At 39.7% G+C, this 288358-nt stretch overlaps 1 protein-coding gene across 4 annotated transcripts; it reads right to left on the bottom strand.

Annotated features, from left to right (window-relative positions):
- Window positions 1-721: 721 nt before the first annotated feature.
- Window positions 722-242790, bottom strand: tsnare1 (T-SNARE Domain Containing 1). Of its 4 annotated transcripts, none has more exons than XM_063487893.1 (12): window positions 242681-242790; window positions 181569-181690; window positions 139423-139500; window positions 137853-137922; window positions 109831-109921; window positions 109650-109724; window positions 109425-109481; window positions 103932-104081; window positions 86482-86554; window positions 71657-71739; window positions 47790-47899; window positions 722-3308 (listed from the first exon to the last, which is right to left on the bottom strand). In XM_063487893.1, exons 2-11 carry the CDS (start codon window positions 181651-181653, stop codon window positions 47804-47806), a joined length of 858 nt encoding a protein of 285 aa, XP_063343963.1. In that variant the 5' UTR covers window positions 181654-181690; window positions 242681-242790; the 3' UTR covers window positions 722-3308; window positions 47790-47803. The 4 variants fall into 4 exon arrangements, with proteins under 4 accessions (XP_063343963.1, XP_063343964.1, XP_063343965.1 ...); XM_063487894.1 differs by having other exon boundaries at window positions 181569-181709; window positions 242681-242789; XM_063487895.1 differs by lacking the exon at window positions 722-3308 and adding an exon at window positions 45946-47563.
- Between the last annotated feature and the right edge of the window lie 45568 nt (window positions 242791-288358).

The raw sequence follows: 288358 nt of genomic DNA on the forward strand, positions 1-288358 counted from the left end.
AAAAATATTTTACTACAGAGATTAGAGTATGCTACACGTATTAAAGGAAACATATCTATCTAACAGACTCCAGTTTGTTCATGTGGAGTCTTCTTCATGCAAGGTTAATTATGGAGTTCCACATGGTTCCATACTAGGACCAATTCTGTTCATAATTTAGATGCTTCGCTCAGGCTCTCTCTGTCAGGGACTAGAAAGAGAGAGGATATGTCTTCCATCGTCTTCTTCTCTTTTCTGTTTGTCTTCATTGGCTACCTGTTAAAACTAGAATCAGATTCAAAATCCTTCACCTCAAATACAAGATCATCAATAATCAGGACCCATCTTACCTTCAGAGGACTTCAATATTAGACTTCTGTGTTGCGTGTGATTACTAGAATTTTCAAAAGTAGAATGCGTGGTAGCACCTTCAGCTTTCAGGTGATCAGGTCATCTGAGTCTTAGGTTTTCTTTGTATTATTTTGGGGTCTTCAGCTTACAATATAAAGCACCTTTGGAGATTTCACAGCCTATAGATAAAACTGACTTGAGCATCCACCATTGGAACAGAAAATAGGCCATTAAGGGGTACAGTAAGTTCATCGACTATCAATGATATCCTGTAGGGTTGCATGAGTGTAAATGCATCTTGTGCTCACAAATAGTTATTACAAAACCACTTGTATGGGTTTTTAATATTGTTTTGCCAAACACAGAAAAATGTTTATCACAATTAGCGTCCACTGTCTCCTAACACTGGAAATACATAAAAAGGATTGAAAAATAACTTGAATTAATTGAAGATCTTTCTATAGCAGACAGCTTTACTTTCATTAAACCTCTTTTGATAACAACATAGGCTAGTAATTGGAAGAACCTGGCCTCTTCTGTACGAACACATTCTTGCTCCGGGTTTTAACCTCAAATAAACCTTCGTTAACATTCCAGACATTGACCAGGAGTGATAACTGCTCCACCTTGGATTGAAATTCCCCTCAGCCTGCATTTCCTGGGAGATTTATCCCCCTTGTTCATGCTGTATTTACAGAGGCAGCAGGCTATCAGACAGTAAACCGCTGTGAGCGAAACCGGGTTAAGTTTGTCCAACAGCCTGCACAGAATTAAATCTAGATAGAGAGCCTCCAGGTAAGGAAAAACCTGACTTTTGTTGCTTTTTCAAATGTTTGAAAAGGTTCTGGAAATGCTCTTTCCTTGTTATTATTGCTACATATTCAGTAAGTAGAAAAATGCTGCAGAATGTAACCTTTTAAAGAAACTTTCCTCTGGCCTTTCTCAACAACAACAGACAAAAAGAAAATGAATTTCATGTTACATTATGCCTGAGACAAAACAACAATGACAAGCTTGCCCCCCTGCATGTTTCTTCTCTTTGTTTCTTCTCTTTGTTGAAAACTCTATTAAAAATGAAAAGCTTCCTTATTGGTGAGTCAGTGTAGTTTGAAGAAATTATTACTGATTGAAGTGTGTTGGGAAATTCAAAGCCAGATGATTCCAAAGAGAGGGAGAGAGATAGATCAATGATGATGGACAAATCCAAAAGAAAAGCTTTTTACAGCAAAGGGGTTAAGTAAAAGATGACAAACTGTGGAAGACCTGACCCTACGGGGCAACCTGACATCTTGCTTATCTCTAGAAAACCTTAGGAGACAACACAGGGCTGGGAGAAACTAACACACAGCATAATCACTTCTCTTACGGATCAAATTAAGCCTATTACTATCTTAAATCTTAAACATCTTGCTAGGAATGTAGGCCCATGAAGACAAGAGGAAAACTGCCTGACTGCTGTTGATTACCTCTTGCTGGAAACCAAACACTTGTAGTGTGAGTTACACTACTCCTGTTCCTGCCACTGTTTGGATGATAATTTGGTTTAGGGTTGAATTTCATGATGAATTCGTTTATCAAATAATCTACCACAGAAACAGGTGTATATGGTATAAGCAAAATAAATATAGTATATTGTCATAAAGTTCATTAAAGCAAAAAATGCCCTTTACAATAGTAATCTAAGTAATTACAAAATGACAAGTTGGGAGTGACAGATCCAGCTCACTTATGCCTCAACACTATGCGCCAAAGGACACCTTGTTTTCAAACCAGCTGCATCAGTGACTCTGTCAAAAATGCATCAATAGACACCCTGTGAATGAAAAACACCTGAAAGTACCATTTGGTAACAGCAGCTCCTAGGAGATAATTTAATCACATTTTATTTTTAAAGCACCCAATCACAACAAAAGTCACCTCAAGGTGCTTTATATTGTAAGTTAAAGACCCTATAAGAATGTATAGACACATTTCAAAGAAATAGAGAGTGTTTTTAAATCAACTACAGTAACTGATACAGGCTGTACAGGGACCTCCTCACCCCTCTATGTGGATAAATGAAAAATCGGAGCAGCAAGACAGCACAGGGCAGCATCACAGCATGACAATGGATATGCCAATGATGGGGTCAGATGCTGGAGGAGAGGTGGGTTGCAAAGCAGCTAAAGAAGTTTAAAATGCACACTCTGTGTATTTTCTGTAGGTGTGGGGGCAAAATTTATTTCTAGGTGGGCAGCGTCCATCCCTGCCAACTTTAGACCATCTTAAAGTCATGACAAAAATGACATGGGAATTAAAACAAACATTTCACTAACTAAAACATAAATATAAAGATGCAAAAATAAGCAAGATTCATCTCATAACATGTTGCTTGCTGCTGAACTTAGACTTTTATTTTGGAAGGTATATATATTCAAACAGTATTTACCAATATCAACAAACACTGTAATATAATAGTGATTATTAATGATAATAATTACACTGCAAGCTAATAAATACGAAGTTCATTTCAGTAAAAATGCGAGGAAGGAAGCGTACAATATACAGCAGCTGAAGACAGTGTCACTCTGAAGCTTCCCCTTCATCTGATTTAGTGTTTGTGGCTGAAGGTTTGCAAAATAGAGCATTACCCGTTACATTTAATACAGGAAACGCCCAGCTTGTGCCTCTCATGCGATCACTAAATTTGCATTTGGGACTTAACTTTCAGATTACAGCAAACAGCTGCTGCATTAAAAAAAAAGGAGAAAAAAAAAGGAAACACTAGTGAGAACAGTGATGATTTCATAAGAGGGTCAGACTGGAGGTATGCTGAGAAAGGCCTCCATCCTCAGACTGACACACATGTAAACAGAGCCAGAGATGATGGAGTAGAGATATTGTTGCAGGGCTGCTCCCTCCTACTGGGAACCAGCTGCTCAGGTCAAGGATCAGACTGGGCAGGAGCAGTGCAGTGACACTGTGATGACAACAGCTACCTGCAGAACACAAACAGAGCAGATAACGGACATCAATCACCCAGCAGTCACCACCAGCTCAAGTAATCCCTCTTGTTCAGCGACAGTGCTGTCAGCCTTTTTCAAAACACAGGATACAAACTCTTACAGGACCCCTGCCTCAGGCTTTCATTCCATTTCATTTGTGAATTATTAATTGGCAAGAAACCAATGAGTCCTTTTTATTTTGAAAGTGTCACGGGTTGTGGAAAGTAATTTATGATTGTGGTCAATGGCTGAGTTTTAATTAAGTCCCGGCCAGAGTTCATAGTGCTGGAGATGGAAGTGGTTCGTTAATCACCAACTAGCAGACTAGCCGTGTACACCAAAGGCCAGAGTATGTCACTTTTATCTGAATTACAGTTAATAGTTGTCCAGAAGGACACATGTAAGTGAATTAATGCTTGAAGGCACAGGGGAATCTGAAGATCGTTTTGGCATTTGGTCATTGCACCCTGGTGAATTCATGTTATTAATAAACATCTGAGCTCTCACTGACTCATGTGTGCTTGGAAATTACAGGCTCTCTTTGAAACTTTAAGCAGGAAGACTTGTGTTACTTGTTGATGGTATGGCAATTCTGGCCAGATTTCAACCAGGAAGGCTGTGGCCCCAGCACCACCACCATACACAAACGCATACACAAACACACAACGCACATACACACAGGCATTCTTTATCCATAATTTATGGCACAGATCAACAGTCTCCTTTAGAGTCCTTCAGAAGCTATAAAGTGTCTGTCAGTCTATCGTCATCCTCGTTGCAGAAAGTCTGAGTGATTGAAACCCACCCACTGATATCTACTGGGCAATACTGGGCACGTCCCCGTTTGGACAGACAGAGATCAATAGCTAAAAACATTCTTTTGTGTGGTTCTTTATTATTTCTGTAAGCAATTCATCTGGTCATACTGGTGGAATACATTTAAGCTAATTTATAAGCGATGCACTCTGTTGGCGCTGTATATGAAGAACGAGGTAGGCAAGTAGTAGGTAGGTAATAGTCATGAGCAAAGATATTACATCTGAGAGCTTTTCATATCAACACAAAAGAAATAAAATTTTTGTCAACTTTATTTTAGCCAGATTTACATTTAAGCACAAATCTATTTACACAAACAGAGTCAAAGCTTTACATTTATTTCACGGAAAGCTACATTTACCCTACATTTACATGAGGACAAAAACTGTGATGAAATCTGCTGAAACTTTTGTCAGTGAATAAAAACAAAAAGAAAATATCCTGGAGAGACAAGAGCCAATAAGAACTAATTACATAATTACATACAATGGTACCACTATCTCCCATCCTCCCGGTTTCTCATGAAAATGAGACAAAATGTCAGCACAGAGGAAGACAAGAGTGAACATATGGACACATTTTCCATTTGATGTCAAGGAAAATGAGACACTTTGTAAACCATGTAGAGCTGGTAAAAACACAACAAATTTTTTACACTTTATATTTTCGTCAGCTGGATAAACTGCTGCTTAAAATCTTATGGTAGTCGACTTATCTTATGTTGTTGCTTTTGTATTGCTGTTTCTGTTAGTTGTTAGACTTATATTTTGGTATTCTTGTTTTGGTTTTTCTGAATCTCTCCAAGCTTCCTCTTGCTGCCGAGTTTCCTTTGTCACATGATTCCCTACATCGCTACTTCCTGTTTTATTTTGGTACTTCTATGTCTTGTCTTGTTATCCTAACTTTTTCTTTAGGTGTGTTTAGTTCCCCAGCCTTCAATGTGTCTGCGTGTATTTAAACTCTCAGTTTGCCTTAGTTCTCTGTTGTGCTGTTCTGTTTGTTTACCATTGCCTTCTGTTGTCCAGCCTTGGTTGTTTCCTGAAATTGGATTCTGTTTGTTTTTGGCATTTCACAGGTGTCACTGGATGGACTGCCTTTTTACCCTCAATAAAGGTGAGCTTTTCGTTAATCCTGCCTGTCTGTAGGTCCACATTTGGGTGCTCATTCAGCTGCTCTAACAAACAAGTGTATTCAGCATTAAGAGTGGACATATTGGAGTTGCAAAGTTTTCAGCCCGGAGACCTGTATAACAAAGCAGGATTTTGGCTTAGCCAACTAAGGTAAACCTAGGTTTCCTGGACTACAAGGGTTATTCACACCACACGCCTGATTATCCTTTGTCAACATCCCTATAGCTTTAGCCCAGCGCCTCAGAGTTCAGCCCATGACAGTCACAACACATAAACAACTGCTCCTCATATGAAAGTAAAACTATCACAGATATTTATAAATTATAGGGTTCATATGGATTTCATGCTGCATATGCACACATTTTATTTCTTCTTATTCAGCCACTAACTCTAGCTTCTTTAAATGTATGTGTTATTTGTTCACAGGCAAAAAGAATAACAATTCTGGATACTGTTCCAAAATAAAAGGCAGCAGATACTCCTCCTATGGGATAGAGCCTCTGAAAGAAAACATCTTTTAGGCTTATTTAGATCTTTTCAGCTTGTTACATGAAACAGAGGCTCTATCTTGGTTCATAAAAGGCTATTGTTTACTCTGAACACTACACTAATAGATTCAGAATGTCGATATGCTGTAATTCCGGCCGACATTTTAGATAATCTTTTTACAATCATCAATCTATACGTTCCTAATAATGATTATCCTTTTTTTTCCTTTAATATTGTCTTACACCCTTTAATAGAACGCTCCAATAAATCAGTAAATGTAAGGCATTTGCCAATATCCCAAAATAATAAAGCAGTATATGCATGATTTCATTGTTGGAATTGAATGATACCTTTATTCTCCAGTGCACTAATTACTTTCTCCAACAGATCTCACAAGTAACACTATTATTCAAAAACCATTGTCCTATTATTGTTAGTGATCACACACCTATACTCCCAATTATTAAAACACATGGTGATTTAATACCTCCGTCTTAATGGACTCTGAATTTGACAGATTTATGATGAAAAAGTGGGCAAACTTTATGGGAACAAATGGTTTTACTAATACATCTCCCTTTTAGTGGTAGCTAGTGGAAAAATCACACATACTCCTTTTACAAGAAGAAATGGGAAAAAAATTGGAATTCAGTACTGAAGAAAAAAAACACAAAAAATCCAAACAAATATGGAGAAGAATAACAAAATGCAAAACTACAACATAATAAATCAAAAAAATTCCAAAATAGATATAGAAAAACAATGGCAGCAGTCAGATGTACCAAAAGCCTCCTAGTAGATATGCCTATGGTATCAAGTTGAAAATCCTATTTCGTCTTATTCTCAAGTTATCACATTCACAAGATTTTCAGAAACATTTGACCTCTGACTTTGACCTTGAGGTTGAAGTCAGTGACATTCAAACTTGTCTGACATTTTTTAGTAGATACACCTACGGTATCAATTCCAAACTCCTATGTTGCTTTGTTCTCTAGTTGTCACATACACAAACTTGGGTGTCCACGCTGCCCACCCCACCCACCTGGCAGGGTGACAACAATACCCCTTTTACAGGGGTATTTTACAGCTGATGGGTAAAAGTCACTCATAACAACTGACTGGATAATTCACATAATCACCACAAGAAATACCTGTTTTAGCTATTACCAAATTCTGCTGAAACGTACTACAGAAAAATTCAATAATTTCCCTGTAAATAAATTAAATAAGTTGAAGTTAAAGATGAGTTATACCGCATTAAACCAGATGCCTGATGGCAAGGCACCAGGAAACATTTCTTCAGAACGCAGCTGCAACAAAATTATCACTAACCAGTTAAAGACCCTGTTTTGCCATCTAGCTACGTGGCTCTGTCATCAATTAACAACAACATTAACGTTACAGCATTTGCATCTAGGTTAGAAGCAGTATTTCTCTCAACAATTCATAATGAGCAAACTGGATTTCTCTGCCTAAATACTAGGCTACTCAGTCTCATTATCCTGTCACAGTGCTGCAAAACAAAAGGACTAGTAATGTCACTAGATGCAGAAAAAGGTTTTCTCAGATTTGGTTGTGGAAGGTTATTCATTCATTGGACAAGGCCACAGTCACTACTAATGGGTTCATATTGCAATATTTTACCCTTCAGAGAGGGACCATACAAGAATGCCCACTTTCACCCTTATAATTTGCAATTTTCATCAAACCACGAGCCACCGGAGTATGCCAGAAGTTCAATATCTAAAGGTGTCAATCCTCTTCTGTATTAAAACACAAAATTAATTTCTAAACTGATGATATATTATTATTATATCTACAATATATATATATATATATATATATATATATATATATATATATATATATATATATATATATATATACAGACAGACACTTACCTTTATGTATATCATGCATACACATATTATACACATGTATATCTCTCATATAGTTTGGACAGGTTTTAATCAGGTTGGCACAGTTGTTGTTGGGTTATTTCTGTGGTGCACTGTGGCATGTGACAATAATTAAAAGCTACACTTTAGTTATTAGCAGTTGCTTGACAATAAAAGTAGCCATTCATTCATTCATGTCCCTATATCTATTTTTTTAACCATTTAAATTTCACCTTCCTTGTCTCTTCATCACTGCTGCACAGGAGGCCTGCTTACTATTTGTTGCTGGTACTACTGTTCACGGTGCAGCAGCCCCAACAGCTAACATGTCAGTTGAATGGACACATTTTGCTGCATCCATTTGTAGTTTATTTTCATTGTTTTCTCTCATCTTTTCAGCTCGTCTTTAACTTCTTCCACACTAAGCTTTTTCTACAAGTCGTGTGAACAAACAGCAAAGGTAGGGGAGGGTCCGGTCGCGTTAAGAGATTTGATTGGGTAGTACAGTGTCGGTCATGAAAATGAATGAATGGGCTGCTAGGGCTGGGCCATATTATACCGTTCACGGTAATACCGGTATAATGTTAGGCAATGATAAGAAAATAAAATATCGCGATAGAATATGGGTAAAACGCGCATGCACAGTGCCTTTGTTTTCATACGCACATGGCCGAAAAAGCATGGGGGCAATGGAGAATGCGAAGGGGGAAAGCCGATCGTTGAGTGAAACGGATGAACCAGAATTGGTTTGTAAAAATGGTGCAACTTCAGTGATGTGGAAGTGATTTGGTGTTTGTCCGTCAGATACCCACCAAAGCACATTTTTTTGTAGAACATGCAAGCAGGCCGTCGTTATTGACATATTTGTCGGACTTAGGTGCTTGTAAATCTGGGAGTAATCTGGGTCCAAAACTTGGTCTGCTTCAGGTCCCAAAGTCAAACGGACACTGCAGCATCACTGAGAGTTAAAAACTGTCTAAATTCTTTCATCTTTAATAAAATGGTCAGCGTTGCTGCTTTACCAGGTGTAACAATTACATTTAACATCCAGGCATCCATGAAAACAGGATTTATGAAGTTTAACGGAGTTAGAAGTTAGCAGGAAGTTAGCGGAAGTTAGCTCGCTAGTTTCGCTAGTTACCTAAGCATGATATTGATTGATTGATTATACTTTATTCATCCCGAGGGAAATTGGGTTAAGGCTGCCAGCCGTGCCAGCGCCGTCTTACCCATCCGACCACACACACATTACACAAACATCACATGGGGAAGACAGGTCAGAGGAGTATAACATGGAAAAGCACAACATGAGGAAAGATAAGGAGAAAAAATAACTCCCCCCAGACTGAGCTCCAACAGGGAGATCAGTTTGAGAACAGAAAAAAACACCTCTGCACATATCACATGAAAAGAACTCTTAATACACCAAAGAAACACATGACAAGCAACAGGGATGGGTAAAGGGTGAGAGACAGCCAATGTAGACAGTACATCCGGGCCTGCAGCCTATGCGCTGGTCTCCTTGATCCACCGTCAGCATCGGAAGGGAATAAGCGTCGAAGGCGTTTAGAGGGGGGAGGGGGGATGAGTGTATATCTGCATGTGTATATGTCTGTGTGCGTGTGTGTATATGTCCAGAGCTCAGCTGAGACAGTGTCCTTCGCCCTGCCAGGCTAAGTAAACGGTCTTCCAGCCAACCCAGGTGGCCTTGCATAGAATGGGAAGAACAGTCTAAGCACAGTCCATTATCAAGGTGTTGTTGTTCAGCTCCAGCCTTGAGACCGCAGCTGGCGCCGAAGGGATAGCCGCATGAAGTGATGGTGGTTTTTACTTTAGTGCGAACAACTCATAAGAATTTCAAAGCTGTTCTAACAGTCCAACACTGGTCACTCAATCTCCCGTTGGAGAGCCGTGAGCTTTCTATGATGTTATCCAAACTTACGTTCCGTGATGTTGTCATTCTTGTGCTCAAAGAGCCGATTTCTGAGAACTCACGACCGCGGTGCGCTTCCCAAGATGTGATCCAATTTGCGCTCAGAGGTGTTATTCCGAGCGAGCCCCTCCAGATGTAATCAGTTTGCACTCAGAGGCCTTGTTCTGAGTATTCACGGCAGCCGTGCGGTTCTCCAAGATCTTATCCGTGCTGCACTCAATGAGCCCATTTCGAGAAACTCACGCCTCGTCCCATCGTTTCAATCCCAGCGGGCAGCCTTGTGGGGGTTTGAACAGCCGGTTCCGCTTCCTTAATTCTTCGATAAGCCAGGGCCAAGCCAGCTCCGATCAGCAAGAACCCTGTTATCATCGTTACGAATAGGTAGATATCTTCAGCACTCAGGCTCACCCGAGCCCAGACTTCTCGTTGAGAAGGGGGTGTCAATTGCATTCAGAGACCAGTTGATCAAATCCATAATTCCCCTTTTAGGTTTTCGAGAACAGACTGTGAGAGAGTGTTCCAAGGAAAAGTAATACAAAAAACACGAGACTAGACAAGGACACAAGAGGCTAAGCAGGGAAGCTAAGGGAGAGGAGAGGAGGAGGAAAAAAAAGTGTGACCGCCTTCGCTGAGAGCAAGAGAAGCATGTTCTGACTGAGAGATTTCTGAAAAAATTAAAACTTACAGCTCTGCTATCACTTCCAACATAAATGAAGACAGATAACTAAATAGCAGTGACGTTTGTAGGGTTACTGAAGTTGGGCTAGCTGGTATATAATGATGTGCTACGTGATCGCTAGCGACACAGCTATGTTAGCATAACATAAACACAGTGAAGCTGGAGGATGAACGCTAACTTTTTTCCACTTGATAAAAGTTAAAGTGAGGGTTCCTGATGGTTAGGGACAAATGCAATCGCATGGCAGGATGCTGTAAACGGACCAAACTTCAGTCAGGAGAACAACTGAGATAATCCATCCACAATAGAAGGTTAGTGATTAATATACTGCAACAACATGGGAATAGAGCAGCTGGAGAGAATTCAGCATTAATGAATCAATGGTACAGAAGTGGAGGAAGCAAGAAGAATGAGCTGAATAAAGTTTGATTTATCTGACTGCTTTGTTTCTTGTGCCTTATAATCCCGTGCACCTTATGGTCTGAAAAATACATATTTGACTTTTTTATTTGGCACACTGCAGTTTCATGTTGCAAAGCACCTCTTTTTAACTTTAGTGGATATTATACACGGTTATGCTCAGGATATGTCAGCCCATTTCTACTGGAAATGCCTTTTGGTTAAACTTTCAGCAAGGAATTTGCATTTGCACTGTTACATTTTTATATAGCTTTAATGCACATAAAAAATAGCTGCTTGTTTAAGTGAAAATAAATGGATGGTTTTTTTTGCGCTAGTAAAGTTGTGGAGTTGTATTTTGTCTCGCATCAATTATATCGTCAGTTATATCGTTATCGCAAATTTTCAAATATATATCGTGATAAATATTTTTGGCCATATCGCCCTGCTCTATGGGCTGCTGTCAGTGCCAAGCACTCATGCTGCAGTGTTCTAGATCAGCTAATGGCTTAGTTGATGGCTAAGGGAGTTTTGAGAGATGAAGAAATGAAATCAATTAAGTCAGTCCTACATATTTGTTTAATGTGCACTATCAATGACATGCTGATTAAAAATATCTTAAAGATCCCTCACAGTGCTACTGGAGGCCAGTGTAGCACCATGTTTCTAAGATTTTTAGGACTGCGTACAATAACCTCAGTTTTGTCTGCTGTTAGAAGAAGGAAATTACAGGTCATCCAGGTCTTTTTGTCTTTAACACATGCCTGTAGTTGAACTAGCTGATTTGAATCATTTGGCTTCATGCATAAATAAAGCTGGCTATCATCTGCATAGCAATTAAAAATATGTGCAATGTTTTGTAATATTACCTAAGGGTTATATGCATCTGCAGTGTAGAAAGTAGTGGTCCCAGCATAGCTTGTGGAACTCTGTGACTAACCTTTGTGTGTAGAAAGCTTCCCATTTCCATGCGCTTGCAAATTTGAATCTATCAGATAGATGGCATTCAAAGCACTGCAGCGCAGTATCGCTGATACCAATGCCGTGTTTTAATCTCTATAGTATTATATTGTGGTCAGCAGTCTCTGCACTGAGGTCTAGCAGAACAAGCACGAAGATGATGTAGCCACTGTCAGCGGCTAGACGATATAAGATCATATGTAACCTTCACTAGTGGTGTTCTGTGCTATTAACAATCTGACCTCCCACCCCACCCTGCAATCTGCAATGCTCCACTTGTTCAAAAAAATCAAAATCAAAATTTATTTATAAGCACATTTAAAAACAACACGGGTTGAGCCAAAGTGCTGTAGATAGTAGAGATAAAATAGTAAACATACATAGTAATTACTATAAAAGACTAGTCATAATTGAAAGCTAGAGAGTACAAATGTGTTTTCAACCGGATTTTAAAAATGTCCAGTGTTGTTGAAGACCTAATGTGAAAGGGCAGACTGTTCCAGAATTTGAGTGCAGTGATCGCAAAAGCTCTAGTTCTGTGGATACTCAGAAGAAACTTATCTGCAGACCTAAGGGCTCTACTTGGACAATTTATTGTTAAAAGGTCAGAGAGATAAGATGGAGCTAATCCATTCAGAGATTTAAAGAGAAACAACAAAATCTTGAAGTCGATTCTACGACATACTGGTAGCCAGTGTAAACATGCCAGGATTGGGGAGATATGATCAAATTTGCGATTGCCCGTCAGGAGTCGGGTTGCCACATTCTGAACTAACTGCAGACGCGAGAGTAAGGCCTGTTTAATACCACAATAAAGACTATTGCAATAGTCAAGCTTAGAAGAGATAAATGCGTGTATCACTCTCTCAAAATCGGCGGATGACAACATGGTCTTGATTTTTGTGATTTTTATGTCCCTCAGCTGGAAAAAGCTGGTTTTAATAACAGAATTTATTTGTTTCTCAAATGAGAAAGAGCTATCGAGAAACACTCCTAAATCTTTTGCAAACGGAGTTCTGAACATGTCCAGTGGGACAAGGTCAACATTTAGGGAAGAACAGGGGTCAGAGGGGCCTAATAGTATGATCTCCATTTTTTTATTGATTGATTGATTGATTGATCATACTTTATTCATCCCGAGGGAAATTGGGTTAAGGCTGCCAGCCGTGCCAGCACCGTCTTACCCTTCCGACCATACATACATTACACAAACATCACATGGGGAAAACAGGCCAGAGGGGTATAACATGAAAAAAAGCACAACATGAGGAAAGATAAGGAGAAAAAAATAACTCCCCCCAGACTGAGCTCCAACAGGGAGATCAGTTTGAGAACAGAAAAAAACACCTCTGCACATGAAAAGAACTCTTAATACACCAAAGAAACACATGACAAGCAACAGGGATGGGTAAAGGGTGAGAGACAGCCAGTGTAGACAGTGCATCCGGGCCTGCAGCATAAGCGCTGGTCTCCTTGATCCACTGTCAGCAGGAGACCCACACAATTTTCCAATCTTGATAGCAGAATTCCGTGATCCACTGTGTCAAATGCCGCACTTAAATCTAAAAGCACTAAAATGACAGGATTACCAGAATCGGTAATCAGTAAAAGATCATTAAGAACTTTTAAAAGCACAGTTTCAGTGCTATGTAGCACTTTAAAACCAGGCTGAAATAATTCTAAGATGGCATTAGTCTCCAGAAAGGCTTGGAGCTGGAGAAAGGCAACTTTTTCTAAAATTTTAGACAAAAAAGAGAGTTTAGAGATTGGTCTAAAATTTGAAAGAACGGTTGAGTCAAGGTTAGGTTTTTTTTGAGAAGTGGGTGGACAATAGCATGTTTAAGATCAAGTGGAACAGTTCCAGTAGAGAGGGAGGTATTAATGATAGTTAAAACGTGAGGGCCAATGGTGTTCGATCACATCGTGACATGGCATACACCACCCCAACCTGGTCTACTTGCTGTTGCTATTCCTTCTCCTTCTTCTTCCCTTACTCCCACCAATAATGCCTAGGCATTTGGTTGACTTGGTTGCTGCCACTCCTCCTCCATGGCATGTGGATTCTGCGTGTAAGTATGACTTGGGGGTTCTGGTTCATATAAACTAACATTATCACGCCTGCTGTAACCAGGTTTCTGCAACTCAAAATGAATAAATTGTTGTTGCAGAGTGGGAAAAGTCAATTGGAAATGTGGTCACATCATTGTGTTCTTACCATCACTCCTTTTTAACTAAGCTCCTATAATGTATGTCCCGCTTCATTATATGTCAATCAGTAGTTTCCATATCAGCTCTTTATCCTCTCAAGGATACTTGAGGGTGCATGGGAGTTTGCCCAACCAGTCTACATGTGTTTTGTGGACTTGGAGAAGGCATTCGACCGTGTCCCTCGGGGGGTCCTGTGGGGGGTGCTCTGGGAGTATGGGGTGTCTGGCCCATTGCTACGGGCCATTCAGTCCTTATACAACCGTTGCAATAGCTTGGTCTGCATAGCCGGCAATAAGTCGGACTTGTTCCTGGTGGGTGATGGGCTCCGCCAGGGCTGCCCTTTGTCACCGATTCTGTTCATAATTTTTATGGACAGAATTTCTAGGCGTAGCCAAGTGGCGGAAGGCTTTCACTTGGGTGATCTCAGGATCTCATCTCTGCTTTTTGCAGATGATGTGGCTTTGTTGGCTTCATCAGGTGATGGCCTCCAGCTCGCCTTGGAATCAGCACCTCCAAATCTGAGGCCACGGTCCTCAGCTGGAAAAGGGTGGAGTGCTCACTCCGGGTCAGGGACAAGTTCCTGCCCCAAGTGGAGGAGTTTAAGTACCCAGCCCCGGATAAGTGGAAGAAAATGGATGGATGGATGGTTTCCATAGGAATTAACTTCATCCTCTTTAATTTTTAAATAGGACTCGCTGACTTTGGATCACTGTTGGTTAGTACAAGCATCATTGCTACTAGTTGCAGAATTCTAGCCATGTTCTCACACTGGCATCTCTGCTAGTCTCTTCCTTTGTGAACATCCCCAGATCATTAGGGACCATTTACAATTACTGATATTTTCATAAGTGTACAACGTATACAATCTTTCAAGACCCCATTGCTGCTCTGCCCCACTAAAATACTACATAGAAAACAGAGGACAAACAAGTATAAGGATCAACTGAGAAGAAAAATAACCAATTATTAAGAATCAGTATTTTTCAGTTCTCTTAAACAGGCTCTTATAAGCACTAAAAATCCAACATGCAGAGAAATCCTTGAAAAATTTGTAAAACTCAGGACTGGCTTTAACATTGAATGATGGTAAATCTTTATACAACCTTATACAAAAAATCATTATATTCTTCCTGGAACTGGTCCACTATGAATACACAGAATTCTTGATTGTGCTTCCTTTCTTAAGTAAAGTCAGATAGCTTGTCACACACTGGGTATCTTTAGCAGGCTGCGTCCTGACTAACTCAGGGGATATATGAACATAAGAGGATCATTTTGCCAGTAAAGATATATCTCATAAATTCAGAAAATATGACAGCGGATAAGAATATTACACACACACACACACACACACACACATATATATATATATATATATATATATATATATATATATATATATATATATATATATATATATATACATATATATATATATATATATATATATATATACATATATATGTATATGTATGTCTCTCTCTCTCTCTCTCTCTCTCTCTCTCTCTCTCTCTCTATATATATATATATATATATATGTATATATATATATTGCATAGAGTTAGGTTTGCATCAAGATTCTTTTCTACAATCTTTACTTTGCATATTCAATAGGCCAACAAGACAAGTGTAAGAATAAATAGAATGCAAAACAGCTGATTTCAGGGCTATATTCTTCCAGTGTCTGAAACTATGAATGTTTAGCATTTGGTTAAACTGCTAGCTAACCTTGCTTCTGTATGTAAACTCGAGGTTAAGCATTATCTGAGTTTTTGGAAGCTAAAGCTTGTTGTTTCATATTCCGATTTATTTTTAATATACTCCAGCCACATTATACAGACTTATTCTGGAAGCCTTGTTTCTGACAACTCCAACAGGAATCTTCCAGGTACTTTGCTGTCACTTCAATGTCACTTCAAGCAATGTCACTTCAGTTTTGTCAAAAATGTATAGATGTAACGTAGTAACAGTTCTTTCTATGTGCACAAAACATGACATTGTTTTTATGATGATCATCTCAAGCTTTCTTTTTTAGAAAATAAAACAACAAAGGTTCACATTCTGGGAAGCTTCAGGCTACAGGCCACGGAGTATAATTTTTTTTTCTATTGATAAAAGACACACCAAACAGCTATAAAGATGTATCATAGATTTAACCTTAAACTGCAGCCTGTTACTTCCAATCAGACACTCCCAGATAATCACTGAATGACCCGCCTGCAGCAGCGACTCATCTTTTATCACTTTCAATCACTGCTGCTGAGGGCTGCAAGAGTTCCCCCCTGTATCACACACACACACAGTTCATTTAGAGAGAAATAAATGGACAGCGAGAGAGAGAGGCGTGCCAGACACACACAGTTACTTTCATATCTTTTTGTATATTATATTTTTATGTAGCCGTTATTTTCATTTTTATTGAATTTTGTTTAGATACTCTGGCAAGACTTGCAAAGAAGATTAAATTAAATAGAACCAAGTAAGAAGGAAAATGAATTTGTGTTTCCCAAAGATTTTTTTTGATGGACTCGAGGGCTTCCAAACCCTGACTGATAAATAAAAGATCAAACTTTATTAGGTGAGCAGAACCAGAGTTCCCATTTAACATATTTAGGCCACCCTAAAAGCAAACAAAAATTAAAATATCAAGCAAAACAGGCATTGGTAAAGATCCTGGAGACATATGCTAATAATGCTTCTAGACATACTCAAAGGACAGCCAGATCAGATCAAAAATCCTTTCAAATGTCATATATCTGCTTTGTATTCATTTCATCAACAGGGATCACCAATAGGAGCATTTGAGGAATTTTTAAAAATCAAAAGCTATCATCGAAGTGAAAGAGGATCACGAAAATTGACGCAGTAAAGGTGAGCATGAGGAGGGGCACGATGAACAGGAAGGAGAGAATAGAGAGTGCTGTAGGGAGAGGAAGAGTGATGAGAGGACTATGAAGTTTGACAGGAGAATGAACATCACTACACTGCAGAGCCCGTCCACGAAAAGACCTGAGGCGTCCGTCAGATTGGTGATTTTGTGCCCATCTGCACAATGTTCCCATCCTGACCAGCTGGAAGGACGCCAGCTTAGGAGGAGAGGGATAGGGCAGATTTATGTCAAGGTATGTGCGTGTGTGTGTGTGCGTGTCTGTGAGCGCACATGGTTGGAGACTGTATATATACATATATATATATATATATATATATATATATATATATATATATAGAGAGAGAGAGAGAGAGAGAGAGAGAGAGAGAGGGTGAGATAGATAGATGTAAGGACAGTTCTTTGTAGAGATCAGAGGCCATGGGGTGACTGCGTCTGTTTGGCTCAAACAGTCAGCGAGTGTTGCCAGTCACGGCCACATCAAAGCTCTGACCTCCTGCCACCACAGAGAGCACCCCTCTCTGCTTCCGGAAGATGCACACACATACACACAAACACACTTAGGACTATATTCAGTCTTCAACCTGAATTACTGCCATCAACATTCACCAGTTTCTTTTTCTTTTCTTAACCTTCAGCTTTGGATAGTAAGTCTGGGTCATTACAGTAAAATAACATTATTGTTTATAATAAAAATAAAATCACCAACTGCAATAAAGTCAGGTAATTAGATAAAATATAACAAAATATTACATGAGCCAGGTGATATAATGCTTTATATAATATTTTATTTGGAAATGAGACTCTTCATTGACCCAAACAATCTGGCGCTATTTTCATAGCTTGTACTTTCTTTAACCTCTTGGCATATTCACCAAAGTTCAGCAGACTCTGCCACTTACGTTGGTATACATTCACAACATTTCACACATTGAAATTCATAATATTAATGAACTATAATGGAGTTTTGGGTTGCTCTTGATGTAAAAGCAAAACCATATGTAGCACTGTCTTCTGCTTGCTGCTGGGATTTCTTATATTTTTCTAGACACCACTGTGAAAATTGTGCAGAAGGTACAGTGGGGCTGAAATTTGTTGTTCTTTAACTTCAGCCAGATTATTGAAGTTTAACTAGTTGCACTAAAGTTAAATTAGTTGTTCTAAAAAAGACAGTTAAAAAAAGTGGTCACTGTTGGAAGTGGAGTGGAAACTCCTAATTGGCTACATTTTAAAACTGACCTCACAAATGGAAATAAAAACATAATAAACACATTTTAATATTGTAAAAATAGAAAAGTCAGAGTTTATCATTTCATCACTAGATCTACAGCCTTTCCACTCTGCTCCGCCTCAGATTAAAGCTTCACCTCAGCTTTACTGCTCAGGCTTAAAACTGTCTAGTTTGGCTATTCTGCTCTGAATTTCACTCTGATTTGTTCTCGACACTCTGGACTCTCTGGCCTGCCCTGCCTCAGCATCCCATCCATGTCCCTGTAGTAATTACTCATCTTTTATCTAAGTAAGATATACTACCTGTCAAAAGTTTGGACATACCCTGCAAACCCTCGGCCTTCTGTCAATGAGCTTCATGATGCAGTCACCTGAAATGGTTTTCACTTCACAGGTGTGCCTGTCAGGGTTCATTTGTGCAATGTCTTGCCTTCTTGATGAGTTTGGGACCATCAGTTGTGATGTGCAGAAGTCAGGCTGGTACACAGCTAACAGCCCTATTTGACAACTGTTAGAATTCATATTATGGCAAGAACCAATCAGCCAAGAGAAGCAACAGTCCAGCATTACTTTAAGAACTGAAGGTCAGTCAGTCCGGAAAATTGCTAAAACTTTGAATATGTCCCCAAGTGCAGTCACAAAAACCGTCAAGTGCTACAATGAAACGGTCTTAAATGAGGACCAGGAAATGAAGACCAAGAGTCCCCTCTGCTGCTGAGGATAAATTCATCCGAGTCACCAGCCTCAGAAACTGCAAGTTAACAGCACCTCAGATTAGAGCTCAGATAGATGCCACACAGAGCTCCAGTAGCAGACACATCTCTACATCAGCTGTTCAGAAGAGACTGTGTGAATCAGGCCTTTATGGTCAATCAGATGCTAAGAAACCACAACTAAGGAAAAGCAACAAGCAGGAGAGATTTGTTTGGGCCAAGAAACAGAAGGATGGACATTAGACCAGTGGAAATCTGTGCTTTGGTCTGAGTCCAAATTTGAGATCTTTGGTTCCAGATCTTTGGGTTGTTTTCTTTTGTTTGTTTGTTTTTAACCATCTAATGGTAAAAAACTAGAAAGAAATATTTAAACTTGGATACTAAAGTACACTGTGGTCTATAATTCAGTGAGACAGTTTTTCTGGTTTGTCCAGTGTGTTGGAAGATTTAGAAGTTTCAGTCTAATCTAGATCAGGGCAGGCTCACTGGATAGGATTGGCCATCTTCAGCTCCATTTCCAGAGCAGAGCATCCAGGTACAGGAAGATAATAGTTCATATAAATCACAGCCAAAACTGGTTCTATGGCACCACCATTGATAGTCAGTCAACAGCAAGATGAATGGCATCTCTGGGATATGTGGAGACCAAGCCAATAGTGTCTCTATAGTAGAGAAAGGAAATGTTCAAGGTCCTCTTAAAACTCAAAGCTTATTGATAGTTGTGTTGGCTCCAATCAATCATATTGTATATTATTCAAAAATGAATACAGGAGGAATGAACCACAAAAGAAAAATACCACGTGCCAAACAATTCCTATTTGATTTTCCCAGTTAACTTTATTTATATGTTCAACTGATATTAAACTTAGTTTATATAACTTTTTCATATATTGAACATTTTTTATTGTTCATTTTTATTTAACAAGCATTAGCGACAGACCACTCTCATGTTGCCACTGTCAGTCTGTTGGATGAGTGAGAAAATTCCATGCTTTAGCTTGCCTCAAAACAGCTCCCAATGTAAATAGTAAGAAAATCCATTCAACATTAGCTTAGTAACAGAGACCACAAATAACAAATGCCAACAAATGACTGACCGACAGCACAACAGTTTCCAAAACAAAATCCACAAAAAAGAAAAGAAATCAGAAACAGATGAACAAGTTAAAATAATCAATACGAGTTAGCTAATTATTAGTTGTAACTTAAAAAAAAACATATACATATATTTGTACAAATACTCAGTTATATACACTGGTTTGTGCACACAAAGATAAACTTGAGAATTTGTATATTTTATTTATTTTGTCTCAAGATGTTTCCACATGGACTTCAAGCACTAGCTGTGTGCAAATACATCTAAAACATCTATTGCACTTCACTCAGCTGCCACAGTTTTACTGGTGACTGCTTTCTGGAAACCAGGAATGCAGAGGTCATTTAATACATTAAAAAATATGACCTTTTCAAGCTTATCCTATGCCTAGTTTTTCAGTCAATCTCTTTTCTCCTCCAGTTTTCAGTCTATTACCAAGACAAATCTTTAAAGACAGAAATGTTATGAGTGATTTCACCAGCTCTTAACTAGCAGATTATTTTTCTACTCTACTAAAAGATTTGAGAAGACATTTGTTGTCATATTACAGCCAGTACCTCTTTTTGTCACTTCAAAAACACATACCCGCATTTACAGATTGAAGGACTAAAATGTAATCACTGACTGTCATAATTTTCACCACCCACTACCCACATGGCCCATCACAGCTATTTTACTGTGATGTTTACTGTTTCTTTCCTGCTTCCCTGTTTAAAACGCCTCGACTCATTTTGTATTCTTTTGTCTTTGTCACTCGTTTTGTTATCCATCTGTGAACTGCTTTGATGTTTGAATAAAAGGAGTGTCAGTTAAAGGAAAAAAGGAGCCAGGCTTATAGCATGATTAATTCTTAGTTATTCTGTTTAACATAAACAATTGAAATTGATATGAAAGAAATTATACTTTGAAAACAGAGTAGTGTAGTAAGTATAAAAACATTTCTAGTGCAAGGTCAGACCAAAACAAAAACCATCTTTCAGCTGCAGTTCATTTTGGTGAGCGAGAGCCCAAAGTAGAAACAGATTAATTGTACGTAGAATTTATGGCTTTAAGCTTTAGTTATTTATTATTTTGCAGGATTTGCAATTGAAATCTGTCATGTATTATTTGAGGACAAATTTTATTATTAAAATAGAGCATTGATTCCTTGCAGTTAGGAAAAATTGATGGATTAACAGGGATTGCACTGGATGGTTGCCTACCCAACACCATCTAACTCTGGGTGACCACTTTAGATTTCGATCACAGGTGATTCCACATGCAGCCCACAGTCTGACTACAATCCCAGGCAGATTGGCGAAGGTTTACAAATAATTGCAGCCTAATTTAGAACATATTGCAAAAGCACTGCAATTACTGTGAGTCCTACGTGCCTGCCTCGGATAAATTCTTTTTTTTTTAAATCTCTCCCCCAGTGACAATAATAAAATCATTCAGTACTTGTGATCCTGACAGAGTTAACACTGCAAGGGGGAGGGGGGGCATGATCTAGAGTTCTGCTCCAATTGATTATGGCACCATTTCAGAGTGAAAACCACTATTAGCTAAAAAAGCACTAAAAGCATCAGTGAAAAAAAATCCTACAAACGTTCCTACTCAGTGTTAAATACATGCATATAACAGAAGAGCTCAGATAGGAAGGTTCTTACTTCAAGTTGTTGAATTGCATTTATGAACCAGCACTAATGTCTGTGATGTCCCACAGTTAAAAAGCTCCCTTATCCTGGTGACCTGACCAATATTGACCCCACTCTGAGCCACAATGGGTCCTAATAATGATAAACATCCTGATCCATTCCTGATTCAGAGTGACCTTTTATTGTGGATAGTCTAAGGCACACCTATGCAATATTCATGCTGTCTATTCAGCACATGCCACACCTGTGAGGTGGGATGGATTATCTCGGCAAAAAAGAAGTTCTCACTAACAGATTTAGACAGATTTGTGAACAATATTTGATCGTAATGGGTCCTTTGTGTATGTAGAAAATATTTCAGATCTTTAAGTTCAGCTCATGAAAAATGGGAGCAAAAACAAAAGTGTTGCATTTATATTTTTGTTCAGTGTATGATTTACAAGAATTCAACAAAAACACTTACAAAAAAATGACATCACAAGAATACACTAATGGTCAAAATTTTTAGAACACCCCAATTTTTCCAGTTTTTTATTGCAGTTCAAGTCATTCAAGTCCAATGAATAGCCTGAAATGGAACAAAGGTAAGTGGTGAACTGCCAGAGGTTAAAAAAAAAGGTAAGGTTACCCAAAACTAAAAAAAAAAAGTACTTATCAGAATTGATAAGTACAAAATGGGTTAACAATTTAAAGCTGTTCTGCAGCAATGAAGGTTGATCAAGCCTTGAAAGCTATTCTTTTCTAGATTTTCTAGATTAATTACAACCCCCTCTGTCTGCATAAAATCAGTGTTGAAACACACAGGTACTATACCCTCGTGAGCATCAGTTGAACAATCAGGGTCAATCAGGCATTCTCCTGACTCTTGGTGGCGCTGTCACGTGGTGTTCGCTCGCTTTGTGGTAGAGTATCACTTCCTGTTCCTGCTCAAACACAGTGGTGTTTCTGAGTAGCTTTTCTGCTTAGCAATTTAATTAAAAACTTTTAGATACATTCCTCTTCATAGTATAATCTTCACATGCTTCATCTGAAGCACCCTTTCTGTGTACTCACTACCTAATTTATAGCCAAAGTATTCACTCACTGTCTCTGTACTGTTTCACTAGCTTAGCTTAGCTCGTAGCCGACTCGTTAGCACCATGGCTACTTCACCTGTCCCTCCTGCACTTTCCTGCTCATTGTGTCAGATGTTTAGCTACTCCTCGGCCTCCTTTAGCAGTAATGATACCTGTAACAAATGTAGCATATTTGCAGCTCTGGAGGCCAGGATTACTGAATTGGAGACTCTGCTTCGCACCCTTCATTCACCCGTAGCTAGCCAGGCCCCTGTAGCTGGTGCAGCCGACGATAGCGTAGGCCCCGCTAGCTCTCCCCCGGCAGACCCCAAGCAGCTGGGGAATGAGGGCGGTTGGGTGACGGTGAGGAGGAAGCATAGTCCTAAACAGAAGCCCCAGGTACACCACCAACCTGTTCATGTGTCTAACCGTTTTTCCCCACTCGGCGACACACCCGCCGGGGGTCAAACTCTGGTAATTGGCGATTCTGTTCTCAGACATGTGAAGCTAGAGACACCGGCAACCATAGTCAATTGTCTTCCAGGGGCCAGAGCAGGCGACATTGAAGGAAATTTAAACTGCTGGCTAAGGGTAAACGTAAATACAGTAAGATCATAATTCACGTCGGCAGTAATGACACCCGGTTACGCCAATCGGAGGTCACTAAAATCAATATTGAATCGGTGTGCAACTTTGCCAAAACAATGTCGGACTCTGTAGTTTTCTCTGGTCCCCTCCCCAATCAGACCAGGAGTGACATGTTTAGCCGCATGTTCTCCTTAAATTGCTGGCTGTCTGAGTGGTGTCCCAGAAACGATGTGGGCTTCATAGATAATTGGCAAACCTTCTGGAGGAAACCTGGTCTTGTTAGGAGAGACGGCATCCATCCCACTTTGGATGGAGCAGCTCTCATTTCTAGAAATATGGACCAATTTATTAAAACCCCCAAAATATGACTATCCAGAGTTGGGACCAGGAAGCAGAGTTGCAGTCTTACACGCCTCTCTGCAGCTTCTCTCCTCCTGCTACCCCCCCAAAAACCCATCTCCATTGAGACGGTGTCAGCTCCCAAAAAGACAAAAAACAAACCAAAAACCAGCAATAAACAATTTAAACATAAAAAATCAAAAAGAAAGAACAATACAGTATCCACATCTGAACCAAAGAGTAAAACAGTGAAATGTGGATTATTAAATATTAGGTCTCTCTCCTCCAAGTCTCTGTTAGTACATGACTTAATAATTGATCAACAAATCGATTTACTCTGCCTTACAGAAACCTGGTTGCAGCAGGATGATTATGTTAGTTTAAATGAATCAACACCCCCGAGTCATTCTAACTACCAGAAACCTCGAAGCACAGGCCGAGGGGGCGGTGTGGCAGCAATTTTTCACACCAGCCTATTAATCAACCAAAGACCAAGACAGACTTTTAATTCATTTGAAAGCCTGATGCTTAGCCTTGTCCACCCCAGCTGTAAAACTCAGAAACCAGTCTTACTTGTTATCATCTATCGTCCACCTGGGCCTTACACAGAGTTTCTGTCTGATTTCTCAGACGTTTTATCTGATTTAGTTCTCATCTCAGATAAAATAATTATTGTGGGTGATTTTAACATCCATGTAGATGCTAAAAATGACAGCCTCAACATGGCATTTAATCTGTTATTAGACTCAATTGACTTCTCTCAAAATGTAAAAGAACCCACCCACCACTTTAATCACACTCTAGATCTTGTTTTAACATATGGTATAGAAACTGAACATTTAACAGTGTTTCCTGAAAACCCTCTCCTGTCTGATCATTTCCTGATAACATTTACAATAATTGATTACACAGCAGTGGAGAGTAGACTTTATCAAAGTAGATGTCTTTCTGAAACCGCTGTAACTAAGTTTAAGAATATAATCCACCCACTGTTATCATCTTCAATGCCCTTTACCAACACAGAGCAGAGCAGCTACCTGAACGCTACTCCAACAGAGGTCGATCATCTTGTTAATAATTTTACCTCCTCACTCTGTACGACTCTGGATACTGTAGCTCCTCTGAAAACTAAGGCCTCAAATCAGAAGTACCTGACTCCGTGGTATAATTCTCAAACACGTAGCCTAAAGCAGATAACTGGAGAGGAAATGGCATGTCACAAATTTAGAGGATCATCATTTAGCCTGGAGAAATAGTTTGCTGATTTATAAGAAAGCCCTCCACAAAGCCAGAACATCTTACTATTCGTCACTGATTGAAGAAAATAAGAACAACCCCAGGTTTCTCTTCAGCACTGTAGCCAGGCTGACAAAAAGTCAGAGCTCTGTTGAGCCAACCATCCCTTTAACGTTAACTAGTAATGACTTCATGAACTTCTTCACAAATAACATTTTTATCATTAGAGAAAAAATTACCAATAATCATCCCACAGATGTAATATTATCTACAGCTACTTTTAGTACCATCAATGTTAAGTTAGACTCTTTGTCCCCAATTGATCTTTCTGAGTTAACTTCAATAATTACTTCCTCCAAACCATCAACGTGTCTTTTAGACCCCATTCCTACAAAACTGCTCAAAGAAGTCCTGCCATTAATTAATTCTTCAATCTTAAATATGATCAACCTATCTCTAATAATCGGCTATGTACCACAGGCCTTCAAGCTGGCTGTAGTTAAACCTTTACTCAAAAAGCCATCTCTAGACCCAGCTGTCTTAGCTAATTATAGGCCAATCTCCAACCTTCCTTTCATATCAAAAATCCTTGAAAGAGTAGTTGTCAAACAGCTAACAGATCATCTGCAGAGGAATGGCTTATTTGAAGAGTTTCAGTCAGGTTTCAGAGCTCATCACAGCACAGAAACAGCTTTAGTGAAGGTTACAAATGATCTTCTTATGGCCTCTGACAGTGGACTCATCTCTGTGCTTGTCCTGCTAGACCTTAGTGCAGCGTTTGATACTGTTGATCATAATATCCTATTAGAGCGATTGGAACATGCTGTAGGTATTACAGGTACTGTACTGCAGTGGTTTGTATCATATCTATCTAATAGACTCCAATTTGTGCATGTAAATGGAGAGTCCTCTTCACCCACTATGGTCAGTTATGGTGTTCCACAGGGTTCAGTGCTAGGACCAATTCTGTTTACATTATACATGCTTCCCCTAGGCAGCATCATTAGAAGACATAGCATAAATTTTAACTGCTATGCAGATGACACGCAGCTCTATCTATCCATGAAGCCAGGTAACACACACCAATTAGTTAAACTGCAGGAATGTCTTAAAGACATAAAGACCTGGATGGCCGCTAACTTTCTGCTTCTTAATTCAGATCAAACTGAGGTTATTGTACTCGGCCCTGAAAATCTTAGAAATATGGTATCTAACCAGATTCTTACTCTGGATGGCATTACCTTGGCCTCCAGTAACACTGTGAGGAACCTTGGAGTCATTTTTGACAAGGACATCTCCTTCAACGCACATATTAAACAAATATGTAAGACTGCTTTCTTCCATTTGCGCAACATCTCTAAAATTAGAAATATCCTGTCTCAGAGTGATGCTGAAAAACTAGTTCATGCATTTATTACTTCCAGGCTGGACTACTGTAATTCACTATTATCAGGATGTCCTAAAAACTCACTGAAAAGTCTTCAGCTAATCCAAAATGCTGCAGCAAGAGTACTGACAGGGACTAGAAAGAGAGAGCAGATTTCTCCTGTATTGGCTTCCCTTCATTGGCTTCCTGTTAAATCCAGAATTGAATTCAAAATCCTGCTCCTCACATACAAGGTCTTAAATAATCAGGCCCCATCTTATCTTAATGACCTTGTAGTACCATATCACCCTATTAGAGCACTTCGCTCTCGCTCTGCAGGCCTACTTGCTGTTCCTAGAGTATTTCAAAGTACAATGGGAGGGAGAGCCTTCAGTTTTCAGGCCCCTCTTCTGTGGAACCAGCTTCCAGTTTGGATTCGGGAGACAGACACTATAGCTGTGTCCCAAAACGTCGGCTGCATCCTCCGGAGGCCGCATTTGAAGGCCGATTACGTCACAGCCAGGCGACGAAGGCTGTCCCAATTCGTCGACTCCTTCAAATGCGGCCAACAAATGCCTCCTTCATTTACCCGAATTTGAAGGATGGGTCCGGTGTGTCCTTGGCGGCCCACCATATCCCAGAATTCATAGCGCGGCCCAGCCAAATTTCAGCTGCCAACAATGGCGGCCGCTACTAAGTTTTAAAATTAGTCTTATTAATCTTTCTGGGTCGCAAAATAAACTTTTAACATATTTTCAGGCGAGAAAGTTGCTGTGTAAATTACAAATATCTGCTTGGTTTATCAAGACATCATATATTTGCAAAACTGTGCCGACGTTTTCGGAGACGTCTGTTACCCACCCGCTCGATAGCAAGCCGGGGGGTTCAATGGTCACTCCAGCCGGCGCGAGCAGCGGACTCCGGGCTTCATCGTTTTCAGACCCCCCGCTCTTTCGCTACTCAGGTTAAACATGATATATAAGTCAATCGGATAAGATAAAAATGTAATTGTTTGCCTTTTTCGGTGTTTTATTTGTTCCGAAGTAAATCGGTTTGGCTGAGATCAAAGTTATTAGATTATTAGATTAAATAAAACTTTATTAATCCATTGGGTGGGTTCCTCCGGGATTTTCACACAGCTGAATAAACGTTAAACAGAAAACTGATTAAACAGAAGTGTGAGCCGGTTGAGAATTTATGCCTGTTATATTTTAGATAGCAAGGAGCAGACGGCCGAGTTTATTAAACTCCACCACAGCGGTGACGCAAATCTGAAGGCTAGACCGTCCCATTTCACAACCTCGCTCTTCCGGCCTTCTTGGTCTGTGGAGGACCCGGCTCACGTATACCGCGAAGCCCAGGTCCTCCGAAGGATGCAGCCGACGTTTTGGGACACAGCTAATCTCTACTTTCAAGATTAGGCTTAAAACTTTCCTTTTTGCTAAAGCATATAGTTAGGGCTGGACCAGGTGACCCTGAATCCTCCCTTAGTTATGCTGCAATAGACGAAGGCTGCTGGGGATTCCCATGATGCATTGAGTTTTTCCTTTCCAGTCACCTTTCTCACTCACTATGTGTTAAACCTCTCTGCATTGAATCATATCTGTTATTAATCTCTGTCTCTCTTCCACAGCATGTCTTTATCCTGTTTTCCTTCTCTCACCCCAACCGGTCGCAGCAGATGGCCCCGCCCCTCCCTGAGCCTGGTTCTGTCGGAGGTTTCTTCCTGTTAAAAGGGAGTTTTTCCTTCCCACTGTCGCCAAAGTGCTTGCTCATAGGGGGTCATATGATTGTTGGGTTTTTCTCTGTATTTATTATTGTGCGATCTACTGTACAATATAAAGCGCCTTGAGGCGACTTTTGTTGTGATTTGGCGCTATATAAATAAAATTGAATTGAATTGAACTGAACTGAACAGTATTGTACTGCAGAAAGTAGTGTGTTACTACAAAAATGGCGAGAAAAAGGCAATTAACAATGGAAGAGAGACAGACCATCATAACACTTAAAAATGTAGATCTTTCCTACAAAAAACTGCAAAGAAAGTCAAGGTGTCAATGAGTACAGTTTGCTTCACCATCAAGAGGCCCTCAGAAACTGGGGCAAACTCTGACAGGAAGAAGTCTGGAAGACACAAAGCCACAACTGAGGCTACGTCCACACTAATGCGTTTTTGTTTGAAAACGCATCGTTTTCTCTCCGTTTTGGCCTCCCGTCCACACTGAGACGGCGTTTTCGCTCATGGACAATGCAACGTTTTCAAAACGCTCTCGAAAAAATACATTTGAAAACGGTGCTTTCACGTTGCGGTGTGGACAGCGAAAACGGAGAGACTTTCTAAAACAATGACACATGTTAGTCATAATGATGCAGTCATGTGACCAATTAAACTAAGACAGGGCATTATACAGCAGTTGTTTTGTTTGCTTGCTCTAAATTTTGACAGCCCTATTAAAGATCATATTATTATATCAGTTTGTACATGCTCCAGATAGCTTTTCTTCAAATTCTTTAATACTCACTCGCTTTTGCAAGTTTGTACTTTTGTGTTACTCGCAGCAACAATTCCACCTCATTGTTAGTTAGTGGTGTGCGGATCGATATTGAAATATCGATTCTTCCGATACCAGTAATTTATGTTCTAGAATCGATTCTCATATTAAAATATCGATATTTTAGTACTTTGGGGTAAATTTGTAGTTTTTCATTAACAGGAACACAGTGGAAAGAAACTATATCTATATTGTACAGAGTATCGGTATCGGATCAGTATCGTTGATACCGCCCTGAATTTTACTTGGTATCGGATCGGAAAGGAAATCAGTGGTATTGCACATCAGTATTGCGCTTTGAGGGTCTCGAAAAGCGCTATATAAATGCAATCCATTATCATTATTATTATTATTGTTAGTCCATTTAAAAAACTCGGTGCTTTTCCTCAACGTTTTGCCGCAACGTTTCAAAGAGCCGGAAAGTAAATAAGCGGCAGACAGAAATGAGGCAGGTCGAATTGTCTTGCGTTTCACGCATGCGCAGTACTGGAACGTAAGCGTTTTCGGCCATTTCAATGTGGACGCGCAACTCTGTGAAAACAACTGAAAACGATAGTGTGGACGCAGAGCATTTTCAGACGAAAACACAGTTTTCAAATCTATCCGGGCTAGTGTGGACGTAGCCTGAATCAGAGGACAAGTTTCTGAAAGTTAACAGCTTGCGTTAGCTGTTGTACTGTTCGGTGTCTCACAGGACAACAGCTTCAAGCTGTGAGGTCAGTTCCTTGATCATTATTATGCAAATCATGACCATTGATCAACGACCACTGATCAAAGCCAACTGATCAATGGCCACGAGTACCATTCACAGAGAGTTGGGGAATGGCTGCAATCACAGCATTATAAGATGACAAAAGATGTACCCTTAGGCCCCCTCCTTGATTTCAAGATGGTCAGTGACTTGAAGAAAGTATTATGGACTGACCATGGACCTCCCAGCCCATTGTTCCTTCAGTGGGCTGGTTTCAGTCATTATGCAAATGTACTGTTTATAAGATTGGGGAAACCTGCAGTCAGCTGAGACTGAAGAAGTCACTTGGATGAGTGACGAAACGTTTCTCCCACTGAAAACGTCCAGATGAACAGAATCAACTTTTGGGGACTATCACACTTTATTTGTATATTGGCCTGTAAGTCTGTTGTAGTTTTCTCATGTGCTGCATACTGTTGACTGCTGCTGTGATTTGCAACTCAGTGTTTTTTTTCCTGCCAAGTCAGTATATTATAAGTAAAAATCCTCTTCAAACTCTTTCAAACACCTGAATATCTCCAGTGTGTCACTCTGAGCAGTCCCATTCCCATGGTTGCTCTCGCATGATCCAGCATTAATCTCCTAACTGGAAGACGACACTCATTTCACCTGTTAAGGTAATCGGCCAGCTTTAGGTAATCTCAGATTCCGTGGAAAGCTGTTATTGGTCCATGCTTGGAGCTCAGCAGTGGAACATTTGGTTGTGTTTTGCAGCTGAGGGAAGGGTGGCATTTTGATTTGATTGGGGGATTAAAGGTCATGAAAAAGTATTTAAAGGCTCCTGCTCAACTTTTGGCTAATCATTCCTTCACAGCTGTGAGTTGGAGGAGTCGGCAGGGCCCTCAGATCACCGTTGTCACAGTGTGTTGTCTCCCACTCTGCGGTGACAGAGCCTTACCCACCCAGGCAGTAATCCCCTCCAGCAAAGTTTGGAGTAAGCTGACGGCATGGAAAAGAGATAAATAAGGATTTTCATTTTTTACCCTGTAATGAAAAATTCCATGCTACTTTTCCTCCTTGTTGCATTCACTTTCTGATATCTCTTTGCTGTGCACAAAAACTTTCCACCTTAGTGTCCAAACAATTGAAGCTTACTCCAAATAATTATTCCTAAAGTAGTAACATCTGAAAAGCCTCCCAACTATTTCACCGGAGTAAGTAACACATCTGCACACACAAGAAAGTTCTCCCACTTAGAGTAGAGAGATTGAGGACGTCAGTGACAAATGTCTTGCATTAACTTTGTTGTTTATTTTTCCCCCGGAAGATGTGAAATAACCCTATTAAATCAAGTAGTCACTTGGCCATTAATCTCAATGCAGCTGACTAGTCCCTCAAAGCTAATGGGGTTTAGAATTTGCATGAGGCGAGTTTACCCACAAAGCTTCGCCTAAGAGGATTGCTGTTCAGACAGAGAGCTTATTGTCACACTTGTTCATAGACATGGATTAACGATACTAGGCCCACAGAACTCCACTAACTGTGGCAGCGACTCACAAGTTCCCCTTCACTGGCTCAAATCTGTTTCAGAGGGACTGAGATTCAGACGTTCCACAGAACATACCTCATGTTTGTTTAATATATACAAACACGTGTCCAGCAGCACTTAGTGAGGCATTCATCAAAATCACGTCCACAAGCAATAAGCTTGTTTGAGCTTAAGAGGAAGCTAAATAAAATAATTGTTTTTGCACCCTTGTGTGAAATAATTGCCGGAAACCTGGTTCCTGAATATATATCTTTTTCAATATTTATTTTTTGTCATATCATCACAGCACTCTTCAGTTCCAGCTCTGTGTTGTCAACTTAGCTTTTCACATAATTTAAATAAGCCTCTTTGAGTGTGAGCGTGTCTGCTGTGTTTCATAGTGACTAAAGCAGCTTTGGAGGCTAAATATAACATGCATCCACTACATTAATTCTTTAATATTTATCAGTGGGGAAAAGGTGCTCAAAATGTGGCTTATGTTCATGTTTAAAATTCAGCAGGAAAATAGCAAAAAGAGAAAAAAAAGTTCTGCTAAAGTTCTAACATGGTTTGATTAGCACAACACACAGAGGCTGCCTTTATAGAACAGCATGATATATAAATTGCTTTGAGTGCTTAAGTAGAGTAGAAAAGCACCATGTAAGAACCAGGGTATTTACCATTACTTGTTTTGGCTTTACTGGCTTTAATATTACCACAAACAGTGATGACATGTTCCCAAATGCATTTTAGATGCTTTATTTCTGTGTCAGCCTTTCATTAAACGGTTGATTGTTGGCTAAATAGTTTGTCTTAGTATACTACAGAGAGAGCTGACTTGCATACTATCAGTTAGTACATTGCTTTACCAAACTATGTGATAATGATACGGAAGGTAATGTTAGTTGGACATAATAGGTACCTCACTAATTAGCTGTTGAGTAATATTATATATTACCAAGGATTTCCTTTCCTTCTTCACAAATGCTGTAAATTAGTCAGAGAACAAAAAAGTCCTGTCACTTCATTTCCAACTATTCCTCTTGGAAAAATGTTTAATTCCTATTTGAATAGTTACACAGTGTCCGCTGATAAACAGAATTACAGTAATTGCAAACGCTTCATGTAATTACTACTTGTAGTAGCAGCAGCAAAAGTTATAGTTTTGTTTTGAAGCTTCTGCTAAAATGCCTCAGTGGTTAATTTTATTTTGATTAATGACAGCAATTTTCAGACCTCTGAATCACTGGCCAGTTGGTTTAGCCCGAACATACACTATGTAATAATAGGCTTTTACAATTCCCCTTTGCCCCCGTCATATCTGTAATAGCTGAGGTTAGGACTGTGGTGACTCAGGATGGGCAAAACAACACAAAATTTCTAGTTTGCAAGTAACCATTACTGTGTTAATGAATGTAGCTTAGTTTAAATGTGCTTATCATAAACTATATCCCCTCCAGTTTTCTCTAGTGCTGTTGCTTATAGAGATCTGACTTGAAACAACAATATCATGCAGTCATAGCAAATGGCACTGATCTTCATATAGAGAGAATCACACTGCTCCAATGTCTCTGAGAGCAATAGAGGAATAAGGATCAGGGTGCAGTCTTTGCATTATTTAGAGTGCCATAAACAGCCTGGCTATTGATTTGAGAGCAGAAGCAGCTCCCCAGTTACTTCTGTCATCGTAACCTTCATTAAACTGATGTATGGTACTTGTTACGCTTCTTTTTCCCCCATCTTGTACTGATAGTCACTCTTTCACTCATGTTCTTTTAAACAGACAACAAGCTTAGATTGTTGGTGTCCCCATGTTTTCACAAAACATGGAGCACAAGCTAACAGCTATGTCATGGAATTTCAGCTGTGTCCAAATTCTGGGATATGGTGGGTCATGAAGGATACAGCCGACCCATCCTTCAAATCTGAGGAAAAGGAGGACGCATTTGTCGGCCACATTTGTAGGAGTCTACGAATTTGGACAGCCTTCGTAGCGTTGCTGTGACGTAATCAGCCTACAAATGCGGCCTCAGGAGGATGCAGCCTATGAATTTGGACACCTCCTTCATTACTTCCAAGAATGGACGCTCCCCTGGAAGGCTCTGGATCCTCTGCTCAGTTCAGCCATGGTGCTCTGCACGGCAATCAGCACTGTTCTGTCATCTGCTCAGTATCAGTATGTGCAGCCTGATCAACACTGCCATAATTAGTCATCATCATCTTGCCATAATAGTAGCGTATATCTGTTCCCTAAATCCTCCTGCATACTGTATGTTTTGGACTGTAAGGGGCACTTAAAATCCTTTAATTTTCTCAAAAATCGAGAGTGCACCTTATAATCTGGTGCGCCTTAAGTTTGAATTCTTGTTGTGTTTACTGTCCTCGAATTGAATTTTATGTGGTACACGGCACTCAAAAATCTGTCAAAAAATTTTTCAGTCCGACTTTGGTAAGCTACGAAGCCGCACCGCTTGATGGATTGTCGGAGCATTATGGCTACCGTAGTCAGGAACCTCGCAGAGTAATCTGGGTCCAAAACTCTGTCCGCTTCAGGTCCCAAAGTCAAACAATCACTGCAACATCACCGAGAGTTACAAACTGTCTAAATTCTTTCATCTTTAATAAAATGATCAGCGTTGCTGCTTTACCAGGTGTAACTATGAAGTTTAACATCCAGGCATCCATGAAAACAGATTTATTAAATTCAACGGAGTTAGAAGTTAGCAGGAAGTTAGCTCGCTAGTTTCCACCTAAACATGATATAGCATGTTCTGACTGAGAGATTTCTGAAAAAATTAGTTGCTAGTTGGACTAGCACATCATTACTACTATAATGATGTGCTACGTGATCGCTAGCGACACAGCTATGTTAGCATAACATAAACACAATGAAGCTGGAGGATGAACGCTAACTTTTTTTCCACTTGATAAAAGTTAATGTGAGGGTTCCCGATGGTTAGGGACAAATGCAATCACATGGCAGGATGCTGTAAACAATTCGACATTAATGAATCAATGGCACGGAAGTGGAGGAAGCAAGAAGAATGAGTTGGGTAAAGTTTGACTTAACTGGCTGTTTTGTTTCGCTTAATGAGCCTTATAATCCGGTGCACCTTATGGTCCGAAAAATACGGTAAATTAATTTGGATGAAACTTACCATTTGAATTTTCATCTATATGGCTTTTGGGAATTATTTTTATAGCACTGAAATCAATAATGTCGCTAGGCAACCTGTATGGGCTCAAATTGTGGTCATAAATATGTTGTACTTGTAAATCAGTTTTGTACTTGTAAATCAGGATTTGTAAGTGTAAAAAGAATTTATTTGTGTGTAAAAAAGATTTGTATGTGTAAAAAGAATTTATTTGTGTGTAAAAAAGATTTGTATGTGTAAAAAGAATTTGTGTGTGCGTAAAAAAAGATTTGTGTGTGGACTTAGCCAAAAAATACGTGTGAAACTCTGCACTCAAGTTTCAAGTTACAAGTACGAATTTTGACCCTGTTTTTCTTCCTTTCATCTGATTGGCCAATGTCATGTCAATCACAAATTTAACTATCCAATCAGAGAACAGGTGTGTTTGGCTATTGGAGGGGTGCTTATGGAGCTTCAGGTCCTTGAAGGGAATAAATGCCCTTTTACATGCCATCCCAGCGTTTTCCTTCATCACCACGAAGGAAAACAGTCTGTGGTCGCCCGAGTTTGGTGATTTTTGTGTCACAGGTTTACGTGCTTAATACAGGGACCTCCAGAGCCTTTTCAACAGCGCTGCGGACCTAGGGTGGGGGGTGGGGGGGCAGTATTGTGGAAATGACAGTCTTCACTAGTGGGTATAGTTACAAAGCTTTCTTCGTTATGAATTAGCATACATGTTTTTATTGAATATTTGAAGAACCAGCAAAAAAACAGAAACTCTTGTAGAGTCCATAAAGTCAGAGATAGAAACGACAAGGAGCAGGTGCATCTAGTACAGGCAGAGCTGCTGCAATAACACAGAGCTCAGCAGCCAGCGCAACAAATTCTGGATCCTTGGCTTTTAGTTAGCAGTTAGCATTAGCAGCACATGCTGCGTCCGATGTGAAAGGACCTTTATGCTGCGCACTGTGACTCACAGCAGTGGTCCCGGGTCAGCCCTGACTTTGTGTTAAACTAATCCTAAAGTAATGATGGTATTTCTAACCACTGATATACCACAACTTTATCCTTTCAACAGCTGCTGAAAGTTAGGGGACCTAGCTGCTATCGGATATTTACATAGAGATCCTCCAGCTTCAAACTGTATTACCCTTCAAGGACCTGCAGCTCAAAAAAGCGCCCCTCCGACAGCCAAACCCATCTGTTCTCTGATTGGATAGTTAAATTTGTGATTGACATGACATTGGCCAATCAGATGAAAGGAAGAAAAACGGGGTCAAAATTCATACTTGTAACTTGAAACTTGAGTGCAGAATTTCACATGTATTTTTTGGCTAAGTCCACACACAAATCTTTTTTACACACACACAAATTCTTTTTAAACACACAAATCTTTTTTACACACACACAAATTCTTTTTAAACACACAAATCTTTTTTACACACACACAAATTCTTTTTACACACACAAATCCTGATTTACAAGTACAAAATATTTATGACCACAATTTGAGCCCATAAAACTGCCCTGGCTGTACATTAATTTCTATTCAGTCTAACCCAGTATTGCAGCAAAGCGTGTAATAGCCACACCAATCCACTGGGTTCATTTGCAAGCACAAGTTGCAGTAAGTTCCAGTACCAGCAGATATTTTATTTCAAGCCAACATAATAATAAGCCACCAACAAAAATATATATATTCCTGGGAAAGTGTTTAAGAGACATTACTAACACATTTACATGTAAATACATATTAACTTTGGACTCTGAAATGTACTTCACACCTTCCTTGAAAGGAACTTGGCTTTAAATATATTATCTCCCCCTGCTGGTACTGCAACATCTGCATGTGTGTCAGAATTTTTCTTTTACTCCCACGCACCCCAAAATTCACTATGAGATGATGGTTTATTTTTACATGACTTGCTAAGGGGTAAAAATGATCTGTTGATAAAGCATACCGTGTTTTATAGAAAACAACAGAATTCTTTTAAAGGGCACTTTACTATTTCTTTCTCCAGCTGGTAGCTACAATACGCTATAAACATTTGTGTTGCAAACAAATAATTTTCTTTAACATTAGAGCCACTTTGAAAATGAAACAAAGGCTACAACAGCAGACTAATTTTTAAAACTCTATACAAATGGAAATAGCCCGTTTCTAAAATGTGTCAGCATACAGTGAAATTGCAGAAGAAAAGAATTTCCTCAGAACCTGTCCAATATAATAATCTTTTACTTTGCATTAAGTAAGAGTAAAACAAAGGTTCTCTCTCCTGGTGGCCTGACTGATCTATCATGCACTATATCCACCATAGCAACTAATATTAGCCAAAAAATCATTTTATTGAATAAAACTAATCTAGTCATCACTAATGCAGATTGTTCTTTACCATAGCAAGGTCAGCTAATGCACCAAATCTGCTTGAGCTGATCTTGGTAAAGACACACCATCTAGACACAACTCTGCGGTCATTACACAACTTCTTAGGTATGCAATATATATGATGTAGAAAACACATGAAAACAATGAATGTGATAGTGCAACATGACATACTATTTAGTATATTATTGATAGGTGAATATATTCAGCTTTGGTATCGAGATCTCTATAGTATAGTCGTTTTACATGTTTAAATAAAAGAGGAGGCACAAATCCCCTTTGTCGTTGTGTCAAGAAAAGCATCTGACGTAGAAGTCTGCCAAATCAAACACACAGAGCTACCTGCTATGATGACCCCTTTTGCATGTGACCACAATACAGCCGCATAATTAGTTTAGCCTCTCAGCGCTTTATAATATTCTTTGTTGAATGTTGAAACCTTATATCTTAGTCAGCTCCTTTGAATTTTGATAATAATCTTTACAAATAAATGAACTTGGCTCATATGTGTTATTTTGATACAAATTGTTTAAAAAGCCTATTACATTTTTTTTTTTTTTGCATAACTTGATGGAATAGATTTCACAAGATTACCAAAATGTTTTTAAATTCTTTCTTATCTGCCTGTTACTCTTAAACTGATAATGAGTTTCATGTTTTTCATTTGAATCCCAGTCAAGGTCTGATCCGTTATCCTTCAGATGTGTATAAAGGCTCACTGTAAAAACCCCTCGGTCTCAGTCCTCATCAGTGATGACCCTAACCAAATGGCTTCATAATATGGCTTTTTCTGTCTTGGCTGTTAGGGCACCAATAGAAAATTCTGGCTGGTATCCATCAAAAGCTATTTACATTGTTTCTTCCAAAATTGTTTTTGCTTGTGTCTAAAAAAATAGAATTAAGATGTGGGCCACGGGTCGTCACTGATGGCATATTGTGTTAAAGTTCCTGCTTTCACTAGTTTTTATTAACAACATTTTTATACTGATGCCCTTTTCATAACTGTTCACTTTTGCCTTCCCTGATCTACTTTATCTTTTCATTGATTCATTGCAATTTTCTTTAACCTTGTTTTTGTTCTTCTTGGTCAAAACTGCTGCTCAAACTACAAACTTCTTTTTGGGATTTTGAGCCTAATTGCTGCAATCTACCATTGAGATGGACACACAGGCTCATAAGAGCGTGAGACAGGACACGAGAGAGCTCACTGAGCAATGAAGTGGTCAGTCACTCATTTTAACAGAGTTTCTATCTGGATTATAGTTATAATGAAGATATTAGTCACCTTCACAATAAATGGAGGAGAGAATCTGAAGAAATGTTTGGCAAAAAAAGGAACTCAAATGCAGGAGTTTCAGAGTACTGCATATTCCAAAAGAATTAATTTGTGGTGAGTTTATTTTATAAAATCAGCATTTTTAAATCTGTTACATCATTCATTTTAAATGCTTGAAAGAAACTACTTAGTTTAAAAGGTCAAAGATATTGTCATTAACATCAAAGAATTAAAGCCAATGGGCTTACACTTACTTACCAATAATGTTGTTAAGCTTGGTGTTTAGACTCGTTCCATCCATGTTTAAGTCAAATATTAAAGAAAATCATCTCCAACAAACAAACCTTGGCCAACAAAAACTAAACAAATTAATAAAGCTTGTGTTGATTTAAACCTTAAATTAAGTTGCAGAACAGCCTGGCTTCTCAGATTGCTGTATATAAAGAAAGTTGGGGCTCACAGCATAATTTGATAACACAAATATTATGTCTTAATTCATTTTTTTGTTAAGGACAATAAGTGCTTCTTTATTATCAAGAATAATTATTAATAAGATACAGAAATGAATAGCAAACAGAAAAGCCTCATGGCAGTCTGTCTTGTTGGTTGACACATGGGAAGCAACACCTGCTAGTATTCATTTAGTTTTTAATGAGACATGAGTGGGAGAGGGGTTAGGCAGATGGGTTAGATGACCAGTAAGTGGGTGTAGTCCTAAGAGGCTTGTCACATGTCTGCATGAACAGCACAGTCTCGTGGCAGTGTGTGATGTAACTGCAAAATTTTATCTGCTGATTTCTCTCCATAGAAATTAATTTTCAATTTTTGGTGTGTATAATAAAGAACATCTGGGCCAAAACTTGATGACAGTATAATTACATGTCAGTGCAACATAAAATTAAAACCACACGATTTGTTTTAAATCTGGTTATAAAGATACCGAGAGAATCAATGTTGTGAATGTGAGAGAGAGTTCTAAAGACAAGAGGACACTCAGTTAAAAGCTCTAAAGTCAGCTGTTTTACTACTAATATTTTAATTTTACTAATAATTTCTTTAAGGTGCATGCCACTAAAGGTTCAGAAGAAGTTTTGTTTAAACTTACTTTATATGAACTTTTGCCACAAAGCAAACTTTCAACTGAAATACATTCATTTCATAATTTAACTGACTGTCACAACAGGACAAGGACAGTTGCTGTCCATTTGCAAGAGCAAATGCTATTTTTTGATTTTGATTTTACCAACTAACATGATTCCCACCACCCCAGTGATGGCCACCTTCACTTGTATCAGTATCTCTATAGACCTCATCTTGTAAGTTATAACAACACTTGGAATCAACTACCGATCATTTATATGCCTAATTTGTTATAACCACGGAATATGGGAATTTGGACATTACATTGATTATCTGTGACTCTGATTACTAAGGAACTAAAGCTTTAGCAAATTCTTAGAAAAAAAAATAATCTACCCGACACAGAACTCCCTCCAAAACCACAATTTGTACGTTTGTAAGTTTCAGACTTTGGAGACAGACATTCTCGCTGCGTCCCTGTTTAACTAGGCTACAGACCTGCTACCTCTGGTTTCATATCATGAATACCTGTTTGAGCTTAGTATCAATCCTCTCATCTAACCCTCTCCATGTGTACTGTATGTCACTAACTATCCCTTTTACATCCCAAGTTCGAATTTATCATTAGTGATGATGTCAACCCCAACTCTAACACTTGGCAATCAGAATATGTCGTTGATGTTTCCATGAAATCTGTCTCTCATGACTTGGTCTTTTCAGTCTTCCAAACCTCCATTATTTTACCACTGTGAAGGATCATGTTTTATTTTAAAGGTAATTAACTGATAATTCACTTAATTTTTCTGGTGCTAAAATCACTTGTACTGTGATGTTATAGTTTGGTAGTAAAATTGAACTGTTCTGCAGATACCACTGCGTTTGATGGAGCTGGAGCCAGGTGACCATTTCAAACTTTAGAAAAGGAACTTCTTGACTTTGCTGGTATTGTGACTGTCGTGCTATTTCAATAAACCCAGTCACTTGGGCTAAACTCAGAGTTCAGAGAATTCAGAGTTATGTTATTATTTCCCTCCAGTGGGAACAAGGATACTTATTCTTCTCCCTTGCTCGCACGCTGACACATACACACACACACACACACACACACACACACACAAAGTAAGTAATCCTGCCTCATCTGCTAAAACAAAGATTTTCGGTGCATTTTCATAAACATGAAGAGCCACTAATCTGAGAGCTGAATAAATAAAGCAGAAGGAGATTTCAGCTGGAAATGCATTTAATTGTCAGAAAGCAATCCCAAAAATGCGAGTATTGTAAACCTTTAAATTTGATTGTTTTGTTTTTACTGTAGTGAAAATAAAATATGGGGATCAAAACAACATTTGAACAGGTTATAACACAAGGAAAAAACAGTGGTTTGAAAAACAGATTAGAAAATTAAGGTAGCAAAAAGAATAGACATCTATAGCCATGCTGAGGCCTGTGGGGTTGACCTGGTGTTGACATTAGATTAAAAGCAATCTTCAAAGTTGATTTGAAGGAAAATGTTTTGCTGAAGTTCTATCCAGTGTAACACCAGGAGAAAAATCAATAACCCTTTTATTTTATTAACCTTTGAAATTTTTGCAAAGGCTTTGGTTTGGTTTAGGCACCTAGGACTGTTTTCAGTGTGGTAATATAATCGTTTGCATTTTGCTTCTGTATTGGGTGATGGATCTCCTCCTGTGCATGAAAACGATGATCCGTTGAATTATTTTCATTTTCAGGAAGTGGACAAAGTCACCGAGAGGGAAATAACAAGGATGAGGCACTACCTTTGGGTGACAACTGAAAACTCTGAAACCTGACTCACAAAATCCTTTTGTGAATTCACTCAGTAGTTGATTTTTTTCCTCTTACAACTTTTCTATGGCAAAGTTTTGATTTTCATCAACCTCTTTGTAGAACTTTTTGATCATTTCTCATTCACGGTTACAGTAATGAACATGGTTAAAGTTATGGAACAGTCATGTTTAGAAGAAACAAAGCTAACAGAAGACTGTAATGATCTGTCCACCCCTCCATCCACCCTGACCTGCTCCCTATGCTAAATTTGTGGCTCTATAACAAATTAACGAGCTCCCCCTTTAGTTATAATTAACTCCTGAAGGTTGTAGGTTTCATTTTTTAATTACTTTGTTAGCTGCTCTTAGCTCACTTAACTCACTGAAGTAAAAACTTTATTAAAAAGCAAGTACTACTAAGCTGCTGAGCTATAGATAAAGCCAGTACGGCATACTCTTGGCAATATAAACAAAACACTAATGTCAGCAGCTGTGCTGTGAGATCAACTTATTTCAAACACGGAGAAGGTTAGAAGCAACAAAGGTTACCGTACACTACAAAGCACCTGTTAGCGCATCTAAATGAGTTGCAAAGGTGTGTTTATTCTCAGAAAAGTCAGCAAAATAACTGAAGAACAGACACTGAAACTATGAGACAGAATGACAGGGCTGTGATAGCCACAGTATCGACAGGATCTCTGCACATCGCCACAGGTGTTAGAATTCATCTTATGGTACTAGAGTGTTTGTACATTGCACTTCATCACAAAATGGCACATTGAAAGATTCAGGATTTTATTTCAAAATTTTTTAAGAGTAAAATTCAGTTTGCAAAATATCAGCATGATTCCATCTGTATTTTTAGGTCAAGTTTTTGTCTATTCTGCTGTAATAAAACTGAAATTCAGATTATTTTGGACAACACAATCACATGTCTGGAGTTAGTCTGCCATCTGGACAATGGCTTTGACTTCTGTGAATACTGAAAAGTTCTTTTAATGAGCCTGCTTGCTGTAACTGCGTATGTCTAGCCACTTAAATATCCATCATTCAAAGCTTTATTAACATTCACCTGTTTCACAAGTCAGTGCCACAGTTCAGATGGCCTAAAAACTCCAGACGTGATTGTGTGATTGTTTTGTCCAAAATAATCTGAATCACCACAGGCTAGTCAACACCACAGCATCGATGCAGCCTGCTGCTTTATGAATAGAACACTTTGCTCTACTCGATTTCCACCACCACCCCATCCCTGGAAGAAAATAGGCGATCGATACTTTATGCAAACAGAGACATCTTATATTGAATATCAAGAAACAAAATAAAAAAATAAAACAAAGTTTGTCAAGAAGCTATTCCAGCCATGAGGCTGTATTAGGTTTATGCATATTATATTAGGTTTTGCATTAATGCCATGTGGCAGCATTATTAAACATGCAGGAATACAAAGCCTTCTGATATGAACAAAGTTAAACTTTCTACTGTTTTTCTATTAAGACTATTTAATAATGGTAGGATAAACACAAAACATCTTCAGCAACTCCAAAGTTAATCTTCTCTTATCTCGTCTTATTTCTAATTCTAATTGAATATTAGGAATCAGAGGGTGATTTGGAGTGGCTGTGTCTGACAAACAGAACCTATATACTTTATGTTTTACCACCTGCCTATTATATATACCCAACCTGTATATATATTGGATGAATATCAAAATATAGGGTATATTAAAGGTTGGCCTAATAGCTAAATGTTGTTTTTTGCCAGCCAAACTTGGCAAATAACATCAAAAGATTGTTTTTCCATCTGTATTAAATTATATTTGGTGGTGGCATGGTTCTGTTCTAGGTGACAGAACAGAGCAGGTACAGTGACAGCAGAAGAGACAACAGATAAGGCATTGATTACATCAGAAATAGCATCAATAGTATGAAATGGAGAAGCTGTGGTTGAAGTGTGTTACAAAGTGCCTTGCAGAGAGTCTCTGTAAGCAGGCAGATGCAGCATACACCAGCGTACCTCTTACGAGATTTGCTAATATGATGTGGAGAATGGTATCAGCTGCACCACCAAATGGAATTAGCTGATCTCCTCAAACTGCTGGCTGAACTTACACTGGGGTCAGTCTCCCTACCTGAAGCACAATGTTGATGATTCTTTATCATCCAGCCAAAGGAATCAACACATATTGGGAGAAATCTTTAACAAAGTCTGTCTGATGAGGCATTAAACTGCTGGTCTCTGTGGCGTATGATAGTGTTCTTAATCGTAACTTTCTTTTCTACCTTTGTCTTTTCATTTAATTATAAACCATGTGAGACTCATGTACAAAAACAATGATTGTGGACAGAAAGAGGTCAAACAGATCTAATTTCTTTTTTTAAGATTTCAAAAATGCAATCTGTAGTAAAAGTGTTCACAAAAAATGAAAAGTAAGTCTTCTTAGGATATCTGCAGGGAGACAAACTGTGCTCAAGCAAGTTTCTGCAAAACACTGTGTTTGGCTGAAAAAGCATGCCATCCTGGAGTCTTTAAAACTATGTATTCATGTTGGATCTGCTATGTAGTGTTTATTTAGAGTCCTAATTTGGAGAGCTGACTCATTACATGAGCCAGCTGACTTCTTGTTTGCTGGCAGACTTTGCATTTAATATGATAATCCTGACAAGAATCTCTTTTTTGAGTCAAATAGTTTCTAGAGAACAGTTGTTACATTTTTATTATTTTAAATAAGCAAGTGATGAGCATAACTTGATGAGCCACCATTAAACGTAACATATGTATTCCCCACTTGCTCTGCAGGCGATTAATCCTTCATGTTCGGGTCTGTCTGAATCTGGTCGCACAGGATCTTAGCTAGTCATTTTCAACCACCCTTGGGGGTTTCATTTTGACCTCAGGACTTCCAGGCCATACTGAGGTAAGCAAGTGATCAGTTGTGGCGATCTTCCTGAGTTACTCATGGATCTTTGTTGTTTTATTCTGACAATCACTAGCCCTCAGCCACCTTCCTAGAGGGAGCCATCCCCAAACTGTTCCCACCAAGTCGGGGGCATAAAATTGTCCTAAATTGATTTATTCTCATTCTTTTCAATTCTTATTCTATTTCTATTCAAGTACAATATTGTTGTAGTTTTTCTTAGTTTATCTTATTTCTGTAAAGTTGTATACATGTATATTTGATTTTTTTCATTTTTATTTTTACAAGTTTGCACCTTTGATCCAGGAGGACGATATTTCATCCCACTGTATACTTGAGTGTATTTTGTTGGGTTGACAATAAAACTCGACTTAACAGTTATTTATAAATCTCAGACATGTGTAAGTAGTTTTATGACCTGAACATTTTTATAAAATAGAAAGTAAACTTGAATCTGAACTAACAAAAATCATGAAAGTATTACTTTAATTACTTTTATTAACCAGGAACATGATACCAGCGAACTCCAAAATCTATATATATTTCCTTGGTGAAGAAGCCAGTCCATTTTAAACACTTACCCCCATATATCTCCTCCTATATCTCAAACCAGTTTCTGCTGGCAATGAGGCAGAAGGACACTTCAGGGGGAAAACTGACTCACTTGCCTGTTCTGCCTCTTAGTGTACATCGGGTTTCTGCAGGTATCGGCATGGTTAGAGAATGCCATGGGCAAGCGGTCACTCTGCATTTTGGGTGGAGGCACAGAAACTGTGACGCACCACAACTGCGCTTCCAGCTCCTACACAAAGGTGCGGTGTGTTAAGGTTCCTACTTTGTAATTTTCACATGCAAATAATTGAGAGAAAGTAAATTCCTTTTTGTTCGTGGATCACAACTATAATGCACTTTTAACAGCAGTGACTCATTAGTCAGGTTAGATAGCACATATCATATAGGAAAGGCTTGTTTTCAGCATTTATCTTGGTAAAGCAGCCTGGATGTTTTGGCTTATTAAAATCATTGTCCCATTTTCCCATTTTCCCATTTTCTGTACATTGATTAAAAGATCCAAGATGAACTGATTCATCCCTTATTGACTAATCCTGGCAAGTCTGGGTTTTTTTGTTGTTTCTTCTCTGTGTGTGTGTGTGTGTGTGTGTGTGTGTGTGTTTTCAGTTCTTAAAACACACAAAACAGTAAGACTAGCCAACTCTCATTCAATCATCAGAAACTGTCATGTCCTCATAAACATATCAATATAGGAAAACACGATCAGGAGGTCCATGCTTTGGAGGAAGGACGAATGGGAGGTGTAAAGTTTGAAACTGTCAGCTATCATTGGAGGGTAATGTAATGTAATATACTAATGTTGGAGAGTAACCCCTGCATGCAGCTCACTGGCAAAATGAAGCAGTGGCGCTTTTATTTTAGGTTATTCCTTTATTTCGTCCGTAAGTAAGTGCTGGCTGTGAAAAGAAACCCCACATTTCTTTCCTAATATGACTCCTAAGAAATATTTTTTTATTCCAACATCTCTCTGAAAAACCAAAAGGTGTAAAAGCAAATGCTCACAAAAAAAGCCAACAAATAGAAAATGAAAAAAGAAAGAAAAAACCCCAAACATATTTTGCCATAAGGAGAATGGAAAGAAAACAGATTACACTTCCTCTTAAATCCACTTACATCAGTGGAACAAATGATTCTTCACTCCTAAGAAGCAATATTTGAGTAAATGCACCTGAAATATATAAATGAAAGGTTTATTTAAGGAAACCATGCTGAATGCAGTCAAATCAAGTACATTTAATTTCACCAGACTCCATTAAATATAACATTTTGTATTATTCTTTTGGAAGACAATCAATGGAAAACGTATAGGTAATGAAATTAGTTTAAGTCGACATTTAAACTGCAGTTGACTTGGTGTTTCCCTGTTTGACCGTTATTAAGTAGATACATTTATTTTTGAGGGTATAGCCAAGGCATTGGCATTAAATGAATATTGTCATAGTTATTGTTCATATTCAGAATTCTTTACATAGTTTTTCTGTCCCTAACCCAACCATAACGTCTGTGTACATAGTGGCTATTCAACATGTATTTAAACAGATGCTGTTTATCTCCTATATATTAAAGACATTATTTATTCATTCACAGTTGTTTAATTAGGCTGTACCTACTGTGATTTTGTGCCTGTGGGTATGACTTGCTGTCTTTGCAGCTGATATCACTCTGTAATTAGGGCTAAGAGTTTCTGAGGTCAGGGAGAGGAGAGGTTCAGTGTACCTTTGCTCTGTGAGCTCTGTGTGTGCTTGTGGCCAATTACACCTGAGGATAGGAGTGTGCTTTGCCTAACCTTTTGGCTTATGGTTTTTGTGTCCTACATGTAGGTTTTGTTATCTTTACTTTTCTGTTTTAGATTAATTATTAACCATTATTTTATTCCCAGTTTTGCCACCTTGTATCCATTTTCAGCCCAGACATTTTTTCTGTTACATCCCCACGTCCACTGGGCTTTCTGGAGAACATAACAGAATTTGACACAATTTATGAGAATGATTTTATCTTTTATTTATTTTTATTATAATTTTTTTCCACGAACTTTACAAAGTTAATGTTCTACTAATGATCATTTCAAATGATTAAATGACATTTTGTTTTAAATTATTGAGTTTTTTTTTTCCATGAACCATTTTATTTAAATCTAAATGGTACACCACATTACACCACACAATCACACAGTTTGAGCTCTATTCACATCAATTTACACAAACTGGAATGACTTAGTTTACCCTGACCAGTATTCACAGATAAATCATATTATCCCTTGACATTCAATCAGCAAACAGCTTATTTTAAGCTTAATGTGTCAAACCAATGACTAGTGCTTGTTGTTCATAATGCAGCTTTAATGTTAAGCACACATTGGGAAAAGGTCGCCACCCACCCATAAGTGCAGATATCACAAGTGAAAGGACTCTATCACTTCAAAAAAAGAAAGATATCAGTTCTATACATCGCCTAACTACAATAGAAGCCATTATTGAAAATATACCCACCCAGCACTTTAATCACACTCTAGATCTTGTTTTAACATATGGCATAGAAACTGAACATTTAACAGTGTTTCCTGAAAACCCTCTGCTGTCTGATCATTTCCTGATAACATTTAAATTTACAATAATTGATTACACAGCAGTGGGGAGTAGACTTCATCACAGTAGATGTCTTTCTGAAAGTGCTGTAACTAAGTTTAAGTATATAATTAGCATCTTTAATGCCCTGTACCAACACAGAGCAGGGCAGCTACCTGAACACTACTCCAACAGAGGTCGATTATCTTGTTAATAATTTTACCTCCTCACTACGTACGACTCTGGATACTGTAGCTCCAGTGAAAACTAAGGCCTCAAATCAGAAGTACCTGACTCCGTGGTATAATTCTCAAACACGTAGCCTAAAGCAGATAACTCGTAAGCTGGAGAGGAAATGGCGTGTCACAAATTTTGAAGATCATCATTTAGCCTGGAGAAATAGTTTGTTGCTTTATAAGAAAGCCCTCTGCAAAGCCAGAACATCTTACTATCTCCAACCTTCCTTTCATATCAAACATCTTTGAAAGAGTAGTTGTCAAACAGCTAACAGATCATCTGCAGAGGAATGGCTTATTTGAAGAGTTTCAGTCAGGTTTCAGAGCTCATCACAGCACAGAAACAGCTTTAGTGAAGGTTACAAATGATCTTCTTATGGCCTCTGACAGTGGACTCATCTCTGTGCTTGTCCTGCTAGACCTCAGTGCAGCGTTCGATACTGTCGACCATAATATCCTATTAGAGCGATTGGAACATGCTGTAGGTATTACAGGTACTGCACTGCAGTGGTTTGTATCATATCTATCTAATAGACTCCAATTTGTGCATGTAAATGGAGAGTCCTCTTCTCCCAAGGTTAATTATGGAGTTCGATATCGTTAGGGCTAGATCAGGTGACCCTGAATCCTCCCTTAGTTTTGCTGCAATAGGTGTAGGCTGCTGGGGGATTCCCATGATGCATTGAGTGTGTCTTCTTCAGTCACCTTTCTCACTCACTATGTGTTAATAGACCTCTCTGCATTGCATCATTAATTGTTATTAATCTCTGGCTCTCTTCCACAGCAGGTCTTTTATTCTTTCTTCCTTCTGTCGCCTCAAACAGTCGCGGCACATGGACTCCCTGAGCCTGGTCCTGCCGGAGATCTTCCTGTTAAAAGGGAGTTTTTCCTTCCCACTGTCACCAAAGTGTTTGCTCATAGGGGATCATGTGATCTGTATGTATTATTGTAGGGTCTACCTTACAATATAAAACACCTTGAGGTGACTGTTCTTGTGATTTGGCGCTGTATAAATAAAACTGAATTGAAAATAATATGGATCTGGCAATGCCATGTACCTGACTGCAGTGTAATGTTGTGGATGATGGCTCTTACCACAGTGGTCAACCTCATTTTCTTGCTGAAACAGCTATGATAATGATGAGGATGGTGAGGATGATGGCACCAACCAATAGGAGGTAACACTTCCTCTTCCTCAGCTGTCTCTGTGGGGAGAAAGGGTAATTTAGTGGGTGGAGTTATGTTACTGTTACATTTATAATAAAAAAAAAAGTTATTTAGTTAGATTATCTTTTGCTGGATAAATATGTTGAGACATGTTTTGGCAGTAAAGTATGGTGGCGGCTAGCGCTGTTGCCTCACAGCAAGACGTTCCTGAGTTCAAGTCCACCATCAAGTCTTTCTGTGTGGAGTTTGCATGTCCTCCTCTCCTGTGCTTGCTTTGGTTCTCTTTGGGTACTCCGTAAAATGCAGTTAGTGGGGTTTGGTTAATTGGTCATTCTAAGTTGCTAAATTGCGAAGGGTTGTCTGTCCCTATGTGTTAGCCCTGCAACAGACTGGCGACCAAGTCTGCCAGGGTGTACCCTGCCTCTCGCCCTAAGACAGCTGGGATAGGCTCCAGCCCCCCCGCGACCCTGAAAAAGATAAGTGGAAGAGAATGGATGGACGGATAAACAAACTGACCAAGTAGAACATCTGAGAATGTAAACACTATAAAATACAATGACTTTGGAAATTTACAGTATTTTATCAGGTGACACATTGTAGTCCACTGGTGTTGACAATAACAAACCTGTGGTTTCTCCCATCTCCACTCAATAACTGTACTGTTAACTGTAGTGGCATTTCCATTGTCTTTGCAAAGTTAAACAAGAAAGCACGAAATCACAGTTGACATTCATGTCCAACCATGAAACTTTTATCAGTTACTGAACTCAGTATATTAACTAAAGATAACTAAAGATAATAACTAAACAGGCAAAACAGTAAGAAATCATAAGATCTAGCTCACGCTCCAATTATTTTTTTTTTTTACTTTTTTTTTAATCAAGACTCCACTGACATCTTGATCAGTAGAATCAGGCAGAACAGACTTCTAAAAATCTGCAAACCTTTTGAATTACAAGCTTTTGACTGTAACTGAATAAATGTCTGACCAGTCTATTTGTGTAGAAGTTCATCACCAAATCATACAAACATTAATCTAATCATTGTGACTTTTTATACATAAACAATGCCAAGTTGCCAGACCAAATCTGTTTTCTGCCATTTAGGCCGAGTGCAAATTATCCTACCGGAAATGTCACATGTCACTGTCACACTGGCCTTCTACTGATGCCTCCACTGTTGTAAATTACATTTTTAGAGTCAGATGTTTTAGAATAGAGAAAAAGAAAATATGCATACTACTGTACACAGTTCAGTACTACTGTACTGAACTGTGTTTTTATTTTTATTTTTTTATTATATGTACTGTGTATATGTGACTGTTTTAGGAGAATGTGCCAGTTTTTATTGATCTCTATGGGTTTCTGAGGCATTTGAATAACATGAGTAGCACTTGGTTTTCATAAATACAACTAATAATTCATATGTTGCTGGAACTTCCACATTAGTACAGAGTACCTCTGTCTTAAAATATTAAGTATTCAAAACAATTTTTTTGTTAAACTTGAGTGTAAACTACAATAAAAATACTTTGTTAGTACAACACATTTTTTTGTATTCCATTTTACTTCTTTCTTAAGGGTAGCAGTGGGCATGATTTTTCTTAGTAAGGTTAACTAATTAGAAATTACAGTGTACATGAAGACTGTGCTACTGGATTCTCATTAAATATTCATATTTGTTATTGTGCCAGCTTTTGTTTTTCTAAGACAGCTTTGATTCAACCAAACATTTGTTATTTCATAAGAGTGACAACATTCATATCTACATGATTTTAATAATTTTTCCACACAAACAGTGTTCGCCAATGTCAATGTGGTGCACTGACTGATGTAAAGGCCAAGCTCCATTTTAATAACTACATAGCCACAACGCGTGCTTTTCCGTCCCCAGCTAATTTAAAGCAACCCCATAGCACACAGCTGATGCACTTAGAATATGAATGAATAAAAACAACAGCTGACATTTTGAAAATACACATGGCGGAACAAAGAAAGTGGCATTTCAGCCAAATGAGATCAACACAGCTTCAGAGGAAAAAGATGATTCCGGGTCACACAAACAAATACTGATAAAATGCATGAATAGAAATGGTCCTGCTGCATTGCTCTTCCCCTGAACGTATTCAGCGTCTCAGGCTGATCTATTAATTATCTCGTTTACCACTCATATCGTTTCTTAACTTTAAAATTAAGAGAACAACACAAAGAAAAAAATATGCTAGAATGACTTCTGCAGGTTTATCTCTTTACTCCAAAGCAGCTAAATAGGTAATCATTAAATTAGCACCTGTTAAAAAAAAGGAACCTGATTTGCACAAAGATGTTACAGTGCTTAATAGCTTCAGTCATAAGAGGCTTTTAGCACACAACGCTAAAAACACAGAATGTTTGACTTGTTGAAGAATGCACTTTTCTTTCTTTTTTACTTATTTGCAAGATTTTATAATTATAGTTCTGAGCTTATGGATTGCAGTGTCAGGGTTTATATATAGCATTAAAGCTGAACACTGTTTAAGGCAATATGATATAATTACATGATTCTGTAATTACCGGTGATGTATAACGAGGTGTAGCTTGATTGCTTCTCCTTAATGGGACGTTACTCACTATGTTCAATTTTACGATCTTTAAAATTGTATTATGTTGTCTGTTGTTTCACAGTTTTCACTTTATGTTACACATTCAGAATTTATTTGACTGTCATATTATTAAAAACAATGGTTCTTTTGTTTTCATATAAACTAGGAACTAGTAACTCTGCAATGGCAATGAAATTAATACCCATTATGTCAGTTGTTTAAACAAGTATAAATAGTACCTGTAAAGTTAGTCAGGATTAGAATTTTTCTGTAAATTATACGTTTGTTTTAATGTACGGTTATGCTGTCTGTTTTGGTTTGTGTTTGCTTTATTTACTGACTGTAGAGTCTGATGGTACAGAGGGAACATTTTTTCCCTTATGTTATTCTTCAAAATAATTATGGGCACTCTTTTTCTTTTAAAAGTCTTATTAAATGTTTTTATTTAGTTGTCATTAGATAGCAAAGTACTGTAGCAGTCTGTGTAGAGTGGAAATAAATATTTTAAGTTGCACAAGAAAAGGCGTGACATATCATAGTGAATCCCTTTTAAGTGTTTAGCTAACAATTTAACTAATTGTGTATTAATACTGTTTTCAAATTATTTTTCCTGTTACTTGTGGTACAATTTACATTTCAAACAGGGCAAGGATTCATTCCAAAGAGTACCTAAACTTTAAACACCCATGTCAACAACTATTTGCCATATCTGGTTGGCGGGTGTGTGTGTGTGTGTATATATATATATATATATATATATATATATATATATATGTTTGCTTCTTGTCTCCTCAGGCGGGGACGATGTGTTGGAGCAGAGAATCTATGTTGTCTCGAAATGCTTTTTCTCCCATTTTTTTCCAGCCTGTTTTCTGCTACAAAGGCAGCGGGAGCAGTGGCGTTAGACCAGAGCCGAGGCTGGAGTCTTTAAATCCTGACGCGCTTCAAAGCACGGAGAGAGCAATTCATCTTCTTATCTGAGACTCAAAACAGGCTTTCTGTGTGGAAGAGAGAGGGAGAGGGAAGAGGAAGAGAAAAAATGCTGTCGAGTAATTTTCCGTTTAAACGTTCCACTCCACAACAATTTGCATAAGCAGCCCTGCGTCTGTGATAAGAAGATTGGTAATTTTCAAAGGCTCTGTGGGGATTGAGAATTAAAAGCCTTTCTCCGCTATCTCCCCTCTTGCAGCTGGCCACCACAGATTCCCCGGCTTCTCTCACGCATTTCCTCCTAAACTACGCCTTGTAAACTTTCTCTGCCATCCTCTCCTTCTCCCTGCTAGCTCTGACAGTGCAGCAGCTTCCTCTCACCCTAAACTATATACTCTGCCTCTCTCTTCCATAAACTCCTTTCCTTTTTTCCTCCAGCTCGCGTAGACCAGTCCTGCTGTTATTTGAGGAGAACAACAAAATAAATAAGGTAGAGGGGGAACAAAAACGGGCTTAGTATAACAAAGGAAGCCTTGCAGTATTTTTAAAACCAGAATTTTCCAGATTGCAAAGCAAGCAGAGAGGCAGGACAGGGAGACTCACAGGGGCAGAGACAATTGAGGAGAGAGGGGGGATGCTCTTATCACAATCTGCCAAAGAAAGTGTCCTTGGTGCCAGGACTTCAGGGCTTATGGGTGGTGCATACCCTCAGTAAAAAGATAGTGTGTAAGTCACACCTTTGTTTTAAATTCACTTTTACTGTCTAATATAAGGGAGTTCATATTGAATCTGTTTTTACAGTCAATATGGCTTTACGAGAACTGATATCCATACTTAGCAGCAAAGTCAGTATCTTCAGTCGTGCTGTTGATGGTGAAAAAGTCATTTGGTAACATTTTTGCTAACGGTGGAACTACTTAGTAAATGCATTTTAAAATTTAAACATAAAAACACAGTTCTGAACTAGAAACTTGAAAAGAATTAATGCTAAAAGATGTCCTTCATATTACAATAGAAGTCAATTAGGAAAAAAAAATCATAATGAACATAACACATTTTTAAGTTCAGACATCTCACATTTGAAATGATCTTGGAGTTATTACAGCACCAGAATAATTAATTTGTCCAACAAGGAAACCATTTTTGTAGTTCTGACTCAGTACACCACCGCAGTGAATTTCAAATTATACAATTATTATATAACTGAAGACCACACTGAAGGCCTGCACTTCAATCCCATCTGAGATAGCTACTTGTTAGTTGTTCATATTCACTGAAACAAAATGTAATGTCTTAAGTAAATGTCTAACCCTCTATTTATTTCTTCAAAAGAAATAAATTGGTGCTTTTTTTTTTATGTTGTTAGGCTGTTCGTTCAGTGCAGGCCTTACATAAAAGTACACAAGAATAATAAAAATTCAACATAGGACTAAGGCCAAAACTAATACATGTACACTCTCAGTGCCCTAGAGCCAATCAGAAAAAATTCAAAACAGCAAAAAAAAAAAAAAAAAAACCCAGACTGATTTAACAGAAGATTATTTTTTCCAAATGAAAACCAGAAAATAACATGTCAGTTTAGATCTGCCAAGGGAGAGAGAGGGACTGCATAATGACACATCCTACAACATAAAAGCTACAACAACAGGTAAAGTGGAACTACATGGAATTTAGCCTGTAGCAGAGAATAAAGAACAACCACATAACCTGCTCTAACTCTTGTAGGTGAGTCATTATGTTGCTCATGTTGAGTGCTTGACTTTTCTAAATTTATATATTTTACAGGCCACGTGTAAGTGTGCGTGACTTTGGTGTACCATTCAGAAATGTGCACATTTTTGAATGCTACAACAAACATGCTTCCTACTTCTTGTGTTAAAGGTACAGTGAGTTGTTTATTGTTATTTAATTGAAAAAAAGAATCTTTTACTCATCAATATATATTAATTAATTTGTAATTATATCTTTCAAAAATTAAAATACATACGAGCAAGTGCTAGTTTGTGGAAGCCGTCATGTTGGACACGGAATCTTGAATACAGTGGCTGTAATGGACATCGCTGTCCTACCTAATCATGTTTTATATGTATTCAGCTAGAGACTTGCCACATACATAGTATGCCAAAGGCAGAGGACAGGAGAGCTCCTAGGTGTTGGAATGCCACAGACGCAAAATCATCTGAGGAGTTCCCTTCACAAAAGAGACAACGTGACCGGCATCTGGGTAAAATGTCATTCTCTTCTTCTTCACATCAAGCCTCATCTCCTAAACTGAAGTAAGGGCTCTAACGCACAAAACATGATTAATTGCAATTACTCATTGTCAAGAATGCAACCCTCCTGTCACCTTCTAGACAGCTGAGAGCAAGCTGGCTAAATAACAACACTATCTGGTTAAACGCTAACATTATCCCAGATAATTTTAATGCTGTGCTCATTACAAGCTAATACTCAATGTCCAGTAATGTTAGCTCAACTTTAAAGAAAGCACACAGCGGCAAAAACAGCCGTGCTTACTGAAAGAAAAGTTCAGGATATCCTCAACAACTCACCTCATAGTGGGACAGATAGTGTCAGACCAGTTTGGTATCACTGTCATCGGACAGAAGTGAGAGTCACTGAATTACTGACTGTTACTGGACAACATTTTACAGCCTTCTCAAGATTATGTAGGTGTGGACATATATTGACAACTAACTCTATAAAATTTACCATTTTGTTTGTTTTATTTCCCACTGTCTATTTACAAGAGGCTCCAAATCTTGGAAAACTCTCTAATTTACGTCTCCCCTTTACTGTTCAGACTGTGGTGTAATTTTGTCTCCTTCAGCTTAGGATGAGCTCTGATATAATACCCTTTCTTTCATTCACAGATTTAAAAATAGCCATTCACCGGTTCATCATGTTCAGACTTAATTACTGTAAAGCACTTTACTTACTAACGTAAAGGAGAGATTTCAGTTAGTTTAAAATTCTACTGCTTGGTTCTAACTCTCTATCTGACCACTAGCAATTTGATTATTTTATTGGTTGTTTTTAAAACATTTCACAGGTAACTGCTAATGTTTATCAGTAATTTTTTAATCTTTCTTTTTTTTATAGAACCTTGATCGCTATTTGCACTCCTCTAGGAACAAAATTCAGACTCTGCTTAAATCTTGCTTCGAGATTAGAGCTGTCTCAAATCTGCCTCTGCAGATTAAATGGTGCTGTTTTTTTGTTTTTTTTAATCACCTTTTATCGTGACTTCCGAGCCACATGGACACCAGAACAAGTGGGGTTCGTGTCAACCAATGCCAAAGATTCCGAAATTACAAGCATTATACAAAAACTGAGCTTCATCATCAGGAACTTCAACCCGAGGAAGCACTGGGCTTCCTCGGGTTGCTACGGAACCAGGCCTCCACTCCTTGGCGTCGCCTGATGCCGGTGGCAGAGGAAAGGGTCGCCGAAAGCAGTGTGCGAGGAAGCGGAAGCACGGCTAACATGATGGGGCTAAGAGCAAGGCTAAGAGCAAATCCAAGCCAGCTGCCCCGCCCATCAATCCTGCTCTCAAATGTTTGCTCCCTGGGCAATAAACTGGGCTGCATCCGATTCCAGTGGACCACACAGCATGAATTTAGGGACTGCTGTATCTTTGTTTTCACAGAAACACAGGTCAGTGACAGAGTTCCGGATGCTGTCATTCAGCTACACAGGCTCACCTCATTTTTGTGATGACAGAAATGCAGCTCTGTGCAGTAAGACTTGCGGTGGTGTCTTGTGTGTCTACAGCAACATGGAATGGTCCAAGAACTCTGTGCTAGTTTCTAATTACTGCTCATCGCTGGTTTGTATTGGTTTGTAGCTTTTTATTTACCTCAGGAATTCACTACTGTGCTCATTACAGCAGTGTACTTTCCACCCAGGGCTAGTGCTAAAGAGGCGCTCTGCGAGCTGCAGAACTCACACCCCGATGGACTGTTTATTCTCGTCAAGTCAGTGCTCCTGAAATTACATCAACATGTGGACTTTGCGACCGGGGGGAAATGTGCTGGATCTTGTATACACAAACACTCCCAGAGTGTATTGAGCGAAGCCCCGCCCCCACCTCAGATATAGACACCTCAGATCACATGTCTGTTATGCTAATTCTGGCATACAGGCCACTCGTCGGACGCTGCAAACCAGTTCTGAGACAGGTGAGAACCTGGTGTGCAGGAGCCATCTCTGCCTGTATTGAGCACACTGACATGTTCAGGGAGGCTGCAACAAATGGCGACTGTACCAACTTAGAGGAGTACACATCATCTGTGACCAGCTACATCAGCAAGTGCATCAATGATGTCACTGTCTCCAAGATTATCATAACACGCTCCAACCAGAAACTGCGGATGACTGCAGAGGTGCATGAGCTAATAAAGACCTGAGACTCCGCCTTCGGAGCAGGTGACAAGGCGGCCCTGAGAACATCGCGGATCAACCCATCTCAAGCCATCAGAGCAGCAAAGTGCTCACACGGCCAGAGAATCCACTCATCATGAGGCACATTAAGACCCTGCTGGCACCCGCACTGGACCCACTGCAGTTTGTCTATCTCCCCAACTGGTCAACAGATGATGCCATCGCCACCACTCTACATCTGGCTCTCATCCACCTGGACGCCAAGGACATGTATATACAAATGCTGTTCATAGATTTCAGTTCAGCATTCATCACAATAATTCCTCAGCACCTTAATTGAAAACTGAGCCAGCTGGGCTTGAAAATCTTCCTCTGCACCTGGATCCTGGACTTTATGACGGACAGACCTCAGTCAGTCCAGCTTGGTAACTGTATCTCCAACACTACTACACTGAGCACTGTGCTCAGCCCACTGCTGTTCACTCTGCTCACTCACAACTGTGCAGCAATACACAGTTTGAACCATATCATCAAGTTTGCCGATGACACGACTGTGGTGGGTCTCATTAGCAAGAACGACAAGTCAGCATACAGAGAGGAGGTGCAACAGCTAACGGACTGGTGTAGAGTCAAAAACCTGTCTCTGAATGCGGACAAAACAAAAGAGATGATTGTCGACTTCAGGAGAGCATCAATGTGGAGGTCATCAAGGGCCCCGGATTCCTTTGTGTTCACCTGGCGAAGAACCTCTCCTGGTCCCTCAACACTACCTCCATATCTAAGAAAGCCCAACAGCATCTCTACTTCCTGCAAAAGCTGAGAAAAGCTCATCTCCCACGACCCATTCTCACGACCTTCTACAGAGGGACTATTAAGAGCATCCTGAGCAGCTGCATCACTGTCTGGTATAAAAAATGCACCATATCGGACTGCAAGACCCTACAGCAGATAGTAAGAACAGCTGAGAAGATCATTGGAGCCTCTTTTCCCTCCATTACAGACACTTATCGCAGCCACAAAGCCACCAGCATTGCGGAGGACCCCACACACCCCTCACACACACTCTTTCTTCCCCTAAGCCGTCAGACTCCTGAACACTCAGCAACTGGACTGACACACACTCACACACCATTATACATTCCATACCTCAAGTACTTTTTGCACAATGCTCAGTCTCCACTGTCATCGTCGCACTTTTCTATTGCACTGTCTTGTGTCAGTATTGTTCTGTTCTGTCTGGTGTTGCACTGTTTTTTGCAATTTTTGCACACTTGCACCGTATGTAGTCCTGTGTTGATTTTTTGTTATATGTAGTACCATGGTCTTGGAGGAACGCTGTCTCGGTTCACTGTGTACTGTACCACTGTATATGGTTGACAATAAAGCCACTTGATTGGGCCTTTACTGTTTCTTTGAGGAAGACTTCAGTTAAAATCAATTCAATTCAGTCAGTATTAATATAGCGCCAAATCACACTAGCAGTCGCCTTAAGGTATTTTATACTGTAAGGTAAAGACCCTACAATGACACAGAGAAAACAGAAACCTGTAGCTGTAGCTCAGGAGGTAGAGCAGGTCACCTACTGATCGGAAGGTTGGTGGTTCGATCCCTGGCTCCTCCAGTCTGCATGTCAAGTATCCTTGGGCAAGATACTAACCTCAACTCTCCGATGCATGCAGTATGAATGTGTGTGAATGTACTTAGAATGTACTTAGAAAGCACTGAGTGTAGATAAAGTGCTTGTGAGAATGGGTGTGATTGGGTGAATGTGGCATGTTGTATAGAGCGCTTTGAGTACTCTGGGAGAGTAGAAAAGCACTAAGAATCAGTCCATTTACCAACAATCAGAAGACTCTCTATGAGCAAGTGCTTGGGAAGTGAAAACTCCCTTGTAACTGGAAGAATCCTCTAGCAGAAGCAGGCTCATGGAGGGGCAGCCATCTGCCACGACTGGTTGTGGATAAGGGGAGGAAGACAGGACAACAAACACACCATGAAAGAGAGCCAGAGATTAATAATAACTAATGATTAAATGCAGAGTGGTGTATAAACATAGAGCAAGTGAAAAAAAAACCACTTAATCATGGGAAGACCCCAACAGCCTAGGCCTATTGTAGCATAACTATGGGAGGCGCCAAGTTCACCTGATCCAGCCCTAAGTAAGGTCTAAGGACTAATGTCTGCCTCCTGAATCCAAACAGGGGGCTGGTTCTTCAGAAGAGGGAACCAGCTCCCTGCCTCACATACTACTTTTAAATATCCTAAGAACTACAAGTAAACCAGAGTCAGAGATTGAAGTGTTCTGTTGGGGTGATGCAATACTATGAGGGCTTTAACGCCTTTAAGAGACCCATCTATGTAAGTTTTGCTACTGCTCTTTTACATCCAGGTTGCAGTGGGAGCAAATAAAACAGGCGCACACCACAGCTCATCATTGGAAATACTGAGGTGTTCTCAGACCAAAAATGGTTATTCATGAGTAGCTTTGGAAACCTTTAAGAACTTATCTCTGTATATATATAAAATTGAAATGACTTAGCTGTGACCTTGTCAGGGCAGGGCAGGGTCACTTTTGATTAGGCTCAATTGCATCTGACAAGCGAACAAAACAGTTGATGCATCAGCTTTCCTTTTTCCACACTACGCAACAGTTCCCTTACATCTCATAGGGAACAATTAATCTTTTTCTGACAGAGAACACTGGTCTAAGGCTTGGAGGTGCTAACTCTCATCCTGACCATTTCACACTTGACTGGAAACTGACGTAAACCACAATGGAGGTCACATGCTGACAAAGCCAGCAGAACCACATTATTGGCAAAAAAGCAGAGATGCAAGTCTGAAGTTATCAAAGCAGGTCCTCACATCTTGTGCTTGTACCTCAAATTTCTGTACATTAAAATCACAAATACAAGAGGTGACAAAGATCAAACTTAGCGGAATTCAACATCCACTAAGAAAGAGCTACAAAGAATGCCATGTTTACAACTGCAGCACCTTATAATCAAAGCACCCTCCAGATAAGACCTTTGAAGATATGGTCATAGGATTTCTTCAAAAACACCTGCAGTACGTGTGTAAAAGTAAAGTGCAAATCCAGGGTTTACTCTTGCACCTTGGGCAAGGTGCTTCCACTGAGCTTTTTAACTACATCAGTGACCTGTGTCAGGAAGACGAGAAATGATTCCCCTGAGTCCTCTATCACTGTCTTGTACAGCCTGTCACGTACAACACATTTCACGAGTGCTTTCTTGCTCCGTTTGAACTCTAACTTGCACTTTTTCTCTTAGGCATTTTCATCTCTGAGCATCAATATTTTAAAATGACACTGAACAACTAGTTCTGGCATTGTTGACTGGACTGAAAGCAGGTGCCGTTTTGAATATTGAGGAAATCAATGTGATGAAATCTTTAAAGGTCATAGTAAAACTTACTAAAGCCTATTTAGTCTCATAAATTGATGCTGTGTAGTAATAATATATATATATATATATATATATATATATATATATATATATATATACATATATATATATAAATATATATTAAAAAAAATCCTCCTTGTTATTTAAACCCACAAGTTTTAAGTTATTTCGTCAGATATTAATTCTCATCCTTGAGGAAACAGTATGAAAATGCACTCTATCTACCCTAATAGGGAATATTGTTGCATTCTCTAGTTCAACAGCCTTCAAGACTTGTCGTTATTTTGCATGTGTTGCAGCCCAGTCATTTGCTATCCCCGTATGAGAAATCCCACTTGTCTGTATGAAGGTCAGCAGTGTTGGTCAAGGTGAAGGAGGAGATATTAGTTTGAGAGGAGAGAAACAAGAATGGCTTATTCACCTTTCCAATATTTCTGTAGCCCCATGACACTTTCTACAACCATAAAACATTTCCAGAACGGCCCTTCGTTCCAGGGAGAATATAGAAAAAACACATCAGAACTATTAAAGCTGATAGCACTGCCATACAAATCAACAATCTGTCTTATCTCTGCCTCTCTCACATGGAAGACAAATTTCCAGTGTCTCTGGGAGAAAAAACTACTTACCTTGTGTGACATGAGAAATATCCTCATAATACAACAATAATGCAATGCAGTGATAATGGCCATAATAGTATTCTCACTTTATCGCATCTGGTCGGGAAAATTGGAAGTCCATAAAATAAATAATATTTACAGCGGAACTGCCTCACTTGTAATCGGCTTATATGTCATTTACATAAAACTCAGAGTCCCATGCAGTCACCCTGATTATGATATTTAAGAGGAGCAGCAAATAAAAACAGACTTCATGGCCAATCCTGGCACCCTGGGGGGAGGCAGCCATTGTCAATAGTGAAACAAAAAGCCTGAAAAACATCAGCATATTTGGCCTTTTATTGATTGGCCATTTGTTTTTGTTTTTTAAAAAAGACTGTTATTTTGTCTACCTATGGTAGACAAATGGTTGAGGCTTCTCTCTAACCTCAGCAACATAAGAAAATAAGAAAGTTCAAACAGAACAGTTTGCTGGATACTGCAGATTTTACCACAGTATGAAAGTAGACAGCATTTATAATTCAATGAAACAATACATTATTGTTAAAAGTAACATTAAAGGTGCAACATATGGACCATCTAGATATTATATCTAGATTACATCTACTTGCTATTTGGCCATGCAAACCCCTGCATACATTGTTTTTGCTGATGTTAATGTAAGCAAAGATAAGTCTGACCAGTTACTCCTGAGGACTATCTCATCACTGGTTATGACTCACCTGTTTCTGTGTCACTTTTGTTATTCACAGTAGCAAGCAGTGGCCATTGCTTCTGCTACACTTTCCTGGGCCGATATGTAATGGGAAGCCTTCTATGTATATTCAACCGCTAATTTAACTGATATTGGTACAGGACTTAAACTAGCTTAATGGGGTTGGAGCTTTAGTTTTAGTTTCTCAAATTAGACATCCCTATGCAAACACTGCTCCTCTCACATTTTGCATGCACACTTTGTTTCCCTGTGTTTTGTTTTCTTGCCATCACGTGACTCAGTGGTGCTAAGCACACATATGTTCACAGCAGTGAGTGAGAGCATGATGGTAGAGTCCAAGAGGAGTGTCCTGCAGAGAGATTTTACAGTTGTAAATGAAAACATTGCAAGCTTTGTGTGTGTGAAGGCTATTTGAAATACTACTAGTTAATTCAAACACATGAAAAATCATGAAAAAGATCTAAGCAGCGGAAGAAGCAAATAGGAGAGGAAGCCCTCAGACACACCCAAACCTCAGAAAGATGTCACTGGCAGAGTGCTTCCAAAGAGTCAAAGAATATCCATTTGGCTTCCACAGTGGTCAAAGGAATATTTCAGTCATGACTTATGGCAAAGTGTTTTTGGACATGATAGGTGTTAATTTAGCAGACTGATTATCAATAGGACTGTCACTGTGGTGCAGTGGTTAATAATGTTGCCTCACAGCAAGAAGGTTCAAATCTAGGCTGGAGCATTTCTGTGGAATTTACATGTCCTCTCCACGTTTGCATGCGTTCTTTCCAGGTACCCCAGTTCATCCCACAGTCCAAAGACTTGCATTTGACTAGGATAATCTGTGATTCTACATTGGTGTGAATAGTTGTCTGTGTCAGGTTGTGTTATGGAAACCTGATCTGCAGTGACCATCTGCTCTGACAGCAGCTGGGGGCGACTGGTGCGTGAGGACTATCCTGTGAACGCTTTGGCACTGGCGAGGTGCCCATGGCAGAACCCGCTGCTTGTTGAGAGTAAGAGCGATATGTGCTTTCACACCAAAAAGTCTGTCATTAAGTCTCCAATAACACCAGCAAAAGTCGCCAGATTTGTTGCTAGTTGCTTTTTAGAAAAAAAAGTTGCTAAGGGGGTCTGAAAACTCGCTAAATATGGCGACAAAGTCGCCAAGTTGGCAACACTGTGCGCGACATGACAGCAAGCAGTGAATGACAAAGGACTAAAATACACAGCAGAGTAATCGGGGAGCGCGAGACAGGAGGCAAACAGCTGAGAAAAATTAAGCAGTACAAGACAAGGGAGGTAAAACTAGACACAATAACAAAGCGCACATGATGATCAAAGTAAAACAGGAAATAAGACAAGTACGCACGGACACAGACTCAGAGACACAACATTACAGACATGGCAACAGAGGGAACATAGAGACGTGGGACCAGGACAGAGACAGAGGCACAGACTAGACACTGAGCAGAGGCAGCACAGAATCAAAACCTAAGAACTAAACTCTTAACAACAATTAAACCGAAACACCAGTTAATAACAACAACAATAACAACTAGAGAATCAGAACATAAACCATAATACAGAATTATAACAAAACACAAGAAACTGACCAAGAACCATCCAGGAGGAATGGCTTGTTACTGGATGGCCAAGTCATATCCGTACTTTGAATCCCGGTGAAAGGTTGAGGTGGGATTTGAGAGGGAAAAAATATTGCATTGAAGAGCAAGCCAAACTCAGACTAGTCTCATCTAGAAGAACATATTTCTTTTATTTCTTATATTTTTGTTGAATAATGCATGAAAAAGCTCATTTTCCTCCTGGAGTTTTTAAACATACCGACATTAACTTTAGACACTGTTTAAAAGGGGACCAAATGTATGCTTACTTAGATTTATATCTTTATCTCCTCTATGGACTCATGCATACTGATCACAACTATTCACAGCAACGTAGCATACTGCTGCTCATTTTTCATAAATATTGCCATGTACTTGTACACTCTTTATTCTTTGCAACAACACACCAGAAGCATTATTCAAAGTATTAACATTTTTTGAATAAAGGGACTCTGAATTTGCTTGACAGGACCAAACTGGTTTCACAACCGTAGATCTGTAAAGAAAGAAATGTCAAGACAATCTCTGTATGTTGATAAGTTGGGCAGTATGTGTGACAAAGATTTCAGGTATAGATGCTGATCACACCTTTGTCTACTCTTAGCAATCAGTACCAAACAAAATATCATGTGAGATAGCACAGTTTTCAGACATAGCATCGACCATGGAGGTGGGAAGCTGCTGGTAGATGCCGTGTTTTTCTCAATTATAAAAATAAAATTGGATCGAGCTATGTCTACATGTTAATAGACTTGTGTTAATGAAGGTTTTTTTCCAGTTCTCACTGAGCATTCAAAAAATTTTACATTACAAACTTTGTTCACCATATTCACACACCTGGGGTGTGTGCAATCTGGAGTTCAGTATTTCCTGATCTAGTTGATTTGTGGACCTAGACATGGTCATGTACTGGTCAGCGTTGGGGAGTAATGGAATACATGTACCAGCATTACGCATTTAAAACACAAAATATGAGTAACTGTATTCCGTAAAAGTTAGCGTTTAAATAGGTGATAATTACAATACAGTTACTTTGTTGATATAAATGGATTACACAGCGATCTTTTTCTGTTTCATATGTTAGGCTATCCCCTCTTTAATTTTGGTAATTCCACGCATTCCCAGAAACCCAAACAAACACGCAATAAGAGGCTCTAATGTAAGCGTCCTGTTAAAGTTGGTGGTGTCAGTTACGCCATGGACCTGGAGCCAGCACAACAGAGCCAGCAGTGCAATCAGTTTGTGGCAGTGACTTTTATGTATCCTTTATTTATGCAGTTAAAAAAATTCTTGTTGACTTTAAAAATGTCTCTTTTAATAGTAATCTGGCCAAGAGGACGGCTGAAATTGCAACAAATGCAAAAATAGTTCTGTAAACATATTTTAAGTGGACAAAAAGGAGCTGATTGTAAGACAGTTACAAAGATACTTGAGAAACAGGTAATTTTTTAATTTTATATATAACCCCTTTGTAATACCTGTTCACCAAAGTCTATTTAGGAACATACGTAACGATATTACACATAAAAAACACACGGCTACATTGGAAATCAGTTTTTGGCAGGCAATCACTTTTTGGCACAACACCGGCAACCAACCTGCTCTCAGCATCAAAAGACTCCAGCCTAAAGAAACATCTGGAAGTAAGTTCTTTTTAAAAAAACTAATGTTAGCCTACTGCAACTAGCTTGTTTTAGTTGTGGTAGCTACCAGGGTTATGTGCCACATCAGTATCTTTGATGTACTATTGCTGTGTGATTTATGACTATTACTGAAGGCTACTTGCAACCGAGCTAACATTGTTAGCTGGTGTTAGCTGAGGTTAGTGCATAGAGAGCTAGACTTGATGGATAGCATTAACAACCTGCTAGCTGCAAATAATCATGTTCGGTTCAGCAATAGTAATAAATCACACAGCAATTGTACATTCATGTAGTTGTGAAAAAAGCATGACCAATATATTAAGTAATCCAACGTATTCAGAGTATGTTACTCACGTAACTTAACGGAATACGTTACAAACTACATTTTGGGGCATGTATTCTGTAATCTGTAGTGGAATACATCTTAAAAGTAACCTTCCCAACACTGGTACTGGTTACTGGTAATTTCCTGCCTGTTGCCTTAAAGAAACCAGCCTGACTAGCTGCTTCAGCTGTCTTTGTTTAAACAGATAACAGATAAGATTTATAGTGACACAGCTCATTCGACTAAGCTGTTAGAGAATATAATAAAGCTAGTCTAAAGCTTTTCTTGACTTACAATGAAGCCTTCATCACTGCTATTGAGGGTTAACCTTAAGCAAGCAAGGTGAACTAATCTCACAGTGATGTGTAGTGTGTACAGTTATGCTGGATTCAATAGGGGGAAACCTTGCTTTATAAGGCTTTTCACATCATGAGTGTGTTGGAGTCAGAGTCAAGCACCAGCAGTCTCTGTGCTGCTGCTGTCATTGAGAGTCACTCTACTGTGGCTTTCAACCCAGCTGACATTTGCTTCCTAGAGCTGTAGAAACCAAAGTCACAGTCGAGGTAGAAATGAGTTTCTGGAAGCAAGACAGAATTTCAATGTCATACTACATCTTGACGAGTAGACACACATGCAAAAGAAACAGTGTACAAACCTACAGTAACATACAAATAGTGATGTAAGGCATGTTTACATCTCACAGGACAGCAATGCAACCTTTTCACACAAATTGGTAATCTATAACTCTTCTCTGTCTTCTAGTCTGTTGTCTGAAATGTTACTGCTAAGCAATCAATCGCTGCTGTCTGTGTTCTTTTCAGTTTGTCCTCATACTTTGTTGCTCAGACCTGATTTCTGCTCTAGTGCAGTGTTTTCCAAAGATCACATGTCAGTCAAACAGCATGACTGCCTCTGAGAGAGTCTTATTTTTTTTTCTTAGGTTCTTTGACTGGGGATTTTCTATTAATCAAAGTTCTGTAGGCAGCAGTTTGTTGCCAGAGTATCTGTAAATATGAATTGTTCCTTTACTTTCAATTCTAAACTTGAAAAGAAAAGAAAAAAAAATCCACCCCATGCCTGCACAGCATTTTGTCTGCCATAGAACAAGAGTGCAGAAGCTGCTTCACTGAGTCAGAGGAGGATGAGTCACAACATTTAATATAATCCATAATGTAGTGGTTAACGCATTCAGCTACCATGTAAAAGATCTCTGGTTTGTGACAGAGAGAGGCACCCTTTGTGGGAGGATGGGTGTCAGAAATAAAAATCAATTCAAATGCATGTATCTGCCTGATCTAGTGACCGGAGGAAAGAATTTTGTGAGCAAACTTCTCCCTTAGTTCTTACATGCTACCAGCTAGTTTCAAAGTCACAAGTTACTAATTTAGCTTCCAAGATTCAAAATTCAGTTGACACATTGCCACACCCAACACACTGCAGTCACACACCAAGAGCATGTAGCAGAAGTTAAAGCAAAAAGCAAAACAAATTTCAACAAAAGATACATCGTAACGTTTAATTTTGACAGACAAATCCAACCAGTCAATCATCTTTGTGTCTCATTGCTGGGTTTTGCAGCCTCAGTGTTGATTGAATTGCCTCTCTTTGTGTAGAAGCATAACCTCACATCAAGACTGCCATTAGACATTTATTGTGTCTGTAAAAGGCGATGATGAACTTTGCTTATGCCAAACCCTTTAACCCGACCAAGTTGCGAGCAGTCTGGTGGATTTAAGCTATACTGTACTCCACATTTACTGGTTACGTCCCATATATTTTTAGATCCAATAAAAAATGTGTATTCACAAACATTTCTGAAATGCATCCAAGTTTTATTTGCAGTTAGGCTTTCGCTCTCTTTTTTAAATGCTCAGCCCAGCTGTGGCTGATTGGGGCAGAGCCAGAGGAGTGTCACTGGCATCAACCTGGTTAACTTCAAACACTGTTATTTCCACTCCATATCCTTCAAAGTGACATAAAGAGTCCAGAGGGACTGAAAGGAAGAGTGAGCAAAAAGCCAGTTTTCCTGTCAGCATTGGCACATCCTTTCAGTTCAAGTGCAGTGATCGCTGAGATTTGGAATGCTGTGATTCTTTTTTCCTTACTTTACTTGTGAAAAGCGCACCACTTTAGATGTGTATACATATAGATAGGTCCATTCATTTACCAAGCATCATCCCTTTGTATGTCTTCTTCTTCCCTCTTCTATTGGTCCTCCTATGATCACGATAGCCAGCATTGTATACTGTTCTCAGTTTAGCCAGAGGAAAACTGTGCATTGATTTTTTGAGAGTCAGAGAAAGTAGGTGCTCACTGGGAGATCAATTTTCAAATCTGAAGATAGATGGAGTTGTAAGTCTTAACAATGACATCATCATTGGCGTGAACATCCCCTTTCCAGTCAATAATGGTTCAGTCATTGTGTGAGTCTTTCCACTTTTTAAACGGCTTTAGCCTTTGCTCACTGAATTGCAATAACACATGTTTTATTAGTAATTATAAACCTTCTTGTACAACCGTCAACAATCAGAGTTCATCGTGCTCCGCTGAACACAGATGAGGTGATAAAACATCACAGCAACTAGAGACACTTGCAGAGGGGAGAGTAATCTGCCTCTACATAATGGATATAGATTCAATTTATTTTCAATGTAAAGTGAGTTGACAAGGCGGGACACCAGAAGAAAATGACAACCGCTCTTAATTGACCATTGCTGGTGTTGTGCACTGGTGCATCAAGGAGTTCAGCAACAATCAGGCTTGGCTTTAAGTGCCCAGTTGCATCTCCCACTTCTTCCTCTGTGTCCTGCTCAATCTTTTTATGATAACAATATTGGCGTTGGCACGCAAGCATCTGCAGTTTCTAACTTTTACTTTAAAAAATTCAACATACTACCTTTTGAAATAGTGAGTGATGGTGAAGATCTAACACCCACTAACTGATAACTAGCTGCTGTACCCGACTCAGATCATGGTGCTATATATTAGTTTCATGCAGTTCCTGGTATTCTGATGCATGTACTTTTACAGGATCAGAAAAAAAGTCTGTCTCTATTTTTTTTTTTGTGTTTAACTGGTGGCACAGTGGAGACCTATCAGAACCTATCATGGGAAAGGGTGTGGTGTAGTAAAATGTCTGTGATTTCAACAGTGGGCAGACCTCCTAACTCCACAAATATGAATTGTTTAACTGAAGCACAGAATCAAACTTCAGCCTCAAGCTAACAAAATGCACTCTGTTCACAACCATAAATGTATTTTCTTCTGTTGAAGTAGACATAGATAACAATGGCCTTCATTTACTAATATGTACATGGAATCTTGCCCTGGGCAAAAAAGAAGAAAGTTTATGCACTATTAGAGCTGTGCACTCATGTGTATGTTAGTAAATCAGAATCATTTGGATGCAACAGACTTGTCCAGTTTGCATATTGTCTGCGTAGCATCTGCATGCTACCACAGTCTCATTTCTACTGCAGGGAAGTACTGCACTGTGATGACTGCTAGGTTGAGCAAACGGCCTAAAATTTGAGTTCAGCAGGGTGCTGCTCTCTGCTTGTACGTGATTTCTGTGATCACTCAATGACTTTATGTGAACAATATGTGCCCACTCCCTCTTATTCTTGTATTCTAAATGTTTTAATTAACTGCACTCTCGCACTGCAGGCTTACTTGTTGTTCCTAGAGTATTTAAAAGTGGAATGGGAGGCAGAGCCTTTAGTTTTCAGGCCCCTCTTCTGTGGAACCAGCTTCTAGACACTATCTCTACTTGTAAGATTAGTTAGGGCTGGACCAGGTGACCCTGAATCCTCCCTTAGTTTTGCTGCAATAGGTGTAGGCTGCTGGGGGATTCCCATGATGCATTGAGTGTTTCTTCTACAGTTACCTTTCTCACTCAGTATGTGTTAATAGACCTCTCTGCACTTAATCATCACTTGTTATTAATCTCTGTCTCTCTTCCACAGCATGTCTTTATCCTGTCTTCCTTCTGTCACCCCAATCAGTCGCGGCACATGCCCGCCCCTCCCTGAGCCTGGTCCTGCCAGAGATTTCTTCCTGTTAAAAGGGAGTTTTTCCTTCCCACTGTCACCACAGTGCTTGCTTTCATAGGGGGTCATATGATTGTTGGGTTTTCTCTGTATATATGGTCTACCTTACAGTATAAAAATGTGTAAAATGCCCCGAGCCGACTGGTGTTGTGATTTGGCGCTATCTAAATGAAATTGAATTGAATTGAAATTGAATTACGAAAAGTTAAAGTCTACACCTTTACATTTAGTATATTTAGTTTTCTTTAATTTACATTTTTTATTCTCTCAATCTATCGTCAAGTCTCAATTCCTACTGCGAAATCTTGATAGTAAGGTCGAAATTTGAAATTAAACCACAGCATGGAATCATTTGACTTGAGCTATTCAACAATATCAACACTTCAGACTGGTGTGAAATGGTGTGGACAGTATTTTCTTTCATGATTTCGTTCATAACCCTTAGTACCAAATGAGTATGATCTAAATAAATTAAATAGGAGATTAACATCTTTATTCACTTTTACTCACTTACAGTTATTTATTCACCTTTCAGTCCCTTTAATTTTAAAACTGTGTAATTTTAAAACTGTGTATATACTGTATCTCACTCTTATTGCCTGTTTATGCCCTGTCCTTATCTTCAACGTCATGCTGCTCTATTATATGTTAATTGCCCCTTGGGGATAAATAAAGTCTTTCTGACTCTGATTCTGATTCTGAACACAGATGGCCACAAATCTGATGTTCCAGAAAACAAGTTGGAATGACCATGTCTACATGCCTTGTCTAAATGTCTTGACTATGTCTAAAATCTTAAACAGACAAATTGCTGCCATGTGATTGGCTACTTAGATGTGTCAGAGACCTGGAGAACTTAAAAGTGAACATAAAATACTACATATAGTGAGGATAATTTTGATGATGGAACCATACTCTAGAAAACTGTCATAGATTTAACACTGTCTGTGAAGCTGGATGCTGGATGGTTGCTACTAGTAGCCTTACATTGGTTTATATTAACTAACTAGTGACAGAGCTGGTAGCTCAGTGGAAAAAAAGGACACTAAAACTAAAATGCAGTGTAAGGGGGTCACTTTTGTACTGCCCCTGGCTGCAGAAATAAATTTTATGTTAAGAAACCAAAGATATACTGTCCACGTTTACTCTCTGTTACTTAAGCAGTAAGTAGTTCTTTGCTGTTTGGCTAGCTACACTGAAAGTGGAAAATCAACCTTTTGGTTTGTGGGGCCCTTTATAAATGGGGACTGTGTGGAGGAGAGTTGTTTGAGTCAGGCGCACTGTGGTTCACCTGACCGACAAGCTAGTTACCAGTCTGACACTGTCAGTTCCCTGTTTGTTTTTTCCTCACTGGTTTAGGTCTACAGGCTGAGCGGCGCAATCAGCTGGCAGAGCAGTACTATTTTAAGCAATAGAATATTCTCTTTTCCCATGCACAAACCATGGAAACCTCATGTCCTTGCTTTTCACTGAGTAGAACTTCATACTTGAGGAAATACCAAAATGTAAGTGCGGGGTTGCTGTAGCTCAGGAGGTAGAGCAGGTCAGTTGCTGGTTGGGACGGTTGGTGGTTCAATTCCTGGCTTCCACAATCTGCATGACAAAAATCCTTGGGCATGATGCTAAACCTAAGTTGCTTTCTGGTGCATCCATTGGAGTGTGAAAGTTAGAAAGCACTTGTGATTGTCAGGATACATGTAGTATTTCATGTCCATTTTAAAGTGGATTGATCCACTTTTGCAGCCAGCCTCAAGTGGCCATTCAAGGAACTAGTGTTTTGTTTGAATTTTCACCTTCAGAGATTGGTGCTTGGTTGAAGCATAAGAATACAGAAGTAAATTTTGTGAGATGACATTTAGAAAGGGTCTGTCAAAGACAAATGCACTGAAAGCTGGTGAAAACTAAAAGCAGACAAACCATCAGATGAAGTGGAAGCACAGACAGACTGTGTGTGCGCACTGTTAGTGTGTCACTTGGTAGGTTAACAGTGACAGCAGTAAATAAAAGTGAAATCAGTGAAGTCAGTAAAATCTTGCAATGAGCAGATAATGCATACAGTACAAACTGTTACACATATACAGACACTGGATGTGTTTCAACCACATACAGAGATTGCACCATTGACAGTGCACGAATGATGCAAGTCTATAAATATTTATGCATTTGATGAAAATGCTGCTGTCATTAACAGTACTTTGATATATGACTTCTCGGTGACAGCTCTGTTTGCCAGTGTTCTCCACAGATTAGAGTTGCCATGGGACAGCGATGAGAGCGTCTGTCTGACTTTGTGCTTGTCTGTCTCTCTCTCCGTCTTCTTCCTTTATTGTTTTGCTTCCTTTCAGCTGCTCTGCCTCTGCTAAGACAGAGGCTGTCAGGATTGGCTGAGAGCTAAATTGCTCAGCGCGAGCTCGGTCACAGCTCAGCTCTCCTTGAGATAATGAAATGACAATTAATGAGAAAGCTGTTGCCATTCGCTCATTTGTTCACTTGCGAGTCGAACGGCAGTATGTAGAGACAGACAGAAAGCACTGCAGTCGTGGCAGGCATTGGAAAGTGCCCAGCAGTTGTTTTCATATTAAAGCTGCTGTTAAAAATTCATGTGACTATCACAAAACGAAAGTTTAGCCCAGTGGTCAAACCATGATTCAAAGGAAATATCATTTCAATACCAGACTGAAAACAATTTCCAGATGGATTTCTACCTAAATCTAAATGTCAATCATCAGAATACATGTGCTTGTCTGTCGAAATATGTGGGTAGAGACTTTGGATGCACCTCTAGAGAGATATGTCACACATGTGGAAAAGGTATATCCTTTATTAACCCAGAGACACTTCAGTCGATACATTATTTACCATAGCCTGGGCCCTACACAGCACAGAGCCAAACAGAGCTCTGGCCTACTGAGATAGTCCCTGACAAAATGGCAGAATACACACATATTTCCTCAAAAAGAAAGAGTGAAAGCAGGCCCTTGGGCATCTCATAAAACCTCTCTCCAATATGTGCTGTGAAGTCAAAATTGTAGCCCAAAAACCACAGAGAGTGAAAAAATAAATTCTATTTAATTTCTGTCTGCTGTTGTTGTCCGTTAATGCATTTTCCTCCCAAAGTCAATACACTTGTAGAATAAAACATAAAATTATCTTAGTAGAAGTAACATGCTCACAGAATAGGAATTGCATACTGTATATGGATTTGTGTTTTTAAAAGACTCCAGGCAGGCATTTTATGTTTCTGTCTGTAAATACAATTATTTTAACTGAAGGCAAAAGCTAGTAAAGTATGACATGAAATTGCATCATTTCTGTTATTATGCTAGTGGGGGATGTGATAAAGCTGTGTAATCTAGTTAGCAAAGTCCCTGTTTGCATGGCTGATCAAGCTAAGCTTCGTGTGAGTGCATTACAATAAAAAGGCTCAGTCAAGTACACAAAATGAAAATGGAACAAAATGACTCCAAGGTGTGGAGCACACTGCAGCATGGGACGATTCAGTGCTTACCTGGTATTGGTTGGCCTTGGCGAGTTCTTGATTGGCTGACTCCACATTAGAAGAAGCTGTCTGGATGTAATCTTCAATACTATCTGAGGAAACAAAGAACAGATTGGATTCCTTTTAATATAACAACATACAACAATACTCATTCATTCACTGACTTGCTCACTACTGGTTTGTAGAGCCTCACAAGTACTACAGTTGCAGGAATTTTACCTCATCAGAAATCACTGCACACCTATAACATTGTACATATTGAACAAAAATGATACACAATATCTGTAATAGTAGTATAGAAGCAAAAACACCCCTGTCAAAACAATGCACTACATATTTGCCATACATCATGCCTCAGAAACCAGTGTTGCAAATATATACTTTAAAGGCCTTCAAAATATGAAACAATCTTTCTGCCATCATCATGCTGAAGATTTGATTGCCAGCAATCTTAGTTGCCCATCTCAGCGTTGTGGACGTGTACAGGTCTTGTAGGGAATTGCAGCCAATCATCTTCTCATCGGAATGGATGACACACTGCAGTCTGGCTTTGTCCTTGGCAGTGGCAGCAGCGTACTAGATGGTGATGGAGGAGGTGAGGAAAGACTCAATGATGGAGGAGTAAAATTGTACTATCACTGACTTAGGCAGGTTATATTTCTTCAGCTGGTGCAGGAAGTGGCTTCTTGTTGAAGTAGCTGATCTTTAGGTCCCACTTTAGGTGCTGGGAGATTGTTCCCAGGAAGTGGAAGGACTTGATTGTCTCCACTGGACAGGCATGCTGGAAGATGGGAACCGGTGGAGCTGGAAGTCCAGTATCATCTCTACTGTTTTGATAGCATTGAGCTCCATGTTGCTCCAGACTCAACCCCACCTGAGGTGAGCCCTGAGAGCGTGGTGTCAACCGCAAACTTCGGGAGTTTAATGGAGTGGTGATTGGAGGTGCAGCTGTTAGTGTATAGAGAGATATGCAGAGGATAAAGTATAAAGCCCTGAGGGGAAGCAGTGCTGATCCACTGAAAGTCTAAACCATGGCATACCAGTCTCACATGCTTCCTTGAATTGAACTGGGAGATCTTATCCTGCAGCCCAGCTGGCAGGATGGTATTAAAAGCATAACTAAAGTCCATAAAAAGCAACCTCAAGTGCAGTGCCATAATAACTGCATCATCCACTGACCTGTTGGGTCTGTATTCAAGGACCAAGATGGGGAAGATGAAGTATGTGAGATGGGACAATACAAGCTTAGATGTCAACCAGGACTTGTAATTACTAGAACTCACCCTGGCGCGTGATGCATTATACTTTAACTTAGTGCTCCATGTTTACATATAATGGTGGAGTGCTAAGTTAAAACTAGATTAAACTCAGTTGTGCATAGCTGGAGACCTGAGTAGCCATTCCTGTTATACTTCTTTAAAGTCTGCCTGGGCATAAACATGCTTGGTGGATTGTTATGTAAACTCTCTGTGGACTAGTTCACATGGCCATAAGAAACAGGAAGACACACTGATGGACTCTCACGCTTACTGTCTGAGGATGAAATTTATCTCGTTGGGACCCAAGCAGACCGTAGTGAACTTATAGATGTAGATAGTGTAAAATCTGCTTTACAAACATAGTCACTTTGGCTTCAAAAGGCCAACATGGCAGCAGCCAAAGCTCCAATGTTCAGAGATGGGTGACATCTCTATTGTTCATCGTTTGTATAGTTTAGAGCAGGGGTGGGCAATCTCAGTCCACGAGGGCCGGTGTCCCTGCAGGTTTTAGATCTCACCTTGGGTCAACATACCTGAATCACATGATTAGTTCGTTACCAGGCCTCTGGAGAACTTCAGGACATGTTGAGGAGCTAATTTAGCCATTTAAATCAGCTGTGTTGGTTCAAGGACACATCTAAAACCTGCAGGGACACCGGCCCTCGTGGACTGAGATTGCCCACCCCTGGTTTAGAGGTAAAGCCTACTCTTTTTTTAGCAAACTGTGTGAGATTCTTTTCGATTTAAACATTTCATGTGAATATCACGATGGCTGAAGCCTGTTAATATGCAGCTGCTATCAACCCGCATGTGCTAAGCAGGACTTAAAACAATTACTCGTGGTGAAGTTAGCAGGTAGTCAGTATACCCTGCAGGAGCTGCTTTCTTACACTACAGCATCAATAAATGTTCAATGGGAAGACATGTTACAGTAATCTGTCAAAATAAAGTTCACAAAGTCAGCAGTTCGTAAAGCTTTTGACGTTGGCCTCGAGGTGTGGCCTCGTTAAACCTCCTATAATCTCATATAACTTGTGTTTACACCACATCCGCAAGTCACTGGAACAATAGCCTAATGGGTACTACTGTTGTACCTTTCTGTGTGTGGAGACAGAAATATTGAGAAAGTCAAGATGGTGCAAAGGACAGAAGCAGGAAAAGAGACAGAAACAAGACCAAGACACAGTTCATAGGTAGCTGAGGCCTTATGCACTCCTGTTTTTAACCACTGCAGCCCTACACTGCTTATCTAACTGAAAAATTATCAAAACAAATGTTTCAAATCTTGTGGTGATTCAGATATATTCATAAGTAACACATTAATGATGCTCTTCTTGGCCTTTCATTTCAAGATTATTAAGTAAATTTGTGATTTTGCCCGTCTGCATCCGACCCCCCTTCCGATTTACAGTATTAAATCTTTCTATTAGGAATCCGACTTTAAAAAAAGTTTATTTTCTGTTATTTTAACTATGATTAATTCTCGTACAGTACATTAACAGAGGCTTCAAGGTATTACCACTGAAAGGAATTGCGGTCATAGCACTTGAAATATGTGCCCTGAAATTAACAAAAAAGGAATATGAGCAAATATAGCAAATATATAATATTAACACAGATTTAGTAGTTACTTCCCATTGTCATCACTGGCATACGCAGATGATGTTACATTTAAAAAAAAACATTCAAATAAATGACAGAAAGAACACTAAATGCAACCTTGCTGATTCATCTGTAATAACAGTTTGCACCGGAGTAATATTCTATATTTGATCCATGAATATACATTTACATTTATAAACATAAAAAAAGAAAGTTAGAATTTTAATGCTTCTGCGTAATATGAAAAGACCAATGGTTGGAATATTTTGCCACCTGTGGGAGCAGTGTTAAAGAAGTGACTCTTCATTGTTACTCTTGACACATATCAAGCGGTACCAGGAGCTACTGGTCTAACAGTTAACACTGCTACAGCAGCAAGACCTCCTCTTTTAAGCTTGTCAATACACAGACATTAATGGGATGAGACGGATGCGTTTAATGAAGTGGATGGTTCAAAATCTTTGGTATCACCACATAGTTACCCACATATATTTACAGCTGGCCGATAACAGTGAGAGTACTATTGATTGTTTTGGTGTAGTGAGAGTAAAAAGGTTGCAGCCAGCTCAAAGATGTGTCTTATGTTTAAGGCTTCAGTGGCCCCTGATAATTACTGCACCAGTTGAGCTTGTAGAGAATTAACTTTTGAACTTAACGAGAGGAGGTGGTTGGGTGAATGAATTGTGCTGATTGACTAAAAGCATTTACTCTGTAATGGTGAGTTAAAGAAGATGGGGAATACATGCTTAGATTCACCAGCTCAAGAAGTAAGCCTGATTAATGGACTCACTAATTAATTCTGTTTTTTTCTGCCCTTCTGCTCAGAGGATGTTCTTTGCCATGATTGGGAAATATTTGGCTTTAAAGAGGTAACTTAAACTAAACCCAGTAGTTAAAGATAATAAGTAAGATTTTGTGGGTACCAGAGTTTAAATGTGTTTAAATGGGTTTTCAGGTGATCCACCATTTCACCAAAAGGGTATAGAAGGCAACTGCAACTGCAACTTGAAGACAAGGGACCACTGATGATCCCATAAGCCCCACATTCACTGTATGTCTATAGGTAATTTTAATCATTTCAAAAAAAATTTTAAGAAGCACTGTCATTCCAGGACATAATACAGTGGCACAAAGCAGTTTGTGATATCCTCCTGAGAACCAAAGAAAAAAATATTCAGATTGAACTTTTTTGTGATTTCCTTTCTTTGGAGCTAAAAGAGGCCACCCAAACACACGAGATATCAATGGAAAGCCCAGGATGTCCTCTATTCAGTACATCAGGACTTAGCAGGGTATCTCAAATAACAAACAGTGTCTATTACAGAGGCTATAGACTGGTTCTCAGGAAGAGGATAGAGTCATTCATGTTGGTTTGTTTTTATCCATTTTGGTTCTTTTTGAGTAATTAGCATATTATTGTACTGTATCTAATGTTATCATTACAGTTTGTGTTTAGTTCTGTTTATCTGACCTCCTTTTAGAGCCTAAAACTATCATTTGACTTTTTATTTATTCATATATTTCTTTGCATTTTTCGGGGTAAAATGAACCTCACTTTTCCAAAAACTACTATGTCCTTATTCCTGCTCAGCTCAGCTTGTCACATATGCTCACAAAGAGAAGACTCTTTTAGTATATTTGAGAGAGTTCCAGAACCTTCCCTCTGGACAAACTGCAGGAATAGCTGGGGCTCTGGATGGTTGTGTTATCTTCATTCACTCTAATGGACCATTTTGTTCTTTTTCTTTTATTTATAGCAATGGCGGATCATGGAGCGTCTCAACAGTTCCTGGACGTTAGCAACATACACTAGCTGAGTCACAGAGATATAGCACAATAAAAGTTTGAGACGCACTTGTAAAGGCTAAAATGTTGTTTCTTAAAAACAAGACTGTATATTATCCGAAACACACGAATCAAATTACCTTGTGTATTAAAACATGTTAGCAGGTTATCCAGCAATGAATTAGTAGGTTTTGGATATTAGCTGATGGCAGATTAGGCAAGCAAACACAATGTGCATTATGATCAAACAAAAAAAGTTCTTCAGAACAGAACTTCTTGCTGGCTAAATATAACTTTATTGACATGTAGTTGTGTGGTCTTTTTAATTATGAGTATGAGCTATTATGATAAAAAAGATACTTGCATAACAATCAGGGGAACAACTATCTATTTTGTAATATGGCTATAGATAAAGAGTCGGAGCATATTTGAGAAGACTCATAAATATAGCTTCTACCCACATAGCAAGGAGGTCTGGCCCGGATCTGGTATCAAGCCGGCACTGCTGGCTGACTTCTGGCATGATAAGACGTATGTCATCCAGATATGGGCCAGGCCTGGCATAGATGGCACTGTCTATGTGATGGCATACCATATCTGGCTCGATTGTGGTTTGGGCCCATAGAAAACAGGTCTTCCCTGGATCCGGCATCAACCTGGCACCTCTGACTGACTGGTGTCATGGCAGGGTGTATGTCAACCAGATGTGGGCCATGTCTGGCAATGATGGCACTATTTATGTTCCTATTTTCCTATTTTAGTTAGAAGACCCAAATGCCATGTTTCAATACTATACTGCTATGGTAGCCAACGTTTCAAATGCAGGTTTGACAGGTTTGTGAGTGTACACTTTATCCAAAACCTATTGAGGGTTTACTCATCTTTGCCAGTGGGTGGCTGTAGCTCAGGAGGTAGAGCAGGTCACCTACTGATCGGAAGGTTAGTGTGTGATTGGGTGAATGTGGCATGTTGTATAGAGCACTTTGAGTAATCCTGGAGACTAAAAAAGCGCTATATAAGAGTCAGTCCATTCATTGCCTGAACAGTGTTTCGCCATGTTACTTTTGCACTGTTTTGCATGTTCCGGCACATGTTGTCATTACATGGCTTGATTAAGGTACACATTAGGCTGACATCTGGGGCCAGAGCTGAAACTGTTCTGGGCCAGCACAGGGCCAGCAGTGTGTCTACAACTGGCCCGTGGCTGCACACAACTTACTTCCACACATGGGCCAGCACAGGACCACCACTGTGTCTGCAACTGGCCTTGTGCTGGCCCATGTGTGAGCCACCTCTGGCAAACCAGATCTGGGCCACCAAAGGGCCGTCATTCTTTGCGGTATGTGGGCCATGTCTAAGCACATTGTGCGGACCAGATCCGGGCCATACCAATTTTGCTATGTGGGTAGGCTCTGCGTTCCTGTTGACCATTACTGTTTGTATTCTTTTGCAGCTCAACTGCTGGGAAAAGCAGAGAAGATGGAAGACTCAAATGAGACTGAATACATAGGATGAGTTTAAAATATGCCACCAGTGCTGAAATTATATACATATATAAAGAAATTATATAAAATATCTAATTATATATAACACCAACATATCTAAGAAGACAGATAAGGCTTGCTAAGACTTTCAGACTAATCTATATATATATATCCGTCCATCCATCCATCTTCTTGTCTGTGAAGGTTCTTAGTCATCCAAGTCATCGTAGTCTAAGGAGCTTGGAAAGAAAAGCATCTGGACTTCTTTAAGTTAAGTTTTGAGATCCCTTCCCAGATGCCTTAATGCCCACTCACATCCTGGGCCATCTGACCTCAGGAAATCACATGATAGGGTGGGGCCAGGTTTCACAATGAGCTCACCCGAAACCCTGGCTGATTGTGACCCACACCCGTTTTCACACCTTGGCTCATGTGATTAGGTAGAGGATCATCAGGGGGTCCTTTTGTCCCTCTATTTGCGGGATACTCCCACTGGGTTTAAATCTGGGACTCTCCACCATTTGACCCTTAGAACTAAAGAAGCTTCTCTTATGAGAGGTGAAACGTCCAGACTCTTTTCTTTCCAAGCTCCTTAGACCATCCATCTTCTTCCGCTTTATCCGGGGCCGGGTCGCGGGGGCAGCAGCCTAAGCAGAGAAGCCCAGACCTCCCACCTCCTCTAGCTTATCCGGGGGAACACCAAGGCATTCCCAGGCAAGCCGAGAGATATAATCTCTCCAGCGTGTCCTGGGTGTGCCCCGGGGCCTTCTCCCGGTGGGACATGCCCGGAACACCTCACCCAGGAGGCGCCCAGGAGGCATCCTTGTCAGATGCCAGAACCACCTCAGCTGGCTCCTTTCGATGTGGAGGAGCAGCGGCTCTACTCTGAGCCCCTCCCGGATGGCTGAACTTCTCACCCTATCTCTAAGGGAGAGGCCAGCCACCCTTCTGAGGAAGCTCATTTCTGCCGCTTGTATCCGCGATCTCGTTCTTTCGGTCACTACCCACAGCTCGTGGCCATAGGTGAGGGTAGGGACGTAGACTGACCGGTAAATTGAGAGCTTCGCTTTTACACTCAGCTCTCTCTTCACCACGACGGACCAGTGCAGCATCCGCATCACTGCGGCCGCAGCACCAATCCATCTGTCGATCTCCGGCTCCCTTCTCCCATCACTCGCGAACAAGACCCCAAGATACTTGAACTCCTCCACTTGGGGCAGGGACTCATCCCCGACCCGGAGTGGGCACTCCACCCTTTTCCGGCTGAGAACCATAGCCTCAGATTTGGAGGTGCTGATCCTCATTCCCGCTGCTTCACACTCGGCCATCACCCGATGAAGCCAACAGAACCACATCATCCGCGAAAGGCAGAGATGAGATTCTGAGGCCACTGAAGTGAAAGCCCTCCGCCACTTGGCTGAGCCTAGAAATCCTGTCCATAAAAATTATGAACAGAATCGGTGAGAAAGGACTGCTCTGGCGGTGCCCATCACCCACCGTGAACGAGTCTGACTTATCGCCGGCAATGTGAACCAAGCTCTTGCAATGGTTGTATAGGGATCGAATGGCCCGTAGCAATGGGCCAGACACCCCATACTCCGGTAGCACCTCCCACAGGACACCCCGAGGGACACGGTCGAATGCCTTCTCCAAGTCCACAAAACACATGTAGACTGGTTGGGTAAACTCCCATGCGCCCTCAAGTCGAAGTCAGCAGCGCTCCGCCAGCACTATACACAGTGCAGGTAGAGCACCGCTTTCCCCTCCTGAGATGCCTGACGGTTTGCCAGAATCTCTTCGAGGCAGTCCAAAAGTCTTTTTCCATGGCCTCTCCGAACTCCTCCCACACCCGAGTTTTTGCTTCAGCCACTGGCCGAGCCGCATTCCGCTTGGCCTGTCGGTAGCTGTCAGCTGCCTCCGAAGTCCCACAGGCTAAGCAAGTCCGATAGAACTCCTTCTTCAGCCTGGTGGCCCCCTTCACCTCTGGTGTCCACCATTTGGTTCGGGGGTTACCACCACGACAGGCACCAACCACCTTGCGGCCGCAGCTCAATGCAGCAGCTTCAGCAATGGAGATGCTGAACATGGTCCATTCAGACTCAATGTCCCCAGTCTCCCTCGGAATGCTGTTGAAGCTCTGCCGGAGGTGTGCATTGAAGATCTCACGGACTGGGGTCTCTGCTAGGCGTTCCCAGCACACCCTCACTACGCGTTTAGGTGCACCGGGTCTGTCCAGCGTCCTCCCCCGCCACCTGATCCAACTCACCACCAGGTGGTGATCAGTTGACAGCTCATCCCCTCTCTTTACCCGAGTGTCCAGAACATATGGTCGCAGGTCTGGTGATACGATTACAAAATCGATCATCGACCTGCGGCCTAGAGCGTCCTGGTGCCACGTGCACTTATGGACACTCTTATGTTTGAGGTGTTCGTTATGGCCAAACTGTGATTTGCACAGAAGTCCAATAACAAAACACCACTCGGGTTCAGATCAGGGAGGCCGTTCCTCCCAATCACGCCCCCCCAGGTCCCGCTGTCGTTACCCACATGCGTATTGAAGTCTCCCAGTAGAACAACAGAGTCTCCAGGTGGAGCACCCTCCAGCACTCCACCCAGGGACTCTAAGAAGGCTGGGTACTCTGAACTGCCACTCAGCGCATAAGCGCAGATGACAGTCAGGACCCGTTCCCCAACCCTAAGGCGCAGGGAACAAACCCTCTCATCCACCGGGAAGAACCCCGGTGGATGAAAGGATGTAAATTCATACACTTTGCTGTGCTATAAAAATCCAAATCAATGCACTTATTGACTTCTAATTATTGAAAAACTTAATTCCTTCTCTCTATAGTCACATCTTCTAATTGCTCATTAAGCACTTCTGGGAACTGTGAATGTAATCCATATGATAACTACACATTCTGGATCCCCGCTGATGCACTCTTACCATACAAAGGCTCTGGAAATACCAAACAAACACAGATCTTGTATATAAAAAGAAAGTACTGTTTTCATGTGTATAAACTGAAGCTCTTTTGAGCAGTGTGCCAGAGTAGCCCGCATGAATAGGCCGTGAAAGTGCTAATCCTTCCTTTTTTTAGCCAATTCTTTTCTTTGTGCTACCTGCTTTTTCCACAAATGCCTCCACAACACAATCAAATATTATTTCTATTTGCCACTACACCAAGAAAAAAAAACAGGTCAGGGCAATTTCAGTGCATCTCTTTTAATGGGGACAGGTCCATTATTGCCTGGCTTGTGGTGATCAGATAGGATGTCTGCTTTGGTATAATGCCTTTGAACTCTGCAGTCTTCCACAGTATTCTCTTCTATTTCTTCCTTCACTCATTTAGGTAGAATCACACTGTGTTCCTCTACCATGTCCAAAATACTACATCCACAGTCTTTCACATGCAAATGCAGTACCTCATTCATAAGCAGAGCAAGCCTGAGATGTGGCAGAATTTGCAAAAGGATAAAAGTACTAAACGTGACAGAAGGAAGTGTTCAGTTTATTCTTTATCTGAGTGAGGGCTGACGTACAGTCAACATTTGAAAGAGGAGAATGTGACTGATGGTACTTTTACAGCTGTCCTCTATACACTAGTTATGTTGGACTTCTTCTAGGACAACAAAGTGACGCCAATGTACAGCGTGAAAAAATGCAGTACTTCCACATTAAAACGGCAAATTTTAGAGCATAATTAAACATGTTTACAGTGTTATACAAAAAGATCTGGTATGTATCTAGCTTATTTACCTGTTTATAAAAATTGTTTGAGGATGTTGTTTGTCTAGGGCAGGGGTGTCGAACTCCAGGCCTCCAGTCCTGCAGGTTTTAGATCTCACCCTGGGTGAACACACCTGAATCAAATGATTAGTTCATTACCAGGCCTCTGGCGAACTTCAAGACATGTTGAGGAGGTCATTTAGCCATTTAAATCAGCTGTGTTCAATCAAGGACACATCTAAAACCTGCAGGACACCGGCCCTTGAGGCCTGGAGTTCGACATACCTGGTCTAGGGTCTCCGTCAGCCGGGTTATGGTTGTCTTAACAGCTTGAAAAAAAGGCAACTGGACTTCTGGACATTTTGCACCTCATTCAAAAGTCTTCTTCAGTCGTAGACCAACTGTTGGAGGGTCCCATGTATTAAAATGCCTAGTGGAGGTTGTTCCCTTGTTTCCTGAGGGTGAGCCAATGAACTGGTTCACTCTAAGGACAAAACACCCAAACACAAGCGAAACAACACAGTGTATGCGGTGCAGTGCAGCGAGAAGTGATTAGATCTCTACATAGGACAAACAGCTCTCCTCTCTACAAACAGGAAACAAAACAGCTTTACACCTGCATTTTAAGATTAAGACACTCCTTCCAGGATGCCAGTGTTTATATTTTGGGCAGAGAAGACACATGATTTAAGATACGAGTAAAGGGCGCCATCGACGTCTACTGTAGCCGCTATCACCCACCAACAGTGGAGTCCTGAGATCCATTTCAGGCGTTTCAACTCCCATTCACATCTGGCCTCAGGTGACCATAATACCTCACATCATGGTGGGGTGGGTCATTGTCTCACAGAGGTTTCACCTGTGGGCCCAGTGATGGGAATGACCCACGTTTTCTCTCCTCGTCATGTCTCATGTGACAACGTGATCAACACTGTGCTGACGACCCTTAGGGCCAGCTCCAAGATGACACCCGCCACTAGCGGTTTATTACCTCCAACTGTTTTGGACTCCACCAGTTGAACCGAAGAAGCTTCTTGGATGAGAAAACCTATACAATCTCACCCAGATAAATAAAGTCCTAAAGTACCTTCATTAGTCTGGTCTTACAAAAAGATACTCTAAGGTGTTTGCTGTTCATTTTTTCTAGTAAAAACGTTGTGTGGGGTTTTTTCCCTGCTTTTTTTAGCTAGACAAAAATTATCACCCTGTGCCTCTGTTAGTACCATGCTAACAGAGTTAGTTGAACGGTGCTAATGTTAGCATTTTTTTCCTTTTGTGTATACAGTTACAGTTGTGTATACAGTATACAGTAATTGTGGCTATTACAATACTTATACTCACTGTTTTGAGTGCATAATTGCATGACAAATAGCCACAGGAACAGCTCGACAAGTACCAGGATGCTTTACAATGAAATATCAAAAAATTGAGTGTGTAACACTAAACCTCTCACAGGTGTTTTCACACCTGTGGTGTTTAGTCCGTTTAAATCAAATTATGGTTCATTTTCCTGATGGTGGGGTTCATTTGTGTAATAATGTAACATACTAAAACATGAATTGATAAATATTTTCTACTCAGGACCTTGCATTTTGGCTCAGCATTTTTTAACAAGTTGCTTGAAGCCCTCATTTTACCACTATGTACCCACATCAATAATTTTCATCTACCCTGGTCTCCCTGTCAAATGGAGCGCCAGTGAATCCTCCAGAGAAGCTGGTTGAGTCATTTGTTTACTTTGGGTTACACATCACTAGCTGCTAGTATATCCACCTTACATTCCTGCTGTATGAAATGGCAGTTTAATCCTCAAGTGGTGAAGTTTGTTGTTTCCACCTTTAGTGGGATCAGCTTTCTTGCTTATTTTGCAAAGTTCACAGATAATAAAATAATGACAAAACAGAGAAAAATTACCCTTAAAAACAGTTTTGAATTTGTCGCATCATTTATATCTCTACATTTTAGCCAGCCTACTTAAGACTAGTACATTGGAGAAAAGAGCAAACAATGAAGAAAACAAAAACAAAAACATTTTATTATCCATTCTTGCAGTTAGGATAAGCCAGTTTTAGTCATCCTGACTCTAAAGGGTATTTAAAGGGTATCTACATTAGCCTGATTGAAGGTAGCAAACAAAAGGGCACTCTGTAACAAAAAGGTAGCAATTAGCACAAGTTATTGCTTCCCATTCTTCCTAGGAAACTTCATCACACACCCACAACCCCATTACGTACCCACACCTTTTACTCCATAAAGCAATGCAACTAATCCCGAGTATTTTGAGACACTGAAGTATCATCCTGTGTGTGTGTGTGTGTGTGTGTGTGTGTGTGTGTGTGTGTGTGTGTGTGTGTAGGTGTGTGTGTGTGTGTGTGTGTGTGTATGTGTATGTGTGTGTTTAAATAAAGCTACCCATAGTTATGGTCAGCACTATTGTGTTTTTCCTGAGATCAGGAATGTTTATCTTTTTGACTGTTTAAGTTACCCCAAAATTTTCAGTGGGTTTGTGGTGACGTTTAACAAGTCCATAATAAACAGCTGCCCTTGGTCTTTGGGTTGAAATGGTTCTTCATATCTTTGAGTTATGAATATGAATCCTTCTCCACAGAGATACGAACCAGAGTGCAAGATGAAGCCTTGAGATCTCTTCACAGTGTTTTACTGTGGGTTTGATACATTGTTGTGTGGTTTCTCTCTTCAGTCAGTCTCCTTGCAAACACCCTTCCATTACTACCACGAACCACAAAATAGGATTCATCAGTAAATAAATTTTTTCCATTACAAAGTATGTCTTTATAGACGCTATGCATCCTCTGAGACTATGACCTTGTTTAGACACAAAAATTTTAAAAATTCTTTAGACAAAATTGCTTGTCCATCACTAGTGCAAGACTTGATGGTGTGCTAATTTTTGTCTGTCAAATCCTGCTTTGATTCAACTGATCCAGTTGTCACCAAGTGTTTTTGAGGTCTGACCTCTTAGAAGCCTTCAGTCTAGCCATTAAACAGTGTTGGGAAGGTTACTTTTAAAATGTATTCCACTACAGATTACAGATTACATGCCCCAAAATGTATTTTGTAACGTATTCCGTTACGTTACTCAATGAGAGTAACGTATTCTGAATACTTTGGATTACTTAATATATTATCAAACTTTTTACAACTACATGAATGTACTATTGCTGTGTGATTTATTACTTTTACTGAAGGTTACTGGCCATACAACTAGATTTTTAAATCTTAATATAAAACGAGTAACAGTAGAGTGGACATAGAAAACTATTCCGTGCGTATATAAAACAGGTCTGCGGCTCCGAACTGTAGTAAAGGGCCCTCTGGCTAATACGTCGGGTTCGTGTCGGGCTCGTAGCCAAAAACTAGCTTTACTTTGTTGTCTGGGTCAACTTTGCTAGCGAGAGACAGAGAGAGGCGTTGAAAGGCTGCTCCAACGGAACTTATTGTTTCGGAGGAAAACACGAACACAGTGTGCAGTCGAGTCTTAATAGTGTACTTACAACTGGACTACACTGCCCATGAGGCTACATTCTTTAGGGCTATGCCTGTAACACTCTGCCTATTGCCTTCATATGAAATCATTTTTTGAACAATAATTTTAAACAATATTTCTTCACGTCATTATGCGGGTTGAAAGTAGAGGTTAATGCTGTCGGGCCTTCACTGAACCACCAGCAAAAGAAGATGAAACTACACTTCATGGTTGAAAAACACAGAAATAAATTCCCTCTTACTTTGGCTGTTTGGCTTCCACCACGATTAAAATCGCACTTTCTGCACAGCTCCCTCTCTCTCTCAGTGAAACCAGTTTACCATCAAAAATCTCTGTTTTCTACATTATTCGCTTGCTTATTACTCAGCAGTGAGCCACTGCTTTTTTGTTTTTAAAAAATGACCTCTGACAAGAAAGCCTAATTTCTTCTGTTTAATACAGAAGAAATTAACATTTTTGTAAATGATGCCAAATTTCAAAACGCTTAGCTGTGTCTCTAATAAAACCTCTTTAAGTTTACTCTGTAACTTTTTGCTTTCCTTCAGCAGCATCAGGTAATGTTCATGAGTTGATTCATGGTTTTCTTCAGTTTTTGATCTACTGCAGAATATTTTTAAGCTTATCCACTATAAAAAGCCAGGCCAGAAATCTCCTTCATGTTTTTCTGTGTTTTATCCTCAGTTACTTTGACACAAAGGCATCTGCTGTGATGCTTAAACCTCTGATGAAGTCTCACAAGCTTTGTTTTTATACAAAATATAAAAATATGGATATGTACTGATAAATTATCAATTATAATATTTCTGACTGAGTCCAAATTGAATCAAATCAAATCCAGACCTAGTGAATCAGAATTAAACCAGCTATAGAAATCAGTGACGATACCCAGCCCTATGCTACACTGACCACGGCTCAACACAGTAACCTTAATTTGGAAAGTCATCTGCCTTTCACTTCAAGTTAGATTTGATCTAAAGCCAAAATCACACCTACATTTTTCAGGTATGTCCCTTTTTCCCATATGGCTGACACCAAGTAAAAGCTAATTCTGCAGTGAATGCTCATGACGGAGCCAGACATAGCTGATGGCACATTTGTGACCCAGCAGAAAAGCCTTTATATCTGCCCTATATCTGTGTGCTAAGTTTCATTCTTTTTGCCAAGTCTACATCACTGCAGGGAGTGGAGAGCCGTTTATAGATATCAGGGTGTCTAAATGGATTTTCTCAAACACTCTGCACTGTTGTGTTTTTTTAAACCCACATCTTTTTGCTTCTCATCAGAAAATTTGTCAGTGTGGCAGGGAGGTGGAGGTTAAAAAGTTTGTTTTGCCCAGCAGAACGTTCAAGCTTAGGGCATTAGTCAAGCACATCATATTAAAATGAGCCCACAAAAGGTTATCTGTAATAAATTAGAGTCGGCAGTGTAAAAATTCAAGGCATACACAACAAGATGGGGCAGCATCTTACCTATTGCATCTCCTTGTTCATGGACCATGCTGGCCAGATCCTTCATGATTTGACTGACATCCAGCATGTCTCTCTATGGAGAAATCACAGTGAATGCTCATGTTAGTCCTCCGTACATATCAGTCCATGAGAGACAATGTGCTATTTTACACATAGGAAAACTAAAGATTATAGCTTGAAAAGTAAGGTTATTATTTATTTATTTATTTATTAATAATATTACTTTCCATATTTACACTGTTTGGTCTTATTAGATGTTATCATCTTTATTACTTGAGGTTAAACTAAATGCAAAGTATTATCAATATTGAATAATGCACAAAGTCATCTTGCATATGTGAGCAGGCAGTCAGGCTTAATTACAGAAACAGAATGTGTAAGGTAACAGAATAACATAACATTATTTCATTTCACTACATTTTTTTTATTTTTTATTTTTATCTAATAAAAAAAGACTCTAAAGTGCAAAGGTGGGATTTGCATATTCTTTATCACCCTGATCAATCCTGATCGATCAAAGTAGTAGTAGAAAGGATGGTTCATGGTTTCAGATGGACAGAGATCAATTGAAGCCAGTTTTGACTGATATTATGTCAACAAAAAAATCGAAGGAAACTGTAGTGGCTTTTTGTCATTCTTAAATGTTTTGCTCATAGTTGTGCAGCTATGAAGGATTTCTATAGAAAATGCAATTCTAATTCAATTTCCCTGTCCCTTTAATTGACAGTGGATTTGTGTCTAATCCTAAATGTTTTGTGCTTGGCTTGTCCAAAAGTAAAAAAAAAAAAAACGCAGTTTAAAGTTTTTGTTCAATTATTCCACTGTCAAGGCACAGAGCGAACTGGTGCAGCTATGGTTGACCGCAGCTAATTCTCCACAGTCTCAGAGCTTTGAATCTGCTCTCAATGTTTCAGCTCAAAGCAATATGAAAGCTTATAAAACCTCTGTCTATCTCATGCTCGCAGGTCCCCCCTTTTCCTCCATTATGGCACCGTGCAATCACAGCTGCGTTTGTGTAGCCTAACCCACTGGGCCATCCATCACAGGTGGCGGAGTTTGCTGTGGAAACTGGCAGCCATCCTGCCACTTGGCAAAAACCATTTGAATGGAGAAAAAATGGCCTCTGGCAAAGCTTGTGATGCTAAAGACTTTTTGCATTTATCTTGAGGCAACCCTGTCCATCACCCTGTAATAGAATAATAAATTTATTTTACCTGGCAAAGCACTGGGCAATCAGGGCTCATTTTATCATAATGACAGAACAGTGTGTAACCAATTTAGCAAACACTGTGTTGCGAATAGGCATAGACAGACAGGGACACACACACACACGTACACACCCAGGTGGGTTGGGGCGACCGTGGGTGGGTGGGTGCAGTGGACCCCTGCCTGAGGGCTGAGTGGGTGGCCAGGCTTGGAGCCAACACTGTGCCCTTTTCCATATTTCATGGGCTTCAAATTCTACTCATGAGCAATCCAGAAGCCACTGGATACTGGCATCAGGCTAGGAACCAGGCCTGTGGAATTGACTATTATGTTTTCAGTTTCAGGTTTACTACAGGGGGGTTTCTTATCATACAAGCAGAGTATATCAGTGTTTCTTTGAGTTCTGCTTTAGCTCCTGTGTAGACCTGAAGGAGCAGGGAACCGAAGTATTCTTTGACACCTGTAATCTTGACAAAATAAAAATGATAATACACTATTTGGCTTAAAGTTCAGTGTATTTGATCCAAAAGCAAAATATACATTGAGAGAACTATGAGATAACTCACTCGAAAAGCTTGAAAACTACAACAGTTTAACAACTCAGCCTTTGTATTTGTGTTATTCTGTCTATAAACACGATGACTCGACAAGTTTTGAATGAATTCTAATAAACTTTGTAGGGGTGTTGAGTGGGGTCATGTCAACGATCCCTTTAAACTTGGTCTTCAAGGTCAGCTTAATGATTAATTGGTCAAAAAATGACAAAACGTCTGTTCCCATTAAAGTAAATACTGCCCAGAGAGCGATCTGCCTTGGTGGAAGTTTAAGCCCTCAGAGGGCTTGTGAAAAGTTTAGATGGTTAAAATGAAGTTACTTAAGCATCCAAACGTCCACCTCATCCAGTTATAACAAAGCTCTTCATTTAAATGCACATCATCGTGCTTTCTTACTTTTCAGAGGTTATGGAGATATTTTTTTCCACTAAGTGCACCTACGAGGACACTGCATTCCATCATATATAGGGGCTTTCTACAGAGCCCTCCATTTCTGACTGACCCAGACCTAAGACAACCATGTATGTTTTCTCCTTTGTGTGGGCACCTTAAAGGGCATTTTATCCTGTTTGCTCTTCTATAATGACATCTTAGAGAGCCCTAGTGCATTAGCATTTGTGCCGGTTCAGCTGAATTTTCTTTCTATGACACATTTTCCGTCTGTACACAATGTTATTCATCAAAGTCAAGGAAAACTGAAAGGACACCAGTTTTTGAGTAATTCACTCTAAATTTGCACCAGCTCCATGGGGCAGTGCTCTACAGCTCACCCTGACCTCACCTCCCACTGTAGCGCACATGCAAAAACCGAGCTTGCTGTATAGGGATCAATAAAATGTCACTGAACTTTTGCTACATGCCACAATTCTTTATGATGATAGCCAAAGAATCAGACTAATCCTCAGTTCCAGAGCTCACCTCTGCTGGTCCTCTGACACTGTCTGTCAATCCTGCTGCTCTTGTTATTGTGTATGACTGATAAAAAGAACATACTTGAATAAACGAAAGGCTCTGAGGGTCTGTATATTCTCATGCAACTAAAATGTCAGACCGCAATTCAGACATCAGTTTCATCTGACACTTGGGCCACTGCCAAGGCAGCAAAAACACAATTAAACTTGAGGCCAAGATAAAATAGTCACAACAAGCCTGCCGGCAGCATCTGATTGACACCTCAGTCATTAGAACTGCATGCCTCGCATTTCTCCAGTCATAAAGATGTTTCTGATAGCAGCTGATATGAACACTTGTGAGAGAGATTGCAGCTCAATCCACAGCTTTGCAACTTGCAGATCATCTGATAGAGGACGGAAAAAGGGACTCTTCTTTTTCTATACTTTCATGCTTGTGTTACCAAGATATTGTTCTATTTATCCACACAGAAATCAGCATCAGAGTTGGTCTCTTGTGTGATTATTCTAGTCTGTTTCTGTTTTGTATTTAATTGCTCTTCACAGTTTGATTCTTTCAAGGTATTATCAAGATGAAGGTAATTTATAGTCCAATATATGACAGCAAAGTAGCTAGATAAGGTTTGATTCTCCCAGGAAGAGTTTCACGCAGACTGCAGTTTGCAGCGGCTAGCACTGTCACACAAATATGTCTTTCCATCTTTCACTGCAGGGCTGTTATGAGAGGTTTCCTCTAGTGCCTGCAGAGGGAAGTATGGCACAGCAGAGTGCTCATGTCAGCCTTTTAAAGGCGAACCAGCATCAGTAATAAGAACCGATTAGGCATGCAAGTCAGCTATGAGGAGGGGGTGTGCCGATAGATGACACGACCCCTGAAGAGGCGTCTGGGAGATTTAAGGCGTTTTCACACCTTTTTTGCTCAGAGAAGTTACTTGGAACTCTGAAGTGCTCTCTCCCACTTAGTTTGCTTCTTTTGGCCAAATGTGAGTGTAGCAATCAGAGCGAGACCTCGCTGAGAAAGGGGTCTCTCAGTACATTCCCAAGCCAAAGTGGCGCCTCCACTAGAATCTGAACGTGATCTGAATGCAATCGAACTACTGTGAGGACACGTTGCCATATGTTATCTACTTATGTCACTACATTTAAGTTATAACATGGTTCTTGAAAGGTCTCAGGTTGGCCCAACTATTAGGAATTATTTGTGACATTTCTGTTAGTGTAAATTACAACACCTAACACTGTGTTAAGGATCAGTACTCTTGGTGACAGATAAGTTCATTCGTAACGTTATTGGACTGGTTAAGAGCAGTTGATTATAGTTCTGTACGTGATTATAAGTGTTCTATACTATACTTAGTATTTTACAACAAATTAATATTCTTCAAGGAAGAACAAAATTTGACTTTTAGTGGGAGAACTGACCAATTTTACACCTCTGTCCAGTCTGTGAAAATAACCCTAAAGCCTTTGCTTGCATTATGCAAAATGCATTGTTCTGGATCCTGGTTAAAATGTGATGCAAGGCTTTAAAATCCAACACTTTCAAATGCAGCGCTGTCAAAGTAGTGCTAAATATGAAGAAAACAAATGAACACCTATAACTTGAGTATAGAACGTGGTTGTATATTCAAATAAACCAGCTTGAATTTCACTGAGAAGCTATTCCTACCCCCTAAATAATGTTTAATTCCAACCTCACAGCCAACCAGGCAAATGTGTTTTGAAGAAATCTGTTTACATTGCATATATTCCTTTTTTTTTCTGTCAGGGTAACAAGGAAAAAGAGATCAACATTCTGTGACTTTAACTTTGTTGAATTTTTTACTGAACTTGGTTAAAGTTGAAGAACATAATCTCACTACTATGAATGTTAATGATATAGCCATTATGGACTTTTTCTCAATTACTGTTTAACCAGAGGACCACTGGATGTTTCATACATTATCAACAGGCAAAACATTTTATCAACACCAACAATGTCAGTCTGACTGTACTGGGATTCTTGTTTCTTTCTGTTGTTGAAAAAGAAATGAATGGACAGAAAAGGAGGTGTTGCTTTTTCATTTCTATCATTTTCTTTTTTTTAATTATTATGTCACCCCTCTGATTTTACCCTGTTACTAGTATTTGATTGTAGTATTTCATGAGTTTTTACTTAACACCAACCCAAAATTATGAATAAAGAAGTCTACTATTTCGTGCCATAAACTGCCGTTCCTCTGATGGCCACCCCCCCAAAAAAAGAGTCATTCTCCAAAGACTCCTGTGTTAAAATGCCCACTGTCCCATTACAATTTAAGAGTCTGGCACAGAAGCAGCAGGTGCCTGTGTAACCCAACTTACGAATTATTATTAAGAATGACCGAACTCCTACTAGCCAGTATCAGAAAATCTAGGATCGACAGGAGCCCAAGGTATAAACACCAATAAGGAGAGACCACACCACAGTAGACTGTTCACAAATTTGTTATATTTGACACACAGCAGCTGCAACAAATGTAATGAAAGCAATAAAATAAAATACAAAATATTTCCCCCCAAAATAACAAACTAAATAAAAGTGCGCGCATATAGCTTTCTCTGAGTCAAATGTATGAGTGAATAATGTCTGGTGATGATCCAATGATGGATCGTTGGGGCCCGTTCAGTTTGTTTAACGTTTGTGCTACCACACTCCGATGAAGGAAGAAAGTTCGTAGTCCTGCAGGTATCTGAAGCTTCAATGGGAACGAAACTTTGGCTTCAATAAAACCTCAGCAAATCCTGTTCACTTTTGGGTTGGCTCGCCATCCAGTTAACTGGAACTGTGGAATCGCTGCTCCAAAATGAGGGCTTGCTTCAGACTGGGTCCGTCTGTCGAGTCATCCTTTTACCAGATAACAAAAAAAACCTGACCGATGACAGGGTGAAACTCTGACCGACCAAAAAAAACTGCAGCAGATTCACTTGCAACTCCTAGCAATTCGACTTGGGGAACATTAGTTTCTCTGGCACATGGCATTGTATGAACAAGAACGAAATGGCAACTACAAGAAAGTCATGTGATCAAGGTCAACAGCAAGGGTTGCTGGGAGCTCAATGCTGATTGGCCAAGTTAAACGACAACAGATAATCTTATTTGTCCACATCTTCCTTTGAACAAAAAAAGAAAGAAATTACTAAATTGTTTACATCATACACCAAAAAAACTACTTTCCACTGCTCTTTTTTCCTAGCTGGGCTACACCTGCGTTTGTGCATTGCAGCTATACAATTCTTGGACATAGACTGTGACTTAAACTTGATAACACCATTTTGTTACGGTCAAGTCTTACGTCTAAAAAACATCATGGCAGTAACCAAAATGCTAATGTTGAGGCCTTAAAATGTCCTGTCCAAAGACAATGATCGGCTACATCTAGCTTTTATATGTTGTCTAACGCTGTCAAAGGCACTATTTTAATTTATTCTTCCAAAACATGTAACCATGAAAATGTATTCTTATTAAAAGCTTCAATAACTTCTGTTATTTTTTATTCAAACTAATGTTGTAAGATGGCCACAGAAAATTTATTTTCTTATTTTCATGGCAGCACTACGAGCCAATCAGACCAGTGTTACATTATTATGTTTTAGAGTGTCAGTTGCATTTTGTCAGGTGTAGTCTGGTTTACGGAGCACATCAGCAGACTCTGTCATGTCAGTTGTGATTTGGCAGCATTTGATGACGTATCTACTCTCCGCAGGCACATTAGTCATTGTTCTCTGTCAACGCTTGTCATTTCTGATTCCTTTTGTTCTCGCTGACCAACTCACAATTCACAAGCTGAGCAGTTTGGTGTGACTTCACGCTCCCAATCAGCCCTGTAGATAGATAAGTCTGAGGCCTTAATGAACTCAGATAAAGCAACAAAGCATTTTAATGTAAAAATCCAGACATCTTATCAGATTAAGTCTCAAAGAGAACAATAACAGAGGTAAGTGTTCCAACAACATTAATTTAGATGCTGTAGATACATACAGTGAGAGGGAGGAGTACTTGCATTCAGATGGTTACTGACGAGTTATCCTATCAACACAGAGAAAAGATGGTTCAAACAAGTCTTGTTTCCTTAACATCAGCAAATGAGCGTTCCATGCTGAGAAAGATGGACCTCTTTACCTCCACCCTCACTACATCAGGAGAAGTCGTGTGGCCCTGAGAAGTGCCCTGATTCCTAATGTAGCTTTTATGATTTTTTGGTTTTACATATCTAATGTGAAACCTGTAGACTTCTCCAGTATATTACCTCAATTCACCTGAATTGTGTCTTTATCGTCTTCTACGCAGTGATTGTGTGCTTCGGTGTGGAGGCTTAGAAGAAGCATCACTTCTTATTATTTGAAACTTTAGCTATGTTAGATGTGAGGGTTCACAACAGTAACAATAACAGTTTGTTTACTATACAAACTCAGAGACACTTTATTAGGTACATCTTGCTTTTTTTCTGGCCTCATATACATGAGGCAAATCATCACCACTTCACAAAGTTGCTCCCCTGGAGTGTTTGATTACAATGAACTCATTGTCATATTTGAGAAATCAGTTTAGATGAGCCTTGTGACATATTTTAGGTTTTGTGTGCTATGCTTGGCACAATCCTGTCACCAGTACTCAAGAACCCCAAAACATAGATTTAAAAAAATATATCTTTAATAAATTCTTGAAAAATAAGTCCTCATACTGAATACTCATTCAATTTCAGTTAAGAGTTAACATGTTAATTTACGCAACTTTCAAAATCTACAGTACCTTAACTCTTCAATAGTCAGATGCTATATAGTAATTTCAGTATATATTTTCAAGTCTTTGCTCATATACACTATTCTTAAACTATTCACAAAGGCAACAGATTAGACGCTTGTGAGCAATTATTTAGATTTATGATTATTTCATCAAAAATGATATAGTAACATGGTTAAAATTAGAGTAGTGGTAGTTGATTATGTCACATCCTTGTCATGTCACTCACTTTTGTCTGTTCCTATTCCAGACTAAATGTGTTTCAGTGTTGCATATATGTCGTCCCATATGGAAAAGATATATATAAATCTTATAAAGTTTGTATCTGTCTTGTGTGAAACTTGTATGAAAAGCATACAAGAGTGAAAACAGATATAAGATCCCTTGAAAAATTATATAAATGAAACTTGTATGTTTTGGATACTTACTAAAACAATATATGAAAGTAATGAGAAAGTGGCCACTTTCATGAGTAAATCATATAAGCCTTCTATGATTCACTATATGAAGTAGGCCACATCTAATGCAAGTCTTTTATAAGTTTTTTCTATTTCTTTTCCATATGGGGTGGGACATAATTTCCTGTCGATAATTACTGTTCTTTGTGTTTATGTTGAATAAATATGTTTAACAATTATAATAGGCATGTATCAACAAAAGCAAAACAAAAAAACTTATGTTATAAATTTTTACATTTGAGATGTTATATCTGACATGTAATTTGGTTCTCAAGAAATTGGGACAAGAGGCAAAATGTGGGAGGTTCACAGGAGCTATTCTGTATTTTGGAGTATTTATATCAATTAGCAGTTTAACATGTGTATCTAAAAAAAAAAGGGCTGCTAAATGTAGGACAGTAAAGACTTCATCAGTGCTGTGTGTAATGTTGGTCCTCTGCTTAGAATCCTGAAAGAACAAATACAGATATATAAGAGGAAATATTCCTGGAATGACTGGGGGACAATGCAGGCACTTTTAAAGCATACTAGATTAACATTACTACAACACGGATGATATGATTCCACAATCTAAATTACCTCAGTTTAGTAATAATTTCAGATATTTGTATTAAATATCAACAATCCACATGTGCACTGTTCCATTGCATGTAAAATTTTAAAGAAATTTCAACACTTTTGTGCCAGATTGGATGAATTAAAAAGAGAAAGCTGCCTGTGTTTACTCTGGGGTTATAGCCTGACAAGCTAGTTTTATCAAGTGTGTTTGCATTTATTTCAGGAATTATACATTTGTACAAACTGCATCTGCAAGGCATGCGTAACAAACACAAGCTTGGTAGCATTAGCTAGCTAATACGTGTGTTAGCTAATGATTAAAGTCGATTTTTCAGAGGAATGCCAGTCAGTCTAAATGTGCGTGGTGCACATTTCTGTGCAGATACTAACCCAGATACATTTTGGATCCTATCATTTCTGGATCTGTTTTGGATCTGTTCATTACCCAGTTCATCCAGTGCAAATGCATTTTTGTTGATAGTGGCTTGTTTTGACTGTATAAGATCTGTATTGATCAAAATGGCTGGCTCGCTGTAAAACAGCCTGTTTCAGTTTAGGCATTGTTTTCAATAAATTGCATGCTCAAAAAATGTTCAATCTCACTCCCATTTCTTCTTGTTGCATGTTGAAGCTGAACTTGGAACCTTGTTAAGGTCCAACCATGCAAAATGTGATTTTTTTTTGCCTTTTTTCAAGTGGTTTTAAACTTTTGATCAGGCTAAAATGTAGCTGACCAGTATATATGGAGCTCTAGAAAAACGTCCATTTCGATGAGAGAAAATTTCAGTATTTTTTATGGGATGTTAATTTTAGTAGGAGTTAAAGTTTTTATGAATTAATTTAAAACGCCGTCAAAACTGATACGTTTATGTGTCCCTGCTAAAAGACCAACATTGTTTGGATGACATTATTTGGTTATGGATCTTGAGGAAAAACTATATGTTGTTTACTTGTCAAAAAATAAACTAAAGGGATCCACTCATCTTTAAATGGAGTCTCAAATTTCACTCCAATTCTGATGTTTTGAACAAGACTAAAGGAATTTTGGCCCAGCGAGTTTGCTTCTCCAGTCAGCTAAAGCTGACTTCTGAGTAAAAAGAGTTACGCCAATAAGACACTGTAATCATCAGGTGGATTGTAAGAAGCACTGTTATGTAAAGATATTGAAGATACAAGTAGCTTAGATGAAGGACAAATAGTAGGTCTGGTATTTTCTGTGACACTAAAACATCCCTGCCTATCCCACTCTCACTGTCTTTGATACGTGTGCTTAATGCTGATATGAAACTCTCTCCACATCTACCACCCGAGTCTAAAGGCATTGGGCAACAGGACACAGTGTCATTGCTGCAGCAGAAAAACTGTTAAGCAGATTTACGTGCACGCCTGCTGGTGAGAAAAGGGGGGAGGAAGAGGAGGAAAAAATGACCTTTTTACAACATTTAGTCTATGAGAGACATCTCTATTTTTTTTCGCTGTGACTAAATAAACTGTTTATAAATGTAAAATCATGTCTCGTCTTTGGCAGTAGCCCAAGGACTAGACATCCCTGAACAATGTGAATGCCAGCAGCAGGACCTGAAGGTCAACAAGGAGACCAAGCTGAAATATTAAAGACAGACGTTGGAGTCTGCTGAGGCTCAATCTGCTTCCCCTTGTGTGATTTTTTTTTTTTTTCAGAACAAAAGGATGAAGGCAACAAATGACATTCACTCCTGTCACTGTTCAAGAGCTTTTCTACACAAGCGATGGGCCTGGAATCAGCAGATCTGTCCATCTGTTCACCCAACATTTTGGCTCACACCAACACTTAACATTATCGTCACTGCTGGCCAGATTGCTGTGGAAATAACTGAGGGTATGCTCAGCACCCAGAACAGTTAAAGTTACCTCTGACTTATAGTCTAGCCCCATCCCAAAAAGTTTCTAATGCATGATCAGCACTTATCAGTACCCCGTGTCTACACTTGATCAAATCAGCTTAAACAGAGAACAGATGGTGGTAGAACTTAATATTTGTGGGCACAGAGGTTAACTTCATCATTCAGCATTCATTCATCTGACTGACTTTGGTGGAAGTGTGAGATTCCTTGAAGGTATGTAGAGTACAATTTTGTACTTAACTGAAAGATAAGCAAATTCAATTTCTAGTATATATACAAAAGAATCTTTAAAGAAATACTATTTTTATTGGTGACACATTGTGTATGGTGGGCCCATTGAAAGACACCACAAAGACTGATGTGGAATTTTCTGTCCCCTTCTGACTTTGGGGACGTGCATCATGAATCTGATTTTTTTAATGTATTTTCTTTTTTAGTGCCATGTCATTTCAACTATTTCAAGGTTTTTTGAGTTGCCAATCCTTACAAAAGTCTTAACTGTATAGTCTTATTTTAAATATGTAATTGTTCAGTTGTGGTGAATGTAGTTATGACAGTTAATTAAAAAAAAGAGAAAATATTTGGAATTGTTAGATTTTTTTAATGTAATGACCTACTTTATTATAATTTAATTAAAATTTAATGAAATATCAATATCATTTTTTTCTATATTATCTATCTGTATATTATTTAAAGGGCTTTTCTCATCAGTAGTTGAATCAATTTCAGCAACATGTCAGAACTAGTTGAAATATTTTAATGTGGTTTGTTGTTGTATGGCATTTTCACTGTATATCAGAAATAATACCATAGTTTATCTGCTGTGACAGTTATCGTGTTATTCTGATTCCCAATTTTACAGTAATGGAAAAATGTTAAAAGGAATTTAATGTGTGCAGTGAGACGCAAACAGATTTCATAGAGAGCAATCTTCTTTTTATCTGTTGACCCACACTAGATGATCTGCCATCATGCTAGAAACATCAGTGTATAAAGACAGGAAAATCAATGCACTTTTGATGGTAGAGGTTAATAACAGATGTTTTTGCTAATAAACCAAATTCTCTCAGACACTTTCTGCTCCAACTATTAAAGTCTTGTTTGCCTGTGAACTGATTTATCTGAGGGTCTTTCCACTGTATCTGAAGTGTAACTATGTGGATGGATTGTCCTGAGGATGCATCAATAAGACAGAAAGACTTTGCTGTGGACCTTTTTTCCACTGCTTCTCGTGGCCAGGTGTGGTATTCAGATTGCACTTAATTAATCAGCAGAGACAGATCCTAACCTGAGATTAAGCATAGGCTCCACAAACTCGTAATAAAAGAACTAACACAGAACATGTGATTTTTGCTTGACAGATGAGGTTGTAAATTAGTAACCAATTCCAAATAAGTCCAGTTCCAAACTTTCAATAAGTCAAACTACATCTCAAAATTAAAAAATAGTCCAAGAAGAAGGATATGTGGTATATCTGCCTGCCCAATTTATATGACTTTGATGCATGCACACACGTGCATAAGATGTATAGTTGTTTGTCGATCATATTACATTGAGCTGAAATGAATTAAATTGACCTGATTGATATATGTAATGAGCCTGACTTGGATAAGTGGAAGAAAATGAATGGATGAATGGATATTTGTGTGTGGTCTTTATGTATTGTTCCATGATTCTGTTATAAACTACATTTATATTTTTTATATTATTATACAATTATATTGTGATGCTTTGTTTGAACTGGACACACCTGTGCCTTTTGCATCTCATCCCTGCCTTCGGTGTTGTCTGGTGTTCGCAGCATTTTTCTAAACACAAGGTCCTCGTTGTCAGATAAAATAAAGATGTTTTTTTGAAATCCTTGTGTTTTCTTTATTTTTATGTGTCATATGTTATGTGAATGAACATCATCTCCTGGTTGTCTTGGTTATTAATCATCCAGCTAACTAAGATTTTACTGCTATAGTTTTCGACACACTTTTTAAGGCTGCCATCCAGTTAAGGCTGATTTTCTATGAACATTTTAGGAAACCTGATGATGTTATCTTTCAGACATTTTCAAATGACAGTTTTGCAGATAAAGCCTTTTGTATTTGGATATTCCAAATCCTAGCTCTAACGTTATCTGCCATTGACCTGGTTGATATTAAGGAATTAAAAGTACGGGAGCCATTAATGGACTTGGAGAGCAAAGCTGACAGGAAGACTTCTGTAGCTTCTAGTCAGTGCATCAGGATCACAGCTGCAGCCAGGAGGCCTCAGCAGAGCACGCATATATGGCACATTGAGTCTCTGAGGAGTACAAAATTAACCTCAGAACCACAAACCTTTCCCAGAGAGAGAGAGAAAGAGAGAGACTGATAACGATGACAGACATGGCTCCTCTGGGAGTAAAGCCATTAAAAAAAAAGTGGCATGTTGGGACTCACAGCAAACACTGCTGATTTAGTGGTATGGAAGGATGTTCGGGTACAATGTTTGGACTGAAAGGATAGAGGCGAGAAGGGTGGTGTGGAGGTGAAAAAACACATTGTCAGATGCTATCGCTTTTCCCAAAGAAACAGCGTCAAGCCCCTCAGCACCTGCCTAAGTGCTGACGATGACATTTATCCATGCTGCTATAACTAAAGCGAGGACCAGACGACCCTGTCTGAACACCAATCATCTGCCTGGCCCATCTCTGCTGCAGTGCTGAAATGAAGCTGTCATTCGTGCGGCAGCTCTTTCACTGTGTGTCACTCTGCAGAGAGAGATTGATGCGCTTGCTTTTTTTTGTTCCTATTCAGGCTTCAGCTCCTGCGGTGGGATTAGCTGATTTGAAACATTGATGAAGTTCAAACAGCTCTGACTGGGCACAGAGATACATCTTCATTATACCGCAAAGTGCTCCTAAAACATTATCATTATTCTTCAAACTGCTGGACGGCAAGCTGCCATCTGATGCTGGACTGTCACATAAAGGCTTGTCAATTTAAAAGCTGACTGCTGCGGCATGTGCCGGGCTTCTATCTTCTATCATTCAGCCATATGCTTCTGAGATGGCTCGTGAAGTTTTACAATATGTCTTCAAAAGTTTCAACAGCAGATTGTGTACAACCAGAGAGGACTATTCAGTAAGCCCCCCACATCAGGATTCTTGTCGAAACATACAAATCACAACTGGTGTAGTGAGTGTTTAGTATTACTTAGTGCATTGTTTTTTTCTGCAATAATTCTCTAGTGTGGGAAGCGTATGTAATGTGATTCATGGAAATCATGCAGACGTGGCTGGGTGGATGGCGGTAGCACAACATTCAGGATGGAAATTGACAAGAATTTAGCGATTCCAATTCTATTATTGATATTACGTATCAAGTTCTCACTGGCTCTGCTTCAAGAATCACCACCATTGCTTAAGCATGCTGTAGGTATCCCCCCCCCCTTTTGCTATGATCAGTGTTGTACTCATTACACAAAGAAATAGAGTATTACACATATTACAAAGAAAAGGTTACTTGAAAGTAATGCCATACGTTACTTAATTACTTGCCAGGGAAAGCAATTCGTTACGCTACTCGTTACGTTACATACGAAACATATTGTCTCATAACTACCACTCCCAGACACCAACAGAAAACCCTATCCTAATAACAACACACATGTGATCTTTCTCTTAGTATTTAGGTACGAACACAAAGCTGACAGCACAAGGCAAAGATGAAAACCAACACAGAGACTTCAAAGCGATCATCACAGTTGAAAAAAGTTAAAGTACTGTCCATATCTCTAGTGCAGACCATATCACTGTTTTACTCTTCTGACACATGACCTGAAACCAGCTGATGGTAATGCAAGTTCAAGTGGAACCAATAAGGCAAGGCGACTAACTTCCAGGGCATCAAACTGCCGGGAACCGGTTCTCAGCAAGAACCAGTTCTTGATTCCCATTCCTATTTAGGACCAGAAAGCAACATCATGAGTCTTAGTGTGGTTAAGTTAAGACAAACATTAAACTGTGGTTGCTAAAAATCACCACCTATCAAATTTAGGATTAGGATTTAGGTTTGGTTGCTATCCATCCCTTTTTATAGGCTCTCTCCTGTTTGGAATATCTAAATAGAAAAGCTTTTAAGAAAAGAACAAAGAAAAAAATCCTGAATTCACAAGAGTTTATTTGAAATGTATAATCTAGTTTCTGAGAATCTGAATATTTAACTAAAATAATACCCAACACTTGTCACAGCTGTATATGGATTAGGCATGGATTTTGTCTCCCAAAAGATCTGGTCGATGTTAAGTGGTTACAGTGGTCAATCATCCAAATAGTGAGGCTTTGTATGTATTAACACAGTATAGCAGTTGAACATACTATTAGGTAAGCGACTAGAATACAGGACACATACCAAGAATACTTGTTCAATCAAAATTAACTTCACTTTGATGTGCGGAAAAACTGCAGTGATTTCCCTGTCTCCTTTATTAGGCTTTGGGACGGTAACCTTTAATATTTAAAGAATCTGCTTCCTCTACAGAAGACGTGTCAGTGGGATGGAAGAGGTCCTCAAAGAATTCCTTGTAACGTTTGACTATATCCTCAGTTGAAATCAGCAGCATTCCTCCTGCACTATACATGTTCTACTTGGCCTGCAGGTACCCCTCAGCTGCATCTGAGTGGCACTCAGCTGTTTCACGGGCAGCAGTAGGGGAGGAGTCAGAGAGAAACTCAGAGTTTGTTGAAGAAAACCTGCCAGTGAGCAGGTTTAGTTCACAGTCTGTTACCGTGGTAACTGACTCAGAGTGGAAGTTCACTTGCTTTCTTGAACAGAAAACCAGATTTGTGAGGTGCTTCCTGGATTAGGGCCATTGTCTGTTGCTATCATTTTCAAGCTCTTTGTTAATTTTCTAGTCTTTTTTAACGATAGTCTTAGCCTGATTGCTTTAACCTGGGTTCCACCAAGCAGGCGCCTAAAACCACAGTGGGCACCACCCTGTATAACCTGCTTATTGACATAGTTTGAGATGCCAAACATAGCAGTGGCATTTAGCAGCTAACAAGGATGATATTTACCCTAATTTTGAAGAGCATGTTCTGAGTCCCTATACCTTTTTGAAAATGCGCTGAACACTCAACCTGAGGCTTTTGCCATGACGTGAGTTCAACATAGCCAGTATGTCATTCTGTTATCTAGTTTCACTTAACCTAATACTGGCAATCAGGATAAGCACCCAAATGAAAGGGCATCTTCCCAATTATTGATAAGGGTGTTGGCAACAGAGTGGCTGACTTTTTTTAGCTGAGAAGCATTATGATTCCATACACATTTTACCTAGGTAAGGGAACAAACAAGGCTATAAGCACCTTAGTAATTGGGCAGCATTCAATATCCTGCAGCAGCATGGGGGTACTGTGACAAAATACTAATAAGCTTTTGGAGGTGGGAGACGAAGACGAAGCCTGTTTGAGTTTCTAGTTACTAACTTGGCATGTGTTGGCCTCCTGGGAGGCAGTATTTGAAGAAAACAAATGCCTAATTTGTTTTTCTTCATCGTTTTTTTGGAGAGTGTTTTCTTCAGCTGTGGTATTTCAGGTATGTGGCTGTTTTAAAAGTAAATGGCCAGCATATTTTATTTTTACTGCATATAACTTCTGCACACAGAAATGAGTTGTCATTGCGGTGCAAGTAGTTTAGTAATCCTAGGAGTATAAGTAAAGAGGCTTACTATTAGTTTCATACGTTCCTGGACAATGACACTTTTTACCTCTGATTTAAAATCCACTCTGGTAGTGTGCAAACAGCTAAGATATGATTGATGTGATTGCAGACTTTCAGCTTTAATTCAGTGGGTTTAACAAAACGTTTCAATTACAGTCATTTGAATACACTGTACCCCATTTTCAGAGGCTCAAACTGTATGTATAAACAATTTTATATACATGGATTATTTTTAATAGCAGCGTGAAAATTATTTGAAGATAAAAAAACATGGAATACTTAAATTCTGTGTTTCCTCCCTTCAATTGCTGCGTATTTGTGGTTCTCTCTGCCTTCAGTTTTGTCTTCAATTGAGAAGGTAAAATTAATTTTTTGGAATTGGATCAAGTTTTGTTCAGATACCTGTTTACATTTCATCACGGACGTGGGTAGTCTGGCATTTGCTGGATAATCTTGACCACAGAAAGCTTCTATTATATTGGCAATAACTTTCATTTTTTTAAATAAGCCCGAGGCACAAGGGGAGCTCATACAACACAGGAGAATGAATTTGTAAGGGACTATTTGTAGTGAGGGCATATGTGAGAATAAATCCAAATACACAGCAGTGTGTGCTGGTTGTAATGAAAGAGCGTCAGTGAATCAGTGCAACAGACTGTCTCACTGATGCTCACTTTTGGACAACAGTAAAGTTCACTAGCACAGATTAATCAGATAATATCTATCAGGCAATGATACACACACTGCACACAATGCTTATTAGTAAGACTAATTTATTTTTGGTTTGGATAATTTATTTTTACAGTTTATGTACACAATACCAAGAAATATGACCACACTATTTTCTTTTGACTCGAGCCAAAGCATTAGTAAGCTTATATTACAACAGTTAATTTAAAACACTCTGCTCTGCTTTAAGAACAAATAACCTCTCCTACTACATATATTGGTTTCCTGTATTTTTCTCCACTGCTGTATAATATTTTAGAAACCTGGGGAGCTGAGTGTCAGTGCAGATCTGCTGAGCTGGGTTCTTTTTTTTTCTTTCATAAGCTCAACAAAATGCAGAGTTTCGGTGCAACAAACAGCTCTTTACAGTCAGGCAGCCTGCAAAAAGTTGCTGAAAGATGCAATAGACGATGGCTACAGTAGTGTCCATATGTGTACACAGGACCACATCTGTGGTGATTACAAGCACAACCTATACTGACTGTGGAAATTCCGCACGCCATTTTTCTTTTCTTTTTTGATGGCGTGTGGTGCAGTTATAGTTAAGTAAGGCTTCTAATCTCCAGCAGCTTCTGTGGAGCTGTTCATTGACCATCAGCTGACTGGAATTGTTCTAGTAGGTGTTTGAGTAGGAGAACTATACGAGCTCTGTGTCTGATGAATTCAGCTGAGCTGATGATATGTCACTGTTCTTACCTCAATCTGAAGCAAGGCCTCCTCTCTCTGACGGAGCACCTCCACGTCCTCCTCACTGATCTCAGACAGGAAAGCCTGACCTCCTCCCTCTGAGCCTGCTCCAAACAGTGGACCCTCCTCTGTCTGCTCACTGGATGGAGTCTGGGGACTCTGTGAGAGCAAAGACATTTGCTTTCATTAGATTTAAAAGGTATAGCAGTAACAGCAAAAATTCAGACAGTGAGCAGTTACTTTGTCTGTTGCCTGGGAATACAAGTGCTCGGGTTTTTGATTAAGTAGCAGCAACTTATTATCACATCAACTACCAGTTACTGCTGTCTTTTATCTCTCATCTTAAAATTCATGGACAATCCAACTCTGAGCTTGATGGGTTTTTTTAGTGATATGTGTCAGAATGAAATATAACAACAGCAGTGAAAATATATTTTTGACTAAGCATTTTACACATTTCAAATGTGTAATTAGCACCATTAACATAGCCTCTTAAATTTTTTACTTTTCTATTATTATAATGTAATTTCAATTTATCTTGTCTTGGCTTCATTCACTTTTTGCTAAATGATCTTATTACTTCAAAATTATTATTTCATTTGATATTTTGTAAGCAAAAATTAATTATATTTAGCTAAACATTATTACCCTCTATCGGCCCCAACCACTCTCAGCAGATAGCTGCTCTTCCTGAACCTGGTTTGGCTGGAGGTTTCTTCCTGTTAAAAGGGAGATTTTCTTCCCACTGTCAGCAAGTGCTTGCTCATAGAGGGAAACGAGATTGCTATGGTTTTCTCTCTATTATTGCAGTACAATATAACAATATAAAACACCTTAAAGTGATTGTTATTGTGATTTAGTGCTGTATAAATATAAATGCACTGACAAATAAAATTGATTAATTAATGTTACGTTTATGTACCTATTTATTATATAACCTACTTTAAGCTAACCATTAAATCAATTTCTTTTAGCAAACCTCCAGCTGTACATTTGGCTCCCTAGTTTTCCTGTTCTTAAATCAGCAGCTACAAGTGCATCAGTGCAGATTTTTTCTGTAGTTTGAATTTCAAGTTTGCATTTTGCTCTTTGTGTACATCACAGAAACTGTATAAGCAGTGTTTTGCATCAAAGGTTTATTCAATTCAATTCAATTTTATTTTATTTATATAATGCCAAATCACAACATCAGTCGCTTCAGGGCGCTTTATATTGTAAGGCAGACCCTACAGTAATACATACAGAGAAAATCCCAACAATCATACAACCCCATATGAGCAAGCACTTTGGCAACAGCGGGAAGGAAAAACTCCCTTTTAACAGGAAGAAACCTCCGGCAGCACCAGGCTCAGGGAGGGGCGGGGCCATCTGCTGCGACTGGTTGGGGTGAGAGAAGGAAGACAGGATAAAGACATGCTGTGGAAGAGAGCCAGAGATTAATAACAATGCAGAGAGGTCTATTGACTAAGGACTTTAATACTAATACATATACTACAAATACAAATACTACGACATATATATGTATATGAATCACAAAAGTCTCCAATCTTCTACTATAACTTCTGTTATAGTTGATAGTTGTCAGACTTGATCAGAGTAACAGTTGTAGCCATTTTTATGTTTTTTCAGATTGACCTTCTGGTTAAAACCATGAATTTGTTTTGGTACAAATTTGTTAACATTTCTGTTACGAGCATGTGGTGTAGCCATTATCAGTATATACTGTGTGTTAGTGGAGATCGTGAATGTTGAGGCTACATGTGGTACATGCACACATTTTGTTTCATGTGCAAGCAAAAGCATAAGGGAAGAGGAGAGACACGGAGAGAGGTCTGCTTACTCTTTTGCATTGCTAATGTGTTTCACCTTTATGTGGTTGAGTGCACAGCTAATTCATGGTAGAGGGACCAGTGTGGGTCAGAGCACAGGAACCAACTCAGGCTTAGTCACAGCACTCTGTCTACTGGCCATGTTGTGACTCACCATTCCTTAGCACACTCTGGGTGTTCACTCCTCCACATACATACATAACACCCCAGAATATATTAGTACATTACATGGATGGAAAGGGACTCTCAAGACAATCATTCTGACACATTATTGCACAAGTTCACACACTGGTTCACACAGCTCCCTGCTGTTGATTCCGGTCATCTATGATGTTCATTGAAGATGTGTGTGGGAAACAGTCAATAACATTTGCATTGGTTTGAAAAGTGTTTTTCTGCATGTATATGGATGACGTTCCAAACGTCAGGGTACCTCTCATCACTTCCTGTCTACTAACGTCTTCTACTTCATGTACAGCAGAGAAGTCAGAATATTGTTGTTATGGTTACATAAAATAATATTTGACCAGTTGTTTCTTCCATAATATATGCACTGATTAGAGAGCTTCCTGCTATGCATTGAATGTAGTTTAAGTTGTGTAATGTATTATACAGTTTGCCGCCTCCATAGCCCTTTATCTCTAAAGCTTGCAGTATAATAGACCTTAGTTATAGGCCTTCAGGGAGGCATAAAACATTAATACATGTGAGTCATCTCTCTGTTTGGGCAAAAAAATAAGATGGCTTTTTAGAGGGTGTGTGTAGTAACAATGGTTCTTTGCAGAATACTGTTCAACCAGTTCAAACTGCAAGTCATTCTCCTTTCAGCTTAACAGAAAAGCATGTTTGAGACCTTCAAACACCCTGGTGGATATTGAGTGAGAAAGAGAGCTGCTTCCTCTTAGCTATACGTGATACACCTACATGTCATTGTAGTTTCTCCCCAATTACCCAAACAATTTGCCGCAGTAGAAAAATATTCACAACAAAAGATTCTTTTAACTTACTTCACAAGATAATGTTCACACTAATTTTACAAACTTGTACAAGTTTGTCAAATTTGAAGCTTGTACTTTTATAAAATGGAATTACAAGAAGCTAAATGCTAATGCTAGGCTATATCAGAAATTAATGTCCCAAGAACTAAGCTCCCAAAACGCTGATTCTGTTCATCTAGATGTACCGTTTTCAGTGGGAGAAATGTTTAGTTACTCATTCAAGTGTCTTACCTGGATGATTGAGCATGCAATCAATTGTACACTATACTTTATCCACTTAGTGTAAAAGATTGTTTTTTTGCAGCTGTCTTTTTCATTCTATATTATTAGGGGTGAGGTACACCCTGAATAGGTCACCAGCCTATCTCAGGGTCAACACTAGAATACCAGTAAAACCTAAAAAGAAACTCAAATATGTCTAGAACCCAAACAATAACATCAGCCAGCTAACTTAGCAAAGTACACAAAAAATATGGAAATTTAATTCTCTCTAAAAACTGTTGGATATATTGCCCAGGGAAAGAATGGATCTGATTTGATGATATTTTTAGATCAAAGATAGATTTCAAAAAGAAACGTTGCTTTCCTTATTTTGAATGTTGATCCAACCATGGTGATCTCCCTTGCAGTATTGAGGGTTGTACAATGAAGAAAGATTAATGGGTTAAGTGTGCTACGTCAAGCACAAAGTCAGAGTGTTTTGGGCCACAAACATTTCTCTCTTATTACCTCGCTAAATCACCACGGTAACGTATGCTGAAAACTTGACTTTTGGTTTGAAATTTGCTAAAAGTGTTTCGACTGATTTTTTATTTACATGTTTTAAGTGCAGTAGAGATTTGCTCTTGTATTAATGTGTTGTTACCTTACTAATGTCACGTCCAGCTGTAAAGTGACAGCAGTGCAAACCGCATCACATTGTCACTTGAATCCACATGAACTCCACTGATGATGCAGAAAAGGTAAAAATGTTTTTAAACTTGGTTCAAAGTTTGTTTTATACTGCTGCAGTTAACAGAATACAGAACACGTACCAAGAATACCTCTTCAACCAATAAAATGAATTTCACTTTGATCGGTGACAAAATAAACTAATTTCCACATCTCCTTTATCAGCGTATGGCATGGTATGCATTACTGTTTAAATGCATCCAGTTTAAGGTGTCACAGCTCTAATGTGTGGCTGTCACCTTAGAAATAACTCAGTGTTTAAATAATTAACTGGAATTTAAATATTTATTTTCTGTTCTTCGCACTAAATCCCCAAATTAATGATTTTCTGCAGCATTAAATACTTGTGTTTTTTGCAGCAATGTTGAATTTTATTTTCTTTGCTTATCCAATTCATGGTCACGGAGGGGCTGAAAACAAGTCCAGCTGCTGGGCCGAGAGGTAGTGTACACCCTGGTAAGTCCTTTAAGCCTGTGATGCCAGTGTATTACATTTACTGTTATTTTTCTAATGTTCTTCATAGCTTCATAACTGTTTTTTATGCAGAAGAAGAGTCATATGGCACGTGATCCGCCCCTTTGGGCCTGAACAGAGTCTGAAGCACAAAGCCTGACTTAACCATCAAAACTGATAAACGCTGTCATACCTGTTACCTCTGACTGGGGTTTTAGGTTTTGTCAATCCAGCTAATGCAAATAAAGCTTGGCTGTGTTGAGCTTCCAATGTAGTATTCCCCTCATGTCAGTTAACAAGCTGAAAGCTAATAACACACATAACGCACAATAAACTACCATAAGAAACGAGAGGACATCTGACAAATATTTTATTATTAACTTCTCACATGACAAGTAGGTTTTGAACCTGAATAAACAGGTTTCGACATTATTACATAATGTTTAACATGTTAGTAGTTTTACTTGTATGAATATTTTAATGGGCTGTTTTGATTCACCAGCCTTCACATGTGAGAAAACATTAGGAAGGATTTCTAAAACTGGCATAATTGGGGGGGGGGGGGGAAGGATCACATATTTGAAGGTTAAAACTGGTGCAAATCACAATTGAGCTCTTCGCTTTGCCCTCGTTTGTGATACGAAGTCTGAAGGGCGAACAAAGAGTTTCTGTCTGGGGAGGTTTCTTAGATAAATCTGAGCATCCAGCATCTAAAATGATTATAACAGGTTCCCTTTAAAACACCACCGTTTGGGTTGAATATTTATATTTTATGCTTGGTAATTGTGTTTCTACAGCAAGTGCTGAACCAAACCTGAAGCACATGCGTAAAGTCACCTTGATAAATTTGCTGTTTTATTACTTGTGCACATGCAGCCATCTCATGCACAAAGGATATTCAATACATTTAACTTCATATGGTCTGGTTTCAGTAATCAGGGATAAGGAACTGTGCACAGGCAGGCTATGAGGAGTTACTTTAATATCTTCAACACAAGCTCCCATCTTTTGGCTCTCGCTGGGCCACATGGTGAAAATAAACTGTCACCGGTGACAAAATTAGAATCAGATGAAAGAAATTTCACAGCACACAAGAGCGGGATGTGATGAATGGAGTCCACTGTATTATAACAGAGTGGAAGAGACCAGACTGAGCTTCAAAGGAGCCCTTGTGAGAATGCAGCTGAGCGGAGAAATGCCATCTCATCATCCTACTTTGTTACGAATGACAGTGAAACAAAAGGAGCATTTTGCTCTCCGTATCAGCTCACCTTCTTCTTGTCTTTCTGTGCTGGAGGGAGCAGGGCCCTTGAGCGTTCCGCAATTTTCTGAAAGAGGAGCATATGAGGAGACAGGGTCAAGGACTCTCACAACAAGTAGCACAAATGTGACTTTGTATCTGCGGAACAGCATCTCTTTAGTTCTCTTTTTAGTAAAATTAAATGACCATAGCATCAATTTCAGGTGTCAAAGGAGTGCATTCAACATGTAAATACCTTCTGGAGATCCCCATATCGCTGCACAGACTCAGAGAGCTCAGTCTTTAGTCTGGTCAGTCGCAGACGGTCTTGCTGTGCAACAAAACAGAATTAGATTCATTTAGCTCAAATGTTGTTTAATCTACTGTTTATTCTTCAAACTAATATTCAGTGAGGGAGGAAAGGGAGCATAAAATACCCGTGAAGAGCCACTGATTATATCAGAGAGCTGTTTGATTAGTTGGCTTGTGCTGGTGATGACTTTGTTGGTTTGCTGCTGAGTGGAGTGCCTGGAAAAAAACATGGTGTGAAAGCAAAAAGAGAGTACATTTACTAAAGATTGAGAAGACATTAGATATGCCAATACTGTATTACTATAATAATCTATAACCAGAGAATGTGTATGTGTGTATATAAATCTATATTTGATTTTGAAAGTGCTACTACACCAATTTGATGGTTGTTAAGAAGGATTTTATTTTAAATACCTCTGCCAAATACGAATCACAACACATGTTTATCAGATAAGACGTCTGTGTAATATGTACAACAGGGAAGTGTCAGATAATCCAACACAGTCTCATTGTGGACTATTACTATTCTGCGTAGTGTCCACGTAAGGTCCTTTCTGGTCCAGGAAAAACAGGACTGTTCCATTTAGAACAGCTAGGACCCTAGTACTGCAAAAAGTCTTGTGTTTCTCTCGCTCTTTCTCAACAGTAAATACTGAATAATATATCTTACTGCAGATACATCCTTGTCTTGGAGTAGCCCAAGCTATGGATGGATGGATGCTCCTGCTGCCAGCTTTGAAAATTGTGACTTTAAATACCTAAACAAAGTATTTAAAGGCAGATATTCTTGAGGTAGAAGAAAACTTGTTTTCCCAAAAAAATTAATTACAACATTATATAAAAAAAGCTAACCCTTTTGACTAACTCTTCTGGGACTTTGAGCAACCTTACCCTCAGGTATGTGTGGGTTGAGATTACATTTGACCAGTGGAGAGACTGACTATTACCAGCAGTATGATAGAGGTGAAGAGTGTAAAAGCCAAATCTTCTCTGTTCTTTCATGTTTTTTCCTTTCAAGCCCCGCTGGGGTGTAAGGTTGAAAGTGCAGCCATATTCATAACTCTGCAGCACATCCGCTGGAAGGCCAGGTTAAGACAGTTATTAAATATCTAAGCTGTCAGGTCATCCTGGGCTTACACACACCCTGAACTTCCATCCTCCAAACCTGACACTATAACAGGCTGCCCCACAGAGATAGGGAGCTCCACAAACACACCTCTGTTGCAGCTACTCAAATATTGATCTACATAAAGCTGGTGGAAGAACGGGTGGACAAGCAGGTTCCAGTGGACTAGCCCGGAAGGAGCATGTCACTGTCTGTTGTGAGAAAAAACAAAGTGTCACGGGGGGACGTCTGAAAAACACCAGCTATTATCTGTGTGGAACAGGGTTAAAGACGGTTATAAAGCCATGGAAGTTAGAAGAGGTTGAAGTTAATTTTGCTGCTTAAAATAAAAGTTTTACTGTAAAGAAATAATTAAATTGGACTGCAGCCAATAACTTCTCCTGACCAAAGTCGTAATAGAGAAGAATTGTTTCTGTGCAGAAGTTTCATATTTATTATTTAATCAAGATTTAAGACTTTAACCTCTTAACACCTGTCCAATCACCAGTTAACCACTTAAGGGCAAGGTGCATTTTAGTCACATGGTAAAAAAACACAGTTTAAAGGAATTTTACATCCAGTAAAACTGGCCTTCTCTTTTCTCCTTATTTCCATGTATGCCAGACGATGTGTTTAGTACTAATACAAATACTACAAATACAAATGCTACGACATATGTATATGAATCACAAAAGTCTCCAATCTTCTACTATAACTTCTGTTATAGTTGATAGTTGTCAGACTTGATCAGAGTAACAGTTGTAGCCATTTTAATGTTTTTTCAGATTGACCTTCTGGTTAAAACCATGAATTCGTTTTAACTCGATGAGTTAAAGAAGTATATATATATATATATATATATATATATATATATATATATATATATATATATATATATATATATTAACCCAGCCAGAATTCTGGCTCCCACTGATTGGGATTACAATCAATCAATCAATGAATCAATTACAAATACTTCTGATTTCTCCTGATGTGTTTAAAGTATACCATAGTCAATAAGACCACCATTGGTAACACACATACGTTGAAATGAAATCTTGCAACTGCCTCAAGGTCCCCTACTCAAGATGGCACATGTACAGGCTCATTTTAAGTTTGCCAGTTAACATCTAAACAATTCATAGAATGCCTGGGAGAAAGTGCGTTCGTCAGATGAAATCAAAATCAACTACTTTGGTATCAACTGATCAAGTGTCAAATCAGTCACCTCCAGGCTCATTATACTGTAAGCTACAATAATCCAGTAAAAAACCCAACAGTCAGACAACGACCTGTGAGCAAGCACTTGGTAAATTGGGAATGAAAAACTAATTTTAACAGGAAGAAACCTTCAGCAGAGCCAGACCCGAGTCTGACCAGTTGGGGGTGAGGGGAGAAAGATGGGACAAAAATCAGTTCACAACTTTTATGTAATGTGCTTCTTTTGGATTTTTGGTTGATATTCTTTCTCCCCCCATTTAAATGAAACGACCATAAAAAATTACAGACTGTTCAGTTTTAAGTAACCAAACATACAAATTCACCATGTAATCAAATGATTTCCCCTCCTGTATAAAATCACAGATTTCTAAGTTTTGGTATTGATTTTTCTATATGATCAGCCATAACAGTAGGCTGCATGATTAGAATGCTTACACACACCAGACTCAGACAGAGTGCACACACACACACACATATACGCACATATAAAAAAAGATTAAGAAATGCTAAACTTCACCCTGATGCATCACCATTTAGCCATAAGGCAGCAAAAGACGTGAAGGATTAGTTTAAAATCACATCCAGCTAATGCTCTGTCATGTTAGCCACTAAGGTGACACAGCAGAGTTGTATGGCTGGTACATAAGGGATCTTAAGGAATGAGAAAAAATCTTTGCAGTTGTGTACTTTGCACTGTACATTCCCCAATGATTTTATACTGCACTTACATACAATACAAAACACATTTAAAAATGAGCAGCAACAGCAACATGACATGGAACCTGTATTCTTTCTTTAATTCTATCCTTAATTTCCTCTGTTAGAAATGTATAGTCCAAATCCAGTCATAAGAATTTGATCAGTTTTCAGCTGCTAAACAGTACTGTTCATGAAACTGGACATTACCCACTCTAACGCTAACCCCACTCACCATAGATATCAGTATATTGCCACTAAGAATCATGCCCTCAGTTGTTGCCTTTGCACATTGTACTAATATGCAAATGATGCTCAGTGCTGCTTCGTCCTGCTTAGCTTAGAAGTGCTTAGCTTCAATTGGAAAAAATATGTCCTTGAACATAAAGACATTCTCTAGATTTCAAATCATCTCCAAATCAAACCAGTGGATAATAATGTGCTCACTTTCTAGGTACATCTTGTACAAATTTGAGATGTCCTCCATCTCGAATGTAATGATGGTGTTTGGAAAAGTGCCTTCTGAGCCACATGATATTTACTAATTTCAGTACTGAATGCTGGTGCAAATTACCACCAAGACAGTGGGTGGCAATGCCATAGCTTTCCTAATCGGCTTTTAGAGTACATATACATCCCACTTCCAATCAGGTGAATGGTAAAGTCTGGTTCTAATTGCTGCAAATAGTATTATAATCAGTAAAATACAAAATATTACAATTAATCAATTTAACATCACAAGGCACAACTAATATATACATATGGTGTATATATTAGAGAGCTCTTTGTGCCAATAAGAAAAAAATATAAATAAATTAAAATCTCTGACAGAAGTAACAAATCTATCGCACAAGCTGTCAGAGTGTCAAGACAATCTCACTAGCAGAAAATCTGTCACACAAAGTAAAAAGTAATTTTGTGTGTGTGTCGCACTTGCTGAAGATTTTTATGTGGTGAAATACAGTGGTCTATGTCTTCCTATATCCTTGTGTTTATACATCTCATCGCATTAGAACATATACAGAAAAAGGACAAAAAAAGTTTGTTTTTTTAAGGTTAAATTGGGCAAGATGCTAAATTAGCATATTTAGCATGAGGCTAAACCAAATCTATAGCATAGATAGGTCAATGCTGACCTTTTTGTAAGTTACAGTGTGTGAAATTTCACCACTACATGTCAGTAGATTGCAGATTCCAACCAAATTACTTCTATTTTCTGACCCCTCCCAATTCAAGTAAATAATCCCAGCGACAGTGGCTGCCTTAAGACAATCATGCTTTAGTCAGCCAGGAATGATCAGAAACATTGAATTTAGACTGCACCCCACAACAGCAGTAGCTGACATGTTTCTACTACTACTACTAAAATGGATCCAGATCTTCCCCGGAGTTTTTCACCATCTGTAGAAGGCCACTTTTTACCTCAGTTCTCAATGACAGGTGAGAAATCTCCATGTCTATTTACTCTGGAAGAGTAAAACTTTGAGAAAGGAGTCTGATATAGGTTGATAAATCAATAAAGATCTACAAATCCTGAAATTTCCTTGCTTCTAAATATTCCACAGTCAACTGTTAACATATTTTTCAGACCATAAGGCGCACTGTCGATAAATGGGTCTGTTGTCATACATAAAGGCGCACCAGATTATAAGGTGCATTAAGCAAAACAAAGTCAGATAAGTCAAACTTTACTCAACTCATTTACTTGCTTCCTCTTCCATACCACTGATTCATTAATGTTGAATTCTCTCCAGCTACTCTATTCCCATGTTGTTGCAGTATATTAATGACTAACCTCGCATTGTGGATGAATTATCTCAGTTGTTCTCCTGACTGAAGTTTGGTCCGTTTACAGCATCCTGCCATGTGATTGCATTTGTCCCTAACCATCAGGAACCCTCACGTTAACTTTTATCGAATGGAAAAAAGTTAGCGTTCATCCTCCAGCTTCTCTGTGTTTATGTTATGCTAACATAGCTGTGTCGCTAGCGATCACGTAGCACATCATTATATACCAGCTAGCCCAACTTCAGTAACCCTACAAACATCACTGATGTTTAGTTTTCTGCCTTCATTTATGTTGGAAGTGATAGCAGAGCTGTACGTTTTAATTTTTTCAGAAATCTCTCAGTCAGAACATGCTATATCATGTTTAGATGGAAACAAGCGAGCTAACTTCCTGCTAACTTCTAACTCCGTTAAATTTAATAAATTCTGATTTCATGGATGCCTGGATGTTAAATTTAATTGTTACACCTGGTAAAGCAGCAACACTGATCATTTTATTAAAGATGAAAGAAGTTAGACAGTTTTAACTCTCAGTGATGCTGCAGTGTTCGTTTGACTTTGGGACCTGAATGGACGGAGTTTTGGACCCAGATTACTCTGCAAGGCTGCTGACTACGGTAGCCGTAATGCTCCGGCAATCCATCAAGCAGTGCAGCTTCCTAGCTTACCAAAGTCAGACTGAAACATTTTTTGACAGATTTTGAGGCACCGTGTACCACATAAAATCAGTTCAAGGTCAGTAAGCACAACCAGAATTCATACATAAGGCGCACTGTCAATTTTTGAGAAAATTAGATTTTAAGTGCGCCTTATAGTGCGGAAAATATGGTATATTATAAAAACATGGAAGTCATTGGGAACAACAGCCACTCAGACACAAAGTGGTAGGCATTTAAAATCATAGAGCAGAGTCAGCAGATACTAAGGCAGAGTTTGGCAATCTGATGGACAGGTATAGGATTGGCGGTTGCCAGGAGAACAGTACTTATCTGTCTGCATTGTGCCAGGTGTAAAGTTAGGTGGATGGGGGATTGTGTTGGGGGGTTGTTTTTCAGTTCCACTGAAAGGAACTCTTAATGCTTCAGCATAACAAGACATTTTAGACAATTTCTCGCTCCCAACTTTGTGCACTGGTGCACAAAGCATGGTCCATAAAAATCTGGATGAGTAGTGTGGGAAAACTTGTCTGGCCTGCTCAGAGTCCTGACATCAGCCTGAAAGGACACCTTTTGGATGAACTGGAGCAGAGATTGTGAACCAAGCCTTCTCATCCAACATCAGTGTCTGATGTCACAAATATGCTGCGAGAAGAATGGTCAAAGATTCCCCAGAACATACTACTAAACCTTGTGGAAATCCTTCCCAAAACAGTTGAAGCTATTATAGCTGCAAATAGTGGGCCGGCATCATATTAAATCCTGTGGATTAAGAATGAGATACCACTTGAGTTCATATACGCGATGGCACATGAGCAAGTACTTTTGGCAATATCTAAGTTTAGTAATTAATTAATAACTAACTATTACCTTAGGGTAAATGCAAAGCCATCTGAAAGGAAGCCTTTAGATGGCTTTGCCTTTTTCAGGTATCTTTGGCTGTTTATTTTCTGCATCTATTACATTTTAGTTTCATTCAGGCCTCAACAACAGTTTCAAAATATTTCTCTTGGCTTAATTATTTTCTTTCAACAAAACTTCTATGAAAGCCATTTTATTTTACTTCCTACTGAGACAGTACTCAAATAATCACTGGTAAGTCATATGTCTGGAGTTTCCTCCATACTGAGTGCAGACATAAACTCTGTTCACTGACTGGTAACTCAGTCAGGGGCCACTTTTTAATAGGAATTCATTTACAAGTCTGCCTTAAAAAGCCAATAAAGGGAATCCTTTAAAACTTGCAACCATCATCTAAAATATAGTCTGAGCTCTTCTGATGATCTCTAATGGATCATCCATGAGTCAGTAAAACCCTGCCCACCATCAACACGCTGTTACCAAACAATCAGAGCTCGCCCACTTCTGAGGACCCCAAGAGGACCTTTGCAGTATCGCTGCACAGTGATACATCTGCTAGTCACAGTCTTCCCTCACAACAAGCTTGAGAACTAAGCAGCCAAAAACAGCATGCAAAAGACTGGAGCCACTCACACTGTGAATTTCAATCAGTCACCTCAGTTGTGTGTTTCTCCTGCCTGGTTGGTGTTTCATATTCCTTTGAGGTCTGACTGACTAGTGAAGGAGAACTGAGGAGCCTGAGAGCAGCTGGCTGCAGGGGGAGGTGTGAGGAATGGAGGAGGATGAGTGTGGAGGACGCACGTGGTGGAGGAGTGGTGCTGTTCTCCGAGTGAAATCGTAGTTACAATGCTTTACAACAGAGCTTGACTGGGCTGTAACAAGGATTAAACCACTAACTGTATTTGTTTTTTACATTGACCTCCCACTGGCACAGATAACAATGCAGAACATTTGTACCAAGTCAGCATTCACTAAGTGGAGAGGTATGATATTGATTATGCTGCTGCGTTGTTTTCATTAAAAATCAGTGTATACAACCGTAACTCAGTGCTGTTTTTTTAATAACCCCATAGGATGCTTTAAAGGTTTAGCTTTTTTGTGCTTCCTTTTCTCTATTTTTAAAATGTTATGTACATCACTCAGGCCTATAATTCTGCATGCCATGGGAATGTAAAATAAGACCACCTTAACTTGGTGATTATTTTGAATGTATATAAGAAGAATAAATGTAACTTCCAGGTAGTAACACAGTTACCATGAGAGGAACTGTGGCGCTACGTGAGGACGTCACAAGTAGCAAAGAATGTATGTGAGGTAAGTGCGGACATGTACGAGGACAATGAGACAGTGGTAAGGTTTGCAGTAGGAGTGTGAGATGGGTCCAAAATGAGGGTGGGATTACAAAAGGATCACCTCTGAGGCCCTTCGCGTAGAGTAGGGAGCAAGTGGAAGAGCACCTGTATGAGTGGAAGTATACTCTGGAGAGTAAAGCAATGAAAGTTTCTCACATATTTGTCATTGAGAGGGAGACAGGTCAAAAGATGAAAATGCAAGGAGTAGAGATGGTGAAAGTAGATGAGTTTAAATACCTGGGGTCAACCATCTAAAACAATGCAAGAGGTTAAGAAGAGAATGCAGGCAGGATGGAGTGGGTGCAGGTGATTGTCAGAGGTAATTTGTGACAGGATAGCAGCAAGAGCGAAAGGCAAGATTTACAAGATGGTATGGTTTGAAGAGAGTAGCACTAACAAACAGGCAACAGCGCTGAAAGTGGAAGAAGATAACATTTTCATTTGGAGTGGCTAGGCTAGAGAAAATCTTTTTTAATCTTTTAAAGATTGTTTTTATTATGTGATAACTTGTTTTGCTGGCCATGATGAGTGTATGTAAACTTCTGACAGCAGCTGCAAGCTTTTATGTTTCAGGACTGATTGGCACCCTGATTTACATTATCTCACTGAGGCCTCTTCTGCAATAGCACACAACTAAAAGGTTAGGACCTCTTGTAATGTACTCATACATTAGTTAACTTTTTCAACATATTTCAATATATGAATGAATTTGAATACACCTAAAGAAATGACAACTTTCCCATCCCTTTAGTAAAATTCTAAATGACTGCTTTGCCATAATAGCTCTCCTGCTCTCAGTGCCACAGTGAATACTCTAGCTTATAGTAGCTTAAAAATAAAGTCTGTCTATAATCTTTTACATCCCTCGATTCATTTTCTGGATAAATGGCTAGATGGATGGATGGATGGCTATCAAGAGCTACTACACTAGCATGCTACCCTTCATAGCAACCACTAGTGTGTGGAGAGGTGAATGAGAATTATATTGTACAATGCTTTGTAGAGCTGCTAATGTTAAAAAAGCATTATAAGGACACGCAAATTATTTAATTCACTGAAGACTGCGAGGCAAAGATTTTGAAAGCTCCTCAGCATGCTGCTCTTCAGAGAGGTCAAGACTGAACATTTATGGTAGCACAGATTCAAAGAATGAGGTTTGCATATAGAATTAATTTAACTATTTTTCTTAAGCCTTTTGAATTCACAGTGCAATCTGGTAAGAAAAAAATAAATATAACTGTGGTTGTTTACAAGAAAACTCTGCAGGGTTCCGTTAACAGCATTCCTCCTTTAGAAAATGTTCCATGCCTTACATGCTGATTTCACATGCAGTGTCTATTCCAAATCACACTTGACATTTTATATTTACATTTGCAGAGATGTATTTCAAGTGCTTATTGAAACAGACTTTCAGTGAGTGTACCATAAAAGTACAGTTCAATTTACATATCATCACATACACACAAACACACACACAGAACTGCAGTTTTTGAAATCCATCTGACATTTAGATGTGCAGAAAGTACACCTACTGTTAGCAACACATGGCTATATGGTATGAGAGATGAACATTAACGTGGGTTTGAGAGGCAGAGTGGATGCTGGCTTGTTGTGTAAGAGTGGAGGAGTAATATGAGGTGCATCCACACACTGTTAATCTCAGCCTGAAAAGATGACCATCATGTTTTCCTTTCATTTTGCCCTGGCAGAGTATGATGAGTGGTGATTCCAGCTATTTGGTTGTTATGTGTGATATAGTTAAGCAGTTCCAGGTCTAAATAATTTTTCATTTCCTACCTAAAAACAAATGAGGATCAGGACAGAATGGAGGAAAAAAAAAGATATATATACACACACACATAAAAAAAATTAAATTCCCCACTCGCCTCTGTGGGCGGTCAATCCTTCAAGCTCGGGTCCTCTACCAGAGGCCTGGGAGCTTGAGGGTCCTGCGCAGTATCTTAGCTGTTCCTAGGACTGCGCTCTTCTGGACAGAGATCTCCGATGTTGTTCCCGGGATCTGCTGGAGCCACTCGCTTAGCTTGGGAGTCACCGCACCTAGTGCTCCGATTACCACTGGGACCACCGTCACCTTCACCCTCCACATCCTCTCGAGCTCTTCTCTGAGCCCTTGGTATTTCTCGAGCTTCTCGTGTTCCTTCTTCCTGATGTTGCTGTCATTCGGAACCGCTACATCGATCACTACGGCCGTCTTCTTCTGTTTGTCTACCACCACTATGTCCGGTTGGTTAGCCACCACCATTTTGTCCGTCTGTATCTGGAAGTCCCACAGGATCTTAGCTCGGTCATCCTCTATCACCCTTGGGGGCATCTCCCATTTTGACCTCGGGACTTCCAGGTTATATTCGGCACAGATGTTCCTGTACACTATGCCGGCCACTTGGTTATGGCGTTCCACGTATGCCTTGCCTGCTAGCATCTTGCACCCTGCTGTTATGTGCTGTATTGTCTCTGGGGCATCTTTACACAGCCTGCACCTGGGGTCTTGCCTGGTGTGATAGACCCCAGCCTCTATGGATCTTGTGCTCAATGCTTGTTCCTGTGCTGCCATGATTAGTGCCTCTGTGCTGTCTTTCAGTCCAGCTTTGTCGAGCCACTGGTAGGATTTCTGGATATCAGCCACCTCCTCTATCTGCCGGTGGTACATACCGTGCAGGGGCCTGTCCTTCCATGATGGTTCCTCGCCTTCCTCCTCGTTCTTGGGTTTCTGCTGCCTGAGGTATTCACTGAGTATGCTGTCAGTTGGGGCCATCTTTGTGATGTATTCGTGGATGTTCCTTGTCTCATCCTGGACTGTGGTGCTGACACTCACCAGTCCCCGGCCTCCTTCCTTCCGCTTAGCGTACAGCCTCAGGATGCTGGACTTGGGGTGAAACGCTCCATGCATGGTCAGGAGCTTTCTTGTCTTTATGTCAGTGGCTTCTATCTCCTCCTTTGGCCAGCCTATTACCCCAGCAGGGTACCTGATCACAGGTAGGGCGTAGGTGTTGATTGATATATATATATATATATATATATATATATATATATATATATATATATATATATATATATACATACATATATATATATATCGAGTCATAGGCCTTGACAGTATATTTCCTTGCTGAGCTCAGGTGGCTGTGGCTCATGTCGGTTACACTTTGACATACGTTTCTGCTCAGGCTCACATTTGCCAAAATCTGCGTTTTGTCTGGACACAAGACGTCGCACACCTTCATCATGCAGCTCTTCAGAAACTCTCTCTCGGTAAATGGCTGGGCTGATTTGGCTATCTCCTCTGCAACAATAAAACTTGCTTTCACAACAGCTTCACTTTGTGATTTTGCTCTGGTGTAAAACATCTGCTGAAATGTTAGATTCTTCTTTAGCTCTTCTACTTTCTGTAGTTTCTGCTCTGCATTTAGGTTTTTCAGCTTATCCTGACGTTTTGTCTCGTAGTGCCGTCTTAAATTAAATTCCTTGATTACAGCCACATTAGCTCCACTAATAAGACACACGGGTTTACCGGCAATGTTTGTAAACATATATTCAGTCACCCACTGGCGCTGAAAGGCTCTGCTTTCAGAATCAACTTTTCTCTTCGCCATTGTGAGGGGCAAGCTTTGCAATAACAGAAGTTTGACTTGATTGACGCGGGAATGTTCCCAGCTAGCCTAGCACTTGGCAAGGAGGCTGCAGAGCTGCATTTTGGGATCTGTAGTTTGTGTGTTATTAGCGCCTCATATTGCCGGGCCATGCATAAGAATAATAATAAATCTATATAAAATGATCTCGCGGGCCAGATATAAATGTCCGCCCGGCCAGATGTGGCCCGCGGGCCTTGAGTTTGACACATGTGATATACAGTAATGGACTTCAATACATTTTACATCAGATTAAAACTTTGGGTGTAAGTTTCAGATAATTATTTATTAAAAACTAGACATTTTAAATGAGAATAAGAAAGAAAAGTATTTCTTTGTACCCCCCTTTTCCCTGTTAATGCCCTACCTGCCCCCCTGGCAAAGCTTTGCTAGACCCGCCCCTGCACAGTTACCAGCCGTCAGCTACGTAGAAAAGGATCCTGGTGTAGAAAGTAATATTAAGTAAATTCTAACAACAGCTTATCAAGCTTAAACGTGCTGCTGTTGTTTAGCCGCTTGTTTCCTCTTTTTGGTGCAAAGTGGGCCAAAAACAAACAAGAGAGACAGACTCGCGACAGAAAAGACGATCAGCTGATCATTGATCAGTTTCATGATTGAAGTAGCAACAGGAGAGAGAGAGAGAAGAGGCAGTAGCTCCATGTATTGGTTGTTAAGCTTAACGTGGGAATGCGTTACAAACATTCAGAGATGAACTTACACACTTGCTTTACTTCTCCCTGGGATAACTTTCTCGGAGATGAAATGCCGGTTTGGTAGCGAGGCTCCAGTCCAAATGCTCAACCAGGCCGGCGACAGGTCTCGCACGCCACAGCCGCTCTATCACATGATGCATACTGCTCCGACGTGCCAAGGTTATGACCTGAGTTACGCCATGTCGAAAGTTTTGTGAGATGCTTTCGTGATATTTAATGGATCAGATTACATTTTTTATTTCTCTCCAAAATCCGATCCAGTAATTTAGGTCAGTATTGGACTGATACCGATACGTGATATCGGATCAGTCCATCCCTAATCAGGACCTGATTGATGATAACTGGCTGAAGAGCACTGCATGACTGCCTGGTAGCACAAATAAAGGGGTATTCATCCAGACTGGCTAACACTGAGAAGAACAATCCTTATCATGAAGGATACCCATAAAGATGTAACACTATCAAACTACTGGCTGATAACCTGCCTTCCCACAACATGGTAGCTCCTATTAAGCATTGTAGTAACCAATGGGCCAAAGCAGCAAACTCCTGGTTGATAAAACAGTACATCATGACTCTAAGACCAGGGAGACCAACATACGAGCATTGGCATATTGACTACAAGACCGTCTATGTCTTTAATTCAATTCAATTCAATTCAATTCAACTCAATTCAATTCAATTATATTTTATTTATATAGCGCCAAATCACAACAACAGTCGCCTCAAGGCGCTATGTCTTAGTGCTTCACAGATGGATACTGGAGTGCTTGGCAGTGCACAAGGTTGATAGTGTGCTAATAACATTAATCAGGAACTAAAAGGAACTGTGGACGAAGACACTGGAAGCCAACTCAAAGGGAATTGCCCAAGTCACCATCAAGTGCAGAATATACCGAGGTGATGTACTATTACTAAACTGCCATTTTGCATACGCATTGACCGACTAAGTCAGCTTGTCACTGCCAGTTTCTCTCTCAAAAGTGACAATTTAGGGATGTTACTGGGATTAGATAAATATGGACAAATGTTGATCTGAACTGAAGGGTTGGAGTTAACAGAAGGGAGAATGGCAGCACTATATGCCACAGCGCTCAGGACTGCTGTGGTAAAACCTCAGAAATAGCTTGGATACTACCGGATACTTTTATTACTCAACCAAATGACTTCTTCAGTCTCAGCTGACTGCAGGTTTCCCCAACCTTTTAAACAGCACATTTGCATAATGACTGAAACTAGCCCCACTGGCAAACAATGGGCTGTAAGGTAATTTTCTTGATCATTAATATGCGAACTGTCATGAACATTGATTAACAACCACAGATCAAAGACCATTGATCAATAACCACTGATCAATGGCCATGAGTACCATTCACAGAGAGTTGGGGAATGGCTGCAATCACAGCATTGTAAGATGGTGAAAGAGGTACCCTTAGGCCCCCTCCTCGATTCAGAGATGGTCTTTCCCTTTTCACGTAAATGGCCTCCTTGACTCCGCCCTCAAACCAGCGTTCCTCCCTGTCCAGGATGTCAATCAATCAAGGCTTTATTTGTCACATGCAGGTTGCCCTGCGGTGAAATGGGACCCCCCCCCCCCCCCCCCCCCGACCTTACATACACACACAGACATTACATGGGATACAAGTCGGAGATTGGTAGCGTTGGAGAAGAAAAACATTGAAATGTACATTACAACGGGAAAGTACAAGAGGAAAAAAAGAGACCCCTTCTCATGCTGTGCCTCCGTGGTGGAACAGCATGGGAACAGGAAACAAAAAAAACTCCTCTGCACAAAAAGCACATAAATGTCCACAGCACAACATTGTGAAGACATAACAAGCCACACAGGCCACACAGTAGGGTGATGGGTCAGCAGTAATCTGAAGCGAACCCAGCAGCCGCCTCGCATGTCGCTATCTTATCCAGCGCCACACGTAGACCTGCCGTGCTCCCCCAGAGGAAACAAGCGTGGAAGGCGTTTGGACAGGGAGGGGGGTGATTGTCTGCATATCAGTGTAAGTGTATGTGTTTGCGTGTCCATAGTTCAGCGGAGACAGTGTCCTTCGCCCTACCAGGCTAAGTAAACAGTCTACCAGCCAACCCAGGTGGCCTTGCATGGAATGGGGAGGAACAGTGTCAACATAGTCGTTATCAGGGATTGTTTTGTTCGGCTCCAGCCTTGAGCCCGCAGCTGGCGCCGGAGGGGGTAGCCGCATTAAGATGGCGATTTCTTTCCAACAACTCATGAGAATTTCGAGCTGTTTTTGCTTTAGCACACCGACACTGGTCTCTCCATCTCCCGTTGGATAGCCGCCAGTTTCTACATGATGTTGTTTACTTTCAATTCCGTGGTCTTGTCAATCCTTTGCTCACAGAGCAGATTCTGAGACCTCACGACTGCAGCCAACTGATCCGTGATGTATTCCTGCTTCCGCCCATTGTTGTTGATTTGAGCTGATTCTTCCCTGATGTGACCCAGTATCTGCTCAGAGATGTTATTCTGAGTATTCACTGCAGCCGCAATAGCCTCCAAGCTCTTGACCATGTCCCCGTCTGTGAGCCCTTTCTGAGAAGCCGCGCCTCGTCCCGTCAATTCAATCTCAGCAGGCAGCTTTGTGGGGGTTTGAGCAGCCGGTTCCGCTGTCTTAATTCTCCGATAAGCCAGGACCAAGCCAGCTCCGATCAGCAAGAACCCTGTTATCATGGTTCCGAATAGGTAGATATCTTCAGCGTCCTCGATCGACAGTTCCGCCAGGCACACGATCCTCCATTTCTGCCACCCGTCCATCGTGTATCCGGCAGGGAAAGTCCCTCCAGGGCACTCAGGCTCTCCCGAGCCCAAACTTCTCGTTGAGAAGAGGGTGTCAATAGCATTCAGAGACCAGTTGATCAAATCCATAGTTCTCTTTAGGTTTTAGACACAGACTGTGAGAGAGTGTTCCAGGGAAGTAAGAAGGAAAACACGAGACAAGACAAGGACATAAGCGGCTGAGCAGGGAAGATAGGGGAAGGAGGAGAGGAGAAAGTGCGACCGCCTTCGCTGAGAGCCAAACGAGAAAAAAAAAAAATGTGTACATCCTCATCATTGAAAGAGTGTCCACTGGCCTGTAGGTGTAAATAGACTGCAGAGTCCTGGCCTGACGAGGTAGCTCTTCTGTGCTGTGCCATCCACTTCGCCAGAGGTTGTTTGGTTTCCCCGATGTATAAATCCTGGCAATCCTCCTGGCACTTAACAGCGTACATTATGTTATTCTGTTTGTGTCGGGGGACCCGATCCTTGGGGTGGACCAGTTTTTGGCGCAGCGTGTTTTGGGGTTTAAAAGCCACAGAGACCCGGTGTTTAGAAAAAATGACACATATGCCATACATTATGGCGCTGGCATGGCTGTCAGCGTTAATCCAATTTCCTTCGGGATGAATAAAGTATGATCAATCAATCAATCAATCAATACGGGATCACTACAGGTTTTCGCTTAGTCAGCGGTTGTCCTTCTCTCCTGGATCGGCTGGAGCTTTCTTTAGGAGCCTTCCCAGCTTTGACAAAAGTCCAGCTGGGATAACCACATTTACTCAGGGCCTTCTTGATGTGCTGTTCTTCTGCCTCCCTGGCTGCTGTGTCAGTGGGGATGGTGTTCGCTCTGTGTTGTAGCGTCCTGATGACACCCAGTTTATGCTCCAGTGGATGATGAGAGTCAAACCTTAAATACTGATCCGTATGTGTAGGTTTACGGTACACGTCAGCTTTTAGATGTCCCCCATTACTGATGGAAATCTCACAGTCTAAGAAGGCTAACCTGCCACTTTTCATATCCTCCCTGGTGAATTTGATGCGTCGGTCCACCGAGTTAATGTGATCCGTAAATTGTGGTACGTCCTGAGATTTGATTTTCACCCAGGTGTCATCCACATATCTGAACCAATGGCTTGGTGGTGTTCCAGGGTAGATAGCAAAGCCCTCTTTTCCACTTCTTCCATGTACAAATTGGCCACGATGGGTGAAACTGGGGAACCCATGGCACACCCATGTTTCTGCCTGTAGAACTGACCTTTGTATGTGAAATAGGTGCTTCGCCAGAGGTTGTTTGGTTTCCCTGATGTATGAATCCTGCCAATCCTCCTGACACAGAGTACACTATGTTACTCTGTTTGTGTCGGGGGACCCGATCCTTGGGTTGGACCAATTTTTGGCGCAGCGTGTTTTGGGGTTTAAACCACAGAGCCTTGGTGTTTACAAAAAATGTGTCTCAACTGTTCCGATACTCCTGACACATAAGGATTACTGAGGGTTTTCGCTTAGGCAGGAGTTGTCCATCTTCTCCCCTGGATCGCCTGGGACCATTTTTTAGGTGCCTTCTCAGCTTTGACAAATGTCCAGCTGGGATGGTGTTAGCTGAGACTAAATAAGTCACTAGGATGAGTGACAAAAAATTTCTCCCATTGAAAATGCTACATCCAGATGAACAGAATCAACTTTTCAGGACTTCCTTCCTGGATGACTGAGCATGCGTCAAGACAACCTGGATACTTCTGTGCTGAACTAGGTTGGCCACTGGCAAATCCATCATTTTTAAGTAGAATTTCTGAAAAACTTGTTTCTAATCAGTTACATATTTTTTTATTTCTTACAACATAAACAAGAAATATCAGTCTGAGTTGTAGTCTAACCACAGTACAGAAACTACATTAGCCAAGATCTTAAATGTCCTTCAATATGAGTCAGAACAGGCTCTCAGTTTTAGTTCTACTTTATTAAACTGCTGTCTTTGATAATGTAGACCACTCCATTCTAAACAGACTTCACAATTTGATTTGTCTCTCTAATGTTAAACTTTAGGTCCAACACTTTTTCCATTAACTTCTGTGATTATGCTGATGACACCCAGCTTTACTTGGTTGTGTCTCCTGATGACCTTAGGCCAGGGGTGGGCAATCTCAGTCCACGAGGGCCGGTGTCCCTGCAGGTTTTAGATCTCACCTTGGGTCAGCACACCTGAATCACATGATTAGTTCGTTAGAACTTCAGGACATGTTGAGGAGCTAATTTAGCCATTTAAATCAGCTGTGTTGGTTCGAGGACACATCTAAAACCTGCAGGGACACCGGCCCTCGTGGACTGAGATTGCCCACCCCTGCCCTAGGCCTATAGGCTTTTTAAATTGTATATCTGGTAATAAAAAGAAATTAAAACTTTTTACAGCTCAACCAGGATAAAACAGAAGTTTTAGTTATTAGTACTGAAACCCAGAGAGCCCAAAGCCCGTCTTTGTTCTTTGTTGCCCAAAAGTTGCCCAGATCTTACTTTTGGGCAACAAAGAAGGGTAACTAAGACTACTTATCACCTCAAGACGACTGAGAGAGTAAATGCCCATTTTTTGGCAGGTTTTTCCTCTCAAGTTACTGTAGAGAAGAGCTGAGGATAACAGACAATGTTAACCTTTATGAGCTGGCTTTTATTTGCTCACACCTTTTGCCTTGTTTTAATTATTTATTGTTTTTATTATTATTTATTTATGTATTATTTATGTATTGCTTTCTAATCTTTTGCATTTATTTATTTATTCATTTAATGTTGTTACCTAGTCCCTGTTTTTTCCTCACTGACAGCACACACTGCTATCTGTGTGTGTGTGTGAGACACAGAGAGAGAGAGAGAGAGAGAGAGACTATGCTGGGGCTGTTTTTATTTTGCACATGTTGTTGTTGATCTGTAGTCCTATATAAATAACATTTTCACTTATTGATTTGATCTAAAGTTCTAGATTTTCTCAGTTAAGGTCAATGTTCACGGTTCAGCAATAAGAAGAGAATAGGCAAAATTGACATTCAGGGGAAGGTTCCAAGGCAAAAACCACTGTTGATCAAAAACAGCAAGATAATCCCAAAGACTTTTGGAAAAATACGCTGTGGAATGACAAAACAAAAGCTGAACATTTTGAAAGGTTGGTGTTTACGTTATATCTAAAATAAAAGTAATACAGCATTTCATAAAAACAACCTCACACCAACTGTCAAACATGGTGGTTGTAGTGTGATGGTCTGGTGCTGTTTTGCTGCTTCAGAAACTGACTTGAATTCTGGTCTCTACCAGAAAATCCTGTTTTGAAGGTTTTGAAGTGGCCTAGTCAAAGTCTGGACTAAAGTTAGATTTCAATGCTTTGGTATAGTGTACTCGTAAGAACTGATTGTTATTCCTAATCTCTGATGTGATTTCAGTGTAGCTGGAACTTTCTGACTAAACAGAGAAAGTGAATAATTATCTCATAGCAACAGGGAATGTTTATTGCATTTTATACAATATGCAACTTTAATGTATAATATTTTTAAAGCAAAACGGCATCTTTTGTGAAATGTACACTATTGTTGAGGATCAGTGTACAGCTCTGAAGTCAGGATATTTTTAGCCTAGCTTAGCATAAAGAACTAAGTAAAGTCTGTCTGTTTTCTTTGTTTCCAAAGTTTAACATGAGCCAAACAGTTAACTTGCTACTTAACAGAAAGTATCTCATTTAGTTTAATCCAGTCAACATCCTCGTACGTGACAAAAACTCTAACAGCCACAAGAGACTGAATCCAAAAAAAGCATGTCCAAAATGTTTCTGTCTCTACAGATCATTCAGAACAACTGTAGAGTGGCAAATCACTTTATAAATCATCCATCTGGATACTGTTTGGATGCTGATTTAAGTTACAGTGTGGCTGCTTTGATTGGCAAGTGTGCAGACACCGGGACCTGTCTGCGAGGCTTCAAGTCACTAATTCAAGTCACTGGACTGCAGCTATCTGCCATGCTGGTGTTGCTTATCCATATTTTAAATGGAATTGTAGTAATAATAATAATAACATTGCATGTTGTGTGATACAGACAGTTTAAGAACTCTGTAGTTAAGTTATTGTTTGGTGACATCCTAACAGTGTTGGGGAGTAACGGAATACATGCACCGCCGTTACGTATTTAAAATACAAAATATGAGTAACTGTATTCTGTTACAGTTTCCGTTTAAAAAGGTGGTATTCAGAATACAGTTACTTTTTTGAAATTAATTTTCCTGTTTCATATGTTAGGCTATGCCCTCTCTACCCAAACAAAACACACATTAAGAGGCTCTAATGCCTGTGTCTCAATCTCGCGGCCCATGTCACCTCTACTTGCATCCCACATAATGACGTGAAGAAACATTTTTACAAATTATTCACAAAAATTATTTAATAAGAAGGCAATAGGCAGAGTGTTACAGGCGTAGCCCTAAAGAACATAGCATCATGGGCAGTGTAGTCCGTGCTGCAGGGAGAATGGACTGCCATACCCGTGATGTGTCTGTGAGCGAGGGAGGGAGAAAAAGGAGAGTCAAAAAGTACGAGTTGTCACCGAGCAGAAACGGGAGCTGGAAGCATGTAAATATAATAATAACCATTGCAGCCAAAAATAGTGACTGACGAGCCCAGTTGTAAGTAAGCTAGTAAGACTCGACTGTACACCGTGTTCGTGTTTTCCTCCGAAACAATAAGTTCAGTTGCAGCAGCCTTTCAACGCCTCTCTCTGTCTCTCGCTAGCAAAGTTGACCCAGACAACAAAGTAAAGCTAGTTTTCAGCTACGAGCCCGACACGAACCCGACGTATTAGCCAGAGGTCCCTTTACTATGGTTCAGAGCCGCAGACGTGTTTTATATACGCGCGGAATAGTTTTCTATACGAGATCGCTGCAAAAAGTGCAGTCTTACCTAATGTCCACCTACTGTTACTCATTTATATTAAGATTTAAACATCTAGTTGGTATTGGTATGGCGAGTAACCTTCAGTAATAGTAATAAATCACACAGCAATAGTACATTCATGTAGTTGTAAAAAGCATGATAATATATTAAGTAATCCAAAGTATTCAGAATACGTTACTCTCATTGAGTAATATAACAGAATACGTTACAAAATACATTTTGGGGCATGTAATCTGTAATCTGTAGTGGAATACATTTTAAAAGTAACCTTCCCAACACTGCTGACTAATAGTTTATTATTCTCCTATACGTGTGTCAAATCAAACCAAAACAACACAAAAACACACAGCAGCAGCCAAACCATTAACATTAATGCGCCATCTATCTTCTACCCAAACCTATGATTTATTCTTTAAATATAGACCACATACATTTCTGTCTGTTGCAGCAGGGTCAGAATATTCAAGTTCGTTATTAAGTTGCATGAGCATGTGACACTTTCCCTCTGTTCTGTTGATAGTTTCACTCCATGGTACATTTTACAGAAATAAACACTGGCTTGTTTAGCATGTTCGTTTTATGAATAATAAACTTCACACCTCATCAACTCTGTGTGTGTGTGTGTTTCTTTTAAACGAGGAGGTGAAATTAGCTAATATTTCTGGCAGCACACGCAACAAAGTAATCATATTCTGAGTTTGTTTACTGACACTTTCATCTGCCTGGTGACACAACACTGTGTTCCTCATCAAGGGAGATACACAGTGAAACAAATAATAGTTGATGGGCTACACTTGGAAGATTAAGACTAGAAAAGACATAATAAAACAGTCCAGACTTCATGGATGAATAGCAATCCTGGAATGAAAGAAATCTAACTCTTAGGGAGTTTGAGGTAGTCTTTCAGTCTGGCTTTATGAGTCTCTCTCACATAATTTTATACCCAACCTGGCCTCACGGTAAAATGTGAAATACACACAAGAAAGTCATCTATAGATATTTTAATGTTCGTAAATGGCAGTAGCATGTTTTGTAGTTAGAGCTGTACCTATATAATGAGCTGTATATGAATAATAAACTTTACACTGTATTGTATAGATGCAACTATATACAGCGTATATATATATATATATATATATATATATATATATATATATATATATATATATATATATATATATATATAACAACCCAAAAAACAAAAAATGTCTTGTGATAAATACAATTTTGACTTTGCAGCAATATTCAGAATATTTAACTCTGAGGTGCACTGATTCGTTTTTGTGTAACATACCATTGGACATCAATTAGAAAAGACACAAGAAACTTTTTGATCAAAAATATGGTCTCAGTCTGATGAGCGTAAATGTGTAGTTTTGGTTGTAGACAAAAACAGATGGAATCTGCCTGTGTGGTTCCCACCATGAAATGGAGGAGCTGTGATGGTGTTTGGTTGGCTTTGCTGGTTTCTTTTGTCCAATCTTCTTCAAGAATGCAAGGCAACATGTAATCAGCATGACTACTACAATATCCCGCAGTGACACATGCTCTCATATGGTTTAAGCTTAGTGGGAAATTTTCAGGAGGACAATGTATAGCTGCTTGACAAAGCAGTGCTATATAAGATTTCCTGACCTTCAACATCATTCCATGTTAGTTTAGCAAGAGGTGGAGCACAATGAAAAGCAACCCGATTATGAGCTCAGCATATCTGGGAACTTCTTCAAGACTCAGGTTGATGACCTCATGACAGAGAGAATGAAGTGTGAACAGTTGTTGTCAAAGTGAGATGAGAAAACCTAGCTGTAAAAAAACAGAACTGAAGAATTCAGTTTGGTTATATAAAAAATGATATTATATAAAAATCCCGACGAAGGCTTCAAATCATTTTCTAAAGTATCCGGCCATCCAGCAATCGATCCCCAAGTCCTGGCCTTGAAGGCAGCTAAACACCTCACCAGCCACCACTTCCAGGAGGAACCTGAGGCATCTCAAGCCACACAATATCTCCATGTTCTGGGTCTGTCCTGGGATCTGCTACAAGTAAAACATTCTGAAAAAATATTCATTACCTAAAAGAGGGCTTTGCTATCCTACTCTGGAACACCACCAAGCAATTGGTTCAGATATGTGGATGACACCTGGGTGAAAATCAAATCTCAGGACGTACGACATTTCACAGATCACATTAACTCGGTGGACCGACACATCAAATTCACCAGGGAGGATATGAAAAGTGGCAGGTTAGCCTTCTTAGACTGTGAGATTTCCATCAGTAATGGGGGATATCTAAAAGCTGACGTGTACCGTAAACCTACACATACGGATCAGTACTTAAGGTTTGACTCTCATCATCCACTGGAGCATAAACTGGGTGTCATCAGGACGCTACAACATAGAGCGCACACCATCCCCACTGACACAGCAGCCAGGGAGGCAGAAGAACAGCACATCAAGAAGGCCCTGAGTAAATGTGGTTATCCCAGCTGGACTTTTGTTTAAGCTGGGAAGGCTCCTAAAGAAAGCTCCAGCCGATCCAGGAGAGAAGGACAACCGCTGCCTAAAAGAAAACCTGTAGTGATCCCATATGTGTCAGGAGTATCGGAGCAGTTTTCTAAACACTGTGTCTCTGTGGCTTTTAAACCACAAAACACGCTGCGCCAAAAATTGGTCCACCCCAAGGATCGGGTCCCCCGACACAAACAGAGTAACATAGTGTACGCTGTTAAGTGCAGGAGGATTGGCAGGATTTATGCATCGGGGAAACCAAACAACCTCTGGCAAAGCGGATGGCACAACACAGAAGAGCTACCTCGTCAGGCCAGGACTCTGCAGTCTATTTACACCTACAGGCCAGTGGACACTCTTTCAATGATGGGGATGTACACATCCTGGACAGGGAGGAACGCTGGTTTGAGGGCGGAGTCAAGGAGGCCATTTACGTGAAAAGGGAAAGACCATCTCTGAATCGAGGAGGGGGCCTAAGGGTACATCTTTCGCCATCTTACAATGCTGTGATTGCAGCCATTCCCCAACTCTCTGTGAATGGGACTCATGGCCGTTGATCAGTGGTTATTGATCAATGGTCATGAGAATTTGCATAACTATGATTAAGGAACTGACCTCCCAGCCCATTGTTCCTTCAGTGGGCTGGTTTCAGTCATTATGCAAATGTACTGTTTATAAGATTGGGGAAACCTGCAGTCAGCTGAGACTGAAGAAGTCACTTGGATGATGACGAAACGTTTCTCCCACAAAACGCTACGTCCAGATGAACAGAATCAACTTTTGGAGATTTACTTTCCTGGATAATTGAGAATGCATCAAGACATATTCATTACCTTAACAGAATTGTATGTCAGAATAGCATATGATATAATTTTAAAAATCAATCTTACAACATGACTATACATTGGCTATTCTCCTAAAATTGTGGCATAAAAATATTTCGATTAATTATAGTCTTGAGCATGTCATATGTTTATCTCCAAAATAGCGTCAGCAGACAGTTAAATGCAGAGGGGAGAAATTTGAATATGTATCTGAAACATCATGGGAAAATGTATGCCTAATAACCTATTTAACTGTACAGCAGACCTATTTTACTTTCTACGAATGCTAATCTGAAAACTTAAAAAAAACCCAATTTTTTACATTTTAATTTTCCAAATATTCATATTTCAGTCGCTATTGTTCCATACTTAAAAGCCAGTAACATGATGTGGAGTTTTGCATCTGCAGAGAGGTTCTCATTCATTTGGGGGCGCTCCCCTCAAACACTGGCCCATTGTACTTTGGCACATTATTGCCAGAACATCTGTGAATGCTTAATATGCTAACAAAGACAATGACACTCAGAGGGTGCTGGCCATTAATCCACTTTTCGCCGTGTGCATTTCCATGATTACGGGGCGGGTCGAATTCTATTAACCAAGAGATTTGGTGGTAGGGGTGAGGGTGCCATTCTTACCATAAGCACAAAGAAGACTTGCATTCATTTCAAAGGACAACTGCAGCATATGAGTCTATGGGGCCTTTTTCAGAATTAAGTGGCTTGAGATCAGAGTGCTGTAGTTCTCCACTTGATACTACCGTCCATGATGAAGCAACAGATATTAAAGGTTCTGATGGAAGAAATAATCCCCACCTTTTGATTGGGTTAGCCAGCAGGTTGTTCTGAAAGAATATGCTTTGTGCAATTAGCAAAATAGTTACTACAGGCAGTAAAACTAAAAATGAAACCTTAGAAAATTTTCATGTAAAAATGCTTTTTTTTTGATAGCTGTAGGGAGTTTGAACTTTTTACCCCATTAAACACTATGTGACTTTCACTTTCCTAAATCTCTGTAATAGAATTGGGGAGGGCAAAGTTAACATGAATAGATAGCTATTCATGATACCTTTACTGTTACTGCTTGAAATATTTCTTAATTACAAATCTGTCTATCTGACCTTTATCAAGTATATGCACAAAATAAAGAATCATTTAAATCTCATGTAAGTATAAATGCCAAATTTGCAAATAGTACAGAATTATTGCCAACTAAATGTTCTTGTGTTTACAAAATAAATTACATTACTAATACTGGCGCATTCACTGCTTCTACACATCAATGTGCTACTTTTAACTACTTTGTAGTTTAGGCAGGTTTCAATCATCTCTCTGGCTCTCTGTCTTCCTTATTTCACCCCAACCGGTTGCCGCAGATGGCCCCGCCCCTCCCTGAGCCTGGTTCTGTTGGAGGTTTCTTCCTGTTAAAAGGGAGTTTTTCCTTCCCACTGTCGCCTAGGTGCTTGCTCATAGGGAGTCATATGATTGTTGGGTTTTTCTCAGTATGTATTATTGTAGGGTCTACCTTACAATATAAAGCGTCTTGAGGCGACTGTTGTTGTGATTTGGCGCTGTATAAATAAAATTGATTTGAATTGACCTGAACCAGATGTTCAGATCATCTAAAAGGCTAAACTTGGAGGGGTCACGAGACAATTAATGTGAAAGTAAATCACTATAATTTTGAAATATTGAAAGATTTCAAAGGTATTAAACCAAAAATGTTTTTACTTATTATTACTACTAGTATTATCATTATTATTATTACTTATATTGCTTTGTTTTTAAATGATTAAAGGAGCTACCTTTTTCTGGTTGTTTTCAAATATACTAGCTTTACTATGGACACTGTTTCAAGGAGAATCAAGTCATTTGACACTGGCATGCCTCATCTACTTCTCAAGCTAAACTTAAGACTTGAGGTTCCCATTCCTACTGTCTGTATAGGCAGTTAATCTTGTTATTTGTGTTTGTGCAACATCTCAAGAGTTGCTCTAGCTTGTCCTCTAGACCCCCTTATAATTTACAAGACAAAGAATACAATTTGTGTCTGTGTTTATCAAGGGTGTTCTGAAGGACAAAGTGAGCGCACAACTGTTTTCCCCAGTTAGTTTTCCGTTCATTGTCAGGTGAATACACCTTTTACAAAGATGGGAGAATCAACGTTTAACATATGAAGCCCATTTCTCAGATGATATTTCCACAGCAGGACAGCTACTGTGAGGAAGAAAATGTCTTCACGGCAGCTACTGACAACAGCTTATGAGGGTGTACATGGAAATTAATACTCTGTATGCTATAGTAGCTACTGTATGTATTTTTTCATATGTGTAAATCTGTATCACCACATTAAGCTTCTGATTGCCTGTGTTTACAATGTGATTAATTGGTTCTGGCAACAAAACCTGCATGAAACTAGTAGGTATTCCTCCACCACAGCATGATAAGGAATGAAAGAGGAAATTAGACTGTGACTTTGAAAGATGCTGACTCAAGCAAGCTTAATCAGAGAGAATATTAGGGGCTGTATTTCATTTCCCTTTTCTTACAGTGGAGTTAAGTTCTGGAAATGGCTTCACAGGCAGTATAGAGAATAAGAATAGTTATTCTCTATGTAGACATGGGTACATCACTATTGTTTAATCTTTTCTATAGTAGAGGCTCCTATACGGGGACCTGACCTTATCTGGTCTTAAACCACAATTTTAAAATATGCTGAGTGTGGAAAATTCAAAAAAAGGACCACCTTGTTCTGCTACGATAATGTGGTTTGGTCTAATTTCCCACAGAAGCAGATAATTGTCCAGTTTTAGACACCAACAAATCTGCACTTGAAGCTTGGCGTGTTACAGTGTGCAGATTAGGCAGACTTTCATTATACACAGGACAAAAGGAGCTAAATGAAAGGACTGAAAAACAGGCAAAGTAAGTTAAAATTCACTGTTTACTGGGATGGATAAGTGGTCCAAAAATTAAAAAAAAAAAAAAAAAAAACCCTCATCATCATAAATGACCAGTCAGCAGTGACAGTACCTTAAACCTGTGCATCGGGGATCAGATGCAGAGGGTGAATTTGTGTGTAAGTGAGCCATGTCTGTGGCTTTGACAAAACTGCATTAACTGATGTTTGAAAGCAGGCTAAAATGGCAGGTAAGAACTTTCAGACAGGTTTAATAACATCATTGTCACTGACTCACGATTGTAAGGATGGTATTTACTCTCTATTTACTCTTTATGGTTTTGATGAGTCAGCAAACAGCATGTTCATATAAAACATTGGGGTTTGGTTTTAGGCAACAAAGCTGCATGAGGTAACCTGTGGACATCAACTTTTGATATTTTTCCAGAGTGAGAAAGATTTCTAGCAGATTTCTAGAGATACTTCTAAGTGCATTTTCTGTGGCTGATGTAAGGCCAGTTTCACCTGAAAATCACTCTCACAACAGGATAAAGACTACATACCACAACGTCAGCAAACTTAATTTGAGCTGTTTTTTGAGTTTATATGTTGCTAGGCTAAGTTTTGAGCAAATTGTGTAGCTTTAAAGATGTTTGATTGGCTTCCCATTGTCCTTATCCTCCTGTAACTATAAAGTTGGATCCACATCTTTATCCTTTTTCTTCCTCGATACAAGCAGCTTCCTAAATTGTTTTTCTGTTAGTGCTGATCTTGTGTGAGATTTTTATGTGCTGCACTACTCTCCCCTATAGACACTTTCCAATATAAATCCTACACTGTACTTTTTTCATCCTGAAGAAGTCACTGAATCCCTAAATAGCCCAGTTTTCTTCGGTTAATGTGTGGTCATTACTAGAATTAGGTGAAAGTAAAATTAAAATTTTACTTTCTTCCAGCATTTTTAACTTCCCTTTAACTATATTTTATAGCTGCAGTACCTAATGCCTTTCACAAAAAACGTGATGTTCACATAAGGCTTGTTGTTTGAAAGGCTCCTGACCACATACTACAGTACAACATACTCAATTCTTCAACATTGTGTGTTACTAAAAATGGAGAAATGGCTGACATTTGAGCCATGTTCTAGGTTTTTGCTTTTTTCAGATCAACTCTTTCATGCTAACCTTACAGGTACTGGCTTTATTTAAAATGCATCTAAGTCAATAGAATCCCAGGAGGAAAACAACAGTTCAATAGGCGTTTACAACAAAAATAACAGGTCAGTCAATAGCCCCTCGTCAAGAATGCTCCACATGGTGCCTGCTTTGTGTAATAAATGTACAAAAGATGTTCTTATTGTTAAATGTCAAAGTAAAGCGCTTTTTTTGTTTATTAGTTATGTAGAATATAAAAGTTGGTCACAAAGAGGTCAAGAGGTATGTTGTTCGTTTTCACCAGATAATTGCTAATTAAAGCCTTTACCCCTTGCAGTGGCAGAAAACTTTAGAATCAGCAGACTGGCAAGGTGAAAGCATTAACCAAAACCATAACGTCATTAAGCATGCTCTTTGTGAATGTGCCCATAATATGCAAAATGAATCACTTTGTGCCTAACTTTATCACTGGTGACAGCAGATAACTGTTGCATCCACAAAATATGCCAATCAAAACAGAAGCATCTAGTTAATGAGCTCTAAAAGTTACATTTCTGACAAACTACTCTTGAACAAACAGTGAGAACAACTGAATGACACAAAGCACCATACTGGATGCAATTTGCATCAGTCGGAGGCACTGCATCAATACCGTGGAAGGAAAATGGGAAGTTGAAAATAAAAGCAGCCAAGCATTGTCAGTAAGTCTCCAAGGCGATCATAAAAAAGTGTTCAATAGAATTGATGACATGCCAGCAATCACAGTGGGATGTAATGCATTTTAAACAGATGCAATCATCTTAGATTGGACACTTTGTCATCAGTGTTGAATCTGGTAATTGCTGGCAGCTCAACTAAAAAAGAACAATCAATACATAAGAGGGTGGTGAAACAAAAAGAAAATAAGCACTTTTCTGGACAGCGGAGATAAATGTAACTCTTACACTGAAGTGGACCAGCAAGTACGTAGAATCAAAGTATGTGGTTTTATATGGAGTGAGTGCTACTCACAGACTCTGTCGGAGCTCTGCGGTATCTCTAGACGTTCCCAGTGACTGAAGATTTTTCTCTAGTGTGACCACTGGAGGAACAAATGGATGATACAAATGTTAAGAGGTGTATTCAGGCCTCACAAATACTCTTTCACACTTGATTTGAAAGAAAAACTTTGCTGAAATTTGAATCATTTCAACATCTATTCTGTCCCTGTTAAGTCTCTGTTAAGGTAGATAAAATGTCTTATCAAGATGATCCCAATCCTAAGCAAAAGTAGTTCACTTCAACTCTCACACTGTTTCCACACTTAGCTGTATATTTAAATACCCTTAACTCAACTTTAAATCTGACCAAACCAAATTAAGATTTTATCTTCAAATTAACAGAATTTAAACTGATTAAACTATTTAACCATTATTTAATTTTTCCGGATATTATTACTACTTGATCTGACCTCAATTCTAAATTAAACCCATAAAATTTTTAACTTGATGTGTAAATTAGGCTGAAATAAAACCCAGCTACTAATCTTTCATCCTTAGTTTTAAAAGTACCAATTTTAAAACTCAAACCTAAAACCAAAATATAAATTTGCCTTAACTCAAATATAAATCTGTTGTTAGTTATAATCTTTAAATAACCTCAGACTAAACTTAGCATTAAATTAACCAAAAAAATATTATCCAAGCTAAAACACCGGGGATATGGCATTATCTCTCACTAAATGGAAACCAAGCTACAACTTTTATACCAGGTGCAGCATTTTCATATTTCAGTTCACATCTAATAAATAGTGAAATGGTAAATGGCCTGTATTTGTATAGCGCTTTACTTAGTTCCTAAGGACCCCAAAGCTATAGCCACAGCTGCCCTGGGGCGCACTGACAGAGGCGAGGCTGCCAGACACTGGCGCCACCGGGGCGCCTCTGACCACCACCAGTAGGCAACGGGTGAAGTGCCTTACCCAAGGACACAACAACCGAGACTGTCAGAGCCGGGGCTCAAACCGGCAACCTTGCGATTACAAGATAAAGTGCCAACTCCTGAGCCACGATCACCCCAGTGATAGCCTTGATCTTAAATCCAGAATTAATGCCAAAGTAAACATGAAACTTATTTCAACCATGAATTCAAACATAGCTCGGAAATGAAAAGTTTCAGAAGAAATTGAAGTTAATTTCAATTTCCAAAACTACTCTGTAAAGTTTTGATCCTATCAGTATTCCAAGACACATTGACTAATCTTAAATTGGATTTTTATCCACAAACCTACTCTAATTTTAAAAACCAATGACCTCAATTCCAAATTTAAGCCATGCCAGTTTTAAATGTTACAATTTAACCCTAATATAGTCCTCATTGTAATCCTAACCTCTAATCTAATCTTATCTAATCTTAATCGTAAAATGTTGTCACTGTTAATTTGATCGAAGCAATACATTTAACCCTAATCTCACAAAACTAGTGTGCCCTGATCTGTGTTCACCCATAGACAGAGACTAATGGTAGAATTCATAACAGAGCACTACTAAAAATATACTTATTCAGTAGTTTTTAAAATAAAGCACACAGACACTCATTTTACCATTGGCGTTGATCTGGAAGATATTGGAGGAGGTCTCCTGAAACACATCTTGCAGTTCTGAGGGGCTGACCTGTGTGGCTTTAGAAAAAAAACAAAACATAATATGAGCACACACTTCTTAGCTCAGTGAAGCATGGAGCAGACAACATTGTAACAGCAGGAATGACAGCAATGAAACAAAAACCAAAACAATATCTAGGTTTGAACATTTCCACAAGAGTCTGTCTGTCCAGTGGGTTGGACTTTCTCATTACCTCACTGTAGAACTGTGGCATCTGAGGTACTTTAGACTGGGACGGGTTTGTTTTTTTCCCGCTTCTATGTTGTAATATATGCCAACACAACAGATGCACTTTTTTTTTGCCTCAACCAGAGCCACGGGACAAGCAACAACGGCCTGAAGATGCCCTCCACGACTGGCTGGTAGAATGCCACATTCTTCAGATTTCATGAAAAAGAGCAACCAGTGCCTGATCTGAATTGGTTTGGCTGACAAGACTATTGTTGGTGACAACCAGAATATACCGTTAATAGGAATACAAAGGATTCATCAGTTGGACTTTGGGGGTTATCAACCAAGGCAAATGGCTGGTTATGTACTTAACATGGAGTAACTGTTTAAAAATTCTTCATTATCAGTAGGACTTTTTTGAGACCAAGCTGACCTGTCAAAATGAGATCAACAAACAAATATAAAGAATTTAAATAACTGTCACATTGAAGTTGAATTAATTAAGTAATGATATATCATTAAAGTGTGTTATAGTAGAGAAACTGACATTTACATGAATTATAATAAAAGACTGTACATTGTTATAATAGTGAATAGAATTGGAAAGTGAATGGACATCAAAGACTGCAGGAGCCTCTTAGGTACAATCTAACTGCAGTGATGATGATAGTCTGGACAGGGAAAATGACATGGCACTAAGCCACAGGCTGGCTGTGGGAGTTGAGAGTCTGCTGTATAAGTTATATGGGCAGAGCTATTTTCCTTGTTCAAAAGCACATGTCATTGCAAATGACAGGGAGGGTTAATGGCCCGGTGCCATTACAGCAGGCTGAGATCAACATCACAACCTGTATAAGCTTCTCACGCCAGCCATTTCACCCACCCTTTTGTCAGATACTGCAGCCAGAAATGACTGCAATTGGCTTTTTTCCCTAGTGATATGGTCAAAAGTATAGCGGTATAGATAAAAGGTAGAGGTGGTAGAAAGCTCTAAAGTCAAAGTATAAGAGGAGCGGGGGATCAAATATTGGCATGAAATAAGGAGAGACATGCAGACAGAGGTGAAGTCAGAGACAAACCAAGGAAACAGATATTCATGGTGCGAACCAGAGCAAGAACTATGAGACCTCCCTTTAGATCACAAGTCATTAACTGTACCCACTGAGCTACACTGACAAATCGTGCAGGCAATAACATGCTGGCATGTAGTCAATTGAGCAGTGTTACAAGATTGTGATACATTTGGAAATGGGTCATTTTTCAACTGAAAGACCCTTAATGCATTTTAATGTTAGCTCAGCAGACACACACATACACATCTTAACACAAGCATTGTCCACCTTGGCCCACAGTGGACTGCCCATAGAGTGGGTGACCAGCGCTGGCATGAGGTTTAGGGGCCCTATAGAAAGTATGCCTGCCCTCTGTACACAGGAAGACTAGGGGAAGGAATACTCGGGGCACACTGCAAATGTACTGAGGGCAAATCATATAGTACTGAGTAAACTGTGGAGCTAAGCACTGTACTCAATTTTCAACAATGAGTGCAGTTTTAATTTATATCTGCAGTACAGCAGATATATAAACTTGTCTGGTCATGCAAATCCAAAATAACTGCGCTTGTTCAAAGTAGAATTGATAGTTTGCAATGGTTTAAACACTAAAATGTATTCAGTCAGTGAGTGAAAACTGTAACAGTACAGTTACAAACAAATACTTTCTGGCTTACCAAATAACACACCAAAAGTTATGCTAGTTATGTGTTTTTAGTGAAAAGCAGTAGCAACTTAATAGAGTGGTCTGGAAAAAGTAAAGAGCACACTGAACCCCCTTTAGTGTTAATAACAGTTTTGTATAGTATCGAAGACTTTTTAGAAATTCTGACGAATCCAAAAAGTTTGCAATTATTTTTCTTGTAACTGTTCATCAAAAGACAAACTTTGCAATGGCATCAGTGCTATTCATTGTCTAGTCCTTCTGCTGCTTCACCCATGCCAGCTTCTAGTATTGTAGATCTTTGTATTTATCGAAGCTTCATACTCAGGTTGCCCTAGATGCCCTATTTTAAAGTCTTTGAAAATAATATTATTTGCAGATGATACAAACTTATTGTGCTGTGGAAGTAACTTGGAACAACTTTTGAATTAACTAGAAAATGAATTAAATAATCTGAAGACCTGGTTTGACTGTAATAAATTAACATTGAAGCTGTGTAAAACAAAATTCATAATACTTGAATTTTGTCTAGTCCTTCTGCTGCTTCACCCATACCAGCTTCTAGTATTGTAGATCTTTGTATTTATCGAAGCTTCATACTCAGGTTGCCCTAGATGCCCTATTTTACAGCGTCAAAGAGAAGAAGAGAATACACAATACAGGAGAGGTATCTAAGTACAGAGAACCTCAGTAACTAAACCTTCGTTCTGTCTCAAACAGCATGTTATTAATTCAAATTTATTAGAGTTAGTTTATTAGTTTAGTATTAGTAGGCCTGTAGTACAGGTGTGTGAGGTAAATTCAAGCTTTGATAGTGGTTCAATTTAGGGTCGTCATCAGTGTTTTTGTAATCATTTCATGCTTTTATTTTATAGCATATTTAAAAAATGCCTAAAGTTTCCAATATTTTGACTGTTTGAGTATAGTTTTTCTTTATTTTTACTACTTTCTACATTGTAGATACATAATGAAGATATTAAATATATGAAGCAAAATATATGGAATTATGTAGCAAAGAAAAAGATTATTAAATAACTCTAAATATGTCTTATATTTTAGATTCCTCAAAGTAGCCACCCTTTGCTTTGTTGACAAACCCTTGGCCTTCTCTCAATGAGCTTCATAATGTAGTCACCTGAAATGGTTTTCACTTCACAGGTGTGCTTTGTCAGGGTTCATATGTGGAATTTCTTACCTTCTTAATGGGGTTGGGACCATCAGTTGTGTGGCCAGAAGCCTATTTGACAACTGTTAGAATTCATACTATGGCAAGAACCAATCAGCTAAGTACAGAGAAATGACAGCCCATCATTACCCTAAGAACTGAAGGTCAGTCATCCTGGAAAATTGCTAAAACTTTGAATGTGTCCCCAATGTGTCCCTCGCAAAAACAATCAGGCGCTGTGATGAAACTTGCTCACATGAGGAGCGCCCCAGGAAAGGAAGACCAAGAGTCACCTCTGCTGCTGAGGGTAAATTAATGTGAGTCACCAGCTTTAGAAATGGCAAATTAACAGCACCTCAGATTACAGCCCAGATAAATGGCACATAGAGTTCCAGTAGCAGCCTTGCTAGGAAACCACTACAAAGGAAAGCAACAAGCAGAAGAGATTTGTTTGAGCCAAGAGTGGAATGGTCATAAGACCAGTTTCATTTCAATTTCAATTTATTTATTTATACAGCGCCAAATCACAACAACAGTCGCTCAAGGCGCTTTATATTGTAAGGTAGACCCTACAGTAACACATACAGAGAAACACCCAACAATGACCCCTTATCTTATGAGCAAGCACTTAGGTGACAGTGGGAAGGAAAAACTCCCTTTTAACAGGAAGAAACCTCAGGCAGAACGACGCCTGACTGGGGTGAGAGAAGCAAGACAGGACAAAAGACATGCTGTGGAAGAGAGTCAGAGATTAATAACAAGTGTGATTCAGTGCAGAGAGGTCTATTAACACAAAGGAATACTCAATGCATCATGGGAATCCCCCAGCAGCCTGCACCTATTGGAGCATAACTAAGGGAGGATTCAGGGTCACCTGGTCCAGCCCTAACTATATGCTTTAGCAAAAAGGAAAGTTTGAAGCCTAATCTTAAAAGTAGAGATAGTGTTTGCCTCCTGAATCCAAACTGGAAGCTGGTTTCACAGAAGAGGGGCCTGAAAACTGAAGGCTCTGCCTCCCATTCTACTTTTAAATACTCTAGGAACAACAAGTAAACCTGCAGTGTGAGAGCGAAGTGCTCTAATAGGGTGATATGGTACTACAGGTCATTAAGATAAGATGGGGCCTGATTATTTAAGACCTTGTATGTGAAGAGCAGGATTTTGAATTCAATTCTGGATTTAACAGGGAGCCAATGAAGGTAAGCCAATACAGGAGAAATCTGCTCTGTCTTTCTAGTCCCTGTCAGTACTCTTGCTGCAGCATTTTGGATTAACTGAAGGCTTTTCAGTGAGTTTTTAGGACTTCCTGATAATAATGAATTACAGTAGTCCAGCCTGGAAGTAATAAATGTGTGAACTAGAGACAGGATATTTCTAATTTTAGAGATATTGTGCAAATGGAAGAAAGCAGTCCTACATATTTGTTTAATATGTGCATTGAAGGACATATCCTGGTCAAAAATGACTCCAAGGTTCCTCACAGTGTTACTGGAGGCCATGGTAATGCCATCCAGAGTAGGAATCTGGTTAGATACCATATTTCTAAGATTTTCAGGGCCGAGTACAATAACCTCAGTTTGATCTGAATTTAGAGGCAGAAAATTAGAGGTCATCCAGGTCTTTATGTCTTTAAGACATTCATGCAGTTTATCTAATTGGTGCGTGTTATCTCGCTTCATGGACAGATAGAGCTGGGTGTCATCTGCATAGCAGTGAAAATGTATGCTATATCTTCTAATGATACTGCCTAAGGGAAGCATGTATAATGTAAACAGAATTGGTCCTAGCACTGAACCCTGTGGAACACCATAATTGACCTTAGTGTGTGAAGAGGTCTCTCCATTTAAATTAACAAATTGGAGTCTACTAGATAGATACAATAAAAACCACTGCAGCTCATTACTTGTAATAACTACAGCGAGCTCTAATCGCTCTAATAAGATATTATGGTCGACAGTATCGAACGCTGCACTGAGGTCTAGCAGGACAAGCACAGAGATCATTTGTAACCTTCACTAAAGCTCTTTCTGTTAGAGGTAGAGATAATCCACATTTCACAATTTTACTCTTTGGTGCTTTTGGTGCTTTTTTACAACTGTATTGTTCTTGCTTTGTGATTTTTTTTTTTGTTGGTTTTTACTTTGTTTTTTTGTCTGTTTGGGACTTTACAGTTTCTAAGGAAATTGGGTTTTTCGGGTGTTAATGGGAGGAGAGAAGCTGCAAAGAGGCGTGTAAGACTGCAACTCTGCTTCCTGGTCCCAACTGGATGGCCAGTTTGGGGGGGCTTAATAAATTTGGCCAGATTTCTAAGAAATCAGAGCTGCTCCACCCAAAGTGGGATGGATGCCGTCTCTCCTAACAAGACCAGGTTTCCTCCAGAAAGTTTCCCAATTATCTGTAAAGCACACATCATTTTTTGGACACCACTCAGACAGACAGCAGTTTAAGGAGAACATGTGGCTACACATGTCACTGAGACCAGGAGTGACACCCAGCCATCCTGTTTCCATGGCTGCTAGGACAGTCTACCGGGAGACAGCTAGCAGGACCTATGCTACCTTCGGCTGCACCGGCTACAGGGGCCTGGCTACCTATGGGTTTTTCAAGGGTGCAAACCCGAGTCTCCAATTCAGTGATCCTGGCCTCCAGAGCTGCAAATAGGCTACATTTATTACAAGTATCATACTGCTAAAAGAGGCTGAGGAGTAACTAAACATCTGGCACAATGAGCAGGAAAGTGCAGGAGGAACAGGTGAAGAGGCCATGCTGCTAGCGAGTCGGCTACGAGCTAAGCTAAGCTAAGTTAAGCTAGCGAGACCCTAAAGAAACAGTGACTGAATACTGTCACTATAAATTAGTGAGTAAACACACAGAGAGTGAGCTTTGGATGAAGCACATGAAGATTACACTATGAAATAAGAAGTTATCTATAAGTTTTTAATTAAATTACAGAAAAGAGAAGAAAAAGCTACACAAAAACATCACTGTGTGTTGGAACAGGAACAGAAAGTGATACCGCAGAGAGAGGGAACACCATTCTTGTTGGACCATCTGCCGTCCAACAAGAATAACCTCACATAGTGCTACACTTATCAATAATACTTTCACTAATGTTGTTGGCAGGAATGTAAGTGGATTAATAATAAATGACATAAGTGACCGTCTACCAGATTTTGCAACAGTACAGAGCTACGAACCGATGTGAACCTAATAAGAAATTAATTTGACATAAAACACAAGAAGCAATTTTCCACCTTAAGGAAGAGCTCAACAACCAAGACTGGAGTAACATCTATGCTCAAGATGTTGACGGTTTAATGACTTTTTTCTTGATGTTGGTCCTGGCTTGGCTAAAGAAATTGTTAAAACTGGATACCCTCCTAAAACTAAAACTGTTAATGTAGCAAACTCAATGTTTATGAGGGGAGTGGATGAAGAGGAAATTATTGATGTAGTTACATCCTTTAACTCCAAGAAATCAACTGACTGTAATGGCACTGATATGGTTTTAATTAAAATATATTATTGGATGTATTGTGAAACCATTTACCTACATTTGTAATGTAGGTTAAAGTCTTTGAAAATAATATTATTTGCAGATGACAATAAATAATAACTGACAATAAATAACTTATATATATATATATATATATATATATATATATATATATATATATATATATATATATATATATATATATATATATATATATATATATATATACACACACAAAATTAGCAGAAAGAAAGAGTAGAAAGCGTCAGAAACAGACAGGGAAACAACACAGAGGGAGACAGATATATGAACAGCCAGAAAGAACAGTGTTCTTTCATCAGTGGTAATTCATTACTTGTAATTAATTTTGTGTTATTTATGCAATATGGAGTTAATCTGGTATTCTGTGAAGCAGTACTCTGCTGTGAATACGAAAAATGGTAGAGTTAAAAAAAGCCCACCTATCTTATCCATATGAATGGATAAAAGTACATAAGGAGAACTTGGGTCCTTCCACTTTTCCATTTTCCTACTTTCCCCCCAAAAAATGAGCTTTTACTTTTTATGACTTGCTCACAGATTTGTTTTAACAAAAACTAATATTTTTTACTCTTTTTAAGAAAACATTTATTTCTCTTTTCTATATGGATATGCATATTAACAGAGGCCCTTATCTGTTACCGAACTCTTCCTCATTCCCTGTTTTGAAAGAAACACAATATAATATATTAGTATATTATATTATTATAATATATTAATATTAGAACACACACTTAAGATTCAAGAGGCCATCCTTCCAAAACATGATAGCACAAAAAAGAACAAAACTAACCTGTGTAAACGAAATACAATACGATTCTCATAATTACTTTGAATATGTTCTCATGTTTTGCAGTGTTTATTTCCTCACCTTTAAGCTGCTTATTTTAAATAAAGTGAATGAGTAACCCCAGTCTGTGAAAAAAATGAAGTTAAACCATAGCTCAATGTATTTTATTTAAATAAAAGTGATAAAATCCAGAGCAAGAATGACAGGCCTTGGTCATTTAAATAACACACAAAATTGATTAAAATAATTTAACAGTATTTTGTGAGTCCTACCCTTTTGGTAGGACTCCTGATGTCCCCCTCTGCATTGGGGTGTGCCCCAGGGATCTATCCTTGGGCCATCATTCTTCTGGCTGTGTTTACTCCCTCTTGGCACGATATTTGGAAAACATAAAGTATCTTTTCACTTGTATGCTGATGATTGTCAGCTTTATTTACCTTTTGGCCACCATACTTCTCGACGTTAAACTGTGGATGGCAAATAACTTTTTAAATTTTAATGGTCATAAAATGGAAGCAATTTTATTTGGCCCGCATCGCTTTGTTTCTCCAGATGCAGATTTCAGTGTTTTTGACCTACCATCTGAAAAGTTCAATCGTAAATCTTGGTGTGAATTTTGATTCCGCACTCACCTTTGTTGGTCATGTAAATGGGGTGGTAAAATCAGCTTTTTATCAACTCAGACGCCTATCGAAGGTCAAGCCTTTTCTTTCCAAATGCAATTTGGAAACTGTTATTCATGCCTTTATTACCTCACGTTTGGACTATTGCAATTCCCTTTTAATTGGGGTTGGGTTGGGCACCCTGACGCTTGCAATTAGTGCAAAATGTGGCGACACGTGTTTTTAACTGGTAGAAGGAAATTTGACCGCATCACTCCAGTTCTGGCTTCACTACATTGGCTTCCTATTGTTTTTAGGATCCGTTTTAAAGTCCTTTTATTGGTTTTTAATTCTTTAAGCGGTCTGGCCCCTGTTTATTTGTCCAATTTGTTGAAGCCTCATGTTCTTACTCGCTCGCTCCGTTCAGCCGATCAATTGCTGTTGTCAGTCCCTAAGTCGCGGCTGAAACTCAGAGGAGATCGAGCTTTCTCAATTGTGGCTCCGATGCTTTGGAACAACCTTCCCCTTCATATTAGACAAACGTCTTCAGTGCAGTTCTTTAAGTCCAGATTGAAAACCTGTTTTTATTCCCTGGCTTTTAACTCGGCGGGAAACTTACATCCCTCCTTATTTTATACTATATTTTGCTTTTCTTCGTTTTTGTGTTGTTCAGCACTTTGGTTTGCCTGGTGTGTTTTTAAAGTGCTATATAAATAAACGATGATGATGATGATAGTATTACTGCTCAGGAGGAATACTACTTTTTGCATTCTTCTTGATGTTTATTGGTAGTTGGAAGACACTGACATAATGACACTAACAAATGCTCTAAAATACAGACAAGAATGTCACTCAAAAGAAAAAAACTCAAATTAACTCAAATCCTATCAGAAAGTTCATCTCTTTTAAAAATATGAACTTGTAACTTTCACTCTTAGTTATTTTACCAATAAAATCATACGAGCTCCTAAGGAATCCATCAGCATTGACTTTTTTCAGCCCCCCTCAAAATGATTGAAAAATAGGGGTCAATACCCAAAGCTCCATTAAAGTAACAAAATCACCAATACTTAAACCAGTGCAGGACTCCTGCTGTTGTTGCCTCCCTATATATATATATATATATATGTGTGTGTGTGTGTGTGTGTGTGTGTGTGTATGTATGTAGCTCATACTACCCATTCACTAAATGAGCCACAGATAGTTTCATTTGAATGAAGTTCAGCTAAATAAGATCTGATGCCTACTCTGGGTTATTGCTTCCATACAAACAGCAAATGAAATGCAAAAATTATGCATTTTGGCAAGATTTCTCTTTGGATTAATTTGGTTAAACATATAGCAAGTTGTGGAAGTGCTGGGATTTATTTTTATCACAGTGTATTGTCGAGAGGTTTTGGAGGTAGACTGTTACTCTCATACTATTAGGCATTACAGAGAGAGGCCCCTTCTTTAAGGAATATGAAGGGGAGGGTTGCTAGTGGAGGCCTCAGGTACATACATTTGTGAGCCTGACTCTGTTAGAAAAAAACAAAGTTATAAATTTCTGGGTTAGAGGAGCTCTTCCCCCTTTTCTCTTCCTCTTTATGCAGGTCTGATGGAGGGTAAGAGGTGGTTGCCATGGTGATGGGCAAAGTGGCGTCTCGAAATAAGGAGATGCCCAGAAAGCTGCAGAAGAAACTAAAGCCTGAGCCGACATCAGACCTAAGGCCACCCTAAACTGTTTTGACCAATCATCTTAGTGTCCTGTTTATCACACATAATATATTCTTCGGATGGCTGACCGTAATGATATCCCTGCGACGTGGACGATGCAACCACGAGTAGTAACGCCCCAAGCAGTATTTAGGAATAGGAAGTGGTAATATCTTATCCACCAGGGGGAGGCACATTCATTTACAGGCTTGCTACGCAATTGCACTCCAATTGGGCACCAGTATGTATGTGTGTGCATTTCTGCCAGAAATATGTGGCGCTTTGGTCTAAACATTTCAAGTGATTATTTAAAGTCAGTGAAAGCTGCTGTAGGAGAGAACCATGAAACTCTGGGATTGTGCTTAAAACTACTGGTAACCCCCCATTTATGAGTTCCAAATAAATTAACACTCATAGGGGCAAATATCACAGTCCTGCCTGCTTACTCAAGCAGTCTGCTGCTTAGTATGTCACTTTTGTGATCCATTTTAATACTCTGGTTCAAAAATTTTGCGTTCTGAAAGAGACACTCCAAATCCCACTAAACACTGAACATTGGATAGACGTGTGGATCATGTCTATATAGGGTCTGTTGGTCCATGACCAATTCTGGACAACTACATGACGTCTAAACTAGTTCCACAATTTAGACGTCCAACCGTGACCCAACTTGGAAGTGAATATGATGTTCAACGTTTTAACTTTGAACTAAATTTTTTGGATGTCATTTATACATGATTAATAAATCTAACATTTTTTAATTTACAGATATTAACATTGTTTTTATCAACATGATACATATGAATATGGATTATGTATAAACAACTATTATGTGTTAGACTGATTTATTCAGTACATGTTGATAATTTTTGGTTATTTTACATTTTCCTGTTTTTCTTTAACTTGTTTATATATTTTAGTTAATCAACTTATTTGTTTGAAACCAGGTTAAAAAATGTCATTTATTAAAATGTGTTGAAATATTATTGAAATCCATGTTAAAATGTAAAACAAAAATGTTTTAAGTATTTAGAAAACTTGTGAAATTACTTAAAAGAGCATTTGCATTACATATGGTTCATTTTTAAAAGTATCCTGTTTTAGTGTGAAAAGCTTTGCAAGAGAAGTGAGTGTGATTGTGATCGGTGACCTACTCTGAGAGAAGTTGCAATGGAAAGTACTAGAAGTTGTGCAAGTGTGTATGAACTATGGACTATCTGCTCAACAGTCTTCGTCGATGCATGCATTCTGCAAACTGTCTGTGACAAGCTGGGGTCATTTCTGCTCCAAATCGACTGAGCAGCTGCTCACTTTTGTTTTAGCTCAAGAGCCCACGCCATCGTGTAGATGTCCGTGATCACTCTGCATTCCTTCACACGTAACTGTTTCTGCACAGAAAACGTGCCCTGCACCCTCTGAAAACATTGAATTACAGAGCTTATACATGTGGAAGCATTATAAAAAAGATGTATAAAATGAGCCCAAGTTTGACTTTGAAAGACATCCACAACAACCACATTTCGACCATAAATAGCCCGTACACAGAGGTCCTACCAACGACAACACTCTATGTTTAGCCGATGTTGAATTAAAGACATTGCCTGGCGTTACAAAACAACCAGTCGACCAAAATTGGAAGTCCAAAAATGACTTATAAAAGATGTCACACCAACGTCACTTTGCGCCGTGGGACGCAACAATGGGTGTATGTCCCACCAGTAAGTGTCCAGCCTACAGTTTTTATTTATTTAGTTATAGGTGGATAAACTCCTTGAGCAACTATGCAAGCAGTGCCCCCTGCCCCCAAAGAATACAGTTTTTATTTACACTATTCAATTTAGATTATTCACACCTATTTTATGCATTTTCTATATTGTTTCGTGTGATTGTTCAGCCAAATCATCAGAAACAGTTTTCAGCACAGCGTTCATGAAAATTCTGACATCATGATATCATCTTCTTTTTTTCTTTTTCTTTTTTATCTCTGTGTAACTGTGAGAGCATGTACAAGGTTTCAACAGAAGCAAAAAAAAAAAACCCAAAAGACAAACTGAATATCAGTTAGGAAAACCTTGAATTTATGGAATTCATTGTGTAGACTGCATTTTTTTCCCGTTTTCGGGAAGGAACCATGAGATTGTTTTGTTTGCTCAGTTGTGGGGACTTATTTTTATCTGTAAGGCTAATATCTTGTAATTGGGATCACATATGTGTGTTTTATTGTTTACCGCACAGTGAAAGTAGACTGTTACTCTGATACCAACAGACACAAGACTAAGACCTCAGCCATAAATCAGGTGCTGTTATGGTATGCACCCTAGCTCCGTCTTCAACCATGCAGGCCTGGAGGGTAAGAGGTGGTTGCCATGGTGAAGTGGCGTCTCCAAATAAGGAGATGCCCAGAAAGCTGCAGAAGAAGAAATGTGAGCCAAAGTGCTGGATCTCAGCCAAAACGTTAAACTGTGGCTTTCCTCCAACTTTTGACCAATCAGCTTAGTATCCTGTTTATCAGACATAATAAAAAACATTTACTGTCTGGGTGTGGTGCTTTTTGTTTGTTTGGGTCTCCTGAGCAAGCAGAGAGACAGGGCAGCCGTTTTTTGTTTTTTTTTCTAACTTGAACCTTCAACCGCTTAATAAATTTAAGGAAATGCACTTTCTCTCTCAAAAACCAAACCAACAAATTGGCGCACAAATGTGGGGCTCGATTGGATAGACGAGAAGGAGACCAATGGAATCTGGACTGGTGAGAGTTAAGCCTCGGCCTGGTCAAGGCAGCGAACTGGTTGTTCACTCATGAGGAAAAGAAAAAAGAGGGGGGGCCAAAAAATGAAGACATGCACATTGTTATTAAAATTTAATTCTGTAATGTGGTTAGAGTAATTCTGTCATGAGTGACCAATCGGTAAGGAACTAAGAAATTATTAGAAATCAGTCTCTTTATGAAATTTCTTAAATGTAAAAGTTGAAGTTTCGATAGCGCTATGGTCTGTGTATATGTATGTGTCTATGTATGGGTTAGGGTTATATACATGTATATAACTTATTTTTTGTTTTGTTTTTGATTTCTTTTAATCGCCTGCATGTGGTAGTAGAGTCCGAACCCAGGTTTTATGGTTATATAACTAATTTCTTTTTTAACAACTGTATTTTTGTTGGGGTAAATATTTGAAAATTCAAGGTATTTTTTAGAGAAAATGGTTAAAATGCTGGGTTAAAGGCCCTTGTGAGTATTTAAAAGGAACAGGATCCGATGAGCTGTATCTAGTGAATGAAATCGTGCGGGAAAATCTGAGGATGGTAAAATTAAAGAGTTCCCACTGTAATTAAAATATTTTAATCAAAGGAAATTGTGCAAAACAACATGGTGATAATTATGTGGTACTACACTGGTTTTAAGCTGTTTAGGATATCATAATTCTTTATAAAAGCAGCAAAGTAGGATAAATGTCTTTTGTTCGTCGTTTTTCTTTGTCTTTCTGACTTTCCTCCTTTGGTGTTTCGCTCGCTTTGTGGTAGAGTATCACTTCCTGTTCCTGCTCAAACACAGTGGTATTTCTGAGTAGCTTTTCTGCTTAGCAATTTAATTGAAATCTTTTGATACATCCCTTTTTCATAGTAGTGCTTCATCTGAATCACCCTTTCTGTGTGCTCACTACCTAATTTATAGCCAAAGTATTCGCTCACTGTCTCTTTACTGTTTCGCTAGCTTAGCTTAGCTCGTAGCCGACTCGTTAGCACCATGGCTACTTCACCTGTCCCTGTTGCACTTTCCTGCTCATTGTGTCAGATGTTTAGTTACTCCTCGGCCTCCTTTAGCAGTAATGATACCTGTAACAAATGTAGCATATTTGCAGCTCTGGAGGCCAGGATTACTGAATTGGAGACTCGGCTTCGCACCCTTCATTCACCCGTAGCTAGCCAGGCCCCTGTAGCTGGTGCAGCCGACGATAGCGTAGGCCCCGCTAGCTCTCCCCCGGCAGACCCCAAGCAGCAGGGGAATGAGGGCGGTTGGGTGACGGTGAGGAGGAAGCATAGTCTTAAACAGAAGCCCCAGGTACACCACCAACCTGTTCATGTGTCTAACCGTTTTTCCCCACTCGGCGACACACCCGCCGGGGGTCAAACTCTGGTAATTGGTGATTCTGTTCTCAGACATGTGAAGCTAGAGACACCGGCAACCATAGTCAATTGTCTTCCAGGGGCCAGAGCAGGCGACATTGAAGGAAATTTAAAACTGCTGGCTAAGGGTAAACGTAAATACAGTAAGATCATAATTCACGTCGGCAGTAATGACACCCGGTTACGCCAATCGGAGGTCACTAAAATCAATATTGAATCGGTGTGCAACTTTGCCAAAACAATGTCGGACTCTGTAGTTTTCTCTGGTCCCCTCCCCAATCAGACCAGGAGTGACATGTTTAGCCGCATGTTCTCCTTAAATTGCTGGCTGTCTGAGTGGTGTCCCAGAAACGATGTGGGCTTCATAGATAATTGGCAAACCTTCTGGAGGAAACCTGGTCTTGTTAGGAGAGACGGCATCCATCCCACTTTGGATGGAGCAGCTCTCATTTCTAGAAATATGGACCAATTTATTAAACCCCCCAAAATATGACTATCCAGAGTTGGGACCAGGAAGCAGAGTTGCAGTCTTACACGCCTCTCTGCAGCTTCTCTCCTCCTGCTACCCCCCCAAAAACCCATCTCCATTGAGACTGTGTCAGCTCCCAAAAAGACAAAAAACAAACCAAAAACCAGCAATAAAAAACTTAAACATAAAAAATCAAAAAGAAAGAACAATACAGAATCCACATCTGAACCAAAGAGTAAAACAGTGAAATGTGGATTATTAAATATTAGGTCTCTCTCCTCCAAGCCTCTGTTAGTACATGACTTAATAATTGATCAACAAATCGATTTACTCTGCCTTACAGAAACCTGGTTGCAGCAGGATGATTATGTTAGTTTAAATGAATCAACACCCCCGAGTCATTCTAACTACCAGAAACCTCGAAGCACAGGCCGAGGGGGCGGTGTGGCAGCAATTTTTCACACCAGTCTATTAATTAACGAAAGACCAAGACAGACTTTTAATTCATTTGAAAGCCTGATGCTTAGCCTTGTCCAACCCAGCTGTAAAACTCAGAAACCAGTCTTAGTTGTTATCATCTATCGTCCACCTGGGCCTTACACAGAGTTTCTCTCTGATTTCTCAGACTTTTTATCTGATTTAGTGCTCAGCTCAGATAAAATAATTATTGTGGGTGATTTTAACATCCATGTAGATGCTAAAAATGACAGCCTCAACATTGCATTTAATCTGTTATTAGACTCAATTGGCTTCTCTCAAAATGTAAAAGAACCCACCCACCACTTTAATCACACTCTAGATCTTGTTTTAACATATGGCATAGAAACTGAACATTTAACAGTGTTTCCTGAAAACCCTCTGCTGTCTGATCATTTCCTGATAACATTTACATTTACAATGATTGATTACACAGCAATGGAGAGTCGACTTTATCAAACTAGATGTCTTTCTGAAAGTGCTGTAACTAAGTTTAAGAATATAATCCACCCACTGTAATCATCTTCAATGCTCATAGAGCAGAGCAGCTATCTGAACGCTACTCCAACAGAGGTCGATTATCTTGTTAATAATTTTACCTCCTCACTACGTACGACTCTGGATACTGTAGCTCCAGTGAAAACTAAGGCCTCAAATCCGAAGTCCCTGACTCCGTGGTATAATTCTCAAACACGTAGCCTAAAGCAGATAACTCGTAAGCTGGAGAGGAAATGGTGTGTCACAAATTTAGAGGATCATCATTTAGCCTGGAAAAATAGTTTGCTGCTTTATAAGAAAGCCCTCCGCAAAGCCAGAACATCTTACTATTCGTCACTGATTGAAGAAAATAAGAACAACCCCAGGTTTCTCTTCAGCACTGTAGCCAGGCTGACAAAAAGTCAGAGCTCTACTGAGCCAACCATCCCTTTAACGTTAACTAGTAATGACTTCATGAACTTCTTCAGAAATAAAATTTTTATCATTAGAGAAAAAATTACCAATAATCATCCCACAGATGTAATATTATCTACAGCTACTTTTAGTACCATTGATGTTAAGTTAGACTCTTTTTCTCCAATCGATCTTTCTGAGTTAACTTCAATAATTAATTCCTCCAAACCATCAACGTGTCTTTTAGACCCCATTCCTACAACACTGCTCAAAGAAGTCCTGCCATTAATTAATTCTTCAATCTTAAATATGATCAACCTATCTCTAATAATTGGCTATGTACCACAGGCCTTCAAGCTGGCTGTAGTTAAACCGTTACTCAAAAAGCCATCTCTAGACCCAGCTGTCTTAGCTAATTATAGGCCAATCTCCAACCTTCCTTTCATATCAAAAATACTTGAAAGAGTAGTTGTCAAACAGCTAACAGATCATCTGCAGAGGAATGGCTTATTTGAAGAGTTTCAGTCAGGTTTCAGAGCTCATCACAGCACAGAAACAGCTTTAGTGAAGGTTACAAATGATCTTCTTATGGCCTCTGACAGTGGACTCATCTCTGTGCTTGTCCTGCTAGACCTCAGTGCTGCGTTCGATACTGTTGATCATAATATCCTATTAGAGCGATTGGAACATGCTGTAGGTATTACAGGTACTGCGCTGCAGGGGTTTGTATCATATCTATCTAATAGACTCCAATTTGTTCAAGTAAATGAAGAGTCCTCTTCACACACTAAGGTCTATTATGGTGTTCCTCAGGGTTCAGTGCTAGGACCAATTCTATTTACATTATACATGCTTCCCCTAGGCAGCATCATTAGAAGACATAGCATAAATTTTCACTGCTATGCAGATGATACGCAGCTCTATCTATCCATGAAGCCAGGTAACACACACCAATTAGTTAAACTGCAGGAATGTCTTAAAGACATAAAGACCTGGATGGCCGCTAACTTTCTGCTTCTTAATTCAGATAAAACTGAGGTTATTGTACTCGGCCCTGAAAATCTTAGAAATATGGTATCTAACCAGATTCTTCCTCTGGATGGCATTACCTTGGCCTCCAGTAATGCTGTGAGGAACCTTGGAGTCATTTTTGACCAGGACATGTCCTTCAAGGCACATATTAAACAAATATGTAAGACTGCTTTCTTCCATTTGCGCAACATCGCTAAAATTAGAAATATCCTGTCTCAGAGTGATGCTGAAAAACTAGTTCATGCCTTCATTACTTCCAGGCTGGACTACTGTAATTCTTTATTATCAGGATGTCCTAAAAACTCGCTGAAAAGTCTTCAGCTAATCCAAAATGCTGCAGCAAGAGTACTGACAGGGACTAGGAAGAGAGAGCATATTTCTCCTGTTTTGGCTTCCCTTCATTGGCTTCCTGTTAAATCCAGAATTGAATTCAAAATCCTGCTCCTCACTTACAAGGTCTTAAATAATCAGGCCCCATCTTATCTTAATGACCTTGTAGTACCATATCACCCTATTAGAGCACTTCGCTCTCGCTCTGCAGGCCTACTTGTTGTCCCTAGGGTATTTAAAAGTAGAATGGGAGGGAGAGCCTTCAGTTTTCAGGCCCCTCTTCTGTGGAACCAGCTTCCAGTTTGGATTCGGGAGACAGACACTATCTCTACTTTCAAGATTAGGCTTAAAACTTTCCTTTTTGCTAAAGCATATACTTAGGGCTGGACCGGGTGACCCTGAATCCTCCCTTAGTTATGCTGCAATAGACGTAGGCTGCCGGGGATTCCCATGATGCATCGAGTTTTTCCTTTCCAGTCACCTTCTCACTCACTATGTGTTAATAGACCTCTCTGCATCGAATCATATCTGTTATTAATCTCTGTCTCTCTTCCACAGCATGTCTTTATCCTGTTTTCCTTCTTTCACCCCAACCGGTCGCAGCAGATGGCCCCGCCCCTCCCTGAGCCTGGTTCTGCTGGAGGTTTCTTCCTGTTAAAAGGGAGTTTTTCCTTCCCACTGTCGCCAAAGTGCTTGCTCATAGGGGGTCATATGATATGATTGTTGGGTTTTTCTCTGTATTTATTATTGTGCGATCTACTGTACAATATAAAGCGCCTTGAGGCGACTTTTGTTGTGATTTGGCGCTATATAAATAAAATTGAATTGAATTGAATTGAATTGGTTTTCATCTAAAGAAATCATTCCACCTTGGGTTAACCAGAAGTGAGTGATAGAGTGCAGAAGAAACCACGGATTCAACAGAGTGCGACACCGTGTGCGAAAGAGGGTATTACAACAAAAACATTAGTGCCAACTAGTGGTAGGATTGAAGTAAAGTACAAACTGTCTTCATCTGGTGGAAGGAGGGTGATTCTGCAGGCCACTCCCTAACCCCTGGTGGACACAGGTGGAAGTGATAATAGATAATAAAAGGAATAAATAAAATGATAGAACAATAAATTAATTCATTAAATTCTGAGAAAATAATTTGGGGATAGGATTTTAAAAAAGAGTAATAATTGATTGATTATGAGACCAGAGTGCTAATAAAGCATAAACAAATACTGACAATTTTTTTAAAAAGACATTTTTTGAGTAATGAAATAAATTGATGATTATAATAATAATAAAATATTTTCAGAATTTTCTGTACGTTTTTGTCCTTGACAGGTTAAACCAGAATAAGTAGTGATAGCAAACACGTGGTGTGGGTATAGTTGTCTGCCTCTTAAAACTCCAGCGATTTTCCTGCAGTTTGACGTCTAATGTGATCTTGTGAATTTCGTGAGTCCAGGCAACTAACCACTCTTACTAGATTGTATGATGTCATCTCAACAAGAACAAATTAAGTTGCTGAATCTCATGCAGATGCTACATGATTTAATTACATTCACCATAGAAACATGAAATTATTTAGTTCAAATTACAAGTTTGAATCTCGTACATGTAACAACCACCAAATTTCATTTTTTTGAGTGTAGAGGCCACACCTATGGTTTCGCTCCTGCATCCCTGCCAATTAACGAACTCAGCCAAAGAGGAAAGCTGAAGAAACTACATTGAAGCAATTCCAGGAGCTTATAGTCATTCAACAACCAACTGACCAACTGAAACAACAGTTGGAAGAAGGAGCAACCCAAAGACTGCAGACATGTCAAAGACATGGATTAACATTGCAAAAAATGGAAAAAATTGACAGAAGAAAATCTGAAACATCAGGTGGCAGAGAAGAAGGCCTGGACAAATATTGCTAACATCTACGGATTTGAAGGCTTTGCACTTTGAGCAGATTTGTCTTCTCTCTCTCTCAAAAACTACCCCAACACAGTCCTGTCCCAAAATTAAAGAGACAACATCTTAGCCCCCGTAAAAATCACCTGAAACAGTTGTTAAGTTACACACCCGCGCACCTCCATCAAGTTAACACTGGTCTAACACTTTAATTGTTTCTATTTATTAGATTAGATTGAAATGAAGACGTATTTACTGGAAATAGTTTTGGTGACTTGCAGTGTGAAATGTGTGTATGGCCAAACTGACTGTAAAGTTTTATCCATTTATTTTACATTCTCAAAACAAAACTTTAAGTGGGGTTAGGTTAATTGGTGTCTGTGTCTATGTGCTAGGGGTGTACCCTGCCTCTCACCCTAAGACAGTTGGGATGGGCTCCTCTAGCTGCCATTAGAAGAACTGCAGGTTTGAATATTTGTACGTTTTTTTCGGCTTTATTTGTTTGATTTATTCTTTTGGGGGATGGTGTAAGTACTGCTCAGGGATAATTATAGGTGTATTGTTATCAATAATAAATTAAAGAGGGTAAGATAAAATAAAGCCTCTCTATCTGTATTTCTATGTTTCAGTGTCACAGTACTTGGCTTTTATGTTGCTGCCTCCTCCAGCCAGCTTTACAGAATTTACAGTGGAAAATGTAAACAAACAATAGTGCACATTGAGTCCTGGTTCCTGGGTTGATGACAGTTTTTTTTAAATATCTGAGTTTGTTAACTGTGTTACTATTTGTATTCTTTGATTGTTAATTTCAAGTTCTGCTTCTTGTCTTCAGCTCATGTTGCGTGTCTGTCTGGTCTCTCTGTGTTCCGTGTCCATGTCAAGCTCACTTGTCTTTGTCTGACTCTGTGCGCGTGTGCTACTTCCTGTTTTATTTTGACAGTCTCTCGTTTTGTGTGCGTCAGTTTCGCTTCCCCCACCTCATCAGTTAGATTATATCTCTTCCTCAGATATGTCCTCTCTGCCCTGAGTCCCTCATATGTATATATTATCTATTTCTCGTACTGTTCTTTGTCACGTCACATATCTTCCCTCCTGCTGCGTGTCCTTTTTGTGTATAGTTTCCCAGTGTAGCAAATTCTTCATATCAACCTAGTTTAAATTCTTTTATTTTCTAAGTCTAGCAATAAAGCTGTATCGGGAGTTTGGTCTAGCTTCCGAGTCCTGAATTTTAGTCTAACCCTGCCTGCCACACACATTGTCTCTCAGTATGTGGAATCTCCTGCAAAAGAGCTATTGATCTTAATAAGGTTACCTCTGTGAGCTATTAGGCTGAAACTATATCAGTTTACCAGTCATATCTTCCAAATGTCCTTTATTACACTTTGAACCAAAAGCATTTCCTTTGTATCTAATGATGTTTGATCAAACTTTTAGTAAAGATCTCTTTTGCCTATTTTTTTACTTTTCGTCAGATGGGTGAAAGCTGTATGCCCAGTTTGGGAAAGTATTACACAATCCTTTTTAACATAATTTTCACATTGGAGCCCACAACACATAATCTGCACTTATGATTTCATGCTCATTTCACAAACTCCTCTGCCGCTGTGTTCCCTGGAAGGTGGAGGGACTGAGAGAGGGTTATTTCACAATCAGTGTTTGGTAAATGGTTTGGATCATTTCAGCAGCTTTTTTATCTTCTTCCACTTGAAACTTTTCTCTCACATTAGCATGTCGACACTTTAGCATGCTCATATCAGCATGCCACTTCAAAGCTTTACTGATATGCAGTGCCCTTACAAAATCGCTCTCGACAAATTAAGTTTCTCTGTGGTATGAGCGGTGACTGATACAGTCAGAACTTTGATTCTGTCCTATATTATTCCCACAGAAACATTTTTGAAAATGCTTATGAGGGGTGTAAGAAATAGAATTTACATGATAAAATGTTACCAAGACTACAGAAACTTTTTCTGCCTTTGTAGCCACTGTCGAACTCAAATGTCAGTATGTACCAACGACAATTCTAAAATACTGATGTTTATCTTTAATTTTTCCTTACTATTTAAATACAATCAACAGGTACAAACTCAAAGAACTAACTAACAAAGAAAGACTAACTAAAATATTTACATATAGTACCTTTGTGGAATGTCATTAAATTTGTCCTGTCCCTCCCTTAGTTTTATGTTTTGTCTCCTTATACTCTTTTTTTTTCTCGTTACTTTTTCTTTCCCCCGCCCCACTCTGAGCCTGTTTCTGAGGTTTCTTCCTGTTAAAAGGGAGTTTCTCCTTCCCACTGTTCCAAAGTGCTTGGTCATAAGGAGTCATTTATTGGGGTCCCGAAAACTTTACGGTTTGTACCTTATCATACAAATTACCACAAGATGACTGTAGTTGTCTTTTGGTGCTAGAGTATATAAATAAGCCCAATTTGAACCAACTTGATTTGAATCAAAGGGTTGTGGGACCCTTTGATTCAGGGTGATCCCAGGGTGTGGGCTCACCCTGCAAAAAAAACAGGAAAACAACCGCTTTGCAACTAGGGAAAAATCTGTGGTTGCCCAGTGATTGTGTTGACTTTTTTCACATTTGGGGACTGACAGGAAGACGTTGTGGGGACACACTGGTCACCCAGAGATTGAGTGTGAACACCCTCAATCTCTGGGTGACTACTTTCAATCACAAGGTGAATGCACAGCTTACTTGGTGAGAGCCAACCTCTCTCTAAACAATGTGGTTGACTCAGACAGACTGTAATCACTCACAGACAGATTGGTAAAGGTTGCAAATAATTGCCATCAAACATAAAAATGCAGACAGAGTGCCAGCACCTTACAATCAGCCTGAGGCTCCTGCACATGTCCTATTTGAGGTCTTACAGCACACACTGAAAATTCCATTGGTTCCATCTCAGGGTTCCCCCATAAGAACATCTGTGGTCTGAATATCCCTGTTTACACTGCTGTCTGAGATAAGAAGTAGAAACTGATTGAAAATTAATAATTATGATACTGTTTATTGAGGAAAAGGTTAACAGCTTTCTGCTTTTTTTCACAATCGTAATTGTTCGCTTTGCTCGATATGTCCTTGATAAGTTATTGGGCTTTTTATATTATTCTGTACAGAATATCACATAGACATTCTAATTTTGCATAGTTCCAGTTACTAATGATGAACCCTAGTGAACTGATTAGACATGGTGATCAGTTAGACAATGTGGTTGATTTTCCTTTTTTCCTTTTTTTGAAAGGGCTGTATAATCAATACAGAGTGCCCTGATTTCTCCTACTGTAATGAGTCCTGAGCATGGCGGGGAAGAATTACCACGATGCCCTCACAGAGTGGCTTGTCGATAGCACAAGTGTGATATCTGTAATATGTTCAATTATACTCTCAAATCAGAGAGGAACTTAATCAAGAGCTCCCATCTCATTAAGCCTGAGGTCAGTGGTTTTCACCCTCCTCACTAAAGAAAGACAGATTTTCACTCTTCCCCAAAATCTGGAGTTTAGCTACCGAGTGGCTGAGAAAACAAGAACTTGGCATGCTCCCAACGGCTGGCACTGCAAGTGAGGCTTACAAGTTCCGATTTTTGTTCTCCGTAGGATATGACCATGACTGTTTTACCGACCCAGTCTCACATTCCAATCCCAGCAGCTGCCACGGTAAATTCAAGTCCTGGAGTGGCTTCTGGAGAATTTTTAAACCTCTTCCACTGAATTTAATTCAACGTTTTGCATTTATTTATTTGGCATGCTGTGTGCAACATCTGAAATAGATGCCATGAGACCGTAGGCAAATGTTCTCTGCTGGCGCTAGTAGCTCAGAATATTGAAGAGAAGCTCGTTCTAGATCAGAAAATATGTCCTTCGAGATGAGGTTAAAGTTGTGACAGGGTTTATTAAACTCAAACATCTTTGTAATTTGAGCTTTGCTGTCTAGACACAGCACTGTCTTTTGGGTGATTTACCTGTGATCGTTGTATGTCACTGTCTCCGCCACCTTCATCCTAACATTCCTGTGCAGAATATTTGGGGTTTTTTTGTTTTTTTTGTTTTTTTTGGGGGGGGTATTCCATCAAGGCCAGATGCTGGCACATTCTTTTAATGTTTTTAAGATGCAAAAAGTTTTTAAAAATCACTACAGTGACATTGAAGAAATGAATGTACCCCACGTCTTAGTATGTTATTTTTCACAAGCAGTGGGACTGTGTGTGCAGCATGAGCATCAGAGCTCATTGTGTGCAGTGGAGGGGTCCACCTGCTTGTTTTCACTGTGAAAGTGCTAATTAGCAATGCATTGCTGGAAATCTTAGGTACACCAGGCTTTTCATTTAAATCAACCATGGAGGCTGATGATGAGTTGATCAAATCCACTTGAGTGAGATCTTGTGCTACAGTGGAATAACACAGCTCACAACCTTGCACATCGTTAATCCTTTATTACCCAAGTATCATATAGTCTGTCCGTAATTTTGGCCGTAAAATTAAAAAATCTTTTTTTAATTTTACGGTTCCTTAAAGATTTTTAAGGAACCATTTGAATTTTCTCTGTAAACCCAAATGAGGAGTTACACTTACAGCGATGTGAAGCATGCATGGTTAAATTGAGGCCGAGCTGATTTTTCTTTGTGAATGATTTGTGCCACCATGATACACCAAATATCCTTGTAAAGATTGTTTTCCATTCTTTTCTAAATCATTTGAATTTAACAGAATTTCTTTGAGGGATATGCTTCATTTCCAGTAAGCAGCCAAAATTTTTCTAGCTATAGTCTGGCTCCTGCAGGTCTTTCTAGGTAAATCCAAAAACAAAACGGTTACTAGGAGCATTTTGAACAGCAATGACATAATTAGGACAATCAGCAGTCTCCTAAAGGCTGGTCATCTATCAATCACCAATTTATTACAGAAATTGAATCATTTGCAGTAATGGTCAAAAAGTTGGTTAAAATTAAATCAGAGCTACCATCATTTTAATTAATTATACTATAATTTCAAAATTTTAGATTTTTAGAATTTATTTTAATTCATGTATCCGTCTTACTTATTTTAATTTTGTATCTCTACTGTATTGTGGTTTTATGTTATTTGAATGCTGTAAAAATTTGGACATTGAGGATGTAAAAACTTAACTAGGAATGAGAGATAGAATAGCTTGATAGCTAAATTAAATTAAATTAAATTAAATTAAATTAAATTAAATCAAAAAATCAAATCAGGGTTATTTTGGGTACATTGACTGAGTCAAGGCTGGAGAAGCTGGGTCAGCTACCTACAACAATTCATAAAAGTGTGGTGGACCACTAGAGGGCTCCACTCACACCCAGTGAGTAGGAAGTGTGTTCCTGTGTTTTGTGGCGCGATATGTGCAGTTGTTGTTGGAGAGGAATAAAGAAGGAGTGAGAACTGAGAGCTCTGTGTCGTCCATGCTTACCTCCACATTGGTGACCCCTGACTCGAGCATGCTACAGGCCGAAGATAACACAGACTGCGCTATGGATGCATCGGCGGCCGCCGGTCCTCCGCCTCCTGTTGCAGCTACGTTTGCTGTGGCGCTGAAACTGCCGGACTTTTGGCTCCATGACCCCCCGTCATGGTTCGTACACGTGGAGGCTCAGTTCGCCCTTCGCGGCATCTCGGTTGACGACACGAAGTATCACCATCTGGTGGCCTCACTCGACCCACTGGCCACCCGTCGCGCGATGACGCTCCTCCGGGACCCACCCTCCCAAGGGAAATACGCCGCCCTTAAAGAGCTGCTTCTTCGGCGCTATGCCCTCTCCGACGCTGAACGGGCCGAAAAGCTCCTCAACCTGTCAGGCTTGGGTGGCGGTACTGCTCTCCAGCTCATGGAGAACATGCTGTCGTTGCTCGGGCCGGATGACGGGTGATTCCTCTTCGCCCACCTCTTTCTCCGCCAACTACCGGCTGCCGTGAGAGCTGTTCTCGCCAACTCCCTGCTTCTCCCTGCGAAGGATTATCGCTCCCTGGCTGAAGAAGCGGATCGCATTCTCCTGGCTAGCCGCACTTTCGACGTTCACGCCCTGGCTACGGACCCGCCGGCGGCACCTTCCACGCCTCCACCTGCCTCCCCCGGAGCATCCGCCCCTTTGCTGACGGCAGGGATTGCTACTCGCCGGCACCGCAGAAATAGCATCTGTTTCTACCATCAGCGTTTTGGCGACAGAGCGCGTCGCTGCCTGCTGCCTTGCGCTTTCACGGCTCAGGGAAACGGACCCGCCAGCACGCCGTAGCAGCCGCGACCGCTGGCAATACAGAAAGGCTGCTCTTCATAGAGGACTCGCGCTCCGGGAGACGCTTTCTCGTGGACTCCGGCTCCCAGAAGAGCCTCCTTCCCCCTACCGCTGCCGACGGACTAGCAGCGAACTGTGGGCCGCAGCTCATTGCAGCTAATGGCTCTCCCATCACAACGTTTGGGGAAAGGTTGGTGACTGTTTGTTTTCATGGCCGGGATTTCCAGTGGAACTTTGTTGTTGCCGCTAGCTCTGTACCTATTTTAGGTGCTGATTTTCTGTGTGCTCATGGACTGCTTGTCGATGTTGCTAACAGACGTTTAATTGATGCTCTCTCGTTTTCTTCGCTACCCTGTTTTACTCGGGCCGCTGAGCCCCTGATTCGGGCTAATGTAGTGACCTCCGGCGATGCTTTTCAGCGTTTGCTTTTAGAGTTTCCATCACTGTCTGTCCCTAATTTCTCTAGCACGGTAACGAAGCACGGAGTTGAGCATTATATTCCCACGGTCGGGCCCCCGGTGTTCGCGCGCGCGCGCCGCCTCGACCCCGCGAAACTGTCCGTCGCTCGGGAAGAGTTTACAGCCATGGAGCGCCTTGGCATTGTACAGCGTTCGAACAGTGCATGGGCCTCTCCGCTTCACATGGTGCCCAAATCGGACGGTCGGTGGCGGCCATGCGGAGATTTCTGCCGTTTAAATAATGCCACGGAGAATGACCGTTACCCCATCCCCCACATTCAGGATTTTTTGGCCAATCTCGCCGGAACCTCGATTTTTTCTAAAATTGACTTGGTGTGGGGGTATCACCAGGTTCCCGTGCGCGCCGAGGACGTTCCTAAAACCGCTGTCATTACCCCCTTCGGCTTGTTCGAGTTTTTGCGCATGCCGTTTGGCCTGAAAGGTGCCGCCCAGACCTTTCAGCGGCTGATGGACTCCGTTTTGCGCGGGCTGCTGTTCGTTTTTGTTTACCTGGACGATATATTGGTGGCCAGCTGCTCAGCGAGCCAGCACGAGTCCCATCTGCGCCAGGTTTTCCAGCGTTTGGCAGCGCACGGCCTGATCATCAACCCTTCCAAGTGCCAGTTTGGGTTGCCTGTTCTGGATTTCCTCGGGCACCGCTGAAGGTGTGGTTCCGTTGCCCGACAGAGTCCAGGCCGTTTCGGCTTTTCTGCGTCCCACGTCGGTCAAAGCGTTGCAGGAGTTCTTGGGGATGATAAATTTTTACAACCGCTTTCTCCCCAGAGCTGCCCACCTGCTACAGCCGCTCTATGCTGCCTTAAAAGGTAAAACAGCCAAAGATCCTGTTGACTGGCTGCCAGAACGCGTCCAGGCGTTTTCCGCAGCCAAGTCTGCGCTGGCTGACGCCACCCTGCTGGCCCACCCGTTTCCGTCGGCAGAGATCGCATTGACCACCGACGCGTCCGACGTGGCAGTGGGTGCGGTGTTGGAACAGCAGGTTTCAGGTCTCTGGCAATCGCTGGCCTTTTTCAGTCGTACGCTCCGGGATGCCGAACACAAGTACAGTGTTTTTGACAGGGAGTTGCTGGCCCTGCACCTCGCAACACGACATTTTCGTTTTTTCCTCGAGGGTCGCAACTTTACTGCGTACGTTGACCACAACCTTTGACGTTTGCGATGTCCAAGGTCTCTGACCCATGGAGCGCCCGCCAGCAGCGCCAGTTGGCGGCGATTTCAGAGTTTACCACAGACATTCAGCATGTGGTTGGTAAGTCCAATCACGTCGCTGACTGTCTCTCACGCGTGTTGGTTTCTCCGGTGTATGTCGGCGTCAACTACGCTGCCATGGCCGCCGAGCAACGTGCTGACCCGGACGTCCTTGCCCTTCAGTCAACGAAAACAGGCCTCGTGCTGGAGGACACCCCGGTGTGGGACGGCAGTCCACACCTGCTTTGCGACGTTTCCACCGGCCGCCCCCGCCCTGTGGTTCTCCTTTCGTGGCAACGTCGTGTTTTTGACTCGGTGCATGCCCTCTCTCATCCAGGCATCCGGGCCTCGGTCAAGCTGGTCAGCGCCAGGTTCGTTTGGCCGGGCCTTCGCAAAACGGTGAAAGAATGGGCGGCGGCTTGTATCCCATGCCAACGCTCAAAAATCCACCGGCACACGCAGGCACCCCTCGAACCTTTCCATGTCCCCGGTAGGCGTTTCGATCACGTTCATGTGGACCTGGTTGGTCCCTTGCTGCAGTCACAGGGTTTCACGCACCTTTTGACTGTGGTGGACCGCACGACCAGGTGGCCGGAGGCGGTACCCCTGGCGTCCACGACAGCGGCGACGGTGGCCAGAGCATTTTTGTCAACGTGGGTTTCGCGTTTCGGTCCCCCTGCTGACATTACCTCGGACAGGGGCCCCCAGTTTGTTTCTGAGCTTTGGTCTGCTATGGCTGACGGCCTGGGGGTCAAAGTCCACAGCATACCACCCGCAAGCTAACGGGATGTGCGAGCGGTTTCATCAGTCACTTAAGGCCGCGCTCCGGGCTTCCTTAACGGGTGGCGACTGGGTCGACCGTCTTCCGTGGGTTTTGCTGGGATTGCGTAGCGCGGTTAAAGAAGACCTCGGGGTTTCCCCGGCTGAACTGGTCCTCGGCCAGCCCCTCCGGGTCCCCGGGGAATTCTTACCTGAGAGCCCCTCCCCGTGTTTCGATACCTCTCTGTTGCCTTTTCGCCCCCCGACAGACCCATTTCCTGTTCCTGGTCCTGTGCACCACTGCCTGCCTGACACTTTTGTTCCGAGGTCGTTGGACTCTGCTCGTTTCGTTTTCATCAGGCACGATGCCCATAGGACTCCGCTGCGTCCACCATATGACGGGCCATACAGGGTTCTTAAACCAGGCGAAAAGCATTTCATTTTGGACTTTGGCGGTCGGCAGGAGGTTGTCTCTGTTGACAGACTTAAGCCTGCACATGTTATGCAAGAGGATCAGGTGGTCCCGGCCCAGGCCCCTCGACGCGGCCGCCCACCTGCCACCGGGCTCATGGATTCTGTTTTTCCCCCCAGGAGCGACCCACAATCAACGGAGTCCGAGTCGTCTGCAGCTCTTTCTGACCGCCAGTGCCAGCCTCGCTCCCAGGCTGGGTTTCCCTCTGTCAGTTCCCCACCCCCCCCCCGGTTCAGCCGTTCTGGCCGTTTGCTTAAACCCTGGGTCCTGGACTAGTTCTGCTGGGTGTTCGGGGGGGGGGGGGGGGGGGGGGGGGGGCGCATGTGTGGTGGACCACTAGAGGGCTCCACTCACACCCAGTGAGTAGGAAGTGTGTTCCTGTGTTTTGTGGCGCAATATGTGCAGTTGTTGTTGGAGCGGAATAAAGAAGGAGTGAGAACTGAGAGCTCTGTGTCGTCCATGCTTACCTCCACAAAAGATTCACCTTGACAGGAGGAGGCTCTCAAAACACATACACAAATTGCATTGCAGCATCAACCCCACATGCAGTCATCTGGAGGTGTTCTGCTCTGTTTAGTAAGCTGCCATGTCCCTCGCAGGCACAATGTGCAGAAAATGCAGACCAACATTAAAGCATTATCAGAAAAAGCTTTTCACTGGACTAAACACCATGCTGTTCAGACTCTGCAATTTCTCCAGATATTTCTGTTTCTTTGATGAAAGCTTCCTTGTAATTTTCCCCTCTCTCCTCTGCTCAGTGGGAGACAGACCATTTGCACACAGTATGAGGAAAGGTTTGCAAAGATCACAAATGCTGAGTTTCCAAAGTGACATTAGTGGCGATGTGAGATTAGACATTCACAAATGGATTCAATTACAAACCCAAACTGAAATAAAGTTTAGGTTAATGTCAAGATGAGACATATTTTCTTGACCCTATTGAAATCCACCAGGGTACCAGTGAAATGTCTATGGTTAGATTTACATTTGGGATTTTTACCTGTATAACATACCCAAATGGCCTTACAGGTCTTCATAACAGAAGAACTGTGAGGCCAAAACACTCAATGCTTTGATGTAAATGTTATTAAAAGGGAAATTTAATAATTTAACAACTTTATAAAAAATGAGAGGTATTTTTCAATTACAAAACAACTTTCAGTTAAAAAATAAATATTGACTGTATCAGGAAGCTGCCAGTGTAATTACTCCTAAAGGAATATACTAATCCTCCATTGCTACCATAGGCATCTAAAAATAACAAACACAGCAGATACAAAGCATGACCTTTCCACAAAACAATTATAGCTGCATGTAAGACAAATGAAGTTATTATGAGTGCTTTAATGAGAGGAAAACTGCTGCACAGAATTTCAAACTAAATTAGATGTACTATATTTTTTTATGTCACTAGCCCATTGAGGCAAAATCAGGAGCGTGACTCATCCCTACATTTCAAATGATGGCACATTTGGATTTTCTGGTCTTTACTCATTCTAATTAAAGGATAGTAACTACACATCCATCTCTGAGATGGTAAACGCAGCTCTGACACAAGCTGACAATAAGTAACAAGAGATAATAAGATTATTTTTCTGCCTGTGATCAAGCTGTAGATTAGCAAATTATTACTGCATAATGAAGGGTTATTGATTTGTTTGATCTTATTTATTTGATTTGTAGAAACAAGTACATACATGCTACAGCATTGTTTGATCTGTTCATGCGGTTAGCAAATTGACACAGTGGCCCTCATAACAGTGCAAAAATCTGTGATTTATAAATATCTTTTAATCTTTTTTACCTACCTCATACTGTTCATACTTTATGATTAAATGTAGAGGTGCCTCCAGACAATACAACATAGGTATGATCCTTTATATGCAGGCACAAATTAAAATTTGCCTCCATGGCACGCAAATGCCTACAAGCTCTCTTCTCCACCACCTTTGGCATACTGCATATGTGTTCGGTCTCTAGGTACACACATAAAACATGAATAGTCACAATTGCAATACTCATCTAGGCTACGATATTCATAATTCTACCCTCACCACAACTGGTCATTTCAGACGGCCGCACCTTCTTGAGCCTGGTTCTGCTGGAGGTTTTATCCTGTTTAAAGGGAGTTTTTAATTCCGACTGTCGCCAGAGTGTTTGCTTATTCGGGGTAGCTGTAGCTCAGGCGGTAGAGCAGGTCATCTACTGATTGGAAGGTTGGTGGTTCCATTCCTGGCTTCCCCTAATCTGCATGCCAAATATCCTTGGGCAAAATACTAACCCCAAATTGCTCTCCCATGCATCCATCGGAGTGTGAATGTTAGTTAGAAAGCACTTAGAAAATGTGCTTTTTAATGCACAAGTTGTGTAAAGCGCTTTGAGTGCTCAGTAGAAAAGCGCTATATAAGAACCAGTCCATTTACCATTATAGGGGCTCATATGATTGTTTGTGGTTTATCTGTATTATGTATGTATGTAGGGTCTTATTATATCAGAGGTACAATATAAAAAGCCTTGCTGCAATTGTTGTTGTGATTTGGCACTATATAAGTAAAACTGAATTGAATTGATTAATAACAGGGCAAAACAGCGGCTTTCATAAACAGGTGCCAGTTCCTAGGTATTTTTAATGCATTAATTTTAAGTTTATGAAACTGTATCAACTTGTTGCAAGACATATTTACACACTAATCAATGCATATTTATGAGTACAACATTCTGTTTTCTATAAAACATTTTACATTTGTATATTTTATTCTGGTGAGTCATGATGAGCTTAGCCTTCTAGAAATAAATATATGTGTATTCCTTGATATTGTACTTGTACAGTCTACTCCCTAATGAATGACAAATGCATCATTCAGGTACCTCATCTGACTAAACCTAAAAAGTAACCAGTAACGAAAGGAAAGATAAAAAAAAAAAGGTGTAATATTTTTCTCTGAAATGCTAGAGAGTTCAAGGAAACATTCATGTTCAGGATGTTGAGTAAAAAAGAAATTGCACATTGCAAGTTTTTGCAATCTGCATCTTCATCTGTGAACTAACTCAACAGTCCAAAATGCTTCATGAGCAAGTTCAAAAAGTGCTACCATCTTGTAGCATCTCTAGAATCAAGGGAAAGTGAAGAGACAACAAAGTCCTCATATGCCAACATAAGGCCATCACAACTCAGACTTGAGATCAGTGCTTCTCAGTTGGTCCATTAATCTGTGCGTGGCTGTCGAACAAATGCTCCACTTTGGTCACTTATGCCTATCAGCAGTACATGGAGTTGGAGGTTGAAGCGCTCATCACAGTCTTGTCACACCCAATCCAACCTCCTGCTTCCTTCAATCTTAAACACACAGAGCTATGTTTCCAGGAGGCTGATCAAAGGCAACTAACAATGTGAACACATCCACGGGTCAGGTCCAAAACTGCATAATCTGCTGTTGCAGCTGGGATAAAACCAGGGTGATAACTGTGAGAGGGATGGGATACTGCTGTCAAGAACATCAAGGATTTCAAAATCATGCCCATAAATATTAAGACAGACTATTTATTTTACATTTTGCCTCTGTACACCAAAACTTTTGAAGAAGTAATCTACATGTGATTAAAGTCTAGCCTTTCAGCTTACCGTGTTTTTTCGGTCTGAGTTCAACAGTTGGGCGATTTGGGCCCGTAAGCATGTCTCTTAACAGGTGCCATTTTGGGGCCCTTATACACACAACATAATATTATGTTGAAGCACATATTACTCCATATAACACATTACTCCGTGAGGCTCCTGACTAGGGTAGCTGTAATGCTCCGACAATCCATCAAGCTTCATAGCTTACCAAAGTCGAACCGATTTTACCACATAAAATCAGTTGGAGGTCAGTAAGCACAACCAGAAACTAATACACAAGGCACACTATTGGCAAATTAAAGGATTTTAAGCCTTATAGTCGGAAAAATACGGTAGTTGAAAGCAGTGGCGGTCCTAGCCTGTTTGGCGCCCCGGGCGAACACGCCCTCTGGCACCCCCCACCCCCCCACCCCACACACACACACACGCACGCACGCACGCACACACGCACACACACATATATGACCCTATATATGAAGAGAGAGAGAGTATGCATAGTATGCAAACGGGTACCAAACAGACATCATAATTCGTCATACAATGGGAACAGGACAAATCAACAATTGACACTGACTAATTAATATTATATTATTGTATATATTGTTTGGAGTTTAGTCTGTTACTGTTACTATTTTTACCATTTCTTCTTGGAGGAACTGTAACCCACATAATTTCCTTAGGGATTAAGAAAGTATTCTGATTCTTAATGTTTTAGGATACATGACCTGCCATTATCCAATGACACATCTGCTTACGTGTATCTTTTGCTCGTTTCTCCTTGTAGGAGCCATAATTAAATGTATTGAATTTTAATGATCACTGGGTTTTCATTTGTTTGGTTGCTATGGTGATGTGTAACGGGAGTCATGTGGGTGCTAGCGGTGCCATTAAGAGGGCGTTGTCAGTCTGTCTTTCACTGGTTTGATTTTGACAGAGAGGAGGGCTGGGTAGCCGTAGTTTTTGTTGGCCGCAGCACAACGAGTTTCCCCTTGTTGCATTAGAGCCTGTGATGTTTTAAGAGTTTGAATCGCGAGCCGATCACATTGCTCTGTAAACTTTTCAAGCACTTTAATAAACAAGCAAGCAATTCCACCTCTCGCATTATTGCGTGAAGTTGACAGCGCGTCAGGCAAATAGGCAGGCTCAATCCCCGGCCTCTAGCGACTGTGGAAGTCGCCACACTCCTCCTCTTCTTTTCTCTTTTTTTTAAACTTTAAAAACGGGTTGTGTGTGAGACTTTATATCAACAAAATATAAAATATACATTTTAAATTGTTATTGATCCCTTTACCCCTGGTCCTAAAGTGTATATTTATTTTCTTACTCTTAAATATTTCTTGTTTGTTTACTTGCACTGCTGTAACTGGAGCCTCGTCGTCTCGTCTCTCTATATACTGGACTGTATGTAGCGGAGATGACAATAAAGTTTACTTTGACTTCAGCAGCGAGCAGGTGCACCGAGGGCTCTCAAGTTCACTTTTCCCGTATAGAATTTCGAAAAAACATCGGTGCAAATTATAAGTCTGTATCATGATGTCTGCTGTTTTCGTGTTGTTGGTTTGTTTTTATTTTGTTTTATTTTGCAAGTTGGTTATTAGACGCTGCTCCAGCCACCCAGAGAATCCCCCGCCGCCCCGCCCTCTCCTCCCTGTGCCGCAAGCAGCAGGTGCACCTCGCAAACGGAGGGCGCCCTTACTCCCAGCAAATGGGCGATAGAAAACCGATCGGTGCCTATGCCATTCCCAATATGCGCTGGCATGATGTCGGGGCAGCATGAGTACGAGCAATTTATTTTTTTTTGCCGATGCCCGTGATGCCGCCCCCCACCACGATGCCGCCCCGGGCAACCGCCCGTGTCGCCCGTATCTAAAACCGCTACTGGTTGAAAGGGTCCAATAACAAACATTGCAATAAATGGATTAAGTAAACTCATTAGAGTTTACTTAGGTGTGCGCTGACATGGCGGCGCGTGCAGACGCAGCGGCTGGGAGCTCCCAGACATACAGCAGCGTTTTTGTTTTTTTAAGTGTATTTAAACTCCCAAATCTCGACACGGTCTATGCTAGCCGTTTACAGAAGCGAGCTAGCTGCATCATCAAGGACTCAACCCATCCAGCTCACAGATTTTTTCCCTCCCATCAGGGAAGAGATATAGAGCAATCAGAACCCGCACAAACAGACTAAAGAACAGCTTTTTCCCCAGAGCTGTAGCCTGTGTCACCCCTCCCCCAACACACAATAGCTAACTCGCCCTCTCTCTCCTTTACCCCATATTATGTCTGCTGCTAATGTACAAAGTCATTTACTGGGCATTAATGTTTGCACTAAATTACCACACTGTAAATACTGTTATACTTATTGTCTTAGACACTTTATGGGACATTCATGTTTGCACTCAACTACCACACTCTAAATACTGTTATATTATATTATACTGTTTGCGCTCAAACTACCATATATATATATATATATATATATATATTTTTTTTTTTTTTTTAACTGTGCGAAGTGCCTTCTTTTTAATTTATATTTTATACTTTTACTACTCAGTTATTATGTTACTATGCTGCTTCTTGTTTTATTGCTGCTGGCCTCTGTGAGCTACCAAACAAATTTTGTTGTATAACTACAATGACAATAAAGTTCTTTAAGTCTTAAGTAGATGACATGACATTCTTATTTTTCCAGATTATCACCTAAGTTCTGTGTTCTTTTTTCTTGAAATGCTTTTTTTAAGCTTTTAACTGGTGCCTTCAGTTGCTGTAGTTTGCTGGTCTTTCTTATTTCAGTTGAGATTTATGAACTCAGTGTCTTTGGTTTGGAATTATTCTTAGACAGAACAATACATTTGAATATATTATCTGGGGCTCTGCAAAAGTTGTTATTGGTATTTTTCCAAAAGCCATTGCCAGTATTTCAACCAGTAAGATAACAACGTATTTATCCAAATAACAAAATTGCTTCAGTGTAAATGTAACATTCATGGATAAATAGCTTTTGCTGAAACTGAATTTAAATGAAAAAGTGTGGTAATATCAGAGAGGAGTAAGTTAACAATCATCTATAACTCCACTGTGGTAGCTGGATGTGTTTTGATTCATTTGGCAGTGCCAGGAGAGGCTTGGTTGGCATAATTGTCAGCTGTTGCACAAATATGACTCTTCTATTTACGCAGCAGCGTGCTGGGACTAAATGGTACGTGGAATTGATTGGATTGGCAACCAGGAACGCTGCGACAGCTGATGGTCTTTTTTAGACAATGCCCAGTCCACTCAATTTTACCAACATTGTGTAATGTAATAATAAAGAAAGCAAGTGTGACAAGAGAGTTGTGCCTGACTGTGTGTGTTGGGGCCCAGCTCCACCCAGCATGTGAAAAGACATGTAGATGGTAGCAGAGCCAGTTGCTATGCTTAACTCAAGATAGGCTTTACCAAACCTTGATGTAAAGGAGCTCAAATGATTTGGACCAAATGGTTCGGCTACACACAGAAGTGAAATGAATGAGACTCAGACAAAGGTTTCAAAGTTTGAAAATGCCGGCTTGTATATTTTTTCCTTTTTTAGGAAAAGAAAATTTGTATTAAACAAAAATAAAAATATTTTAAATCAAAGCTTCTCTTTGGTACCAACACTTTCTCAGTTACAACCTTGTTTCACAATCACAATTGTTACCTTTCGAGCCTACCTGGGTGTACCCTTCGAAATATACAAATCAGGTTTCATTTCAAAATAAAAAACAGTTTCAATGGCAAAATTCCAAATGGCAAAATTTATTTGCATGGACCTTGTCAGCTGGTTGCAACAAAACCTTCATTTGAAGGAACGGTTCCAACTTGCCCACACCAAGAATACTTCCTGTGTGTGGAGATGTAGAGTCAGCAAAAGTCCTTAAAAGTTTCAAGTAAAACGTCCAAACTGTGGGAAATATAGTGAAATATGTAATAATCTTTGCATTGCTTTTAAATGCTTCTTAAGTCTTCTCTCAATAGTTTAAATATTTACAATTTCAATCCCATTCTTAAAAAAAATAAAACTGTAGGACATAGCCCCAAATTTTTCAGCAAAATAAAATATAGCTTTCAACAAAACATTGTAAACTATTTCTTACTCACAGTGAACTCATAAAAAGTGCAAATAAACAATGAAAAGGTAAAATAAATTGCTCACTGATCGAACAAGAGGACAGTGCAGGAGCGTTAAATGGCGCTGCCTCTAAGCCCTGACTTTCTACAAGCAAAAATGTGGAGAGAACCAAAACTAGTTAATAGTTTTGAGCTTAATGCATCGTTTTAGCATTACACATAAAATGATTTTTAGCATCAGCAGCGAGTGCAAACTCGTCATTCTGTCTCATTTCTGTACCTTTTCCATCTCCTTTTTTCCTGCTAGCGTGTTCAGAACTCATGTGGTAACTGCGAGGAATAGTGATGTGTCAGTCGTGAACGAAACGGCTCTTAGAGCCGACTCTTTGAAGTGAATGATGCGAGTGAAATGTAAATAGTTGGTTTTCGTATTATATGATTTATTTATTACATTTTATGTGGAGTGAATAAATAAAAGTATATTTACAGTGGCCCCTAGAGACAAAGCATGTAAAAACATGTACGAACTCCAAAACACGTAAAAACTCCAAAGCACGTACAAAACACAACAGAAGTGCTCCAGGATGCTAGGCGCAGTGTTGAGCTTTTGTTACCTAGTGGCTACACAAGCCAGCAAGTACCAACGACCGGATTTGGTGTGTGGTAGTAACAGGTAAATGAACATTTTTTTAAATTATTTGAATATATATGAGTGCTTGTGTATAAATATACAAACAATACACATATGCTTTCAATTGTGTAATTTAAGTGATCTAGGTAGCTCTGTTTTGGAAGTTCAGTTAATGCTAGAAATGTGTTTTGGAGTTTGTACGTGCTTTGGAATTTGTACGTGCTTTTTGGAGTTTGTACATGCTTCGTCTCTAGGGGCCACCGTATATATTTATATATAAACATATATAAATAAAACCACATTACATTTTTTTACATTAGTAATTCCTTTCGTGCATAATTTTATATTGTTGTTAATAATAAATTAATTAAAGCAACAAAACAACCCGAAGAGCCGGTTGGGAGCCGAAAGAGCCGGCTCTTTTTAGTGAGCCGAGCCAAAAGAGCCGGCTCTCTAAAAAGAGCCGGAAATCCCATCACTAGCGAGAAAAGAGAAAGGCCTGTGCTTTCTGAGATGGAGATAGCGGGCAGGACAATACGCCATTTTGCAGCAGCTCATTGGCTAAGAGCAATGCATGCGCGCTTCAGAATAGTTAACCCTTTAATTGCTGAATATATGGTTTATTCACCATAACCCAAGAGTAACTGTTAAAACAACTCTTTTCACGTTTTGAGGATTTGGCACATTTGATCAAAGCCATCTTTAAATGTGGGTTAACGGAAGGTAGACGGAAGCACTGCAGGCCCTGGCTGAACAGCACACTCAGGTTCGGGAAAATCCTGTGGCTCAGTCTAGGGTCACAGCTGAACCACCTCCACTTCCACAGCAGACTGGGTGTGTGGCCACTGGCCACCAAGTCAGGAGTTACCTTCTGTGAAGATCTTTCTCATTCTACACGATACAATTAGGTCCAGAAGTGTTTGGAAAAATGTATTTATGTTTTGTAGTTTTGTCTTTGTACACCACCAGATAGGATTTTAAATCAAACAATTTATGTGATTCGTGATTCAAGTGCAGATTAACAGCTTTAATTCCAGGAGCTTACATATAATGTTGCTTTAACGATTCAGCAATAGCAGCATTTTAAAACACAGTCACCCTTTTCAAAGGCTCCAAGCTAATTGAGCAAACTAACTACAAACTGAATGAAATTCTTTGCAGTCAGTAACTTCCTGGGTCTAGAACCCTTGAACATCACCAAATGCTGTATTTCCTGCCTTGTCACGCCTTTACTCCTTTCATGCTAAATAGGAACATTTTCAGAAACTGGATGTTTCAAATGAAGTATCAGTCATTTTAGGATGGACAATTGTTGTTGAAAGCTTTTACATTTGTGTGTTCAAAAGAGGTGGAAATTCTATAAAAAATGGGTAGACGTTTACCAAAACCCTAAAGCTAACCCTAGATGCGTTGCCAGTGGCCTGGTGCATGATAAGAGAATAAATGTTCCAGAGATTTTAGCAAGACATCTCATTTGTACTGCTTTCAAGGGATTAGCCTGGGAGCTCGAGGATTGTGCATTGGATCTTAACTGTTCCTCTGATGGTGTCCCTGGAATCTGCTGGAGCCATTCCTGTTATTACTGGGGCCACTTTGGACCTTACCTTCAACATCTGCTCCAGTTGTTCCTACAGGAACTGTAGGATGTTAACAAAACATTTGCACAAGTGTGATGCTGGTGCAGGCTGTGAAATGGAGTCTATAGTGTGCCATCTCAGGCTTTTTCCAAGGCAGCAATTATTAAAATGTACATATGGAATGTCAATATGTGTTAATATTAATGTCCTGTCATTCTGAATGAGACACTTGGCTGCGTTGCCTTGCAGAGATCATGGTGGAGGGTTGAAAGCTTTTGCCAGGGGAGGGAGAGGAGAGATTAGCCTAAATGACAGCTCTATTAGAGACTTAACCTGCGCTTTGATCATTTCCTGAGCTCCCCTTCAGATCAGCCTGAGCAACAGACGGCAAATCTGACAGGCTCCTGCTCTGCTGCTCACAATCCCCACCCCCCTCACTTTACCACCTCTACACCACCACTGCCGCCACTACACATATCCCTCATAATGTACCCAGGCTTCACTGTGATCAAAGACCCCCCTTCTGGTGACTGAGGCTCCCATCTGTCTGTCCACAATAGAGAAGACTGGAAGAGAGTGGCTGACTGTCAGAGTGAATGAAAGGCATGCACACGAGTACAGTATTCTGCAGTCAACAGACAAAAAGCATATGCGATGTTTGTTTTTTCTCTGACACATCTTCCCTTGCTTCTTCACTGAGTAGCTGAACTGCAGCATCATGACTTGTGTCATCTACTCTGCTGGAGTGTCAAACATCATAGGTGTGAACACACATTTGTACAGACTGCTATTAATGCACAGTACAAAGCGCACATATAAGTACATATTCATTCTCTTGCTGACTGGCTAAATTGGGAACATTCTACAGAAGAACAGACCGGAGGCTTTATTCATAAAGCTCTGCACTAACAGCAGTGTCTTGCACTACATTTTCTGCTCAGTAATTGGAGGGTTTACTTTTCATAAATTACTGTGGTCACCTGAAACACACTGCTGCACACATGCTTTTAGCAACTTTTTTCCAGACAGAAACAATTAAAGTCAACACAATAGTCAAGCTTTACATGGTTAACAGCCACAATATTTATGTGCATTATGAGCAAATTATATAGCTTCAAACTAACATGGAAATATAGTTTTTACCTTGAAAAATAATCATTTTTACAAGTTAATCATTACATAAACCCTGCAGTGAAGCACCTTGCAGTGCAGTAGCATATTTTAATAGCCTCTAATGGCATAATTATTTTTCTGACAAAATTGAATGCTAGTAGCCACCAAACTCTGTAATCTTTAAAATCAACTTTAGCAATATTCAAGAAGAAAACCTCAGATTAGTCAGGACTTTCCTCTCTGCAATATTTAAAGCAGAAACATTTCACATATGCATAGCAATGCAGATCATTTCTAGGCAATATCCAACAGAGGTGATTGTGCCAAAGTGCAAACAGAGCAGCCGATATTAGATTCATTCACTAATTTACTAATAGAGAGTGGTGGCCATGTTCATTGAATTTTTTACACATCATCTAGACAGCCCTCTAAAGTAAACCACAGAGTATGTCAAAAAGTGAAAACACAACTAAAGTAGAGTGTCTCCTACACACAGAGGACCCGATTCTCACAAAATGGAATGGCACTTCACAAACTGGAAAGATTTATTTGAAAGTGGCAGGACTGAGATCACTATTTTCGGGTTTTATCCAAACCTGGAAGCAGGGCCTCACAGCTTTATAGAACTACAAGAAGACCAAAGAAGAACAAGTAGTGCTGGCTGTTATGGCCCTTCTTCCACCTGACATCCAGTCCTTAATTATTATTACGCTTGTGAACTAGTGATCTTACACTGTGGCTCTACATTGTGGTCCAACAGGAAACATGAAGGGATCATAAAAGTTGGCTGACTGAATTATCAAAGGATGGTCAACCCTTAAGAATATAACTGCAATCCTGCCAAAGGTAATGAGAAATTTTCACGAGTAATGGACTGGTCTACTGACTGTCATTAAGGCTACACAGCCTGCATAGCTAAAAATGCAACAGAGAACAAAGATAAGTGGGTGGGTATCACGGCTGTATGGAAAAGTGGTTTCCATTCCTTTGATTTGCATATCTGCCTCTAAAAGGGAAACATTTTTCCATCATAATATCAACAAACATACATAAATGCATACAAAAGGATGAACTGGAGAGTTCTTACAGATTTATTTATCGTCAAACCAAAAATTGCCAATCATACTTCATACAGCCATTTACTTGTGTTTTTTTTTTCTCATGCAGTCGTTGTATTTGTGTGTATTTTTACTCATGTACATGTAGTGTTGATTGCTTGAATTATTCATTTCTTTATGAATAACAAATGTGTTGTGATGACTGCAACACCTGACTCTGATTACCTGCTTTTATGAGTAGGAACGTGGGTGACTTCTAAAATTCATGCAAACTTTCATAAAGCCACAGTGTTGACATGCAAGTGATTTTAATAGCATGCCTTACAGTGAGCACTTCTGCTTTTTACTGTCAGACCAAGTTTAACATAAAAGATTCTTATCCTTGTGGTCTGATTTTCATTTTTCAGCAGACCTTCTAATATGTCTTCTGTGTTTCCTACAGCCAGATGCCATTTATTACTTCTAATTTAACTCTCTGAGGCCTGAGAACCCATACGTATATATATATGTGTGTGTGTGTGTGTGTGTGTGTGTGTGTGTGTGTGTGTGTGTGTGCGTGTGTGTGTGTGTGTATGATAGCAGTTGCTTTAAGGTGATTTATACTGTAATGGTATAGTAATGGGTTATTTTGTCAGCATAAATTATTATTTATACCCTAAAACTTAGTTATTATGCTAATTTCACAATTTTCACACTGCTCTAAAAGCTATCAGACCCAAAGGCTACAGTAAGCAGGATAAGACACAGTAGGTTTGGGCAACACACTGACTTTTCTTCTCAGGTGTTTCAACCTGACCTGCAATGTCATAAAAGGAAAACAAAGCAAACTGCCCAAAAAACAAATAACAACAGCTTTATATATTCATCATGAGTCAAATTCCTTTAAAGAGTCTGTGGTGCTGCTGCAAGATACAGCCCATCAGATTTTTATAGGTGAATAAAGCTTCTCTGTGATAAACTACAGTGCCTTAGAGATCCCAACTGATGGATGAACATCTGAACTCTACTGTGAATATTTCAAAATCAGACATAATGACATTTAAATAGACTGCTTCAAGTAAGCAATTTCAAGTTCACCAAACAGAAGTTCTAAAAATGTAATAAAGTTAAAGAAAAGAAAGACAAATTCTCTTAGTGTGACACAGATGTTGCCCACACCTGGTTTAGAACGACCTGACGGTGGCATCGAAATATAAAGACATCATGGTTTGTAACAAAATGTCATGTGTTATAAGGCCTTTCTGACAGAAAGCTATTCTACCTGGAAATTTGAAAATGAAAATGTTTGCCATTCTGAAATTTTTGGAATTATACCAAAATTCCATCTTTCCATATGGTGAGCCATGTAGAGCTGTTGATTAAGCATGCTAGTCTGATGAAAACTGAAAGATGGAAAAAGGTTTTTCAGGTAAAGAATGAAATGGAACTATAATACAATAATGCAACAATATAATTAGGGTGGTTTATTTTTTGCATATCATTAAACAGATGATGAGCCTTGTAATAAAATATTAACAAATGCATTTTTTTTTCCCATTCAGCATTCAAATTTTAAATCAACTGTAAACTGAAACTTTGGCCCAGGAACAAGGTATTGAACTCAACTATAGATTTGAAGAATTGTTACACTCAGTAACAATTCTTCAAAAAGCCGTGCTGTCCAAGCAGGGCTTTTTGGTAAATCCCACCTACATGCTAAAATACCTGCAGCAGTATTCTGGACATGTATTCAAATTAATTAAAATGATAAAAATTGTAACCTGATGATTTACAAAAAAGCAATGGCACCACTCAGTATTTATTTATTTATTACTTCTTTCAATAATTGTCAAGACCCTTCCTGTCTAATAACATAAAGCATTAAACTTTAGGTTTACGACAAATTAAGCCATCGCTATATTGTTATGAACATGTACATGTAGAATATCTTAAATGGCATCGTAAAATAGCATTTTTCTGTTCTTACCTACTGGCTGGTAGCCCTGCCTCATAGGACCTCCAAATGGGTTACGACTGCCAAAGGAGCCGCTGTCAATGGACCCATATGACATCCTGCCTGATGGTTGCTGAAGTGTCAGCTGCACGCGACTGGGGAGGAAACAATAACCTGAATCAAACAAAAGAACGTAATTTATTTCCACTTTGGTATTCTTCTAGTGTAAAATGAAATGCACTCCGAGAACTGACAGTAGGTGACTAAGTACACATGGGTTGTATGATGTATTTGTAGATGTAAACCGTGTACAGATGGAATCATAAGAGAAAATAAAATTCCTACTAGAGTTATTTTCGGATCTCTGTCGAGAACCAGTAATGTGACTCTTGCTGAATATGGGATATTTCTTACTATAAAGAATGAAAAAAAACATAAGGGCACATACAACATACTTGCAGCATTCGCAGTTAGCAGTAGCATCCATAATTGTACAATACCAATGTAGTCGATGGATTAAAAATAAGGTTTTGCGTGTCAAAGTAATGCTCATATCTATCCTAGTATGAAAACATTCTACAACTGACTGAAGCTTTCAACAAAATTTGAAGAAACAACAGCTCAGTATATCCAACGTGCCTATGTCTGTGTTGTAGAGACAGCTGAAGTAGGGCTGCTTAAACTGTTACCAGCCAAACTCTCATAGAATAGTACTTTGCGACTCAAGGCAGGTCTAGACTGCACTGATTCAAGCAACAGAACTGCAAGGAAAGACTCCTGCTTATGTTAAAGGTAGAAATTTATAGTGAGTACAACTGTAAATAGAGCAATGACTCACTTTCTGTAAAGAAACCATTTGAAGGCAAAGAAAACACAAGAACACAAGGACTTTATTTATTCAGGTCAAATGGAAATCACATCACCAAATGATAGTATCTTAACATTGCTTCATGTTATTCATGTTACTAATTAATATTTAGTCTTTAACATGAATTTTGGGTAACTATAGCATGTCAGGACGTTGTATCACATTGCTACTTCATGTTTGCTTATTCCACAGTTGTGGCTCCCTCTCCCTTCCATATGGCTCGCAGCAATTTGGAGTGGCTAACTCTAGACCTTTAGTGGAAAGGTCTTTCTCATTGCCTGTGTACAACTCAACTCTGTGATGTTATAGACTTACACACTTCATCCATTGCTTAGATTGCTATAAAATGCTCTATTCTGCCGTATATCTGCCTTTACATTGTTCCTACAGCTTGAAATAAGGTCATAAGATGTCAAGCCTATCAATCTTTACAGCAGAGTCATGGCAACATACTCCATTGATGTGCAGATTTTTTTAATAGCCAATGTGGATTGATTTATAATAGCAACAAATCATTGGATGATGTATTTGAGCCGTTTATAGAATTGTGTACCTGCTACCAGTGGCTTTATACTCAAATGTGTGTGTTGCCACTGGAATGAACATTTTATTTCATGAATTGTCTTGTTTCATACTATGGCAGAAATGCTGGACTCTTGTAGTGACAATTACAGCTAATTTGTGAATATGATCTTTCTTACTTTATCGTCAAATTCCTTTACTTGAAAGAGCACTGTTGGTTATATGTAGGTACGTAGTACTACATTTTAAAGGAACTGGAGCAGCTGAATCCTTCTAACATGCAAGGACTAAAAACATAAGTATTTCAGTGTCTTTAGGATGTTAACCCATAGCCCACTTAGAAAAGTAAAAGAGTAGTGGGCAGAGAATACTTCTCTGAATGCTACAGAAAAGGTCAAAGAATCATGCGAACATGTGTTTCACCAGCGGCCAGAGTCACACAGATGACGCTGAAATCAACAAATCTCTCCAACTGCTTCAGCATGCCTACCAAAGGTCAGAATGTGATACTGGTCAAAGGGCCAAAACTCCTTCTCTGACCGTGAAAGACAAGCATTCAGACAAGCAGGAGAATATGATTACACACTGGAGTCACTGAGCTGCCCATTGTTGTGATGAAGCCAGTGAATCGGGCCTATAGGACTGGCATAATGAGAGCAAAGTGGGACAGATACAGATTCACTGGGCCACGAGAAGGTTTAATCCGATTAATTTTCATTGAGAAGGGAGATTAATTACTTTTGGCAGTCCATAAACAATCTTCACTCTGCTTGATTTCAAGCCCAGTGACTGTGACACACATCCCTTATGAAGTGTGGACATGCACTACTTCTGTCTGCATGTAATGTGGATGGATGCACATTCGCATTCACACAAATCTGAATAAACCTCACCCTTCCACCAATGAGTGGAAATATAAATCCCCCACTTGGTTCAGATAGCTTCTCAGACAAGTAGAAATTGAGGTCAGAGTGGTGGTGAAACTTAAAAATCATTGCTGTGCTATTACTCATGCACATGATGGCATCATCCCTGGTGATGTCACCAGAGCTTGCCCTGTCCTCAGAATCCCAGCAGTCTGTCACATTATCATCACTGTGGTTAAAAGTGAGGCCAAGAGCTGCTTCTGTTCTCTTATTGATAAATAATCATTTATACAGACACATTTGCACAAGGAATGAAGTTGTCATAAAGCCAGACTGAGACAGTGCAAATGTCATTTTGCCTCTTTGACTAGCCTGTGTATAAACGGCTTTAACATTGTGGTTCAACCATTGTTAAACTATTGTTAAGTTAAACATACCGTATGAAACCACTGAGTTTAGATAAGGTGCTAAACACTCCTTTACCCTCTAGCAGGTTGTTGCCTTTAAGTTTCTTGTTTTGTTGTTTAGCTGAAACTATGTGCACAGAGCTGCAATTAAGTCTACATCAGTCTGTCAAGATAGGAGAGAATGTACTGACAGCTGCTGATTCTCAGCACAGACTGGATGGACATGATGCCGCATTAACAGCATGCTGAGCGAAACACCTCAGGAATTGGTGATTTATTTATTTTTTAGCATGTGGCAATCTTTGGGAGCAAAAGCTTTTTAATAAATTTGTCGGATAGTGCAAAATCACAACAGCAGTTGCTTTCAGGTGATTTATCCTGTAAAGTAAAGACCCTATAGCAGGGGTGTCAAACTCATTTTACATCGCGGGCTGCATACAGCCCACTTTGACCTAAGTGGGCCGGACCAGTGAAACTGACAGAAACCCTTTCTGTCAGTGTAAAGAAGTTACACATTTAACTGTTTTTCTACATGATAAAGAAAAAGCTGCTGTGACAAAGAAAGAAATCTGTCAGCAAATTGTAAGAAATAAAAGTGTAAACTTACAGAAAAAAAGTTTAAGTAGCTCATTGCTTAGACTGACCATATTTTTTGTTAACTGTTTTAACTTAGTTGTAAAAAAAACTGCCGAATGTGAAAAACAGAAACCTTTCTGTCATTTAATTCTTTATTGCTTAATTACCTTGTGTAGTATGAATGGCTATGAGGAAGGTTTTCATCAGTAGGAAAAACTGTAAAAATTTCTGCTCGTGCAAGAATTATAAATGGCTTCAAGCGCACATTCAGGCCTGTGAGACTCGGCATATGAGCCATGGCTCTGTGCTACATGCACACATTTCTGCATCTCTGCCTTTTAAAGACACTTTGTATTGTATACTTTATGTAATATTCAATACTGAACTGTAACTTTAGTCAGCGAGGCAATTGTTTTATTCATCCATCCATCCATCCATCCATCCATCTTCTTCCGCTTTATCTGAGGCCGAGTCGCGGGGGCAGCAGCCTAAGCAGAGAAGCACAGACCTCCCTCTCCCCAGCCACCTCCTCTAGCTTATCCAGGGGAACACCAAGGCATTCCCAGGCCAGCTGAGAGATATAATCTCTCCAGCGTGTTCTGGGTCTGCCCCGGGGCCTCCTCCCGGTGGGACATGCCCGAAACACCTCGCCCAGGAGGCACCCAGGAGGCGCCCAGGAGGCATCCTTGTCAGATGCCCGAACTACTTCAGCTGGCTCCTTTCGATGTGGAGGAGCGGCGGCTCTACTCTGAGCCCCTCCCGGATGGCTGAACTTCTCACCCTATCTCTAAGGGAGAGGCCAGCCACCCTTCAGAGGAAGCTCATTTCCGCCGCTTGTATCCGCGATCTCGTTCTTTCGGTCACTACCCACAGCTCGTGGCCATAGGTGAGGGTAGGGACGTAGATCGACCGGTAAATTGAGAGCTTCGCTTTTACACTCAGCTCTCTCTTCACCACGACGGACCGGTGCAGTGTCCGCATCACTGTGGCCACAGCACCAATCCATCTGTCGATCTCCGGCTCCCTTCTCCCATCACTCATGAACAAGACCCCGAGATACTTGAACTCCTCCACTTGGGGCAGGAACTCATCCCCGACCCGGAGTGGGCACTCCCCCCTTTTCCGACTGAGAACCATGGCCTCAGATTTGGAGGTGCTGATCCTCATTCCCGCTGCTTCACACTCGGCTGCGAACCATTCCAGTGCGAGCTGGAGGCCATCACCCGATGAAGCCAACAGAACCACATCATCCGCGAAAAGCAGAGACAAGATTCTGAGGCCACCAAAGTGAAAGCCCTCCGCCACTTGGCTGCGCCTAGAAATCCTGTCCATAAAAATTATGAACAGAATCAGTGACAAAGGGCAGCCATGGCGGAGCCCATCACCCACCGGGAACGAGTCTGACTTATTTCCGGCAATGCGAACCAAGCTCTTGCAACGGTTGTTTAGGGATCGAATGGCCCGTAGCAATTGGCCAGACACCCCATACTCCTGTAGCACCTCCCACAGGACACCCCAAGGGACACGGTCGAATGCCTTCTCCAAGTCCACAAAACACATGTAGACTGGTTGGGCAAACTAAAGAGCTGGTCCAGTGTTCCGCAACCAGGACGAAAACCGCATTGTTCCTCCCGTATCTGAGGTTCGACTAGCGGACGAACTCTCCTTTCCAGCACCCTGGAATAGACTTTCCCAGGGAGGCTGAGGAGTGTGATCCCCCTGTAGTTGGAACACACCCTCCGGTCCCCCTTCTTAAAGATGGGGACCACCACCCCAGTCTGCCAGTCCAGGGGTACTGCCCCTGATCTCCACGCAACATTGTAGAGGCGTGTCAACCAGGACAGCCCTACAATGTCCAGAGCCTTCAGGAACTCGGGGCGGACCTCATCCACACCAGGGGCTCTGCCACCAAGGAGCTGTTTAACTGCCTCAGTGACCTCGCCCCCGGAAACATAAGAGTGACCACTTATGGACACTCTTATGTTCAAACAAGGTGTTCGTTATGGCCAAACTGTGATTTGCACAGAAGTCCAATAGCAAAACACCGCTCAGGTTCAGATCAGGGAGACCGTTCCTCCCAATCACGCCCCTCCAGGTCTCGCTATCGTTACCCACGTGAGCAGTGAAGTCTCCCAGTAGGACAACAGAGTCTCCAGGTGGAGCACCCTCCAGCACTCCACCCAGGGACTCTAAGAAGGCTGGGTACTCTGAACTGCCACTCGGCGCATAAGCGCAGATGACAGTCAGGACCCGTTCCCCGACCCTAAGGCGCAGGGAACAAACCCTCTCATCCACCGGGAAGAACCCCAACGTACAGGCAGCAAGCCGAGGGGATATTGCCATACCCACCCCAGCCCGCCGCCTCTCACCAGGGGCAACTCCAGACTGAGACAGAGTCCAGCCCCTCTCCAGGAGACTGGTTCCAGAGCCCAAGCCATGCATAGAGGTGAGCCCTACTATATCTAGCCGGTACCTCTCAACCTCACGCACTAACTCAGACTCCTTCCCCACCAGAGAGGTGACATTCCATATCCCAATTGCCAGTCTTGGTAGCCAGGAATCAGTCTGCCAGGGCCTCCATCTCCTGGCTGCCGCCCAATGTTTTCATAAAAGCCTTATTTTTATACATTTGCTACTACTAGGGAGAACAGACATGAGGTTTAAGGCCTGGACAAGTTTGAAACCTTTTGTCCTCCACGATGGAAAAGGACTGAAAATAAAAACGAGCATCACTTTCGACAGCTCCTAATTTTAGGAGCTCAGCTTTGCAGTCCATCAACATCACTGAAATGCAGCCAGATGTTCATTTTACGTTTTAACTCATTTCTTCACTTTTCCCCAACACGCTTGCATTTAAATCCAGCTCCCCTGGCCTGTACCACTACACTTGCTGCCTTTGGAACGTCTGCCCCCCTTCCTTCTTTCACATGATGGTATGATCCCAGACTGTCTTTGCAGGTGATTGGCCGCATGATGTGCTCATCAAAATAAAGTCCTGCCACTGCCTGCATGGATCTCAACAGGGCTGAAGATTCGGCTCCCACATACCGATGGGCTATTAATAATTGACATATGAAATTATCTTGTGGGCTGGATATTGTTGTACTGTGAGTCATATGTGGCCCGCAGGCCGTAAGTTTAATACCTCTGCCCTACAGTGTAGAGTTCCTCATCCTTTAATGGCCACTGGAGGCTCTCTCCAAAAGTAATTCACTTCCCATAGACTCCCATGTAAAAATATCCAATTTCAGCTATTATATGAACATGATACAAAATCCTTTGGTACACCTATAATTTCCATTTCATCATGATACCAATCAGCTCTTATTCTTAACATTCAAACAATGACAGATAGCTACCTAGCTAGCCAGATTGATGCTTTAGTGGGAAATTAAGAAATTCCAGTCAGGGTCCAGGGTCACTTGACCCAGCATTTTGTGTTTTTCATTATTATGATATTATGTTCTAGTTTATTCTGATTGTGCATTTGGGTTTTGACTTTAGTCCTCAGGGTTTTGGTTCTGTGTTTCCTCCCTGTTGCGATGTCTTGTGTCAAGCTCATGTCTGTATATACCTGTTGTTTTTCCTGTTTTACTTTGATAGTCTCTGTCCTATGTGCCTGTGTGTAATGTATTCTGCTTTGCTTCCTTGTCTCATCATGTCTGATTACTCCTAGCTGTGCTCTCCTTCTGTGTCTCATTCCCTCGTTTTCCCTCTGTGTATTTAAGCCTTGTGTTTGCCTCTGTTAGTTGCTGGTCCGCCTGTGTTGTTTCCCCTGAGTCTCCCTGTGGTTCCTCCGTGTTCTTCCTGTGTTCCTCTGCCTATCACCCTGAGAATTTTGACTTCAGTTCCATGTGTTAAGGTTTTCCCAGTTTTAGTTTATTTCTTAGTTCCTGTCCTTGCCATCTCCACTTAAATAAACTTACTTCTCATATCAACCTCTGCCTGCACTTGGGTCCTTACTTCAACTCCACATGTCTGCCATCGCAGTCGTGACAATTCCATCAATATCCACAAGATAAAAATTAAAGATTAAAAAGTCCAGTACAAACAAACTATGAATAATGATCATCGTGAACAGTGTACAGTGTGCATGACATTGCAGAACAGTGGAGAATGTTGACAAGTTACAAAGTCGCGTGTTTAGACTAAAATGTTTATTCTATACCACTTTTCTCTTATACTTTGTGTTTGGGTGTTTAAGTATTTTATTATCTTGCAGCTATATCACTTTTTTGCAATGTATTATTATTTAAGGATTTGATTATTTTATTTGGATAAGAATTTATTTAATCATGTACTTTTTTTCACCTGAAACAGCCTGCTGACTGATTTCTATGTAAAGGACTCTGTTTGCTCTGTTTACTGTACTTCCAGCATTAACATTGAGCAAAACAAGCCATCAGCACCTTCCTGCATAACAGAGTCCAACACAACAAAAAAAATCCTGAGTTAGCCATTACAACTAGCTACTACATTGGGTGTCACTGTGGCAGCTATGAGGCATCAAGTGATTTATCTGTGTTTAGCAGATAAGCCACTGTTAGTTAGCATTAGCCAGAAGAAAGCCAGTTTGAGCTAATGCAGCGCTTCCAGGTAAATAGAGATTTACCCAGCAGGAGAAAACTATGGTCAATGTCAGCAGCAACAGTGTTTTAGTTTGAGTCATATGCAAGCCAAAGGTGCCTTTCATCTGGCTAACATTAGGTAATCCTAGTGTACTTGAAAAAACCATAGACAGTATAAAACATGGACATAGCTTCTGGATTGAGTTGCATCTGAGGTATGAACCCACATGTTCATTGGCTAATAACTTGTCATTCACAAGTCATTAGCCAATGCGCATGTGGTTTAAAAGTCAGACCCTCACCTCCAAATCACGTTTATTTGGTTTTTTGCAGGCAAGATGTTTATGGCGTTATTTTTGTGACATTTTCTGAGCGCACGTAAAATAAATTTTAAAGCGAAGGTAAAAAAAAATTTGCAGGTGCAAGTGTTGCATTTTGAGGAGAAATTTATTTTCAAAAGCTAAATTTGAGTGAACAAAATTCATTGCTGCGTGCAAAAAATGTATTTCAGTGTTTGCTATTATCCATATACACACACAATAGCAGCCCCTCTCGCTCAGTTTTTGCGTTTGCGCTTGCTCGCAATGTGTTGCTTGCGCTCTCAACATTTCTGCCCGTGCGCGTTCAACTCTTTCTGTACATCGTTATATTTGTGCCACAAAACCAACCAATCACAGACTTGGATGCAAAAAATTCTGATTGGCTGTTTTGGTCTCCAATCAGCTCGAAATGACGAAATGCAATATCCCAGAATGCATTTCGTCCAAAACTCAAACAAGTCGGTGGCGGAGGAACACAGCGTGGCGGAGTTTGAAATATTATTCTTTCAAAACAAAAACTGTTGTATTTTGTAAATATAATAATCAACGCAAATTCACTGTGTAATTATACCACAGTTTTTGTTTTGGTCGTATCATTTTATTTTGTTGTATTTATCCGCTAAACGTTAACCAGCCTGTTAAATTATTGTCTCACATTAAACCGTTCCGTGGCGCAAAAAAGGTTGGGGACCGCTGATCTAAGTGACTTATATATTATGTTTAACTCGAGTAGCGAAAGACCACGGAGGGGTCGAAAACGATGTGCGCCTTGACCACCTGGTCAGCTGGTGGGTAACAGGCATCTCCGAAAACGTTAGAGCACTTTTGCAAATATGTGATGTCTTGATAAATCGAGCAGATGTTTGAAGTTTACACAGCACCATTCTTGCCTGAAAATATCTTAAAAGTTTATTTTGTGATCCAGAAAGAGTACTATTTCAAACTCCGCCACGCTGTGTTCCTCCGCCACTGCCTCGTTTGAGTTTTGGACGAAATGCATTCTGGGATATTGCATTTCATCATTTCGAGCTGATTGTTGACCAAAACAGCCAATCAGAATTTTTTGCATCCAAGTCTGTGATTGGTTGGTTTTGTGGCACAAATATAACTGTGTACAGAAAGAGTTGAATGCGCACAGACAGAAATGTTGAGAGCGCAAGTTACACATTGCGATCAAGCGCAAATGCAAAAACTGAGCGAGAGGGGCTGCTATTCTGTGTGTATATAGCAAACACCGAAATACATTTTTTGCAAGCAGCAATGAATTTTGTTCACTCAAATTTAGCTTTTCTTCGCTCAAAATAAATTTCTCCTCAAAATGCAACACTTGCACCTGCAAATTTTTTTTACGTGCGCTCAAAATTGTTTTACGTGCGCTCAGAATAGTGGCACAAAAATAACGCCATAGTTGTTGATAGTGAAAATGCTGACCTTGAGATGCATTATTACAAGAAACATAAATTATAAAGGCTAATGAAACAAAAATAGCACATATCATAATCTTGAATTGCAAGAATTTACAATTTCCATCAGTGCTTGGAAAAAAAAAGATTTTCTTGTAGTACACATGTGGCTTTGATGCAATTTCACAACACACAAAAATTCCAAAGATTTTTCTAGCACATCAAATGCCTCCTTTGAATGAAGACAGCCTTTCCTTTTAGAGGAAAATAAGCCCTTACACTGGTAAACAGAGTAGATGTGAGGTAGAGTGGTGTGCACCCCTGTGTGACACTGCAGGACACAGAAGGATGGTAAATGCAGGCCTGGCAGGGCAGAATGACTGGATCCGCAGCTACTCGACACCCCCACTGGTTTCATTCAGTTCCCTACTCCTTTCACAGCTGTCATTATCAGCAACACAAGGCTTAGCTTAGCCTGAGCAGGCAACTGAGCAGAAATAAGCCTACGCCCTGGACACAAATGCTGCATTTATCACAAACAAGCAAGGGCCAACCTGAGATGGAACTGTGAGTGAGCATGTATAAATATGTGTGTGTGCGTCTGTGTGTATATGAAGGCTGATGTGATCAAATTGTTAAAAAAAAACAAAAAAAACGCTTTTTATTCAGTGCTGATATTATCAACCATAATAGTTAACTTTTTATACATATATATATTATAACAGTGCTGCACAATTATTTTGATCTGCATTAACATCAGAACTTTTATAGAGAGAGTACTGCCTTCACATTTGTACAAATATTTGCATAAATATAAAATATAATGCAAAATTAAATCGACAGTGCACTGCTCTCACTTTTATATAGTGCTACAGTAATATAAAAAATATCTAAAACTTCCTTCATTGTAGCTACGCGATGGATGTGACTGGGCAAAGAGATAACGCATCGTTTGTCCAGTAAGTTGTCCATTTTCCTGAAGCCTTTGTTAGACATTGTGGTTAGTGGACATTTATATTTGGCCAAATGGAATGGCACGGAATTGGTGATTTCAGTGCATCCTGATGCTTTGTACAGGCTCACTTTTATGGACAGCTGACTTTATGTTGGATGATTCACGTTAGCAGCCATTGCATTGTTTTTCTTGACCTTCACACATCAATTGAACTACAGTTTGTGCATATGATTTGTTCCTGCCACTCGCCCTAAATCCATGTATTTCCACACAACAGATGATGATCCACTTCAAGGGACAAGCTCTTCACCTTCTGCTGTGGTAGACACTTGATTTTCGCTGTGTGTCTTTTTAAGGCAGAGCTATTGAACCAGACTAGTCCAGGAAATTTCAAGCTGTACAGTGCTCTGATTTAGAGCGTGATTTGCTCTTGCTTTGTGTTTACTGATGGACCACACATTTTCAGGATCACTCATTCATGCTCATGTAATTGTGGGAGGCAACAATCATGATTGCGGTTTAAATGTAATTAATTGTGCATCCCTAATATATAATATTTAGAGTTTCTCAATCACTGCCATTAAGCATCAGAAACATATTAACTCTTTCTGTGTAAGGCATTTGGTCATCAGCAGGTTGCTGCTTTTGAGCATTTAGGATTTGGCAGGTGGGGAAACTGTAATTTCCAGTGAGTGCCAAGCCTCCTCCTTATAATGACTGCCACTATTCAGAAACTAATGTGGCGGTGACCATGACCAGTGTGCCCTCCACCAGTGTACTTTAAACTGTACAATAGAAATTAACCCAGTTTGGCAAAAAATATTTCTTTAACTATCTGTGCACATGGTATTGACTGAAAGGACCCAACTGACCACCAGGCTGCAGCCCATAAAAAGTTGCCTTGAAAGTAGTTTGTACTAAAATGCCTGTCAGTTTGAAATACTCAACAAAAGACACAGGTAACGAGTAACAACATTCCAGATTGTTCCAGCCCACTGTCTAGTCAGAAAGTGGAACCTACACGACTGCCAACATGAGCAATTATTTCACTACTAAGACATGCCATTTCAGCATCTGCTGCATCAGCTCCCAATAATCCATTTCAGTCATTATACAGTAGGAAAACATCTCTCTTTCATGAGCCCACATCTGGACAGAAGCTAAAGAAGCAGAAGCTGGTGGTATCAGTGAACGAGCACCAAAGGCAACTGCATCTTCTCAGTAGCAAACAACAGACTACACAGAAAAAATAGGTTAGTGAACGAAGTGCAGAACAAAATATTTGTGTCAGGTGGTGGAGAAGAGTGAAAACAGCAAAATACAGTAATGTGATGAATGTCAACTGTTTGTTAACAAGCTCATCACATCACGTAAAACAGAGAAGATGCTGAGCCCATTCCCCAGAGGTGTCAATTAGTGCAATTTGTCAAAACTGTTCTGTTCATTTGCACAACATGTTCAAAATGGCCACAACAGAAGCTTTCAGTGCCGAAACCTAACCCGCAAGTGAAAATGAAAGTAAGAAGTGAGAGGAAAACTTCAAAGTACAAAAAACAATGGTCCCAGCATGGCATGGAACTACAGCTTCCTGGCCCATAAACCTGCAAAATGTCACCACCTCTCTTCTTCCAATCTGATGTAGACATTGTTGGTCTCTAACATGGAATTGTTATTTGTCATTGTCAAATACTGCCATGGCCAGTGTGCATGCATGTTGACATTGCATGCAACAATCATCTAACAAAGTTGTTATATTAAGTGATGAGTTCAAATGTATCGATGAATCCCAAAAATTGTTTTTCACAGCACACACTCGCCTAAGGAACCATATACCAACAGTAAACAGAAGGCAAATAGGATGTTTCACATCGGTTGCATGAGCTAAAAAAATAATTAACAGCAAATCATTACCAACAATATCAATGTATTAACACTGGAGTTATTGGACTTGACCCGACAAAGACCTGTGAATGAACACAATTAGTCAAAAAATAGTCTCAGTCCGAGGGGAACCTGCACATATCCAAACCAACCTGATAGAGCAATGAATTTTTAAGCAGGGATGGCGGTAAAGAGACTCAAACATTAATTCAAAAATCTAAAGTTATCATAGTTAATATTAGGTATACCATACCCAATGACATACCTAATATTAACTATGATAACTTTAGATTCTGCAAGAAAATGGATAAAGCATGTGTTGCAGCACACCTGTGCTGCAACACATGCTTTATCCATTTTCTTGCAGAATTCAATATTACACTATTAATATGAAGCATTAATATGAAGTGTAGCATCCATATAAGCTTGTTGTCATCTGTGTCTGTACCAGAAATTTCTATAGCTTTTGATATATCCACTACTCTATCCATGTCTATAATTACTAAACCCCCACACACAAGCACACACTGACATACAGTGATTAGTTCTAACACTGGGACACTGCTTTCTTCTTTTATATCATAAGAGATAGACAGCACATGACAGTTTGTCCATAATTTATCAGACATACCAAGCAGGTAGGTAAAAGCATCATCATTTTTGTTTTGTTAAATTACTAGTTTAATACTGATGTGAATGAACTGATTGCAACTGCTTCTGGAGGAAATCAATCTGATTTCTGACTATGCAGACCACCAGCTGGCTCCTACAATTAAGGCAGGGTGAAGCACAACACCTGTTCCTTAGTTGGGGTGGGGGCTGTTCTGAGAGTGTGGACACTGACTGTTCAATATATTTAATAAAAGGCCATGGCAGGCCCATATATCAGCTTATCTCCTCTAACCCTTAGAGTGTGTGTAATATGTGCCAGAATATTTCTGTGCATACCAAGAACTCCAAAGCATCATACCAATTGTGCACTTATTCAAGAAGACTGAACAATGAATAGACCTATTTAAAACAGCAGTGTGACCAGGGTCAGTGTTAGTATAATCGTATTCCTATCAGTAGTCTGGAATCATTTCCGTGAAACATGATGGCCATTAAGACTGTAGGGCTGCATCTTCAAGACAAGACTGACCCTAATCAGCTTGCTAATTTTGAGATCTAAAACATCACGATTTCCAACTCAGATTGAAGTTCCCTGTCTAATTATCACTCTCGCACAGCACAATTAAGCGACTTGGGTCAATGAATATACAAATGTTAGATATGATTCATTTACCAACCCAGAAATGTCTAATGGAATCATATTCTACAGTGTTCAGTAATGGCTCTCATTTAAACCCAATGGTTTATATGTGGCTGTGGGCAGGTCAAACAGCTCTTTGATAGTGGGTAATACGCAATGTACTAATGCTTTATAGATAATTAAATTATGCACTACGGTGCTTTGAGATATGTGTTAGCATAGCTAACATTCATGCTAACATGATAACAAACAACAATTCTAATATGTTGAATTTTCGAAGGAATAACAATAAACATTTTAGACAACTTAAAATTCATCCTCCAAAATATCCAGATGAGTTGTTAAAATATTTTATTCTGGGCTGACCAACTGAAATCTTCCAGTATTTTGCAGACATCCCAGTGTATTCTGTTCATCTGGATATTGTGTTTTCAGTGGGGAAAATGTTTCATCCTTCCTTCCTTACCCAGATGACTGAGAATGCATCAAACTGTTTTGCTGACACATTCACCGTTCCCAGATGATGAATCTGGGAATTCATGGGTCAGAATGGGGGATTTTTCTTAGACATTGATGACTTAAAACCCCATTTGACTGGTGATGCTAACATCTTCACTTCTCCACAAATGTAGCTTTTTCTACTCCCTCTACACAAACTTTTTTTTTAGGTCCTCCCATTGTGCAGATAAATGATTTTAATTGATGACTGTAGAGTAATGCAATGAATTGCTAGAGAAATTATGTTTACAGTAACATACTGCTTTGCAACACATTATACCCAACAGTGCTTCTGATTAACATTAAATAAATAAACATTAGTAACCATATTTTCTCCAAAGAGAAATAAAATATATCAGCATCATCATTTTCTAGGAAGTTGTATGGCTGCTCATATTACAGTAACTCTTAACATTCACCAGAATCCTGGCAACAGGATTAATGTTAGAGGTGGAGGGATAGGATAGGTTTAGTCTTTCTTATTTATTTTCTACCAATTTACCGCACCAAAATATAAACCGTATAGCAGAAGAACTATAATGTTAAAATGCATGTGTAAGACCTGACATTTAAAATTTGGCAGTTTCTAAAATATACTGATTTAACATATTGCTAAGTTTCAAATAAGGAGGTTTGACTATGTACATGTAAACCCTTTGAGCCAAAAATTCAGGCTCCAGACTGCTCAAAACACTATGTGTCGGACAGTTTTCTGCCCCTGGCTCTGTATGATGTCAGACATAGTTCAAGGGGCACAGTCAGAAGAAAGTTACCTTTAAGGTAGGAGAGAATGAACTGAGGGGCTGGACCAAGGCACACTATAAGAGCAATAACAATGATATTAAAAAGTGAATAATGTAAACCTCCTTTAGTGTTAAAGAACACAAATACTGATAATACCTGATAACTGGCAGAAGAAGTCCACTTTAACTGACTAAATTTAGTTCTTTTGAATACATTTTAGGTATTTAACTTTATTTAATCAAGGAGAGCACAATGTTACATGATAAAACAATGCAACCATTATTTTGTACAAAGGTTTTGCAAAGGAGATGCATGTTAAAAATAGTGTCATGGTCCGCCAGTCCTCGCTGGTCGACCTGCCATGTCTGCGTTGTTGTTTGGTGTTGGTCTTCAATATTCGACTAAACTCATTCTTAGCACTCATACCCACCAATGTAAGGCTTTAATTGACGCAGGTGCAGTGCAAAATTTAATTGACCAGTCACTTGCTAAAGAATTAAACCATCTGTTAATACTGCTTTCTGAACCCTTGCAGGTTTTAGCATTAAATGGTGCCAAGCTCACTCAAATCACCCATCACACTCAGGCCATTCAACTTTTCTTATCAGGTAACCATGTTGTGAAATTAGTTTCTTTCTGTTTGACACAAACAACACACACAATCCCCAGATAGACTGGTCAAAGGGCTGTATTGCTGGATGGAGCCTGTGGTGCCATGAGAACTGTCTGCGCTCAGCCACACCCAGTGTCTCATCCTCCGCTCCATCCGAATCCTTCAAGTTACCTGATTTGTTTTCTGTTCTGGCGGTCTATCATGACTTCGGTCTATCATGACTTCTTTAGCAAAGACTTTCCTGCTCTGTCCCTCCCTCCACAACGTCCATACGTCTGTGGGATAGATCTGCTCCCTGGTGCTTCGCTTCCCACTATTCACCTGAACTTTTTCAGGGGACCATTATGTTCACTAAGCTGGATTTAAGGAATGCTTACCATTTGGTCAAGATAAGGGTGGGAGACGAATGGGAGCCTTCAATACTCACCTCTGACATTTCAAGTACTTGGTCATATCCTTCAGCCTCACCAACACCCAGCAGTTTTTCAGGCATTGGTCAATGAAGTATTGAAGAATATAATTAACCACAGAACATGAGAATCACATCCGCCAAGTCCTGCAGCGCCTGTTGTAGAGCCAGCTGTTTGTCAAAGGAGAGAAATGTGAGTTTCAAGTTCAGTCTGTCTCTTTTTTGGGGTATATTGTGGAGCAAGGTCAGCTTTGGGCTGATCCGGCCAAGATTACGGCCGTTGTGGAATGGCCAGAGCCCGAGACTCCGAAGCAACTGCAGACGTTTCTTGGCTTCGCCAATTTCTACAGACATTATATTTGAGACTTTAGTCTAATTGTTCTGCCTTTGACATACTTGGCCTCTCCCAGCGGTGCAACAAGCCTTTGACCAACTCAAACAGAGGTTCGCCTCCGCACCTATTTTGGTTCAGCCTGACCTCTCTCAACCATTTGTTGGAGGTGAACTTACAGACCCAGTTCATGGAATGTGAAGTGAGATGCGCTTTCCCGGCAATTCTCCTTTCCAGTTGAGGCCTCTGAGAAGGATGAAGCTATCCTACCCTCTGTCTGCATCATTGGATCCCTCACGTGGGAAATTGAGTCACTGATTAGGGATGCAAAGCGGGAGGAACCAGACCCTGGGACTGATCCACTGAATTGGCTATATGTACCCTCTGCAGTTCGCAGCAAGGTAATTCAGGTGGCCTATTCAGCTAAGTTTTCATGCAGTCTTGGTAAGAACCACACAGTGTCATTTATGCAACGCTTGTTTTGGTGGCCGTCATTGGCACAGACGTCCAGGACTTTGTCTCTGCTTGTTCCACCTGTGTGCAGTACAAGGTGTCCAACTCCCCTCAATTCAATTCAATTCAATTCAATTCAATTTTATTTATATAGCGCCAAATCACAACAAAACCCAACAATCATATGACCCCCTATGAGCAAGCACTTTGGCGACAGTGGGAAGGAAAAATATGGAAGAAATATAGTATCATCAGAATCCAACTATTTTTAGACATTGAATTTATAACACTGAATTTTTATCCTCCAAATTTCCCTGCAAAAATATTCACCTGCAAAAATTCACCTGCAAAAAATTCACCTGCAAAAAATTCACCTGCAAAAATTCACCTGCAAAAAATTCACCTGCAAAAATTCACCTGCAAAAAATTCACCATCAAATATTCACCTGCAAAAAATTCACCTGCAAAAAATTCACTATCAAATATTCACCTGCAAAAAATTCACCTGCAAAATTTCACCTGCAAAAATTCAACTGCAAAAGTGATGACCTTAAATGGCCCAAGCCAGAGCAATCAGCACTAGATCGAGTCGAGCGGCTCTCAGCCAATTAAATTACGCTGTTTGATCACATGACATCGTTAGCCAGCAGTGTGTCTCCTAGAAGAGAGCTGTTTAGAGGTGAGTGATTAAGGTTGTATCCCAATTCAGGGGCTGTATCCCAATTCATGGTCTGCAGCCTTAAAGTACGCAGCCTCAACGATCCTCAAGGGCCGCGTACTCAAAGACCGCTAAGGCCGGAAGTGCGAGGCTCGTGAAATGGGACGGTCTAGCCTCCGTCGCGCTTCCCAGGTTGCCTAGCAACCATAACACCAACCGCTGGAAACGTTTCATACAGCTTTGTTTGACAGAAATGAAGGAGAACATATTTTGTTCGTGTGTTTGTTTCTACACAAACTTTGTGTGATTTAATAAGTATCTGAGGCTGAGACCACAGGACTGTAAAACATGATTGTTGGGCTTCATTTCTGTACTGAACAGTCAATTTAAGATTAGCTAGTAAATAACAATTAGCTAATGTTGTTCATGAGACTAAAGTGTAAATATGATATGGCCAATAATATAGTTATTATATTAATCATTATTAGTTATTACAGCAGTGAGTTTGAACTCTCAAATCAAATCACTTCTATTGTCACATCACATGTGCAGGTACACTGGTACAGCACATGTGAGTGAAATTCATGTGAATGAACTCTGTGTCAAATACTGAGCTTCAGTAAAGATTCAAGTTCCAGTTATTTATAAGTCCTATCACCTTAAATCTTCACTCAAAGACAAGTATCTTTGACAGTGCATATATAGATGTATCATATATAAAAGACAAATGTTGTTTGTTTAATATGTTGGCATTACTAAATTTGGCTCAATGCTTACATATATGTGGAAAAAGAAAATGTACGAGCTGTGATAACTGTTTCTGATAGAATGAAGAGTAGACTGATATATGAAATATTCCTTTATTGGGTGAGAAAATCAGACCATGTCATAACTGCTTTAAGTCATACAGAATATATATCAGAGCCTTAAACAGGCTGACTTCTGCTAAATGGGTCAAACTGGGCAGAAAGTACACAAACACATAACATCCTTATAGAATATGATGTAACACTATAGATCAACTTAGCTCAGAATATATAAAGCATATAAACAATTACAGCAATATGATGCAACAAACACAGCAGTACTACTAATCCAAAATACTCAAAGCTTCATAGAACTGAAACAAACATTTATTTTTAGCTCCATTCTGCTGCTGATACATACTTTAGGTTTCTGAATATTAAACTTGTTGCTGCCTTTCATAGTGTGTAACCTGAAGGCCCTGAGTACTTTCTCCCACACTGAAAACACTGGAATGATATAATTATTTGAACATTACCTAATAAGACTGATTCAGGACAGACAATTAGTTATTTTAAACTTTCCTAGCAGTCCTTCACAAACAGGGAACAGTCTGTCTATTCTCTCCATCTGTCAGCTGCTGCTGGCTCTTCCTCCTCCTCTTCCTCACACACTGCTGAGTTTGTCCTGGTGGATCATCAGGGGTGCAAAGCCTCACAGATGATGTGCAGCAGTGGGTCCCTCAGTCTGTCCTCACTCTGGACACTTGCAGTTGTCACACATGGAAATCAAATGTGTGATAAGCTGCAGGATTCAAACACAAGTGTAACTTATAAATACATGTTCATACTTTTATTCCACAATCAGAGAGAAAGAAACAGAGAGAGAGTGCAGGACAGACAGACAGGTGACAGTCTCAGGTGTATACACTGCTACAAAACAGCACAAGAGAAGGAGGATTTAGTGTTTATGTTATTACGAGTGCTAAACAAGAAGAGTTCCCAGATGGTCCAGTGGACACATGTGTGACTCCTGTGATTAAAGCATCTTTCTTTCAGCTTAACGAGTGAACCGTCAGCTCGTTCAAACACACGTTAAAGTCCGTTTGGCTCGACACCACCGAACAGAGGCAGCAATATAACATAGCTAACATTAACAGTGCAGTGAATCCTGCTTGTGCCGTGATATTCAGGACTGCAAACCGAGCAGCATCACTGACTTTCAGCTTGTTGTGTTTGTGGATATATGACTGACTTTAATTATCCATCAAATCATCACATTCTCTGTAAGAGAATCAATGAGTACTAAAAATGTGCACCTTTACCTGTGTGTTTTCTGGAACAGGAACAGGGTGATATCTGTGACCAATGTTCCCTCTAATTTTTCATGTGTCTGAGCGAACACACAAACTCCCTGAGCGATCTCGTGGACCACTGTGAGCGACATTAGACGTGTGCACTATGTTCACGCCAGCCGCAAATCCATCCAAGTTACATGGTTTATTAAAATAATAAAATTACAGCATTTACATTTCTGTTAGACTACGTTTAATTAACTGCTTTAGCCCATTTACAATGAAAATTAAAAAAAAAAAAAATCTTGTTCATGACCTGTGTAATATCTTAACACTATTGGAAGTAAAAATAACTTGAACTGCAATTTGGAAAACACAGCTTTCTTTTTTTTAATAAAGCTCTGACTCCTGTAACTCTCTGTCTGCAAAGTACAGTATATAATGACCAATGTTGGGCAATTAATTATATAGTTACTTCTTCAAAAAAGTTACTGAGTTTTGCAAACAACAAAGTTTTTTGCAGCTGTTTACCTAAAAATGCAGCCAAAGCGGTTTTTTAAACAAACATTTCAAACTATTTACAGAACAATCAGCTGTTCTGCATCAAATTTGATGCCACACAAATTATTTGTGCCACTCGAAAAAATTATTTCTGTCCACTATGAGATAAAGGAGAACAACAGCCTGATACCTGCAGGCCTGACAACAGGAGATGTATCACTCCTGTAACACCTGTAACATTCAGTAGTCACCTCATTGTTCTGACACACACAACAAAACTATTGACTACACTACACACTAACTACACAAGATTTGCGCTAAACGTTGCAAATCTCTCACGTCTCAAAACACCGCCGTCACTCCTAAAACTTCCTCCCGTTTCTTAACAACTAAATGCCATGTTTTGATTGGTCGACATGGTACATTTTTCGACCAATGGGAAAGGGTGGGGTGTTTTGGTTTCGTCTCTGCTCACAGGCTTTCGAGCGTTTTCCTTATAAAAAGCCGTTTTTACCGTTTCTTCCCGCAGTAAATATGAACAACGATAGTATTCAGGAAGAAAACCAAACAAGCATATATTTTTATCATAACTCTGGTTTTACGTGGCCTATCAACACAATTTAAAAACTGGTATAAAGTCCACACTTTTTCCGTCAATTGTTCCGTCTGTCCTGCTCACATCTCCAAAGGTTGTACACGTTGTCATTAACGTGGCTTCACTCCACATCAGCCACGCCGCTTTGCTAGCTAAAACTCCGGTGTCAGCACATATTTACTTTAATTTCAATTCAGGTTAGAATTTTTTTTTGTGTGCGCAACGCAGATTTTCTCTGCGCAGAGACCGTGCCAACAGTGCGCAATTGCGCACGTGCGCAGCTTAGAGGGAACATTGTCTGTGACCCAACTCCCACAGCTGGTTGGGACTCATGTTGTTTTCTGTTCGCAGTGGATGGTTGTCCCATCCACTGCAAAATGTATTAAAATCATCCTCCAGTCGAGGAAGAAAGACGTAATGGCAGCAAAAGAGGTGTGCAGCATTTGAAATGTCAAGAAGGCCTTCTTCCTCAAGGTTGTGAAGAACATCGTAGTAAATGCATGTAACGGCCACCCAGAGGTCTCTCCACAGTCGCTCTATTCTGAAATAATATATAAAAAATATTTAATTAGGTGTGGCCTTTCTTTGGTGTGTATGAGAAATTCCCTGCTTGTTTCTAACCCTACATGAAATGTGTGCATGACAACAGTAATAATACATTATCAGGGCATGTAGGAAGGACCCAGGCATATCACTTAAAAGGTGCCAAAAGGGTTGTAATGATCAGTGGCAACACATGAGATGACAACCAGACCATTAACACAGAATGAACATTCAGGGAAGGAAGTAACAGACTGGAAAAGGTGTGTGAATAACTAAAAATAGGGCAGAGTCCTGAAGGCTCTTTGGGGTTTGTAGGACCTGTCCAATATTTTCTTCCTTGAGGGGTAAATAATGGAAATTGAAAGAAAAAACAACAACAACAACAACAACAAAAAACACCTAACACATATCAGACAATATATCCTGCTGGATAGGGCACTGTTCTCTAAAGACATTTTACTATAAAACTTTTTTCATAAAACTATACCCTTTAAATGTTTATGCATTTTTAAATAATGGAAATAAAGCTGCAACACCTTCCATCTTATGTCAGAAACATTTGAGGTTGACAGTATTTTATGAGAACAAACCTTTGATTGTGCACACTCATTCCTGAAATGAAACTGCCTCTTCCTGTGCCACGAACAGTAAACATCAGCCGTGCAACCTCCACATTTTCCCATCTGTGGTTGCCACGAACCCTGAAAACAAAGAAAAGTACCTCAAAACATTCGAAGCTTTAAACAAACTTAGATCTGATAATAAAGAACATCATATGCCTTAATCAAAGTGTTTTAAAAAAAATGTAAAAGAATCCTTAAAATCTTTGATTGCTACTGCTCTAGAAGGCATAAAAAAAAAATTGTCTCATGAATGCACTTTCCAGCATGTGTCAGTATGAAGTTTAATTTAACACAGCTGTTAAAACATTTTTCAGGATTTAACAGGATAGTAACAATTATTTAGATTTATTGAATTTGTAGGAAATTACACAAGTGCCATCTTGTATCATTATGATCTGTGTAAAGAGACAATTTTAAGAATATTTTTGCAAAAATACGTTAAAGTTGGAAGTAATTGGCTGATGTTCCACTCTTGAAGATCAGCTGTGCCCATTTGTTGCACATTGTGGGAATGGAGAAGTTGAGGCCCTTGCAGGCTACCCACAATTTTCCCCAAACTGAGCGACCCAGCTAATTCAACACCTTTACCAAGCAGTGCTGTTATGTAATTGGATACAAGGGGTGAGATAGTAATATTTTCCCTCCTTGGTTGTAGCTCCCTGACATTACAAGGGTAATCATTTTATGATGTCGGGTTCAGTGTTACACCAGGATTTCAAATACAATATCATCATCAATAAGAATTAGTATTATCATTTCAGAATTGTAGGTAACCACTTTTAAATGCCATAGACTACTTATTTGTTTAATTTGATGTATTCTCTCTAGGAGAACGCAGAGGGAATATCCCGTTTAACTTATGCTATCTTTTTAAGTTTAGATAGTATTTGTAAAGATATTGACCATATCCTTTTCTGAAAGTGTGGATATAATGGATGGGGTAAGGTACTGGCATGCCACAACTTTATAGTTGTTAAATTCTGGGTACAAGTATACATGCCCATCTTGTACATGTTTTTTAATATTATTATTATTATCATCATCATCACCATCCTACCCAATTACATGTTTCTTTTAATCAGGTTATGCTGTTTTAATGACTTTACAGTATAATTTACATTGTGTTCCTTTAATTTTCCCTAATTGTATGTTATATTAATCCTACATTTCCGTTTTAATATTTCTAATGTTTGCCTTGTTTTCTTCACTGCCTGGTCTGCCTCTGTCTCACCTGTATGGATGCATTTACACCTAAATTTCCCCAACAAAGGATGTTTTAATTCACCACTATTCCAGTGAAACACGAGTCACCCATCTTCCTGCTACCGGTCTCGAGTTTTTGTTCACCAAAGCACACACCAACTTCATACTGACGGACATATCACTGCCCTATTCCCGCCTTGCCTGACCGTGTTTTGTGGCTTTGGTTCACTTCACCTCACTCTTCCCCATTCTTGTCATTAAATCAGGCCGTTCTGCAACCATGGCAGCCATTCACTCTATGGCTTTATTCATGGTGTATTTTACCCCTTCACCAAATGCCGTTCTCGTTTCCCACATTATATTTGCAGTGTTCGTCTATCTATCAATATCTGCGGAGTATGGTTTTGTACCGAGTATCCTATTTTGTAGAGCACAGCATGTAAAGGTTAGCTCGGTTAGCAGGATGCTAGCATGTAGCGCTTAGTGAGACACGCCTCAGACGAGTTGAGCAAAGACCCCGTTTGTGTACCTTATACGTGACCAACGGATTTAAATAAAATTAACGTTTCAAAAGACAAACTTGAAGATAAAACACAATATACTTACCGGAGAACCGCCAGGGTTTGCCGCTGCCATCTTGCCGCTCCTAAATTCAAAACTGCCTCTGCAGACAGGCAGGGGAGGCGCGGAAATTTTCTTTGAGTTAGTCAAACGTTTTCCTCAGTTCGAGTAGATGATAAAATAAAAGAAAAATGAATGGGATTTTAAGTAGGACTAGGCGTTCTGTAATGATCTCTATTTAGGAGAAAAACTTAATCACCCCTAAACAGCTCTCTTTTCAGGAGACACACTGCTGGCTAACGGTGTCATGTGATCAAACAGCGTAATTTAATTGGCTGAGAGCCGCTCGACTCGATCTAGTGCTGATTGCTCTGGCTTGGGCCATTTAAGGTCATCACTTTTGCAGTTGAATTTTTGCAGATGAAATTTTGCAGGTGAATTTTTTGCAGGTGAATATTTGATGGTGAATTTTTTGCAGGTGAATTTTTTGCAGGTGAATTTTTGCAGGTGAATATTTTTGCAGGGAAATTTGGAGGATAAAAATTCAGTGTTATAAATTCAATGTCTAAAAATAGTTGGATTCTGATGATACTGTATTTCTTCCATAGTAAAACTCCCTTTTAACAAGAAGAAACCTCCAGCAGAACCAGGCTCAGGGAGGGGCGGCCATCTGCTGCGACCAGTTGGAGTGAGAGAAGGAAAACAGGATGAAAGACATGCTGTGGAAGAGAGACAGAGGTTAATAACAGATATGATTCAATGCAGAGAGGTCTATTAACTCATACTGAGTGAGAAAGGTGACTGGAAAGGCATCATGGGAATCCCCGGCAGCCTACACCTATTGCAGCATAACTAAGGGAGGATTCAGGGTCACCTGGTCCAGCCCTAACTATATGCTTTAGCAAAAAGGAAAGTTTTAAGCCTAATCTTGAAAGTAGAGATAGTGTCTGTCTCCCGAATCCAAACTGGAAGCTGGTTCCACAGAAGAGGGACCTGAAAACTGAAGGCTCTGCCTCCCATTCTACTTTTAAATACTCTAGGAACAACAAGTAAGCCTGCAGTGTGAGAGCGAAGTGCTCTAATAGGGTGATATGGTACTACAAGGTCATTAAGATAAGATGGGGCCTGATTATTTAAGACCTTGTATGTGAGGAGCAGGATTTTGAATTCTGGATTTAACAGGAAGCCAATGAAGGGAAGCCAATACAGGAGAAATCTGCTCTCTATTTCTAGTCCCTGTCAGGACTCTTGCTGCAGCATTTTGGATTAACTGAAGGCTTTTCAGCGAGTTTTTAGGACATCCTGATAATAATGAATTACAGTAGTCCAGCCTGGAAGTAATAAATGCATGAACTAGTTTTTCAGCGTCACTAAGCGACAGGATATTTCAAATTTTAGAGATGTTGCGCAAATGGAAGAAAGCAGTCTTACATATTTGTTTAATATGTGCCTTGAAGGACATGTCCTGGTCAAAAATGACTCCAAGGTTCCTCACAGTGTTACTGGAGGCCAAGGTAATGCCATCCAGAGTAAGAATCTGGTTAGATACCATATTTCTACGATTTTCAGGGCCAAGTACAATAACCTAAGTTTTATCTGAATTAAGAAGCAGAAAGTTAGCGGCCATCCAGGTCTTTATGTCTTTAAGACATTCCTGCAGTTTAACTAATTGGTGTGTGTTACCTGGCTTCATGGACGGATAGAGCTGGGTGTCATCTGCATAGCAGTGAAAATTTATGCTATGTCTTCTAATGATGCTGCCTAAGGGAAGCATGTATAATGTAAACAGAATTGGTCCTAGCACCGAACCCTGTGGAACTCCATAGTTGACCTCAGTGTGTGAAGAGGACTCTCCATTTACATGAACAAATTGGAGTCTATTAGATAGATATGATACAAACCACTGCAGTGCAGTACCTGTAATACCTACAGCGTGTTCCAATCGCTCTAATAGGATATTATGGTCGACAGTATCGAACGCTGCACTGAGGTCTAGCAGGACAAGCACAGAGATGAGTCCACTGTCAGAGGCCATAAGAAGATCATTTGTAACCTTCACTAAAGCTGTTTCTGTGATGTGATGAGCTCTGAAACCTGACTGAAACTCTTCAAATAAGCCATTCCTCTGCAGATGATCTGTTAGCTGTTTGACAACTACTCTTTCAAGTATTTTTGATATGAAAGGAAGGTTGGAGATTGGCCTATAATTAGCTAAGACTGCTGGGTCTAGAGATGGCTTTTTGAGTAAAGGTTTAACTAAAGCCACCTTGAAGGCCTGTGGTACATAGCCGATTATTAGAGATAAGTTGATCATATTTAAGATCGAAGAATTAATTAATGGCAGGACTTCTTTGAGCAGTTTTGTAGGAATGGGGTCTAAAAGACACGTTGATGGTTTGGAGGAAGTAATTATTGAAGTTAACTCAGAAAGATCAATTGGAGAAAAAGAGTCTAACTTAACAAGAGTCCCTCCTGCTGGACTCCTCAGGGAAATTCCTATTCTAAGGTTGCCCTGGTCTCACATTGTACTGGACTTCATCACTGGACTGCCTCTGTCCTCAGGTAATACTTGTTGATCAATTCTCTAAAGCTGCACACCTCATTGCTCTGCCCAAGTTACCCACAGCCTTAGAGACGGCAAAGCTGTTAACCAATCATGTTTTTCGCCTGCACGGCATTCCCCAAGATATTGTGTCTGATCGGGGTCCTCAGTTTACTTCTCGGGTTTAGAGGGAGTTTTGTTCCGAACTGGGCGCCCAAATGACACTTTCCTAGGGGTTTCATCCCCAAACCAAGAGTCAGGCAGAGAGGGCCAACCAGGAGTTGGAGGCTGCTCTCCGCCACGTGGCTTCGTCTAACCAGTCTCACTGAAGTTCACCGCTTGCATGGGTAGAATATTCCCATCTGAAGCATTGTTGGGGTATCACCCTCCACTCACGGAAGGGGAGCACAAAGTTCCCTTGGTCCAGCATCACCTTCGTCGCTGCCGACACCTGTGGAGGTCTACCCAGGCAGCTTTCCTCAGGATCAGTGAGTAAAACAAAAAACTGGCTGACTGTCACAGGACTGTTCCTCCTCCATATACACAAGGTCAGAAAGTGTGGTTGTCTACTAAAAATGTCCCTTTACGTAGCGAGTCCAAAAAGCTTGCTCCTCACTTTATTGGACCTTTTGACATTATGACTATGATTAATCCTGTGACTGCTCGGTTGACCTTAACACGAAATATGAAGATCCATAACATCTTTCATGTCTCTCAACTGAAGCGTGTCCGGTTCAGTTTGTTGGATCGTTGAGGAACGCAGTCAGTTCTCCAGGTCGTTAGGTGAAAGTGTTTCTGTCGGCCAGTTGTTTTGGAGTGTACTTACTGCAGCATCCTTTGTTTATAGGAGGACTGCGGAAATGTGTGGAGGGAGCTGGACACTGTACACAGACACAGAAGGGAGTGGAATATTCACCAGGGAAGTCACGGCATGGGAGCTGGGAACGGGCACACGATGAGAGCATGCACTGTGGATTATTTGCACCATTGTTGTTGTTTCACTGTAAATAAACGCACGGTGTTCAACTCAGGAAGTCCTGTGTTTGGGTCCTGCTTTTGCCAACCTGACAAATAGCGTGTTATCCAGCCACAGCAAAGCAGGCTGGTTTACATCAGTGTCCACAGATTTGTTTTTGTTTCAGCCATTGTTTCACCTGGGAATTAAAAACTATGATCTATTAACATTTTTATTGCAGATGGTGAACTGTTCAAAATCTGAGGACCTTTGAATGAGAATGAGGACTGACCAAATAATGTTTTGTATTTTGGTAGTTTGCAGTCCCCATGTGCTACTGGCTTTTAGAATCGTTTTGCTCACACAGTGCTTTCATAGAAGGCAATTCAGATACAGTTTTATTTAGTTTAACTTGTAAATTTTATCTTTATAACCTCAAATATTGAGCTTTTTTATAAACATACTTCCTGATTAGTTCTGATTAGACCTTTCAGAATAGCATTTACAAATTACATGTACAATTCAGAGTTTATTTCTACTTGTATTTAACATTTAGTGTTCTCACTATAAAAACAACAACAACAACAAAGAAATACATCTTTAAACAATGTGCAGAATCTAATAACTTTAAGTGTCCTCTAGTGTATTCTGCATAATCCATCAAACTCTACTCTTTTAAACATTTATCTACCCATTTTATCTGTCAGGTTTACTGATAGCTATGAACAATAAAAGTCATTTGTTTGCCTGATCTGTCAGTTTGTTTAAACCCCTCTATTTTTTCTGATTGTACAGTCCAGAATTTGAAATACATGAACATACATGAAAAAAAAAAAATCAAAAATCCATGTATATCAATATACAGAAACACACACACACACACACACACACACACACACACACACACACACACTAGTATCCTACAGCTATGCCAGATTAAGCCCTAAAATAGCTTAAATGCAGCACTTTGTAGAGTTCCAAAGCCCCATGGCTACAAATGATATCTGGCTTTTAATATGAGATTAAAGTAAAAGGAAGTTTTGCAGATACCATGAAGAGAACAAAGTGGCTGCTGGTTTTCTTGCAAGCTTTTTGATGTGAATACTTGGAGATACAGACATGCTGCCATGTGGATTTGTATAACAGGATCAAAGGGAAGAATGAAAATCAAAAGGCAGTGTGTTTTGAGGTTCAGCATTTGACAGTAACCTCTTCAGAGAAGAAAAGGAGGAAGAATTCAAAATCAGTTTCTCTTTGGTGAGAAAGTGGCTCTGCTTCATCCCCTCTCTTTATTGTCACCTCTCTAGCTGACACAGGCAAACTTAAAGATTGCTCATGTGCGTTTACTAAAGCCTCCTCCCTCGTCCCTAGTCTGATCTCAGACCATTCCATCAGCACCGCCTGAGAAAGGTAGAGGGGGAAAAAACACCTCTGGGCAGTGAAATTGCCTTGTCACCCAAAAAGGAGTCATTATTGAGATAAATCACCCCATTCTATTCCATAACTAAACTCTGCCCCAGCTTACCTCGCAATGGCACCTGCCATCCAAGCTGAACCGTCACATGTACTCTGCAGAATCTAGGAGGCAGGATTCTATACTGCCTCTGGTTTGTTTGCTTTGACAGTGTAATCTCCAGAAAAAAGTCACTGAACCCATAATTCTCAAAGCTAATACACTGCGTTTAAGACTGAGTGCAAAATATGTTGCAGGAAACACTGTGTAAATGCTGTTATACTTGACACAGAGAAGACACTGACAAATACCGGTAACTATGTGCAAATGCAGAAATGTCCCTTGTGTCAGATTTATGAAACATATAAATGCACAATCCTGATTTCAGCACTCACATTCTTAAAGTCATGCCATGACTGCAATGGCTTTATTTGCATGCAAATGAAGAAAACACCTTCATCAATCTGACAACACATGCACAGCATCTTAAAAAAAAAAACCCTGCAGAGTGATAAACGACAACCAAACACAGAAAGTGCTGCAAGTTCAGACAGCATAACTAAACAGCAAAATGCAAATACAAAAGTACAACCAAATATAGGCTGTCTAAAAGTGGTGTAAAAGACCAAATATTATATTTATAAAACACTTTTCAGGAAAATTAGACGATTATGAAAACACAGACGGGTAATGAACTCAAGTTGAATGTTCTTCAGGAGCGGAACAGTTCAGTTCAATTTAGTTTTATTTATCTGGCATCAAATCACAACAACAGCTGCCTCAAGGAGCTATATTGTAAGGTAAAGATGCTAATAGAGAGAAACCCAAACAATCAAGCAACCCTTGCTGGTTCCACAGAAGACGGGCCATAAAGTTCAAGGCCTTGCCTCCCAAGGCTTGGATTACACAAGGAGGATGTAGAAGAAAATGCGGTAATTTGCAAAATATGTCATAAAACTATTGACGCAAAAGGTAGCAGTAGCTCAATTTGTTTTTTCTGTCTTGTGAATTCTTGTGTGATGTCTTTTTTAGTCATTATATTTCATTGTTTGTTAAAGGTCTAGTGTTGACCACAGAAAGACATGAACTGTCACAGTATTGTCATTTGTGAAAAAACTGTGCAATTGATGGTTAAAAAATTTGTTAAAAGAGATTGTTAAAAGAAAGCATTTCAATTCATTCAGATGTTTTATATTCAAAGTAGAAAAATGGATTGAATTGAATGGTTGATTTGAATGAGTATGCCAGTGCAATTTTAGGCACTATATGGTTGAAAATAACCCTTGTTTGTGGAGGTTATTTAAACATATCGCGATATATATTGTGTATCGTGACATAGCCAAAAAACATCGTAATATTAGATATTGCCCAGGCCTGGGTAGAAATGGAGACTACAGTGCGGCAAACCTGATTTCTCATCATTGCCTTTCTTACATTTTGAAGCTCTGGACTGCTGGGCTTAGACACATACTCACTCTTGGTTCTTTGCTAGCTTAACATGCTGTCTGTACAGATGCTTCCAAAGGGCTGATGATTAGCAGTATAATCGAGTTGTTTCTGTCCTTTACCATCACACTCTTGTCCTTTCATGCAGTGAAAATAAAAGTAACATCCATATGCCCACTTCTTGAAAGGAGAGCGCTCAACCACGTTCCTCCTAGCTGCATGCAAACTGAAATTTTCATTTCTCTTTCTTTTTTCTTAAAGAACCTTTGTAGCACAAGTAATGACATAGATGTAAGCGTAATGTGATTATTGAATTCAGTACAGCAATATACTTTACCTCACCAAAAAATGTAATGTGATGACAGTGACACATTACTTTGTTGCATGTTACACCCAACATTATTAACTTTAAGATTTAATATTCTTTTAGTTGTTGGAAAAATGAGACCGAAACAGTTTTGCACAAAGCTGTAAACAAGCTTTGGTGCAAGTCTTGAGTGGCCATTAGTTGAATTGCAGTTTTTTTTCATAGATCTTTTTTTTTTGGGCAGGGATAGCTCAGTAGGTAGACTGGTCACCACGTGATCGGAAGGTCGGGGGTTCGAATCCACTGAACGGCTACCCTGAGGTACCCCTGAGCAAGGTACCCTCCCTACACACTGCTCCCCGGTGCACCTGCTTAGTGGCACCTGCTTCACTGAGTGAATGGGTCAAATGCAGAGAGAGTAATTTCCCCACGGGGATCAATAAAGTATACATTATTATTATTTTCTTTACCCCCTACTAATGTTCATGCTTCACATAACTTGTAGCTCTCAAATGAAATGAGTGTGATTCAGATATTTTGTCTTCCCTTTTGGGAAACTGTGATGCCTTCTGCTTGAGAAAGAAGGTTGAATTTATTATCATCCCATTTTCTAACTGGCCAAATGCTGCAAACATTGCGACTTTTATGTAAACATAAAGGATTCGTAAAGCCTTGGTTAACTTATAATTGATAAGTAGGTAAATCCAGCCATATATAGAAAAGATGTTCTTGGTATGTGGAACTTTTTGTAGTACAAGCAAAAGTTATCCTTATAGTAAACAAAAAATGATAAAGCATATTGTTACTAATATTTGAAATAGCTCCATGATGACTTAGAAAGTCCATGGAAGGATATTATACCACAAGCAATGGCTCAATGTAATGACAAAAAATGTGTTGCAGTACACATAGTAGTGCACTAAGCTTTTCATATAAAGCTTTATCCAGCAGCCAAGTAAACCCAAACTAAGTATGTGCAGTACAGCTCAATAAATGTGCATAGACTGTCAGGAAATGTGTCTCTTTTACAAGTAAGGTTTTATTCTTTTACAAGTAAAAACAACAAAAAGTAAATTAGCCAAGACAATTAGCCTGAAATAAGTGCGCTTGCCTATATTTCCCACCCTTATTCCGGGTATAGTCAATTTTGCACTTCTGAATTTAAGACAGGGAGAGTTAATGTCATAATCAAAATCTGTATCTATATCAAAATCTTTATGTTATATTTAAAGTTACCATGAGGATGACACTGGATATAAGCCAGGTTTTGCAGAATTGTCCAATATAGCAGATGTCCATGTCTGCCAGTAGTGTTTATTCCTCCTGTTGATGAGCCATTGCCAGCTTATATACTAAGCACTGTCTATTTCCTAAGGATGGACTAATGCATTTTGGTGTGTTGCTCTCTGGGCCCCTTTATGAAAACAACATAAAATAAGAAGAGAAAATGTACCCTATTGCACTGGTTTGGTCAGTCAGCAGGGTCAGAGCAGTATTCTGCACACAGCCATTACATACTGCAGTGACCATTTATAGCAACCATTATGAACCTACAAACTGCAGCGTCTTCAGTAATTGGCAGCTTTATCACGAGCATGATCGCATATCGCTACACCCTCAGTTTTCAATGCAGTCTTTTAAAAATCGAAGTATGGAAAGAAGATAAAGACAAGGCACAGTAAACAAGGGAATGAAGAAGAACTGTGAACCAACAGATCTATTGTTTCTTAATGCACTAGTAACTGGTGCAACAGAGAGTATTGTATGTGATTCCTGACTGGCTTCCCATCAGCACACAGTAACTATTACCTGACACAAATGATGTAGAAGCTCTGGTTTTAGATATAAGTGACAAGAAACAAGAAACAAATCAAGAAACAAAATTCTTCACTCTGAGATACTCAACAGTATACTGAGAACTTGATCATTTGTAAAACAACATACAACTGGTTTCAAATGGCTTTGCTCTTTGAGGGAATAGACTAATAGACATAGGCATGTAGAAGGATGTCCAGCTTGCCTGAGAACCTTTTCTTCAGATAGAAAAAAGAAAAAAACAAGTGTGCATCCATTCAGAGATACACGAAATATCATTAGCAAAATAAATAACTTTTTTATTGGCACCAATGGTATAAATTTATAGGGAGGTTGAGTTCCATCATACCACAAGGCATCCTGCATGACACAATGCCTTTCATTTTTAATTTAGCCTTAAAAACATCACCCACTGCTCAACACTGACTAGGAAGTTATTGAAAATGCTTGACTAGTGAAAACATAAATTCCTAAATGTCCTAAGCTACTTTGCCATCGTAATAGCATGTAAGTAGGAATTGATATGAATTTAATGATTCCATTATCGATTTTGTGACTTTATTTGCTTTTTTAATTATTTCAGTGTTTAGGTCCCTCAGTTTTTCCTTATATGTTCCTTCCTCTGGCTCCTCTTTCAGTCTCAGTGTTCTTCTGTGCTCCCTTTTATCTGACATCTTGTTCAGTGTTAGTCTGTATATCAGTTGTCTGTTTTAGACTGAATATTCATGTAGTATCTGTCTTAAGGCTTTTACACAGACAAAATTTGTTCATTCTCATCTATTCTTAAAGTGATTGTTTTTAGATTTTTTCAGATGCAAATAAATGGATCTGACTAATCAGATCACTATATTTTCAATAAGTGTGCTCAAAGTTCAAAACATATACCAGTGAGGAATATACAAATGGTAATATAATCCTATTCTACCTCAGACATACTGCTACACACTGCTCTAGGTCAATCAACTCTCTGAAATGGTTTTTCTGCCTCCTCAGATGTGGTCCTAATTCTGCCAACAAGAGTTCAAACTGGCCCACTGACGTCATGAAATATGTACGAAAGCAGTTGTGACACAGCTTCAACTCCTGGATAAAACCGTGAAATTCCCATTGCTGCTGCCTGCTCATGAGAACTGGATGAACCCAGAATCTCTGTTCCTTCTTTTTCTCATTTAGTGACATCAGGACCAGCTTGTCATCACTTGATGTCAAGTTGATGTCAGTGTGTGTATATGTCTTGATGCATGCTCAATCATCCAGGTAAGTAAATCTCCAAAAGTTGATTCTGTTCATCTGGACGTAGCGTTTTCAGTGGAAGAAACGTTTCGTCACTCATCCAAGTGACTTCTTCAGTCTCAGCTGACTGCAGGTTTCCCCAATCTTATAAACAGTACATACTGTAGGTGTAAATAGACTGCGGAGTCCTGGCCTGATGAGGTAGCTCTTCTGTGTTGTGCCATCCTCTTAGCCAGAGGTTGTTTGGTTTCCACGATGTATAAATCCTGCCAATCCTCCTGGCACTTAACAGCGTACACTATGTTACTCTGTTTGTGTCAGGGGACCCGATCCTTGGGGAGGACCAATTTTTGATGCAGCGTGTTTTGGGGTTTAAAAGCCACAGAGACCCGGTGTTTAGAAAAAATGCGTCTCAACTGCTCCGATACTCCTGACATATACGGGATCACTACAAGTTTTCGCTTAGGCAGCGGTTGTCCTTCTCTCCTGGATCGGCTGGAGCTTTCTTTTGGCACCTTCCCAGTTTTGACAAAAGTCCAGCTGGGATAACCACATTTACTCAGGGCCTTCTTGATGTGATGTTCTTCTGCTTCCATGTGTCAGTGGGGATGGTGTTCACTCTGTGTTGTAGCGTCCTGATGGCACCCAGTTTATGCTCCAGTGGATGATGATTAAGGAACTGACCTCATGTCCAGATGAACAGGATCAACTTTTGGAATGTGTGTATACATTACATGATAAGTTTGCACCTAAAAAAATTGAAAGTTTTTGTTGCTTTTTCGCAATGCACTCAGTGTGTAATGGCCTTTACCCTGACTCACTGATTGCATTCAGCCTTGTTCCGCTCCCTCCTGCGTGTCACAAATAATCCCACACTTGTGTAAATATAGTCCTGTGCTCCTTTAACCCTCTGGGGTCCAGGGTATAATTGGCGTTTTTGACTACTTTTGATTTTACCTCTATATTTCACCTTTAAAACAATTTTATCTTGCCTTTTTTGGTATCATTCTTTTCATCTTTTCAGCAAAACCTCACATGTCTGAATTTATAGTTATTTTTTCATTTTGACATACTGTATTAGCACAATTGATCTAAATTCAGACAAAAAACATAAAATCCGAGTAGAAAAAGTTATATTTTTTACTGTCAAAACCACAATCATGTTTAACGAATAATTGTCATAAATTGAAATACAAATAGAAATGGTAAATTAAAAAAAAATATGCACAAGTTTTGCAAACAACAAAGTTATATGCAACTGTTTACCTAAAAATGCAGCCAAGGCCTCAGGCGTTTTTATATAACCATTTAAAACTATTTACAGAATAATCAGGTGTTATGCATCAAATAAGAAATCACACAAATTATTTGTGCCACTCCAAAAAATTGTTTCTGTTCACTGTAAGACAGAGGAGAACACCACAGGCCCAAACCCTGCAGGTCTGACAACAGGAGGTGTATCACTCCTCCTGTTTTCGACCTGGAGACAGTGTTTACGCTGCAATCTGCCTTTAGTGGCGTTTTTGCAGCAACTGAGAAATTCACTAGTATAACTGACACTCAAAACAAAACTGTCAACTATGCTACATACTAACTACACAAAACAACATGCTAACTATAGACTCCAGACACGCTAAACGTCACAAATCTCTCACATCTCAAAACTCGTCATCTCTCTTTCTGTTGCTCGTTCGCTCTCTCGCCAGCATCACTCCTAAAACTTCTTCCTCTTCCTAAATAAAACCAAATGCGACATGTTGCCATATGATTTTTGATTGGTCGACATGGTACACTTTAACACCAATAGGGAAGGTGTTTTTTTCTTTTTTCTTTTTTTTTTTTTGCTCACAAGCAGAGAGTGTTTGCTAGCGCTGTCCTTAGAAAACAGAGTTTTTACTGTTTCTTCCCGCTGTACCAAAGTTTTACCAAAGTTGTATTCCAAAAATAACATTGTGTGATTTTTTTAATCATAACTCTGGTTTTACTTTGCCTATCAACACAATTTAAACACTGGTATATAGTTTGAAGTCCCCACTTTTGACCCAAGTTCAAATGGAGACTCTGGGTTGCTGCATCTTCTTGCTGTGTCGTCTTAAATTGGTTGTGTTATTTTGATGCGCCGGTGCGTCCGTCGACCCCAGAGGGTTAAGTAGTCTGGTTGTTCTACTGATTTCCTGTGTTGCAGCCCTGTTTTTCTTGTTCCTTTGTTTTTTATGTTTTTCCATAGATGACGCTAGTGCCTAGCTTTTTGTTTGTTTTTATTCTTTCTTGTGAACTTTTTGTATTCTGTTTCTTTGGACTTTTCATCAGCCAATTCAAACTAACATTTTGTTGTACATTAAGCCTCCAATGTCTTCTATACAGGTCCTCTCATATACAGGTCCTCTTCTGTTTTTCTTTCCCTTTCCTTTTCTTGACCTTCTCTTGTCTACATCTTTCCCTTTCCAATCTCCCAGTCATGTCTGTTCCATTTGTAATAACTTAAAAGTTAAAAATAAATAAATAAATAATAATAAAGAATAATAACGTAGACCAGTATGGCAAAGCTGTAATGATCCACTATAATAAATCTGCATTTCTCTTGGCTTTCAGACAATAATTCTGATTGCTACAGTGCCGAACAGGACAGGCAAAAAAAACGAAAAGAAAAAGAACACAAAGTTGCGTGTCTGACGTTGGCATAACTTTTATTTTTAAATAACAATAGTAATAATAATAATAATAATAATAATAATTAACTAGGTGTATAGCTGTATATAACCTGTGTGTTCTTGTTTTAAAGTTTATAGATTACGAAGTGAGAATGCAGGAATGCAGTAATACAGCAATGCTAACAGTTACACAAGATGGGATTTTTGATGTAACTGTATTAGTAATAGTAGTTAAAAAATTACAAACATTAAACATGCCTCTATATAACAGTGTCTTTCTTTCATGAGGAATTTTGCAATATGATGACGCTTCATTCTCAAGTCTAGTCTAAAGTGGTTTGGATGAGAAAACACTTGACCAAAACCCCTGGATGGACATGAAACAACAAGGCTTCCTTATCAAAAGCCCAGATTTTTACAACTTCATGACTGCTGTCAGTAACAGTTGTCATTAAACAAACATACTGCTAGTTAAAATACACCACCAATGTTCCGTCAGGACTTATGCCGGAGCACATCAGTATGTTTTCTACTGATTACAAATTATGACACCACTGCTGCACTGAAGCAAACTGGCTAATGGCATCCTACAGTAATAAAGTGGAGCAGTTAGCAGGCTGACACTATCTTCCTCACCCCCCAGAACACATCATGTCATCACATAAACAAGATCTGGTGATCTATGATGGTGTTTTCTTTTCCACTTCAATAGCATGTGTGGATTTGTAGGTATCAAGTAAACCGTTAGAGGGGAAGTTTCAAAAGATGTGTTATCTGTGTTTGTTCTCTATCACAGCTTTGGCCTCAGGAAGGCAAACAATAGAAGAAGCAGTCTGGTTTAATACGTAACAATGTGTAAGAAAAGGGATTTCAGTCCACACGTTAAGAAGTGTTAGTACTAAACACTGTTATCATATACCCATAAACTACTTCAGTGGTTTTATTTTACACATGCTGTATCCCTAGAAAGTTAATTTGGCAGAAATTACAGCATGTGGGCTCAATGAAATACTGTTTAGATGACTGGTGTCTATACACATTGAATTAAGGTACAAAAGTACAGTACTCTGGCAGCTCAGGGACAAGAGGGAGTTGCATGCCTGCTGGGTAAGGCCACGGCCTTCGTCATTCGTATCCATCACACCCGAGCTCTCACTGCTTTCTAATTGGAACAACCTCTTTAATTGGGTTTGGGAACCATGGAGACGGCCACTCTGTCTGGAAGCTAATAAGCTGACAGAGACACCTTCAACAGAGATGACGCCAAGCAAGGTGGCTTCAGCTTTACAGTGACTGAGATGTCTCAGCTGCAAGCTTTAAAGGGAAGTTACAGAGAAGTGTTGCATCACTGCCAAAAAGTAGTCCCCACATGTTTTGTACTACAGCTAGTCAATAAGAAAATAAGAAATGGTTTGGCTTCTTTTTTGTGTTTTTTGTTTGTTTTGTTTAAGAGAGCATAACATATCAATACTGCAGTTTACTTTGGCTCAAGGTAAAGTTAATATCCTGAAGCCTTGAAGCACAACAAACAGGAGACAGATTGTTCTGTTGTGTGTGACAGAATCAATTCCATTCTGTTTCAGTTTAAAGCAATAATTCAGCCTTAAAAGTATAAAGAATATTGACCGATCTGATTCTAGGCTCTGTAAAAACTGACAACTTTGCCCAGTGACAAGAGACCCTAGATGGATTGGAGACATTAAAAAATAGTACTCAATTCCAGCTTTATGGGAAGCTGTTTACATTTGTGTTACATTTTGCAGAGGCGAGAGTAAGTAAAGCACAATTCCAATTCAGTTTTAATCAAGCATGTGGCAATAGTATAATTCACAACAACAGTTGTCTGAAGGCACTTTATATTGTAAGGTAGAAAGGAAATGCAAATTATCTGATGAGCTCAACTTGGTGAAAAAAACAAGGAAGAACTCCAATTTAACAAGAAGAGGTCTATGGTCAGGAAGTGGCGCCATCCTCCATCACCAAAATATAACAGGAATAAAGAAAGTCATGTCATTGCTGCTTCAAGCAAGTCAAAAGTTCTACAACATTTCTGATGATCTACTGCACGATTGAACGTTTACGTCAGTTTAAAGATAAAAGTTATAAAAACAATTGTATAGAAACACCTGAACCTGTCGTTTTTAGCCTTATAGTTAACAGTCTATTTGAAATCTTAAAAAAAGCCTTAAAGAACAAAAATGAAGATCAAATAATAATAATGGATTGCATTTATATAGCGCGTTTCTAGACACTCAAAGTAAGTAAGTAAGTAAGTAAAATTTTATTTATATAGCACCTTTCAAGATAAAAATCACAAAGTGCTTTACAGAGGCAGAAAACAGACATTAAGATCCAAAACAAAACAAAATTAACCAAAAGCGAGTTTAAACAGATAGGTTTTTAACTGCTTTTTAAAAGACATGACTGAGTCCACAGATCTCAAACTCAAAGGCAGCGAGTTCCAGAGTCTGGGAGCCACTGATACAAACGCTCTGTCACCTTTTGTTTTTAACCTTGTATGCGGGACAACCAGCAACCCCTGGTCACAAGACCTCAGGGACCTGCTGGGGTGATAAGAAAGAAGAAGATCACTTAAGTATGTTGGAGCTACACTGTGCAGGGCCCTATAAGTCATGATTAGGATCTTAAATTGGACCCTGAACTTGACAGGGAGCCAATGCAGCTGAATCAGGAGGGGAGTGGCATGGGAGTGTTTGTGATGCTTTGTCAGAAGCCTAGCAACAGCATTCTGAACAACCTGCAGCCGTTCCAGGGAGGCATTACTTAAGCAAGTAAACAAGGAATTACAATAGTCTAAGCGGGATGAAACAAAAGCATGAATAATCATTTCCAATTCGGAACGTGACACAATGGGACTCAGCTTAGCGATATTTCTTAAATGGTAAAAACAAGAGCGAACCAAAGATTTAACGTGTGTGTCCAGCGTCAGAGCTGTATCAAATGTAACACCAAGGTTCCTAATGGATGATTTAATGTAAGAAGCAAGAGGGCCTAGATTTTTAACCACGTGGGGAACAAATTTCTCAGGAGCAAAGACAATGATTTCCGTTTTATCAGCATTTAGTTGAAGGTAATTACCAGCCAGCCAATCTCTAACGGAATCTAAGCAGGACTGCAAGATTTGGAGCTTAGAAAAATCAGGTGGCCTAAAAGAGATATATAGCTGAATATCATCTGCATAACAATGATATGAAATATCAGAGAAAGAGCTAAGAAGTTGCAGAAGAGGGAGTAAATACAACAAAAACAATAACGGTCCCAAGACAGAGCCCTGAGGCACCCCATAGGCAAGAGAGCTGACAGCGGATCTGAACTTAGAGGTAGCCACAGAGAAAGATCGATTAGACAAATAGGATTTAAACCATTCCAATGCGGTACCCGATACACCCACCCAGTGGTTTAATCTATCTAACAAAATAAGATGATCAACGGTGTCAAAAGCAGAGGTCAGATCCAACAACATCAAAACAGTGCACTCTCCAGCATCATAATTCATCAAAATATCATTAGACACTCTAAGAAGTGCAGTTTCGATAGAGTGAGCCTTACGAAAGCCAGATTGAAATTTATCAAGAACCTTGTGTTCATCTAGAAAATTTGTGAGTTGCTTGGCCACAACCTTTTCTAAAATCTTGGCAATAAAAGGCAGTTTTGAGATGGGTCTGTAACTGGAAAGCAAAGAAGGATCAAGTTTAGGTTTTTTTAAAAGTGGGTGAATGACAGCACTTTTACAGTAAACAGGGACCTGACCAGAGAGTAGAGATGCATTAAGAATTTTAAGAACACTAGGACCAATAGACTCAGAAACATTTTTAAGTAAAGACCCAGATAAAATATCAAGGGGGCAAGAGGATGATCTCATTGAAGAGACCAGCTTCAACAACTCAGGTAAAGACACTGGTGAAAATCTTTCAAATATGACAGGCTTAGTTAAAATCGGAACAGGCAAATGGTACATGGAGGGAGAGATGTTGCTCCTTACATTGCTAACCTTTTCAACAAAGAAGGAAAGAAAATTTTCACAGTCTTCATTCGAAGAAATAGGGACAGCAGCAGAAGCCGGAGCAACAATATCCCTAATTGTGTCAAATAGAACCTTAGGGTTACCTCTGCTCCTAGAGACTAGGTTTGAAAAATAAGCAGCCCTTGCATCACGAATTGAAGAGTTAAAAGAAACTAAAAGGTCTTTTAAATGAAAGAGATGAACCTGTAAATGAGTCTTTCTCCACAAACGCTCAGCTTTACGACAGACACGCTTTAAGCAGCGAATGCTGTCGTTTATCCAGGGCGAGGGTTTTGTAATGGGGGCAAGTCTAGTTTTAATAGGACAAATATTATCGATAATAGAAAGACAGTAATTATTAAAAAGATTTGTTAATAAATCAACATCATTAGAAACAGGCAGAACCAAATTAAAAACGTCAGAAAATTTAGCAGCAGTAGAAGAATCTAAGACGCGCGAGCTAAGAGCACGACGCTCAGGAGGAGGAGGCAAATAAAAAGACAAATTAAATATAATACAATGATGGTCTGAGATAAAAATATCCTCAGAACTAATACAGTCCATGGTTAAGCCAATAGTAAAAACAAGGTCCAGAGTGTGCCCTTTGGTGTGGGTGGGGCCAGATACATGCTGTGTGAAATGAAAAGAGTCCATGATGCTAAGAAAACCTCTGGCAAAGAGGTCAGAGTCATCATCAGTGTGCATGTTAAAATCTGGACAACTTCAAGATGGAAGATAAAAAGTCACTGAATTCCTTTAAAAACTGACTGTTAGGTCCAGGTGGACGATAAACTACAGCACAGTAACACGGATCTTTAATTCCAATTTTAAACAGCTGTAGTTCAAACGTTGACATTTTTTCAACCATCAATGAGCGACAGTGAAACCAATTTCGATACACCACAGCCAGTCCTCCGCCACGACCAGAAGTCCGCGGCCGACTGACGAAGGAGTACCCGCCTGGGCAAAGTTCGATAAGAGAAGAATAGTCACCATCACGCTGCCAGGTTTCGGTTAAAAATAATAAGTCCAGTTTTTTGGAAAGAATAAGATCGTTTAATAAGAACGTTTTATTTGTCATAGATCGGGCATTGAGAAGCGCCATGCTCAACGAGGAATAAGTCAAACCATTATCAACACTGACCCGTTTTAGGGGGCGTAGAAACTGGGGGTTCGATCCATAACGATCATAGATACCGCTCGCTGCTGGGGCAGCGGGCCAAATAATAGGAGAGTCTGGATGAACACTCCTAAGGAAACACGATCTCATAAGTCCAGGCTTTGCACAATCCAGCAGGGACGGGGGAAACAGATTCACCTCCGAACAGGTAGTCTGAGCACAGGTAACCAGAAATGCTTGACGTCGCTTACCCGCTAATCCACGTCTGAAGAGGAGTCTAAATTTCACCTGGACACCTGCTCTTTTACCTCTCCTCCTCCGAGATTTGAGTGGACCCAAAAGGGTGCTGTTGGCGACATCTGTCAAAAATCCAGACACCGGCGGCGGAGGAGGGAAGAAGCCATTGTATGAAGGAGCGATATCCAGGCCCACCATAGAGGAGCGAATAGACAGTAGTGTCAGACGATCATAGACTAGTGCGGGCAGTACATCAGAGACAAAGAAGGAGAGCAGGACAGTCAGAAACAGCAGCATAACAGAGCGAGGGAAATTGCAACCAGCAGCGGCAAGGCCGAACACAGGCGCCATCATACCGGAAGCATGTGCACGCTTTACAATTCCAGTATTCGTTCACTCTCACACACTGGTGGAGGCAAGCTACAGTTGTAGCCACAGCTGCCCTGGGGCAGACTGACAGAAGCGAGGCTGCCATATCGCGCCATCGACCCCTCTGGCCAACACCAGTAGGCGGTAGGTGAAGTGTCTTGCCCAAGGACACAACGGCCAAGACAGACAGCTGGGGATCGAACCGGCAACCTTCCAAAAATTAAAGCACGGTCATTAAGAAAGAAGCTCTCTGCCATGATAAATTCAACACCTGTAGAGTATAATTGATCTACTGGTCTCTAAACGCAACTGACACCCTCTTCTTGATGAGAAGCCTAGGCTAAGGGGAGCCTGATTGTCCTGCAGGAACGTTTGTTACTGGAAACACGATGGACGGCTGGGAGAAGCGGCGTGTTGTGTGCCTGGCAACACTCTCAATGGAGGACATTGAAGACATCTACCTATTCGGAACCATGATAACAGGGTTCTTGCTGATCTGAGCTGGCACTGCCCTGGCTTATCGACGACTAATGAAAGCGGTTAAAGCTGCTCAAAATCCCACAAGGCTGGCTGGACTGATTGAAGCGGTGGGTAGAGCCACGAGTACTCAGACTGTACTTAATGAACACAATATGGATAAAATCATGGAGAAGCTTGCAACTCTGCAATGGGAAATCAATAGACCTGGGGACCAGTGATGGACATTAGATTAACTGCAAAATTGAAAAGCAGTTCATCGCCCTAAACCAAACCCAAACAACCACTATCTTCATGCAGCCTCCCTAACCTAAATCTAACCTGTTAAAGCATGAAGATAGCTTTTCAATCAAATTATTTATGAAATATTGATAAAAGGAACTTCTAGTGGTTCTTTTGTTCCAGTGTCATAGGCAACAACAGGACATGACTAAGAGATTATTGCTACTAAATGAACTTCTACAGCTTACAGTACTTAACACACATTCATTCACAATGACTAAGTTTCCCAGAGAGTTGGTTTGGTCAGACTGCATATCTATCAGTGTGACTCAGATGAAGATCAGACTATATTTTTCTTTCTTTCTGGTTTCTGGTGGGATTGTTTTGTTCAAATGGGTTTTTTTTGTTTGTTTTTTTTTCATGCTGATTCAGCCCTAATCCTAGGAGGGTTAAGGATCCTTTCAGTTAAACTTAAACACATATATATGTACATCATGCTAAAAGTGGCTTCGGTGTTGACCTACTACACAGTTTTCAACCCACTTTAGGTTTTGTGTGAAGCCTAACTGCATAATTGCTTCTACCTTATATTACGATACAAACTCTTGTGTGTACGTTTGTAAATGTTATAAATTGAATTCAATTAACTTTAAAGAAAAGTAGTATTAATAGTAATTATTTTTTTAACAGCACTGTAAATCACTGTCAGTCCCTTAATAGTGTTCCACATTGGTTTGAGCACAGTTTAGCAGTGCAGGAGCAGGCTTCATCATGGTTTGCATTGATTAGAAGAGCATCTGACTCCTGTGACACAAGATAGGTGCCAAACATCATGTATTTTTTCTCATATGATAAAAGAAAGGATTTCTGGGAAATGTTCTAACTTAATACAATATACACTGGGATATAAACAATGATGTTTTGAAATAATGAGTTCACTAAAATTCAATTTAGTCAGCTAAACTTAATTCAAAGTTAACATTGTAATTAAAGTTTTAAATATATTATCCAATTACATGTAATACATACACACACACACACACACACACACACACACACACACACACACACACACATATATGGAGAGAGAGAGAGAGAGAGAGATAAGACATTGCAATGCCTTACAGTAAAAACACTGAAAACATTTGTTACACTGATTCTGATTCCTATGTCAAATGCCAAACTTTCAGCTTATTTTAGATTTTCCATTGAAAGATTATATAAACTAAACGACAGCGAATACGTTTCCACAGTTGACACACTGTACAACATTTTACTATTAAAGATTTTTTCATAAACCTCTGCTTTCACAGCATGCACTAAGAACCCCTCTGACAATATGGTGGATGGACTGACCCACAGATGTACACAAGTTCACATGTGGGCAACACAGGCTATACTGTGTGTCATTGACGCCATGTGCTATGTCCATACACTACATGTCATACAGCCTCAAATAGCATGTTAAATGTTAGTTAAAGCTAATGACAGTACCATCGGAAAAAGACTGAACAAGTCTTATTAGGAAATTCTTTGGTGCTTAAAAAGTCAAAACTTGGACTTTCCTAGTTTTATGAAAACATTTCACCTCTCATCCAAAAGACACCTTCACTGTTCTAAAACAACTGGAGAGTCCCAGGTATTTAACTTCTAATACGGGGGCCTGTCCGGCTTGAGGTGGTTGTAAGGGTCATCGATAACTTTTGATTTGTCACATGAGCCAAGGTGTGAAAAAAAGGCTTAGGGCATTATTAGTGTGAAACTTTTGTAAAACACTGTGTAATGGTGCCACTTGGCAAAAGCAGAACTCAGGCAAACTCTTATTTTTAAATGTGACAGTGAACTTATTTACGGTGAAGTAGCGCAACAGCAGTTCAACACAAAGTCCATTAAGTGATCATCCCATTTCCCAATTTTCGTAATTCTCCTTGATTGTTTTGTCCTAGAAATCCTCTTTTCAGACACAGTTTGCTCGCCACTCTCATAGAATGATTCTCCCCACACTAACTGTTAGTCGGTTAACAATCCAGCAAAGTCTGAAGCTTAGCAACTCCCTGAAATAGTGGCTTAGATAATAAAATAGTAATAGTAAGGTGTGAATATGGGTTGAAACACCTGGTAAAGGATCTCAAGACTGAACTGTAAAGAGCTGATAGACGGTGGTGTAAGCCAACGCCTCTGTTCAACAATGGCCATTCACAGAGGCCGTAGAAGGCCTTTTATACTCCTCTTTGTCAAACCATCTGTCTTCTCTGGCTGAAATTTGAACATTGGCATTCTTGGAAAAAAGTCATTTCTTCCTTGTCATATGTTGTGCCATGTGATTGTGGAGTGGTTCTTTATTTCTTCTGTCTAAAAGTCCAGGCATGCCCTACTACACTGTACAGCATACACTATGTTGTTTAGCTTGTGTTTGGCAACCCCCACTGTGGATCAAATACCTGAGACTCTCTACCAGTTGTTTTAGAACTAAAGAAGGTTCTTGGATGAGAAGCAAAACATCTTCATGATTAACCAAGTCCAGTTGCCTTCTTTCTAAATAGTCAAGACTGCAATGATTGGATGCCTGAGACAGGAATCTTGTTTGGAAAGGTTGCCAGGAGGCTTTTGAAACAATGATCTTTAGACAGGTGAGGCCACAGTTGTTGTGCTTACTTGACACCCTGTAAAAGTTCTTGGCTTTCCATATGTTAGGGCACCACTCTTGATGTCAGAGTTCTTTTTCACCAAATTCACGCTGAACAAATTCAAGTGTTATGTTCTTTAGAAGTGACTGTTTGAAATTTATGTTTAACCCAAGTTGCTCTGGAGTAGGGGGCACCCTGCCTGGTTTGGTACAGAAAATCAGAGGGGAATTGTACTACACTGTTGTCCTACACTGTTATCCAGGCAGCCACCTATCCCTTCTGGCTGTTAAAGGTGTAGAGCCCGTCTTCCATACCTTCAGCAGCCAGACAGGTGAAAACATTCTTACAGTTTTAGGTACCAGGGTCATTTGCACTAGGGGGGTCACGGTCTAAGATCCTATGACCTCACAGTCGTTCCAGGGAACTTGTGCCTTCCCACACCCCTACATTGCGGGGCTGATCGCCCCTACACATACATGATAAATTAGCTTACCAAGCTCAGGCTGAACCCTGCACCTGGCAGCATTTAAACCACCCACTAGGAAATGATTGATTAATTTTTTATTTTATTTTATACTGTGACTGAACCCCCCCCTCCAAAACAAAACAGGTTTTTATTCAGAGCAGATTTCCTCCCCTTTTCCAACAGATAAAAAAATACAATATTCAATTTGTCTGAGAGTGTTATGATGACAGGATGCACTTGAGGCATAGAGGTTGTTGAAATAGTAAATTATAAAAATTTGACTTTCTGGGTTCTTTAAAATCTATATTTTTATTATCTTATGTAACAGTCTCTTTCCTGTGTGTGAAGGGGAAATGTCTGAATCTTTCACTCATGGTAAGTGAAAAGGTAATGAAAAATAAATAACCTCAGGAAAAGATGGGGGAAGAGCAAATGCCATCTGCATAGCATGACAGTGCACCTTTCTGTCACTGATAATGTCATACCTGATCAACTCATAAATGAATAAGCTAATAAAATTAACTAGTTTAAAAAGAGAGGGAATGTTATATTAGTAAATAGGTAACCAAAAGCAAAAAAACAATGACTCAAGAAAAATGAACAATAATATGGTAATGACCAATCATGGGTATATAAGCATTAGTGTAACCATCAGCCTCACACAAACGATTCACGATCACTGTGTGGTCATGACAGCTTGATCTCGATACCCTCCTACTTTCTAGACTTTGATGCCGTTTCACAAGAAGTTTCTTTCTTTCTTCTGCTGAATATAATGTACTTCTTCAGTTCCAACAGTGATAGTTTTTGTTTAATAATTAGTTTGTAGCTGAACGCACAGCAAGAGCTAGGCATTTGACTTTCCTATTTACTACCTGTCCTATACTCATTTTCAGCCTGTCCCTCCGCTGTAGCTAAGCAAAGAACTGTTAGTTTTTTGCATTTGGATGCATTGTTCTTAAAGATTTCTTTATTAATTTTCTTCTACTTTATGTCCAAAGTTTAGTTACATACCATACACAAATCAATATTAAAACCAGTAATAGATGAATTGGAAAGCACAGAAATGACATGAATGATGTTATAGGCTAAGACTCCAGTGCCACTCCCCACAGAAGAAGCCTTTCTAAGCATACCACAAAATTGGTCAAAGATGCCACATAGTTGCACTGGCCTCCAAATTCCACATGTCATAATCCAATCAAGCACATAGTGGATGTTTTGGAACAATCCCAATCCATGCATGCCCTGCAATCCACAGTACCCAGAGAATCTGCTGTCCCAGTGCCAAAAACTGTAGGATATCGCCCAGTGGTCCCACATGCACACTGTGGTGAGATTGTACAAGCCATTGTAAAAGCCTGTAAAAATTAAGCTGTTACAATTAAATTATCACATTTTAATTAAAACCAGTATCTTAATCAGTGACCTCAGCTGTAAAGATTTACAGGTTACATACTCTTAAAACGTATCTGAATTAAAGGATCTGAATTTGTACTTACACAAAACGTGCATTAGTTAGAAACAACAGGAGATAACTGTTTCATTTGGGTTCACTTCTACTCTAAACAGTCACACTGAACTGTTCTACAAAGCTCAGGATGCACTTTATTATGTCCTTATTTAGACTTGAGCAATGCAAAGGTCACGCATTACATCTGCCTTTTAGTCTTTCTGCAAAGTAGTAAGACAGCAGTGCACATCCTGCCTTCATTTGATACTACAGTAAAGGCAAATAATCTGATTGCTAAAGTTGTTGGACAGCTCCTGAAATTCCAAAGTGTCTAAACATCATTCCCAGAGCTTCGCCATTCATCATCTGACACACACTGGCCCAAACTGCACCTTTTCCCATGACTGTGTTCAAGCAAAGTCAGAATTTGGTCAGTTTGGTCCAGTCAGATTCGGAGGAACCCTTATATGGGCCCTGAGTTGCTTGAAATGGAACTGTTCCATTAAGCTTGAGGTTAAATCATCGATACTTTAAGTGGTTATTCGGTGTCTGAAAGGAACCAGCTGAATCTTTATTAGTGGGGAAAAATTGCTCAGTCAGACATGCACCAATAACACTTTACAGAAAGTTGCAGTGAGACCAAACTGCTTTAGTGAAAGGTGACCTTGAGTCAGAAGGCTAAAGTGTCACGCTACTTTCATTTGTTTGAAAGGACCAGAAAGGTTGTCCTCTCTGCACTTATTTGATTGGATTGTCAATGGCAGGATGAGAGTTTTCGGCCGCACTTTGCTGGCTCTCATGCATACGAATGTAGCGTGGAGCAGGTGATGGTCCTAAGGGGAAACTGTTCATTATTCCACAAACTTCTCTTACTAATCTGTGCTTAAGAACTGTTCTCTTTTCCTTAAGCTTCTCTCACTCTCACTTCCAATCTGGCCGTGGCCTTTCTTTAAAGGACAGCCAAGCGTGCGGTAGACTTTATCTGGCCTCCTTTTCATCTGACCTTTGAAAAAAGTAGCCATTATGTTTCCTCAGGGTTGTGTAACATACACCCACATACCTACAGTAATATTTCAAGTCAGGCTCTTCAAAAGCCATCTCAGCTGATTGTATTTTTAGAATGATGGTCCGTGAAAAAAAAGAAAGAAAGAAAACAAGGAAATAACCAGAGGGCACTGGATTAAAGTTGAGGCTGAAGCATAATAACACAACTCATATGTCAGAGGGACACTTTTTTGGTTCAACAGAAGCACAAGGACATTAGACACAGGATGTGAAGTCATGAACATGCTTTTCTTCCTCTGCATGCACGTGAGCTGTCACGTTACCATCGTCATACCTCACCACCAAAAAAAGGGAAAAGAATCAAAATGAAACAAAGGCCCTTTAGTCTACGCTTGGATGATTTCATCAGCAAAGCCAACAAAGCCCTTTCAAGGGACCCGAACACATTCATGCTGCACTGTGATAAAGTTAAAAATCACATGTTTCTTTACATTTTATACTGCTTATAGTTATACTTTTGCTGCTTGGTAAACAGCCACATATCAATTTCAAACTCAATATTTAACCAAAAAGTCTGCATTATAAGATAAAGCACAGCTTCTGATAGTTAATGAGGCTTCAGTTGTCTGAGTGAAATCAAATACACAACCCCTTCTCTTACAGTTCCTTGGGGCTAGGCAGCTTTTTCATAATGTGCTGCAGTGAGGGACAACACAACGAAAAAAGAACATCAAGTTGATACATTCAGACTGCTATGGCTTTGACCCTCCAACCTTCAAACTGGAAGTTAAAGAGCAGACACTAAAGCACAGCTGTCTGCCGACACTTGCTGATAGAGATGGATGATGGATAAATATCAATACTATCTATAACAATGCTGATATTGATATTAAATTGATACTATGATAGCTAGAATTGAATCTCAGTTCAGTATGTAGCACACTGAAAAAATATACCTCGAACATGTCTGAAATGTATTTTATTTATTGAAAATGATTTAATTTATAGCCTATAGCAGATTTAAACAACAGAAGCTGATTCAAAGTGCTTTAGACACAGGCACGTTTACACGCCAGGTCTCCAAAAACCCCGTTTCAAAATACATGAAAAGGTGAAAGGTGTGTTTTGTGGTATTAACTCATTATTGTGGGAAAGAAAATTCACGGTGACTTAAATTATGTTCATAATTTGTAAACTGATGACGATTTGTGTCAAATATCATGTCACATTGCTCCCTCTATATAAACTGGCCTCATAGGGTAAATGTATTGCTATCAGTATTGCTATCAGCAATACTTGCTCTGTGTTTACTTGTTTTTTAGATCGATCACAAAGTTTTGCACAGCAGTACTGAATACTCTAAGTGTCAGCTTATTAACACTAGAACTGCCAAATTGGTCATGTTGACTCTTTTGGCATGTTAAAATCATGTAACTCTGTTAAAACAAAACCAAATTATATTTTTGAGAGTTTATTCATCGTGGAATTTTGAATAGAATAATAAAGGCTGTTTATACCTAGAAGAACATCAGGGGTCATTTTGACTCCATGGAAATTCATTTAAAATAACAATCATGACTGACTGCCTAGTGACTGATTGTTGCTTATTGCCTGCTATATCATCAGCCGGAACTTGCTAGATTAGATGACTTAGATAAGAGAAAAACAATTACTGTAGGCCTGAATACGTCAGTTATGGGATATTGAGCCAGGACAGAACGGGGCAGAGTGGATGACACATGGAGAACCAGACCTGTTGCTGGCAGTGGAGAGCATTGCAAAAACCGTCGATGAGCACAGCCCAAACGGAGAAGTATTCCAAGCAAGTAAAAACTGAAATCCAGAGCAGAGCAGCTGAATTGAATGAGTGTCAGGCTTGAGTAGGAGAGCTCAGGGGCTGCAGACTCACCCACAATGCTGCAGAGCATTGTGGACGAAACACAGAGGGACAGAGAAGTCTAGCGAAGAGTAGGCAAATGTGGAAAGTGTGATAAATTTTCACTGTTCTATTTTTTTTTTGCATTTATATTATTGAAGCAATAAATGGTTCAAATTGTTTCACAGTGAGTGTTCTGATGTTATGCCTGCTTTATTTTATGATAGTTAAATATCACAGGTTATCCAAAATTTTTTAATGCTACACAAAGCTAATCAAAGTTAATCCAAAATGCTGTGTTGACTGTGATGATTATTTCGTTTGTTAAGGTGGAAAAGCTTCCTAAATCCAGCTGGCCCTGTGTGAGAAAGTAATTGCCTCCTTCACCTAATAACTGTTTGTACCACTGTTGTCAGCAAGAACTGCACTAAAGCATTTGTAATAACTGGCAAAACTGCTTTAATTCAATCACACTCAAGGGTTTTTGGGGGGGCATTAAAATCCTGTTTAAGGTCTGATTTAAGTCTGGACGAATAATGGCCAGACACTCTCCTTCTGGACTTTCTGGTAGAGAGCGTCCAGGTCCTGAAGCAGCAAAGCAGCCCTAACACCACAATGATTGACTGTTGTGGTAGTTTTGTGGTAGTGTTTTGTTTTGTTTTTATAACATATTGTGCTAGTTTTATACCAGATGTATGGGGATTCAAACCTTCCAGATCAGTCAAGAAAATATTTTCCCTATAGTTTTGGGGATGTTTTTATTAAAAATGAGATGAACCTTTGTGCTCTTTTTGGTCTGCAGTTATTTTCACCTTGGAACGACCATAGTTGGCATTTTGTTCAGTCTCTTTCTTATTATTGCTGAATCATGAAGGCTGAGCTTAAATGAGGCAAGTGAAGCCAACAGTCCTTTAGATGCTGTTCTGGGTTTGGTATAGTCGCAGATGTCGTCTTGGAGCAATTTTGGTAGGCTGTTTCAAGTTTTCTCCATTTGTGGACAGTTGCTCTTACTGTGGCTTGCTGAAGTCTCAAAAGCCTCATTAATGGTTTTGTAACCCTTTCCATACTGATAGATTTCAGTGACTTTGTTTCTCATCTGTTGTTGAGTTTCTTTAGATCGTAGCATGATGTGTTGCTTTTTGAGATTTCTAGCCTACTTTACTTTGCCAAACAGGTTCTTTTAAAGTGTTTTTTTTAATATTCAGCAAGTGTAGCAGTAATCAGGTCTGAATGTGGTGTGAATTTGAAATCAGCTTTCCAAAAACGCGTGATTAATTCCATTTATTTATTCCATTTTTTTAAATTATTAATCATAGTTAATTGATGTTTTAACAAGGTGTGTATATGTGTGCGTGTGTGTGTATTGGTGGAAGGGGGTTAAACAGAAAACAATGACACATCTAAAGCTATTTACAGTTTTTCCACAAAAGAAAATACGTTTTGGCTTAAAATATACTGTTAAGTTTATCACCTATAATAACTTATGATGCTGTTAAATGATTAGTTTGATGTCATAAGAAATTCCACAGTGTTAGTAATTTATTTGTAGTATACTAGATCTTACAGAAGTGACACCAACATCCTACCAGCAGTGTAATGCTAGCTTTCTTCCTCAGGACAGGCCTCCAGTGACTTGGTCTGGTAATGGTTTCCCTGTTTGGAGCAGAGTGGAAAAGCCTAAGGACTTGGCCAGCAATAAGGAAGAGTAATGATCTTTGGCCGATGAGTGAGCCATGCTGTGGCCACTTCCACTCTCATTCTGCACACCAATAAATGCACCACATGGAGTCATCACTCCACTTGAGGATGTTTTCTGGAAGTCCCACTGAGAGTGTCTGGCTCAGTGTCTGGGATGTGCCGAGGAACTCCCGTGGGGCAGCAAGTGCTGTCCCGGGCCCTGGTATTTGAAAATGTCAATCTTTCTGTGTGTTTTCAGAGAAAGGGAGGGGGGTGTGGGGAGAGCTTCCTGGCCCTGTCTGCAGGACCACAACAGATGGCCAACTGGACATCTACGATGCGTCCTTCTGGTGCCATCCTCATGCTACATATGCTTCACCCTGCAGCTATGACTTCCTGGAGATTGCTTTCTCACAGTCCCTCACAGCCGTCACCATGGCTACACAATCCCAATTGTGGGGAACAGACCTCAGCACTTACAAACACAAACAGACACCAGTATGAAAACCCTTTTCAAGCCCGAAATCATCACATGCACAGCAAGACATTCCAAACCACTATCAGGCAGTCTTTTATCAGCCTAGCACATTCTGGTAATACTGGCCACTGTATAACTGCCATCACTTCCCTTTTAATATTCTGTAATATCCAGATTTCACATGTCATGTAGTGAAATTGTTGGAACTAGGTGATAAGATGCAACTCGGTCAAGTCTCGACAAAAGCTAACTCTCTGGTTATGACGATCTCGTTTCATTGTGTCGGGTGATGAGAGGCATCACCCAACACAATGCCAATCAGTCATGTGGTCATGCTTTTGGAAACAATCGGCCTGCTTTGCCTACTGATAAGCTCAGACTAATCTGTGGAAAATGTTGAAAGCAAACATGATTGATTATTGCAATTATTGCAATCAAATTGGTTCTGGAGAATACAGCAGATGAAATACACAGACAGGTGAGCATAATGGTGGAAATTGCACTTAAAGAAGAGCTTTGAAATGAGAATTACAAAAGCAGCTACGGAAACCAGTTTTTAGGCTGATAATCAATTGACAGTAAGCTAACAATGCAAGCTCTAAACGAACGGTCTTTTTCGTTGTTGTGTTTGTTATGTTTTGATAAAAAGGATAGGACAGAACAGATTTCAAAATTATTTTTCTTGTGTCATTATTAACATTGTAGCGCTACACATATTTAGGTATGCCACATAGATGGAAGGTTTCATATATAAAGATGTGAGCCTGAAACTAGTTGTTGGTGACATAGTGGGTGTTAAGAGGTAAAAAAGTACAGATAGCTGATAAATTCAACATGCCAGCAGAAAAATAATCACCATTGTCCAACACAATTCTTCCAAAAGACGTTCCCTATCCGGTTTATTTTAGAGACTAAATAAATATCGGTACTGAAAGTAGCTGTAAAAAATGATGAGCCTGTGGGAGGGTTATGAATAAATTTTTTTTTTCTCTAATAGTAAAATTTTTATTTAGGCAAAAATTTCCCCTTAAGTTTGTGGGTTATTTCCTTTAAGGCGTATGTTTTTGCGTTATACCAGGGACTTTTGATTTGAGGCTTTGTTTTTCAGAGGAGCCACAGTATCAGGGTCATATGCAGCGAGGAGACTTCCATCATGCTCAGTCACTCTCTCTTGTGTCTGGGATTACCATAATAACCCTAATATCACTGAAAGCACAGTTCAGTGCTTTCCAAGTGAGGAAATGGTTCAGGAGTTACGGGAGTAACAGATGTTTAAAAAATGGTAAATGGCCTGTATTTGTATAGCGCTTTACTTAGTCCCTATGGACCTCAAAGCGCTTTACACTACATTCAGTCATCCACCCATTCACACACACATTCACACACTGGTGATGGCAAGCTACATGTAGCCACAGCTGCCCTGGGGCGCACTGACAGAGGCGAGGCTGCCGGACACTTGCGCCACCGGGCCCTCTGACCACCACCAGTAGGCAACGAGTGAAGTGTCTTGCCCAAGGACACAACGACCGAGACTGTTGGAGCCAGGGCTCGAACCGGCAACCTTCCGATTACAAGACGAACTGCCAACTCTTAAGCCACGATCGCCCCATTAAAAAAATGTCTGATGCCAGCGACAGGTCAGGCTTTAGAGGATTAAAGAGGCTTCACTAACACATTTACACATAAATGCATATAAGACACCTAGCTTAATTGTTTCTGGCCCCTGGAATGTACTTCATACATTCCTTGGTCACTAGTGATTTCTTGGCTTTAACTATATAAATGCGTACAGACAAATTCCAGGAACTGTTGCATGCTGAAGCAAACATGAAAGCTCACCCTTCAAGCTCCCAGGTCAAAGAGAAGCTTTGCACGTAAGGTATAATGTGCAATTCGAGAAAGGGCAAGGGCCACGATTTCAATATTTACAGTTACAGCTTGTTCTAAAAGGTATTGAAGTTTTAAGACATTGTTTTATCAATGACAGAATTACAAAATGCCAAATCTAGGCAAGTTAGTTGGGTGCATGGATGGATGCTGAATGGCCCATAATGGCCCGTAAAGCTGTTTTTTTGTGCAGTGATCATGTCCATGTCTTCATCGTCTCTGTGGATGGTAGTTAAAAAAGTATAACTTTTAATGTTCTCTATATTTTGGTCAGACACATGAGTAATTACAAAGAGACAACAATGACACAGCAGCTCATTATCTGCATTCTGTTGTTCTATCACTTCATTCTCTGGGGAGAGTAAACCATGGCATCTCTATGCCCTTGCCAATACTTTGTGGAACAAACAAAGTTGTGAGGCAGAACCAGGAACTAATTTCATTAGCGGCTGCCAGTTGTGACTGATTACAGGCTGTTCTCAGTGGCTGGCAAGTGGGTCCAAAGTTCTGGAAGGTTAATAACCAGTAACAATCAATTACTTAACAAATCTGATATGATCAATGGAGTTTCCAATCTGGCAGACAGCAAGATGAGTAGCCGACTGCAATAAAACCTCAAAAATGCTGAATACTCAACAGCAGCAATGACTTACAGCTTAAATGCTGCTGAAAGCTTAACTGTACAACTGAAAGAAAAGGTAAAATGCTGCTCAATCAAAACTCTCCAGCAGCGCTCCGCTACAACGGAGAACAAGAAAAAACATGTAATTCTAATGAATGAATGAATGAATAAAATTTAATAGGCAAATCAGGATGGAACAATGAGCAGGAGCATATTAAAACAAAACTCCCAGGCAGAGGTTGGAACATAGTATGTCTGCGTTGTGGAAAACGAGAACAGTGCACCAGCAGCATCTTAATTAGTACATCAGCCATCACTAGGCATCCCTTGTATTGGTCCATCTCCATCCACATCAGGACTGATTATTCTAATGATTTCTAAACCTCTGTCCGGCCATTATTCACACATCACAGAGCCCGGCCTTGTTATCTCTGAGGGCAGGGCCTCTTGTCTCCCTGAATCCACAAATTAAATCCAGAAAAGGCCTCCTTTCCTTTTCTACCCTGTCCTTAGCAAGGGGTCTCTGTTGCCATTTAGCATTCAAGTCAGCTACTTACATTATTAGGTGAGCTACAATGCCCATTCTCTGAGTTGCAGAAAGAAAATGTTTGCATACCAATATGATGCACCGTGTTACAACAAGGGTAAAGGTGAGATTACCTGCTGTTGGCTATAATTAAACTTTACAGTGTTGTACATAAGAAACATGCAAGTCTGAGTGGACTAAAAAAAATAATATTTTATTCCCAACAGAACACAGAAAACATAAAAATTTAATGTGAGAGAAAGATCCATTTTAAGAAAAATATTCAATTAATTTGAATTTGATGGCAGCAACACATTGCAAAAAAAGTTGGGACAGGACCATGTTTAGGACAGTGTCATCCCCTCTTCTTTTAACAGCAGTCCGTAATTTCTGGGAACTGGAAATGGAATTTTGCTACAGAATTCTAGCAGCTCAACACTCATGACTGTTCTTTGTCATATTTTTCAATACATTATTAACTTAAACCTTTCTATTGTGTGTACTATGAAGCCATTCTGTTGTAATAGATGCAGTGTGTGGTTCAGCATTCCTGCTGAAATAAGCAATGAGCTTCCCTAATTTGGATGTGAGTATATGCTGCTCTAAAACTGGTGTATAACTTTCAGTACAGCTGGTGCCTTTCCGCATGTACAAGCTGCCAGTTCCATGGGCACTGATGTATCCCCAAATCAGCAGCAGCAGGGAGGCCCCACATTCCAGACCCCAGTCGGACGGCCAACTCCTCCTCCTAGCCCCCCCGCTCCAGCAGGCCGCAGAGAACGGGGGTGTGAGAAGACTCCAAACCTCCCTCCACCCGCTCATATGTAGTGTTGATGTATGTGTGTTCTAAGGTGCATTTAAAACCCAGGAGGGCATGGAGCTACCTGCCAGAGCAGCAGGTAAGCGCATAGCCCCTCCTGCTACATCTTTTATGTTCTAATGTGAAACAAATGTGGGTGTGTGAAATTTGTGAATCATTTTTTATTTACATTTTATAGAGCATCATTTTGGGGATTGTGGTTATATAACTAACAAAAGTACAGTGTGTCCAAAATAAGCTTATGCTGCAGTAAGCTCGAAAAATGTTCTTTCAATTTCACAATTCAAAAACCTTTTGGTAATTTCCTTGTAAAATTGATGATGAGTAAAAATGCTCCATGTTGCAGTGGAAAATTGACTGCTGTCATGTGGTATCAGTGGAAATACACTATCATGGTATAGTCTGTATCACAGAGACACCAGACATTCTCACTCTGAAAGGAAACTTAATGCTGATTTATGAGATACCACCTCTGTATCTATTCACTACACCCATGGTGTCACACTTGGGTGATGCACCAGCCAATACCCCTTTAGAGACCCAGAAAGTCTAGATTAGGTGTTGGTTGCAGTTTAGACAAACTAGTTTGTATCTTGCTGGAACCTTGTTGTTTGGCTTTTCTTCACTTCCTTTTCAATCTTGCCTTTACTTGCTAGATAATTTTAGGCACTAAAAACTACTTTAGTACAAGAAACGAATAAAGAGTAATCCTTGTGTGTAAGTGAAACAGTACCAGTAATATTAACTGACCCCCTGGGGATAAAACTGGATGACTGTTGTGAAAAAAATGCAAGAGACAAATTGTTATGCACACGTGACACGGTTAGAATATTGCTGTAACTGAGGACTGGGGACTGAAAGCATACTCCTGTTCAGCAGTGATGAGGTGGTCCAGAAACAGATTGCATTGTGGGTGTTGGGATATGCAGTAACAGTCTGATCTGTAGTACATCCTACCTGGATCTTACAAGTCTTAAAGGCTCTACCACATACACCTTGGTACTTAATTCAGCTCTTAGTTTTGCATCACTTATCCAGACCTGGATTATGATTGTAGCAAGCATAGCCTGCACAATCTCCTCCCACATAACTTCCACCCAACCTGAAGCATTGCCAGCACCAGAGTGCCATGGCTGTTTTCCCAGATGGATGTGAGAGAGTGGGATTTTCATCAGATACCTAAAGTACCAGAGCTTGTGATGACAGAATTTTATTTAAGCTTATTGTCACTTCTTGAGTCAAAAAACACACAATATCATGACCATAGAGGCAGGTCTTAGGCCACTGAATTCTCTAAGAACACTAAGACATTTAAGAAATGCACTCATTCCTTATCCAACATACAGTACATATATATGTACACATGTTGTTATATACATTCAAACATACATACTGACATACAAGCAACAATGTGAACCACAGAAAAATGTTTAAGTAAATCTATAAGAACAACTTTCCAGCAGTTAATTAAAGTGAATGAAGTGATGACCTGTTTAGGAACTACAACCTCAAAAGTGTGATCGCCTCTGGAATTAAAATGTGTCTTACAGTTAAACTGCTGTGGTCAGATGATTAGAAGGATTAGACTGCTGAAATACCATTCCTGCCTCTCATGAAAGGCTTGCTATGGGATTAATAAAACTGCAAAGTAAATTCTGAATTTCACTGAAAGCCAGTGAAGGGTACCATAAGCAAGGGGGATAGGTTATTGCTTGCTAGTTTTTGCTATAACATTATAACTGTTGCATTCTGAACCAGTTCAAGTGCAAGGAGGCTTGAGTGGTAATCATGAAAAGTGAGTTACAATACTGCATGGGAGAAAATGAAAATGTACTAAAAGGTCCAAGGTGTAGAGGTTTGTTTGTTTTTTTGTATTTTACAATATTTCTTAGATGAAAGAAATGTGAAAAATGTGCATATATCTGAAAAACATGATGTGGTACAAATGTTCCAAGCAGGGTTTACTTGAGTTTTTGAGTTTTGGTAAGTAAAAATGCTATGTTTAAAGGTCTGTGGCTAGCAGGTATGGTCGTCTCTGTATTGTACTCATAGACTGGATGCAAACTCTTAATCTAGTTATCTAGCATTAGCTGATAACTAGTACTCCAACTTTTGATTCAAACAGTCTTTTCTGCACATTACAAAACCAAAAGCTGATGTCAGGGTCACTAGATCCTTGTTTTATATACAGTCTATGGTTACAGGCTGTTTCTGAAAACATATTAAAAATGTATTAAAAAACACAGAATAACCCAATGCTCAGGCTGGTGGGGGGAGAGAGAGTGTTGTTTTTTTGGCAGAACTCGTCAGTAAATGTGGAGGAAAATATAAATAAACAGTTGTTTACTGTTACCTGCATGATAGCCAGTGGACAATAGATCTACCCTTTCACTGTTGGGATAATCTCGGAATGACAAACAACAGCTAATTATTTACGCACTGGGGCTGTAACTGTTATGTCAAGGCATGATCATGTATTTGTGCAGATACCACAGCAGATGGCAGTTCTGAATATGAGCCATATGTAAACATTACAAATGAAATGGAGGTTTAAGCTGTCATGTTATGCTGACACAGCTGAATTTCTGGGTGTGTTTTAGTTCAGATTTCATCCTTTACATCAGATGAGTCAATATACTGTACTCATTTTGACAAGAATTGTGATAGTTACTGCAGTCGTTGGGTATTTTTAAGCCCCTTGCTTAATTTGCATATAATTCAACTCAAGCTCACATAATTATTGAGTCCAGCAGAACATTTGCTCTAGACTAGTAGAGTATTCTTCCAAACTAGTATAGTGACCTTGACTTTTAGTTACTTGTATTATCATATTACACTGCCTGAGTTTTACAGTAGATTAATTTGAACAGGAGACAGGCATGAAACTTAAAGTGAGTTTTTGATATTGATAGTTCAGAGATAAATGTTGTCCAGAAATCCAAAATCATCAAAGAACAATGCAAGGCAATCCAAATACCAAAAATCACTAGGAATGCAATTTAAAAAAGCACAGGGAACATAGGGCGAGGAGATACACAGGTAAGTCGATGACACAACAAGTCAGTGATGGAACAGGAAAAAGGTGGGGGGTGGGGGTGGGGATGTGGGGTTAATGGTAAATGGACACAAACAGAACTAACCAGTTATATCCTAAAAGTAATCAGAAAACTAAACTAAGACTTTTGGACTTTATGGGTAAAGAACTACAGAAGGAACACAAACGAAAAAGTAAATTCAACTTCTGAGATATCAATCTGCTCACTTCAGTAGCAGAGGGTGGTGTTACCAGTTTCAGCTGCTTTGATGTTAATTAAATTAACAACAGATTCAATACAGGGGCAACAATGAGACAACACCCAAAACAGGAATGGTTTTACAGGTGGAGGTCACAACAGTCTTTTCTGACTGTTTTTTTTTTTTTTCACACATTTTGCATTTGGCTCTAGCTGTGTCAAATGTGTGTTTGGTGCTGGACAGGTGGTGCACAGTAGGTTTTATCAGAGCTGAAAACTGCTACCTACTGCTTTTAGATGTGAGGCTGGAAAAGCACTGAGACTAGACTAAACTGTGAAACGTTTCAGACCGAAAATCCAAAACAAGAACCATTACAATGCATAAACCCTAAAGGGAACTGCATAATCTATGTTTATTTTCACTTACTCAAGAGAGACAGGATAGGTAACTCATTCAGTTTACTGAAATACTTCCACCTCCTCGAGCAACTAGGAGAAAGACTAAATGTAATAATTTGTTTTGATGCATTAACTACCAAAAGTGTTGTCAAGCCAATGGAAGAACAACAGAAATCCACACAGGGGCCTAAATCCCAAAACAGGTTTTCTTGACTCATCACTTCATTAAAAAAATAGCAGACAGATTAAAATACAGGAAGAAATGGGAGAGTAGATGACAGTAGATGAGACTGAGTCAGCCCAACGATGTGTAGCAGGATGTCAATTGTTCAGTGGTGCATCGTTCTCATATTCTCAAAGGCTTATGTGACATAATTAAAAGTTCCAGAACCTTGAGGGCAGATTGTTTTCTCAGCTACTGTTTATTTTAGACCATGTATGCTCTACTCTGCAGCACACTGGATCAAAAATAAAATAACTAGGTTTATACAGCAGCAACTCTAAAAAGAAAACTGAAAGTCAGTTTCTCAAAATATATCTCCATGATAAGAGCACTGAACCCATAACACAACTATGATCTAGACCTACCATATGGTGAAAAGACAAGAAAATGATCTCTAATAGTCTTTATGTTCAATATCTCATTTTTAGGGGATACACATATGAGACTTTTATCATCTATTTCAAATTACTAGCTTGATTAATGTGTCTTTGCTCTTTTGCTAGGAAAGAGTTAGCAAATATACTACATGATACTTTAGCTGGCATCATGTGTACTACACACACAGCTGTCAGCATGTAAGTCCCATGGTACCAGCAGGTTTTGCCATTTTTAATGGATTCTTAGAGAGATTCAAAATTCCTCTTAATAACAGGCTTTTTATTATGCTGTTGTGAAATTCCAGCCTGGAGATGCTCGCCCAGTAAATTTGCCAAAGCTATTAGCCATTTCTGTCATTTAGGTGTAAGTATCTGCTGTTTCTAACTCTATATGTGTGTCTACATGCTAAGCTAAGCTAGCCAGATATAGAGTGTAGCTTCATATTGGGCATACATGAATGTCATAACACCCTAAAAGATCAAACACTTAAGAAGAAGATAGATATATCTATTTGCAACATAAACCTAAAGTTAATCTACTCCCATAAACACGTGCCATGCTAAATTGCTATGGCAAACCGAGCAAACTGACCTATCTCCAGGGTGCCTGCCCTTCAGTGTTTTCATATTTAAGTCTAAAGTATAAACACAATATAAAAACATGTTTCAGCCTGAAAAACAGGCCCATTAAAGGGGCTGTCTGGCTCCTTAACATTGTTAAATGATACGAAACTGAATGCTAAAACACTGTCCAAAAAGCAACCTGTTAATTCACAAACCTACTTAACCAAGAATAATAAAAATAAGAGCAGGAAACAGGAACTATCCAGGGATGACATGATCACAGACACAACAGATAGCTTTTATAAGAGACAGCTCTTAAAAGAGAAAGTGAGTATAACTATCACACATCCATCCTTTCTCTTTATCAGATCTCTGAACATCTCAAAGAATATGGCATCCATACAAAGTTACAAGAACACGCTCCTCACATAGCCTGCAGGCACAATATGTTTACATCAGAAAGATTTAAACAAACATCTGCTCTCTTGTTGTCTGCAGAAAGCAACGAAGAGGCATCTCTGATGGCCTCCCATCCCCCTCATCTTTGTTTCTACTCTCCTCCCTACTAATCTCCTCCCCTCCTCCTCCTGCCTCGGTGTGAGGCTGGAGCATTAAAACAGTCACTACAGGCTGAAAAACGCAGGGTGAAAAGGAGGGATTCCTCCAGTTTTACCTTTGAATGTAGGGATTGATGTGGGCTGTGATTCAGTGATTCAGAGATCTTGCTCTTCCTCAGCTTCGCCTGACAACATCATATGATCCAACCACCTGCTTCGGCTCCCTGGTCATATGATCTGGTTAAGTCTTGGCAAAGAACTGTGGGATTTGTAGTTGAGACCTACTGTGTCGGTTAATACCCTGTATTATTTACCTATACAATAGCTATATATTCTGAAATCTTCAGCAATTGAAAATCTAAAAGATTTGTATGTGAATTACAGTTTTCATTACAGTTTTAAACATATACAGCACAGATGAAGTGAATATCATTGATGGGCTCTTGCATTCATTTATATGCAGATAATTTTAATGCCACTGGTAATCGCTACAGAACAGAGAAATTATCTACAGAGACCAAAAGAAATCTGAAGATCAGGTCATACATTTTAAAAGTGAGGGTTTAAAATATTTTTTCTTAAAGCAGCAACAATTGAAATATTCACCTATTCTATTGACCCATCCTAAGTAAATCCAGTCACCTCTTGTGACTGCTGTGGAGATATACCAGACCTGTCCTAGTTGTGGTTTCAAACCAGGCAGTAGGGGTGGTCTCGTTCCTTCCCATCAAGCAATTGTCTTCTTTGGTTCATCCAGATTAGTTGATTCAAAGCTTGGTATGCACACTGCCAGAATCTTTTAGAGTGGAGAACCACTCTTCCACAGTAAAGGCAACCAAAAAGCAGGACCTACATTACATATCTGATCAAGAAAGAGAAGTCTCCCTGAAGGCTTTTCATGACTCCAAATCTACTTTATCAGGTTCCTAACAAGGACAGTTTGATATGTGTGAATGTCGTGGTTCACTTTTGTTTAACTTTGCGGATGTCTCGGTATGGATTGTGTCATACAGCAGAAAACAGCAAATGGAAAAATGTGAAGAAGCAATTGCATTTACCAGATGAGCTAACCCCAGCCCCAGACAGAGATCTGTAGGTGTAGATGATCTAAGCGCCCGCTTCCTATGCCTCTGCACAGGTTCCAATTTGATAGAAAAAAAGCATTGAGATGGAGTTCACCTAAAGTTCAGTCCAAAACAACACCTGGTGTGATAACGGCCATGACTAGGTAATAAGATGTGATTCATGGCTGCCTCAACCTTTGGGGTATCAGACCTCTGCAGTGATTTTGGAAATGTACTAAGAGAAAATATCATATGTGCAGCATGTGAAATAGTTTGTATGTGATTTGGTATCTTATTACTGTTTTAAAGTTACACTCAGTAATTTTTATTTTTTTATTAGAAAAAAGAATACTGTACCCATAAACATACATAGATTATATTATGTCAACAAATGGATGCTTTCTCATAAACTAATAATTTATCCATTAAAAATACATATATAAATGCACGAGCAGGTTTGCTGTTTGTGAATACAGTGGGCAGGACAGACATTTCCCTTCTGACTAATGCCATTTTATGTATGCATGTGCGTGCTATGCCAGAGGTAGAGGGGAAGAGAAAGTCGTAGCTGTTCAAGTTCCCTGAAGGGACATTTCGATTCCTGTCTGCACCTACAAGCCATATGGATAAATATGTTTTATCCTCTGAGAGAGGGGTTACACTTCACCAAAGAAATGACAATGGGAAGGAAAGAGACAACACCACTGGCATCTTAATAAAATGTCATCCTCGTCTTCCTCACCTCAGCCATCATCTCCTGAACTTGAAGTCATGGCTCTAACACATGAAAACATGCATACAAATGCTTATTCATTCCCAACATTGTCACAGTTACTTACTGTTAGCAGATTAGACTGCCACATCCCGTCCCCAGACAGATGACAAAAGGACACTAAACAACAACAATAGCTGTTTATAACTTAATATTATACCAATTAATGTTAGGCTCAAGTGTCTAAAAATAACACTTTTTTCTCTGGTAATAAGTTTGATTACATTCTCACATCATATGAGAGTTTATTCACTAAGCCTCAGAGTTTCACTAACAATGGTGAACAGAGACTAAGAGCAGCAAAAATAGCATCCTGCTGAAAAGCTCAGCATATCTTCAATAACTCACCTCAGTATGACTGTTATTGGTCAGAAGTGACCATTCTCTGACTCACTGACCCAACTTTAACAGCCTCTTCCAGAGTAAAAGGATGCTTCTCATCTGGCATTGATACCTTAGGTAAACACAGGACTGACAGTCTTCCACACAAAGGGAAAAACTTAGGGGTGGATCTGAATGTGGCCCAAACAGTAGTAGAAACCCCACAGCCATTACGGTTAGAGTCTAAATTTTCATTTTTTTGATCCGCTTGACTCATTAAAACATGTTTGTTCTACAGTAGTCGTTCAAACTGGGAGGGGCAAGAAAACAAAACCCAGTTGACAGCAATCTGCAGTCTGCAGCAGACAGCAACATGCACTGGATTTGTTACCTTTCAAATCAAATCCCTTACATAACATTTGACCTTACATTTCTTTTATTAAAATACTTATATCTGGATATGCAAATATAAAAATTTTCGTATAAAGAATTTAACCCTAACATTTGTTGAATCAGTTACACAAGTCAACAAAGGTTAGGGTTTTGTGATTTGATATTCACTTCCCTGCAACTGTCATAGTAATACAGAAAGTTATCAGTTTTCATTGTAAGCATTACAGTAGCAATACACTTAGGTTCAGAAATGTTTTCAGAGTGATAGAATATTCAGAATTTTGGCTTCACATGAGACACCACAATAGATTTTGAAAGAAACAATAGAGACACAATTAAAATGCAGACTCTTCGCTCTGATTCAAAGCAATGCACAACAATGCTGCATGACCTTTGAGGATTGACCAACATTTTCAGTGAAAGTGCCCAATTTTCAGGGGCTCAAATGTAATTAGAGAATTTTCTCCAAAGGTGTTTCATGGAGAGGCTGGGGCTGTTTCTTAATTATTTCTCAAACAGTTAAGCAGGTGAAAGGTCTGGAGTTGATTCCAAGTTTGGCACTTGCATTTGGAAGCTGTTGCTGTGAACATGAAACACAATGTAATGTCAAATAAAATCATTGCTGCTGAAACAAGCCCTTTTTATGGCTTGTTCATAATGAATATGCCACTGTGATTCTACTTTAGAAACATTAGAAATGGGATTTTACAATACTACAAGTTTGACTATGCAACACTGCCATTGTTACCTGTTCTACGGTCAGCTATATCACTGTTCTTCTTGGCTAGCTTGTTGTTAGCTTTTTGTTTTGAGTATAGCACAAGTGCCCATTAAGAAAAAGTTTTTTTCTTTCTTTTTTCTTACAACAGACGCCTGTTGTAAGTTTTTAATGCAGGCAGTATAATAATTCATACCATCAATGTAACCAATGTTACATTACTGCATTATAAAGATTTAGCTCAATTACAGTAACATTTCTTTGGAACATGTTACATGCAACATTGAAAATAATGAATGGTCCATAAAAAGAGTAACTTGGGACTACACTGACGGATAGCAACTGTTGCTTTTTGGCAAGTCTGAAAAGGTGTGACAACGCCTAGATCATCTTTTGCTTGTACAGTCTTGGAAAAAATTATTTGAACCCCTGCTGATTTTTAATTTAGTCTATAAGTGATTATACTAAGTCTATAATTTCAATTGTAGGTTTATCTGAACAGTGAGAGACAGAACAATAGCAAAAAAATCCAGAGAAATGGATTTCAAAAAGGTTATAAACTTATTTGCATTTTCAAAAAAGTTCAGATTATTGAATGCAATAAGTATTTGATCAATCAGCAAGATTTCTGGCTTCCACCACAAAACATAGAGAGGATCTGCAAAGAGGCGTGGGACAACATCCCCCCTGAGATGTGTGCAAAACATTTAGCCAAATACAAGACACAGCTGACCTCTGTGGTTCCCAACAAATGTTTTGCGACCAAGTGCTAAAGCACGTTTTGCAAAGGGATCAAATACTTATTTTTGTTTATGAAAATGTGAATTAATTTATAACTTTTTTGAAATACATTTTTATGGATTTTTTTTTTGTTATTGTTTTGTTTCTCACTGTTCAAATAAACCTACCATTGAAATTATAGACTGATAATTTGTTTGTTAGTGGGCAAACTTACAAAATCAGTAGAGGTTCGAATAATTTTTTCCCTGACTGTGTGATCTTTTATCATTGTATCAGAATACACCCTCAGTCTGGGCATCTTCTGCTGCCAATTTCGTCTTCACAGGTCCCTGAATAATAATTGCTGCAGTCCAACAAATAAACTTATTATGAAGAACAGCTATGCCCCCCACCCTTCTCCAAGTTACGTAGAAAATATGCTTATTTTACTCTGTCATGACAACTATAATGAATTTTGTACAGCTCAAGGTTAATCAGATTACACTTTCATATCTTAGTGTGAAGTTGGGAAAAAAATATATGGTGAATAGTCATTCTGACTATAAGTTCAAACCAATACAAGCATAGTGTCAATAAGAATATCAAATATCAGCAGCAGCATTAGTATGAACAAATTCCTAATGATACCCATTCTATTTTCCAGTTACTTATTGCAGTTTAAGTCATTCAAGTCCAATGAATAGCTTGAAATGGTATAAAGGTAAGTGGTGAACTGCCAGAGGTTAAAAAAGGTAAGGTTACCCAAAACTAAAAAAATACTGTACATTTCAGAATTATACAAAAACGCCTTTTTTGTGGAAAATAAATGGCTTAACAATTGAAAGCTGTTCTGCAGCAATGGAGGTTGATCAAGCCTTGAAAACTGGTGCTAATAGTTTCTACAGGTGTTTCTACACTTTTTTCTGGATTACTTATTGGAACACACTGTGGTACCATACTCTTGTGAGCATCAGTTGAACTGTATTGTACTGCAGAAGGTAGTCTATTGCTACAAAAATGGTGAGAAAAAGGCAATTAACGATGGAAGAGAGACAGACCATCATAACACTTAAAAATGTAGGTCGTTCCTACAGAGAAACTGCAAAGAAAGTCAAGGTGTCAGTGAGTACAGTTTGCTTCACCATCAAAAGGCCCTCAGAAACTGGGGCAAACTGATTCAGTTGTGACTTTGGGTCTGCCAGACCTCTTCCTGTCAGAGGACAAGTTTCTGAGAGTTCACAGCTAAGTCCTGTGAGCCATAAGTCCTGCACTTTGTGGTTTTTATCCTGTGAAAAATGCTATATAAATAAATTGATTTGATTTGATTTGATAAGTCCTGTGAGCCACCTATCACTGTGTGACAGGCGGCTCACAGGACAACAGCTTCAAGCACAGCTTAATAGTGGTCACAGTAAGCAAGTCTCAGTTTCAACTGTGAAGAGAAGACTTCGAGCTGCAGGTTTGACAGGATGAGTTGCAGCAAGAATGCCATTGCTAAGATATCAAAATAGGACAAAGACACTTGCCTGGGCCATGCAACACCACCATTGGACTACTAACAACTGGAAGAAGGTATTATGGACTGAAGAATCAAACTGTGAAATCTTCAGTTCATCACGCAGGATCTATGTATGCCATCGAGTAGGTGAACGAATGGTTCCAGAGTGTGTGGCATCAACTGTCAAACATGGAGGAGGAAGTGTGATGGTCTGGGGCTCCTTTGCCGGATCCAGGGTCGGTGACTTGTCGGTGACTTGAGTGAGAGGCACTCTGAACCAAAACAGCTACCACAGCATTCTCCAGCACCATGCAATACCCTCTGGTATGCACCTGGTTGGTCAGGGGTTCATCCTACAGCACAAAAATTATGAAAAAAATAAATCCAAGCTCTGCCAGAACTACCTCAGGAAAAAAGAACAAGACGATAAGCTTGAAAACATGGAGTGTCCAACACAGTCTCCAGACCCCATCAAGCTGGTTTGGGATGAACTGGAGAAAGAGTGAAAGCAAAGCAACCTACAAGTGCCACATTTATGGGATCTTCTGCAACAGAATTTTCTGAAGAGTATTTGATTTCTGTTGTAGAAAGATGCCACAGGTGTGTTCAGCTCTTATATTTGCCAAATCTGATGAGTCAAATGTTTAGAATACATTTTGGTCTATGAATTAATTTCATGTTTTCATTTTTGACTCCAATTGGTTTTTTGTTCTATGCTTTAATTTCAGAGTGTAATAAGACATTAAACTGCATAATTTTCAAACTGGAAAAATTGGGGTGCTCTAAAACTTTTGACCGTTAGTATATATATATATATATATATATATATATATATATATATATATATATATGTATATATATATATATATATATATATATATATATATACATATATATATATATATATATATATATATATATATATATATATATTGGGCCTTTGGCGGAAACACCAAAGGAAACACGAGAAGCTGGAGAAATACCAAGGGCTCAGAGAAGAGCTCGAGAGGATGTGGAGGGTGAAGGTAACGGTGGTCCCCGTGGTAATCGGAGCACTAGGTGCGGTGACTCCCAAGCTAGGCGAGTGGCTCCAGCAGATCCCGGGAACAACATCGGAGATCTCTGTCCAGAAGAGCGCAGTCCTGGGAACAGCTAAGATACTGCGCAGGACCCTCAAGCTCCCAGGCCTCTGGTAGAGGACCCGAGCTTGAAGGATAAACCGCCCGCAGGGGCGAGATGGGTGTTATATATATATATATATATATCCATCCATCCATCCATCCATCTTCTTCCGCTTTATCCGGGGCCGGGTCGCGGGGGCAGCAGCCTAAGCAGAGAAGCCCAGACCTCCCTCTCCCCAGCCACCTCCTCCAGCTTATCCGGGGGAACACCAAGGCGTTCCCAGGCCAGCCAAGAGATATAATCTCTCCAGCATGTCCTGGGTCTGCCCTGGGGCCTCCTCCCGGTGTATATATATATGTGTGTATATTTTATATATATATATATATATATATATATATATATATGTATGTAGTTTCAGCTGAAGCTCCATGTTTGAGCCTCTGGTATTAAAATTCTTTTCATTTCAATGTCAAGCAGCTGAACGCTGTTCTTCTTTTTGAACCACAAACTGGGCTCTCCCCAGGGGCATTTTGCATCCACAGAGACATCTGCTTCACTGACACCAAAGTGACCTTCACACCCACCAACAGTCTGACCACGATGTGATACATATGGCAAGGCAAAGAGAGGCAGAGAGTGAGTCCAGCTGTCCTGTCCAGAGTGAGACTGATCTATGTGGTAATGGTGCTGTTAATGACTACACTGGATCTCGGCCAGTCCGTGTTGTCCACGTCTCTGTTGATGGAAGATTCTCCTCTCTGCTTAATCTTCATGCTGTCAGTGGTTGAAGCAAGCTGCCCCACAACAGCAATTATGGTGATGAAAACTTAATTCATGATATGTGATAACCTAAATATAAACATATAAACAAAAAGGAAAACCACACCAGTTAGCATGGATGCATGTTTTCAATGTACAGTAACCAATTGTAGAGTCACCCACATTTCTCTAGACACTTTGGTCCACATTGCTATGATAGTGTCACACATTTGCTGCAGATTTGTCAGCTTCACATCCATGATACAAATCTCCCTTTCCTCAAAAATGTGCTCTTATGGATTGGCATTTGATGACTGTGGAGGTCATCTGAATAGATTAAACTTTGTTACATGGTGCTTTATCCTGCTAAAACCAGCCACTGGAAGATGGTTATTTTGAAAACACAAAGCAAATAATAAAAGTAAGCTCAGAATAAACAGAAAATATCGAAATAACGGAAAATCCATAAGTTGAAATACTATATCAAAAAACCTAGGACCATGACCATGAAGAGTTAGATCTGGACTTACATATGATCACAAACTGTCCCCACCAAATTGAAACTGCTTAATGTTTTTATGCTATAATCTTTGGTTGGTGATAATACACTATGGCTTGAGGCCCTCAATTATTTATTCTTTGCTAGTCCCACTTCACTTGCCAAAAAAGGTGGTTTTATCATTGGCAGTTAAAAAAGAAATGTTTCAAGTTACATTCTAGTTAAACAAACATTTTATAATGAAAATGTGAAACACATATGTGAAAAGAATCCTTTAGCCTTCCTATGAAAATTTCCAAGTGCTGTTAAACATAGCAAGGGACTTTTAACACAGCTTTTCCAAACATTCTTGTTTTATTTTGGCTGCTTACAGTATTTTATTTTGCGCACAGAAGCAAAATTATTTCAGAAAAACTAAATTATTTTCAGCTTTCCTTTGCTAATGGCGGTGTATCATTTTTGCTGGATAACAGTATGCAGCCATTTGTTGAAGTTTTCGACAAGTCTCACAAATGTCTCCTGAATAATCCAACCCCATTCTTCTTTGGCGATCTCTCAAGCTTCTCCAGATTTGATGATCTTCTGGCACGGATGTTGATCTTCAGTTCAGCAGACCAATCAGTAATGTTGACTTTAGACTTCTGATGGTAGTTGTTTACCAGGACTGATATTTTTTGGGTTGTTGTGATGTTGGAAGACAGAGCGACATATCTTTCTCTCTACATGATTCCTACCACTTTTACGAGATTTCCAGTTACAGACACTGAAGCACCCCCACAGCAAAATAATCCCACCACCATGTTTCCTTTTGTGGATGTGTTCTTTGAGTTGTATGCCTCTCCATTCTTTCTCCAAACATAAGCAGCACCTCTGTGGCCAGAGAGTTCTAGTTTTGTCTCATCTGACCGAAGTACACACTTCCTAAGTAAGCTTAATCTTTCTTGGTCTGGGACCTTTTTGACGGTTTTGACTCTTCTTTTCACACCTCTGCTGGGCTTATTCTGTACTCTGTGGCTGTCCTTGAATTTCTTGATGATACTTCTCCCTCCAGTTCTTGACACTTGGAAATAATTTGGTAACTTTGTATCCATCTTCTGCATTGTGAAGATAAGCAATGTTTTTCTCAAGTCTAAACTGATTTCTTTGGTTTTCTTTCGTTGGCTTCTCAAACAACAGCTCAGACCCTTGCTGATGTTTTTATACTGTGAGTTAATTGGAAGATAACCCTCAGTTTTAACTTTAACTTTGTAATTCTTGAAGCTTGTAAAGGCTTTAAGCACATCTTTGCACAATAACAGTTTATGTTATGGATCAATTTAAAGGGTCTGTTTTACAGGAGCTAATAATATTGACCCTGGGAATTTTTTTCCTGATTAATTTTATTATTGTGTGCAAATAGAAATAAGTTATGCTTTCTAAGTAAATTTGTATTTTCAACATAGAAACGCTACATTGGATGTAGTCAGACAAGTACTGTACTCCTGGCAACCGCCAAACCCAGACTGATCTATCAGATTGCCAGATGGCGAAATGTTGTTCGTCACTTCAGATAACACATCTCCAATGTCCTATAACCCAGCACATCCACCGCTTTGCATTGTGCTTGGTGATGTTAGCCTTGGACACAGCTGATCACCCATGGAAACACTTTCCATGAAGCTCTCTACACACTGTTCTTCAGCTAATCTGAAGGCCACATGAAGCTTCGAGGTCTGTAGCGATTTACTTTGCAGAAAGTTGGCAACCTCGGCACACTATGCAGCAGGAACAGCATCAGCTTATCCTGCTCTGGGATTTTTCATGGCCTACCACTTCATGGCAGAATTGCTGTGATTCTCAATCACTTCCACTTTTAATTGACCAATTACAGTTGACTGTGGAATATTTAGTAGCGAGGAAATGTCACAACTGGACATGTTGGACAAGTAGCATCCTATTACGGTACCACATTGATAGGAAGTGGATTTGAACAGGTGAGTGAATACATTTTGCAATATTGTAAAAATTACTTGCTCTGTTAAAAATAAAAGCAGTTGGGAAAATTTTGAGAAAAACTTCTGTCGTCAGCAGTTTTTTAAAATTATTTTCCTTTGCTTAGTGACAGAAATGTAATCTGTTTTGAGCTTGAAGAAGTCCATCACAGTCAGATAAAATGTAAGGTACAAATACAGAGTATAGTATATATCACTAAGAGAGGATCTGCATCTGTAATTTACCGACAATGTTTGTTCACATATAATGGTAGAGTCAAAGAGAACCCACATCTGACTGACTTCAAGTGCTCGGCCAGTATTGAATCAAAAATGAAGCAAACTGATTCAGTGATCTTGCTCTAATTAAGTTAACTATTTCAGTTACAGCATCAACAATATGGCGAATTTTAAGCACGCACTTACATAACACCTCTGGTGTATGAGAAAATAAAAAAATACCATGTTCAGTTCTGGGTTTATTTCATTCACTTTATCCTCCGTCTGCTTCAAAAGTCTGATATTTTTCACTGTTGAACAGCCATCAGTTGTAACCAATGTTCCCTCTAATTTTTCATGTGTCTGAGCGAACACACAAACTCCCTGAGCGGTCCCTTGGACCACTGTGAGCAACAGTAGACGTGTGCACTGTGGTTACGCCAGCATCAAATCCATCCAAGTTACATGGTTTATTAAAATAATCAAATTACAGCATTTACATTTATGTTAAGCTGGGCATACACTGTGCGATTTTTTCAGTAACGTTATTCAGCTTCTGCTCAAACTGCACGATTGACTCGCAGGGGTTATAGGTTCGTAGGTCACGATGCAGGGTCTCATACTATACCGCCCGATGCTCTGATGCGACCCGAGTGCTCACACTGTGCCTCCATAAAATGAAGGTTATAACAGAAAATATGTCGCTCGCTCTCCCCCTCTCTCTGTCTCTCACTCACGCAGACAGGCACACCACCACCATCAACTTTGCTTTCATTGTTAATGAAAAACATTGATCAGGCAGCTGTGATTGAGCAGCAATGTAAATCCAACTATTTTCATGGTTGTTGTGGTCGTGATAATTTTGTGAGGCCACATCGAAAAGACTCGGATTGGCTTTCCAAAGTTCTACAAGTTGTGCCTCCATCGCTTGTGTCCAGATCAAACGCTGCACTGCCGTGCTACTCTGTCTTTTTCACCAACGTTTATGTGTTTGCGCGTGCACAGTGTGAGCGGCTGCGGTGACACCCTCACGACGGTGTTTGAAATCCTCACGACCAAGCGATTGATGATCGGGAGCTGGTCGTGAGGTGTTAATCGCTTCTCGTTACCCCACGTATACTACACGATGCACGATGAAGGCCAAAATCGGGCCGATCACCAAAACGGTCGCACAACTCAAAAATCGTCTCAAAATGGGCCAAAAATCGCACAGTGTATGCCCAGCATTAGACTACTTTTAATTAAGTGCTTTAGCCCACTTACAATGAAAATTTAAAAAAAAAATTCTTGTTCATGACCTGTGTAGTATATTAACACTTTTGGAAGTAAAAATAACTTGAACTCCAATTTTGAAAATAAAACTTTCTTTCTTTCTTTTTTTTTTTTAAATAAAGCTCTGTGGTCTGGGAGAGAGTCCTGTAACTCTCTGTCTGCAAAATACAGTATATAATGACCAATGTTGGGCAATTAATTATATAGTTACTTCTTCAAAAAAGTAACCAAGTTATGCAAACAACAAAGTTTTTTGCAGCTGTTTACCTAAAAATGCAGCCAAGGCGTTTTTTTAAATAAACATTTCAAACTATTTACAGAACAATCAGCTGTTCTGCATCAAACGTGATGCCACACAAATTATTTGTGCCACTCCAAAAAATAATTTCTGTCCACTATGAGATAAAGGAGAACAACAGCCTGATACCTGCAGGCCTGACAACAGGAGATGTATCACTCCTGTAACACCTGTAACATTCAGCAGTCGCCTCATTGTTCTGACACACACAACAAAACTATTGACTACACTACACACTAACTACACAAGATTTGCGCTAAACGTCGCAAATCTCTCACATCTCAAAACACCGCCGTCACTCCTAAAACTTCCCCCCTTCCTAAACAACTAGATGCCATGTTGCCATATCATTTTTTGATTGGTCCACATGGTACTTTTTTCGACCAATAGGAAAGGCTGGGGTTCTTTTTGGTTTTGTTTTTGCTCACAGGCGGAGAGTGTTTTCGAGCGTTTTCCTTATAAAATGCAGTTTTTACCGTTTCTTCCCGCAGTAAATATAAACAACGATAGTATTCAGGAGGAAAACCAAACATTGCAGATATTTTTATCATAGCTCTGGTTTTACGTGGCCGATCAACACAATTTAAAAACTGGTATAAAGTCCACAGTTTTTCCGTCAATTGTTCCGTCTGTCCTGCTCACATCTCCAATGGTTGTACACGTTGTCATTAACGTGGCTTCACTCCACATCAGCCACGCCGCTTTGCTAGCTAAAACACCGGTGTCGGCACATAAGGACGCTGTCATAGCCTGTCAACGACGTTGATTAGCTGCGTATATACGAATGTGAATCACATTATTGGCTGGACTATGGGATAAGGTGGCATCGTTGTAATCCCATACTGGAGCAGCCAGTCACTTACTGACTAACACTGCAAAACAGAATTGTTAAAGTATTAATTTTAATTTCAATTCAGGTTAGATTTTTTTTTTTGTGCGCAACGCAGATTTTCTGTGCGCAGAGACCGTGCCAGCAGTGCGCACACGCGCAGCTTAGAGGGAACATTGGTTGTAACACCTGCCAGTTTGTCCCATTTCAGCTCCAGCCTCCCCTGTGAACAAATCACTCCCTGCCATAGTTCCTTTCATTGAGCACACTATTCCCTTCTCCTCCATCATCTCATTTCTCAAATGAGAAAGTTGGCCGTTTATTGGACACCACCAGAGCCAAGAAGAAAGAGTGTTTTAATTTTATACTTGATTTAAAATTTTAGTTTATTCTTGCATTTTTAATGCACAGCAATAAGCACTTCACTGGATGTCGTACTGTGATATGATAGTGTTTGTGACAAATACAATTTGAATTTGAATTTGAAAAAGTCACCCAAGGCAGCAAGAACTGCAATCAAGCATTTGCAGTATTGCTGTGGAATATTGGACCACTGTTTTTTGCAGAATTCTTTTGTTTCGGCTACAGTGGAGGGTTTTTGAGCATAAACAGTTTTTGAGTTTTTGAGCATAAGTTTTTGAGCATAAGTAACATGTGAGTAACAAACTTAGGTGACAGCTCTGGAAGCATCCTTGAGCTGTATGCTCTGACTGCACACCACACACAAAAACAAAGTAAAAGCAAAAACACAAGCCTAGATGGATCTGTTGCTTTACCTGCAGAGGGGTCATCCACATGATTGCTATTGGCTCAGACCTACCCAGGTGTCCAGACAAACTGGCTGCAGGACCAAAACCTCACCAGACTGAGACACAATTTAGCAATTAAATTAACCAAACAAATAACTTAACCTCTTAAGCCCCAACGCCCCCTGATATGGGGGCAAAAAGCAGGAGATCAGTTAGGCTTGGGGCTTAAGAGGTTAACAACTTAATTCCAACGCAAGATGCATCTGCTAAACACAAGATGCAGCAAACACAATTTCTATTGCATGCTTCACACAAAACCTAATGTCCTGGCAACAACTCCAGAGCAAGAATAAAACAAAACAGCCACAAACAAATCAATTTAGATGGACAAGCTCCCATTTGTCACACTTTATGATGACTAAGAAAAAGATCTGGAGAGTCATGATGGCATATTCCACTTGCAAAGTACATGAACAGAGAAGAGCAGCGGTAGGGAGCGGGAGCACAGAGAGAGGAACAGACGGACATTTAAGAGGACAGATGCTCCAGACATTACTACAGGACATCCAAGGAGCTCCAAGGTGGACTGAAGGAAAGGCTTTGAAAAAAACAAATTGTGACAAGTGGCACAAAAGTGTGATTTTTATCACAATGAGCTTCAAATAATATTTGGCCAGCTCCTTCTCATTTTATTTGTATAATGTTTGCTTTTAGTAGTTTAAAACATAGAGACTCATTACCTACCATGTGTAATTTTAGGTACAGTCTTCATTTTGACTACCTTCCTCATTATGAATGGGATTTGGTTGCAATGTACCAGACAAATGCTGGGACAGAGAGGGAAGACGACTGGCCGCCCTCCTTCTTCTCTGTAGCCAAATCCTGCTTTGTCTGTCTTTGGGAGCAGTGATGAGATGGGAAGAGAAACAGCATGAAACTGCCTCCCGATTGAATTATGCATGCCTCCATCTGCTGACAGAGGACAAGTCTGTCAGGCCTCTTCAGTGTCACCACACACACACAAACACACACACACTCATGCACACACACACATGCACACACACCAATACATGCAAAGCTCACTTTGCTCATGCAGTTCATTGGACCGTTGGGTCCATACCAAACAGTATCCCTCAGCTGCAGTTGAGTCTGATTTTATTCGTATGGCACCCAATCATAAGTGATCTCATGGCACTCTCCATGCTGGTAAAATAGATCTGAAGAAGCGTGTCTGGCAGAAAATGTTTTTCTACGATGGGTCAGACACGGGGCATTGATCCGGGAGACTCTGGTTTGTGTCCCATATGTAACCAATGTGCTTTATTTTCATTTTTTCTTCAGTTCTTCATCACAGTTTTAGCCACTGTATTATAACAGAAGTGATACAAAAGACTAGACACTTGCTTCATTTTACAGTACTCTACTGGGAGTACAGTTATGGCTATTTTTTATGTTTTGTAACTACAAACTATAATTTACTATTGTAATTATACCATCTATCTAATCAATACAAAAAACAAGGGCCCAGTACGAAACCAGAAGAGATGACATGGTGCCTCCTTCCTGTTGGCCCACTACCTCCAGGGCAGAGGTGGCTAAAGTACAGACACCCTGTACTTAAGTAGAAGTACAGATAATAGTGTTAACAAATAATCCACTAAAAGTTAAAATACTGATTCAATTTCTTTACTCAGAGTGAAAAAGTACTAAATCAGTAAGAAAGTCAAAAGTTGTCTTTGGAGGACGTTTCTTCCAGCTATTTTTGTATGAAGCAAAAGACAGGGGGTGAAAATTATGGAACACCAGGACTGCCATAATGAATTAATTAAATACACCATTAAATAATTAATTAAATGTGGCAATAATTAATTAAAATTGGAATTAATTAATTAAATAAATAGTTATGACACATGTAATTAATTAATTATTGACACATTTAATTAATTATTTATGTATTTCACATTTTAATTAATTATTGACACATTTAATTAATTAATTATTGACACATTTAATTAATTATTTATGTATTTCACATTTTAATTAATTATTGACACATTTAATTAATTATTTAATGATATATTTATTTATTTCATTTTGGCAGTCCTGGCGCCTGGCTCTCATCATGAATTAATTTTATCTGTCAGCCTCACCCATCAAACTCAGGGGGCGGGGTTAACGCTGATCGAGTCAAAACCATTGCTTTGGCCTGGTGGCCATTGTTTTTAGCACACAACAACCGGCAGAACTGAACTTTGAAAAACCCTGTTTGTGTGTCACCAAATACCGTTTTAATATTTTTTTAGCCAAGAATGTAGTGGTTTAATCTTCATATGTGTGGTCGGTTTGTCAAGATACAGCCTCTTTGCAAAAGTGCTTCGATGATTTCGGAGATGTCTGCCCAGTCTCAAGGCAAAGCGTGGGATAGACCCGCTCGCCTCGCAAGCAATCGAGCTGTTATTACCGCCGGCAAAGCGCAGGCCCCGGTACACAGCTGTAATAACCCCCGCTGACACTGACTTCTTTTACTGAGGTTATTTATCGGGGTTTTATTTCCTGATGTTCGTATGTGTTCTACGTGTTTCAGTCGCCAATTCTGAATTATAACTAACATTAAAAACATGTTTAAGGAGGAGAGAGAGAGCAAATAAATTCGATTAACAGCTGATCTTTGGGTTTTTGTTCAGTAATCAGCGTGACCTGTGTATAATCGCAGAAGAGAGATAACGTTGGTGTTTCCGTCATGTAGTAACTGCTGGCTTTAACTGTACAAAGGTTGTTCGACACTATGAAACACATACAGACTTCATGATGTTCGGCTAATATTTTTAACGTGAATATTAATCATGGGTTGGTATACCACGGAGCGAGGTCAGCATATCCACGATATCTTCAGCTCTCTGAGTTAACCCAGAGTTTCACAGCTGACTATCTAACTGTCATCTACGAATATGTCACGGGTCATATCAATATGATATTACAGAAAAGCATCCTTAATACTGCCAACTATTCCAGAGACTTGAAAATTTACAGCATAAAGAACACAAAAATATAGCAGTCTAACGCAACACTGTAACAGAGATGAACCGTCAGTTTGTCGCAGATCAAAGTGGAATGAAAGTGATTGGTTGAACAGGTGTTCATGATCTGTGTTATCTGCATTTTCATCAGTGTAAGAGACTCAGCAGCAGATTAGAATAACAGTTATACATTTAATAAATTACCAAATGAATCCACGATCGAACCTGTTCCGACAGTTTGAGTTTGTATTCCCTCAGCTGCAGACTCGCTGCTGTTTAAATGTTTGAGAGGAAGATTAGATATAAAGCAAACGTCAAACATAGACTCAGTCTGCGTTCACATTTGATATGAGGCCAGGACGGATAATGGCTGTGTCCTGTTTTAAGATCATACATGTAAAATTGTTGTCTGACCTCCGTCGATCCAGCCGCTCAGAGTCCATGGTTACCATGGTTACTGCATAAGCAGCTGTAATGTAAACAATACGCAGCATAGGTGTTTATGTTTTTCATTGCAAAAGAACTGTCTGAATGGGTAACTGACGTTAACTTGGATAAATTATAGTTAAGGAGATAACGCCCATGTGAGCTGTGTGACTGTTCACCACTACACTGAAATCAGTAGGCTATTACTGAAATACACGTGCTATATCATAAGCTATGATATAAATAGGGAGGTCCTCCTAACATGTTTAGTTTTAAAGGACACCTTCCTGCCTTTAGTCTCATTCATGAGCAGTATTAGTTTTCTTCTAACATCCAGAAGTCTGCACGATGTGTTTCATAGTTTGTAACAAACCTTTGACAGTTAAACATAACATGACCGAAAAAGAAAAAAAAAGAGAGAGAGAGAGAGAGAGAGAGAGAAATCACACAAATTATATGTTAACCTCATTTATTTTTAGTTAAGTAAACTCTAAAAATTCTAACAGACAGCTGGTGCTTAGAATACAGTTGAATAACTATTAAAAAACAGATGATATAATATTTCTGTCCAGGTTGCAGTCTTCATGATGAACATGCTGTAGGAAACTCTGCTCCTCTCGCTGAAAATGTGCCTTCTCTTTCCTCTTTGAATAAAAACATTTGAAAAGTCAGTTTAATCTCAAAATTCACTGTTAAATCCGAAACACACCAGATAAAGAAAAGCGAATAGTTCAGTCTAACACGTGCCAGTGAACCATTAAACGTCTGTAAAACTCTGCAGTTATGAAACGTAACTTTAACCTCAGCCAAACCGATTTGCTCAGTTGTAAATAAAACAGCGAAGTAAACGTGACCCGACAGACAAAACCTGAGTGAATTAAGTCCAGCGTTTAACCACTGAGAGCTAAAACTCAGGTGAGGTTTCAAAGCTGTGTGCGGTGATTGGACATCAGCTGCCGATAAAGTGGGTTTGCCTATAAAGTGCTCTGTAAGGAAACAAGCTCCAGCAGCTCTGCGCTCGGGAGAAATACTATATTTACTTATCTTGTGCAGAAAAATGCGCTGACATTGCGTTATATCGAGCACCGGCTGCCCAGTTAAACTGTGACTATCACCAGGTAACGTGGGCGTGTTTCTTGAATCAGCAGCAGGTGTTAAACAGCTGACAGGTGAGGAGTATGCATGCAGGTAAACTGACGGTCTGTTGAGCTGATCGCTGGTGTCGTGAGAAACATGTCAGCTCGTTCTTTATGTTACAGAAGCACAGACACACAAGACCAGGCGGAAAGAGACGATCGTTCGGTGAAAATGAGAATATGCGAATGCAACATGTGGAACACAGAGAGTGGAATATGTAAACAAACCGGTTGACGTAACCCCCTCGGTGCACTCTGCATGCTGACTGTTAGCAGAGCAGTGAAATCTCTGAAAACATCTGAGCACTTTTGCAAACATGTTCTATGTTGACAACCTGACCAGACATGTGAAGATTACGGCGCGACATTCGCGGCTAAAACACTGTTAAAAGTGTAGTTGGTGACAGAAAAACGGGGTATTTTAAAACTACACTACCACCATTGCTGCCTGTGATTTGAAATGCATTCTGGGATACCTGGCTGCCTCAAGTCTACAGAAGCAATCGATTATCTAGGATCGACCTGTTTTGACTTACTTTGCACGGCAACCAATCAAATGTTAGAGAAGCTGCATGGGCAGCGTTAACCCCGCCCCCTGAGTTTGATGGGTGAGGCTGACAGATAAAATTAATTCATGATGAGAGCCAGGTGCCAGGACTGCCAAAATGAAATAAATAAATATATCATTAAATAATTAATTAAATGTGTCAATAATTAATTAAAATGTGAAATACATAAATAATTAATTAAATGTGTCAATAATTAATTAATTACATGTGTCATAACTATTTATTTAATTAATTAATACCAATTTTAATTAATTATTGCCACATTTAATTAATTATTTAATGGTGTATTTAATTAATTCATTATGGCAGTCCTGGCGTTCCATAGAAAATAGGTAGGTAACGGGTTAAAGTGGGATTTCAGCTTGTGGGGGGGACACTTAAATTGACTGTAATGGCTCAGCGTGGGGAAAACATTCACAATACACAGTAATTTTCTGTTGAGCTCTCCAGTAGATTTTCTGCAGGCTATGATCAGCTGATCTGGGCTACTACTGCTCTTTGTGGATTCACACAACTTAATTAGACAAAATGTCAGCAGATGTTTCATGAGTTGTTCTGGTGGATATCCATAGTCTGCATTGACAGTATACTGTTTATGCTGTCTCTATACTAGGCAGTATAAAGTTAGTATAAAGGTGGAATTCAGTGAATGAATCTCAGCATCATCAGCTTAACTTAAATTTAAAACTAAATTTCAAAAGTAACCTGTTTATCTGGTGCATTTACATGCAACCTTTAGATAACACAGTTAGTCTACCTTAGTTTGTTTTGCAGCATGATTCACAATATAAAGAAAACATAATGCCACAGGTACAGACCCAATATATGATTTTTAAAAATGAGGACGTTTATGTACGCCTTAAAATTCCAGTTTATCAAACACCACTGAGCAGTCCTTACCTTAAAATATAACCTCTCTTCTTGCTCTCCCGTTCGGTCTTTCTTATCTTTCTCCATCGCTGAGCAAAGTTAGCTCTGATTCTTTTCCCTCCCTGTGAAATACAGCACCTGGACCTTTAGCTAGCAACAGAGCACATCCATTGTTTAGGAGGTGTTGTTGCAGGGAGCTGAGGCTACAAGGTTGATGTTACCTGTCATGGTGGTAATCCCCAAACTAGATGGAGGACACCAGAGATAAAGGGAGCCTTCAAGGTACTTTGGGTTTAATTAGCTTTTGGAAGTCCAGAGGGAGACAACTGACAGGTCCTGGGAGGCCAAGTGGAGTATGACTCTGGCAGTAACTGAAGGATTGACATTTAGCAAATTCAAGTCTGAGACCTCGGTTCTTAGCAGGATGATTAAAAGATTCTGAGTGCACGTGAGAGCGTAGACTTTGAAGTTTTATCAGGACAATGTGGAAACATGAACTCCTCATCTTGTGGGGAACTTAAATGAGATGGTAATTATTTAAAATTTCATTCTGGTCAGTGAGGAGAAGCTAACATGGCATTTCTAGTCCCTAGACTTGTTACTGTGTTTTGGATTCATTGAAGGATTTTCAGGATGATGAGGAGTTGCAAGAGTTCAGCTCTTAACAATGCGGGGTAGTTTTTCAACATCACATTAAACATCACTCTTATTAACTTGACAATGTCACACAGGTGAAAGCAGGTAGTGCTGGACTTAATTTTGCTTTACTTCCATTCGTCCTCATGGCTTATTTAACTCTTTAAAACCGGTCAGAGCGGGCACGCTCCGTTTTGCGTAACTATTTTGTAGAACTACAACCATGTAAGCTAGCGCAATAATTTTTTTTTTGCATATGAAACCAGAGGAGTTGTACTTACATCTTATGCCATCAGCTTGTCCTAGGTCACGGTTTCCTTCCGCATATAGCTTTGCAAAGATTGCATAAAAACCACTTGCAGCAACAAAAACATTTGCTGTGTCCAAATTCAGGGGAAGGATGCTCATAAGGACACTACCTACCTACATCACGTAGGTAGTGTCCTTAGACGGACGGGTAGTCAGGAAGTGAGCGCCTGTGGACAGCCCCCTTTTTTTCTCCATAGAAACTTTAGTGAACAAACAATGAGTATCCAACATAACCAAGAGCACCTGGCTGCAGCCACTGGGGAGCGCCATATTGCGACCTCCACACTAACTGGAAACACGTGACCTCCACAGTAACCATAAACAGGTAACTTCAGTTAAATCGACTTTGACAGCGAAAACTAAATTGCGTTTTTGTTACTATTGATGCTGCTGAGAAATAAACATGGTTCTAAGTGTTTTTAACGCTCTGGGTTTGTTAAAAAAAAATCACCTCTTCAGCTTCTTCATGACCAAAAGTGTCCATGTGTTATGTTTTTTGTTTTTGTTTCTTTGCTACTTTTTCTGCATAAAGGTTTTTTACAAAAAATAGTCATTACTTTTTACATTTCTAATCCTTCAAACACCTTTTTCTGGTACAATGCACTTGTTTGAAGACAACCTCAAAACTCACCATTTCATATATCAGCAGTGCTACTGGAAACTATTGTACAGTGGTCCCTCGCTATAACGCGGTTCACCTTTCGCGGACTCGCTGTTTCGCTGATTTTTTTTTTTTTTTTACAGTACATTGTGTTGTGCGTTCTGATTGCTGTAGACCATTGTCAATCAATCTAGTGCCGTGTCTCCTGTACAGCAGCGGTCCCCAATACCCGGGCCACGGAAAGGTACCGGTCCGTGAGTTGTTTGGTACCAGGCCACGAGGGTTAAGACTCCGGTGAGAAATTTATGGTTTTCAGGGTTTTTATCGTTAACTCGGTTTCCCTGGGTCTTTTCCCTTGTTGTAGTTGTGTGTCTAATTTTGAAAGAACTATTTACACATTACCATAGCGACCAGAGAGCATTAAGCGGCAGAGAGGAGGATGTTACTCTTAATGTTGTTGGCGCATTTTCAGGAGGACGCTGCTAATAAAGTTACACAATTACACAGTACATTCACGTTTATTATTATATTTACAAAATACCACAGTTTTTGTCTTGGTCGGATCATTTTATGTGGTTGTATTTATCCGCGACACCTTAAAGGCCGGTCCGTTGTTCTGGCAAAACGTCCTACCGTAAGTAGTTTTTGCACATTTCTGCTGTCACAGAGTAATGCCAGCACAAATGTAAGTAGGTATGACGGTTTGCCACTTAACTTTGCCCATCAGAGTATGCTTGTAGCTCACATTCATAAAGCCAGGACGGTTTGGCACGTAATTTTACCCGTCAGAGTATGTTTCTAGCTCTTATTAACAAAGGTAGGACGATTTGCCACTTAATTATAGCTGTTAAAGTATGCTTGTACGTCACATTTACAAAGGTAGGACGGTTCGCCACTGAATTTCGTGTTGTGCGCATGCGTAGAAACAATGGGTAGGATGGTTTGTAAGGTTGGATCAATGACTGTAGAAAACATGGACATGGACGAGCTCCCCAAAAATGAAGCCAAAACGTCTCTATCGCCCCCTGGTGTCTGGCTGCAGTATAGGTCATAAACCCCGCCTCCTCCATGTTAGCGGATGGGACTGGGGTCAGACTAAAATAAATTAATTCTCCTCAGATAATCTCTCTTTTGTTATCAATAGTTCTCATCACGCTGATTTATGTCTCCTTTCCCATAAGTTTGATTCTAATTCCTATCGCGGTGATGTTAAATTGGGGTGTAATGTCATCATAGCAGCTTTGACTGGCAGCTGCAGTCACGGAGAAACTTGCGTATCTCTGTTCGGGAATAGCAGATAGAGCGTAGGCTGTGAGAGGAGGGCCAGCGTTTATGTTACGAAAACACGACCAACTGTCTTAACCTGACAGCCTGAGGTGTTCTTCAGTAAACTGGACTACCCGACAGAAGGACCCGACGCCCCGCTGCACTTTTTCGGTAAGTTAAACGTGTTTGTAAGCTAATCCGTAACTACCGTCCTTAGCTAGGTCCTGAGACCTAGCTAGCTAAGATGAGCACTCGGCTGTCGGGAAACTTGTTTCGTAAAGTTCGTTTAGCTAACCCGTGCAGGTGAATGAATTTACCCCGACTAAAGAAATCAAGTGAAATGCCCCGGGCTGCTCAGTCACTAATTATCGTTACTGTACTTTTATTACAAGTGCTATACTGTAAAAGCAACAGGCTGCGCTCTGCTTCAGCTCCTGTGCAAAGTTGATTATTAAATATCTTCACACAACAGCATGTTTTCAGTCTCCACATCTGTAAAGACAGTAACACCATTTTTTTTATTTTTTTAAGCTTGTACTTCAGTAACTCCTCATTAATCTGTAACTATGGATTAAACTGTAGAACTGAAAAAATGTAAGAGAAGAGCTTCAGATCCTGAGTGTGTGAGGACAGAGAAAGATCAGCTTTATTTCAGATTTGAGAGATAAACTTTATATTTCACTTTGTGATGATTCTGTTCTCTTTATGATTACAGGAGCTGCCCTCAGATTCAGACCTCAGCACCACCCAGTGACAGCAGACAGATCATCCAACATGTTCACATGTTAACTGCAAAATGAACTGATGAAAACAGTAGAAAGGTTAAAGTACCACATGTGGTGTAGTGAAGGCTGCAGCTGTTTTATTGATAAAGTTAAAGACAAAAAGTCAAACTGATTAATCACCCCTGTAACTGTCACTGTATATCAGCATTAACCTCAGTTAGGACCTCAGTTTGGTGTTTCACAAAGCTGCTGATCTCAGACCTGCACAGCTTCTGTTTTAAACACTTGATGTACTCAGCTGCACGAAGAGCACGTTTGAGTTTCTCTGACACAATTAAATAAAACCTGATGAAGGTCAAAGGTCGTCACTTGTATGTTTAACTATAAACTTGTGATCTGGAATTCTTTCACAGTTTTTTGCAGATAGTGTGTTATTTACCATAAAGTAATTCAGAGTTATTCATACCAGAGTAACCAGAGAGGATCATATATTTTTAAATATATAACTTTCTACAGGACTGAATATAATATCTTTATGTAAAAGTCCGGAGCCTCTGCGGAGTATCCGAGTATTTATAACATTACACAAACCAAAGGTCTCCATCACAGTGTTCATGAAATGCTGGGTTTATCCATCTCCTGGGGCGGGCCTACGGAGGAGTGCTGAAGATTTCCCTGTGAGGGAGCTGCTGGTGAAGATGATGAGTCCTGCTTGATCAATGCGATGAGCTTCAGTGTTGCTGGTGTTTCTTAACACTAGAATTACTGAGCCTTTTTTCCCTGGTGCAAGTCCCTACTACTAGATTTACTGGCCTGCGCAAATCTGCGTAAATTCCCCCCGACCTTAACACCTCTTGGCACCCCGCTGAGATTTTCACAGGTCTTCAGCTCCATTGTTCTCCTGCTTTTGTTGTGCAAACACACCCTCCCCCAACCCCTAACCATGAGAGATTCAGGTCTTTCCTTCCCTGCAAGGCTACTTTCCTTCCTTACCTGCAGAGTACTATACACCATGGTAGTTTCTATGTGCAATATTTCTCATATGTAATATTAGTTCTTGTCAATCCTTGTCACTACATTGGATGCCTGTCCATACACATATATACAGAGAGTTGTACATATATTTATATAGCTACACCTTATATAATATGCATAAAGTCTAGTTATACACACAGACACATCTATATCATATCATATATATATATATATATATATATATATATATATATATATATATATATATATATACACAGATAGATAGATAGATAGATAGATGTGTCTGTGTGTGTACATATATATATACATACACAGATAGATAGATAGATAGATAGATAGATAGATAGATGTGTCTGTGTGTGTATACATACACCAATATTTTTGAATACTCGGGTCTATATATATGTTTCCAGATTGTTTGTATAGTGCACTTTCTATACCGTGCTCTGTCCACTTTTTTGCAATGACAGATTTGCTGTGAGTGTGTATGTGTGTGTGTGTTTGTGCAACATTGGCATTTGTTTACTCAGATCCAAGGCAGGCCAAACCTCTGTGTTCCAACCTACATACAAAAGACACACATTAACAATATATGGGTACACAAGTCTGTTTTATTTCAAAGTGTTTCAAACTTTACAGCATTTGCAGACCCAGTGTCCATCATCCCTGCATTTGGCACAGGTGAATTTCTGACATGTTGCACGGGTAAACCTGCTGCGATTCCTGTTGCAGCTCTCTTGCACCTGGCACTGCGTTTGCTTTACAATCCCCGGCACAGCAGCTGCAGCAGCTGCAGCAGCCTGCCTCTGTGCTAATATTTCCTTGTGTTCCTTGTGCAGCAACGAAGTTGCTGAGCTAGAAGACTCAGAAACAATCTTCTTTTGCCTGTCCACCCTGTACATGCTTTGTACAAAATGTAGGCATTCACTGCTGCCAGGTCCAGCATATTGTAGAAAACCGCTACTGGCCACCTGCGTGTTGCTGATCTTACGGAATACATCCGTGCCATTTGGTCCAACACGTCTACACCACACTGTAAAAGCAGAGAGAGAGAGTCATGAGCATATGTTTTTTTTCTATAGGCCTGTATAGCACACATCAGAAAACATTGTAGCACTGGTGTAAAATTGTACACACATTCACATACCTTCCTTCATGTGGTTATAGTCTGTTATCGTGTTGGGTTTCCTCTTTCTGCCGTAACCGATCGTCACGTCTTGGTGCATGGAACTTAGAACACACACAGTCTTGTTTTTTTTTAGGTGCATAAATTGTCAAGGAGACACTGCCACTTCTAAGCACTGAAGTGGAGAATACCTCTCGCTTTGCAGTATCTTTTGCAAGTTGAGGAAGTTCACGCCGGACTTTATTCACTGTGCCCAGTAACGTTGTTTTGCGCTGCAGCAGTCTGTGTGACAGTGAAGTAAAGAAATTGTCCGTTGTGACATTTCTCCCATCATCCAAAAACGGCTCCATCAGTTTCATGACCACGTTCTCTGCCAGCCTCTCTTCCTTCTGACGACTGGGGTCCTTTCCCAAGTAAGGAGATGCACTGCAGACATATTTGGTGTCCAAATCCGTGGCCATCCAGAACTTGATCTCAAATTTGTCTGGCTTGGTTGCAATATACTGTGTGAATGGACAACGAACCTTGGTAGGGAACAGCTGTTCCCTACCAAGCATTTCTTGCAGCTGGCAACAACGGTCGTGCATTCAGTATAGCTGTGACTTCCGCAAGAAATGTGGTCAAAATCTCATGAGTAAGTTGAAGCATTTCTACCAGGCATTTCTGAAGGTTGTAACACAGAGGTTTGGCCTGCCTTGGATCTGAGCAACTCTGAGTGAGCAAATGCAAATGTGCCAGGCCTCAAGGATAATGGGTGGTTTGCACAACAAAAGCTGTAGGAGAAGCAAGCTGACGACCTGTGAAAATCTCAGCAGGGGTGCTTAACACCTCGGGACTTGAACCAGAAAATAAAAAAGCCAGTAATTCTAGGGGGTGTTGGGTTTAGGGAAGTTACGCAAATTTGCGCAGGATAGTAAACCTAGTGTTAAATGAAGCCTCTCTCAGTGGGTCAACAGAACATCTGGCACAGGACAGCTGTGATGAAAGAAAGTGAAGAAGTTTCTCCAAACCTCTGGACCCAGAAACCCAGCTTGGTCCTCATGGTCTCCCTCACTAGTTTCTCTCCAGGGTGAATGTAGCTGTTGATATAATATGGACAATTATTGAATGAAAAGAACAAATTACGCTACACTACTGAAACCTTCTGCTGCTGTGTTTAAAGTTTCCATGTTACCTGACTGTAGACGGTTCTGAAGATTTAAACCGTTTTAGATCCATTACACTCACAGTCTTAAATGTTAAAATCTCAAAGGACAGCATTACATTTTTGATATTAACAGTAACTCTGGGCCTCTGTGGAGTGAGCAGCTGATCTTATCGCTGTCTAAAAATGGAAACAAAACCTAAGGAGTCCTGAATCATTCAATAATACAGACTATTAGAGTAACAGGTGTGTAGCATCGCTAACTAGCTAGCAACAAGCCCCCAACACATTGCGTATGCTAGCGGCTAATCTAGCAAATGAATTAATAACAGAGTGATTTTAGATGTTGAAGAACTATAAGATGATAAGCTGTGTGTCTTTTTCATAACAGTGACGTGGTTGTATTTACCTTAATTTAACGAGTCGTCAGTCGCGGTAAACCCATCAGCAAAAAAATGGAGCAGCCGGGCTACGTAAAAAGTGTAGAGGGGCGTGTTTGCGGTCATGTCCAGCGGGTGTGTGGGCAGGAGCGTGACGCAGTCGCTCCACCTCAAGTCACTATTGCGCAAACTCTGGCTCCAAAAATGCAAGATGGCAGCCTCCACAAGCGGGATATTTTGGCTTCATTTTTGCACAATGGGAGGAGGCGCTGTCGCGTCGTCCATGTTTTCTACAGTCATTCGGTTGGATGGATTCCCAGAACACCGTGTCTGACATCTGTGGCGCAAAAAAAGGGACCGCTGCTGTATAGCATGAGGGTTAATAGAACCGTACTCATATGAATATGATGTGTAAATTGATTTATTCTTGTACCTCCACGCCATAGCGGCCCAATTCTTCACCCCAGTGAAGAGGTGATCGTTTTCTCCTCGTTTTAATAAATTAAGCCGTTTGGTCTTTGTTCCCCACAACATATCACCAATTTGAAAAAATCAAAATTAGCTTTATGTAAGCGGCAATACATGAAAAACCACGGGACCCACCATACAAGCTGGCTTACGGTTATTTAAATAAAAAAAACATGTCTATGCAGATGCCCAAAGCTTAACAATACAACCACTATAACAATTTAACTTTTGTATACTTACATTTGAAAGTGTTTTCCTCTCCCGCTTCGACCACCATCGTTATCAGAAGAAAATCTCCTGTATGACCCGCAATGAATCCTGGGATATTGTAGGACACGAAGGATACATCGGACCCATCCTTAAAATTTGGGGAAAAGTAGGAGGCATTTGTCGCCACATTTTGAGTACTCTTTGAATTCGGACAGCCTTCGTCGAGTCGCTGTGACGTCATTGCATCCAAATATGGCATTTTAAGCATCCTTCCCCCTCCAGAAACACACTTTGCTGATCCGATCAGCTGTTCGTAACACTTCCTACGTTGTAATAGACGTCAGCGCAAACTATCGCATGCCCATCATTACCTGCCTGAAACCGGAAGTGACGTCATTTTCGCGGAAATGTAGTTTTTTACCTTCAGGGCCTTATAAGCCTATACTGGTGATTTTTGTTTTTCCTCCATTATATAAAAATTGGTGTATTTCAAAAATAAAACTCTGAAGACACTCAAAATAAATTTCCTGTGGTGGGAAACTATTTTGTGCAACTTTTTTGTGTTTACAGTTTAGAGGGATAAACCTCTTAAATTTCTCTAACTAGAAATATATGTTAAAAAACAAAAATGATTTTCAATTTTTTTGTAGTTTATTGCACTTTTTTGCAATTTCTGTAATTACTATGCACTTAAGGCATACATGTTATTAAAATTTGGGCTATAATGGTTGTATTGATGCATAGCAACTTGAAATGCTCCCAAAAATGGCACTAGAGCATGTAAAAATATAATATAAGCTCTGGCGGACTTGGTTCTATGGTAGGTCTTAAAGGGTTAAGAGCTAAAATGAAGCATGCATCAGTATTTATGAATACCCAAATGCAGTACAGAGGTCCCTCGTTTATTGTGGGAGTTACGTTCTAAAAATAACCCGTGATAGGTGAAATCCGTGAAGTAGCCAACTTTTTACAATTATTATAGATGTTTTAAGGCTGTAAAACCTCTCACTACACACTTTATACACTTCTCTCAGACAGGCATAAACATTTTCACACTTCTCTCTCTTATTTAAACACTCTCAAAGTTCAAACCTTCGTAGAGAAATAAGTCCAGTATTATAGAATGAAACTAAGCCTTTGATGGTGCAAAATGTTTCGTCGACATTGTTGTGTTTCTTGAGGTGAAAACTTACAAACATACAGTACAGCACTTCAGAGTCACACTGCTAGCGATCGAAGATTTATGTAAATTTGACAAGCTGAACGCATTTTGTACTGTACAGGAGACACAGCACGAGATTAATTGACAATGGTCTACAGCCAATCAGGACGCAGAACACAATGCACTGTAAAATAAATAAATAAATAAGTAAATAAATAAATAAATAATGCATGCAAAATTGCACACACACAAAAAAAAAAGCTGCGCAAAACAGTGAGGCCGTGGAATAGTGATGTGTCGGTCGCGAACAAAATGGCTCTCAGAGCCGGATCTTTGATGTGAACGACGCGAGCCGGCTCCTTATCGCGAGCCATGGTTTTTTTTTTTCTTTCTCTCACCCTCTCTCTCGCACTTTTTTTCCGCTTCACTCCGCACGCGAGCCTTGTGCTTTGCGCTGGAAAGAGGGGGGAGGGGCGGTAGTTACACTCGCAGTAGCACAGGAACAGAGCAGGAGGGAGAGAGAGAGAAAGAGAGCCAGGGACAACAACGTCACATTAGAAAGGTATAGTAATCATCCACAACTATTTTCAGTTGCAGATGATAAAGGATTCAGAAAGTTTATTCATGCAGGCCCATATGACAGAGAATGTGCATCTTCTTTTTGTTTTCATATTTTAATTTATATTTAATTGTGTTGTGGTTTGCAGTGTTTTGTGTTGTTACACTTTAAATATGTTTAAAAGGAAAAAGCTGAAAATTTAGGCTATGTCCACACGTACACGGGTATTTTTGAAAACGGATATTTTCCGTTTTCGTTTTAAAAAATAATCCCGTCCACACGTAAAGGCAGAAATGAAGGAAAACGCTGCTAGGAACATGCCAAAGCAGCAGGTGGCGCTATATTCCTAACCGAGTAGAAATGTTGGCCAATCAGAAGTCTAGAAGCCTCGGTAGGAAATAGTAAACAAAGCTGGGGCATAGAAGCAGAACCGAGTCGTATGTGTGGAGGGACAGTAACTGTGTGTGTATATGTAAGCATTTAAACACTGCAGAGAGGACAATTAACAGTAACAGTGTTGTAGAAATTCATTTCACCGAAACAACAACGTGGCGCACACTGTGACGTCAAAAAAGGCGCACATCTTTGACGCTGCATTTTCTCCGTTTTTCTCGTCCACACGTAAATGCAAAACCGGAGTTTTAGAAAATATCCACCCTGGCCGGAGTTTTTAGAAATCTCCGTTTTCAGTGACCGAAAACGCCGTTTACGTGTGGACGAAAGGTGCAAACGCATAGAAAAATCTGCGTTTTCAAAAATACCCGGGTACGTGTGGACATAGCCTTAAATAGTTAAAAGTTGAACCGTGAATAGTTGGTTTTTGTATTATATGATTTATTTATTACATTTTATGTGGAGTGAATAAATAAAAGTATATTTACGGTGGCCCCTAGAGACAAAGCACATACAAACTTCAAAACATGTACGAACTCCAAAACACATAAAAACTCCATAGCACATACAAACTCCGAAGCACGTACAAACCCCGAAGCACGTACAAACTCCAAAACACGTAAAAACTCCAAAACACATAAAAACTCCATAGCACGTACAAACCCGAAGCACGTACAAACTCCAAAACACGTAAAACCTCAGAAGCACGTAAAAACTCCAAAACACGTACAAAAGACAACAGAAGTGCTCCAGGATGCTAGGCGCAGTGTTGAGCTTTTGTTACCTAGTGGCTACACAAGCCAGCAAGTACCAACGACCGGATTTGGTGTGTGGTAGTAACAGGTAAATGAATTTTTTAATTATTTGAATATATATGAGTGCTTGTGTATAAATACACAAACCATACACATATGCTTTCAATTGTATAATTTAAGGTATCTAGGTAGCTCTGTTTTGGAAGTTCAGTTAACACTAGAAATGTGTTTTGGAGTTTGTATGTGCTTTGGAATTTGGACGTGCTTTTTGGAGTTTGTACGTGCTTTGTCTCTAGGGGCCACCGCATATATTTATATATAAAAATATATAAATAAGGCCACTTTTTTTTACATTAGTAATTCCTTTTTTGCATAATTTTATATTATTGTTAATAATAAATTAATTAAAGCAACAAAACAACCTGAAGAGCCGGTTCGGAGCCGAAAGATCCGGCTCTTTTTAGTGAGCCGAGCCGAAAGAGCCGGTTCTCTAAAAAGAGCCGGAAATCCCATCACTACTGTGGAAGGTGATCCGCGTTATAGCGAGGGACCACAGTACATTAAACTTCTGTGTCACTGTAGTACCGTTCAGATATTTTAAAGCTAACTGGTCATTTTAATGTTATTTTAACAGTGTAAGAGGCCTCCTTGTTTAGGAAATAGTTTTGTAATTCTTATCTAATATGAATAGGTGAATGAGTTCTGTAGATTAGTATTAATTAAGCATATTTGATGACTTAAGTGTCAGATTTCTCTGAAAGCTGTCTTGCATTTCTATGTCACATACCAAACAAAATGTACCTGGCAAAACACAGTGTGTATGGTAAATGGACCGTACATTTTCAAATTTACTGGAGCACTCAAAGCACTTTATAAAACATGCTTCATTCACACAAGTACTTTTTCTAGTTCTAAGTAATGTTTTGGAAATCACGTAAATCCTTATTTTGTTCATAATAGAACATAATACTTTGAAAGGCAGAGTTTCTCGGAAGCAGGTTCAATCCACAAAACAGTATCTACAAATTCAGAAACAATTTCAGAGTAATGTTCCTCAACTTAAAACTTAAAACATCATCTACAGTCCATAATATAATGAAAGATACCAAAAATCTGGAAGGAAGGAACAAGGCACAGTGCTGGATGTCTGTAACCTTTACACCCTCAAGCAGCACTAAACAGGCATTATTAAATACAACCATTATTCACTGCGTGGGCTCAGCTTAAAGTTCTATCATGCAAAGAAGAAGCTTTATATGAACCTGATCCAGAAAGCTGTTGTCTCTGGGCTAAAGATCATTTTTTAAAAAAGACTGAGACAAAGTGTAAAACTGTTCTGTGGTCAGACAAATCCAAACTTTAAATTCTTTCAGAAAACATGGACGAAGCATCCTCTGGGCTAAAGAGGAGAGGAACCACTCAAAAATCTGCATGGTATGGGGTTACATTAGTGACTATAGAATTGGCAGCATTGACAACTGGAAATGGGAAAGCAATGCCAATGCTCAGGAGTTTATATAGGTTTTAGAGCAACATACGCTCCCTACGACAGCAAGACACTGCTAATCAGCATATTGCATCTACAATAACAGCTCAGAAGTTCATCATCTGGACTACTCATGGTAGAGGAGTTTGGTTCAGGGAGACAGATGCACACTATATTTTTGATAATGCTTATAGTTAGGCCTGGATCAGATGACCGTGAACTATCCTTTAGTTAGGCTGTTCAGAATGTGCCGCAGTAGTGCTGGGCGATATGGAAAAAATATTTATCACGATATGAATTATTTTATATCACGATAACGATATATATCACGATATACCACCTGACCTGTGGTCATCTGGAAAGTATGCAGTCTTTAAACAGCGAGTGGAGAGGGTGCAGTCTTTGTTTTGAGTTACTGTAAAGCATGTCGCAAATCCGGGTGCACGTAAAGCAGCACCATGTTGCAAAACCACAAGACAGAGTTATCAAAAATATCATTTTTTTACACTTTATTTTCTCTTGCATAAAGTTAAGAGTATGTATAGTGAGAAGACAACACTAATATATTTGCACAGGCTATTTAACCCTTTAAGACCTACAATAGAACCAAGTCCGCCAGAGCTTATCTTTACATTTATTTATTTTGAGTGTCTTCATAGTTTTATTTTTGAGATACACAAATTTTTATATACTACAGGAAAAATGAAAATAAATAAATGCAAATTTGCAAAAACACAGCATGTGCATCAAAATAAACTATTTACAACAGTGTAATTTGACTTCTAAGCATCCCAGAAACGATACGGAAGAGCATAAAGTCAAACATGACTTTTAAAAATACCAACATAGACTTTGAAGCTTAAAAAACTACATTTTCCGCGAACATGACGTCACTTCCGGTTTCGGACAGGTAATGGCGGACATAAGATAGTTGCGCTGACTTATATTCCAACGTAGGAAGTGTTATGAACAGCTGATCGGATCGGCAAAGCCTGTTTCTGGAATATTGTGTTTTTGTTGCTGCAAGTCTGGAATATTATGTTTTTGTTGCTGGAAGTGCTTTTTATGCAATTTTTTGCAAAGCTATATGTGGAAGAAAACCGTGACCTAGGGCAAGCTAATGGAATAAGATGTAAGTACAACTCCTACGGTTTCATATGCAAAAAAAACATTATTGCGCTACCTTACGTGGTTACAGTTCTACAGGGATTTAAAAATAGTTAGGCAAAACGGAGTGTGCCTGCTCCGACCGGTTGTAAAGGGTTAATGATATATTTTATGTAATAATTTGTAAAATTCGGGTTAGAAACGATATAAACGATAGAAGACAAATGGCACGATAGACACTTTTCTATCGTCCACACGATATATATCGTCATATCGCCCAGCACTATGCCGCAGTGCACATGATACACTCAGCATCTCTTCTCGATTCACTTCTTTTCACTGACCATGCATTTACATGGCACAGTGTATGTGATCAACTTTGTCCTTCTGCTCTTTTCTGTTCTGTCATTCTTCCCCTGCACTTCCCTGTTCTCTTACCCCTCACCTCTAAACAATTGGAATATATCCTCCTGTCTTCCTGGCAAGCGATTTTATTATTCAGGTTTTGCAGCTTAAGGCAGATGTTGTAGCGAATGGGTGTAATATACACTGAATTGAATTCAACTCATCTGGAAACCAACAACCATCAGCAGCATTTCACTGAGAACTTGTATCAATGAGTTCAAGTAGCAAACTCATTGATACAATTCAGTTTTGTTTATATAAAGTTCATTTACACTAACAGTCAACTCATGAGACTATATTGTCATAGAAGCCTTGATCTGTGTGTGAAAGGCAGCTGTCATGTCGACCCTCCAGACTTTCATAGTTGAAATGATGTAAAGACACCAATACATAAAAAATGCTAATAATAATCAGAACAATAAAATCATCTTGGGCCTTGTTAGGCCTACATGGCACATTGAGCAACTGCAGTTTTGCTACTTCTCCTTTTGTAATAGCAAAAGAGGCATTTGCACTGTTGGGGACTGTAAATCTGGTCACAAGTATCTGACAAAAATTCCCTACGGTGACAAGAGCTTTATGATGATTGTGTTGTGTGTTGTTTATTATAGAGGTCTGACCATATTTCAAGACAAATTGATGTATAACTGAAGAGGATTCCAAAGGGGTTACACTTGGTATCCTTACTTTTTGACAATGCACGTATAATGCAAAAATATATGAAAATAAATAACATACGCTGTTTTAATAAAAATGAATAAACAACTCCGTCAAATAAACTAATTCTATATTTACCATGCTCCTATTCATTTACAGCTTGTGGCTCTCTGCTGCTCTTAATGTCTGTGTTGTAAAAGCTCATGAAAGTCTAGCTGTGTGAGTCTGCATACTGCAGACGGCTGTGGAGGTGGTGGTTGGGGTGAGATGGCTCTATGCTCCAGTCCTCCCACCCAGATGGAAGCAAGTGGAGAAATTACTCATACAATAATCATCCTGCAGGCACCTGGAGATCCAGAGCGAGAGCACAGGCGAGAAATATAAACCAAATGCTAAGTGAACCACTCAGTCAACCTAATTAGGACCCAAATTAAGCATGCACTCACCAACTCTCCCACTCTGTAGAGTGAAGGCTTCAAAGTAAAAAGATTCCATGTGTTGTCATTTTGTTTGATGTGACCTAATGCATCTTTTTTTGTATCTTCTTTAGCAATAGCTGTCTAGACAGTGCATGGAGCACATACTTTTCTGTTAATATAGACATATATGACTTGTATCGATCATTATAAATTGCATACAAAGATATGTACACTCTCAGAAATAGAGGTACGAGAGAAGAACATTTTTGTACCTATAGGTACATATTTTTTAAATGTTCCCTTAAAAGTACAATACTGGTCTTTAAAAGTCCAGAAATGCCCCTTTAAAGGTTCAATTTGAAATAAAGTACAAATCTGTACCATTTTGACCTGTACTGCAGTGACAGTGGCAGAATGTGGTAATGGGTCATCATGGGAAAATCTGGATGGGCCTGGTTAATTGTAAAATTCATATGAGATGTGAGTGTGCTCTTAAAAGCTACATGTTATAATCATATCTGTTGGTCCTCTCCTCTGTATGTAAATTATCCTATGATGCAAAGAATATTTGTAACCTACCTTTGTGTAAGTTATGTTACATTATATTAAAAAAACACACACACAATGACATGCAGGCACAACCAAATGATGTTTAAAAAAACTGGTCCATTTCCATTTTATTAAGTTCCAGTCATAATTTTTAATGTTTTAAATCTTGGTTGTAGCCTTCAAAAACGTGAAATCATTTTACTGTTATGTTTAGCCATTTACTTTTTTGCTTTTACTACATCCTAGAATTGTTCATTAATTGTGAGGTTTTTATGGAATTTGCAACATCAAGTTAAACCGAGGTTCTTTGGAAGTTAAAATGTCAAGCAGATTTTCATGTTACGGTGACTACATTTTGTAAGTTACAAATATAGTTCGCCAAGACAGCATAACGGTTTCTAAACAACTGCGCATTAATACCACAATGTTGTATTTTCATGTGTCAAGTTCGCAACGCGCATTAATCCCAAAGGCTGAAAAGCCAGCAGCGATGAGTGCTCCGCCTCCGCGCTGACTAGCGCTGACGCAGAAAATGACTCTCAGGGGGTTATCGACGGAGGAGCTCCTTCAAAAGTTGATGGAAGAAGGCATTGATGTGTCAGACGACGAGGCGCAAAGGTTTAGAGGTAAGTCGGGTGTGATTTTGTGTTTTTATAAAAATTACAATGTGTAATTTTACAGTAGAGTTAGCAAAAGCCCGAAGAGCTAGATTTAACATGGGTGAAAGCTAGCACTTAGCTAAGTTTTAAACAAAGAAAGGTACAAATGTGGACTATTTAGACTGTTGGTGGAATGTTCAACGTCTGTCTGCCCGCCGTATTCGAGTGTTTTATCAATAAATAGTGACTAACTGTGTACAACAATGTAAAAAAAAAAAAAAAATTTTTCAAAACATGCTAGTTGTAAATATAGCTATTAACAAAATCGTTTTCTAAGCAAAATTTATCGCATCTAACTTGTTTCCCGCTCAAAGGGATTTTAAACAATGGAAGCTACACATTTGTACCATTCCACCTACTTAGTGGGATTTTCAAATATGAGAGCTGTAAGCTCTGCGCAGGGACACTGTCTGCAAACACCTGTGATGCCAGCTAGCTGCTCGATCAGGGATCGATTTATAATTTCAAATAAACCAAAATCAAGGAGGCAAATTGTGGGCAGCAAAAACAGACAAGATAGCCTAATATCGAACCATGAGATTTATATAGAAATTATATTCCAAATCATGGATTTTGGCATCGTTACATCTCTAATGACAACCAGGCCCAGTAAAACGCATGTATCAAAGTATCACCCATCTTTGCTTAACCATTAGGCCTAACAATTTTTTTTTTAGATTTTATTACTTACATTTTTATATTACCAGTTAATTTATATTAACAGTTAATCAAGAGAATTAATTGTAACTTCCTTTTGGGGAATATAGACAGATTCACAATGATAGCTTATTGTTATTATTATTATTATTATTATGTATTGACCATAATGTCACTTTAAAACTAAACTTATTTCATACTGTACTTTATATTTCAGATAACGATGTACATGGAGAGACAGTAGACTGTGGACTCCCTGAGACCATGGTTGCATATCTTTTTGACAAGTCTTTCAAAAAGCAGCTGAAGTTCAGAGACTTCACAAACCGCTACAAAGGAAGTCATCATCACTTTCCAACCGGTCGACCCATTTGAAGGTACAGTTGAAGGTCCAGTGTCCCAAGCAAACCAGAGGTAGGTTGTGATAAATGTCTAAATTTGCATATGCATTTAAGTGCATGCAAAATGGCTAGTTAATGCTGTTTTCCTACTGTATTGCAGTTCTATACCTTCTTGCCGTAGACTGCCTGCAGTTATTTCCATTCCAAAATTCCCACAAGATGTCCAGAGTCACTTGGATCTCAAAGAACCAGTACAGAAAGAACAGAAGTACCGAAACAAAATAATTGGGACTCTTTATGAAATGCTGTCACAGTACACAATGTAAGGGTTCCTTTCTGAATAATTACATTAATTTCTTAATATTAATATTGCTGTTGTACGAGAGGCAGAGAACAAATGGTTAGCCCATCTGCCTCCCAATCTGGCGACCAGCGTTCGAGTCTTGCATGACACACGGTTCCAATGAACTGGCAATAGTGGTAAAACCATACATCCTGTGTCTCCAGACCTTGTCTGGACTATGATATCCAAAGTGTTCATTTTCGAATTTGCTCAAGAGTAAATTAATAATTCAGGACTGCAGTCAATTAATTAATGAAGTTTGGGAGAGGTGTGGCTGTTTGTCCACGCCCATTTTTTAAAAATTAAAATCAACTTTAGCTACATTGATTTGACATTGGTCTATAACATACTATTTACGGTAATAACAATATGATTAGAAGAATTGAAGAACAGAAAAGCCCCCAGGAAAGGATAAGAGTAATCAGTGTACTGTGTGTTGTTTTTCTTATGTTTGAAACAGGTACCCAACCCACTCAGACTACATCCAGGTCATCAAAGCCCTGATTGTGAAGTATCCTTTCTTAAGAGATGTACACGGAAATGGTTATGTGAGTACCTCTCCTTTTTTGTTTCTTTTATAGATTATATTAATGTAAAGTAAGCATAATTAACTACTTATATACATTTGAAACAACTAGGACACCTGGCACAGCCAACTCAAGAGAAAGTTCAAAGCAGAACGGGCTCCCCTAATCAGCAGAAGAAGTGAACCGGGTTAAAGAAAAGTTTGGACGCACGCAGAAACATCGGACCACAGAGGAATCCAGCAGCTCTTGTCTGAAGAGACTGAAGCCCTCTCTCGTAAGTCCTCACACCCTCAGCCTCTAAGAGCTAAGGTAACATATGTAGTCTTATTATGTTCACTGTAAAGCTAAAAGTAAACATTAATTGAAAGAAACATGTTAACAGATAACATTAACATAGAAAAAGGAACTTCACAGTTGATTTAACAAAAGTCAGCTCAACTTGCAATTCCTATTCAACATTTTTTTCAAAGCATTTGGTGTACAAATTACCGCATTTCGAGTAACATTAACTTATCAGATTTTACTTATGATAATACTGATATCTGCTTTGACAAAGGATTCGTGCTTTGTGGGGGAAGATGCAGCCTCCATTGATGCTCATCTCAAGGTGCTAAATGATCAGCACAAGAAGCTACATCCTGACACAGCACTGGTGAAAGACCGCATGAAAAAATCGTTGCATTGAGACGTCGAGAGGTAGCTGAAGGAATATGTACTGTGGACCTTTTAAAGAGATATCCATTCCTGGGGACATCTGCAGGGGTAAGAATTGTTAAGATGATTGGGGAAACAGCTAATGATTTTTTTTGTCTCTAAATCTGATTATTATTTTCTGTACTAACTGATTAATCAATCTGTTTATTAAGTGTGCCTATGTAATGACACACTTATTACTATTCGACGGATTTATTAATTGTGCCTATGTAATGGCACACTTATTACTATTCGACAGATTTATTATTCTGCTTATTATTATTTTTCTTCCGCCTGAAATTATGAACCGTTTCACGGCCCGCAGCTTTGAGACGACCCCCACGTATGTCACACCATTTCGTGCGGCTCGATTGGGAATAGGGTGTTATGACTTTTGGTAGGGATTCGTCGCACAGTTTTCCCAAAATTCCCAAAAAAAGACCCCATTTTTCCCCATTCATTTCGATTGGGAAGGGCCCGAAAAAAACGCGCCAACCCAGGCCACTTTGAAGGCCTACCGCTCAGCCATACTTTGTCGTAGAAACGTCATTTAAACTTTAAACGGGTCACAAGATGTTGGACTTTTATTGACCAAATCCTCGTTGCGATATCTTTTACGGTTGTTTCACAAGAGCAGTTTAAGTTTTAGGAAAATTGAGATTTTCACGGAATGTTCGCCGCACTGTCAACTGCCAAAAAAACAGAGTGTGGGGAATAATTAAAAAAATGTGTCTTTCTCTTCCTGTCCCATCCAAACCATTTACCCTACAACAATAATTTATACATCAAAACGTAGCTATCGTTGTCTTCTTTCATCCAATGTTTTTCTTATCAAGATCAGATTTACGGTTTTCTCACAAATGCCATCAAAGCGCAGCCTCCTCCCTCTCTGTCCCCCATAGACGACCATTCTAAAACTGCTCCCAATTTTCAGCTCAGACTTAACATCGAAGGGTGTCTTTACACTGTCACCACGTCAGTATAATACACTCTACAGACATGAAAATTTAATATGTTGTAGTCTGGAAGTTCCTGCCACTCACGGTGAAAGAATTATTGCGATCGGACCTACAGTTTTCTCTTGGCAAGCATTTGTTTCAGAGCTTAATTCCTGTTTGCCCATCTCTCTGTCTGACCCCAACTGCAGAGTCTGTGTGTGTGTGTGTGTCCCATCCCCTCCTGCCACTCACAGGAGTTACTATAGCAACAGGCCCTAACAGCTGAGTGCAGGAACAGCTGATGACTCTCTGCTTAAAACTCAACAGTTTTTTGCTCAAACCATATACATCATGATGTGTTCGTACATCTGATCCGGCAGTAGCATAGGCACACTTAAAATTTCTTCGGAAATTTTCGCTTTCTAGTTATTGTGTGGATGCCCTCAAGGGCTTCCACACTATTGAGTTCCTGTTTCTCTTTATTCTTTATCTTTTCTTCATCTTCAAGTTGCTTCCGTACGTTTTTCGGTGCTGAACTACTTCCGCAGTTTTTGTCCGATTTTCTCCGTTCAAACTCGAAACTGTTCTGCTCTTTCTGCTTATTGCAGCTATGACTTTTAGTGTTTATTACTATTATACTTTTTTAAATATTACACTTTTTATGCTTTTTTTTGTCCCATTGAAATGAATGGAAACCTTCTGAAATTCTGCTAAAACTTGCTTGTTTTTGAAACTTAACTACTTCCTCATACTTTCACCTAGAAACTCCATTCAAACTTTAAAATGTTCTCAGATTATTGGGCTATTCCTGTATGATTCAGTTTTTTCAGATCTTCTACCATTTTAATTTTATACCTCTTTAAGTTTTCAGTTGCAAAATTGTGATTTTTCAGAAAATACATGCGTTGTTATGGTTGCTATGCAATTAACTCAGAGTGTGCACTTGTCCTTTCTGAATTTTCTCTTCATGTCTGAACAACTTCTTGCAACTCGCTCAATTTCCACTCAACTCCCACAAATTATACATCAAAACGTAGGTATTTTTGCTGGCTTTCAGAAAATGTCACTATCATTGTTGTGGGTCTTATAGATGTTTTGCAAATCTCCTCAGAGTAACATAAACTCTCAAAACTTTCCATTCAAAGTCAATGGACAGTTTGTTCAAAATCAGCACTGGATTTCTCTAATGAGAGGCATTTTCAAATCGTCATATCTCCTTAACGAAACAAAGTTGAGGCATGACGCTTGTGCCAATATATCTTCAGACATCCCTGATGCTCACAATTCAAGAATTTTTTTCTTACCTATTACCGTTTGGCCATGAATTACATTTATTTGAGGGTAGGAAATTCGTGCCTTGCTCAGATCTCTTCAGATTTCAAACTCTGGAAATGAGGCACTTTTTTCTCTCGTCATATCTTTTTGATGGATTTCAACAGAGACCTGAAAATTTCCATGACTGTTCACCAAAGCCTGCTGTTTCTTACGGTGAAAGAATGATTTTGATGCTCCATATAGATTTAGAGTTACAAAACGTTGTTTGAGGGCAAGTCAAGGCAGTTTTGCTTCGCCTCTACTCAGTTACAGTGTATTACAAGTCATATATCTTCAATAATTTATATTTTATCTCTGAATTATGAAGACCTGCAGATTCCCCCATCTCTTCTGAACAAAACGGTGTCAGAATGAGCGTTTTAGCCCCTACGGTTAGGAAATTATGGCCATTTGTTCGAGGGGAATCCTGAATGTAAGAAATACACTGCAGAAAACCCATAGATCTCTCTCTGTGTCTGTGTGTGTAAGGGCTGATTACAGCAGGCGCAGCCAATTTAGCTGACCTAGATATACCAAGCCCAGACTCTTAACAGCCACTGCTCCCTTTAGGCTCTGTGTATGTGTATGTTTCTGTGTCTGTATCAATATTTCTCCCATGTTAAAGTATTACTCCTCCATAATAGTATTTGTGCTAAATCAAAGTACTTCTACTACATTTAAGTACTTCTACTCAATCCCAGTGAAATCTGTCCTCCTCTCACTTTTCAAACTCTGAAAATGAAGCCGTTTCTTCTCTCGTCATATCTCCGCGACGGAGATACAAAGAGCAATGAAAATCGCAGTCAAGGTTCACCAAAGTCCGCTGATTCACCCAGTAGAAGAATGATGCTTCTATTCCACCTAGTTTTTGAGTTACACGACGTTTTGTAACTCCAAAAAACGGCGTTTTACGCCTCTCACCGCGATCTAAATCTGACAGCTCATCTCCCTGTTTTCTCAGCCGTCGCTCTCTTTCCCAGTGGCGCAGTTGGTAATGACGCCGGTCGGCAGCCAAAAGATCGCGGGTTCAATTCCACCTTGGTCCACGTTTTTTTCCCCCTACAAATTAATACACTATCACAGACCAGTAATTCATATTGATCATTTATTACAATTCTGCAAACTTTTATGAATTTAGCAGCTTTTCTAATATGTACCTCAGATTCTTGTTAACACTCAATGGCACAAATGCTGTTCCCTTTTGGCTCTGTATATATGTGTGTCTGTATCAATGTTCCTGCCATGTTAAAGTATTACTCCTCCATAATAGTATTTGTGCTAAATCAAAGTACTTCTACTACATCTTAGTACTTCTGCTCAATCATAGTATTTCTGCTAAATCACAGTATTTTTGCCATATCATGGTATTTGTGCCAAAGCATTGTATTTCCACAAAATAACAGTATTTCTGCTATGTTGTATTATTACTGCTCATAGTATTTCTGCCAAATCTTGGTATTTGTTCCAAAGCATAGCATTTCTGCCCAATCACAATATAACTGCAAAATAAAGGTTTTTGAGCCAAATCATAGTGTTTGTGCTAAGTCCTAGTAATTCTGCTCAATGATAGAATTTCTGCTATGCTGTAGTGCTTTTTTCTAGATTATAGAATTTCTGCTAAGTCAAAGTATTTCATGTAAATGATAGTATTTCTACCAAGTCCCAGTGTTTCTGCCCAATCATAAATAATGTGGTGTGTTGGGGGAACAGCTAGTTCTCTCCCATCATGCCTTGGGACATGTGCTGCTGTTTAGATGTTCTTGTTTCATGGTTTATGGTCACGTTACTTTTAACTGTTGTCTTGAATGTTGTGTTTATACTACGGTACAAAGTCACTGACAGTTATTGTTTTATAGGAAGAATGAAGTACCATAAGTGAGTTCTGTTATGCTGTTATTGACCCTTGAAGCACATTGTGGCACAAGCAAATGTGTTTAATTAAGAGCACTCCCTACCATCTTGGGGTGAAAAGACAAGCATAATCTCTCTCTGTCGGCTTCTTTGTAAGAATATACACTATCCAAGACATGTGATTTATATCAATCATTTATTACAATTCTGCAAAGTTTTATGATTTTAGCAGCTTTTCTAATATGGACCGAAATACATACAAGTACACAGCCTAATGAAGCAGACAGAGGCAGTAGCTCTGATTGGTGAATTTGAGCAGAACCAGGTTGTTCTGCCTCTTTTCAGCAGAAATTCTGCTCATTCACCTCTTTTCAGCGCAACGTTCTGCTTCTTTGCCTCTTTTCTGCAGAAATTCTGCTGATTCATCTATTTTCTGCAAAATTTTCAGCCTTTTCACCTTTTTCAATGCTTTCATCTTTTTCAAATCATAGAGTTCAAATCAAAATATAGTATTTGTACCAAAGCATTGTATTTGTACGAAGTACAGTATTTCTGCCACATCATAGAATTACTGCTATTTCATAGTATTTGAGTGAAATTACAGTTTTTCTGCAAAAACATTGTATTTCTGCTACTGTATTTCCGCTGTATTACGTAGTGGCTAAGTAGGAGGCTGACTGTTACTAAGTGCATCAGTGTACATAGGTCATCTCTTGTGTTGGAGTGCCCTCTTGTGGCGCCTTTTGGGTAGTGCCTTAAACATGAACACTGCAAAGAACTGGTATCAGCCTGGTTTGTAGTGGAGGAATTTGTTGCCAGTTTCTTTCATCTTTAATCCGTATTCATGTTGTAATGTAGTAGTACCACAATATGGCAGAAACACTATGTTTTGGCACAAATACTTTGATTTGGTATACTTTAGCTTCTTCACCCCTTTTCAGCAAAATTTTCATTTTTTCACCCCTTTTCAGCACAAATTCCAGCTTTTTTGGCTGTTTTCAGAAAAAAAAACTCTTTTCAGCACAAACTCTGCTGATTCATCTCTTTTCAGCGTAAGTTTCTGCTTCTTTGCCTCTTTTCTGCAGAAATTCTGCTGATTCACCTCTTTTCTGCAAAATTTTCAGCCTTTTCAAAAGGTTGAAAATTATTACCAAAAATATTATTACCAAACAGTATTATTACCAAATCATAGTATTTGTACCCAAACATATCTGTTCAACTTATTTAACTCTTCTCAACAGTCCAACACCTGTTCTTCACCCCGTTTCAGCAAAATTGAGTTTTTTCACCCCTTTTCAGCACAAATCCCAGCTTTTTCAGGTGTTTTCAACAGAAATCTCTTTTATTTCTGATTGCTGATGTCTTTGTTTTTCAGCCGCCCGCCCTCTTCGCAGGTGGCGCAATCAGTAATGACACGGCTCTGCAGCTCAAAGGGCGTGGGTTCAATCCCACCTTGGTCAACGTTTTTTTTTCACTACAAATTTATACACTATCACAGACCTGTAATTTATATTGCTAATTTTTTTCACTACAAACGAGTAGTACAAAAACATACTATGTCTGCAACATCACAGTATATCTGTTATGTTATAGTATTACTACTAAATCACAGTATTTCTGCCAATTCAAGGAGGCTGACTGTTACTAAGTGCATCAGTGTACATAGGTCATCTCTTGTGTTGGAGTGCCCTCTTGTGGCGCCTTTTGGGTAGTGCCTTAGTAAACGTGAACACTGCAAAGAACTGGTATCAGACTGGTTTGCAGTGGAGGAATTTGTTGCCAGTTTCTTTCATCTTTAATCCGTATTCATGTTGTAATGTAGTAGTACCACAATATGGCAGAAACACTATGTTTTGGCACAAATACTTTGATTTGGTATACTTTAGCTTCTTCACCCCTTTTCAGAAGTTCTGCTGATTGAACTCTTTTCAGCAGAATTCTGCTCATTCACCTCTTTTCAGCAGAAGTTCTGCTGATTGAACTCTTTTCAGCAGAATTTTCAGAATTTTCACTTCTTTTCAGCCCAAATTCTGCAAAATGTTCAGCCTTTTCACCTCTTATTAGCGCAAATCTCAGCTGTTTTCAGAAAAAAACTCTTTTGAGCAAAAATTCTGCTGATTCTTCTCTTTTCAGTGCAACTTTCTGCTTCTTTACCTCTTTTCAGCAGAAATTCTGCTGATTCACCTCTTTTCTGCAAAATTTTCAGCCTTTTCACCTCTTACCAGCACAATTCTCAGCAGCTTCTGCTCATTTCAGCAGAATTGTCCGTCTCTCCAGCTCTTCTTTGTGAGAATGAGTTTGGGTCCGTGAGATGAGTAGCTGCCTTGACCTCTGGAGGCCCCGGTTCGGATCCTTCTCAGGGTGACATTTCTTTTTCACCACCATACAACTTTATGCAACTTTTCATCTTTTTCAACTTTTCAGCAGACAGTTTCGGCGTTAAGGCATCCACACAGCATTTTCGCAGGAAATGCAAATTTTTCTAGTTCTTATACTTATTATGTGTGCCTATGCCAAGAGGCACACATATTACTATTCGTCGGATTTATTATTATTATTATTATTCTTCAGTTTCCGCCTGAAATTTTGCAGCGAATCTCGCCTCGCAGTTTTGAGACAAGCTTCATATATGTTACCTCATTTTGTGCGGCTGGATCAGGAATGGTGTGCTATGACTTTTGGTGTTTATGACTATTATAGTTTTTTAAATATTAATATTTTAGTGAAAATTTTCCCGCGCTTCTCTGCCAAACAGTTTTGACAATAGGGTTACATATGTTAGATCATTTTGTGCGGCTGGAGCTGGACTAGTATGGCATACACTTTTGGTGTTTATGACTTTTATAGTTTTTTAAATATTAATATTTTAGTGCAAATTTAGAAAGATTCTTCTTTTGGCGCCATAGAAACAGACTTCATTTGTGGTGTGTTGGCTCCATCTTTTGGTCCCACTGATACAAATTTCAAACTTCATTTGTGGTGTGTTGGCTCTCTCTAGTGGTATGCCGGGAGTAGTACGGCCTGTCTACCCTTATTTGGATTACCGTAATGATGACAATATCAACGGTGCGCACAGCGTCGCTGCTTTCAGGAGCCATTGGAATTTTTAAGGTTGCGCAAATCATTCAAAAGTTATGGTAATGCTTGGTGGAAAACTCAATATCCCACAATTCATAGCACGCCTCTGCCGAGTCAAACAATGGCGGCCATCACTTAGTTTTTATTTTCCTCTTAATACTGTTTCTAGGTCACAAAATAAACTTTTAAGATATTTTCAGGCGAGAATATAGGTGTGTAAACTTCAAATATCTGCTCATTTTGTCAAAACATCCCATATTAGCGACGTTCTGACGATGTCGTTTCTGCTTGAGGGTAGCTGGCTAGTGTGGCTAGCGCGGCTTTGCTAACAAGCTACAGCCGGCCTGGATGACAGTGAGAGCGGCTTACTCTGGTTTCACACCCGGTCCTTCGTAAAGTCTCGTGGTCACAGCTGGACTTATTTTAAATAAATAAATGATTTATTTATTTATTCATTTTAGTAACGGTATAAACAGTGAAAGGTGGTGGATTGGCCAGATGTAAACTTCAAATATGTGCTCGTGTTACCAAGACATCCCATATTAGCTCTGATGGTTTCGGTGCCTGCAAAGAGCTAGACAGCTAGCTAGCTAACTGGCTGTCTTTTTGACTCAGGGTCATAGCTGGACTTATTTTTCGTTTTTATGAGCCGATGAGGGTTTTTTTTTTTAGTAACGGTACAAACAGTGAAAGGCGGTGGATTGTCCAGATGCTGGTCGATGTGGAAAAAATAACTGAGTTGTTTGGTGGTCGCTGACGCGGAGCTACAACCGAGGGCAGCTATCCACCGGTGTGTGTCAGACAGAGCATGCAGGGAAC

The sequence above is a fragment of the Pelmatolapia mariae genome, linkage group LG10_11, assembly GCF_036321145.2.
Source record: "Pelmatolapia mariae isolate MD_Pm_ZW linkage group LG10_11, Pm_UMD_F_2, whole genome shotgun sequence".
NCBI lineage: Eukaryota > Metazoa > Chordata > Actinopteri > Cichliformes > Cichlidae > Pelmatolapia > Pelmatolapia mariae.

Excerpts from the sequence above, each read along its gene's own strand:
- tsnare1 (XM_063487893.1), bottom strand. The coding sequence starts at position 181,653 with ATGTCATATGGGTCCATTGACAGCGGCTCCTTTGGCAGTCGTAACCCA. Across the intron at positions 109,922-137,852 it reads GCAGAGCTCCGACAGAGTCT|GCACTCCACTCAGCAGCAAA; the intron begins GTGAGTAGCACT and ends GTTTTTTTCCAG. Across the intron at positions 86,555-103,931 it reads AGGCCTTGCTTCAGATTGAG|AGAGACATGCTGGATGTCAG; the intron begins GTAAGAACAGTG and ends ATTTCTCCATAG.